Source organism: Salvelinus alpinus, chromosome 22, assembly GCF_045679555.1.
Source record: "Salvelinus alpinus chromosome 22, SLU_Salpinus.1, whole genome shotgun sequence".
NCBI lineage: Eukaryota > Metazoa > Chordata > Actinopteri > Salmoniformes > Salmonidae > Salvelinus > Salvelinus alpinus.
Window position 1 is genome coordinate 3,307,029 of NC_092107.1, and position 273,279 is coordinate 3,580,307.

A 273,279-nucleotide genomic window follows, 5' to 3' on the forward strand; every position below is an offset into this window, starting at 1 on the left:
ACATATTACCTCAATTACCTGAACTAACCTGTGCTCCCGCACATAGACTCTGAACCGGTACCTCCTGTATATAGCCTCGCTACTTTATTTTACTGCTTCTCTTCAAATATTAGTTTTTTTGTATTTTTTACTTATCTATTTTTTTTTAACTGCATTGTTGGTTAAGAGCTTGTAAGTAAGCATTTCACTGTAAGGTCTACACCTGTTGTATTTGGCGCATGTAACAAATATAAACTGCCTCACGCTGTGAATTGATGTGTGCAGTCGAGTAGGGAATAGACACAACATTACTCAGTCATGCTTGTACTGTGTAAACATCATCCCCACCGTCCATTTTTTCTCCCATCTCCCTGTCAAGCAATCATGTAGTGTGCATCCTCATGGTACACAGCACTGAAGGTCATTTCCCCCATTTCACCTCGCTTGTGTCCCAAATGGTACTCTATTCCCTACATAGTGGACTACTTTTGACCTGGCCGCATGGCTCTGGTCAAAAGTAGTGTACTATAGAAAGTATTCCTACCCCTTGACTTATTTTTCATTTTGTTGTGTTAAAGCCTGAATTAAAAATGGATAAAAAATATAATCTCACCCATAAATACACACAATACCCCATAATTACACATAATACCCCATAATTACACACAATGCCCCATAATTACACACAATACCTCATAATTACACACAATACCCCATAATTACACACAATACCCCATACTTGACATAGCAGCACTGTTGGAGCGAGTGGTCGCATTTCGCATTTCGCTCCGCAGGCAGTATTACATTTCATTACAGTACAACGGTTTGACTTGTCTGATCTTAGCTAGCTACATAGCCGTCTTTGTATCAAAGATAATTGTGTAGTTTAGAGTAATTATCGTAATTACCGAGGTTAGCTAGTCAGCTATTTTCGTCCTAGTCAACACTGCTAGCTAGCCAGCAGCTAGCAGCTAGCCAACGTCTACCGTCTACCGAATAGCAGCACTGTTGGAGCGAGTGGTCGCATTTCGCATTTCGCTCCGCAGGTAGTATTACATTTCATTACAGTACAACGGTTTGACTTGTCTGATCTTAGCTAGCTACATAGCCGTCTTTGTATCAAAGATAATTGTGTAGTTTAGAGTAATTATCGTAATTACCGAGGTTAGCTAGTCAGCTATTTTCGTCTTAGTCAACACTGCTAGCTAGCCAGCAGCTAGCAGCTAGCCAACGTCTACCGTCTACCGAATAGCAGCACTGTAGAAACTATTACATTAGTTTCTACATTACAACGGAACGACTTGATTAGTGTAGTGTTAGCTAGCTACATAGTTGTCTTTGCTGTCTTTGTATCCAAGATAATTGTGTAGTTTAGAGTAATTGTCAAGGTTACCTAGCCAGTTACCGAGGCTACCTAGCCAGCTACACTTTCAAACTAAGTCAACAACGCAGCCACTGCTAGCTAGCCTACTCCACCAGCCAGCAGCACTGTATCATTTTAGTCAATAAGATTTTTTGCAACGTAAGCTTAACTTTCTGAACATTCGAGACGTGTAGTCCACTTGTCATTCCAATCTCCTTTGCATTAGCGTAGCCTCTTCTGTAGCCTGTCAACTATGTGTCTGTCTATCCCTCTTCTCTCCTCTCTGCACAGACCATACAAACGCTTCACACCGCGTGGCCGCCGCCACTCTAACCTGGTGGTTCCAGCGCGCACGACCCACGTGGAGTTCCAGGTCTCCGGCAGCCTCTGGAACTGCCGATCTGCAGCCAACAAGGCAGAGTTCATCTCAGCCTATGCTTCCCTCCAGTCCCTCGACTTCTTGGCACTGACGGAAACATGGATTACCACAGATAACACTGCTACTCCTACTGCTCTCTCCTCGTCTGCCCACGTGTTCTCGCACACCCCGAGAGCTTCTGGTCAGCGGGGTGGTGGCACTGGGATCCTCATCTCTCCCAAGTGGACATTCTCTCTCTCTCCCCTGACCCATCTGTCTATCGCCTCCTTTGAATTCCATGCTGTCACAGTTACCAGCCCTTTCAAGCTTAACATCCTTATCATTTATCACCCCCCAGGTTCCCTTGGAGAGTTCATCAATGAGCTTGATGCCTTGATAAGTTCCTTTCCTGAGGATGGCTCACCTCTCACAGTTCTGGGTGACTTTAACCTCCCCACGTCTACCTTTGACTCATTCCTCTCTGCCTCCTTCTTTCCACTCCTCTCCTCTTTTGACCTCACCCTCTCACCTTCCCCCCCTACTCACAAGGCAGGCAATACGCTTGACCTCATCTTTACTAGATGCTGTTCTTCCACTAATCTCATTGCAACTCCCCTCCAAGTCTCCGACCACTACCTTGTATCCTTTTCCCTCTCGCTCTCATCCAACACTTCCCACACTGCCCCTACTCGGATGGTATCGCGCCGTCCCAACCTTCGCTCTCTCTCCCCCGCTACTCTCTCCTCTTCCATCCTATCATCTCTTCCCTCTGCTCAAACCTTCTCCAACCTATCTCCTGATTCTGCCTCCTCAACCCTCCTCTCCTCCCTTTCTGCATCCTTTAACTCTCTATGTCCCCTATCCTCCAGGCCGGCTCGGTCCTCCCCTCCTGCTCCGTGGCTCGACGACTCATTGCGAGCTCACAGAACAGGGCTCCGGGCAGCCGAGCGGAAATGGAGGAAAACTCGCCTCCCTGCGGACCTGGCATCCTTTCACTCCCTCCTCTCTACATTCTCCTCTTCTGTCTCTGCTGCTAAAGCCACTTTCTACCACTCTAAATTCCAAGCATCTGCCTCTAACCCTAGGAAGCTCTTTGCCACCTTCTCCTCCCTCCTGAATCCTCCTCCCCCTCCCCCCTCCTCCTCCCTCTCTGCGGATGACTTCGTCAACCATTTTGAAAAGAAGGTCGACGACATCCGATCCTCGTTTGCTAAGTCAAACGACACCGCTGGTTCTGCTCACACTGCCCTACCCTGTGCTTTGACCTCTTTCTCCCCTCTCTCTCCAGATGAAATCTCGCGTCTTGTGACGGCCGGCCGCCCAACAACCTGCCCGCTTGACCCTATCCCCTCCTCTCTTCTCCAGGCCATTTCCGGAGACCTTCTCCCTTACCTCACCTCGCTCATCAACTCATCCTTGACCGCTGGCTACGTCCCTTCCGCCTTCAAGAGAGCGAGAGTTGCACCCCTGCTGAAAAAACCTACACTCGACCCCTCCGATGTCAACAACTACAGACCAGTATCCCTTCTTTCTTTTCTCTCCAAAACTCTTGAACGTGCCGTCCTTGGCCAGCTCTCCTGCTATCTCTCTCAGAATGACCTTCTTGATCCAAATCAGTCAGGTTTCAAGACTAGTCATTCAACTGAGACTGCTCTTCTCTGTGTCACGGAGGCGCTCCGCACTGCTAAAGCTAACTCTCTCTCCTCTGCTCTCATCCTTCTAGACCTATCGGCTGCCTTTGATACAGTGAACCATCAGATCCTCCTCTCCACCCTCTCCGAGTTGGGCATCTCCGGCGCGGCCCACGCTTGGATTGCGTCCTACCTGACAGGTCGCTCCTACCAGGTGGCGTGGCGAGAATCTGTCTCCGCACCACGTGCTCTCACCACTGGTGTCCCCCAGGGCTCTGTTCTAGGCCCTCTCCTATTCTCGCTATACACCAAGTCACTTGGCTCTGTCATATCCTCACATGGTCTCTCCTATCATTGCTATGCAGACGACACACAATTAATCTTCTCCTTTCCCCCTTCTGATAACCAGGTGGCGAATCGCATCTCTGCATGTCTGGCAGACATATCAGTGTGGATGACGGATCACCACCTCAAGCTGAACCTCGGCAAGACGGAGCTGCTCTTCCTCCCGGGGAAGGACTGCCCGTTCCATGATCTCGCCATCACGGTTGACAACTCCATTGTGTCCTCCTCCCAGAGTGCTAAGAACCTTGGCGTGATCCTGGACAACACGCTGTCGTTCTCAACTAACATCAAGGCGGTGACCCGTTCCTGTAGGTTCATGCTCTACAACATTCGCAGAGTACGACCCTGCCTCACACAGGAAGTGGCGCAGGTCCTAATCCAGGCACTTGTCATCTCCCGTCTGGACTACTGCAACTCGCTGTTGGCTGGGCTCCCTGCCTGTGCCATTAAACCCCTACAACTCATCCAGAACGCCGCAGCCCGTCTGGTGTTCAACCTTCCCAAGTTGTCTCACGTCACCCCGCTCCTCCGCTCTCTCCACTGGCTTCCAGTTGAAGCTCGCATCCGCTACAAGACCATGGTGCTTGCCTACGGAGCTGTGAGGGGAACGGCACCTCCGTACCTTCAGGCTCTGATCAGGCCCTACACCCAAACAAGGGCACTGCGTTCATCCACCTCTGGCCTGCTCGCCTCCCTACCTCTGAGGAAGTACAGCTCCCGCTCAGCCCAGTCAAAACTGTTCGCTGCTCTGGCACCCCAATAGTGCATCTAACCCTTAAAAGAGTTAGATGCACTATTGTAAAGTGGTTGTTCCACTGGATATCATAAGGTGAATGCACCAACTTGTAAGTCGCTCTGGATAAGAGCGTCTGCTAAATGACTTAAATGTAAATGTAAATGTACTTAATTACACACAATACCCCATAATTACACACAATATCCCATAATTACACACAATACCTCATAATTACACACAATACCCCATAATTACACACAATATCCCATAATTACACACAATACCTCATAATTACACACAATACCCCATAATTACACACAATATCCCATAATTACACACAATACCTCATAATTACACACAATACCCCATAATTACACACAACACACAAATGATTTACATAAGTAATCAGACCCCTGAGTCAATACATGTTAAAATCACCTTTGGCAGTGAGTCTTTATGTCTCTTTGCACACCTGGATTGTACAATATTTGCACAGTATTATTTTTACAATTCTTCAATCTCTGCAAAGTTGGTTGTTGATCATTGCTAGACAGACATTTCCAAGGCTTGCCATAGATTTTCAAGCTGATTTAAGTCAAAACTTTAATTAGGCCACTTAGGAACGTTCAATGTCGTCTTGGTAAGCAACTCCAGTGTATATTTTGTCTTGTGTTCAAGGTTATTGTTCTGCTGAAAGGTGAATTTGTCTCCCGGTGTCTGTTGGAAAACAGATTGAATCAGGTTTTCCTCCAGCAATTTGCCTTTACTTAGCTCTATTCCATTTATTTTTAGCCCCCAAAAACTCCCTAGTCCTTGCCGATGACAAGCATACCCATAACATGATGCAGCCACCCTCATGCTTTAAAATATGAAGAGTGGTACTCAGTGATGTGTTGTGTTGGATTTGCCCCAAACATAACACTTTGCACTCAGGACATTAAGTTAATTTCTTTGCCACATTTTTTTCAGTTTTACTTGAATGTCCGATTGCAAACAGGATGCATGTTTTGGAATATGTTATACTGCACAGGCTTCCTTCTTTTCACTCTGTCATTTAGGTTAGTATTGTGGAGTAACTACAATGTTGTTGATCCATCCTCAGTTTTCTGCTATCACAGCCATTAAACTCTGTAACTGTTTTAAAGTCGCCATTGGCCTCATGGTGAAATCCCTGAGCGGTTTCCTTCCTCTCCAGCAACTGAGTTAGGAAGGACGCCTTTATCTTTGTAGAGACTGGGTGCATTGATATGCCATCCAAAGTGTAATTAATAACTTCACCATGCTCAAAGGGATATTCAATGTCAGCTTTTTTTACCCATCTACCAATAGGTGCCCTTCTTTGCGAGTCGTTGGAAAACCTCCCTGGTCTTTGTGGTTGAATCTGTGTTTGAAATTCACTGCACTACTGAGGGACCTTAAAGATAATTGTATGTGTGGGGTACAGAGAAGCATTTTGCATTTGGGAAAAACCTGTTCTGTTCTGCATTGTTTGTTTCTCTCCTGTCAGTAGCTTCAGGGTATAGCTTCATGGAACACCTGGTACGGAGCTCCTGGTATGGTGGTCCTGGTATGGTGGTCCTGGTATGGTGGTCCTGACAGTGAAGGTTCTTACTGTATGCACTCATGCAGCAGCCTCTCTCTCAGGCTACAGTATATCCTCTGTGCCTGACACTAGTGCTGTTCTGTCTCTCTCAGGCTACAGTATATCCTCTGTGTAGTGCTGTTCTGTCTCTCTCAGGCTACAGTATATCCTTTGTGCCTGACACTAGTGCTGTTCTGTCTCTCTCTCAGGCTACAGTATATCCTCTGTGTAGTGCTGTTCTGTCTCTCTCAGGCTACAGTATATCCTCTGTGCCTGACACTAGTGCTGTTCTGTCTCTCTCTCAGGCTACAGTATATCCTCTGTGCCTGACACTAGTGCTGTTCTGTCTCTCTCAGGCTACAGTATATCCTCTGTGCCTGACACTAGCACTGTTCTGTCTCTCTCTCCGGCTACAGTATATCCTCTGTGCCTGACACTAGTGCTGTTCTGTCTCTCTCAGGCTACAGTATATCCTCTGTGCCTGACACTAGCACTGTTCTGTCTCTCTCTCAGGCTACAGTATATCCTCTGTGCCTGACACTAGCACTGTTCTGTCTCTCTCAGGCTACAGTATATCCTCTGTGCCTGACACTAGTGCTGTTCTGTCTCTCTCCCAGGCTACAGTATATCCTCTGTGCCTGACACTAGTGCTGTTCTGTCTCTCTCTCAGGCTACAGTATATCCTCTGTGCCTGACACTAGTGCTGTTCTGTCTCTCTCTCAGGCTACAGTATATCCTCTGTGCCTGACACTAGCGCTGTTCTGTCTCTCTCTCAGGCTACAGTATATCCTCTGTGCCTGACACTAGCACTGTTCTGTCTCTCTCTCAGGCTACAGTATATCCTCTGTGCCTGACACTAGCGCTGTTCTGTCTCTCTCTCAGGCTACAGTATATCCTCTGTGCCTGACACTAGTGCTGTTCTGTCTGTCTCAGGCTACAGTATATCCTCTGTGCCTGACACTAGTGCTGTTCTGTCTCTCTCAGGCTACAGTATATCCTCTGTGCCTGACACTAGTGCTGTTCTGTCTCTCTCAGGCTACAGTATATCCTCTGTGCCTGACACTAGTACTGTTCTGTCTCTCTCAGGCTACAGTATATCCTCTGTGCCTGACACTAGTGCTGTTCTGTCTCTCTCAGGCTACAGTATATCCTCTGTGCCTGACACTAGTGCTGTTCTGTCTCTCTTTCAGGCTACAGTATATCCTCTGTGCCTGACACTAGCACTGTTCTGTCTCTCTCAGGCTACAGTATATCCTCTGTGCCTGACACTAGTGCTGTTCTGTCTCTCTCAGGCTACAGTATATCCTCTGTGCCTGACACTAGTGCTGTTCTGTCTCTCTCAGGCTACAGTATATCCTCTGTGCCTGACACTAGTGCTGTTCTGTCTCTCTCAGGCTACAGTATATCCTCTGTGCCTGACACTAGTGCTGTTCTGTCTCTCTTTCAGGCTACAGTATATCCTCTGTGCCTGACACTAGCACTGTTCTGTCTCTCTCAGGCTACAGTATATCCTCTGTGCCTGACACTAGTGCTGTTCTGTCTCTCTCTCAGGCTACAGTATATCCTCTGTGCCTGACACTAGCGCTGTTCTGTCTCTCTCTCAGGCTACAGTATATCCTCTGTGCCTGACACTAGCACTGTTCTGTCTCTCTCAGGTTACAGTATATCCTCTGTGCCTGACACTAGCACTGTTCTGTCTCTCTCTCAGGCTACAGTATATCCTCTGTGCCTGACACTAGTGCTGTTCTGTCTCTCTCAGGCTACAGTATATCCTCTGTGCCTGACACTAGCGCTGTTCTGTCTCTCTCTCAGGCTACAGTATATCCTCTGTGCCTGACACTAGCGCTGTTCTGTCTCTCTCTCAGGCTACAGTATATCCTCTGTGCCTGACACTAGTGCTGTTCTGTCTCTCTCAGGCTACAGTATATCCTCTGTGCCTGACACTAGCACTGTTCTGTCTCTCTCATGCTACAGTATATCCTCTGTGCCTGACACTAGGGCTGTTCTGTCTCTCTCAGGCTACAGTATATCCTCTGTGCCTGACACTAGCACTGTTCTGTCTCTCTCAGGCTACAGTATATCCTCTGTGCCTGACACTAGTGCTGTTCTGTCTCTCTCAGGCTACAGTATATCCTCTGTGCCTGACACTAGTGCTGTTCTGTCTCTCTCAGGCTACAGTATATCCTCTGTGCCTGACACTAGTGCTGTTCTGTCTCTCTCTCAGGCTACAGTATATCCTCTGTGCCTGACACTAGCACTGTTCTGTCTCTCTCAGGCTACAGTATATCCTCTGTGCCTGACACTAGTGCTGTTCTGTCTCTCTCAGGCTACAGTATATCCTCTGTGCCTGACACTAGTGCTGTTCTGTCTCTCTCAGGCTACAGTATATCCTCTGTGCCTGACACTAGTGCTGTTCTGTCTCTCTCAGGCTACAGTATATCCTCTGTGCCTGACACTAGTGCTGTTCTGTCTCTCTCAGGCTACAGTATATCCTCTGTGCCTGACACTAGTGCTGTTCTGTCTCTCTCAGGCTACAGTATATCCTCTGTGCCTGACACTAGTGCTGTTCTGTCTCTCTTTCAGGCTACAGTATATCCTCTGTGCCTGACACTAGCACTGTTCTGTCTCTCTCAGGCTACAGTATATCCTCTGTGCCTGACACTAGTGCTGTTCTGTCTCTCTCAGGCTACAGTATATCCTCTGTGCCTGACACTAGTGCTGTTCTGTCTCTCTTTCAGGCTACAGTATATCCTCTGTGCCTGACACTAGCACTGTTCTGTCTCTCTCAGGCTACAGTATATCCTCTGTGCCTGACACTAGTGCTGTTCTGTCTCTCTCTCAGGCTACAGTATATCCTCTGTGCCTGACACTAGCGCTGTTCTGTCTCTCTCTCAGGCTACAGTATATCCTCTGTGCCTGACACTAGCACTGTTCTGTCTCTCTCAGGTTACAGTATATCCTCTGTGCCTGACACTAGCACTGTTCTGTCTCTCTCTCAGGCTACAGTATATCCTCTGTGCCTGACACTAGTGCTGTTCTGTCTCTCTCAGGCTACAGTATATCCTCTGTGCCTGACACTAGCGCTGTTCTGTCTCTCTCTCAGGCTACAGTATATCCTCTGTGCCTGACACTAGCGCTGTTCTGTCTCTCTCTCAGGCTACAGTATATCCTCTGTGCCTGACACTAGTGCTGTTCTGTCTCTCTCAGGCTACAGTATATCCTCTGTGCCTGACACTAGCACTGTTCTGTCTCTCTCAGGCTACAGTATATCCTCTGTGCCTGACACTAGGGCTGTTCTGTCTCTCTCAGGCTACAGTATATCCTCTGTGCCTGACACTAGCACTGTTCTGTCTCTCTCAGGCTACAGTATATCCTCTGTGCCTGACACTAGTGCTGTTCTGTCTCTCTCAGGCTACAGTATATCCTCTGTGCCTGACACTAGTGCTGTTCTGTCTCTCTCAGGCTACAGTATATCCTCTGTGCCTGACACTAGTGCTGTTCTGTCTCTCTCTCAGGCTACAGTATATCCTCTGTGCCTGACACTAGCACTGTTCTGTCTCTCTCAGGCTACAGTATATCCTCTGTGCCTGACACTAGTGCTGTTCTGTCTCTCTCAGGCTACAGTATATCCTCTGTGCCTGACACTAGTGCTGTTCTGTCTCTCTCAGGCTACAGTATATCCTCTGTGCCTGACACTAGTGCTGTTCTGTCTCTCTCAGGCTACAGTATATCCTCTGTGCCTGACACTAGTGCTGTTCTGTCTCTCTCAGGCTACAGTATATCCTCTGTGCCTGACACTAGTGCTGTTCTGTCTCTCTCAGGCTACAGTATATCCTCTGTGCCTGACACTAGTGCTGTTCTGTCTCTCTTTCAGGCTACAGTATATCCTCTGTGCCTGACACTAGCACTGTTCTGTCTCTCTCAGGCTACAGTATATCCTCTGTGCCTGACACTAGTGCTGTTCTGTCTCTCTCAGGCTACAGTATATCCTCTGTGCCTGACACTAGTGCTGTTCTGTCTCTCTCAGGCTACAGTATATCCTCTGTGCCTGACACTAGTGCTGTTCTGTCTCTCTCAGGCTACAGTATATCCTCTGTGCCTGACACTAGCACTGTTCTGTCTCTCTCAGGCTACAGTATATCCTCTGTGCCTGACACTAGTGCTGTTCTGTCTCTCTCTCAGGCTACAGTATATCCTCTGTGCCTGACACTAGCGCTGTTCTGTCTCTCTCTCAGGCTACAGTATATCCTCTGTGCCTGACACTAGCACTGTTCTGTCTCTCTCAGGCTACAGTATATCCTCTGTGCCTGACACTAGTGCTGTTCTGTCTCTCTCAGGCTACAGTATATCCTCTGTGCCTGACACTAGCGCTGTTCTGTCTCTCTCTCAGGCTACAGTATATCCTCTGTGCCTGACACTAGCGCTGTTCTGTCTCTCTCTCAGGCTACAGTATATCCTCTGTGCCTGACACTAGTGCTGTTCTGTCTCTCTCAGGCTACAGTATATCCTCTGTGCCTGACACTAGCACTGTTCTGTCTCTCTCAGGCTACAGTATATCCTCTGTGCCTGACACTAGTGCTGTTCTGTCTCTCTCAGGCTACAGTATATCCTCTGTGCCTGACACTAGCGCTGTTCTGTCTCTCTCAGGCTACAGTATATCCTCTGTGCCTGACACTAGTGCTGTTCTGTCTCTCTCTCAGGCTACAGTATATCCTCTGTGCCTGACACTAGCACTGTTCTGTCTCTCTCTCAGGCTACAGTATATCCTCTGTGCCTGACACTAGCACTGTTCTGTCTCTCTCAGGCTACAGTATATCCTCTGTGCCTGACACTAGCACTGTTCTGTCTCTCTCAGGCTACAGTATATCCTCTGTGCCTGACACTAGTGCTGTTCTGTCTCTCTCAGGCTACAGTATATCCTCTGTGCCTGACACTAGTGCTGTTCTGTCTCTCTCAGGCTACAGTATATCCTCTGTGCCTGACACTAGTGCTGTTCTGTCTCTCTCTCAGGCTACAGTATATCCTCTGTGCCTGACACTAGCACTGTTCTGTCTCTCTCTCAGGCTACAGTATATCCTCTGTGCCTGACACTAGTGCTGTTCTGTCTCTCTCAGGCTACAGTATATCCTCTGTGCCTGACACTAGCACTGTTCTGTCTCTCTCAGGCTACAGTATATCCTCTGTGCCTGACACTAGTGCTGTTCTGTCTCTCTCTCAGGCTACAGTATATCCTCTGTGCCTGACACTAGCACTGTTCTGTCTCTCTCAGGCTACAGTATATCCTCTGTGCCTGACACTAGCACTGTTCTGTCTCTCTCTCAGGCTACAGTATATCCTCTGTGCCTGACACTAGCGCTGTTCTGTCTCTCTCTCAGGCTACAGTATATCCTCTGTGCCTGACACTAGTGCTGTTCTGTCTCTCTCTCAGGCTACAGTATATCCTCTGTGCCTGACACTAGTGCTGTTCTGTCTCTCTCAGGCTACAGTATATCCTCTGTGCCTGACACTAGCACTGTTCTGTCTCTCTCTCAGGCTACAGTATATCCTCTGTGCCTGACACTAGCACTGTTCTGTCTCTCTCAGGCTACAGTATATCCTCTGTGCCTGACACTAGTGCTGTTCTGTCTCTCTCAGGCTACAGTATATCCTCTGTGCCTGACACTAGCACTGTTCTGTCTCTCTCAGGCTACAGTATATCCTCTGTGCCTGACACTAGTGCTATTCTGTCTCTCTCAGGCTACAGTATATCCTCTGTGCCTGACACTAGTGCTGTTCTGTCTCTCTCAGGCTACAGTATATCCTCTGTGCCTGACACTAGTGCTGTTCTGTCTCTCTCAGGCTACAGTATATCCTCTGTGCCTGACACTAGTACTGTTCTGTCTCTCTCAGGCTACAGTATATCCTCTGTGCCTGACACTAGTGCTGTTCTGTCTCTCTCAGGCTACAGTATATCCTCTGTGCCTGACACTAGTGCTGTTCTGTCTCTCTTTCAGGCTACAGTATATCCTCTGTGCCTGACACTAGCACTGTTCTGTCTCTCTCAGGCTACAGTATATCCTCTGTGCCTGACACTAGTGCTGTTCTGTCTCTCTCAGGCTACAGTATATCCTCTGTGCCTGACACTAGTGCTGTTCTGTCTCTCTCAGGCTACAGTATATCCTCTGTGCCTGACACTAGTGCTGTTCTGTCTCTCTCAGGCTACAGTATATCCTCTGTGCCTGACACTAGTGCTGTTCTGTCTCTCTTTCAGGCTACAGTATATCCTCTGTGCCTGACACTAGCACTGTTCTGTCTCTCTCAGGCTACAGTATATCCTCTGTGCCTGACACTAGTGCTGTTCTGTCTCTCTCTCAGGCTACAGTATATCCTCTGTGCCTGACACTAGCGCTGTTCTGTCTCTCTCTCAGGCTACAGTATATCCTCTGTGCCTGACACTAGCACTGTTCTGTCTCTCTCAGGCTACAGTATATCCTCTGTGCCTGACACTAGTGCTGTTCTGTCTCTCTCAGGCTACAGTATATCCTCTGTGCCTGACACTAGCGCTGTTCTGTCTCTCTCTCAGGCTACAGTATATCCTCTGTGCCTGACACTAGCGCTGTTCTGTCTCTCTCTCAGGCTACAGTATATCCTCTGTGCCTGACACTAGTGCTGTTCTGTCTCTCTCAGGCTACAGTATATCCTCTGTGCCTGACACTAGTGCTGTTCTGTCTCTCTCAGGCTACAGTATATCCTCTGTGCCTGACACTAGTGCTGTTCTGTCTCTCTCAGGCTACAGTATATCCTCTGTGCCTGACACTAGTGCTGTTCTGTCTCTCTCAGGCTACAGTATATCCTCTGTGCCTGACACTAGTGCTGTTCTGTCTCTCTCAGGCTACAGTATATCCTCTGTGCCTGACACTAGCACTGTTCTGTCTCTCTCAGGCTACAGTATATCCTCTGTGCCTGACACTAGTGCTGTTCTGTCTCTCTCAGGCTACAGTATATCCTCTGTGCCTGACACTAGCGCTGTTCTGTCTCTCTCAGGCTACAGTATATCCTCTGTGCCTGACACTAGTGCTGTTCTGTCTCTCTCTCAGGCTACAGTATATCCTCTGTGCCTGACACTAGCACTGTTCTGTCTCTCTCTCAGGCTACAGTATATCCTCTGTGCCTGACACTAGCACTGTTCTGTCTCTCTCAGGCTACAGTATATCCTCTGTGCCTGACACTAGCACTGTTCTGTCTCTCTCAGGCTACAGTATATCCTCTGTGCCTGACACTAGTGCTGTTCTGTCTCTCTCAGGCTACAGTATATCCTCTGTGCCTGACACTAGTGCTGTTCTGTCTCTCTCAGGCTACAGTATATCCTCTGTGCCTGACACTAGTGCTGTTCTGTCTCTCTCTCAGGCTACAGTATATCCTCTGTGCCTGACACTAGCACTGTTCTGTCTCTCTCTCAGGCTACAGTATATCCTCTGTGCCTGACACTAGTGCTGTTCTGTCTCTCTCAGGCTACAGTATATCCTCTGTGCCTGACACTAGCACTGTTCTGTCTCTCTCAGGCTACAGTATATCCTCTGTGCCTGACACTAGTGCTGTTCTGTCTCTCTCTCAGGCTACAGTATATCCTCTGTGCCTGACACTAGCACTGTTCTGTCTCTCTCAGGCTACAGTATATCCTCTGTGCCTGACACTAGCACTGTTCTGTCTCTCTCTCAGGCTACAGTATATCCTCTGTGCCTGACACTAGCGCTGTTCTGTCTCTCTCTCAGGCTACAGTATATCCTCTGTGCCTGACACTAGTGCTGTTCTGTCTCTCTCTCAGGCTACAGTATATCCTCTGTGCCTGACACTAGTGCTGTTCTGTCTCTCTCAGGCTACAGTATATCCTCTGTGCCTGACACTAGCACTGTTCTGTCTCTCTCAGGCTACAGTATATCCTCTGTGCCTGACACTAGTGCTGTTCTGTCTCTCTCTCAGGCTACAGTATATCCTCTGTGCCTGACACTAGCACTGTTCTGTCTCTCTCAGGCTACAGTATATCCTCTGTGCCTGACACTAGTGCTGTTCTGTCTCTCTCTCAGGCTACAGTATATCCTCTGTGCCTGACACTAGCACTGTTCTGTCTCTCTCTAAGGCTACAGTATATCCTCTGTGCCTGACACTAGTGCTGTTCTGTCTCTCTCAGGCTACAGTATATCCTCTGTGCCTGACACTAGCACTGTTCTGTCTCTCTCAGGCTACAGTATATCCTCTGTGCCTGACACTAGTGCTGTTCTGTCTTTCTCTCAGGCTACAGTATATCCTCTGTGCCTGACACTAGCACTGTTCTGTCTCTCTCAGGCTACAGTATATCCTCTGTGCCTGACACTAGCGCTGTTCTGTCTCTCTCTCAGGCTACAGTATATCCTCTGTGCCTGACACTAGTGCTGTTCTGTCTCTCTCTCAGGCTACAGTATATCCTCTGTGCCTGACACTAGTGCTGTTCTGTCTCTCTCAGGCTACAGTATATCCTCTGTGCCTGACACTAGCACTGTTCTGTCTCTCTCAGGCTACAGTATATCCTCTGTGCCTGACACTAGTGCTGTTCTGTCTCTCTCTCAGGCTACAGTATATCCTCTGTGCCTGACACTAGCACTGTTCTGTCTCTCTCAGGCTACAGTATATCCTCTGTGCCTGACACTAGTGCTGTTCTGTCTCTCTCAGGCTACAGTATATCCTCTGTGCCTGACACTAGCACTGTTCTGTCTCTCTCTCAGGCTACAGTATATCCTCTGTGCCTGACACTAGTGCTGTTCTGTCTCACTCAGGCTACAGTATATCCTCTGTGCCTGACACTAGTGCTGTTCTGTCTCTCTCTCAGGCTACAGTATATCCTCTGTGCCTGACACTAGTGCTGTTCTGTCTCACTCAGGCTACAGTATATCCTCTGTGCCTGACACTAGTGCTGTTCTGTCTCTCTCTCAGGCTACAGTATATCCTCTGTGCCTGACACTAGCACTGTTCTGTCTCTCTCTCAGGCTACAGTATATCCTCTGTGCCTGACACTAGTGCTGTTCTGTCTCTCTCTCATGCTACAGTATATCCTCTGTGCCTGACACTAGCACTGTTCTGTCTCTCTCAGGCTACAGTATATCCTCTGTGCCTGACACTAGTGCTGTTCTGTCTCTCTCAGGCTACAGTATATCCTCTGTGCCTGACACTAGTGCTGTTCTGTCTCTCTCAGGCTACAGTATATCCTCTGTGCCTGACACTAGTGCTGTTCTGTCTCTCTCTCAGGCTACAGTATATCCTCTGTGCCTGACACTAGCACTGTTCTGTCTCTCTCTCAGGCTACAGTATATCCTCTGTGCCTGACACTAGTGCTGTTCTGTCTCTCTCAGGCTACAGTATATCCTCTGTGCCTGACACTAGCACTGTTCTGTCTCTCTCAGGCTACAGTATATCCTCTGTGCCTGACACTAGTGCTGTTCTGTCTCTCTCTCAGGCTACAGTATATCCTCTGTGCCTGACACTAGCACTGTTCTGTCTCTCTCAGGCTACAGTATATCCTCTGTGCCTGACACTAGCACTGTTCTGTCTCTCTCTCAGGCTACAGTATATCCTCTGTGCCTGACACTAGCGCTGTTCTGTCTCTCTCTCAGGCTACAGTATATCCTCTGTGCCTGACACTAGTGCTGTTCTGTCTCTCTCTCAGGCTACAGTATATCCTCTGTGCCTGACACTAGTGCTGTTCTGTCTCTCTCAGGCTACAGTATATCCTCTGTGCCTGACACTAGCACTGTTCTGTCTCTCTCAGGCTACAGTATATCCTCTGTGCCTGACACTAGTGCTGTTCTGTCTCTCTCTCAGGCTACAGTATATCCTCTGTGCCTGACACTAGCACTGTTCTGTCTCTCTCAGGCTACAGTATATCCTCTGTGCCTGACACTAGTGCTGTTCTGTCTCTCTCTCAGGCTACAGTATATCCTCTGTGCCTGACACTAGCACTGTTCTGTCTCTCTCTAAGGCTACAGTATATCCTCTGTGCCTGACACTAGTGCTGTTCTGTCTCTCTCAGGCTACAGTATATCCTCTGTGCCTGACACTAGCACTGTTCTGTCTCTCTCAGGCTACAGTATATCCTCTGTGCCTGACACTAGTGCTGTTCTGTCTTTCTCTCAGGCTACAGTATATCCTCTGTGCCTGACACTAGCACTGTTCTGTCTCTCTCAGGCTACAGTATATCCTCTGTGCCTGACACTAGCGCTGTTCTGTCTCTCTCTCAGGCTACAGTATATCCTCTGTGCCTGACACTAGTGCTGTTCTGTCTCTCTCTCAGGCTACAGTATATCCTCTGTGCCTGACACTAGTGCTGTTCTGTCTCTCTCAGGCTACAGTATATCCTCTGTGCCTGACACTAGCACTGTTCTGTCTCTCTCAGGCTACAGTATATCCTCTGTGCCTGACACTAGTGCTGTTCTGTCTCTCTCTCAGGCTACAGTATATCCTCTGTGCCTGACACTAGCACTGTTCTGTCTCTCTCAGGCTACAGTATATCCTCTGTGCCTGACACTAGTGCTGTTCTGTCTCTCTCAGGCTACAGTATATCCTCTGTGCCTGACACTAGCACTGTTCTGTCTCTCTCTCAGGCTACAGTATATCCTCTGTGCCTGACACTAGTGCTGTTCTGTCTCACTCAGGCTACAGTATATCCTCTGTGCCTGACACTAGTGCTGTTCTGTCTCTCTCTCAGGCTACAGTATATCCTCTGTGCCTGACACTAGTGCTGTTCTGTCTCACTCAGGCTACAGTATATCCTCTGTGCCTGACACTAGTGCTGTTCTGTCTCTCTCTCAGGCTACAGTATATCCTCTGTGCCTGACACTAGCACTGTTCTGTCTCTCTCTCAGGCTACAGTATATCCTCTGTGCCTGACACTAGTGCTGTTCTGTCTCTCTCTCATGCTACAGTATATCCTCTGTGCCTGACACTAGCACTGTTCTGTCTCTCTCTCAGGCTACAGTATATCCTCTGTGCCTGACACTAGTGCTGTTCTGTCTCACTCAGGCTACAGTATATCCTCTGTGCCTGACACTAGTGCTGTTCTGTCTCTCTCTCAGGCTACAGTATATCCTCTGTGCCTGACACTAGTGCTGTTCTGTCTCTCTCTCATGCTACAGTATATCCTCTGTGCCTGACACTAGCGCTGTTTTGTCTCTCTCTCAGGCTACAGTATATCCTCTGTGCCTGACACTAGCACTGTTCTGTCTCTCTCAGGCTACAGTATATCCTCTGTGCCTGACACTAGTGCTGTTCTGTCTCTCTCTCATGCTACAGTATATCCTCTGTGCCTGACACTAGCACTGTTCTGTCTCTCTCTCAGGCTACAGTATATCCTCTGTGCCTGACACTAGTGCTGTTCTGTCTCTCTCTCAGGTTACAGTATATCCTCTGTGCCTGACACTAGTGCTGTTCTGTCTCTCTCTCAGGCTACAGTATATCCTCTGTGCCTGACACTAGCGCTGTTCTGTCTCTCTCTCAGGTTACAGTATATCCTCTGTGCCTGACACTAGTGCTGTTCTGTCTCTCTCTCAGGTTACAGTATATCCTCTGTGCCTGACACTAGCACTGTTCTGTCTCTCTCTCAGGCTACAGTATATCCTCTGTGCCTGACACTAGCGCTGTTCTGTCTCTCTCAGGTTACAGTATATCCTCTGTGCCTGACACTAGTGCTGTTCTGTCTCTCTCTCAGGCTACAGTATATCCTCTGTGCCTGACACTAGCACTGTTCTGTCTCTCTCTCAGGCTACAGTATATCCTCTGTGCCTGACACTAGTGCTGTTCTGTCTCTCTCTCAGGTTACAGTATATCCTCTGTGCCTGACACTAGTGCTGTTCTGTCTCTCTCTCAGGCTACAGTATATCCTCTGTGCCTGACACTAGTGCTGTTCTGTCTCTCTCTCAGGCTACAGTATATCCTCTGTGCCTGACACTAGCGCTGTTCTGTCTCTCTCTCAGGCTACAGTATATCCTCTGTGCCTGACACTAGTGCTGTTCTGTCTCTCTCTCAGGCTACAGTATATCCTCTGTGCCTGACACTAGTGCTGTTCTGTCTCTCTCTCAGGCTACAGTATATCCTCTGTGCCTGACACTAGTGCTGTTCTGTCTCTCTCTCAGGCTACAGTATATCCTCTGTGCCTGACACTAGCACTGTTCTGTCTCTCTCTAAGGCTACAGTATATCCTCTGTGCCTGACACTAGTGCTGTTCTGTCTCTCTCAGGCTACAGTATATCCTCTGTGCCTGACACTAGCACTGTTCTGTCTCTCTCAGGCTACAGTATATCCTCTGTGCCTGACACTAGTGCTGTTCTGTCTCTCTCTCAGGCTACAGTATATCCTCTGTGCCTGACACTAGCACTGTTCTGTCTCTCTCAGGCTACAGTATATCCTCTGTGCCTGACACTAGCGCTGTTCTGTCTCTCTCTCAGGCTACAGTATATCCTCTGTGCCTGACACTAGCGCTGTTCTGTCTCTCTCTCAGGCTACAGTATATCCTCTGTGCCTGACACTAGTGCTGTTCTGTCTCTCTCTCAGGCTACAGTATATCCTCTGTGCCTGACACTAGTGCTGTTCTGTCTCTCTCTCAGGCTACAGTATATCCTCTGTGCCTGACACTAGCACTGTTCTGTCTCTCTCAGGCTACAGTATATCCTCTGTGCCTGACACTAGCACTGTTCTGTCTCTCTCAGGCTACAGTATATCCTCTGTGCCTGACACTAGTGCTGTTCTGTCTCTCTCTCAGGCTACAGTATATCCTCTGTGCCTGACACTAGTGCTGTTCTGTCTCTCTCTCAGGCTACAGTATATCCTCTGTGCCTGACACTAGTGCTGTTCTGTCTCTCTCTCAGGCTACAGTATATCCTCTGTGCCTGACACTAGCACTGTTCTGTCTCTCTCTAAGGCTACAGTATATCCTCTGTGCCTGACACTAGTGCTGTTCTGTCTCTCTCAGGCTACAGTATATCCTCTGTGCCTGACACTAGTGCTGTTCTGTCTCTCTCAGGCTACAGTATATCCTCTGTGCCTGACACTAGCACTGTTCTGTCTCTCTCAGGCTACAGTATATCCTCTGTGCCTGACACTAGTGCTGTTCTGTCTCTCTCTCAGGCTACAGTATATCCTCTGTGCCTGACACTAGCACTGTTCTGTCTCTCTCAGGCTACAGTATATCCTCTGTGCCTGACACTAGCGCTGTTCTGTCTCTCTCTCAGGCTACAGTATATCCTCTGTGCCTGACACTAGTGCTGTTCTGTCTCTCTCTCAGGCTACAGTATATCCTCTGTGCCTGACACTAGTGCTGTTCTGTCTCTCTCAGGCTACAGTATATCCTCTGTGCCTGACACTAGCACTGTTCTGTCTCTCTCAGGCTACAGTATATCCTCTGTGCCTGACACTAGTGCTGTTCTGTCTCTCTCTCAGGCTACAGTATATCCTCTGTGCCTGACACTAGCACTGTTCTGTCTCTCTCAGGCTACAGTATATCCTCTGTGCCTGACACTAGTGCTGTTCTGTCTCTCTCTCAGGCTACAGTATATCCTCTGTGCCTGACACTAGCACTGTTCTGTCTCTCTCAGGCTACAGTATATCCTCTGTGCCTGACACTAGTGCTGTTCTGTCTCTCTCTCAGGCTACAGTATATCCTCTGTGCCTGACACTAGTGCTGTTCTGTCTCTCTCTCAGGCTACAGTATATCCTCTGTGCCTGACACTAGCACTGTTCTGTCTCTCTCTCAGGCTACAGTATATCCTCTGTGCCTGACACTAGTGCTGTTCTGTCTCTCTCAGGCTACAGTATATCCTCTGTGCCTGACACTAGCACTGTTCTGTCTCTCTCTCAGGCTACAGTATATCCTCTGTGCCTGACACTAGTGCTGTTCTGTCTCACTCAGGCTACAGTATATCCTCTGTGCCTGACACTAGTGCTGTTCTGTCTCTCTCTCAGGCTACAGTATATCCTCTGTGCCTGACACTAGTGCTGTTCTGTCTCACTCAGGCTACAGTATATCCTCTGTGCCTGACACTAGTGCTGTTCTGTCTCTCTCTCAGGCTACAGTATATCCTCTGTGCCTGACACTAGCACTGTTCTGTCTCTCTCTCAGGCTACAGTATATCCTCTGTGCCTGACACTAGTGCTGTTCTGTCTCTCTCTCATGCTACAGTATATCCTCTGTGCCTGACACTAGCACTGTTCTGTCTCTCTCTCAGGCTACAGTATATCCTCTGTGCCTGACACTAGTGCTGTTCTGTCTCACTCAGGCTACAGTATATCCTCTGTGCCTGACACTAGTGCTGTTCTGTCTCTCTCTCAGGCTACAGTATATCCTCTGTGCCTGACACTAGTGCTGTTCTGTCTCTCTCATGCTACAGTATATCCTCTGTGCCTGACACTAGCGCTGTTCTGTCTCTCTCTCAGGCTACAGTATATCCTCTGTGCCTGACACTAGCACTGTTCTGTCTCTCTCAGGCTACAGTATATCCTCTGTGCCTGACACTAGTGCTGTTCTGTCTCTCTCTCATGCTACAGTATATCCTCTGTGCCTGACACTAGCACTGTTCTGTCTCTCTCTCAGGCTACAGTATATCCTCTGTGCCTGACACTAGTGCTGTTCTGTCTCTCTTTCAGGTTACAGTATATCCTCTGTGCCTGACACTAGTGCTGTTCTGTCTCTCTCTCAGGCTACAGTATATCCTCTGTGCCTGACACTAGCGCTGTTCTGTCTCTCTCTCAGGTTACAGTATATCCTCTGTGCCTGACACTAGTGCTGTTCTGTCTCTCTCTCAGGTTACAGTATATCCTCTGTGCCTGACACTAGTGCTGTTCTGTCTCTCTCTCAGGTTACAGTATATCCTCTGTGCCTGACACTAGCACTGTTCTGTCTCTCTCTCAGGCTACAGTATATCCTCTGTGCCTGACACTAGCGCTGTTCTGTCTCTCTCAGGTTACAGTATATCCTCTGTGCCTGACACTAGTGCTGTTCTGTCTCTCTCTCAGGCTACAGTATATCCTCTGTGCCTGACACTAGCACTGTTCTGTCTCTCTCTCAGGCTACAGTATATCCTCTGTGCCTGACACTAGTGCTGTTCTGTCTCTCTCTCAGGTTACAGTATATCCTCTGTGCCTGACACTAGTGCTGTTCTGTCTCTCTCTCAGGCTACAGTATATCCTCTGTGCCTGACACTAGTGCTGTTCTGTCTCTCTCTCAGGCTACAGTATATCCTCTGTGCCTGACACTAGCGCTGTTCTGTCTCTCTCTCAGGCTACAGTATATCCTCTGTGCCTGACACTAGTGCTGTTCTGTCTCTCTCTCAGGCTACAGTATATCCTCTGTGCCTGACACTAGTGCTGTTCTGTCTCTCTCTCATGCTACAGTATATCCTTTGTGCCTGACACTAGCACTGTTCTGTCTCTCTCAGGCTACAGTATATCCTCTGTGCCTGACACTAGCGCTGTTCTGTCTCTCTCTCAGGCTACAGTATATCCTCTGTGCCTGACACTAGTGCTGTTCTGTCTCTCTCTCAGGCTACAGTATATCCTCTGTGCCTGACACTAGCACTGTTCTGTCTCTCTCTCAGGCTACAGTATATCCTCTGTGCCTGACACTAGTGCTGTTCTGTCTCTCTCTCAGGCTACAGTATATCCTCTGTGCCTGACACTAGCGCTGTTCTGTCTCTCTCAGGCTACAGTATATCCTCTGTGCCTGACACTAGTGCTGTTCTGTCTCTCTCTCAGGCTACAGTATATCCTCTGTGCCTGACACTAGCGCTGTTCTGTCTCTCTCAGGCTACAGTATATCCTCTGTGCCTGACACTAGCGCTGTTCTGTCTCTCTCTCAGGCTACAGTATATCCTCTGTGCCTGACACTAGCACTGTTCTGTCTCTCTCAGGCTACAGTATATCCTCTGTGCCTGACACTAGTGCTGTTCTGTCTCTCTCTCAGGCTACAGTATATCCTCTGTGCCTGACACTAGCGCTGTTCTGTCTCTCTCTCAGGCTACAGTATATCCTCTGTGCCTGACACTAGCACTGTTCTGTCTCTCTCTCAGGCTACAGTATATCCTCTGTGCCTGACACTAGTGCTGTTCTGTCTCTCTCTCAGGCTACAGTATATCCTCTGTGCCTGACACTAGTGCTGTTCTGTCTCTCTCTCAGGCTACAGTATATCCTCTGTGCCTGACACTAGCGCTGTTCTGTCTCTCTCTCAGGCTACAGTATATCCTCTGTGCCTGACCCTAGCGCTGTTCTGTCTCTCTCTCAGGCTACAGTATATCCTCTGTGCCTGACACTAGCACTGTTCTGTCTCTCTCTCAGGCTACAGTATATCCTCTGTGCCTGACACTAGTGCTGTTCTGTCTCTCTCTCAGGCTACAGTATATCCTCTGTGCCTGACACTAGCACTGTTCTGTCTCTCTCAGGCTACAGTATATCCTCTGTGCCTGACACTAGTGCTGTTCTGTCTCTCTCAGGCTACAGTATATCCTCTGTGCCTGACACTAGCGCTGTTCTTTCTTTCTCTCAGGCTACAGTATATCCTCTGTGCCTGACACTAGTGCTGTTCTGTCTCTCTCTCATGCTACAGTATATCCTCTGTGCCTGACACTAGTGCTGTTCTGTCTCTCTCTCATGCTACAGTATATCCTCTGTGCCTGACACTAGCACTGTTCTGTCTCTCTCTCATGCTACAGTATATCCTCTGTGCCTGACACTAGTGCTGTTCTGTCTCTCTCAGGCTACAGTATATCCTCTGTGCCTGACACTAGCACTGTTCTGTCTCTCTCAGGCTACAGTATATCCTCTGTGCCTGACACTAGTGCTGTTCTGTCTCTCTCAGGCTACAGTATATCCTCTGTGCCTGACACTAGCACTGTTCTGTCTCTCTCTCATGCTACAGTATATCCTCTGTGCCTGACACTAGTGCTGTTCTGTCTCTCTCTCATGCTACAGTATATCCTCTGTGCCTGACACTAGCACTGTTCTGTCTCTCTCTCATGCTACAGTATATCCTCTGTGCCTGACACTAGTGCTGTTCTGTCTCTCTCAGGCTACAGTATATCCTCTGTGCCTGACACTAGCACTGTTCTGTCTCTCTCTCAAGCTACAGTATATCCTCTGTGCCTGACACTAGCACTGTTCTGTCTCTCTCAGGCTACAGTATATCCTCTGTGCCTGACACTAGTGCTGTTCTGTCTCTCTCTCAGGTTACAGTATATCCTCTGTGCCTGACACTAGTGCTGTTCTGTCTCTCTCTCAGGCTACAGTATATCCTCTGTGCCTGACACTAGCACTGTTCTGTCTCTCTCTCATGCTACAGTATATCCTCTGTGCCTGACACTAGTGCTGTTCTGTCTCTCTCTCATGCTACAGTATATCCTCTGTGCCTGACACTAGCACTGTTCTGTCTCTCTCTCATGCTACAGTATATCCTCTGTGCCTGACACTAGCACTGTTCTGTCTCTCTCAGGCTACAGTATATCCTCTGTGCCTGACACTAGTGCTGTTCTGTCTCTCTCAGGCTACAGTATATCCTCTGTGCCTGACACTAGCACTGTTCTGGCTCTCTCAGGCTACAGTATATCCTCTGTGCCTGACACTAGTGCTGTTCTGTCTCTCTCTCAGGCTACAGTATATCCTCTGTGCCTGACACTAGTGCTGTTCTGTCTCTCTCAGGCTACAGTATATCCTCTGTGCCTGACACTAGCACTGTTCTGTCTCTCTCTCAGGCTACAGTATATCCTCTGTGCCTGACACTAGTGCTGTTCTGTCTCTCTCTCAGGCTACAGTATATCCTCTGTGCCTGACACTAGCACTGTTCTGGCTCTCTCAGGCTACAGTATATCCTCTGTGCCTGACACTAGTGCTGTTCTGTCTCTCTCTCAGGCTACAGTATATCCTCTGTGCCTGACACTAGTGCTGTTCTGTCTCTCTCTCAGGCTACAGTATATCCTCTGTGCCTGACACTAGTGCTGTTCTGTCTCTCTCAGGCTACAGTATATCCTCTGTGCCTGACACTAGTGCTGTTCTGTCTCTCTCTCAGGCTACAGTATATCCTCTGTGCCTGACCCTAGCGCTGTTCTGTCTCTCTCTCAGGCTACAGTATATCCTCTGTGCCTGACACTAGCACTGTTCTGTCTCTCTCAGGCTACAGTATATCCTCTGTGCCTGACACTAGTGCTGTTCTGTCTCTCTCTCATGCTACAGTATATCCTCTGTGCCTGACACTAGTGCTGTTCTGTCTCTCTCTCAGGTTACAGTATATCCTCTGTGCCTGACACTAGCACTGTTCTGTCTCTCTCAGGCTACAGTATATCCTCTGTGCCTGACACTAGTGCTGTTCTGTCTCTCTCTCAGGCGACAGTATATCCTCTGTGCCTGACACTATCACTGTTCTGTCTCTCCCAGGCTACAGTATATTCTCTGTGCCTGACACTAGCGCTGTTCTGGCTCTCTCAGGCTACAGTATATCCTCTGTGCCTGACACTAGTGCTGTTCTGTCTCTCTCTCAGGCTACAGTATATCCTCTGTGCCTGACACTAGCACTGTTCTGTCTCTCTCTCAGGCTACAGTATATCCTCTGTGCCTGACACTAGTGCTGTTCTGTCTCTCTCTCAGGCTACAGTATATCCTCTGTGCCTGACACTAGCGCTGTTCTGTCTCTCTCTCAGGCTACAGTATATCCTCTGTGCCTGACCCTAGCGCTGTTCTGTCTCTCTCTCAGGCTACAGTATATCCTCTGTGCCTGACACTAGCACTGTTCTGTCTCTCTCTCAGGCTACAGTATATCCTCTGTGCCTGACACTAGCACTGTTCTGTCTCTCTCAGGCTACAGTATATCCTCTGTGCCTGACACTAGTGCTGTTCTGTCTCTCTCAGGCTACAGTATATCCTCTGTGCCTGACACTAGCGCTGTTCTTTCTCTCTCAGGCTACAGTATATCCTCTGTGCCTGACACTAGTGCTGTTCTGTCTCTCTCTCATGCTACAGTATATCCTCTGTGCCTGACACTAGTGCTGTTCTGTCTCTCTCTCATGCTACAGTATATCCTCTGTGCCTGACACTAGCACTGTTCTGTCTCTCTCTCATGCTACAGTATATCCTCTGTGCCTGACACTAGTGCTGTTCTGTCTCTCTCAGGCTACAGTATATCCTCTGTGCCTGACACTAGCACTGTTCTGTCTCTCTCAGGCTACAGTATATCCTCTGTGCCTGACACTAGTGCTGTTCTGTCTCTCTCAGGCTACAGTATATCCTCTGTGCCTGACACTAGCGCTGTTCTGTCTCTCTCTCAGGCTACAGTATATCCTCTGTGCCTGACACTAGCACTGTTCTGTCTCTCTCAGGCTACAGTATATCCTCTGTGCCTGACACTAGCACTGTTCTGTCTCTCTCAGGCTACAGTATATCCTCTGTGCCTGACACTAGTGCTGTTCTGTCTCTCTCTCAGGTTACAGTATATCCTCTGTGCCTGACACTAGTGCTGTTCTGTCTCTCTCTCAGGCTACAGTATATCCTCTGTGCCTGACACTAGCACTGTTCTGTCTCTCTCTCATGCTACAGTATATCCTCTGTGCCTGACATTAGTGCTGTTCTGTCTCTCTCTCATGCTACAGTATATCCTCTGTGCCTGACATTAGTGCTGTTCTGTCTCTCTCTCATGCTACAGTATATCCTCTGTGCCTGACACTAGCACTGTTCTGTCTCTCTCTCATGCTACAGTATATCCTCTGTGCCTGACACTAGCACTGTTCTGTCTCTCTCAGGCTACAGTATATCCTCTGTGCCTGACACTAGTGCTGTTCTGTCTCTCTCAGGCTACAGTATATCCTCTGTGCCTGACACTAGCACTGTTCTGGCTCTCTCAGGCTACAGTATATCCTCTGTGCCTGACACTAGTGCTGTTCTGTCTCTCTCTCAGGCTACAGTATATCCTCTGTGCCTGACACTAGTGCTGTTCTGTCTCTCTCTCATGCTACAGTATATCCTCTGTGCCTGACACTAGCGCTGTTCTGTCTCTCTCAGGCTACAGTATATCCTCTGTGCCTGACACTAGTGCTGTTCTGTCTCTCTCAGGCTACAGTATATCCTCTGTGCCTGACACTAGCACTGTTCTGTCTCTCTCTCAGGCTACAGTATATCCTCTGTGCCTGACACTAGTGCTGCTCTGTCTCTCTCTCAGGCTACAGTATATCCTCTGTGCCTGACACTAGCACTGTTCTGGCTCTCTCAGGCTACAGTATATCCTCTGTGCCTGACACTAGTGCTGTTCTGTCTCTCTCTCAGGCTACAGTATATCCTCTGTGCCTGACACTAGCGCTGTTCTGTCTCTCTCAGGCTACAGTATATCCTCTGTGCCTGACACTAGTGCTGTTCTGTCTCTCTCTCAGGCTACAGTATATCCTCTGTGCCTGACACTAGTGCTGTTCTGTCTCTCTCTCAGGCTACAGTATATCCTCTGTGCCTGATACTAGTGCTGTTCTGTCTCTCTCTCAGGCTACAGTATATCCTCTGTGCCTGACCCTAGCGCTGTTCTGTCTCTCTCTCAGGCTACAGTATATCCTCTGTGCCTGACACTAGCACTGTTCTGTCTCTCTCAGGCTACAGTATATCCTCTGTGCCTGACACTAGTGCTGTTCTGTCTCTCTCTCATGCTACAGTATATCCTCTGTGCCTGACACTAGTGCTGTTCTGTCTCTCTCTCAGGTTACAGTATATCCTCTGTGCCTGACACTAGCACTGTTCTGTCTCTCTCTCAGGCTACAGTATATCCTCTGTGCCTGACACTAGCGCTGTTCTGTCTCTCTCAGGCTACAGTATATCCTCTGTGCCTGACACTAGCACTGTTCTGTCTCTCTCAGGCTACAGTATATCCTCTGTGCCTGACACTAGTGCTGTTCTGTCTCTCTCTCAGGCGACAGTATATCCTCTGTGCCTGACACTATCACTGTTCTGTCTCTCCCAGGCTACAGTATATCCTCTGTGCCTGACACTAGCGCTGTTCTGGCTCTCTCAGGCTACAGTATATCCTCTGTGCCTGACACTAGTGCTGTTCTGTCTCTCTCTCAGGCTACAGTATATCCTCTGTGCCTGACACTAGCACTGTTCTGTCTCTCTCTCAGGCTACAGTATATCCTCTGTGCTTGATACTAGTGCTGTTCTGTCTCTCTCTCAGGCTACAGTATATCCTCTGTGCCTGACACTAGCGCTGTTCTGTCTCTCTCAGGCTACAGTATATCCTCTGTGCCTGACACTAGTGCTGTTCTGTCTCTCTCTCAGGCTACAGTATATCCTCTGTGCCTGACACTAGTGCTGTTCTGTCTCTCTCTCAGGCTACAGTATATCCTCTGTGCCTGACACTAGTGCTGTTCTGTCTCTCTCTCAGGCTACAGTATATCCTCTGTGCCTGACACTAGTGCTGTTCTGTCTCTCTCTCAGGCTACAGTATATCCTCTGTGCCTGACACTAGTGCTGTTCTGTCTCTCTCTCAGGCTACAGTATATCCTCTGTGCCTGACCCTAGCGCTGTTCTGTCTCTCTCAGGCTACAGTATATCCTCTGTGCCTGACACTAGCACTGTTCTGTCTCTCTCAGGCTACAGTATATCCTCTGTGCCTGACACGAGCACTGTTCTGTCTCTCTCTCAGGCTACAGTATATCCTCTGTGCCTGACACTAGTGCTGTTCTGTCTCTCTCTCAGGCTACAGTATATCCTCTGTGCCTGACACTAGCACTGTTCTGTCTCTCTCTCAGGCTACAGTATATCCTCTGTGCCTGACACTAGTGCTGTTCTGTCTCTCTCAGGCTACAGTATATCCTCTGTGCCTGACACTAGCGCTGTTCTGTCTCTCTCAGGCTACAGTATATCCTCTGTGCCTGACACTAGCACTGTTCTGTCTCTCTCAGGCTACAGTATATCCTCTGTGCCTGACACTAGTGCTGTTCTGTCTCTCTCTCAGGCTACAGTATATCCTCTGTGCCTGACACTAGCACTGTTCTGTCTCTCTCAGGCTACAGTATATCCTCTGTGCCTGACACTAGTGCTGTTCTGTCTCTCTCTCAGGCTACAGTATATCCTCTGTGCCTGACACTAGTGCTGTTCTGTCTCTCTCAGGCTACAGTATATCCTCTGTGCCTGACACTAGTGCTGTTCTGTCTCTCTCAGGCTACAGTATATCCTCTGTGCCTGACACTAGTGCTGTTCTGTCTCTCTCAGGCTACAGTATATCCTCTGTGCCTGACACTAGCGCTGTTCTGTCTCTCTCAGGCTACAGTATATCCTCTGTGCCTGACACTAGCACTGTTCTGTCTCTCTCAGGCTACAGTATATCCTCTGTGCCTGACACTAGTGCTGTTCTGTCTCTCTCTCAGGCTACAGTATATCCTCTGTGCCTGACACTAGTGCTGTTCTGTCTCTCTCTCAGGCTACAGTATATCATCTGTGCCTGACACTAGTGCTGTTCTGTCTCTCTCAGGCTACAGTATATCCTCTGTGCCTGACACTAGTGCTGTTCTGTCTCTCTCTCAGGCTACAGTATATCCTCTGTGCCTGACACTAGTGCTGTTCTGGCTCTCTCATGCTACAGTATATCCTCTGTGCCTGACACTAGTGCTGTTCTGTCTCTCTCAGGCTACAGTATATCCTCTGTGCCTGACACTAGTGCTGTTCTGGCTCTCTCATGCTACAGTATATCCTCTGTGCCTGACACTTGTGCTGTTCTGTCTCTCTCAGGCTACAGTATATCCTCTGAGCCTGACACTAGTGCTGTTCTGTCTCTCTCAGGCTACAGTATATTCTCTGTGCCTGACACTAGTGCTGTTCTGTCTCTCTCTCAGGCTACAGTATATCCTCTGTGCCTGACACTAGTGCTGTTCTGTCTCTCTCTCAGGCTACAGTATATCCTCTGTGCCTGACACTAGTGCTGTTCTGTCTCTCACTCAGGCTACAGTATATCCTCTGTGCCTGACACTAGTGCTGTTCTGTCTCTCTCTCAGGCTACAGTATATCCTCTGTGCCTGACACTAGTGCTGTTCTGTCTGTCTCAGGCTACAGTATATCCTCTGTGCCTGACACTAGTGCTGTTCTGTCTGTCTCAGGCTACAGTATATCCTCTGTGCCTGACACTAGTGCTGTTCTGTCTCTCTCTCAGGCTACAGTATATCCTCTGTGCCTGACACTAGTGCGGTTCTGTCTCTCTCTCAGGCTACAGTATATCCTCTGTGCCTGACACTAGTGCTGTTCTGTCTCTCTCTCATGCTACAGTATATCCTCTGTGCCTGACACTAGTGCTGTTCTGTCTCTCTCTCAGGTTACAGTATATCCTCTGTGCCTGACACTAGCACTGTTCTGTCTCTCTCTCAGGCTACAGTATATCCTCTGTGCCTGACACTAGCGCTGTTCTGTCTCTCTCATGCTACAGTATATCCTCTGTGCCTGACACTAGCACTGTTCTGTCTCTCTCAGGCTACAGTATATCCTCTGTGCCTGACACTAGTGCTGTTCTGTCTCTCTCTCAGGCGACAGTATATCCTCTGTGCCTGACACTATCACTGTTCTGTCTCTCCCAGGCTACAGTATATCCTCTGTGCCTGACACTAGCGCTGTTCTGGCTCTCTCAGGCTACAGTATATCCTCTGTGCCTGACACTAGTGCTGTTCTGTCTCTCTCTCAGGCTACAGTATATCCTCTGTGCCTGACACTAGCACTGTTCTGTCTCTCTCTCAGGCTACAGTATATCCTCTGTGCTTGATACTAGTGCTGTTCTGTCTCTCTCTCAGGCTACAGTATATCCTCTGTGCCTGACACTAGCGCTGTTCTGTCTCTCTCAGGCTACAGTATATCCTCTGTGCCTGACACTAGTGCTGTTCTGTCTCTCTCTCAGGCTACAGTATATCCTCTGTGCCTGACACTAGTGCTGTTCTGTCTCTCTCTCAGGCTACAGTATATCCTCTGTGCCTGACACTAGTGCTGTTCTGTCTCTCTCTCAGGCTACAGTATATCCTCTGTGCCTGACACTAGTGCTGTTCTGTCTCTCTCTCAGGCTACAGTATATCCTCTGTGCCTGACACTAGTGCTGTTCTGTCTCTCTCTCAGGCTACAGTATATCCTCTGTGCCTGACCCTAGCGCTGTTCTGTCTCTCTCAGGCTACAGTATATCCTCTGTGCCTGACACTAGCACTGTTCTGTCTCTCTCAGGCTACAGTATATCCTCTGTGCCTGACACGAGCACTGTTCTGTCTCTCTCTCAGGCTACAGTATATCCTCTGTGCCTGACACTAGTGCTGTTCTGTCTCTCTCTCAGGCTACAGTATATCCTCTGTGCCTGACACTAGCACTGTTCTGTCTCTCTCTCAGGCTACAGTATATCCTCTGTGCCTGACACTAGTGCTGTTCTGTCTCTCTCAGGCTACAGTATATCCTCTGTGCCTGACACTAGCGCTGTTCTGTCTCTCTCAGGCTACAGTATATCCTCTGTGCCTGACACTAGCACTGTTCTGTCTCTCTCAGGCTACAGTATATCCTCTGTGCCTGACACTAGTGCTGTTCTGTCTCTCTCTCAGGCTACAGTATATCCTCTGTGCCTGACACTAGCACTGTTCTGTCTCTCTCAGGCTACAGTATATCCTCTGTGCCTGACACTAGTGCTGTTCTGTCTCTCTCTCAGGCTACAGTATATCCTCTGTGCCTGACACTAGTGCTGTTCTGTCTCTCTCAGGCTACAGTATATCCTCTGTGCCTGACACTAGTGCTGTTCTGTCTCTCTCAGGCTACAGTATATCCTCTGTGCCTGACACTAGTGCTGTTCTGTCTCTCTCAGGCTACAGTATATCCTCTGTGCCTGACACTAGCGCTGTTCTGTCTCTCTCAGGCTACAGTATATCCTCTGTGCCTGACACTAGCACTGTTCTGTCTCTCTCAGGCTACAGTATATCCTCTGTGCCTGACACTAGTGCTGTTCTGTCTCTCTCTCAGGCTACAGTATATCCTCTGTGCCTGACACTAGTGCTGTTCTGTCTCTCTCTCAGGCTACAGTATATCATCTGTGCCTGACACTAGTGCTGTTCTGTCTCTCTCAGGCTACAGTATATCCTCTGTGCCTGACACTAGTGCTGTTCTGTCTCTCTCTCAGGCTACAGTATATCCTCTGTGCCTGACACTAGTGCTGTTCTGGCTCTCTCATGCTACAGTATATCCTCTGTGCCTGACACTAGTGCTGTTCTGTCTCTCTCTCAGGCTACAGTATATCCTCTGTGCCTGACACTAGTGCTGTTCTGGCTCTCTCATGCTACAGTATATCCTCTGTGCCTGACACTAGTGCTGTTCTGTCTCTCTCAGGCTACAGTATATCCTCTGTGCCTGACACTAGTGCTGTTCTGGCTCTCTCATGCTACAGTATATCCTCTGTGCCTGACACTTGTGCTGTTCTGTCTCTCTCAGGCTACAGTATATCCTCTGTGCCTGACACTAGTGCTGTTCTGTCTCTCTCAGGCTACAGTATATTCTCTGTGCCTGACACTAGTGCTGTTCTGTCTCTCTCTCAGGCTACAGTATATCCTCTGTGCCTGACACTAGTGCTGTTCTGTCTCTCTCTCAGGCTACAGTATATCCTCTGTGCCTGACACTAGTGCTGTTCTGTCTCTCTCTCAGGCTACAGTATATCCTCTGTGCCTGACACTAGTGCTGTTCTGTCTCTCTCTCAGGCTACAGTATATCCTCTGTGCCTGACACTAGTGCTGTTCTGTCTCTCTCTCAGGCTACAGTATATCCTCTGTGCCTGACACTAGCACTGTTCTGTCTCTCTCAGGCTACAGTATATCCTCTGTGCCTGACACTAGTGCTGTTCTGTCTCTCTCTCAGGCTACAGTATATCCTCTGTGCCTGACACTAGTGCTGTTCTGTCTGTCTCAGGCTACAGTATATCCTCTGTGCCTGACACTAGTGCTGTTCTGTCTCTCTCTCAGGCTACAGTATATCCTCTGTGCCTGACACTAGTGCTGTTCTGTCTGTCTCAGGCTACAGTATATCCTCTGTGCCTGACACTAGTGCTGTTCTGTCTGTCTCAGGCTACAGTATATCCTCTGTGCCTGACACTAGTGCTGTTCTGTCTCTCTCAGGCTACAGTATATCCTCTGTGCCTGACACTAGCACTGTTCTGTCTCTCTCAGGCTACAGTATATCCTCTGTGCCTGACACTAGTGCTGTTCTGTCTGTCTCAGGCTACAGTATATCCTCTGTGCCTGACACTAGCACTGTTCTGTCTCTCTCTCAGGCTACAGTATATCCTCTGTGCCTGACACTAGTGCTGTTCTGTCTCTCTCTCAGGCTACAGTATATCCTCTGTGCCTGACACTAGTGCTGTTCTGTCTGTCTCAGGCAACAGTATATCCTCTGTGCCTGACACTAGCACTGTTCTGTCTCTCTCAGGCTACAGTATATCCTCTGTGCCTGACACTAGTGCTGTTCTGTCTGTCTCAGGCTACAGTATATCCTCTGTGCCTGACACTAGCACTGTTCTGTCTCTCTCAGGCTACAGTATATCCTCTGTGCCTGACACTAGTGCTGTTCTGTCTCTCTCTCAGGCTACAGTATATCCTCTGTGCCTGACACTAGTGCTGTTCTGTCTCTCTCAGGCTACAGTATATCCTCTGTGCCTGACACTAGCACTGTTCTGTCTCTCTCTCAGGCTACAGTATATCCTCTGTGCCTGACACTAGTGCTGTTCTGTCTGTCTCAGGCTACAGTATATCCTCTGTGCCTGACACTAGTGCTGTTCTGTCTCTCTCTCAGGCTACAGTATATCCTCTGTGCCTGACACTAGTGCTGTTCTGTCTGTCTCAGGCTACAGTATATCCTCTGTGCCTGACACTAGTGCTGTTCTGTCTCTCTCTCAGGCTACAGTATATCCTCTGTGCCTGACACTAGTGCTGTTCTGTCTGTCTCAGGCTACAGTATATCCTCTGTGCCTGACACTAGTGCTGTTCTGTCTGTCTCAGGCTACAGTATATCCTCTGTGCCTGACACTAGTGCTGTTCTGTCTCTCTCTCAGGCTACAGTATATCCTCTGTGCCTGACACTAGTGCGGTTCTGTCTCTCTCTCAGGCTACAGTATATCCTCTGTGCCTGACACTAGTGCTGTTCTGTCTGTCTCAGGCTACAGTATATCCTCTGTGCCTGACACTAGCACTGTTCTGTCTGTCTCAGGCTACAGTATATCCTCTGTGCCTGACACTAGTGCTGTTCTGTCTGTCTCAGGCTACAGTATATCCTCTGTGCCTGACACTAGTGCTGTTCTGTCTCTCTCTCAGGCTACAGTATATCCTCTGTGCCTGACACTAGTGCTGTTCTGTCTCTCTCTCAGGCTACAGTATATCCTCTGTGCCTGACACTAGTGCTGTTCTGTCTCTCTCTCAGGCTACAGTATATCCTCTGTGCCTGACACTAGTGCTGTTCTGTCTGTCTCAGGCTACAGTATATCCTCTGTGCCTGACACTAGTGCTGTTCTGTCTGTCTCAGGCTACAGTATATCCTCTGTGCCTGACACTAGTGCTGTTCTGTCTCTCTCTCAGGCTACAGTATATCCTCTGTGCCTGACACTAGTGCTGTTCTGTCTCTCTCTCAGGCTACAGTATATCCTCTGTGCCTGACACTAGTGCTGTTCTGTCTCTCTCAGGCTACAGTATATCCTCTGTGCCTGACACTAGCACTGTTCTGTCTCTCTCTCTCTAGTGAGATGAAGTTGTGCATGCCCCAAATGGCACCCTATTCCCTATATAGTGCATTACCTTAGACCAGGCCCTGGTCAAATGTAGTCCCTGGTCAAAAGTTGTGCACTATATAGGGAATAGGGTGCCATTTGGGGAACAACCCCTCTCTGCTGAGATGAAGTGTTCCCTCTATGGACTATAATGCAGTCAGTCCTCCCTGACTATGACAGCCCAGGCCTCTCCTCTGAACGGGACACATACTCCCTCTGTAAGGATCTCTCAGAGCCTCCCTGTCATCTCAGCAGACACACCAGCCGCCCCCGAATCACAGCCTTCACAGAGCGGTCCTTAATCACACCATTGTCAGTTTTGTGTCTTTATGGGGCTTTAGCTTCTGTGTTAATTACTGTGAGATCGTCTTTATATATTTGGGGTGTAGGGACTCTCTTGCATGTGCAGAGAATGTACTGTATGTAACTATGTTCATTGTTTATGGGTTGTTTATGGTGTGAACAAAACATTATTCCCCAATAAACTAAACAGCATGAAATATGTTCAGTTGAAATCGGAAGTGTACATACACCTTAAGCCAAATACATTTAAACTCAGTTTTTCACAATTCCTGACATTGAATCCTAGTAAAAATCCCCTGTCTTATGTGAAATGTCAGAATAATAGAGAAAATGATTTATTTCAGCTTTTATTTCTGTCATCACATTCCCAGTGGGTCAGAAGTTTACATACACTCAGTTAGTATTTGGTAGCATTGCCTTTAAATTGTTTAACTTGGGTCAAACGTGTTGGGTAGCCTTCCACAAGCTTCCCACAATAATTTTTATTTCTGATAATGGGCCTTTGTACACCTATGTAGATATTCCATAAGAAATCTGCCATTTCCAGCTACAATAGTCATTTACACCATTAACAATGTCTACACTGTATTTCTGATGAATTTTAATGGACAACAAAATGTGCTTTTCTTTCAAAAACAAGGACATTTCTAAGTGACCCCAAACTTTTGAATGGTAGTGTATATCTAACGACCCTGCTCTCTCCAGTCCTGTCTGTCTCTAAACATGAGGGGCTGTATGGCTTCTCTCCAGTCCTGTCTGTCTCTAAACATGATGGGCTGTATGGCTTCTCTCCAGTCCTGTCTGTCTCTAAACCTGAGGGGCTGTATGGCTTCCCTCCAGTCCTGTCTGTCTCTAAACCTGAGGGGCTGTATGGCTTCTCTCCAGTCCTGTCTGTCTCTAAACATGATGGGCTGTATGGCTTCTCTCCAGTCCTGTCTGTCTCTAAACATGATGGGCTGTATGGCTTCTCTCCAGTCCTGTCTGTCTCTAAACATGATGGGCTGTATGGCTTCTCTCCAGTCCTGTTTGTCTCTAAACATGATGGGCTGTATGGCTTCTCTCCAGTCCTGTCTGTCTCTAAACATGATGGGCTGTATGGCTTCTCTCCAGTCCTGTCTGTCTCTAAACATGATGGGCTGTATGGCTTCTCTCCAGTCCTGTCTGTCTCTAAACCTGAGGGGCTGTATTGCTTCTCTCCAGTCCTGTCTGTCTCTAAACATGATGGGCTGTATGGCTTCTCTCCAGTCCTGTCTGTCTCTAAACATGATGGGCTGTATGGCTTCTCTCCAGTCCTGTCTGTCTCTAAACATGATGGGCTGTATGGCTTCTCTCCAGTCCTGTCTGTCTCTAAACATGATGGGCTGTATGGCTTCTCTCCAGTCCTGTTTGTCTCTAAACCTGAGGGGCTGTATGGCTTCTCTCCAGTCCTGTCTGTCTCTAAACATGATGGGCTGTATGGCTTCTCTCCAGTCTTGTCTGTCTCTAAACATGATGGGCTGTATGGCTTCTCTCCAGTCCTGTCTGTCTCTAAACACGATGGGCTGTATGGCTTCTCTCCAGTCCTGTCTGTCTCTAAACATGATGGGCTGTATGGCTTCTCTCCAGTCCTGTCTGTCTCTAAACATGATGGGCTGTATGGCTTCTCTCCAGTCCTGTCTGTCTCTAAACATGATGGGCTGTATGGCTTCTCTCCAGTCCTGTCTGTCTCTAAACATGATGGGCTGTATGGCTTCTCTCCAGTCCTGTCTGTCTCTAAACATGATAGGCTGTATGGCTTCTCTCCAGTCCTGTCTGTCTCTAAACATGATGGGCTGTATGGCTTCTCTCCAGTCCTGTCTGTCTCTAAACATGATGGGCTGTATGGCTTCTCTCCAGTCCTGTCTGTCTCTAAACATGATGGGCTGTATGGCTTCTCTCCAGTCCTGTCTGTCTCTAAACCTGATGGGCTGTATGGCTTCTCTCCAGTCCTGTCTGTCTCTAAACATGATGGGCTGTATGGCTTCTCTCCAGTCCTGTCTGTCTCTAAACATGATGGGCTGTATGGCTTCTCTCCAGTCCTGTCTGTCTCTAAACATGATGGGCTGTATGGCTTCTCTCCAGTCCTGTCTGTCTCTAAACATGATGGGCTGTATGGCTTCTCTCCAGTCCTGTCTGTCTCTAAACATGAGGGGCTGTATGGCTTCTCTCCAGTCAGACACCTCACTGCTTGTTTGCATCTGAGCAGTTGGGGAATCCTCATATAGGTGTCAGATACTGGTTCTTCTGACCACCATACAGGAGAGAGAGAGAGAGCGTCCACATAACTGTCAGTGAGGCCTGGGCTGCGCATCGTTTATCCCTAGTGTTTGCCATTGACCACCCAGTACCCTGAGCAGACTAGGAGCAGGTGACGTTGGTCATGACCTCTGTACATATGCGTTGTCTTTGTACAGTGTTTGTACAGAGGGAAGTGAGGGGAGAAACTTTAGTAATCTGTGTTAGTGTTTCCAACTGGGGCGAGAAACAGTGGTAAGATCAAACATAACAGTTTTGTGTGAGGTCGGGAGGACAAGTATGTGAGATGCTTACACATGGACTACCACCCAGCCTTGCCCCTCACATCTTCCCCCTATGGCAGTTAATGCAGATATTTGCAAAATACAAGGGGAATTAGAATGAGCACAAAAAACATGTTCCACCCATGAATGAAGAGTATCATTCACCGCTTTATACACATAAGAACACAAACAAATTACAATGCTTTTTAAAATCATAACCACACACTGTACCCACCGTGCATGTGTATTTTCACAAATCCCTCACCTAACCTATCACGCAGACCCAAAACTCAGAACAGGATTAGCAGTGTATTGATTGAGATCAGCAGGGAGTGGGAGGTAGGGAGTGGGAGGCCTCAGAGCTCTCCCCTCCCTCTCACAGCCTCCTATCCCAGCCCCATCCCCCAATGGGTAAAGCAAGTCAGTCATTGATCCAGGCAGGCATTGTTGAGAGGAAAGGCTGTCAGTGAAACCATTGGTTGTGTCCCAAATAGCACTCTATTCTCTATTTAGTGCACTACTTTTGACATAAGTCCAACAGTGAATAGGGTGCCATTTGGGACTCACCCTGTGGCCTCTGGTTCCAGGTCACTGCCTCTGGTCCTGCTCTGCTGGCTGTTGAGAGGTAGAAAACAGCAGGTCAACCACTCATTGGCTGGATGAATCACAGTCTGCATAGGGAGATCAATACATCAGAGGCTTCAGGCTTCCGTTCCCGTTCCCCACTCCCACGTTCAGACAGAGGGCTTTAAAAGATTTATCATCTACAGGCAGACTCCCATCTCCAGGCAACCACCCCCATTCCATTCAATGCACAGTACACACACACACACATGTCAGAGAAACACAGCTGGTAAAGTCTGCTGGAGAGTGGTGAGTTTCAAGTCTTAATGTCAAGTGCACAAGTCCAGTGAAATGCCTTTCTTGTGAGCTGTAAACGCAACAATACAGTAATCAATATCAATGTACCACTAAAAATAACAGAAAAGAAAACAGAAAACACACAATAAATCTAAATATATATAACTATAAATAAGAACAACAGGGTATATATAGTAAGTAAGCTATATACAGGGTCAGTCAGTTCTAGTTCCATATTTACAATGTGCAGGGATACTGGAGTGATAGAGATAGATATGTATAGGGGTAAGGTGACTAGGCATCAGGATAAAATCTAATCACATTTTATTGGTCACATACACAGGTTTAGCAGATGTTATTGCGGGTGTAGCGAAATGCTTGTGTTTCTAGCTCCAACAGTGTAGTAATTTATAACAATTCACAATACACACGAACCTAAAAGTAAAAGAATGGAATTAAGGAATATATAAATATTAGGATGAGCAATGTCGGAGTGGAATAGACTAAATACAGTAGAATAGAATATATACATATGAGATGAGTAAAGTAAAAATATGTAAACATTAGTGAATTGACTAGTATTCCATTATTAAAGTGGCCAGTGATTTCAAGTCTATGTATATAGGGCAGCAGCCTCTAAGGTGCAGGGTTACGTAACCGAGTGGAACCCGCCTAGTGATGGCTATTTTACAGTCTGATGGCCTTGAGTTAGAAGCTGTTTTTCAGTCTCTCGGTCCCAGCTTTGATGCACCTGTACTGATGATAGCGGGGTGAACAGGCAGTGGCTCGGGTGGTTGTTGTCCTTGATGATCTCATGATGAACAGAGTAGCAGCGTATATGATGCAGCCTATATGATGATTGTATTTGAGATTGTATGTGAGTGTGTGTGACTCCCCAGTCCTGTCCTCTTGCTGAATGGAGAATCTAGTTGTATACCCCATGGGGGGTATTTTGTCTGACAGCCATGTTTCAGAAAAGCAGAGCATATTGCAATTACAAGAGTCCCGTTGTTAGCAAATCCGCGATCGGATATCCTCCATCTTATTATCAAGTGACCAATAGAATGGAGGGATGTGGTGGCCGGTTTTCCCTTCGCCTCAATCTCACCAGTACCCCCCCTCCTCTTTTGCCTCAATGCTGGCGTTTCCTCTTGAAAACATCAAAAATTGGGTCGGAATTACAGAAAGCGCCCGGGTTAGATAAGTCGAAGTTGAAGCCGGAATTGGGATAAGTAACTGCTGATCTGATGTTCAAAAGTTCTTGGGGCTCCTGAGAGGTGTCACTGCAGTACCTGGTTCAAATCCAGGCTGCATCACATCTGGCTGTGATTGGGCGGTGCACAATTGGCCAAGCGTCGTCCGGGTTTGGCTGGGGTAGGCCGTCATTGTAAATAAGAATTTGTTCTTAACTGACTTGCCTAGTTAAATATAAAATAGTAACGGATGCATTTTGTGAAAGTAAAGTTAAATGCCAGAAGAATCAGAAAATAGCTAAGTTTAGTTGGAGCTCGAAAACGGCGGCCATCCAGTACGGCGCCATCATGATTGTGGTTGTTATCAGTTTGGTCAGTGTGGCGCAGTCCTTTACCACGTCCATTATAGATAAAGATCATGTCGTCCGGTTGGTTTGGGATCAAGGGCAACGTTGAGGGAAAGGAGGCATCTGGATGGAAATCAATCTCCCCATCTCTCCTCATAGTTTCACTATTTCACATTGAAGTTAGGAAGATAGCAACAATGGTGGTTGTTTTGGAGAAACAAAACAACTATGACTGAGAAACAACAGTAGTGCTGTACAAAACAAGAAGATATTGCAGTTACAATGGAATGACTCCCTGAATCAAAGCAGTGTCTGTCCCGAGGTCTCTGGACTTGGGAGCTCTGCTCAGCTACAGTATGGAGAGTGAGAGGGCTGCTCTCTGTGCTCCTGGGGCAGTTATCTGATCTACCTGAAAGCTGCCACTGAAAAAGACCCAGTGTGCTAATAAGGAGAGCCAGCCACAACACTGAACAGCACAACTTTTACATGTGGGACAGAGGGAGAGAGAATCAACTTAGTTAAGTGGCATGATATCCACAATCAGATTATTTTTAATTACCAGCACCAGCACTTGACATTGTGGGTATAGTAAAGTACTGTACAGAAGAACTGCTAGTAAAGCTCTGTTCGATCAGCTGACTCTTCAACTATATTATCTGTAGCCAAGGTGCAAGGCATCTGTCAGCCAGAGTTCTGAGGAGACCACTGTTGCGCTGAGCTGTTTCCTCAGCCTCTCAGCTCAGATGTTGAGGACACGGCCAGGCCGAGCCACACACACCACTCCACTTAACCTCCCTCCCGCTCCACACCAGTCATTGTTTAACTTCAACATGAGACGACAGCATGGCACGCTACACAAACCCACACCACAACTCTTTGATGTGTTTTATGGCAGAGGAAAGCCTTATGGGCTGGGCTGGGTCCCCCTCTTACTCAGCCTCTTTCACCCAACCTGCTCGGACACTCCACTCATGTTTTCACGTTGACCAAAGTCTGGGTGAGCTAACCTATAGGGAACAACACTGTAGTGTGAGAGCTTGGGTGTAGGCTACCAGAGGGCTCATTTACCGGGCGAACCGTCACGAGTGAGAGAGAAGGGCAGTACTGTATAGTACGTTGAGCATTGGCTGCATGACACGTGACTACTCTGCACCGCTACTCTCGGCATGGAAAACATGAAGCTAACATGCAGTTAGCCATTTCTATTTTAATGCTGCTCTACAGCCCCAAAGCAGCACGAGCTACAAACGCTGCTGTTTGAACCCCCAGCAGCAGGAAAGTTTGAGGCTGTCAGTATGGCTTTTGGTTATTATGCTTAAGTTTATATAAGGCAGCTCAGAATGAAGCCACTCTCTGTGGAAAGCCATTAGTCTGTGGACAGACAGAGATTGTCCTACCCAGAGAACCCCTCCCTTCCACAGATGAATCATCCCACTGAATACATTACCCACAGCAGGGAAATATATTTTGTCAAGGGAACCATTTTCCCATAATGATAAATAAGTAGCCATTTAAAGAGAAATGTAAGTAGGACTATAACCAAATATCCTGGAGAATTGACAGTGGAGCATAAGTACCATTCCACATCATCCTTTGTGTAACTTCAAATTGTTTACTTTTGAGGAAAAGAGTTCCCCAAACTATTCAAAATAAGTGAAGAAAGACAGTATCCTTCCTGAGGGACATTTGAGTAACGGAGGTAAAAGCTCATTTTCCCCTTCCCTAAACTCCACATTGAACATCATTCAAGCTGAGAGCTACAGCAAACTCCTGGCACCACATCAAAGCAGGGAAAGCGTCTGCCTTGCTTCCTCTCCCTCTCCCTCTGCCCCCTTTCCTCTGTTCCCTCCATCTCTGGAGGTGTTGGAACAGAGAGGGAGGAAGGGAGCGAGGGAGGGAGGCGACCAGGAGGGCTTTGTGTGTTGTAATCTGATGGGGCCTGCTCCTCAGACAGCTCTACTGTGAAAAGTCAATTCATACTATGATGCATGGAGTGGGTGCTCAGCATGAGACTAACTAAAACAAGTGAAACACGGTGGGGCAAGACATTTCACTCAGAAAAACTTAAAGTGCTGAGAAAGGCAGGAATTTCAGACATAAATTGCACCTTTTCATCAAGGAAGCAAGAGTTAAGGTAACATTTGCTGTAGTTTCAGACAAGTGAAGGTGTCTACCCACGAGACAGCTGAGCCAGGAACTGTATCTAGTGTGGTCTACTGTATGTGCTACAATACTAGCAGAATCATCAATGCGATCAGTAAAACATTTGAGGGGGGAAATGTAAACAATGAGAGGCCAAACTACCTGACAAAATGTGGATGAAAGTGGAGAGCTCAGTAGGCGATGCAAACACTCAGACATACAACAACATAAAGAGTAAATTAGCAGCATTGTGAAGCAAGAGGTAATAGATAGTATTTTATTTTAAAAGAGAAATTGAGAAGCACTCATCATTCAACTTATATTTTTTTTTTTGCCATCTAGTTAATCAAGCTCACGTGATGGCGCCTTAAAATAAATACTTTAAAAACGAAATACAGACACAATATATGTGAGATCCAAACGAAACAAACAAACCAATTATTCAGATTCAGAAGAGATTAAACTTAAAAAACGGTCCATAAAATTCCCAAGCTCAACACTAACTCGCCAACAAAAAGTTGTATGAAACATTTAAGTACTTTGCAAAATACATAATCTTACAAAAAATTTATTTTTATTTTTTTACTTTAAAATCACTGTAAAATATTGGCTGGTATTATAACAAGAAACCAGGTATTTTCATGTAGAATAAAAAAAACGACAATGTGCTTCTGCATTTTTTACATCAGTATTATTCACATATGTCATGAATGTTTGATCAAGTCCTCCACCACGGGTGTTACTGGTCTGATGGAGCCTCTGACAGTTGTATTGCACATGGCTGCTCCTCTCCTTATGGCAAGCTTACGTGCTGAAGTGAAGATGCACGCTGGTGGCCATGGTAACCAGCAGCGCCACACTATTAAGATGCAGTGTTTTCCGAGGCACCCACACGTCATTCTCAGGAGGGGATCAAGGCATAAAGCATCTTTCAAAGCATCTATGCCCACCTGGGCTGAGTAAAAACAATGAATGCACTTCAGTTCACAGCCCTCCGTTAAGCTAATTCACTCCAATGTCTTTCTGTCTATGACACATTATTAACAAATGTTGCTCACATTTTTCAAATATAAAAAGAATTTGGTTCCGTTTAACAGTTCCTCCACTGCAAAAAAGCCCTCAGTATCAAGGGAGAAGATTTCAAGAATACAGGTTACAGTACACAAATGTGGTCCACGTGTATCGCATTGAAAGATGCATGTTTTTCTGTTGATGTCTTGAGCTCATCTCTCCCCAACCTACCTACCAAGACCTCATGGCTTTCCCTTCACACTTAAGTGCACATGTACCATATCACCCCTTGACAGGACTGAGTGGATTCAATTCTACCCATTCAAAGACCGTCATACTGTACATTAGCATCTTTGACCAGCAAAGCATAGGAACCCATCTACACTATCTATCTTCTCAGGACCCCACAGGAGATGTATTTTAGAGGCTTATAAATCTGCCTGTGACAAATTATTGTTGTTTATTGTCTAAAGATCACGATCCTCTCATTCTAAGCATTATAGAATGTGCCAAATTACGAATTGTAGACAGAGAGTGATGGAACAGTGACAAGAAGAAACACACTTAATTCACAGCTGTAATATTGTTTGCTGACAAAAGGCTTAACAGCAATCTCACATTTGCTAACCAAGAGCTTTGAATTTGTTAAGGGATCAGTGGGAGATACTATAAGAGCATGTAAACAAACGGCAGTTGGGCTTGAGAGTGTGATGAGCTTCTTCCACTAGCCTGTGCTGTGCCCTATTCTTTGGACCGCTCGTGATTAGATGGGATGGTTCAAACCAGAGCCAAACATTATTTCTAAGTGCAAAGGCTTAGGAACGCCTTCCACCCCCAGATCATCTCTCTATCATTTCTTAATATTTACATCTGTGCTGTAGAAAAACAACAAAATATAACTTAAAATAAACTCTCTAGGCACTGTCGATTTCCAAGGCTTTTTTGTTGCAGATTGAGAAAAAAAATGTTAGAAAACAAACATTTACAAATAAGAATCAGAGAGTGATGGTTTCTGCAGACCAAACACTTAGAATTCTCTACCATTTAAATATAGCGGGATCCTCCAGTCCAGTCCTCCAACACAACCCAACAGACTAGCAGCTCCTACAGTGGAGTGGCTATATGGATATGGACAGTCAGTCAGTGTCTAAAGAATAAGTGTGGTGAAGTTCTCAAGGTAAGTGTCATATCAGTCTCAAGCCTGTCTTTCACCCTCCCTTCCCTCCTGATAAACCAAAACCAGCTATCCCTCAGGCCATGATCTTCTGGGGGATCTCTATGGAAGCCTTGAGGAAGAGGGAGTTGTCTCGGACATAGTTCCTCTTCTTGATCTCTTCGTGGGAGATGAACTTGGGGTAGCCGAAGCCCAGGGTGCTCTCGTCCAGCGAGTTGCGGGTGCTGCACGGCTTCTGGAAGTTCTTCCAGTTGGGGTCAGGGTTGAAGGTCTCTGTGATGTGTTGGGGCTTGGACAGCGACGGGTCGCTCTGGTCCATGATGGAGAAGGTCACCTTGTAGGAGAAGGGCCACTCGAGCAGGTTGTCGTACTCCCCCGGCAGCACCCGGATGTAGATGGACAGGTGCGAGCCCTCCCCACTGCCGTTACCGTTGAGAAACGCAGACACCTGCAGCTTGTAGCCATAGCGATGGGTGTAGAAGGGCGGGCTGAAGAACTCATGGTTATTCCGGAGCTTGGCCTCCTGGAGTTTCCGGGAGTAGTCGCTGAGCTTCCAGATGAGCACTCCATCGTTGCTGACTGACAGCTCTTCCATCTCCCTCCGCAGCTCAAGGATCTCCTGCCGCTGGCGCCCCACCAGGCTGCACATCATGGTCAGGTGGGACTTGGTTGTGTCCTCCAGGTGACGCCCGATCGCCAGTTTTGGGCACTGCAAGAAGAGGAGAGACTGGTTAGGGAGAGGTCACTCACTGTGTGTAGCAAGGGGGGTGAAACTCTGTACAGTACAAACTATGTATAGAAATGTGTTGGATTTAATAATGTGGTACAGCACACTAGATTGTTTTGTCTGTTTGAGTTTCACATTCAAGCCTCCTACAGTAAGTGAATGTTGTGGCCGTCTGCTAATCAGCTGCTCTTTTGGGAGCCCTGCCATACACATTTGTGTTTGGTGTACTGAACATCTGCACGCTTGGTTGTACTCTCTATCCTGATGCCTTCGCGGTCAGGGAGAGAGCCATTAATGCATTTTGTCAGACCATCTGCATTGCTATGGACTGAGCTTTCCAAATGCCCATTTCAAACACAAAGCATGAAGCCTGTCTGCTCTGACTCTGGGAGCTCTCCACATTTTCTTAGATTGACGTCAGTTTCAAAAATAGACTAAAATGCGCTGTCACAGCAGAGGAGACGTGTGACTCTCATTAAAATAGAGCCTAGAGGCAGGACGGGCAGACGGCGCTGTATGTTGAAGACAATCATCGCTTTGGACATAAGTTACAGGGTTTCAACTCAACCGGAGCATGAAGCATAATAATCCAAATATAATTTTGGAAATATGCACAAAAAAATACCCGAGAGTGGAAAAATTATGAAACGTGACGTCAATAAAGCAGTGGCCAGTAATGAAAAATAAAACTATGCCTCTTGCAAAAAGCTAGAATCAAAGTTTTTCTCTTTGAGGGTCTGAAGTAATGAGAACAGCAGATCAGCCTTACCCTGTGTTTGCAGCCAGCATCTTTGAAGGGGCAGAGGATGAGGGCACTGCCACAGTTCTCCTTCACGTGATTGGCCAAGTCCTCCCGGGCTATGTTGGGGGTGCCACACTGGTTTGGACATGCGACTGGAAACCGAGGGCAGTGGTACTGATGGTTCTGGAGGGTAGAAAAAAGTTATTACATTTATTACATTCATTTGACATAGACAATGCACATCAATCAACATTTCTGGAAATGTACCAGATTTAGACAGCCAGATAGATAAAAAATATATTGGGATCAGAATTTTTTTATCAAACAAAATGCGCTGTGTATCATGCAAGCATCTTTGCCACCAATTAAGAGAAAGAGCATCGACAAGACAACATGAAGCCCTTTGCACAGCAGAATCACTGTATGAGTGATTAAGAAACGCAGTGTATCATATTGAACTGTGGTCCCGTGTGGCTCAGTTGGTAGAGCATGGCGCTTGCAACGCCAGGGTTGTGGGTTCATTCCCCACGGGGGGACCAGGATGAATATGTATGAACTTTCCAATTTGTAAGTCGCTCTGGATAAGAGCGTCTGCTAAATGACTTAAAATGTAAAAAATGAACTAATGGCTGTCTATTAAAATGTATGAATGAGATAAACAAGTTGATTATGGAGCTGAACTCATAAAGCATGTGCTCTAAGAGGGAGACATGATGAATAAACTGTGGGTATGAGAGGAGAGGAGAGTGCGAGTGGCTGGCCGGCCGCTGGGCCTGAGGACAGGATGTGTGCAGAGAGGTGACAGGTGCTACCGGGGGTGGGCAATGCCAGCACAAACAGCAGCAGGCACAGCGGGCTGGCACAGAGTAGTGGGCACCATGAAAGCCAGTGTTCATGCAGGCGTGGGCTCAGGGCCATCCTGCTCTACAGACACTGAGAACCCTCCTTCATCCAGGACAGACTGCACTGTTCCTTCATCACACACAGTGATATAGGGGAAGCACTCATAACAAACCTCCGGAATAAACCTTCAAAACACTTCATTCTCACAGGTCTGAGTTTGGGCACTAATTTAGGTCTGGCCTTCCAAGCTGTAATACAAATACTACATTGATGGAAAATAAAATGTACCCATTAATCAAGTGATGACAAATGTGATTGTAAAACAGGACATGCAGGAGAATGTAGGGAAGGAAGAAGTCCTAGAGCTTGTTCGGTCAGAGGAGGTGTGTTGGTGTTGTTGACTAACCTGGATGGTGTCGAAGACAAACTCCTTGCCACAGTACTTGCAGGGCTGCGTGCGTTTGGGACACTCAGCCAGACTGTGCTGGGACAGGAGCCGACGCATCATCCGCGCACCACACTTATTCTCACAGTACACACTCTCCTGGGGACAGATACCCTGATGGTTCTGGGAGAGAAGACAGGACACACACACAGGTCACAACACAAGCAGTGACATCATCACAACCAACTAAACTACCATCAAAACTACTAGTAAAACTAGCAAGCTTCCAGCGCAGTTCATCATTATTGTGACCCGTTTCAAGAAGCTAGGCGTATGTCGCACGTCACTACTTCACAGGAGAGGCATTTGAAAGTAAACTTTTTTTAAAATCAAAAGTATTTTATTTTTGCATAAATGCTTTCTGGAACATGTGAACTTTCATGTGCCTTAATAACAAACGTGTACGCCATCTGTAAATACAAATAAAATTGTTAAATTACGAGCCTAGTTGGTTTAGCCATGGAAAAAGACAGGAACCGCTAGCCATGATTGGCTGAGATGGATGGACTGGACATGCCAAGAGATAAGTTTGGATTGGTCTGCCATGTAGCATGCTTCTGTGTATAACATGAGCTGCTCAGTATGTGTGGATAATCCTTGCTACCGCTGCTTTAATGAAAGATATCATGGGGAACTGCAAAAGTCCTGCTACTGCTCTCAACATTGCTGCTCTGAATTTAATAGGCGCTATCGATAAAGATAAGTGGGAAAATTTGGGATGAACTACTTTCCGGGGGACGATCCTGCCATGCTGACTCTCTCGAAATGAATCAGACGACGAGGAAATCCCTGATTTAGGTAAAAACCTTTAAATTGAACCAGACATTATAGAGTCTTCTGATGAAAGTAATGGGGAAGAAATAGCGATCAGTGTTGTTGTCACGGAAGAAGTTGACAAAGTTTTGAAATCAGTGGAATGCCCAGTAGAAGCAGAGTACAGTATGATTGCAAATGCAAAGGAAGTCGAAAAGAGAACACAGACAGCTGTATACTGGTAAGAATCTAGCAACATTTTTAGCTATTTTTTGTTTTCTAATTTTGTCAGAAAGTAATTTTCGTTGCAAGTTATAGCATACTGTTAGCTAGTTAGCTGGCTGGCTCACTATTTAACGTTACGTGTATGATCTGTGTAGTAAAATTATTTGTATCTCAGAAAGCCATTATCATTGCTAGTTATAGCCTAATGTTAGCTAGTTAACTTTAGCTACCTGCAGATTCATGCATGCTGGCTAGCTATGACAATCAGTTTGCATCACTAGTAGTATTGGTTGGGATTATGTGAATCCTTAACGGTTGGGGCTAATACCCTGACTACACCGCTTGCGTTGCAAAATAAATGTAGAAATCTATGTTATTCAATTATTGCGCGCGTCAACGAGCGCCTGCGTTGCCAAGGGCTAAAATATAAGTAATTTATTTTTCTGACCCAGATCGCGCTGCAAGTCCTGCCTCTTCCATCTCCTCATTGGTTTATAGAAGCAGGTACTCACGTGCCATCTCCTCATTGGTTATACCCACGTGGGTGACTGAAAGACGAACTGTGTTGCCGGTCGTCGTGGTAATACTATGAAATTTTAGATGCCAATCACCATATACAGTGGGGAGAACAATTATTTGATACACTGCCGATTTTGCAGGTTTTCCTACTTACAAAGCATGTAGAGGTCTGTAATTTTTTATCATAGGTACACTTCAACTGTGAGAGACGGAATCTAAAACAAAAATCCAGACAATCACATTGTATGATTCGGTTGGGCGTTTTATGTGTGGATTAATTGTTGGAGTAGAGGACCTTGTGCATTTCAGGTAAAATAACAACTTAATGTTTATATACCAGGACAAATTAGCTAGCAACCGCAAGAAAGCTAAATAGGACAAATTAGCTAGCAAGTGCAAGCTAACTAGCTAAATTGCCATAAATGTTTAATGCTTTTTGACCTGTCCCCAAATTAATGTAATTGGTTCAGAGTTTGTTTTGATATTTTAACCTGCGTGTCGTGATCGCGTTTGGTGTAGGGGGACAAAAGGAATTTATGCACGATGGTGCACGCGCGCAGACGGTTTGGGTTCCGTGTAAGGCTTAAGAAGGTGTGAACGATGCTGAATGGGTGTAGTCAAAGAAGACCTCTCCATTAGGTGTACCAAAACATTCAAGGGCCAATTTTATGATCCCACTGCCACTGAAAAATGAACAAATTACTTTCCTATAAAAAGCTGGAGCCATATTAATGATTCTGTTATGTTGGAAAGGCCACATTGGGCCTGTATAAACAGAGGAGGGGCAGCCTGTAAACAGTAACAGAGGTGTTAGTGAGAGGGAAAGAGGCTAACTTTAACCATGCACCACTTCTCTGGACGGAGAGAAAAATACACAGTATGAAAGGTGCACAGTTCTACGTCTCTCCCCTCACGCCAACAAACGTGATATTTCTAAATACACTGCCACCATCAAAAGCTAGCATAATTTACATACTTGGCTTCCTGGAGTAGACACTACAAAGACTACTATTCACTCAAGGAAAAATGTGGCCTTAACCAGGTTGTTTACTTGCTAGTGCTTGTAGGTCTCTGCTTGTTGTTGTTTACCTCATAGGCCTCCCCGGTGAACTCGCTCCCGCAGAACTCGCACTTGACCTTGCGCTTGGGGCAGTCGTGCTGCAGGTGGTCGGGCAGGTCACGGCGCGTCAGCTTGATGGAGCAGCGGTTGGGGCAGGGGATCACATTGAAGGCGCAGGTTGAGAAGTGACCCTGATGGAGACGGAGGGAGGGGGGGAGAGAGGAATGTGTCAGCAGCAAGACACCGACACGCTCTCTCAGCCTGCATTTAGCATTTAGCCAGGCCTCCGCTAGCAGATAACCCAACACACTGGAGGCACGAGACACAGGGCTATGGTCATAAAAAAGGTATCTTAGACAGGATGAGAGAGGGAGAGGATGAGTGAGAGAGAGGGAGGTAAAAAAGGATAAGAAAGCCAGGCAGGCAGCTACTGACCTGGAGCTGCTTCATCTGTCCGGTCCAGCGACAGCCTTCCTCACTGTGGATGCAGCGGATGGGCAGAGCCAGGATCTGCTGCTCCAGCTCTGGGTCAGGGAAGATCTGTAGCCATGACACAACCATGAGGACATGATCAGCACTGGCTCACAGGTATAGATATACCTTGTCCAGCCTATCTCCTGTTTATGTAGCATGAGGCAGGTTGACGTACAAGTACACTGCCTGTACAGGAAGCTATCTCCTTAATACTGACTGCAAAACACAGGCGTCGGGTCACACTGGGATAACTGCAGTATAAACCCTGGATGGTGTGGGGAAATAGTGGCCGCACCCAGGGCAACACTCAAACTAATATAGTGTGTGACTGAGGAGGACAAAGGGTGTTTCCAGCAGTTAGGAATGATTATCATGTTGATGCCTAACTAAGTGTATTAATAATACAACGAAGCCTTGACAAAGAGGGTCTGAGCGACCAGCAGCAAAACAGCAGAAGAGGAAGTTAAAAGTACTAGTCCTGGACACGAAGGACGAATGAATCAGTCCCAAAATTAGGAATAACAATTGAACTTCTGTGAACACAAGAACACATACTGCAATGTTTATGGAATTATAGTTCATGAAATGTAGAAAACATCAGAGAGAGAATTAAAGTGAGGAAGGAGGGAGAGAACACCCCATAGTCACTGATCAAGAAGGATGAGGTCCTTCTCTATCCAATCAAGCCAAACCTGCTCCCTAAAGAACAGTATCCTCTGGATTTACAGATTTAGAACACACAAACGCTCTCCGTGACAACCCTTGTGAGGCAGCACTGCATGAATCTCCGTCCATATGTTGCCCTGGCTGCCTCTGTCACACGAGGAGAAAAGGAACTTCCTCAAAATGTCAAAGCTGTCCCTAAAACAAATAACAGCTCAACTGTAGTCACACGCCTTCATACGAGAAGCGGTCTCTTTCTCTATAGGCTATGAATCAAAACATTGAGATACTATGGTTTTACCATAGCCTAAATGTTTTTTTTAGACATAAATAAGTACTCTGTAAATGTTTATGTTCTCGTCACCCTATTAGAACTGTAAAAGTCTGAATTGTAAAAGGTAAATGTGCAGTGGAACTAAAAAGGGTCCAGTGAATAATACATTAGGGCCAAAAGTAGATCTGAGGTAAAACTTTTCACTCTCCTGACTTGGCAAAATGTACTGGTCCATTAACTTACATGAACTGTTATGTCATCGCAAATAAAAGCTGTGTGCTACAGTAGTTTAACTAGTGAGGATGAATTATATATCACATTCACCATGCTGTAATGAAAACTGCCTTCAAGTCACCAAAATATAAAGTAGAGAAGAATCTTTCCATTTGAAAAGAGCTCAGCACTATGGCAGAGAATGTGTGTGTTGCTCCCGGTCTGTGATGTGTGTGTTGTGTGTCAGGTTGGGTACTATGACAGCAACAAATAAAGAATAGGTTATCTGTGCAAATGGACCAATAAAGCAAGTATTGTATTGTGCTACAGAACAGCACTGTCTCTTACAATGTACTGCAGCATGTGCGCAGCATAATAATGCATGGTGAGTGATTGAAGCAGATAACCGCAATACTATTTCCTACTGGAAATCACATGTGCTGAGCCAAGATGACAAAGAAACCAAATCCTCTAAAGTAAACCTTAACACACCCTTATTGTTCCAGCCTGGGAGTCTGCGGGGGACTGCAATAAAGACCTTTTAATAACATAGTCCCTGGAGGATCATGTAACTAAAGCTGTCTGTCTGTCTGTCTGTCTGTGTTTTGGAATAGACAGTCAGCTGCAGTCTCACAGCAGAACCCATCCCTTTACATTACTGACGTTCTGCTTCCTCTCTTTGACAACAGGGCCATATTTTAATGACATGTTGCACTGCCTGGGTGAAATGAGAGCATTATTAGAATTTAGTTGTGTTCAGGGGGAGGGCAAGGACAGGGACAAAGTGTAATGAGCTGTACCCAGGGAGCTGGACTGTGTCCCAAACGGCACCCTATTCCCTATATACTGCACTACTTTTGGCCAGGGCTCACAGGGTTCTGGTCAATAGAAGTGTACGATATAGGGAATAGGGTGCCATTTGGGATGCAACCCTAGTCACCAGCAGGGTGTATTTTACAGGTGACTGGGAGGCTGTGAAGGTATCAGTAATTACCAGTGTCTGACAGGTGTGCAATGAGCATGTCCTCCCAGTGGGGACCCGTGTACTGCTTCTCTGTCGTGACTACAGTCTCCTTAAGAGCTTCGCTAGCGGTCGCAGCTCGGCATAAGCAGCGCTACTCCACTGACCTCACCACCTCACTGGATTACTGCCTCTGAACTCCTAACACACTTTAGCATGCTAATGTTCTAGTATAGAGCACGATGGGCCTACTGTATGGGCAATTCATTAATTCATGGGAAAACTAGCCAGTGAGACTGTACAGTAACTGAGATGATGAATTAGCGTTAAGCGTTAAGCTTGGGGTCCTCTCATGCACAGAGCAGAATTAAGTCCTTATCCTTTAGCTGCACACTCTGGCACAGTGGGAAAATCAAGTTTGTGGGAGAGTCATTCTTTCATTACGAATAGAGACTGCCACCATACACCCCCTGTACAATCTGATTAAATGCTTAAAATAAAAGACGGAGTAAGAAGCCAAAAGTTTAATTAAAGAGATTTAGATGTGGTATTCTTTCTCTGGACCGGGATGAAGAGTTTTAGGAGAGTTACTGTTTTTGTGATTTTGCCTCTCTTTTCGGTAAGATTAACGCAATACCCTGCTTTTCTCCAGCAATGTAATACTTAAAAATATAACACAACCTTTGACTTGGCTGCTAGGCTGGAGAGTGCTTTTACCACTCCCCAGCCGCTCTCCGGTTGTGTAATCATGTCTGCTCATTTGTTTTTCATGGGTACTGTATAAAACTGTAAAACTTCCATGTTGACAGTAGTGTGCGAGAGTGAACTGTTTTGTGCATTGAGAAACGGACCGCCATCAACCCTGACATTCCAAGGGGAATGAGTAGCCTGTGGTCCTTCGTTAGCACAATTAGTGGGCCTATACGAGGATGGCTAGCTAGCTGCCTGAGCCCTCTGTCTGTTGGTCTATGGGTCTGGGGTAAGGGACATGGTGACTCATGTGTCCTTGCGGTTTCCCAAATGGCACCCTATTCCCTAAATAGTTCACTACTTTTGGTCAAAAGTGCCATTTGGGTCACACCACTTCAGATTCACAGTTAAAATAAGGCCTCATCTCAGCCTGACCAGGACGTGGTACAACACACAGATTTACATTCATAATAAGTGTGTGGTATGGGGAAGTTACTGGGTAGCCCAGAGACATGATTTTGTAAGAAGGAGCACATCAGAAAGTGAGGGTGAATTCTGTTGATTGGGGCGTGTTTGTAGGCTTAACTATGGTTGTAGGCTTAAGTATTGGTTAACTGGCACACAGATCGTATTCAAACTTGAATGGGTGGGACTGTCGGGGACATGTGAGAAAGTGGATAAGTTAGTTTTAACCGTACCTTGGCATAGTCCAGGGGCAGCTGGTCCTCTGGGCACTTGAAGACCCCCTCACTGTAAGACATAAGAAGGAAAGGACACGTTAATAATCATTGACAATCCATTTTTATGATAGGGTACCACTGTCCTAAGATGTCCACACACAGTGCCCTTGCCTCCCCTCCAGTTGCCTTCAAAAAGCACCCCCACACCCATTCTCTGCTCTCACACACACACCCATCCCAACCACACTGCACTGTACAATAAAGCCAGCTTAGTTTCTCTGAGCCACTAACTTTTATGAAGTTGCCCTTTCATGTTCCCTCCCTCCAGGGATTTATTTCCACAAATTCACAGTTGTATTACTGGAGAGGAAAAGAGAAGACGTTGCAGCCTGATCTGTCTATCTATAATACATTAAGGGCTTCTCTCGCTCGCCCCCACCCCTACCCCTCCCTTTCTCTCTCGCTGTCATGTCAAAGGTGTTCATTTTTACCCCTCTTTTTAAAGGCAGGGGGATGACAATCTGAGCGTGTGTGAAGAGGCTTCCTGCTTCCTATAAAGAGCAGGAGGCCGGTAACTTTGTACCCTCCCTCCCTTCTCGATTTTCTCCAGCGGCAATAAAACCCAAATTAAGATCTGAGATCTGGTTTTATCACACAGGCAGCGCCAAAAATGAAACACTCACTGCCTGCCCTGATTTAGCTGCCTTTTACCAAGGGCAGGAAGAGATGGGTGGCCTGCCATGAGATGGGTGGCGGTGGCCCTCTGGTAACAACGCAGCACGTCCCCAGTCCTGATGCCACCATGAAATATTCACTCTAGTAAATAATACAGTTGACGTCAGTAGTGTAGGCAGGCAGTGGGGGGGGGGGGGGGGGGGCTCACCGTGTTGAGCCCATAGATGTACTATGCAGTAGATCTAAAAAGACGTCGCTGACAGAGCAACTTTGCAGTATTTTGTTTTTTTTGTGTTATTTCTTACAAGCATTTCGCTACACCCGCAATAACATCTGCTAAATATGTGTACGTGACCAATAACATTTTATTTGATTTACAGCAAAGCGAGTCAATAAGTGACACAAAGAGCAACTTTAAAGGGCCATCAGTGGCAGATCCCCTGAGATTTTGCCTGCCGAGAGTACAGGGGAACCGAGTGCAAACTGATTTTCCATGTACAATCTCGTGAAAATGTCAGCAGTCAGACGTCAACAGCGCGCTAAATGAATGGTAGACGAACGGGAAATCCACATTGGGTGCGATGTGTGCACTCCTTAAAGAGAGGTGTCTGTAGTGTAGTGGTGGGCTGCAGCCCCCTGCTGAGCCATAGGGGTGGCTGGGACATGGATCAGGGGGATCAAGAGGGTCAGTCAGTCAGTCAGTCAGTGACATGAGATGAGGATGTACTTTCCTTTCCTCGTGGCCCAGTGCACATACATAGGATCGTAATGTAATTGTCATAGGCCGCAGCCAGACAGGAATTTTGCAACAATTGATAGAGGTACTGTAACACTCATAGTGAAATGCTCCTTTGCTTTGCATACCTTTTCATTGCCCATGGGTGTGAAAGGGGGACTAAAATAACCTCAGTGTTTTGGGTTGAAGCCACAAGGCCCTGAAGCTCCATCTGTCCTACTACCACCATGTACGAGGTAAACAACAGAAAAATCTTTAATGAACAGACTTCTCCTGACCTCTCCATTCTCTAAAGTACATTAATAGATTAATGGGAAAACAAAGAGCCCGAAGGGGGCAGGGAGGGCAGTGGTCTCTGCTCCCAGGGTCCTACAATGGGTGCCTCCCAAATTGCACTCTCTCCTATATAGTGCACTACTTTTGCACTATGTAGGGTATAAGTTGCCATTTGGGATACATACAACATCCCTATTGACCAGGGTCCCCGTGGCCCTTGTTACACCCTGGAATCTAGTTGGCCTCAATGTCAATTGACAGAGCCTGAGGCCCCCAGGGAGTGGACCAGAGACCCAGGGCCATGTGGTGGTGGAACACATGATCAGTGATCATCCTGCACTTTGCCCCGACTGGGCTGCCTGGCCTGCCTCTCCAGCTGCTGTGGAATCAGCTGCATGCAGAACAACAGACCAGAGGGATGACAGGGGGAGGGGGGGGGGAGGGAGAGAGAGAGAGAGAGGTGAGGGAGGGGGAGGTTAATGCATTACGAGACGGCAGTAATTCCAGTCCATTAGGGTCACTCTGTCAGCAGGGAGCTGGAGAGCAATTAATAAACAACAATGCGTCTGTAAAAAAATAAATCTGTCGATCACCAGGTGAAAGAGCCCAGTCAGCAGACCATCTCATATGTACTGTGAAATCATTTACTAATCTCCATCATTAGAGCTTCATCTATTTGATGTTGATGATGCGTTTTAGAGCCACAGGGCCGGACTGCATGACGCAGAGCTGTGGGTTACATCCCAAACAACACCCTACTCCCTATATAGTGCACTATTTTTTACCAGGGCCCACAAAAGTAGTGCACTGTATAGGTAATAGGGGGCCATTTGGTACGTGGGGCTGTGTAGTGACTCTTCCCCCATAAAGAGAAAGGAAATAGGAACAGACAGAAAGGGGCTCCTTGCTGGACTAGACAGGGGAGATGTAAGCAGCGCAGGAAAGCAGGGTTTACAGGTAAAGGACCCACCCAGGCTGCTCTTCTGCTCTGCCTGACACAGAGAGGCAGACAGTCGAAAAAAGCGTAGTCACAGCCTGTCAGGATTATTCCCTCCCTGCTTTGCAGAGAAAGTCCTGCAGCCACGCATTCATCTGCTTGGCCCGTTGTTCATAATGCTACCCGACTCTACAGCCCGCTTGTTTGTGGAGCTCACTGCCGCTTTGTGAATGCACATTAGCAGAGAGGAAGGGGCATTGGATTAATAATAGCTTCTATACAAGTCTTCCCCTTCTCTTGACTACTTGAAGACCTTCTTACAGTGGAGAGTAAGGTTGCACTAATGACTGTTCAATGCCCTTGACTACTTCAATGCCCACCTCCAATCACTCAGCACTGTGTGGCTGTGAGAGGATCAACAATATTGTTATTGTAACACTGAAAAAAGGGAAAATTACTTTGCATACATACAGTACAGCCTGATCACCCGCAGGGACCTTGCACCCTGTCCACTTGACTCACAAACCAACGGCATTACTGATACCAACAGTTTCACTCCAACTAGGCTACAGTTTCACAGGAGAAAAGTATGTGCCTACTACGATACACAGGTCAGAGATAACAGTGCCTGACTTGAACACAGCTCTCACAAGCAAAGTCAATGATTACACAGGGTGAGCGGCTGATAAACTACAAACTAACCAATCACTCATGTTGGGAAAGCACTGCAGACAGAACTGCTCAGTAACCACATAGCGTGTTTAATATAATCACCACATTAAAATGTCAATGGGTTCCCATCCTTTCCCTGTCTCTAATAGCGTGAGAGTAGCCTAGGCTCCACAGCTGTTGTGCTGCAGTGCAGGGAGGCCACAATCCGATCCAGCAGTCCCGCGGACCAAAACAGCAGAAGGCTGGATGAGTATGCCCCACACCTAATTACATGTTCAAAATCACCCACTTATCTGGTCAGACAACAGCCTTCTCCCCAGTTCTAATTAGGGGCATTTCCCCTCCATGGGTGAAAGTCCCCCCCAGCATTACCCTATTATTTCCCTGTATCCCCCTGACCCATCCCCCACTCCCCAGCCCCTAATTGCACCCTCTCTCTTGCCCTCAAATACTCTTGTAGGCCCGGAGAGCAGATTAAACATCCATCCATTGAGCCCAGTGATAACGATGAGGACAGCAATCACAACACTGTACCGTCACCCTCCATATGCCTCGTGACAGGCAGACGGCCGCCGAGAAGAACAAGACAAATCCCCCAGGTTTGGTTGGCCTGCAGTAGACTGCAGACAGGCTGTCTAGGGCCAGTACAGTACAACCACCACACACAGAGAAATAGGAGATGGCTCCTGATCTCCCTGACTGCCAGGGAGACCCCAGACCCTAACCAGGTTTACAATTGTAAAGGGCATGGCTGTGGAGAGCTAAACAAACAACTCTCAGAGGAGTTTATGAGAGTTCTGGAGAGTAGGACGTCTGTGACCTGTTAATGTCCAAAAGAGAGTTCTACTATTGCTGTGAGAGGTTGTCTGCGTCCCAACTAGTACCCAATTCCTTAAATAGTGCACTACTTTTGACCAAGGCCCATAGGCCATTTGGGACTCAGAGGAGGTATTTTCAAACTCAGAGATCTTATCAAGACACTTGACTGGGTTGTCTGGCAAGTAGATGTATCAGGCCTGGCTTGCTTGTCTTCTCTGGAAGCTTACCCTGAGGTTTTATGTTCATCCTCATGCAAAATCATTTTATTTTGAAGTAAAGAAGTGGATTAACTCTTCTACACAAACAAGATCTTAAATGCCATCAGTTGCTTTTATTCAGGCTTCCTGGCTTTCAGTCTCCCTGCTGATCCCAATTCCATGCTTCTGCTACCAGAATGTTGGGAGAAAACAGGAATCTTGTTTCATCTCAGCAGGAGTTCCCTTAATCCCCTAAATCCAACAGTTTTTTGTGTGTATATGAATGTGTGTGTATATGAATGTGTGTGTTTATGAATGTGTGTGTGTGTGTGTGTTATAACTCACATCAAATTATCAGCCTCTTGTTTCCAACAGTAATGAGGCTGTCATTATAACTGCCCTTTACAAGCCCGTTGACAGACTAGCCTCCCATCCAGGAGTTGTACTTGTACATCAAACTGCCTCCTGTCCACAGAAACACGACCCTAAGGGCCATTCTGGCTTGCACAATATAATATATGCACAATAAACCTATCCTATGCAATGCTGAAAGGGAGAAAATGTAAACCCGTTCCAGTTGAATTAAATGGAATTAAACAACATTTTCTGTTGTTTATACGATGCCTAGTAGTAACCAACAACAGATTGGGAGATTTCTTGCTGATGTTAGTAGCAGTTGGAGCTAATGAAAGGACTCTAAATCACAGCTCCCCTTCAAAAGATAAAGAGCCTTCATCACATTTGACTAAATACACTACATGACCAAAGGTATGTGGACACCTGCTCATCGAACATCTCATTCCAAAATCATGGGCATTAATATGGAGTTGGTCCCCCCCTTTGCTGATATAACAGAATCCACTCTTCTGGGAAGGCTTTCAACTAGATGTTGGAACATTTCTGTGGGGACTTGCTTCAATTCAGCCACAAGAGCATTAGTGAGGTCGGCCACTGATGTTGGGCGTTTAGGCCAGGCTCGCAGTCTGCATTCCAATTAGTCCCAAAGGTGTTCGAGGGAGTTGAGGTCAGGGCTCTGTGCAGGCCAGTCAAGTTCTTCCACACCGATCTCAACAAACCATTTCTGTGTGGACCTTGCTTTGTGCACGGGGGCATTGTCATACTGAAACAGGGAAGGGCCTTCCCCAAACTGTTGCCACAAAGTTGGAAGCACAGAATCGTCTAGAAAGTCCTTGTATGCTGTAGTGTTAAGATTTCCCTTCACTGGAACTAAGGGGCCCAGCCGAACCATGAAAAACAGCTCCAGACCATTATTCCTCCTCCAGCAAACTTTACAGTTGGCACTATGCATTGGGGAAGGTAGCTTTCTCCTGGCATCTGCCAAACCCAGATTAGTCCGTTGGACTGCCAGATGGTGAAGCGTGATTCATCACTCCAGAGAACACGTTTCCACTGCTCCAGAGTCCAATGGCGGCAAGCTTTACACCACTCCAGCCGACACTTGGCATTGCGCATGGTGATTTTAGGCTTGTGTGCGGCTGCTCGGCCATGGAAACCCATTTCATGAAGCTCCGCATTAGCATTCCCTGCTCCCGCTGAATGTGGACTCAGTTTACAGCCTGGACAAAGGCAGGGGCAGCAGCCCAAATATGCAGCCCCTATTCCCTACATAGTGCACTACTTTTGACCAGGATTCATAGGGCTCTATATCGGAATAGGGTTCCATTTGGGAAGCAGCGAGGCTCACCTCAGACTTCTTCTTTGTCCCTGGGAGGAGAAGGAACTACCTCCACTTTCTCTATGTTTAACACTTTTTGGGTTACTACATGATTCCATATGTGTTATTTCATAGTTTTGATGTCTTCACTATTATTCTATAATGTAGACAATAGTAAAAATAAAGAAAAACCCTGGAATGAGTAGCTGTGTCCAAACTTTTGGCTGGTACTGCACATCTTGTTTTGTTTTGCCTTTTTTAAATCGGGGTTTGATTGACTGATGCATAGAGGACATGCTTGTACAGCAAATGTCATTTGTAAAATCATATCTGACTCACATCATTGGTGTTGGAATTGTCCAAGTCCAGTCAGTGACAGCTTACTGTGAACTGACCATGTCAGTCTATCTGAAGGTCACGGACATCAACAAGAGTTGATTCAGCCTCATAGGTATTAGGCCTAGTTCCTCAAGATCCAGTTTGTTCAAGCCTGGATCCAGACAGTATGTATTCTGTATCTACTCTACTACAGACACTCTTAAGACATTTTCATGAGTATTTCTACTGTTGTTCTCAGCCACAATAGCACAAATGATGCAAGTGGAGGAAAGCCAACTAGGCCTCATACTACAAGGACAAGTGTGTGGGTGGTTGTCTGACAGCGTTTCCAAGGCTCTCTCTCTCTTCCTGCTCTCCCTTCAACATACTGGATATGTTCCAAAATGGCACCCTTTCCCAAATGGCACCCTATTCCCTTTATAGTGCACAGAGCTCTATGGGCCCTGTGTAGTATAAAGAGAATAAGGTGTAATTTGGGACACAACCACTCTCCTCACTAGGATGAAATATATTGACTAAGGTAGAAGAAACCCATGGGGGAAACTACTGTGTTTATATAGCCTACAGACAGTGAGCATCCCCATCCAAGAGACGAGCTTCGTGATCAACACAAAATATACACTTGTGGCCAAAAATATTGGCACCCGTGCACTTTTTTCAAATAATACACAATTTCTAAAATGGCCTGGACAATATTATTGGCACCTTCTATAAGTAGTTAAAAATCATTTGATTTCAAGCAGGTGTTTCTCCTTTACTTTGGAATTGAACTCACCTGTAGTGAGTTGCAGGTGCCTGCAATATAAAAAAATCACAAATTTAACCAGTTTGATCAGAGAAAAGGACTCCTTCTCCTGTTTTGTGTCACTGTGTGTACCGCAATGAGCATGGAGAAAAGAAAGAAAACCAGAGAATTATCTGAAGAGGTCAGACACAAGATTGTGGCCAAGCATGGACAATCAATCTCAAGGATACAAGTCCATCTCCAGAGACTTTGATGTTCATGTTTTCACAGTACGTAATGTTATCAAGAAGTTTAAGGCCAAAGCCCACTGTAGCCTACCTCCCTGGACGTGACTGCAAGAGAAAAGTTGATGGAAGATTGCAGCAAAGGATTATCTGAATGGTGGAGAAAGCACCTCGATCAACTGCCACACAGATTCAAGCTGACCTTCAGACACAAGGTATGACAGTTTCAACAAGCACCATCTGTCGCCAACTCAATGAAAGGGGGTTATATGATACTCCTATCATATAACCCCCAGGAGGACCCCACTGCTGAGAGAGAGACATAAGAACGCCCAACTGCAATTTGGCAAAACACACCTGAACATGCCAAAATCCTTATTGGAGAATGTTCTGTGGAGATGAGACCAAATTTTAGCTTTTTGGTAAAGCACACCATTATTTTACCCCTTTTTCTCCCCAATTTCGTGGTATCCAATTAGTAGTAGTTACTGTCTTGTCTCATCGCTGCAACTCCCATACGGACTCGGGAGAGCCGAAGGTCGAGAGCCATGCGTCCTCCGAAACACAACCCAACCAAGCCGCACTGCTTCTTGACACAACACACATCCAACCCGGAAGCCAGCCGCACCAATGTGTCGGAGAAAACACCGTACACCTAGTGACCTGGTCAGCGTGCACTGTGCCCGGTCCGCCACAGGAGTTGCTAGTGCGCGATGAGACAAGGATATCCCTGCCGGCCAAACCCTCCCTAACCCCGGACGATGCTGGGCCAATTGTGTGTCGCCCCATGAGCCTCCCGGTCGCGGCCGGCTGCGGCAGAGCCTGGGCTCGAACCCAGAATCTCTGGTGGCACAGCTAGCACTGCGATGCAGTTAGCACTGCGTCCCGGGAGGCCCCTCACCATCTCTATGTTTACAGAAAAAAATGAAGCCTTCAACAAAAAGAGCACCTTCCCTACAGTCAAACATGGAGGATGTTCTGTGACGTTTTGGGGTTGCTTTGCTGCCTCTGGCACTGGGTGCCTTGAACGGGTGCATGGTATCGTGAAATCAGGAGAATAACAAGGCATTTTGGAGTGCAATGTCAGACCCAATGTCAGAAACCTGGGTCTCCTTCAAAGGTCATGGGTCTTCAAGCAGGACAATGACCCAAAATACACTTCAAAAAGCACCCAGGAATGTTTCAAGACAAAACGCTGGACTGTTTTGAAGTGGCCAGCAATGAGTCCAGATCTAAATCCCATTAAAACTTCTGGAGAGATCTGAAAACAGCAGTTGGGAGAAGGCACCCTTCAAATCTGGGAGAACTGGAACAGTTTGCACAAGAGGAGTGGGCCAAACTGCCACTAAAAAGGTGCAGGAAGCTCATTGATGACTATAGGAAGCGCTTAAATTGCAGTTATTTTGACCAAAGGCTGTGCTACCAATTATTAAGTCTAGGCTATTTTTAATGGATATGTTAAGTTCTGAATAAAAAACAAAGGTTCTATAATATTAAAGAATTGTGGAGACCAAATACTTAATTTCAACGTAGTTACTTGAAAAAAGTGCAAGGGTGACAATATTGTTGGCCACGACTGTAGGCCTATACCAAGGCCATCATATCAGTTCCTTATTCCACACAAGGAGGATGTGTCTCAGGAAGATAATACTTTTTGATTCATAAACAGTATTGGTAAGGATGCAATTTTGTGTTTAATGAGAGCTTCCCATAACTCAGGTGGGGGTCAGGTGAACCATAAAGAGTCACTGGGTGCATCCGAAATAACACCCTATTCCCTATATAGTGCACTACCACCGTGTGTCTCGGTGATGCCATTCATGCACAGAGAAAGTGGAGGAAGTTCCTTCTCCTCCCAGGGACAAAGAGGGATGGGGTGAGCCTGGCTGAGTCCCAAATGGCACCCTATTCACATGTAGAGCCCTATGGGTCCTGGGCAAAAGTAGACCACTATATAGGGGAAATGGTGCCATTACAGACGCAGGTATTGATCATGGGACAGCTCTCTAGAAAGATTTACAAAGATGGAAGTTCTTTAGATGCAAGTGACGGCACTAGTTTGCGCCGCTTACTTAACAATATAAATGTTTCTTTGCAGTTCTCCAAGTGAGCTGGCATTTGTGAGCACAAGCCATCTGTGAGCTAATTCACACATTCCTACCACATTCAAAGGTTAGCAAAATATCAATTTGTTTTCAAATGCCATCTTTGTTTAGCAGCACTAACGCAGGCAGTTGTTGAAGGGTAATAATGCGTTAACGTATATTTTCCAAGGGTTTTAGAATTGCATCATAATCAAGCTTTTGAATGCTGCTACGAATTGCATGCATGGCAGCAACTCTTCCCCCCCCCCCCCCGAGTAGAGCTTAGGGGAACAAGCTAGCACGTCAAAACCTGACAACAAAAAAGGGCAAAGTTATGTTCGCTGACATCCTTGTAAGAAAAGGAACAGACGGATAGTTCTCTGACTTTTATGATATCAGACGTATGTTCTGAGCCACAGGGAGTTCCCTGAGAATACATCATGGAATAGGTTCTGTACACTGTTCTGATGGGGATCTGAGGTGGTTGATCGGTTGGAAACCAGGAGCGTCTGCTCTACACCGTTAGCCTACACTGTCACTCATAGTGGCACAGCTCTGATGCAAGTGTGTGTTCTGGCGCAACAGAAAACACTGACCCCCCAAAGGGTCCAGGCACCTGCCAGAGCACAGAGGAGAGGGTGAACGGAGGGGAGGGGAGGGGAGGGGGGGGGGGGGGGCGAGAGGGTTGGAGGGATGCAGCCATCTGCAAATTGGGCTCAAGTCTCTGAGACGCCATAATCCATGTTTAAGTGTGTGAGAGGAGGGGAGACGGAGCTTACACTCCCTCACAATCCCTGTTGCCGTCTCCTTCCATCAATGTGACTGTGCTATGGACATGGAGTCTTCATCAGGGGAACCAGGGCCTCAGAATCTTCACGTAGCCTGCAAACTGCCAACCCAACTGCCAACCCAGCACAACACAGCGATATGAAACCCTTTCTTGTCGACTTTGTACTTTTGTAATAGTCAATCGGATGAAAATACTGTCAACTCAGTAATTTTATGGTTTTCTTGAACTCGCTTGAACTGGCAAACCTTCACTGGTGATCTATAGCTCAGCTGGCAGAGTTAAGTGCTTCATTGGGTTTGTAATGAATCCTCTCCAATGGGATAGACTGCATACAAGGCTGGATTTAACTGTACTGTTTAGCCTACATGTACTTGAATGGTACTCAAATAGGATGAATAATTTAGCAAATGTAATGCGTTCCAGGGCTCTAAATTAACATTTTTCACTGGTAGCACTTGTGCATACATGAAATTTAGGAGCACCAGAAAATAATATATTTTTAATTGATTTAGGTACAGCCTATATCGGACCTGTATGAATTCAAGCAACTGTTGAAGCATGTTGTGCTCTAGAAACGAATATGTAACACTGCAAACACACTAGTTTATTATAAAAGCTAAAATGTTGATATATTAGATTTCTACATTGTGTAAAAGCACTATTTTCCCATCGAGACACATTGTACACCGTCACTTTAAAAACGTCAGTTTGGTGATGATGAGATGAAAGAGAACTGTCAATAATTTTTTGCTATGATCAAAGATCATGGACATACTGACAAGATACATGTCTCTCCGTCGTAACAATGGGAGTTGTCCACAAAGCGGCTGTCTAGCTCCCACCTATCCTTTTTTTGGATGGGTGGATACATTTCATTTTTGTAATCCTTTTTTGAATATTCAATGAGGGTTGTTGACGTTAACCACCTGTATTCAATGAAGAGAGATGCTATGCTACTAGCCGTATGCCATAAATATATGCATAGCCATCTCGTAGTGCTGGTTACTGCTTTTTGAGGTTGGTTCAATTATTTTTTAAAGAATCACGTTAACACAGAATTAAAAAAATTATACAAGTCCCATGATGGTAGTGACTGCCCATTACTGCTTATCACTTATTAACATTACTTTACTTGAATAAAATATTTCATTTGTTGTATATATTACAATTGTTTTATTTGCTGACTTTATTATTTCATTCCAAGTCATCATCTCATCTCTTTAGAGCTGCTACATGTGCTATCTGCCAAAATCACTATTTTAGTAGTCCTTCAAAGTAAATAAAGCACACTTTTATGACTGCTGAATATCAACTATCAATCACTTAGATCATGTATTTTCTGGTAGAGATACCTCACGAAGCAACAGCTGCTCTCTATACCCCCTCACGATCGTGCATTGTTCGGTCTTTTCCGTAGCAGGCGTAAAAGAAACTGACCTGAAAAGTAGATGCGCAATGGATTATGGTTATTGTAGTTAATTATCATGTATAATATTGGCTTGTTGGAGACTACAACTCCCTACTGCGTCACACAGTTCATGCTGGATCAGATTTCAAAATGGAATCTAATAATTGGAGTTCAAATAACTAAATGGAATTCAAATAATTGAACCGACATCGGCAAACAAATAAACCAACATTTTGGTTAATCGCTCAGCATCTCGAGACAACTCCGGTATAAAGTGTGTTTTCTCTAAATTGCTTAAGCATTACAAAACTTCTATTCGAAAAAAATAAACCTCACGTAGCAAATAAGCCATGAATTATTTTGTTGACCAAATTCGACACGCTCATTGACCTCCATACAAAACCCCCCTGCTTGTTGGGCGAAACAACGAGAAAAACCCCACTTGCTGGAGGGACACAGATTTTCTGTCGAATTGGGCCTCGCTCTTCCTCTTCTTCTCTGATCATAGAGCTCATCAGCTTGTAGTCCTAAAACCGGGAAATGAGTTACCTCTGGTTAGTTCAGCCATCCCTATGGGACAAATGGATAGGGAAAGAATAGGGTTTTGGAATAAATTACGAAAATAAGGTCTGAGGTTAACACAGGTTTAGGAGATCTTATACGTTTTGTTCTATGAGATATCAGTCAGGTAATATGACCTTTATGAATTATGAAGCCTTTATGTGCTTTGTGTTTTTTTATTACATAAATTCAAAACTCACAAAAAGTGAAGTTAGCTGATGAAGATTATCTCATAGAACAAAACGTATAAGATCTCCCAAGCCTGTGTTAACAACAGACACAGACCTTATTTTCGGCATCTATCCAAAAACCCTACAAAAAACACAGTAATTTTTCCCATAAGCTTTGTCCAACGAACCATGGTACAGAAAAAAGATGCCATTACTATTTCTCTCTATTGATCTCCTGAAGAAGCTATCCCTTTTCCTTTCTTTCTGTGCCCCCAAATGTTTTGATATACTGGTAAATTTATCTGGTTGTTAGCCAGCCAATGAGGTAACAAAGTCAAATCAAACTTTATTTGTCACATGCGCCGAATACAACAAGTGTAGACCTTACCATGAAATGCTTACTTACAAGTCCTTAACCAACAGTGCAGTTCAAGAAGAGTTAATAAAATATTTACCAAACAAATAAAGTTTTTAAAAAGTAGCAGCAGTGTACAAAACAAATGGGTAGGGGAGGTCAATGTAAATAGTCAAGTGGCCATTTGATTAATTGTTCAGCAGTCTTATGGCTTGGGGGTAGAAGCTGTTAAGGAGCCTTTTGGTCCTAGACTTGGCGCTCCGTGCAGTAGCAGAGAAAACAGTCTATGACTTGGGTGATTGGAGTCTCTGACACTTTTATGGGCTTTCCTCTGACACTGCCTATTATATAGGTCCTAGATGGCAGGAAGCTTGGCCCCAGTGATGTACTGGGCCGTACGCACTACCCACTATAGCGCCTTACGGTCAGATACTGCAGTTGCAATACCAGGCGGTGATGCAACCGGTCAGGATGCTCTCGATGGTGCAGCTGTAGAACTTTTTGAGGATCTGGAGACCCATGCCAAATCTTTTCAGTCTCCTGACGGGGAAAAGGTTTTGTCGTGCCCTCTTCACGACTATCTTGGTATGTTTGGACCATGATAGTTTGTTGGTGATATGGACACCAAGGAACATGAAACTCTTGACCCGCTCCACTACAGCCCTGTTGATGTTAATGGCTGAACAAAGTGACTGAACAAAGTATTAACGAATGGTTAATAACACGCAAGTAGTTCTAGAACGGCCCACAACATGGTTTATGATATATCCTTGCGATCCACTATAGCAGGGTTTCCCAAACTCGTTCCTGGCCCCCTCCCCCCAAAACCAACTAATCTGAATCAGCTGTGTATGTAACGGGTTTCGTCCTCTTCGTCTGACGAGGAGTAGTAGGAAGGATCGGAGGACCAATGCGCAGCGTGGTAAGTGTCCATAATGATATATTTAATAAATCAAAACGAACACTGAACGAAAATAACAAAAGTACAAACAAACAGAAACAGTCCCGTATGGTGAAAACACTAACACAGGATACAGGAAACAACCACCCACAAAACAAAGAAAAAACTGGCTACCTAAATATGGCTCCCAATCAGAGACAACGACTGACACCTGCCTCTGATTGGGAACCATACTAGGCCAAACACATAGAAATAAGACAATCTAGACATACAACATAGAATGCCCACCCACATCACACCCTGACCAAACAAAACATAGAAACATACAAAGCAATCTATGGTCAGGGCGTGACAGTGTAGTGCTAGGGCAAAAACCAAAACATGCACCCAGAGGGGGCCCCAGAACCGAGTTTGGGAAACCCTGCGCTATAGAAAGATAAAAATGTTACGCCAGTGGGTCAGATCTTTTGACCTGGTTGGGTTAGAAGCAAGTCGCTTTCGCTGTAGTAATGGTGCAACCATGATGCTAACGAATCTGCACTCACTTGTTTCTCTAGGGCACTCTGAAACAACGCTACAGCGAAGCCTTATCATTACAACAATTATTATCTGGGAGATGTTTCTTATAGTTGCAAAGTGCTCCCAAAATAAAACTCCTGGTTGCACAGCAAAATATTTTGTCAGATATGCGGCCAAATTGGTCACACTTTGGAGCCCTGAATGCATTGCCAGATCATTTTTCCACCCACATTTTTTATATGCTGCCTGCATGCAGGAGGTACAAGTGAATCAATTCAATTTCATTAACTCCTGCTGATATGGGTCCAGGGTGGGGGTTGAGATGGAGAGCGGTCCCATCAATCCTACTGGGAGCTAGCTGGGCTCTGGCTGCACACCACGCATGACTGCAGCCGCCCTCATACTCAACACATTCACAGCACAGATGAAGTACAAACAGCCAAGAAACCCCTTACAGCCACACACACTGTACACCCCCCCCAAGCAGGACCAGCAGTATCACTGCTCTGAGCACTTCAGTTGAACCCATGACAACCCATCTAAGAATGGGGACTTGATGAGGGCATAAAAAGGAGAAGGTTGTCTTTGATCTTAAGTTTGAGCAGCATCCCAAATGGCACCCTATTCCCAATATAGTGCACTACATTTGACCAGAGCCCTATGGGCCCTATATAGGGAATAGGGTGCCATTTGAGATGCAGCCAAGGTGCTCCCTAGCCACTGTGCTTCTACACCTGCATTGCTTGCTGTTTGGGGTTTTAGGCTGGGTTTCTGTACAGCACTTTGAGATATCAGCTGATGTACGAAGGGCTATATAAATACATTTGATTTGATTTAGTGGAGTGGGGTTGATTGGGCTTCTCACAGGGCTTGGCTACCACCAGGGGCCAATGAAGGTTCTGGGTTTGACATGGCACACATGTGAGAAGGAGCCACTAGCCTCTGAAGAAGTGCTAAGAGCTCCTGTCAAGGTATTAGAGGTGTGAAACACCCCACTCTGATCAGTACTGTCTGCTTCTACTCTCTTTACTACTCACACCCACACAACTCTGGTAAACTGGGGCACTATAAAACAAAGCAGAAGCTTAATCTTCAGTTTACACATATTGGACTCAAATTAGCATACACACACACACAGTAAATTCATTTCCTCACACATGCATTTCCTGACGTTTTAATGACAGATGGCAGATCTAATTCTAGCTTTGCTTTCAGGGGGCAGATGTCTGCTGTGGGGGTGATCCGCAACGAGTGACGTCTGCTGCCTTTGAAGGGCTGTGGTGCCGCCACAGTAATCCTGAAGAATGCCAACCAACGCTGGGCAGAGGGGCTCAGAGACTGGCTTATGACTAGCCCAAGCACTGATTGGCTTATTAAAAGAGGCACTTTGTCTTATTAGAAACACATAGCATAGGACTAAGAGACTGTCCTGCCATCACTCCTCAAACACTGAGGATGTGTCACAATTGGCATACTATTTCTTATGTAGTGCACTACTTTTGACCAGGGCCCAACCTGAGTGAGCTACTGGAGCCAGAAAGTAAAGCATACATCAACACAGTAAATCTGAGACATAAAGGTGACATCCTGCCCCCTTCTCAAACTCACAGGAGGTATTCAGACTCCTCTTACAAACACCTCACTAATCTCAGGTATTCACCGGCAGGATATCCGGCAGAGGAGAAGAGTGCAGGTTTGGTGTTAATCCTGAGGGATGAGAGAAACAGAAGAGTACTATTCCATCCCTGCTTCTTAAAGCACTGTCTGTGATTAGTTAAGACACTGCTGGAGGTATAAGCTCCTTAATGCAGAGGTGAGATGGTTCCTCATTGGGAAATGAAATCTGTTTGAGACCTCATGGGACAGCCTACTTTAGGGATAAAGACTATAGCATCCCTGAGAGAGCGTAAGTAAATCCTCTGCACATTCTAACAAAGGCAAAACGCTGTAAGACTGCCAGAGATTAAAATGGCACTTTTTCACTACTTACCACAAAAGTTGCCTTGATACTTACGACCAAACTGAAGTATGACGTAATCAGCAGACACATATCATACAGTAGACTAGAGGTGTCACCCAGAAGGCATCCCACCACCAAAGAACACAGTCAGAGTACTGTGAGTAGAATGTCTATCATCCTCTAGACATGAGTAGGGCTGTGGCAGTCATGTACTGTAATTTCGTCAGCCGATTGTCAAGCAAATAACTGCCAGTCTCACAGTAGTTGACCGTTCTTTAACATAAACACATTTAGCATCTCCTGGCTAGCCTACAAGCCACTGATGTAGACCTTTGGAACGACATTTTAAAAAGTCTAATAAATCCATGTAATATAGCCTACACCATTACAATAAATCCATTATTTATTTTAGACATGTCTTAAGAAACATGATATGAAGAAAATGTAGTCTATTTCAGAAGAACAGAATAGCATACTCTGAGTTGTCCTTATGTTAGGTCCTGATCTGGCTATGCCATATGGCTGTGGGCTACACTAGTTCATTTAGCAGACAAGATTTGCTTAGCATTCCATGGTATTATTTTATAGTATGAAGAATACAATTGAACAAAGCTGAATAAAATAGAAAGGATATTTTCTCCAAACGATTTGAGGGAGTGCGCACATGCTATTCTGTGTTGAGCGGTTAACAAAGAAATACGTACTCCTATATGCTTAGTTTAAAGTTATGTAACTTTAGTTGTGATACAAACGTTGGGCTATATTGTAAGGCTGCATGATGCGACTCTAATGATGATTTGAAAAAAGTTGCTTGAAAGGCATGAGCTCTGCTTTGTTTTTTTGCACAGGCTGTACACACTTCTCTCATTCACAATTTGAAAATTATCTCCCCCAAACTTGGTTCATTTTCATGCCAGCCACGTAGGCTATACTCCTATTGTAAAGAGAAGCAATGTGCATAATATTAGGAAAGTTGAGAAATAAATATAGTAGGCCTGGCCTATAGAAAACTGATGGGATCCTCCTCTTTTTAATAGAGGCCTTCACTCTGTTTTCTCACACAATTGCATAGACTATAGAAATGTTGCGCAACATGAGCTCATGGGCTCTCATGAAGTGTTTGATTAGATTTTCGATTACATTTACATTGATGTCAGAGTGATTAGAGGGACAATAGAGTGCTGAGTACCAGGCAGTTAGCAAGTTTGGTAGGCTACTAATGACCATCAGCAGCATCAGAGCTTGGAGAAGCCTAATTACCACGACTAAACGGTCACATCGAATTTGACTGCTGTCAGGACTCGTGACCACCGGTGTGGCGGTAATACGGTCACCATAACAGCTCTAGACATGGGGAGTGTTTGGTGAAATACAATCTCGATAAAGCCTCGAGTCCATAGCTATAAACCATGCCCAGTGATAATATACCAGGGACACAGAACTGAGAGTGATGAATATGCCCATGGCTAGTTTGTTTCCTCCATCAGCATGTATCCCCAAAGAGTAATCCTCACCCTGAGTGCTTGTGAAGAGTTTTAAAACCCCACTGATATCTGTTACTCCCAAGAAAAGAAAAAACGTTCTCTCCATAAAGTATTACTGGCAGCTGTCCAACTACAAGTAATATATCTATCACAAGCCACTTAGCGGTTTAGTTTCTAAATTAGGCATCCTTGAAGTGTTCTTAGTCCAAGGCTCTACACTACAGTCAGTGCCACTAGTGACCAGTGACGGTTCATCGACCCTCCAGCCCAGTTCACTGTGATTTACCTGCTCCCTGACATCACAGAGCACATTTTACAGTCATTTAGTCATTCTGTTGGTTGAGCACACTCCTTCCATTATTCTGTTCTCACTGAGGCATAAGGCGAGCCGGGCAGGCAGAGCCCCTTTGAATGCCTGGACAGCCAAGCCCTCTGCTCCATGGTGGAGTTGAAATCAGTGCTTCGTCCATCACTGAAATAATGCACACATAACACAGTGACTTGTTCCTACTCCTCACACAGAGAAAGGAGTCATAAACAAATGTTTACTTTATTGCACTTTTTTTTATTGTCTTTTCCTACTAGCACGGACTTGGCTGATAAATTCTTTATTGAGGAAAAATGTACTTACCACAACTACAATGACTAAAATGTAAATGTAATGAGGTTCTGCAGAAAGAGACCATACAGAGGCAAGCAGAAAACCCGATCTGAAGTGTCCTGGCCCTCTAATCATGCGTCAACTTCTTTCGTCACACCGGTCAATGGAAAAGTTTAGGCGATCACAAAAACTGACACAAATTAGGGAGAACAACAATGGCCTGCCAACAGGATCGCACGGTGGCAGGCCCACATTAGCATTGTGCTAATCCAGGAAGCTGATGGCTAAAGGCGGATTACCTCACCAACTCCATGCTGCTTCTCCCCAGCACACTGTCCCAGGGACAGCAGGTGGGCTGGACACATAATCCCTCCCTGCTACCAATAATGTCTTATGGACTACATATCTTCTGATTTGCCTGCATCTGCTCTCAAGCCTGCACAGAGACATGCAAATGTAGCAGTATGCTAGCGTTGGCTAAAGACGGCACTGGTAAGACTTATTTTAGTATACGAACCTCTCATCACCACTCATTGCTTTTAAAACATTCACTGTGTGAGATGTCAGCAAAATGCAACAAAAGGCTTTTGAGAAAAGGCAGGGAATTAATTAACATCAAGCTATGTATACCTTGCTTCTATGGCACATCAATAGATGAGGAGTAAGTTAGACAAATAAGATACAATTGAGGACTGTTGAAAGCAATATTTTTTCTGTGTCTAACCTATCTGACCTGTGATTCACCACCGTGCTCCAATTTCATACTCAATGCCCACAACAACCATAAAGCCTTTCGCTGGTTGTAAAGACCAGAGGGGTTCATTGCAGGCTGTATTTGTGTCTGGAGGGAACAATGGAGAAAAGGAATGACCTTCTTGTCACCTTTTAGGAGTTGCTGATACAAAAAGCCTGAATGGGTGCACTAAAAGGAGAACCTGTTGCCATTAAATGTCTAGTTATGTTAAAAGAGATAGCACCAAGGTCAAGTTCCAACTTGCTCTCCTTTCTTCACCTTGATACGGTTTACATAGAATATAGGTGATCTACTGTGCTTAGTGCTTCACCCATAGCTTAGTGCTTCACCCATAGCTTAGTTCTTCACCCATAGCTTAGTGCTTCACCCATAGCTTAATGCTTTACCCATAACTTAATGCTTTACCCATAGCTTAATGCTTTACCCATAGCTTAATGCTTCACCCATAGCTTAGTGCTTCACCCATAGCTTAGTGCTTCACCCATAGCTTAGTGCTTCACCCATAGCTTAATGCTTTACCCATAGCTTAATGCTTCACCCATAGCTTAGTGCTTCACCCATAGCTTAGTGCTTCACCCATAGCTTAGTGCTTCACCCATAGCTTAGTGCTTCACCCATAGCTTAATGCTTTACCCATAACTTAATGCTTTACCCATAGCTTAATGCTTTACCCATAGCTTAATGCTTTACCCATAGCTTAATGCTTTACCCATAGCTTAATGCTTTACCCATAACTTAATGCTTTACCCATAGAGATTGATATTAGTTATGGATAAAACCAACAGTGAGGTCAGAGGGTTTGTTCTCTGTCCCTTGATCTCACTTCCTGACTGTACAGTAGGCCAATGTGTGTGAGTGAGATACCAGGTGTGTGTACACTACTTTCATTCATGTCATGTGGTGTCTGGGAGCTTAATTTATCCCAATGGAACATCTGTGTAAAAATTCTGCCACGCCTTTAATGTTGTTGAACTCATTCATTAGCAGGTTGTGTAAGAGAAGGAGAGATGTTTCAATCAGGAAAACACCACAAAGATTCCCCATGACAAATAAAAATAGACAAAATGACAAACCCCAATTGCTGAACCTTATGTCCTAATGTGCCTTGAAGGTGTAGCTTGTAGATAACTGATAACATGCGGTTTACTTTTCTTCAACATCTCCACAGAAGTAAAGCTGTGAAGAACTTGTGTGAGGGCGTGGTGATCTGAGGAGGAGTGCACGGGGAGAAGTTAATGATCGTGGAGTCTCTCTGTGCCTGCCTGGCAGTGTGACCTGCCTCTGCATAAGTAACAGTAGTGCACTACTTTCGACTAGAGCCCATAGACCCTATGGGTCCTTGTCAAAAGTAGTGGCCTATGAAGGGAATAAGGTGCCATTTGGGATGCACCCAGTCATCATTGCGGCGGATGGCACAGAACACAACCATCTTCCCTCATCCGCCATAAGTCGCTCATCACAGGCTTCCTCCTCGCTCACAGCCACAAAACTGTCCAAACTTTCCTCCTCGCCTTCTTCAAACGCCCTCGCTAAATGCTGCTTGCCTTCAAAAAGGTGATCAAAAGGACACCTTATCCTGGCACTTTTCTACAGTGACACTTCAGAGTAAAAACAGCGTTACATAATAGTAATTTATATTTCTGCTCTACCTGCATTTCCATTGATCTGACATGAAGGAAAAAGCAATTTTTCTTCTTTTTTCAGTAAACCAATTAATTTCAAGTGGGTGTGTTTCAAGTGGGTGTGTTTGAGCTGTGCACCTCGCTGATGGTGACAGTTTGGGAGGGCTCTGTGCTGGCTGTGGCCATGGTAACAGTGAGGGAAGGTAGGCTTCTTGTGTGAAGTGAGCTCAGTAAGCAGACAGGGGGCTGCTGTCTGATCTAGACAGCAACGTAGACACACACCGACTGCACACACAAACACGATAAGCCCAGTAGCTTGTCTCCAGACATGCTGTTGCTCCTGTTTCCCTTATCAGCCTGAATCTGAAGCCCATATACATTCAGACAGAGACAAAAACAACCTGCCAGAGAAATCCAATCCTCTCCTTCCCTCTGTCCCCTTCTCCTTGAGCCATACATGTTTGAAACCAGCATTCAGCTGCAGCTCAAGCTGCTGTCCACTCCTCATTTCGAGGATGCATTTTCTTTGTTTAGCCAGGCGAGGCAGTGACGTCAAAAAGACTCCTTTGTCTCGAAACGAAAGCAGTGCTCCTGTTGCACGCATTCTTTAAAGCTGCTCCTGTTGCCAGGAGTGACACCATTGAGGTAAATGACAAAGCTTTTGGAATCAGAGAGACAGAGACGAGGGAGAACAGAGCGGACGATTAGCCATGTGGATTCTACTAAACAAAAACAAAGCACAATGGCCCAGTTTGGTGTGACACTATTCCTGTACATAAGTCAGTGAGTGAGTGTGAGAGAGAACACTTCAGCAGGTTTCTCTTGTTCAGCGGTATTGATTTACGGGTCCGGATGACGACTGAAAGGAACGACACGGAACCAAAGCTAAATTGAGAGGGGATGAAATTGGAAATTAATTAAGATATGAATGAGACGAGAGGCTGCAACGAGGCAAATGCTCTCTCATCCCGAACAGAGCGGTAGTGAATGATGCATCTGGCCGCGCACGTGAGTTAGTCATTTCCTCCTCTCGGCTCTTTCATAGGATCAATAGCCCGTCTGTGCAGGGGGAGGAGAAGGGAGGATGGGAGGAGGCTGAGCATTGTGCCGTGTTGACATATCTGAAATGAGCTGTGAGAGAGAAGGGACGAGGCCACAAAGACAGAGAGTGGTAGTTGTGGACTTGAGACGGTCATTGAGCTTTTAGTTAGTTGACCAACACAGTAAGTACAGCTAGCTGATGTTAAGGGACAGCAGACTTAGGGCAGGAAGGAAGAGAGCCATCATCACAATGGCCCTTTCACTGGCCAGAGGGAGGGGGGCAGGACGGAATAGCTTAGGGTTGAATGGCAATGACCTTAACATTGAAGGGGCCTCTCCCAAATAAATACTATAATTCAGGATGTGTGTATGCTTTTAGTGAAGAGCTTAACTGCTCTGCAAACACATGTTTTGCTCCATAGTGGAGCCTTTCACTGAGACAGGTGCCTCACAGGACAGGGCCGCCGCATTCTCCATGTTCCTGTACCCCTGTTCTCCTTTCAAAGCCCAGACACAAATTCCTCACATGCCTGGGCATCCACTCGGCAACCAGACCCAGTGGTCAGTCAGTCAGTCAGCTGCCTGCCTGCCTACTGCTACTGAGCCTCTCACAACATAAACAATCCCTCACAGACACGCTTCTAATAGCTATCAGGACTACTGGGTTTAATAGAAAGTAGCCAGTATCCTCTCTTGGGGGAAGAAATTGTTAACTGAATTTTATACATTAATTAATGCATTATACTAGCTTAATATATGTGGGCGTCTGAGTATGTGTGTGTGTGTGTACAGAGGGGCTGTCAGCTTCACAGCCAGTGCAGTGACTTGTGCACAACTCCGACAGATTGGGGGGGAGTCAATTAGCACAACAGGAAGCAGTGCACAGATGTAGCCGAGTCTGCCGAGCAGTGGAATGGGTTTCGAACACCTAAGCACAAGCTGTGCCATGGCCGAGCAGACCCTCCCATGTCCGCTGTGTAACCTTGAATTGGTCATGAGGGTAATCTTCCTATCCATCCACCTCCTAACAGCCCTCATCGCTTCCCAGTTCCCACAATCCTTAACCCAGTCTCTCTCCGCTCTACATTGTCCATTAATCCTGATCTCAATTAAATGGTACAAATTGTAAAGACTACTGGCCCAGAGAAGATGGCGCTCTCTGGATTTGCTGTTGTGTAGGCTAACACATCCTGGGTTGGGTCTGCTCTGTCTGGTCTGAAGAGGCTCCAGTAGATTACACTATGTTGTGTGGCAGACAGTGGCTATGGCGTAGTCTGAGGCGAGGGCTAGTATGTTTCACAATAAACACATTACCTTCACATTACATGCATACCCATGCACATGTAGGCACTGGCCATGCTGGGGAGGGCTGCCAACTGGCCAGGCTCCAGCGACAAGGCTGGGACTCTGGCAGCTTGGCCCCAACATGCTCTCTATTTGAGGGGCAAGGTGCTCTGCTGCATAACTGGAATGCCTATCGCCTTTGTTGGCCTGAAGAGCTGCCAGACTCTGAGTCCTTTGAATAAGACCTCCCATAGCCACGGACAAGTCTCAGCAAGTCCCAAACCTGCTCTAGGGATGCTTTGTGCACACTTTGTTTGTAAACTCTCCTTTTGTATAAGACCAACAATGTTGATAAAGAGTTGACATGCAGAGAACAATGGCATAGGAGCATTGACTCAGGAATGTGGTCAGCGCGTTTGGAGAGGCTAGACATTTCAATGGGGGAGAAAAATCCAGCAAAGAATTTTAAGTGCTTTCCCTCTTTGAGAGGTGTGAAATTTAGTCCCAGAATAAGTACATAGATTTGCTCACATTTGCCTAGCTTAGACCAGCAATTAGCACCACCAAGGCCTTATGCCAGTGACCAAGGCATAGAAAATTACTATTTCAGAACATTCAACCAAATGACCCCCAGTTCCCACTAAGGGAGTTTGACAATAACAACTGGGCTGTCTGGTCCATGTGGAGAGAGTCGTGTGAAGGAACTCTGCAACTTTGCAGCTGTGTGAAACAGTCCCGATAACTTTCTCTCAGCGATGTCATCATCACAGCTGGACCTCTAAAGCCCCTCAGCTTCCTCCCATGAGACCCAATGCAATGATATCATCTTGCAACGTCCTGGCTCACATCCATATAACTCCTCTCATGGTACAGTAGGTCTCATGGGAAAACCCTTAGAGAACAGTACGGCTCATGTTCTGCCAAGGAGCTGAATGAGAAAAGATGGTGCCTTTAAGTTAAATGGATGGGTGACTTCAGGTTCCAGCATACACAGTATATCACGCCACGTGAGTGACACAAATGTTCAGTGAGTATACAATACTCTCTCAAACACACACTCACACCCAGCCGCACACTCACACGTGAACACAAGCACACATCACCACATGCAAGTGTACACGGTGTTTTACAGTTGCACCCACAACAGAAACCTCTTATCAGGGCAATAGAAATATCCTGGTGATGTAAGTTCCATTCCAAGTATTGTATTCCATAGATGTTGACAAAATACAACCTTGTTGGTTTGTTGTTTTAGTGAGGTCATCCAAAACGAACAACAAACAATGGGTTCACGCATTCCCCAGAATACCTGAGTAAGACTAATGTTGAATAACCTAATGGAATAGAGACCAATAGTTTTTTTAATTGACCCATATACATTACCGTTAAAAAGTTTGGGGTCACTTAGAAATATCCTCGTTTTTGAATGAAAAGCAACAAATTTTGTCCATTAAAATAACATAAAATTGATCAGAAATACAGTGTAGACATTGTTAATGTTGTAAGTGACTATTGTAGCTGGAAACGGCTGATTTTGTATGGAATATCTGCATAGGCGTAGAGGCCCATTATCAGCAACCATTACTCCTGTGTTCCAATGGCACGTTGTGTTAGCTAATCCAAGTTGATAATTTTAAAAGGCTAATTAATCATTAGAAAACCCGTTTGCAATTATGTTAGCACAGCTGAAAACAGTTGTTCTTATTAAAGAAGCAATAAAACTGGCCTTCTTTAGACTAGTAGAGTATCTGGAGCATCAGCATTTGTGGGTTCGATTACAGGCTCAAAATGGCCAGAAACAAAGTACTTTCTTCTGAAACTCGTCAGTCTATTCTTGTTCTGAGAAATTATGGCTTTTCCATGCGAGAAATTGCCAAGAAACTGAAGATCTCGTACAACGCTGTGTACTACCCCCGTCACAGAACAGCGCAAACGGTCTCTAACCAGAATAGAAAGAGGAGTGGGAGGCCCCGGTGCACAACTGAGCAAGAGGACAAGTACACATTAGACTGTCTAGTTTGAGAAATAGATGCCTCACAAGTCCTCAACTGGCAGCTTCATTAAATAGTATGCACAAAACACCAGTCTCAACGTCAACAGTGAAGAGGCGATTCCTGGATGCTGGCCTTCTAGGAGTGATGGTTGCAGGAGTGATGGTTGCTGATAATGGGCCTCTATAAGCCTATGTAGATATTCCATTTTTTTTTTTTTTTTAATCCTGTTTCTAGCTAATGTAGTCATTTACAACATTAACAATGTCTACACTGTATTTCTGATCAATTTGATGTTATTTTAATGGACCAAAAATGTGCTTTTCTTTCAAAAACAAGGACATTTCTAAGTGACCCCAAACTTTTGAACGGTAGTGTATGTATAGAGGCCAAGGCCATCAAATCAGTGTGTCTATTCATGTACAGTAATGACTACTGTACCAGTTGATTTGGGTGAATGAGCACCATATAGGTCATTGAGTTATTCTGAAGGGCAGAGCTATAATTCATACTGTATGTTTGCAGAGCTCTATTTGTGATTCACCCGGTGCAGTACGCCTCTTGGCTCAGGTAGTGGGGAAGTGTAACTGACATGTTAAACTTTAAAAGATCAGTGGACTTTCACACAATGGATCACTTCAAAGTCCATGCACGTGTGAGGAAGTACTGGTTTAGTTTCTCTCAATAGTGACAGCCTACATTGGGATACTTCCATGTCAGGGTATGTCCACCCTGCCTCCCTTTTACTGTATGTCAGGAACTGCCTCTGTGTACTAGCTCTGGGTTGAAGATTCCTCTAGGTACAGATCTAATAATCAGCTTCCCCTCCATCAATCTTAACCGGAACCATTAGTGGGGGAAACTGAACCAAGATCACTGTCTAGGAGCAACTTCACCCTACTCCTTTGTATGGGCTACTACTGCCTCAGTGTTTCTAGAAGGATTCTAAACTTCATCATTCCCAGTTCATCAGCTGGCCTGAACAGCACTACTCAGCTTTGAGAGGTCTTCACCACCCACCCAGAGAACAGAGCAGAGCAGAGTAGACCAGAGCAGAGGCCTGGGGGCTTTCACTCCGCTAACTAAACCCCCTTCAACGAAGCACAGTGAACTACGTTTTGCTCAGCAAAAAAAAAAACATTCCTTCCGCATCCCCTTCTGTATCCCTGTGTGCCATACATACATGAATGTCTTTGGACACCTGTGAGGGTCTATGAAGGCCTCTGTGAAGAGACTAGAGGATGGGTGTGGGGCTGGGAACTGGAGATCCTCATTCACTGAGCCATTCATTATTAGTCCGGCTGAACCCACACACACACGCGCTTTTTCTAAGGCCCAGCTGACAGAGCAGGCCTGGCTTACACACAGAGCTGGGCACCAGTGCTCCCAGACCCCATTTAGTCCTTTAACAGACACTAGCTAAATCCCTGGCCAAAAGTGCCTCTATTCTGCGTTTCCCTATCAAACTGCACACACAATAGACAGAAGTCAATTCATCTGGCTTTAATGGAGACCAATGACACTCATCCAGATTCCCTTGGCTGACGAGAGCCTGACCTCTATCTCTCCACTGTCTCAGACCACATCAATCATCCCCCTTTTCTTCCCTCCAAACTCTTTCCTCATTCACAATAAGCTTTTTGTGCACTCGCTTTCCCAGACAGCGGAAGGGATGGAAGGAAGAAGAGCGATGTGGGGAAGGAGAGAGGAAGTTGGAGGTTGCGGTGGCACTGAGAATGCTGGTGATGCTGCATCAAAATGGACTTCAGTGTTATTACATGTGTGGGAGACTGAGAAGCCATACAGACAAGTCAGGGAGCAGAGAGAAGAGATGAGTAGTCCTATAGCCTGCATCAGTAAAACAGCACAATCACCACATCTCATGGACACTATGCTGCCAATGTTAAATTAATCATCTTCCCTCTCATAACACTCAAACTCATACTTCCTTGGCCTGTGGGGATGATTAATCACCACATGTATAAACCCCATGGCAATTTCCCAAATGGCACCATGTTCCAAAATGGCATACCAATTAGACCGTAAGCGCCTCGGGACAGTAGAGGTCAGTAGAAGTCAGAAGTTACAGTAGGCTACCATAGTGTTGGGGAGGCCCATCCAGGAAGACGTTAAAGTAGGCTACCATAGTGTTGGGGAGGCCCATCCAGGAAGAAGTTACAGTAGGCTACCATAGTGTTGGGGAGGCCCATCCAGGAAGACGTTAAAGTAGGCTACCATAGTGTTGGGGAGGCCCATCCAGGAAGAAGTTACAGTAGGCTATCATGGTGTTGGGGAGGCCCATCCAGGAAAAAGTTACAGTAGGCTACCATAGTTTTGGGGAGGCCCATCCAGGAAGAAGTTACAGTAGGCTACCATAGTGTTGGGGAGGCCCATCCAGGAAGACGTTAAAGTAGGCTACCATAGTGTTGGGGAGGCCCATCCAGGAAGAAGTTACAGTAGGCTACCATAGTGTTGGGGAGGCCCATCCAGGAAAAAGTTACAGTAGGCTACCATAGTGTTGGGGAGGCCCATCCAGGAAGACGTTAAAGTAGGCTACCATAGTGTTGGGGAGGCCCATCCAGGAAAAAGTTACAGTAGGCTACCATAGTGTTGGGGAGGCCCATCCAGGAAAAAGTTACAGTAGGCTACCATAGTGTTGAGGAAACACATCCAGGAAGAAGTTATGGGGCAGAATAAACCAATTACTGATCCAGTCAAGGCTAGGCCAGAGCCCTGTATTATTCCCACAGAGATGACACAGTAGTGCAAGTGTGACACTGCCTTGGCTCACACACACACTAACCCAAGATATATGACTCCAAGTATCACACCATGTATGGGATGGGTTTGGCATTTAAGGCCGCTCTCACCCTATATCATGGGGATAATTTTTTTTATTCTCCTTTGCTAATGAGCATTGAGCTAATTGCCCAGGCCTATGTTAAGGGGTTTGCCGTTAGCAACCAGGGCTGCGTTCCAAATGACACCCTATTCCCTATACAGTACACTATTTTTGAACAGTTCCATTTGGGATGCAGGCCAAGATCAGCATACAGGCATGTGACTTACAGTTGATTGCAGAAGTGATAAGCCTCAGGGCTATACTCGTTCTACTACTCCATGACTCTACATCAGAGCTGGGCCAGGGAGCCTCCAGGGCTTCTGCCTGTTGGCCTGTTGTATTTAAACATTCCTCCACTCCCTCGCTCTCTCCATGGGTGGAAAAAACAGCCCATTAGCATCACATGCTAACACGCTGACAGGCAAGCTAAGCCTTTTCATCACAAAGGGAAAGGGAAAACCTAGTCAGTTGTCCAACTGAATGTATTCAACGGAAATGTGTCTTCCGCATTTAACCCAACCCCTCTGAATCAGTGAGGTGCGGGGGCTGCCTTAATCGACATCCACGTCGTCGGCACCCAGGGAACAGTGGGTTAACTGCCTTGCTCAGGGGCAGAATGACAGATTTTGGCATGATTCAGCAAAAAAATAAATATTGTGTTAGTTCAAAAGTAGTGTGTGTCAGAGAAAAGGGAAAAGTTATTGTACGATAGCATATGAAAAGCGTCAAACCTGAAGCGAGGGTGTGGAGGCCACTTGTTTCAAGGGATACCATGAGGAAAAGTTGAAGATGAGATTAAACTTGGAAAGAGATGAAGGAGAGACCTGCTGAGATGTAGCCATAGATAATTCATATTTATGAGTAAGTGGAAGTGTCAATTTGGTGATTAATGCTCTAAAGTAATAAGCTATTTTTATGGCCTGTTACACAAGAGTGGTGAATCCAGGTGGGTCCCAGAGACGGTGGCAGAGCTATCAGTGTCAAAGTGAAAGCTGGCTGGCAAGCCTGGACTGATTTCACATACTGAACACTAAAGCTGGGACTCACTGGGAGGGGATCCACTCTGTGTACAAAATGTATACAAATGACCTCATGGAGCTTTGGTATAGGCTTACTTGTGCTTGCTTCAGAATGATCCCAACTGGCCTTTGTGCAATCCCTGGGTGCGCAACTGTCTCTGTCCTCAGTTTGCACAGTGTGCTAATTAAGCAAATGGAAAAATGGAAACACACTCAGTGAACTCCGCTACGTGTGGCTTTTTACTGGGTTAATCAATTGACTAGATTCATTTCTGTGTGAGATCGATGGAGGGGTGAAGTGGCTGTCAAATAAACCCCTGTCAGCTGGACCAATAGGATCCCGACAGATGAAGAGTAAAGTCGTTGTGGACAGACCTCTGAGGCACTAAAATGTTTTAGAAGACAAAATACCATTCAGAATAACAGTGTGATGTTTGGTAGGCTACCTGAGAAAACAATGTGTTATGAAAGCAGAGCCCCCCCTCTCTTGGCTGCGCTACAGTTTAACAAGCTTACCAAGTCAATAATGTCACTGACATTGTAAGTCACTGACATTGTAAGTCACTGACATTGTATGTGTCCAAAATGCCACCCTATTCCCTATACAGGCACAACTTTCGACCAGGGCCCATAGCGCTATGGTCAAAAGTAGTGCACTATGTAAGGAATAGAGTGCCATTTGGGAAGCATACTAGGTCACCAACATTGAAATGGAAAGCGATAAAAACTTGAGCTGAACAAATAGTGCAATCAATTCCCCATTAACTCTGAATATAACTGGTAGTAACATTAGTCACTCTACGAATCCACAAAATAGGTGCAGATGATTTCTCTCCCTGATAGTCTGGTTGTCCCCACTTCACAGTATACTGCAGCTGCAACTGACTGTTGAATCGTGCTCTCTTTGTCTGTTATGATCACGAGTCGTCACTACTTTACAAAAACACTGGCTTGGTCTTTTTTTTGTCTTGAAAAAAATCTATATTCTGTGCGTCTTTGTGTTTTAAAAAGAGTCATTGCGTGGGATGCAGGGAGTAAAGGATTTGTATTCTCTGTTCACTACTGGAGAAGAGAACACAGACAGGGAGGCCTCTGAGGTAGACACAAAGCCACAGGCAAAAGGCATTGACCACCAACGATCTCTTACTCTTCGACTGTCTCTCTCTTTCTATATACGAGCTTGTCATCCTGATACAGTATATTTGGAGAGCTTTGTCTTCAGACATCTTATTAAGATGGGCTCCCGAGTGGCGCAGCGGTCTAAGGCACTGCATCTCAGTGCTAGAGGCATCACTACAGACACCCTGGTTCGAATCCAGGCTGTATCACAACCGGCCGTGATTGGGAGCCCCATAGGGTGGCACACAATTGGCCCAGCGTCGTCCGAGTTTGGCCGATGTAGGCCGTCATTGTAAATAAGAATTTGTTCTCAACTGGCTTGCCTAGTTAAATAAAAATATGTTTATATACAGTGCCTTCATACCCCTTGACTTATTCTACATTTTGTTGTTTAAAAGCCTGATTTCAATTTTTTTTTTTTTTTTACCCATTTAGAGATGTTTGCAAATTTATTGAAAATGAAATTCAGAAATATCTCATGTACATAAGTATTCACACCCCTGAGACAATACCTTGTCTCGAAGAGCTTTCCACACCTAATTGTGAAACATTTGCCCATTCTTCTTTTCAAAATTCTTCAATCTCTGTCAAATTGGTTATTGATCATTGCTAGACAACCATTTTCAGGTCTTGCCATAGATTTTTAAGTAGATTTAAGTCCAACTGTAACTAGACCACTCAGTAACATTCACTGTCTTCTTGGTAAGAAACTCCAGTGTAGATTTGGCCTTGGGCTTTAGGTTATTGTCCTGCTGAAAGGTAAATTAATCTCCCAGTATCTGGTGGCAAGCAGACTGAACCAGATTTTCATCTAGGATTTTGCCTGTGCTTAGCTTCATTCGTTTCTTTCTTAGCTTGAAAAACTCACCAGTCCTTAACGATGACAAGCATACCCATAGCATGATATACAGCCGCCAACAATATCCTTGAAAATATGGAGAGTGGTAATGTATTGGATTTGCCACAAACATAACACATAATTGCTTTGCCACATTTTTTGCAGTATTACTTTAGTGCCTTGTTGCAAACAGGATGCATGTTTTGATATATTTGTATTCTGTATAGGCTTCCTTCTTTCCACTCTGCTATTTAGGTTAGTATTGTTGATTAACTACAATGTTGTTGATCCATCCTCAGTTCTATCACAGCCATTAAACTCTGTAACTGTTTTGAAGTAAACATTGGCCTTATGGTGAAATCCCTGAGCGGTTTCCTTCCTCTCTGGCAACTGAGTTAGGAAGAACGCCTGTATCTTTGTAGTGACTGAGTGTATTGATACACCATCCAAAGTGTAACTAATAATGTAATAATCATAATGTAACTAACACTTCACCATGCTCAAAGGGATAATCATTGTCTGCTTAATTCTTTTTTACACATCTACCAATTGGCACCCTTCTTTGCGAGGCATTGGAAAATCTCCCTGGTCTTTGTGGTTGAATTTGTGTTTGAAATTCACTGCTCGACTGAGGGACTATACAGATCATTTTATGTGTGGGGTACAGAGATGAGGCAGTCCTTAAAAAAACATGTTAAACATTATTATTGCACACAGAGCGAGTCCATGCAACTTATGCGAGTTGTTAGGTACATTTTTACCGCTGAACTTATTCAGGCTTGCCATAACAAAGGGGTTGAATATTTATTGACTCAAGACATTCCAGCTTTTAATTTTTAATTAATTTGCAAAAATGTTCTTAAACATAATTCCACTTTGACATTATTGGGTATTGTGTTTAGGCCAGTGACACACAATCTAAATGTAATCCATTTTAAATTCAGTATGTAACACAAATGTGGACAAAGTCATGGGGTGTGAATACTTTCTGAAGGCACTGTACACTACATAACCAAAAGTATGTCAACACCTGCTCGTCAAATAAATGATAAATTAAAAAAAAAAAATTCTCCGAAACATGTGTGCCACAATTATTGGCACCCCTAATAATTCTGAGTAAAATTCTGAGTATAATCTAACTGAAGTATATTCCCATTCATATTTTATGCTTTTAAGTTCACCTGAGTGATTAAGAACACTTAAGTGGTAAGCCATGACTTCCTGTTTCACTGGGGTATAAATATGAGGTGACACACAGGCCAAGTTCCCATAGTCATCCATCACTATGGGAAAGACCCGAGAATACAGTAATGATGTGTGACAAAAGGTTGTTTAGCTGCACAAAAGAGGAAATGGCTATAAGAAAATAGCTCAATGGTTGAAAATGCCCATTTCCACTATCAGGGCAATAATTTAGAAGTTTAAAGCAACTGGAGATGTTAACAATCGCCCTGGAAGAGGACGTGTGTCTATATTGACCCCACGCACAATGAGGAGGATGGTTCGAGTGGCCAGAAAAATCTCCAAGGATCACAGCTGGAGAAATGCAGGGATTAATTGGGTCTTGGGGTCAGAAAGTCTCCAAAACTACGATCAGATGCCACTTACATAACCGCAAGTTGTTTGGGAGTGTTGCCATAAAAAAGCCTTTGCTGTCATCAAACAACAATTTCAAGCGCCTACGGTTTGCCTAATGTTACTGGAACTTTCAATGGGACCGGGTTCTATGGTCAGATGAGACCAAAATAGAGCTTTTTGGAAACAAACACCAGAGGTGGGTTTGGCGTAGACAGAATGTACCTCATCCCCACTGTGAAGTATGGGGGTGGATCTTTGACGTTGTGGGGATGTTTTTCTTCAAAAGGCCCTGGATAACATGTTAGGACACATGGTATCATGGACTTCAAGTACCAGCAGATATTAAATAAAACCTGATTGCCTCTACTAGGAAGTTTAAACTGGGCTGTGGTTGGATCTTCCAGCAGGACAACGATCCAAAGCACACCTCAAAATCAACACAAAAATGGTTCACTGACCACAGAATCAAGGTTTTGCCATGGCCGTCCCAGTCTCCTGACCTAAACCCCATAGAAAACCTGTGGGATGAGCTGAAGAGGAGAGTCCACAAGTGGACCTCGGAATCTGACGGATCTGGAGAGATTCTGTATGGAGGAATGGTCTCAGATCCCTTGCCATGTGTTCTCCAACCTAATTACACATTATAGGAGAAGACTCAGAGATGTTATCTTGGCAAAGGGAGGTTGCACAAAGTATTGAATGAAAGGGTGCCAATAATTGTGGCACACATATATTTGTTTTATGATAAGAATTTATTTTTTCTTTCAATTACTTTACTTTAATTAAATAAATAAAATTTCACAGCCTGTTTAACTCATTTTACCAAGGGTGCCAATATTAGTGGAAAGCACTGTATATGTTTAAATAATAGTGCCAGAAATGATCATATAAAAAAGTGCAATAATGCCTTAATCTTTTTGTTGAATTTCATTTTTGACAAGACATGGCTCAAGTCCTAGGATAATATCTACACCACCATGAATAAGCAGCAAATCTTTTTTTTGCTAGTGGTCAAACTAGCTGCAAACCTGTGCTTATGACTTATTTGACTGACAGTGTCAACATCAGCCATGTTTACAGTGTGCAGCTGGGAGGGAGGAAGACAAGTCATTCCTGGTACGCATCCCAAATGGCACCCTATTTCCTACATAATGCACTACTTTCAACCAGGGCCCAAAGGTCTCTTGTCAAAAGTATTCCACTATGTAGAGAACAGGGTGCTATTTAGGACGTGTGGAGAACTAGATCAGACCTATACGGTGAAAAAAAGATCCCACTTCTGGTTGTCTCTGGCAATGAAGTGAAATGCAACAACATAAAGGGGAACCATAACTGCCATAACTGAAATATGTCCAGCCATTGTCTACTCAAACAATAACACAGAAGCTGTGTTCCAAGATGACGTAGCACAAAGTTCAGGTAGACCCACCTCTGCTTCCTGCATCCTGCAATAAACAACTACAAGAGGGTTTAATTGAAATCCAATTAAATATACATAAAGTAGGACCCCCAAGTATTTCAGCCATCTTTCAATGGGGGCTGGGAGGGATGTGGTAGGGGTTAAGGGGTATGAGAACCTCAAGTGGCTCAAAACTAAATCTAAAATAGTTGCCAAAATTAAACACTGTATGTCTCCCAAATAGCACCCTACCCTACCTATCAGTGTTTCCCAACCATGGTCCTCGGGTACCCCCAAGAGTACACATTTTTATTGTAACCCTGGACAAGCACACCTGATTCAACTTGTCAACTAATCATCAGGCCCTCAATGAGCTGAATGAGGTGTGTTTGTCCAGGGCTACAATGAAAAGGTGTACTGTTATGCTCGAGGACCAGGGTTTGGATACACTGCCCTATATACTGCAGTGCATTACTTCTGACCAGAGCCATAAGGGGCCCTGGTCAAAAGTAGTGCACTATATAGGGGATAGGGTGCAATTTCTCTATTTTTCTCTCTGCATTGTTGGGAAGGGCCTGTAAGTAAGCATTTCACTGGTTGTTTATGAAGCAAGTGACAAATAAAATGATTACAAAGAGATTTGAAGCATACACACGTGGACAAATACAAATACACGCAGACATATTTCCATGCAGGCTCACACACATAAACAGACAAAGTGCCCCTCCCCTCTCTCTGTCCCTGATCCTGAGGTCTTAACATTAAATAATGTGTCATGGTAGGGGACTACAGCTAGAATGGCATCAAAGTCTGAAACATTTCTCCCTCATCACAGCACTGAATCTCTGACAGTTTATTATCTGAAACATATATGTATAATATTACAATTGCATTGGGCCAAATGATGATACAAGCAAGCAATTGTTTTCTCTTCTGTTTTGTGGCCTTTTGGAGCTTGAGTTCTCATTGGTGGATCCCAGACTACTGCCAGTTGGGCCAATTTGAATTCAGTAATGGAAAATTTAAAAATAAACTGACTTCATGAGAGATTTGCATGTATATAGAACACCCCCAACGGCTGGCTACATTTGGCTAATCTAAAGGAATAAAGTTGACATGGGTGAAACTTTCCAAGGAGTGAATGTTGAAATATGTTATAAACATTTTCAATACCATAGGCTGGGTAGAGCCACAACCTTAAACCTTAAGGTTTAAGGCAGTGGTATTCAACCTTTTTCAATGGGGACCCCATTTCTTTCCCCATTTATACACCATTATTTCCCTGCAATAATGTATTGTGACCCCACCTCAAATATAATAACAACCTTATGTCATGCAATACTTATGTCATGCAATAAAATGCTAATAATTACTTAAAAATCATACAATGTGATTTTCTGGATTTTTAGATTCCGTCTCTCACAGTTGAAGTGTACCTATGATAGAAATTACAGACCTCTACATGCTTTGTAAGTAGGAAAACCTGCAAAATCGGCAGTGTATTAAATACTTGGCCTCCCCACTGTCTATATTTATAAGACTAATCGAACCATCTAGTAGCTGGTTCCCGCCGAAGTTTCCCTCAGGATAGCTGGCGCTCGAAGTCTATGTATATATACGGTAGTGTGTGTGTGTGTGTGTGTGTGTGTGTGTGTGTGTGTGTGTGTGTGTGTGTGTGTATATACATATATATCCAAATATATTAGAAATACACACACTACCGTTAAAAAGTTTGGGGTCACTTAGAAATGTCCTTGTTTTTGAAAGAAAATCAAATTTTTGGTCCATTAAAATAACATAAAATTGATCAGAAATACAGTGCAGACATTGTTAATGTTGTAAATGACTATTGTAGCTGGAAACGGCTGATTTTTAATGGAATATCTACATAGGGGTACAGAGGCCCATTATCAGCAACCATCACTCCTGTGTTCCAATGGCACGTTGTGTTAGCTAATCCAAGTTTATCATTTTAAAAGGCTAATTGATCATTAGAAAACCCTTTTGCAATTATGTTAGCACAGCTGAAAACTGTTGTTCTGATTAAAGACGCAATAAAACTGGCTTTTAGACTCATTGAGTATCTGGAGCATCAGCATTTGTGGGTTCAATTACAGGCTCAAAATGGCCAGAAACAAAGTACTTTCTTCTGAAACTCGTCAGTCTATTCTTGTTCTGAGAAATTATGGCTATTCCATGCGAGAAATTGCCAAGAAGCTGAAGATCTCATACAGTGCTGTGTACTACTCCCTTCACAGAACAGCGCAAACGGTCTCTAACCAGAATAGAGGAGTGGGAGGCCCCGGTGCACAACTGAGCAAGAGGACAAGTACATTAGACTGTCTAGTTTGAGAAACAGACTCCTCACAAGTCCCCAACTGGCAGCATCATTAAATAGTACAGGCGAAACGCCAGTCTCAATGTCAACAGTGAAGAGGCGACTCCGAGATGCTGGCCTTCTAGGCAGAGTTGCAAAGAAAAAGCCATATCTCAGACTGGCCAATAAAAAGAAAAGATGGGCAAAAGAACACAGACACTGGACAGAGGAACTCTGCCTAGAAGGCCAGCATCCCGGAGACGCCTCTTCACTGTTGACGTTGAGACTGGTGTTTTGCGGGTATCTGAGCTGTTCTTACCATAATATGGACTTTGTCTTTTACCAAATAGGGCTATCTTACTACCTTGAAACAACTCAACTGATTGGCTTAAAACACATTAAGGAAAGAAATTCCACAAATTAACAAGGCACACCTGTTAATTGAAATGCATTCCAGGTGACTACCTCATGAAGCTGGTTAAGAGAATGCCAAGAGTGTGCAAAGCTGTCATCAAGGCAAAGTGTGGCCACTGAATAATCTAAAATCTATTATATATTTTGATTTGTTTAACACTTTTTTGGTTTCTACATGATTCCATATGTGTTATTTCATAGTTTGATGTCTTCAATATTGTTCTACAATGTAGAAAATAGTAAACATATATTAAAACCCTTGAATGAGTAGGTGTGTCCAAAATCTGGACTGGATATATATAATATAGTACCAGTCCAGATTTTGTACACACCTACTCATATATATACACACACACAGTGCCTTCGGGAATATTCAGACACCTTGAATTTTTGCATATTTTGTTACGTTACAGCCTTATTCTAGAATGGAGTAAAATAATTATAATATATAAATTATAAGCAATCTACACACAATACCTCATAATGACAAAGTGAAAACAGGTTTAAAGAAATAAACAGAAATATCTTATTTACATAAATATTCAGAACCTTTGCTATGAGACTCAAAATTGAACTCAGGTGTATCCTGTTTCCATTGATCATCCTTCAGATGTTTCTACAACTTTATTGGAGAAGGGCCTTGGTCAGGGAGGTGACCAAGAACCCGATGGTCACTCTGACAGAGCTCCAGAGTTCCTCTGTAGAGATAGGAGAACCTTCCAAAAGGACAACCATCTTTGCTGCACTCCACCAATCAGGCCTTTATGGTAGAGTGGCCAGACAGAAGCCACTCCTCAGTAAAAGGCACATGACAGCCTGCTTGGAGTTTGCCAAAAGGCACCTAAAGGACTCAGACCATGAGAAACAAGATTCTCTGGTCAGATGAAACCAAGACTGAACTCTTTGGCCTGAATACCAAGCGTCATGTCGAGGAAACCTGGAACCATCAATACATGGAAGTATGGTGGTGGCAGCATCATGCTGTGGGGATGTTTTTCAGCGGCAGGGACTGGGAGATAGGTTATGATCGAGGCAAAGATGAACAGAGGAAAGTACAGAGAGATCCTTGATGAAAACCTGCTCCAGAGCGCTCAGGACCTCAGACTGCGGCAAAGGTTCACCTTCCAACAGGACAACAACCATTAGCACACAACCAAGACAACGCAGGAGTGGCTTCGGGACAAGTCTCTAAATGTCCTTGAGTGGCCCAGCCAGAGCCAGAACTTGAACCCGATCATACATCTCTGGAGAGAACTGAAAATAGCTGTGCAGCAACGCTCCCCATCCAAACTAACAGAGCTTGAGAGGATCTGCAGAGACGAATGGGAGAAACTCCCCAAGTACAGGTGTACCAAGCTTGTAGCGTTATACCCAAGAAGAATCTAGGTTGTAATCGCTGCCGAAGGTGCTTCAACAAAGTACTGAATAAAGGGTCTGAATACTTATGTAAATGTAATATTTCTACAAACCTGTTTTTGCTTTGTCATTATAGGGTATTGTGTGTGTAGATTCATGTGGGGGGGGGGGGAATAATTTTATCAATTTTAGAATAAGGCTGTAATGTAACAAAAAAAAAAAAAAACAGTCAATGGGTCTGAATACTTTCCGAATGCACTGTATATGTATATATATATATATATATATATATACATTATTTTTTTTGCATTTTGACATAGACTTTGGAAACCACTGGTTTAAAGAACACTGAAAAAACTTGCTTTCAGACCTCTCTCTCTCTCTCTGTGTGTAGGCTACATCTTGTCTCACACTGTAGGAACTAATCATAAATGTCAAGTTTCAGTTGGAAAGTATATATGTAAACATATCCTGTAGGTGTGTCCTTCCTTTGTAAGGCCTTTGCACTCACAGGTGAAACAATATTATATGTAAAAGGAAGTGGTGTTGACTTGCCCTTAAGGCTTTGTGTGTACAGAACACATTACAATGTAATATCATTATTACAATCCAATAGGCTAATCACTCTGAATCTGGAATATGACACACACACACACACACACAGATACATTCAGAGAGAGAGAGAGCGAGACAGACACACGCAGAAAGACATACAGAAACACAGACACAGACCAACAGCTTACCTTAAAAATTCTTGTAGACAGGTGTCACAAAATCGGTGGCCACACGTAGAAACTTGAACAGGGTCTCGCATGGCTTTACTGCATAAGGGACATTGAAACCGTCTCTTCGGTTTCTCCAGAAACTTGTAATCAAACCCCGGCATTGCTGCAGGATGAGTAGAAATACACTGCTGATTAATGTCTCTCCCTTCGCCTTTGTGTCCTGTCCACCTATGCGATTTGTGGTATGATGCCACCAATGTCTCTCTTCTGATGGCCGTCACCAGAGAGATTCTCAGATATTCATGTCCCCTTCGTCAGCCAGCGACAGATCGGTTTGCGAGACGAAATTATTGACCGATTCTGCTCCGCTGTCTCTCCAGCAACCGGGTGACCGAGTGCATGGAAACAAAGGGAATCCTCGACAGTATAAACGTTATTGCATCAAAACCTGGCGATGTCTTCTTCTGACAATATTCATCTGGGTCTATAAATGCAGGAAAATCGTCCGCATGTCTCTCGGCAGAGGTAACACTGACAGATTAAAGACAATGCTCTCATCCCATCTGTTTAGGTACATACCCCCGCCTACTATTTTTCTTGCGGGAGGAGTCGAAAGTGAAATCAACATAGCCTATCTGCGTTTCTATGCTATGAGTCAATGATATCTCCTCCTTTGATTTGATTTATTTGTCAGCTATTTAATTCAAGTCTCTTTTTTATGAAATTAATGATAATCTAAAATGAATGGAAATAATGTATGCTTTCACCTGCAAATTGTGACTTTAATTAAATAGCTTGAAAGGAGCATGTTCACTTAAAAAGGGGTACAGATACAGTATCTAATGTTCAATAAAAAAGTGAAATATGTTTTGACTCCCTAAAGTCTGCACAGAAAACATAACATGTATTGATGAATTGACCCTAGGTAGACACATTAATCACTAATTAGGAAAAACTGCCCTCTGGTGGTGAAACTGAAAAATAAGAGCCTGATATTCATGGAATTGCAGATAAATATGATCATCAATATGAAACATTGACTTCGATAATTGTCGGAATTGGTTTCGAATGACAGGACAATAACTTGTCTTTAAAACCTTTACAATTGTGTCCATTTACAATTATTCAATAGCCATAGGTTGTCATCACCAACCTTGTTGCTTCAGGATTACATCATCACACAGCCACATACTCTTTCTTCAAATAACTGGCGAAAGTCCGCCACAGCATTATAGTATTACTAAATGATAGACCCTGTCAACAATAAAGTACCACAGTATGAGTCATAATACCCATAAAACCTAGCGGTCAAACAGGGAAATGGATGCAATCGCTTTTCCACCATTCATTTTTCCCATAGGGGATTTTAGAAACACTTAAAATCAGGGCTGTGGTTTGTGTAGGCTTACCCTGGCGTGACGTTTTAATAACCATGTAAATCTCTCTATACTAGACAGTGACCCACCTTTTTTGCACTACAGTTTACTCACCATCTCAGCCTGTTTGGAGGCTTTCCAGCGTAAGATCAAGCCAGTGCACGCATCCCAAATAGCACACTTTTCCCTATATAGTGCACTATTTTTGACCAGGGCCTATATGGCTCCGTTCATAAGTAGTGCACTATGTAGAGAATAGGGTGCCCTTTGGGATGAAGCCAGTGTTATAATTAAGCACATCATATCAAACGGACTCATGCCTATGACACACACAGCTGAAGAGACAATATTGACTCTTAATGTGTCTCTCATACCTGTGCCATGCTTTGTTAGTAACCCTTCCACATCAAAAATCTTAAACAATCTATGAACACTTGAGGGTTGAAAGGTCCATGTGTCTTGAATTGCATTTACTATAGAAGTGGCCTCCTTTAGTCAACAGCCTTAAAGAAACTTTCACTGTTCATGTGTTGTGTAAAAGTACCTTACTATGACACTAAACAAACCATGTGTTATTGTAAATGAAAACAAAAGTTACTAATCCAATTGATGAGGACTAATCCTAAAAGCACAATGAGAGCCACTGATAATGTGCTCAAGATTTAAAGTGCCGTACTTGTTTGCTTCATTTGACTGACGAGTCAGTTGGTAGGCTCACACTGTAGTGGCAGTCCTAAACATTGTTTTGTCTAACTAAATACTGGGTAAATAAAGCTACCAAACCAGTTAGACATCCTGGGACTGTGTGTCATGCTATCATTCTAACCTCGCTGGTGAGAGAAGACAAAACCTTACTGCATGACAGCTCCCCAATGACCTCCTCCTGCAATCTCACTCCAATACTTTTGGTAGAGCATTATACTTGCTACACAAGCTTAGGAAGCTAAATAAACTCAGCAAAAAAAGAAATGTCCTCTCACTGTCAACTGCGTTTATTTTCAGCAAACTTAACATGTGTAAATATTTGTATGAACATAACAAGATTCAACAACTGAGACAAACTGAACAAGTTCCACAGACATGTGACTAACAGAAATGGAATAATGTGTCCCTGAACAAAGCGGGGGTCAAAATCAAAAGTAACAGTCAGTATCTGGTGTGGCCACCAGCTGCATTAAGTACTGCAGTGCAGTATCTCCTCCTCATGGACTGGACCAGATTTGCCAGTTCTTGCTGTGAGATGTTACCCCACTCTTCCACCAAGGCACCTGCAAGTTCCCGGACATTTCTTGGGGGAATGGCCCTAGCCCTCACCCTCCAATCCAACAGGTCCCAGATGTGCTCAATGGGATTGCGATCCGGGCCCTTCGCTGGCCATGACAGAACACTGACATTCCTGTCTTGCAGGAAATCACGCACAGAACGAGCAGTATGGCTGGTGGCATTGTCATGCTGGAGGGTCATGTCAGGATAAGCCTGCAGGAAGGGTACCACATGAGGGAGGAGGATGTCTTCCCTGTAACACACAGTGTTGAGATGGCCTGCAATGACAACAAGCTCAGTCCGATGATGCTGTGACACACCGCACCAGACCATGACAGACCCTCCACCTCCAAATCGATCCCGCTCCAGAGTACAGGCCTCGGTGTAACGCTCATTCCTTCAACGATAAACGCGAATCCGACCATCACCCCAGGTGAGACAAAACCTTGACTCGTCAGTGAAGAGCACTTTTTGCCAGTCCTGTCTGGTCCAGCGACGGTGGGTTTGGCCCATAGCCGACGTTGTTGCCGGTGATATCTGGTGAGGACCTGCCTTACACAGTCCTACAAGCCCTTAGTCGAGCCTCTCTCAGCCTATTGCGGACAGTCTGAGCACTGATGGAGGGATTGTGCGTTCCTGGTGTAACTCGGGCAGTTGTTATTGCCATCCTGTACCTGTCCCGCAGGTGTCATGTTCGGATGTACCGATCCTGTGCAGGTGTTGTTACACGTGGTCTGCCACAGCGAGGATGATCAGCTGTCTGTCCTGTCTCCCTGTAGTGCTGTCTTAGGCGTCTCACAGTACATTGCAATTTATTGCCCTGGCCACATCTGCAGTCCTCATGCCTCCTTAACGCATGCCTAAGGCACGTTCACGCAGATGAGCAGGGACCCTGGGCATCTTTCTTTTGGTGTTTTTTAGAGTCAGTAGAAAGGCCTCTTTAGTGTCCTAAGTTTTCATAACTGTGACCTTAATTGCCTACCGTCTGTAAGCTGTTAGTGTCTTAACGACCGTTCCACAGGTGCATGTTCATTAATTGTTCATGGTTCATTGAACAAGCATGGGAAACAGTGTTAAAACCCTTTACAATGAAGATCTGTGAAGTTATTTGGATGTTTACGAATTATCTTTGAAAGACAGGGTCCTGAAAAAGGGACATTTCTTTTTTTGCTGAGTTTAGCTTCTAAAATGACACGTTTGGAATTATTTGCATTTGTTCCATAAATTGTGCCATTAATAAGGCACCAACATTTACATAATACTATATGAAAAACATAACATTAAAAGTTAATATAAACTGACTTGAGACAGAGCAACTGAAACTATTTAAGATGTGCAGGGATCCTCTAAAGGCTTAGTAAAGGACAGGCCACTGGAAGAGGTTATTCAGAGGAGGCTAGCAGTCCTTCACCTTGTGCCACTGTTTCTCTCCTGACAGCTACCGAGGGGCTGGACGGTGGTGGGATGGTTTTCAGAGCTGTATCCTCTGGGGACTGGCTCCTCAAGCAATGCTGAGAAAGAGAAAGAGTAAACAGAGAAGCCATCAACATATCACTTATATTAGCACTAAAGACAGACAAGAATATACCATCTTACCCAATGCATGCATGTGTACAGTTACATACAATAAGGGGTCTGAGTCTTGTAAAAGGTTTCAGGACAGGTATTGAATTATTTCCCTCTTGTATTTTAGATATAGATACACCCACATTTCTTCTTGATTACTTCACAATGCAGTAGGTGTGGTGGCACAAGAATGTTTCGAATGCCCACACACTGCCATTGTCTACCATGGATTTAGTCATACTGTATCTGGACTAATGTACTACTCATATAATGATAAAATAACAACCCATGGAAGTCAAATGTGGGTGAAATGACCTGTGTGAGGGCACTCTGGCTACTGTGTTGGTGTTTCAGGTCACTACCACATGGTAAGCAGTCAGGTCCGAGTTACACTGGAACAGGACTGTAACTTGGGTCTCTTCCAAAAATTAGAGACGTCTCTCTTACATACTGATCAGATTTTATGTGCAATTTAATCTTTCCTAAATCTGTATCTATTTTCAATGGGAGGGTTGCTTTAGTTTAATCCATGCGTCATTTTAATAGATATCGTATGCGTCCCATTTGGCACCCTATTCCCTATATAGTGCAGTACTAGTGATTAGTGCACTACAAAGGGAATAGGGTGCCATTTGTGAAACAATCATTGTTTTAAAGCAGAGGAATTGCTAGCTTGTTTGCTTTTCCTTATGAGAGGGACCATTACTCACAGGCTGGATAATATATTCTCTTGTTGAGGTTGTGGAAATATTCACATTACATGAAGATCCATACACTGCATGCAAGTAAACTGAAATCAATAACTATAAATGTGCAGAGTATGGTAAATAGTGAAATGGGAGTAAATGATTACTGGTGTAAATGGATACAGACATTCAACCTAACCAACCTTCTGCCTGGTTTTGTGGAGATGGCAGAGGATGCCTATTATCAGAGACACTGGTTTGTTACATTCAGGTTTATAAACAGAGCTAACCCCAGCTCATCTCCCCAATGCCTAACGAGCTAAGCATGACAGGGAGGCAGGCCCCTGTTGTTCATTTTATTGCTTGTGGAGAGCAAGGCACAACTGATTGCCTCATCCACGTTAATGAGCCTCTGTTACTACAGACCCTGAGGCTATGGAGAAACAAAAAGCCAAACATGGGGCTTGGTGGTCACTTCTGAATTAACTGACTGTGAAAAAGCTACAGGAAAATCTGCATTGTGGTGTTAGCTAATTATCAAGCTATTAACAAATAGGCTCTTTTAGACCTTCTGTTCTACAAGGAAAAAAACATGGATCTCTGTCAGCATCATCTAAGGGAGCTTGTCTCAAGTTTCACCTTTGATTGCGGTTTGATTTCACCACAAACAGTATGTGCTACTGGCAATTTCACATACTTCTGTTTAACAAAAAGGTAATAGGAAAAATATTATGTTTCACTGCCAGCAGACGGTTGCCACGACAACAGGCCACCGTCACAGTGAACGGGTGGCTCTCGTCGAGCTGCACTGCCTTCGGTATCCCAGAATCCCCAGAATTCCGAGGCGGCCATGGGCCCCCTTTCTCCAGATATACTCCTCCCCTTCTACACCAGGATAGAGTGAAGAGAATAGTTACGTTCTTCAGCGCACACCCCAGGATTCATGAATCTGCACAATCCTTAACAGACAGCCCTCTCTTCTCCCTCTTCTCACCTGCCCTCTCTTCTCCTCCCTGCTCCTGCCATGCCAGCATAATGGCTCTATCCCTGGGAGAGCAGAGCTGAACAAAGCCAACCCTAAACAATGAGGTGACTGTGCCTGCAACCTCCCTATGGGAGGTCATGCTGATCATTGACACATTCTGACATGCATTGTGTCATTCTCCACAACTCTCTACCCTTTGGAAAATGTCTAATAGACATCTGTTAAAGCATTTGCTGAAAGCACATTTCCATAGACATTACAGAAACCGATTGGTACAGTGTTCAATTAGCTCTTCTAATAAAGTGCGTTATCTAACATCCAAAGTTTACTGAGGACATCACGTTTCTCCAATACTTTATATAAATTGAAAATGTCCCCTTAAAGCATATTCCCTGATTGCTAATGCCCCCTACACACCTGATCAATGGCTAGAATGAAGGCTTCCCCACAGGCTGCCATGGTGATGCCCTGTAGGCCCAGGAAGGGCACACGACGGGTGCGACGGGAGCTACAGCCCAACTGACCATGCTGGTTACTACCAAACGTGAAACACTGACCCTTCTCTGGACACACGGAACAGGGGAATTAAATGTGTGAAGAAGATTGTTATTTTGTATTGTCAAAAGACACATAGAAGCACAATCATCCTATAGTAGATAATAGTATTACAATACATCTACATGTTTTACTATTTAAGCATGACACGGGGACGTCATGTCCTTGAAGCTTATAGGAACTTTGGGTTTCTAATTACAATGGGTTCAGGAACTGCATGGTGACATTTCAGGTGAAGACAAAATATAATTTAACCTGTGACAGCAACAGAGTGGGCTGTTCCAATATAAATGTAAACAACCTTGTCCACGTTCAGCGGTGCTGATTGGACAAGACTGAACGAGTGGACTTCTTCAATCTGGTCACAGGGGGCTGGCTACTTTGCAGCGTTGATTTTATCCAACCGCAGCTTGTTGAACATAACCAAGCACATTTTGAGGAGTCGCAATTGTTTTCATAGCAACACATTTATAGGCTCAAATGTAAATGATAATGGGGAGCTCAATTCTGATCTTTTGCTCAATTATTGGCATGCAAAAGATCTGATCTGATTGGTCCAAACCCAATTATTGGAAAACTAACAGAAGTGGACTGCCTGTGTAAACACAGCCTTAGAAGAAAATGTCAATCTACTATTCTGGTCAATTAATTAAAAAGAATGTTTGAATCGTATCAAAAGGGAAACATTGATATCTTAAAAGTAAACTAGATACAGTTGACCTTATCAGCTGAAATGTGTTTTCTACAATTTCACACTACAAAAGCGTAAGGAGGAAATGCTGTGTCATGTTCTGTAAGAATTCATTGAGGGGGAGTTTCTTGTTCTGTGTTCAAGGCAGAGAAAATATTCAGTACGGAGTAGAGTGAGTAAGAGAGTTAGGGAGGGCAGGAAGTAGGTAAACCAAAGGTAACTGGGCAGTGCTGTCTCCACTCAGCATCACACTATGCCCTGCTATAGCACTCAGACCTGGATTCAAATACTATCTGAAATCTTTCAAATACTATGACTGTAAGCTTTAACCTGTCTGTAGTGACAGATAGGCAAGGTTAGCAGTTTTGAGAATATTATATTGGTCCATTAAACCAAGCAAACTCAATTAAGCACAGATCAAGTATTTGAAATTATTTCAAATAGTATTTGAACCCAGATCTGATAGCACTGTGCTCATTCTCCTAACCCTCGCTCTAATAGAACCCTGCTTCCTGCCCATGAGGATTTCTGGTAGATGGGTTGACTATCAGAACGAGTGTTTGTCACCGTAAGAGAATGCTGCCTCACTGGATATTGGCCCAGAAGAAAATGGCATACACCACCTCTATAAATCCATGCATTAGTTTAACACAACAAAGCATGTACATGAAGAGCTATGTCAGTGCTTAAGCAAGCAGGGTGTTGGTGCAGTGGAAATAAAGGGCATGTTTCACCTTTAACGTGAGCGCTGCTCTTTAGTGAGTTCTTAATGAAAAGGATCGCTCGCATTAATAGTAACCTCTGTGGAATGCCAGTACAATTTCACAGCACTTTCATGCAATGACTGAATATGTTCATTATGTTGTTACTACATTCCAAGGGAATGTTTATCCTAATGAATGCACAATATTTAGGCTAGAAAACAAGCATCTGTTCAGAAGAGGAAATTCATTTTAAATGTGGACTAGTTTGTTACATGCACTGTAGCTCATATCTTGATCCTACTAGAGGATTTTTGCTTCCTGGTTAATTGGAACTCAAATATTCTACTAAGTAGCCTATAAGAGAAGGTAACTTTACCTGATGCTGCCACAGGCCAGAATGCTGTTATGGGTGCTGATAACCATGGAGCAATCTACTTCACACAGCACCCTGCGGGCCTCAAACTCCCCTGGCACACACACCTGCTGGGGAGAGTTGTGGGAGTCCTGGGTGCCCAGCCCCAGGCGACCTGCCACAGAGGGGAACAGATAGGGAACATGAGGGGGCAGAAAGCAGAACATTCTGTTAGAATGCCAAGCTCTCCCACAGCCGCTGCTGACATAACCAAAGAAGACAGAGAGTGATTGACGACCCCAAAAATAAACTTGCTCATTTACCATTGTCACCTCTTCCCCAGGAGAATATTTCTCTGTCATTGGTCACAGCAAGCACATGGGAAGCATCACATGACACCTGGACCAGCTCGTATCCGAGTAAGGCCTCCACGATCTTGGGCTGGGCATCAATATATATAAAGAAATAATATCAAGATTTTCCCCCAGAACGACTGACAACGTTTATAACAAACCTCAAAATCATAGACATTTACCTGTGTTACGTCATTCAAATTCCCCATGTCCGAGACAGCCATTGCTTCCGCTTCCAAACGTCATAATAACACCTCGTTCTGCAAATTGAAAATAAATAGAGGAGATTATAGGTACGATGAGCTGATGGGTGTGGCTATAGCACAGTGTGTGTTTTAGTCCCTAACAAGGGAATACTAATCTGCTCCACCACAGTGATAAATGGTGATAAGGGAGCAGGAAATAGAGCTGGGACTTTAATCCTGTGTTATCTGCTTTTGGTATTGGACTAATGACAGCTCACTCAAGACTATGACTTGACTAACAGTGTATCCCGGTTTGAGAAAGTGTACCTACTAAACGCCAGGTCAGCAGAGTGGAGATTACATTCTGTAGGGGAGGACAAACACTGATGAATGTTCTGTAAAAGAGGTGATTACATCCACACTTCCAAATGCAGCTTACATTCCAATGCTGCTCCAGTGCTTTATGATAGTGCTATATACTGCAGTGTGTGTGTGCGGTAGCAAAAACACACAGTGAATAAATATTGATTTCCTATAGTGAAGCTACCCTACTGAGGCTGACCTGACACAGATGCTGTGCCCTCCAGCAGGAAACAATGAGCAATGGTGTACATCCCAAATGACACCCTATTCCCTATATAGTGCACAAATTTTGACCAGGGTCAATAGGGCACTGGTCAAAAGTAGTGCACTAAGGGCCCATAGGGCTCTGGTCAAAAGTAGTGCACTATATAGGGAATAGGGTGCCAGTTGAGATGCTATTATGGCCTGTACCTGTCATACAGGTGGTGAAGAGATCCCCACAGGACACAGACTTGATGGTGACTCCAGACTGGCCCTCCAGGAAGCGAGAGATGAACTGCAGCTGCATCTGTTCTACTGCACCAGGCAGAGTGGGCTCACCAGATCCTACTGACATCACCTGGCACCGTACCATTAGGATGTGGTTTGGAAATGTGTGAATACTGCTGATACTAAAGACTATCCAGATAACACTCTCATATTGTTAAAAACAAATCCTTCATCTTGTCAGCTTTTAACCATTCTAATGCATAATCTGAGGGTATTAAAGAGGCAGCTAGTAGCTTAGATGGTTAAGGGCAATATTTATCTATGAAACCTAACTGAGGTTGACAAGGCTAATTCAGACAGAGAAGGGAAATGTGGATCAAGAAATCCAATCTGACCTCCCAGGTGATGAGTCAGCCTGACTTGGTGACGCCCATCTTCTGTGTGCGTCCCAGGGCCACCTGCAGCACCTCTGTGTTGAGCATGGGCAGACGCAGGGATGCCACTGCCCCATGTGTACACTGATGACAGCGGGAGGGAGTGCAATTTTCCTGTTCCCATCTGTCCATCTAGTACAGGACAAAACATTATACTAAAAGGTGTTAATTATTACAGAACCGGTTCAATCGTAGATGTGGCAGGTATGTCACTGACCTCTGAATGACCTTGTGCCGGTCATTCGCCCTCCCGGTTTACCATGACCTCCTGACTGCACGGTGGACAGTGGTTTCTCAATTCTGGACCAGAAATCAAAATGTATTTGAATATTATATACATACACTTCCATCAATGGTAACGTATGTATACATCAGATAAATTGTTGTTTTCTTACGATGAGTCTGGTGACTAGAAGCTAGAGGCTTTGTCCAAAATGGCATCCTATTCCCTATATAGTGAACTGTATAGGGAATAGTGTGCCATTTGGGATAGACTTTTATGGCATTCACTACCTGCACATTTTGACGTTGCCTATATCAGTGAAGAGGTTGAGCAGGGGTTTGATGCAAAGAGGGTGGGCCATGATCTCATTGAGCTGTGGGTGTTTGGATGGGTCCAGGTTGAGCATGTTCATGATGAGCTTCCTGAGTTCTGGACTGTACCGGTCTGAGATGGGGGCAAAGGTACCGCTCATGATCTTCAACACTAGGGCAGGTAGGTTCTGTAAAAGAAGGAAGAGTGAGTAAGCCCAAGGAGAGGAATTAAATATTAAAACTATGCTAATGCCTTGATTTCTTTATGGGTTTACTTTTGGAACAGTAATCTTTACGCATCATCCCACAAATTAAATACATTTTACATGGAGATGGAAAGATACGTGCTTCAAAGACTAATGTGAGATATGATTCACTTCAATGCTATTTTTGAATCTTTTGGATGTTGTGCAAGGACAGTTTCTGAAATTGGAATGACAATGTACGAAGTGAATTTGAAAGAAATGTGTACAGCAGCCTCAAAAGCTCTCGAGGCTGGCTAGCTCATATAGAACACAGCCAAGGGCCCAGATATCACTCTTCTGATTATAGGGCTTTCCATCACACAGCTCCGCAAAGTAGATAAACTCTACTGCCAGTGCTGCCTATGACTATGCTTATCATCAGCGTACGCATTTTGCTGTTTCTATGTAGTCAGGTGACCAATGCTAGATCATGTCCACTCACAGTGTAGGCTTTGCTCTTGCTGACAAGGATTTTGGTGATTCCAAAGTCGCCTATTTTGACAATCACCTGATGCTTGTCAAGCAGAATGTTCTGGGTCTTCAGCTTGCGTTGTAGGGTGGACTTGTTGTGCACATGGTACAGGGCCAGCAAGATCTGGACTAAGAAGTACAGGATGATGTCCTCATCCAGCAAGGAGTTACAGTGCTTCTGAATGTAGTCGGCTAGGGCTCCACCTACAGTAAGAAACCAGGAAAAGAATAGTTACAGTAGAATAGATCATGCTCTCAGGCCACCGAGTTTTATAACATAATGCAGTGCCCTATATCATATATCTCCTGAAGCTCTATAACAGGGACTGACATCTGATGAGACTGAATAAGACCTCATGGGGAACATCTGACAAGCAAAACATATGACACCCTATGTTACAGCATAGGTGTCAGATTTTCATGAGAACAGTGAGCTATGTAACTTATGTGTTATGTAACAAACAATTGTGTGTGGGAGGGGGGGGGGGGGGGGGGTTAATTTGACAGTACCTGGTTTTTATTACATAGCGATCATCAGAGCCTTGTCCTCCAGGAAGTTCTCATAGTACTCTATGATGTTGGGGTGGTTGAGCAGCTTTAGCACCTGGCACTCGTTCTGGGCGTTGAGGCGTTCATCACTGAACATCTACTCTACTGGGATCTCCTTCAGGATCACAAAGGCCCTGTCACTGCGCAGGCGACACAGGTGCACTATCCTGTCACACATGACATGGGAAGGTGGAGAATGAGTAGCGTGGGGAAGAGTGGGAAAGTGTGTTCTGGTGTAGGCTATCCCCTTACAGTGGGCCTACTTGCTTGTATGCTCTTGTACATTATTGCTACTGATATTGATGCTAAATCAAATCAAATTGTATTTGTCACATGTGTTTAGCAGATGTTATTGAAAATTGCTATGTAATGTGAAATCTGTGAATGTATTGTAATGTTTTTAAAATTGTATAAACTGCCTTAATTTTGCTGGACCCCAGGAAGAGTAGCTGCTGCTTTGGCAGCAGCTAATGGGGTCATACATACAAATGCATTCATGCATGTGGGCATTAGAACTAGAATTTGACAATTTATATAATGGGCAAATAACATAACACATCACAGTTAGTTATGACTAAAAAGACAACACAGTAGCTTTGCACTCGTCATGTACTAGTATTGTACAATATTGATTAGGGCAGCGATAGAAATACAATGAGCGCATAATTCTAATTGTATGAGCGCGGGACATTTAATTAAAGATGCGCGCGCCTGAACCAATGTACATGCTTTCCGTGATTTAAGTTTGACAGGAAGAGAAATTAAAAATCACAAAGTATGAATAAGAGTAGGTTGCCTTAGCAGTGTAGTTTCATCAAGAAGTTCAAAGTGAATTATTTTGGATTACCTAAAAGCTCCTATTCGGACCACTTTGATTTTCTCATACTTCTCCATCTCTGTAAAAAGACAAGGCTGTAAAAAACATCCAAAGTCGTCTCCAGGCAACACTTCCTCTGCTCCTATAGGGAACAACTAGGGACAAAAAGCACGCAGGTCTGAAAGCAAGCTTCTTCTGTTTTCCTTGAGCCCGAGTCTAGGGCTATTTGTGGTTACACAAAGGCTTTTTGTTGTAGGCTATTATTGAATGCTCCTTCATATAATTTTACTAAATTAGACATTGTCATCATAAATACTGTTGTGTGTGTGTGTGAGTGAGTGAGTGAGTGTTAATTCCCATATTATCTCTCTCCTAGGTAGGGCTGCAGATAAGTGTCTAGACGGCATGTAATTATGGAGCGCCTTCCCTTCGGCTGAGATAAGCAGGCAGCTGGCAAGCTTTGCTCCTGTCTTTTCTGCTTCCGTCTCTGCTCTAATGCAGGCCAAAACAAACATATTGTAGTCTCTCTGACAAGGCCTTGTCAGGTCTGTAATGCGCTGGTTACACATCACAGCCCTCATTTGAAGCAGCAAATGTTCTGCTTATTCTCAGGTACATCTTCCAACACCACATGCTGATCTAAACAATACATCACTGTACTTTGGCACTGGTAAAAATCATTGTAATCAGTGTCTGTTTACACTGTTTGTTGACCTTGCTGAACTCAAATGTGCACTCTCTCACACTACCTGGACCTGCTGGGTGACATATTTGACCTGCTGGGTGACATATTTTGTTTTGAGTTGTGTGCTATCACTGGGAGTGTTTGTGTGTCACTGGATGGATGGATGTCAATGTCCAGGAATGAACTATCTGAAGGTGTAGTGTAGGGTGCACACCGAAACTACAGACGTTAAATCACGTAGTACGTACCTGAGTGGGAAGATAAGAACAACTGAAACTGCTTGACTGGTTGTAAATCAATCTGTAGAGATTATCACATTTATGAGATCTCAAGAGATGAGAGACACCTCATAAAAGTGCCAGGAATCAATGGGTGGAAGTCAGAATCACATCCAAAATATGTTATTACCTAACATCCACTTTCCACTGCAGATTGTTTACTAGATGTGGAAACTAGAGGGTGGTTACATCTCAAATGGTACATCTTCCCTACATAGTGTACTACCTCTGACCAGGGGCCATATCTCTGGTCAATTTACATTTGTTTAATTTAACCTTTATTTAACTAGGCAAGTCAGTTAAGAACAAACTCTTATTACAATGACGGCCTACCCCGGCCAAACCTGGACGACGCTGGGCCAATTGTGCGCCGCACTATGGGACTCCCAATCACAGCCGGATGTGATACAGCCTGGATTTGAACCAGGGACTGTAGTGATAGCCTCTTGCACTAAGATGCAGTGCCTTAGACCTCTGTGCCACTCGGGAGCCCAGAAGTAGTGCAGTATGTAGGGAAAAGGGTGCCATTTAGAACTCAGCCAGTGCCTGTCTCGTTAGTGGTTCAGGTCTATAATGAGGTTGACTTGCTGACCCAGACAATGTGTGGTTTATCTACATCATTGTCTACATGATAGAGGTGCAGTGTTCTTATCTGCTGTGTTCATGGTGGTATGACTCTATTCACAGCAGTGAAGTGAGGGCTCTACTGAGTTGGTTTAGCTCTTATGTGTGTATTCATGGAGTGATGGGTTTCTGTTGATTTCAGTCAACAACATTGTTACAGCCTAAACACCTTTCTTTGTCAGTCTGTCAATAAAAGAAACCATCATTCATTAACAGGCAGAGAAATATGTGTCACGTTTGTTTCCATCAGCTCACCCGTGACTTAAAGTACAAACATAACAACCCTTTGTTCATTGGAACTCCATTTGGGAAATCAATTGACGTTCACTGAATACCTTTTATGTGGCATTCATTGATTTTAATGCTATCATTTAAATTTCTTCATTGATTTTAATACAGGCCTTCTTTCTGTACATCAAATAAAGAGAAATATGCACACACTATATTAGGCACAGACTACACAGGTTTTCCGTGGTAAATCTGGCAGTGTGTAATCTAGTTTCCCCCAGCTGTGCATTCGGATGAATCTTCCCCATCCTCCACTGAAACAGGTTTATTTGTGTTTGTCTATTAAAATGCACTAACGACCCTCAGAAATAAATGAACCCTTCGATTTTTCACTTGATTTGCTGTTCAAAATCTCCATTGTACTTTTTCTCTGTGACATTAGGGTTGCGTCCCAAATGACACGCTTTTCTCTACAATACTGCACTAATTTTGACCAGAACCCTATGGGTTAGTGCACTGTATAGGGAACAGGGTGCCATTTGGGACACACCCTAGAATCAATACAGCCCAAATGAGCACTGAACCAGGCACTAAGAATCCATTCAGCCGCACCACATGATATTGGGATTGGAACACCTACTTTGGACAGACACAAAGAGGTATTTCTTCCATTAGCCTCTACAAGAAAGCCAATCACAGCGCATTTCCACTGAGGATTTACCCCAGTGTTTTTTACCCAAAGGGCTCAGACTTTTCTGTTTCCATCTATGCGGGCACGCTCTGACTTGGGCCCAAAGTCAGGCCACTGGTACTTTTCAGCTGGTATTTACAGAACAATGGCTAACTGAAATTAAACACCTCACAAAGCAACATTCTTTGTGATGCAGAGGTTGTTGATTCTGCTCGCCAAGTCTTTAGTTTCACACTCCTGATGGAAACACATTTACACTATAGCTGACATTAACATAAAACACTGGTGACCCACTGGTGTGGGGGTAAGTCTACATGAATCAAAAACCTATGCATAAGCAAAACAGCTGCTTTGTGAGGTGTTAAAGTTTTTATTTTACCTTTATTTAACTAGGCAAGTCAGTTAAGAACAAATTCTTACTTACAATGTTTTTATTTATTTTATTTCACCTTTATTTAACCAGGTAGGCCAGTTGAGAACAAGTTCTCACTTACACCTGCGACCTGGCCAAGATAAAGCAAAGCAGTGCGACAAAAACAACAGTTACACGTCAACAAACGTACAGTCAATAACACAATAGAAAAATCTATCTACAGTGTGTGCAAATGTAGAAGAGTAGGGAGATAGGCAATAAATTGGCCCTAGAGGCAAAATAATTACAATTTAGTATTAACACTGGAGTGATAGATGTGCAGATGATGATGTGCAAGTAGAGATACTGGGGTGCAAAAGGGCAAGAAATAATATGGGAATGAGGTAGTTGGGAGTGCTATTTACAGATTCGCTGTACCTGTACACAGCCGTCGGTAAGCTGCTCTGACAGCTGATGCTTAAAGTTAGAGAGGGAGATATAAGTCTCCAGCTTCAGTGATTTTTGCAATTCGTTCCAGTCATTGGCAGCAGAGAACTGGAAGGAAAGGCTGCCAAAGTAAGTGTTGGCTTTGGGGATGACCAGTGAAATATACCTGCTGGAGCGCGTTCTACAGGTGGGTGTTGCTATGGTGACCAGTGACCTGAGATAAGGCGGGGCTTTACCTAGCAAAGACTTATAGATGACCTGGAGCCAGTGGGTTTGGCGGCGAATATGTAGTGAGGGCCAGCCAACGAGAGCATACAGGTCAGTGGTGGGTAGTATATGGGGCTTTGGTGACAAAACGGATGGCACTGTGATAGACTGCATCCAATTTGTTGAGTAGAGTGTTGGAGGCTATTTTGTAGGATCATTAGGATAGTCAGTTTTACGAGGGTATGTTTGGCAGCACCTTCAGTTGCTGCAGGGGGTGCTGAGATGTTGGCCGGGGTAGGGGTAGCCAGGTGGAAAGCATGGCCAGCCGTAGAAAAATGCTCATTGAAATTCTCGATTATCGTAGATTTATCGGTGGTGACAGTGTTTCCTATCGTCAGTGCAGTGGGCAGCTGGGAGGAGGTGCTCTTATTCTCCATGGACTTTAGTGTCCCAAAACTTTTGGGAATTAGTACTACAGGAAATACATTTCTGTTTGAAAAAGCTAGCCTTAGCTTTCCTGACTGACTTGAGTATATCGGTTCCTGACTTCCCTGAAAAGTTGCATATCACGGGGGCTTTTCGATGCTAATGTAGAATGCCACTGGATGTTTTTGTGTTAGTCAATGGCAGTCAAGTCTGGGGTGAACCAAGGGCTATATCTGTTCTTAGTTCTACATTTTAAAAATGGGGCATGCTTATTTAAGATGGTGAGGAAAGCACTTTTGAAGAGCAACCAGGCATCCTCTACTGACGGGATGAGGTCAATATCCTTCCAGGATACCCGGGCCAGGTCGATTAGAAAGGCCTGCTCACTGAAGTGTTTTAGGGAGCGTTTGACAGTGATGAGGGGTGGTCGTTTGACCGTGGACCCACTACGTTACGCAAGCAATGAGCCAGTGATCACTGAGATCCTGGTTGGACAGCAGAGGTGTATTTAGAGGGCAAGTTGGTCAGGATGATATCTAAAAGGGTGCCCATGGTTACGGACTTAGGGTTGTACCTGGTAGGTTCCTTGATAATTTGTGTGAGATTGAGGGCATCTAGCTTAGATTGGAGGATGGCCGGGGATGTTAAGCGTGTCCCAGTTTAGGTCACCTAACACTACGAACTCTGAATATAGATGGGGGGCGATCAATTCACATATGGTGTCCAGGGCACAGCTGGGGGCTGAGGGGGGTCTATAGCAAGAGGCAACAGTGAGAGACTTGTTTCTGGAAAGGTGGATTTTTAAAAGTAGAAGCTCGAATTGTTTGGGCACAGACCTGGATAGCCTGCAGAGTTCTGTCATACTATCTCTGCAGTAGATTGCAACTCCGCCCCCTTTGGCAGTTCTATCTTGTCGGGAAATGTTATAGTTAGGGATGGAAATTTCAGGATCTTTGGTGGCCTTCCTAAGCCAGGATTCAGACACTGCTAGGACATCCGGGTTGGCGGAGTGTGCTAAAGCAGTGAATAAAAGAACCTTAGGGAGGAGGCTTCTAATGTTAACATGCATGAAACCAAGGCTTTTACGGTTACAGAAGTCAACAAATGAGAGCACCTGGGGAATGGGAGTGATGCTGGGGGCTGCAGGGCCTGGGTTAACCTCTACATCAGAGGAACCGAGGAGGAGTAGGATAAGGCTAAAGACTATAAGAACTGGTTGTCTAGTGTATTCGGAACAGAGAGTAAAATTGCCCAGATTTCTGGGCGTGGAAGAATAGATTCAAGGCATAATGTACAGACAAGGCTATGGTAGGATGTGAGTACAGTGGAGGTAAACCTAGGCATTGAGTGACTATGAGAGAGGTTTTGTCTCTAGAGACACCATTTACGCCAGGGTCACCGCATGAGTGAGGGGTGGAACAAAAGGCCTAGCTAAGGAATTTTGAGCAGGGCTGGAGGCTCTACAGTGAAATAAGACAATCACTAACCAAAACAGCAATAGACAAGGCATATTGACATTAGGGAGAGGCATGTGTAGCCGAGTGATCATAGGGTCCAGTGAGTAGCTAGGCGAGCTGGAGACATGGTGATTCAGACAGCTAGCAGGCCGGGGCTAGCAGGCTAACAGATGGGCCTCAGGGGGACATCACAACGGGAGAGCCTGTTGAAACCCCCCCGAACGGCTACGTCGGCAGACCAGTCGTGATGGATTGGCGGGGCTCCGTGTCGGCAGCAAAGGGTCCAGGCCAATTGATAAAAGAGGTATTGAAACCCAGGAATTGTCTGATGGATATTTTCGTCTAGCCGGGAGATGGGCCTAGCTCAAGGCTAGCTCCAGGCTAACTGGTGCTTGCTTCGGGACAGAGACGTTAGCCAGGAGTAGCCACTCGGATAGCAGCTAGCTAGCTGCGATGATCTGGTGTAAAGGTTCAAAGCTTGCGGTAGGAATCCGGAGATCAGGTAGAGAAAAAGCAGTTCAATATGCTCTGGGTTGATATCAAGCTGTGCAGACTGGCAGGAATTGACCGGGCTGAGGCTGGCTGATGTCCTAGTTAACGGTGATGACCACTAGCAGTGACTAACTGACTACTAGCTAGTAGCTAGTTAGCTGCTGATGGGGGTTCCGATACTAAAGTATAAAAAATAGCAGATCCATACCACATTGGGTGAGGCGGGTTGCAGGAGAGTATGTTGAGATTTTTAATATTTGTATATTATAAATTTAATATATACGAAATATATATGAAGAAAACTATTATACATAGGACGGGACAAGACTGCACAAAGACGTCTGACTGCTACACCATCTTGGATGTTCAGTGACGGCCTACCCCGGCCAAACCCTAACCCGGACGAAGCTGGGCCAATTGTGCACCGCCCTATGGGACTCCCAATCACAGCCAGTTGTGATACAGCCTAGAATCAAACCAGGGTCTGTAATGACACCTCTAGAACTGAGATGCAGTGCCTTAGAACGCTGCACCACTTAGGAGCCCCTGTTAAATAAATGAAAGCTGAAAAGTACCAGTGGCCTGGCTTTGGCTTCAAGTCAGAGCAGGTCTGCCGGAGCCATGGCCCAGTGAGACACGAGTGCTGGCCTGCGTAGATGGAAAAGGAAAAGTGTGAGCATTTTGGGTTTCTTGTGTTATTAATTATATTTCTTGTATGTTTATGTTCTACTTTACTTCATAGCACTACTCTTATTGATTACTGCATTGCTGTAAAATAGCATGCAAGAAAGGCATTTCACTCTACATGTGCATGTGACATTAACTTTAAACATAAAACACTGGGGTTAAATAAAAAAAATATATAAAATGTTATTCATCACATTCTTCGTAAACAACAGTGACTGACAGTGAAATGCTTATTTACAGCCCCTTCCCAAAAATGCAGAGAGAAAGAAAATGGAGATATAATAGAAGTACACAATGAGTAACGATAACAGGGTAAATCCTGTATGGAAATGCGCCGACAGACAGACTGCACCGGTAGGTTTCGGTGATACTATCAGTGTGAGATCTGCCCTGAGCAATACTGCAGTTCTCACTGTGTGAAGACTGATGACAAAGGGAGTGTGCTGAAGCAGGAAACTCAAGCATCAGGTTACACGGCTGCTCACACTTGAAAAGGCACCTTTATTACTAAGACCTGCATTTTTTTTGTTTTAAGAACAAATTCAGTTAAGAACAAATTTACAATGACGGCCTAGCCCAGCCAAACCCTAACGACGCTGGGCCAATTGTGCACTGCCCTATGGGACTCCAAATCACAGCTGGTTGTGATACAGCAGTAGTGACACCTCTAGCACTGAGATGCAGTGCCTTAGACCGCTGCGCCACTCGGGAGCCCGAGTATGGGGAACACAATCACTATAATGAAATATGTGGACCAATAGGCATTAAGACACTAAAAAACCACATCCACAGCCAACATAACATACACATAGGCTATGCTAATACATTGTATGCCTCAGGCATATACAGTGGGGCAAAAAAGTATTTAGTCAGCCACCAATTGTGCAAGTTCTCCCACTTAAAAAGATGAGAGAGGCCTGTAATTTTCATCATAGGTACACTTCAACTATGACAGACAAAATGAGAAAACAAAATCCAGAAAATCACATTGTGATTTTTAATGAAGATTTTTAATGAATTTATTTGCAAATTATGGTGGAAAATAAGTATTTGGTCACCTACAAACAAGCAAGATTTCTGGCTCTCACAGACCTGTAACTTCTTCTTTAAGAGGCTCCTCTGTCCTCCACTCGTTACCTGTATTAATGGCACCTGTTTGAACTTGTTATCAGTATAAAAGACACCTGTCCACAACCTCAAACAGTCACACTCCAAACTCCACTATGGCCAAGACCAAAGAGCTGTCAAAGGACACCAGAAACAAAATTGTACACCTGCACCAGGCTGGGAAGACTGAATCTGCAATAGGTAAGCAGCTTGGTTTGAAGAAATCAACTGTGGGAGCAATTATTAGGAAATGGAAGACATACAAGACCACTGATAATCTCCCTCGATCTGGGGCTCCACGCAAGATCTCACCCCGTGGGGTCAAAATGATCACAAGAACGGTGAGCAATATTCCCAGCACCACACGGGGGGACCTAATGAATGACCTGCAGAGAGCTGGGACCAAAGTAACAAAGCCTACCATCAGTAACACACTACGCCGCCAGGGACTCAAATCCTGCAGTGCCAGACGTGTCCCCCTGCTTAAGCCAGTACATATCCAGGCCCGTCTGAAGTTTGCTAGAGAGCATTTGGATGATCCAGAAGAAGATTGGGAGAATGTCATATGGTCAGATGAAACCAAAATATAACTTTTTGGTAAAAACTCAACTCGTCGTGTTTGGAGGACAAAGAATGCTGAGTTGCATCCAAAGAACACCATACCTACTGTGAAGCATGGGGGTGGAAACATCATGCTTTGGGGCTGTTTTTCTGCAAAGGGACCAGGACGACTGATCCGTGTAAAGGAAAGAATGAATGTGGCCATATATCGTGAGATTTTGAGTGAAAACCTCCTTCCATCAGCAAGGGCATTGAAGATGAAACGTGGCTGGGTCTTTCAGCATGACAATGATCCCAAACACACCGCCCGGGCAACGAAGGAGTGGCTTCGTAAGAAGCATTTCAAGGTCCTGGAGTGGCCTAGCCAGTCTCCAGATCTCAACCCCATAGAAAATCTTTGGAGGGAGTTGAAAGTCCGTGTTGCCAAGCAACAGCCCCAAAACATCACTGCTCTAGAGGAGATCTGCATGGAGGAATGGGCCAAAATACCAGCAACAGTGTGTGAAAACCTTGTGAAGACTTACAGAAAACGTTTCACCTCTGTCATTGCCAACAAAGGGTATATAACAAAGTATTGAGATAAACTTTTGTTATTGACCAAATACTTATTTTCCACCATAATTTGCAAATAAATTAATTAAATATCCTACAATGTGATTTTCTGGAATTGTTTTTTCTCATTTTGTCTGTCATACTTGAAGTGTACCTATGATGAAAATTACAGGCCTCTCTCATCTTTTTAAGTGGGAGAACTTGCACAATTGGTGGCTGACTAAATACTTTTTTGCCCCACTGTATATATATATATCAAAGAAATATATCTCAAATGAATATGCAACCATTTAAACAACTGCATTAGCATGAGAAGCAAAAACATATTTTACTTATTAATCTAAAAGTGTATATTTTCCTTCCAAAAACATTTCTTCCTCGCTGGAATCAAAACTGTGTTCACTCAGAGTCCTCATCCATTCATTCATGGGTCACTCTCCCGGTGAATATCTGCAATAATCTCATCTAAATTTGTATACTTGGACTTCGATTTAGCTTTTCCACTCTTAGTAGCCATGTTTTACTTTATCAGTTTTGAGAAAGGTTTGTAGAAGAGAAGGAACTGCTGTGTAACGTAAACTACCATGCTTTCTGTTTGCTTTCACCTCAGAATGTACACTGTTGCGCACAGCTCTAGCATGATGGTTGTTTGTCGTACAAAGGGCGTTCACATACTGCTGGAAAGCCCAGCTCATTGGTTATCTAGCTAGCTATGTTTCAAAACGATAGGTGCTCATTGGACCAAGACACTGTCAATCAAGTGAACACCGCTCGTCTCATTGGTGCGTAATGATGGCTGACCTTCATGGGCTAATTGCCGTGTTGTGTTGCCAATACATAATGTAGAATGATGAAACACGTTTGGTTGCCATCTAGAGTGTCTGAGGATTGCCCCCTAACCAACAATGCAGTTAAAAAAAATACAAATAAGAAATAAAAGTAACAAGTAATTAAAGAGCAGCAGTAAAATAACAATAGCGAGACTATATACAGGGGGGTATCGGTACAGAGTCAATGTGCGGGGGCACCGGTTAGTTGAGGTAATATGTACATGTAGGTAGAGTTATTAAAGTGACTATGCATAGATGATAACAACAGAGAGTAGCAGCGGTGTAAAGGGGGGTGGGTGCAATGCAAATAGTCTGGGTAGCCATTTGACTAGATGTTCAGGAGTCTTATGGCTTGGGGGTAGAAGTTGTTTAAAAGCCTTTTGGACCTAAACTTGTAGCTCCGGTACCGCTTGCCGTGCGGTAGGAGAGAGAACAGTCTATGACTAGGGTGGCTGGAGTCTTTAACAATTTTTAGGGCCTTCCTCTAACACCGCCTGGTATAGAGGTCCTGGATGGCAGTAAGCTTGCCCCCAGTAGTGTACTGGGCCGTACGCACTACCCTCTGTAATACCTTGCGGAGGAGGCCGAGCAGTTGCCATACCAGGCAGTGATGCAACCAGTCAGGATGCTCTCGATGGTGCAGCTGTAGAACCTTTTGAGGATCTGAGGACCCATGCCAAATCTTTTCATTCTCCTGAGTGGGAATAGGTTTTGTCCTGCCCTCTTCACAACTCTCTTGGTGTGCTTGGACCATGTTAGTTTGTTGGAGATGTGGACACCAAGGAACTTGAAACTCTCAACCTGCTCCACTACAGCCCCGTCAATGAGAATGGGGGCATGCTCGGTCGTCTTTTTTCCTGTAGTCCACAATCATCTCCTTTGTCTTGATCATGTTGAGTGAGAGGTTGTTATCCTGGCATCACACGGCCAGGTCTCTGACCTCCTCCCTATAGGCTGTCTCGTCGTTGTTGGTGATCAGGCCTACCACTGTTGTGTTGTCTGCAAACTTAATGATGGTGTTGGAGTCGTGCCTGGCCGTGCAGTCATGAGTGAACAGTAAGTACAGGAGGGGACTGAGCATGCACCCGAGGGGCCCCTGTGTTGAGGATCAGCGTGGCGGATGTGTTGTTACCTACCCTTACCACCTGGGGGCAGCCCGTCAGGAAGTCCAGGATCCAGTTGCAGAGGGAGGTGTTCAGTCTCAGGGTCCTTAGCTTATTGATGAGCTTTGAGGGCACTATGGTGTTGAACGCTGAGCTGTAGTCAATGAATAACATTCTCACATATATACAGCCAGATTATCTGTAATACGTTTCCTGACTGCCACCTCACATTCCTGCACTACGAATGCTGACCCAGTACATCCTGTCCTTAGATCTTTTGAACCATCTTTGTAAATGGCCACAAAATCCTGATACACAGTATCCAGGTGTCTATTAAACAAATCAGATGGATCAACACCCTCCATATCTTTCTGTAGTCTTTACAACACTTCTAGATCAACTACTGGAGGCGGGAATATCTACTGTTGAACTAAACTCCATTCCATACAGTCCCCTCGCCTGAGTATTACCCACCCACCCAAAGCTTGTGTTCTGTCCTCGCTCATGTTCCCAGCATGTCTGTAAAATCCTTTTTGCAGGATGAGACACCCCATGTCACTGTAGATTGACCCAATAATTAATTGCCAGCTGGTCTCCTAATCAGCAATGGCATATCCTCCATCTCCACCTGTAGTGCAGCCACTGGGGAGGTCTGAAACACCCCACTACATATTCTGAGTCCTTGACCCTGTATGACATCTAGCCTTTCCAATGAGGTCTGGGCTGCAGAACCATATGCAACATACATGGTATGTAACAATGTAACATACATGGTCTTCAATGAGGAACGCCCAGCCCCCCGCTCCTTTCCCGTCAGACATCACATCACATTTAGCACCTTCTTACACCACTCTCTCAATGTGTTCTGCCCAGAACAGTCTAGTGTCAAAATATACCACAAAGAACCTCAAGGCCCCCACCCTCTCCAAGTTTCTCCCATATAACCTCAAGCATACCTCACCTTCCTCCTGGTAAACAACACTGTCTGAGTTCTCTTGAGAACATGAAATCACCACAACTCTACTTAATCAATTGCTTCCTGTACCTTTCTGACTATGAGCATGTTGTGGGCACCACATTACCTTACTTCTATCCTGGCCCTCCACCCAGCACGTTTTTTAAATTTAACTAGGCAAGTCCAATTCTTATTTACAATGATGGCTTACCCCGGCCAAACACGGACGAGGCTGGGCCTATACGACTCCCAATCACGGCCGGATGTGATTCAGCCTGGATTCGAATCAGGGACTGTAGTTACGCCTCTTGCACTGAGGTGCAGTGCCTTAGACCGCTGTGCCACTCAGGAGCCCTTCCAGGTCCAATATCTGTCAATGATTATAGCAGTTCACTACCACCCCTCCTCCCCCACATAGTCCTGTTCAATACCTTTGCCTAGCATCCTGTAAGGAAATCCTTGCTTTATGAAGGCGGCACATCCCGCAACACCCTGTATGATAAACGCCACAGTCGGTTTGAGCCATGTTTCCTGCACACAAATCACATCTGGTTTAGCTGGCATATCCGCAATTTGCTGCTTGAACTCCTGCCCATTTAACCAAGTAAGTGCCACTGACTGTAGAAGACTAATTAATTGGTTTATCTCGTCGCTTGATAGTTACTATGTTGCATTGTGCTAACTAGCTTGTTAATTTGTTTGTTAGCAAGCACAATCGGAATTTGTGACTAGCCAAAAATGAGTTTGATCATCTTAGAATTTACAATTGTAGCTAGCTACGTATAGTACACTGTTTTGGGTTTACTACGAAAGTAAATCTAGTGATCTCAAAGAAAATGTAAACCCCTCAAACTAATGGACCTCCTAATTCGAAATACCAGCACATGCGCAACGTTACTGGAGCCTTTATTAAGTATGGGGGGGATCGATTAATCCCGTCCGGGCGCCCATGTAGGCTAGTTATGCATTGTCTGAAAGTTAATTTGCATGCGATTTGGAACCGCAAAGCCGGGCTGACTCCCGGGTGTGAGCCAGATGCCCCTTTCAAAACCCACGGGAAAGTCGTCTCAAAACAAAAGTGACGTAATTAAGCACTTGTAGAAATTACTATTGTTTTGTTCCCATGCAAAATTGATTGCTTTTGATAAAAACGCATTGACTTCTCAATTAAAACTTGCTAGAAAATTCTAACATTTATTTTGCCTTGTTGACAAAATGACCGAGAGGCGAAGATTAGGCCTACTGTTCGATTGGAGAAGGGCACGCTTCCCTCCCCACTTTCGCCCGATAACGTGACGGGCCTATGCCCGGTGCCCCGCGGCTCAGTATAATCGAATCTGTCCTGTCATTCAAAGTAAAGTTTCTGCATGAATGTGTGCAGTTAGTGAGTGTGTCCGGTCCAATGGACACATGTTGTGCAACAATCACAAAGCAGCCGCTCGTCCATGAAGTTGACTTAGGACAGGTGTGGGGTTGCCTCATCAGACAGACACACAGTAGACCTTGATCAAACAAGATGACCAAAAACATAACTGCATTGTTGTATTACATGCCCTCCTTTTGAAGAAAAAAAGGATACAAAACCATTAATTATACCTGTCAAAAGGATTCCTCTAAGCCTAAAAGCTCTAAAAGTGAGTTTAAAAAATATTTGTCCTGTAGACATAAGCATGATGTGCCCCCAAGTGGTTCATATCCGAATTTATCCATGTTCAGCGGCATCCTCTTCACAATGCAACAACTTCCCTTCAACCTCTGCGTCACTTGTGTGTTTGCTGTCACCTGGGTCCGTATAACGCTTATCAATGTAATGACCTAATACACTCGTTCTAATTGAACTATAAAGTATTAGTTTCAATATTTACATTTTCTGTTCCATTCGTTTAAATTGAATAATATAAAATTGGTTTCAACTTATCACTGGTTTTCAATTTTACGAGTGGATCAGTATGTGTATATATATATATTTTTTTACAAAACATACACAAACATCCACAACATCACCCGCCCAGACCCACGTGCTCATGCCCCATGCGCTTTCAAAATGTAGATAATAAAGCATTTGACCTTTCCATTGTGTTAACGATGGAGGATTGGTTGAGTTCCAGATTTTAAGTATTCGTTTTTTCAAGATGACCGAAGAAAAAAGTATCCGCCCATTCATTTTTTGATTTCATAGCATTCCCAGAAAGCATGGATTATTGAGTCATTGTTAGTTTGGCACTTAAGGAATGACTGCTGTTGTGCTGTAGAATTTGTAAGTTTTGTCTCTTGTATAATAAATTCTATACATTAGTTTACACTGGATTAAGCGTACATGTATGTTAACTGTACTTTCTTTAGTCATGTGTAACCGATGTGAAATGGCTATCTAGTTAGCGGTGGTGCGCGCTAATAGCCTTTCAATCGGTGACGTCACTTGCTCTGAGACCTTGAAGTAGTGGTTCCCCTTGCTCTGCAAGGGCCGCGGCTTTTGTGGAGCGGTGGGTGACTGTTGTTGATGTGTGCAGAGGGTCCCTGGTTCGCGCCCGGGTCGGGGCGAGGGGACGGACTAAAGTTAAACTGTTACACATGCTCCAACATTCCCTCCATCTTATGCCAATATCAGTTGTTTTTAAGTCTGGGTTCCAATAGTTTTTTTTTCTGAGATTGTCTGTTGGATAGGCTCTCTGAAAGGTTTTGTATATACAGTGTATATGATCTATCATATGATTATCCTTATCTGACTCAAATACGATACCCTCAGATTGTTCTGATGTCTTGATATGAAACTTTTTTAAGTTGCATCTATTTTGAAATATCTACATTGGTCAGTCCTAGTTAAATAAAATAAAGGTAAAATAAAAAAAATGATTTTTAATTCTGTCATGGAAATAAATGTATTTCATATGACCAAGTCATTTATGGTTTCTATTCCTTTAGTTTTCCATGCAGACCAATTTATCTGTGGATTCTGAAAAGCTATCCAAGGATTGTTCCGTAGGGTTGTGTTTTTAGGGAGTGATATTGGTTCTTGTAGAATACATTTAATTTTCATCCATATTATTTATACTGTTCTTAACTATGAAGTTGTTAATGTTCTGAACTTAATCCTTTGAAAATAGACACTTGAAAAGATTCTGGGGATGAGCATGAGCAACTTCAATATGTACCCATTGCTCCTCTTTAGTGCATTTAACTAAATGTCGCAAATAAAAGCCTTGGGTGGGGAGTTGATACAATTCCATGTCTGGAAGGTTAAAAACACCCTCAGACTTAGGAAGATGTACAACTTTCCTTTTTATTCTATGGGTTTTATTTTATTTGCCCTTATAAAATCTGTTATGAATGCACCTCTGTTGCCCTGTAAGAAGCAGGTGTGTGTAATTGTAATTAAGGGTGGGGCCTCTTAGTAGGCCTACCTTGTGCACACAATCTTGGCCATTCAGGAGGCCCCCCTTCACCTAGTGAAGGTTATTCTGTGAAAGGAGGATGAGAGTGGGGGAAGTGTACTTTAGTCCAAATTCTATGGATCAAGATTTGCTCATCCAGAAGCGGCGCTCCTAGTGGCCGGGGACTTTAATGCAGGCAAAATAAATCAGTTTTACCTAATTTCTACCAGCATGTCACATGTGCAACCAGAGGAATAAATACTCTAGACCACCTTTACTCCACACACAGAGATGCATACAAAGTTCTCCCCCGCCCTCCATTTGGCAAATCTGACCATAATTATATCCTCCTGATTCCTGCTTACAAGCAAAAACTAAAGCAGGATGTACCAGTGAATCGCTTGATACGGAAGTGGTCAGATGATGCGGATGCTACACTACAGGGCTGTTTTGCTAGCACAGACTGGAATATGTTCCGGGATTCATCCAATGGCCATGTCCCAACCAGAAGCCATGGATTACAGGCAACATCCGCATCGAGCTAAAGACTAGAGCTGCCACTTTCAAGGAGCGGGACACTAATCTGGACGCTTATAAGAAATCCCGCTATGCTCTCAGACGAACCATCAAACAAGCAAAGCGTCAATAAAGGATTAAGATTGAATCCTACTACATCGACTCTGACGCTGTCAGACTTACAGAAAACGTTTCACCTCTGTCATTGCCAACAAACGGTATATAACAAAGTATTGAGATAAACTTTTGTTATTGACCAAATACTTATTTTCCACCATAATTTGCAAATAAATTCATTAAAAATCCTACAATGTGATTTTCTGGATTTTCTTTTCTCATTTTGTCTGTCATAGTTGAAGTGTACCTATGATGAACATTACAGGCCTCTCTCATCTTTTTAAGTGGGAGAACTTGCACAATTGGTGGCTGACTAAATACTTTTTTGCCCCACTGTAAGCCCTAGAAGAAAATGTAACCTCCGGTTCCAGGTACATTAGGATGACGGTCCGATGTCAGAAGGATTCAGATAATAACTACAGAACGAAGCCAACCTCAGCATGAGCTTTGGTTGCGAATGGTATGAACTTTGAACTCTTATTCGCTACAGAAGTGATACCTCCTAGCCGTTGAGTTAGCAGCGGCCGCTGTAAACATGGGCTAGGAAAGGACAGACAGAGTATCCCGTCTACCACACAACAACGACACTACAACGTTTCTTGTTCACCAACAGAGACACTCTTCAAAGGACTCTGTTGGGCAACACGGCCTTCCATCTACCACCAACCTATTGAAGCGCAGCTCAGAGTAAATATTTATTGCATTTTCCTTTTCCAAATGGCCGGTAATTTAGAGAATGCATAAGATTCTGTATTTACGGTAGAGTAGCTGCCTACGGCCCGATAGAGACATCGCTTCTCCCTTTGTTCTTCAGTCCTCCCGCTCTTTCACTCAAACCCAACCCCCTTTTCTTTGTGTAACCAGCTGTCATATCTGTTCTGTCCGCTAGGGACGTTTTCCTTTATGACATAATTTGTAATCAAGGTATGATTAATTCTGTGTATATGTAATTCTGTGTGATTAGTTAGGTATTTAGTAAATAAATAATTAAACCCAATTTTGTATTGCTGATTCAACTTGTTAGCCAGGGTTCGTGAAGATAACCAAGAATTTACAACTTTCAGATGAGACTGAAATAAGGTGACGATTAATATTGACTGCTATTGATGTAAAATATTACTAGTCTTTAAGAGTTTATTCGGAAGATAACTGCTCTATAAATATAATTTTGTGGTGCCCCGACTTTCTTGTTAATTACATTTACCTGATTAGCTCAATCAGGTAATATTAATTACAGAGAAAGGATTTTATAGAATAGCATGTCATATCACTTCATCCGGCATAGCCAAAGACACGACACTGCCCTTTCCCACCTGAACAAAAGGAACACCTATGTGAGAATGCTGTTCATTGACTACAGCTCAGCGTTCAACACCATAGTGCCCACGAAGCTCATCACTAAGCTAAGGACCCTGAGACTAAACCCTCTGCAACTGGATCCTGGACTTCCTGATGGGCCACCCCCAGGTGGTAAGGGTAGGCAACAACACATCTGTCACGCTGATCCACAACACTGGGGTCCCTCAGGGGTATGTACTTAGTCCCCTCCTGTACTCCCTGTTCACCCACGACTACGTGGCCAAACACGGCTCCAACACCATCATGAAGTTTGCTGATGACACAACAGTGGTAGGCCTGATCACAGACAATGATGAAACCACCTATAGGGAGGAGGTCAGAGACCTGGCAGTGTGGTGCCAGGACAACAACCTCTCCCTCAATGTGAGCAAGACAAAGGAGCTGATCATGGATTACAGGAAAAGGTGGGCCTAACAGGCCTCCATTAACATTGACGGGGCTGTAGTGGAGCGGGTCGAGAATTTCAAGTTCCTTGGTGTCCACATCACCAACGAACTATCATGGTCCAAGCACACCAAGACAGTCGTGAAGAGGGCTCAAAAAGTTCTACAGCTGCACCATTGAGAGCATCCTGACCGGTTGCATCACCACCTGGTATGGCAACTCCTCGGCATCTGACCATATGTCGCTATAGAGGGTAGTGTGTGTGCAGCCCAGTACATCACTGGGGCCAAGCTTCCTGCCATGTAGGACCTAAATACTTGGCGGCGTCAGAGGAAAGCCCAAAAAATTGTCAGAGACTCCAGTCACCCAAGTCATAGACTGTTTTCTCTGCTACCGCATGGCAAGCGTTACCGGAATGCCAAGTCTAGGACCAAAAGGCTCATTAACAGCTTCTACCCCCAAGCCATAAGACTGCTGAACAATTAAAGAAATTGCCACTGGACTATTTACATTGACCCCCCCCTTACCTTCCATTTGTCTTGTACACTGCTGCTACTCGTTGTTTATTATCTATGCATAGTCACTTCACCCCTACCTACATGTACAAATTACCTCGACTAACCTGTACCCCCGCACATTGACTCTGTACCGGTAACCCCAGTATATAGCCTCGTAATTGGTATTTTGTTGTTACATTTTATTATCTTTAACTTTAGTTTATTTGGTAAATATTTTCTTAACTCTTTCTTGAACTGCACTGTTGGTTAAAGGCTTGTAAGTAAGCATTTCACGGGAAGGTCTACACTTGTTGAATTCGGCGCATGTGACAAATAACGTTTGATTTGATTTGAGTGTGCATGCCCTGGGATGTTTCCACTGTTACACCCTCCACCTCACTTCCTTTTCCCCTCCCCCACTGGGGCCAGAGAGGCCAGCTGTGGGGAGTGTATGCTCTGTTTATTGAAAAAGTGGTGGGAGAACAAGACAGTGGTTTATGGAGCAGTACAGGTTCTCACTAATCTAGGGGGTGTTAGTTTCACTCTTTTCAAAGTTAGCTGTTAGTCTAAACAAATTAGTGCTGGATTTGTATTTACATTTTAGTGAGAAAATATTTTGTTTCAGATCTGTGCTGTCGTTGGCTAACAAATTCAATTGAAGTTGACAAATTCCTTCTTTGTATCAAACCTCATAAATTCACATTTTATACAGCCTGATCTGTGACGGTGATCATTTTCCAGAGAAACAAAGAACATTGTTTCATAGTAAGTTAACAATATATACCCATATAATGTTTTTAGCCCTGTCATATAGTTTAATCTTCTTGTTTGTATTTTGTTAAGTAAGATGAGTGGCCCCTCCCTTGATTCTCTTGTTTTCTGGAAGTAGGCCACCACCCACACCACTCCCTCTCCACCACTCCCCCTTCCCTCTAGTCACAGTCAGACACGAACAGACTGGTTGAGTGGCAACACACTACGAGAGGGGGAACACATCTGTGGAATTGGAATGAGCTGTTTAAGGGAGCCCTAGCTAGCCTCCCTCTGAGCCTAGGAAGTGTGTAACGTGAGACAAGCTGCGCCTATTCTCAGTGAGTAGTTCTGAAAGCACAAGGGGGAAATACCATATCTAGAACATTGACTCCCTTCAAACCCCTGGAGCTGTGACTGTCCTGAGGAGAACTCTCCCCTCACACGTACTCACCAACGGACCGTGGAGGTGTGAGAAGAGCCGTGGCGATAAGCAGCTGACGTGAAACAGACGAAGAACAAGGAAGAAGAGAGTAAAAAGAGAGAGAGGGGTAGGAGAAGAAAATGGAGGCCTTGCTTCCTGTGTTGCAGCGGCACACTGGACTGTCTGTGTTGGTGTGCGCTCTGATGTTCCGGGTGGCCCACCGACTACTACAGAACCTGCCTGTGCCCAAAGTGGTGGCGGTGGATGACTTCCGCTCCTGGAAGTGGAGGAACCTCTCGGTCTCTATGGTCCACTCCCTCCTGACAGGGACTTGGGCTGTGACCTGGTGAGTCACTCTCTGCACTGGGACACCATTGTTCGTTCATAGTGGATCCACATGACGTTGTGTTATTTAAGGGTGTGTGGTGCAGAGCAGTAACACTCACTGGCAGGGGAGAGGGGGAGATGGGGGAGACAGGGGAAGGGTGGGGAGACTAAGGCATTCTCAAGTGGGGAGTTAAATACCACAGTACAGCTTACAAAATGGCATCCTCAGGAAATAAATACTTGTTGAGCTCTGCAATACCACAGATGGAACAATGAGACAGATATTTTACCAAATGCATAAATGTGAAGCATCCGCTTGGCGTTTCCACTCACTACCAAATATGGAAGATGGAATGAGATGGATTTTGTCCGACATTGTCATTTTCTCATTGACGAAACATTTGATCTCTACAGTTTTCTGTTCACAAAACTAGAATCTGTTACGAACAGAGTGGACTAAGTTTTGTAGACTTTACCCTTTACCAAAGGTTTTTGAAATTGTGCTGTTTATGAGTGCAAAGGCGAATTATTGCACACACGCACTTCACAGAGAAAGCATTCCCTAATGGAAATATGCAAATGTATGCTAGAACACACCAGTAGGATCTCGCTAGCTGGTGCTTGGCTCTGCCCACCTCCTTGCTTATTCTTCCCACTATGACTAATTTGTTACCATTTGAAAACGACAGGCTGTGGTCTAGATGAGCAAGATGAGGTGTTAATGTCATGCTTGTAGTTTAGAGTAGCTGATTAGGGCAGTAAATGTTCCCCTTTGTAGTTAATAACTATCAATATGTGTCCGAGGTTAGCCAAATATTGAGTCAGCAACGATGGCGCCTTAATCAGATTCAGATTGTGGCAGTTTAGAAAGCACATCTGTTTTGACATTAGAAAAATAGCCTATTCTTGTGAATCCACTCAAGTCAATTAGCCTACCTTAGTGTCACGCCATAGACAAATATATATATTTTTTAAACGATCCAATCATGAGCTTGGTAAGTAGCCTATTTCAAAGAGAGCAAGTAGGTGAACTGGAAAAACCTGCTGGCTAGACTGTCGTAAAAGCTGTTATTTCATTGTTACACACGTTTTTGTAGTACAAGTATATATATTTTTTTACATATAGCTATGCTACTTGTATAGCTAGCTGACTACAACACATACATACATTGGCAGGCTATACAATATAGTATACTAATAGATGTATCAACAGTTGTTTCATAAGAAAGTGAAAGCAGCTATATTCAACAAGCTGCTTGGACAAGCGAGCCATGTGCGTCTGAATGAGAAGAACTCAGACCTAACTGTCTATAACCATGTATCCCTGTCCTCTCCAGTGTGATCATCTGGCCTGAGATGGCAACCAACATTCACTCCTTCTACACGGCACCAGCCTACATACTCATCTGCATCTCATCAGGTCAGTCACTACCCCTTTAAAGATGGCTGCTAAAAGAGCTGTGTGAAATAGTTAATTCATTCCCAGTTTACCTTTATTGAACTATGAACATTGACCACCACTGGTATGGGAGAGTAGGGTTCATCGTGGGGAATCTGTAAACATGCTATTTTGAGACTATCACTCCAATGTTGAACATTGTTATAAAGGCTTCAGTCTGGCTTGATCAAATAAAAAAAACAAGTTAAAAGGCATGGAATGAATTCGGAGCACGTGCTCACACAGAACACACTATACTATCCCCCTCCATCCCTTTTTCCTAGTAAAAGCTGGTATATCCTGGGAAACTAGATACTCTCCCACATTTCAGTGGCAACCAGGTTGAGAGAATGAACAATGCAGATCCGCCCATCTCACCGGGCTCAAATAGGGGATGGGCCACACCCTCAGATCGCTATGGGCACCAAAACTAATCCCCTAAAGACCCAGCAGTCAAGAGCGCTGCTGAAAGATGTGATGACAAGATGTGACTAGTGTTGGGTGATATTATTCCATGTGTCTCGCATGCATGCAGGTCTAAGGAGAGCCAGCCTGACAACCACAAACCTTCCGTTCCATTGAGACAGTTTGGCTTATATAGAGGTTAACACAACACTCATTTTGAAATCCAGTGTAAAGCGGTTTCTCTGTGTTTGCCTATCAAGTGTAATACATATGATAACTAGGATGGACTATGCCAGTACAGTCCAATATATTTCTCTACACTGATGTACATAGGACAGGGAAGTCCTGACCATGTCTTTCTGGTACCACTGTTATCAACCATTTAGATGGCCTTCATCTGTTGTTTGGACCATGATAAGTAATCCATAGAAATAGAATCTCAGGCTCTGTTCCAATATCCACACTGCATAGAATTTAAATGAAGCAATGTATTGGGCATGCATTCAAAGGGGTATGCTGGTATGCACATTGGAACATGGCCTAAGATTAGATACTGTATCTAAAAGCTATCTAATATATCTGCACATTGACTTGGTACTGATACTCCATGTACAGTATATAACCAAGTTATCGTTACTCATTGTGTATTTATTATTACACGTTTTACTTTTCTATTGTTTCTCCATTTTCCAAGGGCCCATAATGAAGCATTTCACTGTTAGTCTACACCTGTTTATGTGATGAATAAAATTTGATTTAGGGCACTCCAAAAGGCCTAGAGAGACCGAGGCATTGATTTTTACTTTCCTTTGACAGGATACTTTGTTCAGGATGCAGGTGACATCATCCTAACTGGACACGCAAGAGGATCCTGGGAGTTCTTAATTCATCATGTCCTGGTAAGATAATTGACTTTTTATTGTTTCAGTTTGTACCCACTACCTGGTAAGATAATAAAAAAAGAGACCATATGTAAGTGGTTATAGCAGCTACTGGTAGATTGTGTCTGAAGGTTAGATACACAGTATTTAAATGTTGTTTTATGGCCTTGTGAAACCAGACTGATCGCTGCACTCACACTTTGTTTCAATTCACATCTATGGAAGTGAAACAATGTGAGCTGTGAAGGAATTTTAATATTGTATGCTGCTAAGAGATATCGCAATCCTCCTTGGGGGATTTTAATGTGTCAGTAGTGGAATTTTAAAGGTGCCACAGCGAGGGCCTATTCTAAATGAATGCTCCTGTGTGCCTGTCCACTGACTGCAGGGGAGCAACACCCACCATTGTGTGGGGGGATCTGTGTTGTGTTGAACACAGTGCATCTTGCCACTGATCAGAGGCACACACTGAGCTGCGCTTCCCTGTGTCTCTGATCAGTCAGTGGGCATGTATGTCCCAACTTCTCTAACATGGCACATACTGGAACATCTAAAGACCACTAGTTGATCGTGATAGTTGATAGTGTTTTTTGGGGATCCATTAATCATAAAGTATATTCAATAAATTCAATATAAATAGTTTTTTCTCCAGTTTTACTATTGCAAAGATTACGGTATCCCAATAGCCTTACTGCTGTAAGGTGGCAGAGTGTCATTGGTATATATTAACCCCTTTCTCTCTGTCCTTCCCTTCCTCAGGTGCTCTGGTGCTTCCTGTATTCTCTGTACTCGCACCTCTACGTGGCAGGTGCTGTGGTGGCTCTCTTTGTGGAGGTTAACAGTGTCACCCTGCATTTGAGGCTAATGCTGAAGCTAGCATCACAGCAGTCGTCCCCTCTGTACCAAATCAACAAGTTCCTCAACGTCTTCACATATGTCGTCTTCCGCCTCAGCGCACAGTTCTACCTCACGTATTACATCGTCCAGAACTACTCCTGGATGGACAAAGGAGGCTACTTCCTGGTTACCATGACCCTCATGAACACCATGATCCTGATCTACTTTTATCGTCTTCTCCGTGCCGACTTCTTCCCCCGGAGCAGGCCTAGCATGGCGCTAAATGGCACACACAACGTCAAAAAGTTCTTCACTGAATGACACCGAGAGCGACATGGCTGTAAACTGGCGGTTGTGTTTGTTTTTTGTTTTGTTCGGTTACTGATATCATTCCTCATCAAGACGTCTTATCTGGATGCATTGTCAAGTTGTGTCTTCACAACAACAACCATAACAGAGCTCTGTTTCTCAACAGCTCGTGTTGTAGTGAGAGGCAGCCAGGAAAGGATGGGGACAGTGGTACATTCCCTATGTTTCTCTACTGATGATTATGCCCACTGTGGCTGTAGATCCCTCACAGACACCCAAACAGGGCAGCATAGAGTTAGAGACTGGTCCATTCACACTGGCTGGGAGAATCCTACTAACTTACCTCCAGGATACTGTGCCACTTTTGCTTCTGATCATAGCTAATACATGTATTTAAAATACAGGAATGTATGTGATTCATGTGGAATGCTCTTTAACAGAAAAAATACTTATAAATGCTACCATAATTTTGTGAATATATACAGTAGAGAAACAAACTGCCAAAGATATATCAGGCATCACCTTGGTGTTGTACATCCCACCCCACAAACTCGGTCAGCTGTCTCTTAGCAACATAGTTTTATTGAAATTTCCACTAATAGGATTTTGTTATATACAGTATACAGTATATACTATTCATAACTATAGTACAATCAATATTTTTGACATTGTAACAAACTGTCAGACAACATCATTTTACTTTCATTCTTCCGTGCTTGGTCTCAACAGGTCAACACCAATATGTGGGTGACCAGCATTCTTACAACAGCGACCATTCATTCCATAAATCTAACATAGTGAAATGCATGTATCCCATTGAAAGTAGCTGAATGTATGGCCAGGTCTACATTTTCTTGAGGTTCCAAGAATCACTTATATTTCTCTTTTAAATGATTTATCAAAGTGAGCCAAACTAAAACGGACAGCTCCAGAGGATGGGTTAGCAATGGGTTTTGGTAAGTCATAGTAGTGGCTATACCACAGTTCCTTCTCAACAACCTTCCCTAGATAGCCCGTTCAGTATGTTTATAGATGCAGTGTTGGGGAAGATACCAATTACTTCACATTAGAAGAAGTTAAGGTGGACTAAAGCTACCCTTAAGAAAAATATAGTTTCTGTAACTAACGTTACTTTGAAAAAGTAGTACATTTTTCATGAAGTAGTTTAGATGAAGTTATGTAAATTTGAAATGTCATAGACTCTACAAATTGCAAGAACAGATGATCACTTTGGGGTCATATGGTAACATGAAGTGTAATTTAACATATTAAACGCAACAATGTTTCCAGTGTGAACGAGGCAGGTCTGATGCTGAAAAAGAAAGGAAATGATTGGTGAAGTAGACAATCTTATATTTTTGCAAATAAAAGTAGTGTGTAGTTCCAGTAGTTACAGTTGAAGTCGGAAGTTTACATACACCTTAGCCAAATACATTTAAACTCAGTTTTTCACAATTCCTGACATTTAATCCTAGTAAAAATGCCCTGTCTTAGGTCAGTTAGGATCACCACTTTATTTTAAGAATGTGAAATGTCAGAATAATATTAGAGAGAATTATTTATTTCAGCTTTTATTTCTTTCATCACATCCCCAGTGGGTCAGAAGTTTACATACACTCAATTAGTATTTGGTAGCATTGCCTTTAAATTGTTTAACTTGGGTCAAACGTTTCGGGTAGCCTTCCACAAGCTTCCCACAATAAGTTTGGTGAATTTTGACCCATTCCTCCTGACAGAGCTGGTGTAACTGAGTCAGGTTTGTAGGCCTCCTTACTCGCACACGCTTTTTCAGTTCTGCCCACAAATTGTCTATAGGATTGAGGTCAGGGCTTTGTGATGGCCACTCCAAAACCTTGACTTTGTTGTCCTTAAGGCATTTTCCCACAACTTTGGAAGTATGCTTGGGGTCATTGTCCATTTGGAATACCCATTTGCGACCAAGCTTTAACTTAGTGACTGATGTCTTGAGATGTTGCTTCAATATATCCACATCTTTGTCCTTTCTCATGATGCCATCTATTTTGTGAAGTGCACCAGTCCCTCCTGCAGCAAAGCACCCCCACAACATGATGCTGCCACCCCCGTGCTTCACGGTTGGGATGGTGTTCTTCGGCTTGCAAGCCTCCCCCTTTTTCCTCCAAACACAACGATGGTCATTATGGCCAAACAGTTCTATTTTTGGTTCATCAGACATTTCTCCAAAAAGTACGATCTTTGTCCCCATGTGCAGTTGCAAACCGTAATCTGGCTTTTGTATGGCGGTTTTGGAGCAGTGGCTTCTTCCTTGCTGAGCGGCCTTTCAGGTTATGTCGATATAGGACTCGTTTTACTGTGGATTTAGATACTTTTGTACCTGTTTCCTCCAGCATCTTCACAAGGTCCTTTGCTGTTGTTCTGGGATTGATTTGCACTTTTCTCACCCAAGTACGTTCATCTCTAGGAGACAGAATGCGTCTCCTTCCTGATCGGTATGAAGGCTGCGTGGTCCCATGGTGTTTATACTTGCGTACTATTGTTTGTACAAATGAACGTGGTACCTTAATGCGTTTGGAAATTGCTCCCAAGGATGAACCAGACTTGTGAAGGTCTACAATTTTTTTTCTGAGGTCTTGGTTGATTTCTTTTGATTTTCCCATGATGTCAAGCAAAGAGGCACTGAGTTTGAAGATAGGCATTGAAATACATCCACAGGTACACCTCCAATTGACTCAAATTATGTAAATTAGCCTATCAGAAGCTTCTAAAGCCATGACATAATTTTCTGGAATTTTCCAAGCTGTTTAAAGGCACAGTCAACTTAGTGTATGTTAACTTCTGACCCACTGGAATTGTGATACAGTGAATTATAAGTGAAATAATCTGTCTGTAAACAATTGTTGAAAAATTACTTGTGTCATGCACAAAGTAGATGTCTTAACTGACTTGCCAAAACTATAGTTTGTTAACAAGAAATTTGTGGAGTGGTTGAAAAACGAGTTTTAATGACTCCAACCTAAGTGTATGTAAACTTCCGACTTCAACTGTAGCTGCACCGCTACATGGCAAAAAAGTTAGAAACTACTGAAAACACTACATAGATTTGAATTTAGGTCAACTCGTAATTTAACTACTGAAAACACTACATAGATTGGAATTTAGTTCAACTCGTAATTTAACTACTGAAAACACTACATAGATTTGAATTTAGTTCAGCTACCACCAAGCTGCTGCAAAATGTAGTTAAATTACAAGTTGAACTACATGTACACTAAACAAAAATGTAAACGCAACATGTGTTGCTCCCATGTTTCATGAGCTTAAATAAAAGATCCCAGAAATGTTCCATATAAACAAAAAGCTTATTTCTCTCATTTTGTGCACAAATTTGATTACATCCCTGTTAACAAGCATTTCTCCTTTGTCAAGATAATACATCCAGCTGTCAGGTGTGGCCTATCAAGAAGCTGATTAAACAGCATGATCATTACACAGGTGCACCTTGTGCTGGGGACAATAAAAGGCCACTCTAAAATGTGCAGCTTTGTCACAAAAAACAATGCCACAGATGTCTCAAGTTTTCAGGGAGCGTGCAATTGGCTTGCTGACTGCAGGAATGTCCACCAGGGCTGTTGCCAGAGAATATAATGTGCATTTCTCTACCATAAGCCAACTCCAACTTTGTTTTAGAGAATTTGGCAGTATGTCCATGTGGGCGAGCGGTTTGCTAATGTCAATATGGTGAACAGAGTGCCCCAAGGTGCCGGTGGGGTTTTGGTATGTGCAGGCATAAGCTACAGACAACGAACACAATTACATTTTATCGATTGCAATTTGAATGCACAGAAATACTGTGACGAGATCCAGAGTACCATTGACATGCCTTTTTTTAAGGTATGCATTGAACGGATGTGGGTGGAGCAATGTCTACATAAGGGTGCAAATTAAAAACACTCACAAAAGTTCTGATGAAGCTGATCCGTAAGGCTTAATAAAGAGCAGTGATACTAGCAAGAGCAGTGTGCAGGTTTCTTATTTTTTCTCTCATGTTATTCAATTGTTACCATGCACCTGCAACAAATATAACTTAAATGTGCGAGTGCCTTCTGAATTTTGAAGGTATCTGTAATTTATTTATTTCAATTGACTGATTTCTTTATATGAACTGTAACTCAGTAAAATCTTTGAAATTGTTGCATCTTGCATTTATATTTTTGTTCAGTATAGTTAGTTCACTACTCCCAAACACTGTATAGATGTGACTCTGGGCTGGCTGGACTGAATGATGTGGACAGAAATATATGTAGAACAACTGTGTACAATACATGGTTAGTGCCTTGTTTGGTTGTTTTTGGGGCTCATGGCGCAGCGGTCTAAGGAACTGCATCTCAGTGCTAGAGGTGTCACTACAGACCCTGGTTCGATTCCAGGCTGTATGACAGCTGGGCGTGATTGGGAGTCCCATAGGGTGGCGCACATTTGGCCCAGCTTCGTCCGGGCTAGGGTTTGGCCAGGGTAGGCCGTCTTTGTAAATAAGAATTTGTTCTTAACTGACTCGCCTAGTTAAATAACGGTTAAATAAATACAATTTAAAAACATTTTTTGAAGAGCTATATGGGCTTTTGCCAAATAGTTAAAAAAATAAAAACATTGCAGAATACAACCAAACAGATATCGAAATGTAATGGTAGGCCGTGAACATTTACAGAACATGCCTTATGGTTACTTACTGTAAAAAGTCTAATATAGCTTAAGATATAATACATTATAAAGCAATTGAGTGACTCGAAGATGACATCTCTATTTTTAATTGTTTATTTTATGTGCCTTATTAAAACTTTGTAAAAGCCATTTCTTTGTTGAATGCAACTTCATGATCTGTTTAACAATTTGTTAAGGAAGGAATACGTTGCCAAACTGTTTTGAATTATAGTCCCATTCATAAAGATAAAATATTTCATGGATCTATGCTGCCCTCTAGAGCTGTTTTGTATGAACTAAAGCAGGGGTTCTAAAACTTTTTCAGCCTGGGACCCAAATGAGAAATTCTGTGTTTTCCTGGGACCCAAGTTAAAGAAAATATGCAACTATACATAAATAGTGCTACATTTCATTGCCCGTATGCCAAAAACAAATGCAATATAGTCAAAAACAAACAACAATGAAATTAAATATCCATATAAATATCTATAAATGTTTATTTTCCTCCATAAAAACACTCTTACATATCTGTCTAGGTTGGAATTGTTGCTGTTAAAATACAATAAATCATTTTCATTCTGAACTGGAATAAATGGATTGATCACATCACACAGATGAAAAACAGAACACACACACACAGGCTCAGTTTTTGATAGTGCAACCCTAAGTAACAGTACAGACAAAATGTTCAGGCCTGTATAAATTATTGTTGAAAGAAAGTCTAGGTTGGAACTGTTTCTGTTAAAATACAATACATGTTTTTTATTCTGAACTGGAATAAACTGATTGATCACATCACACAGATGTAGACCAGAAAACCCCCACACAGTCCTAATGAGAGCATGTCTATTCTGGGCTCTGTTTTTGACAGTGCAACACTGAGGTTATGCTCAGCCTTGAAACTGTTTCTGTACTTGTTTTTTAAGAGAACCCTGACTCGCACATGTACAGTTGTAGTCGGAAGTTTACATACACCTTAGCCAAATACATTTAAACTCAGTTTTTCACAATTCCTGACATTTAATCCTAGTAAAAATGCCCTGTCTTAGGTCAATTAGGATCACCACTTTATTTTAAGAATGTGAAATGTCAGAATAATATTAGAGAGAATGATTTATTTCAGCTTTTATTTTTTTCATCACATTCCCAGAAGTTTACATACACTCAATTAGTATTTGGTAGCATTGCCTTTAAATTGTTAAATTTTTCAAACGTTTCGGGTCGCCTTCCACAAGCTTCCCACAATAAGTTGGGTGAAGTTTGGCCCATTCCTCCTGACAAGAGCTGGTGTAACTGAGTCAGGTTTGTAGGCCTCCTTGCTCGCACATGCTTTTTCAGTTCCGCCCACACATTTTCTATGGGATTGAGGTCAGGGCTTTGAGATGGCCACCACAAATACCTTGACTCTGTTGTCCTTAAGCCATTTTTCCACAACTTTGGATGTATGCTTGGGGTCATTGTCCATTTGGAAGACCCATTTGCGACCAAGCTAAGTGTATGTAAACTTCCGACTTCAACTATATGTGGTGCCAAACTGGCCCAGAACATATATATATATATATACTGCTTTCTCAGTCAGGCAGGAGACTGCTTCCCGCTGTAGATGAGCAACCCAGAACTGTGTGTTTGCATTTTGCTTCAATCAGTTAATTCCAGTTAAGAATAACAATTATTATTGTATTTTAACAGCAACAGTTCCAACCTAGAGTAGTTTTCAACAATAATTTATACAGTAAGATGTACTGGCCTTATCATTTTTCATCTTCATCTGTACCGTTACTAGGGTTACACTATCAGTAGCTAGCTTGCTTTGGCGAATGTTGGCTATTAGCTGTGTACAAGGCCAGCGGATTGTTTGAAAGAGAAACTCACATCTACTACTATGAGAGTTAGTTAGTACTCCCTTATTTCTGCTTATCATCCATCACCTGTTATAAAATGACAGCAATGGCTTACTAGCTAACTTACTTTTCAACTGTCGAAGCACTGTTTCCTGAAGCATTATGCCGTTTTGAAATAACTCCCAGAGTTTACCATCATGCTGTGGATGTATGGTCAAGACGTGTCGTTTTATTAATTTGTTCGTTAAGAGACTCATTCCTTAGCCCTTCCACACACAACACATTGTGGGCGCTCTTCGTTATACGTTTGTATGAAAGAGAGAGAAATTAATCGCTGTATATGCGTTTCATGACAATTGAGCTCAGTAAATCAGAACTTGTAGCTAGCATGAGTCCATTTGATGACAGCGGCGAGTGATGGCGAGTGGGAATGACAAGTCGATGGCAGACAGCGCATCATCTGCTGCTGAACCACAGCGCTGCATCGTGTGTGTCGCGGAGTGATCTTCAACAAAACGGCAGAAAAAAGATCCGGTAAACCGCGAAGCACACTCGCGCATCTGCCAAAGTGATCAAAGACCACTGCGTAAGCAGAGAGCGCAGATGCACTTGGCTAAATCAATTCCAGTAATTAATGAAATAATTATACATTTACTCTCACTCGTCGCGACCCACTTTAAGAAAGGCTGAACTAAATAGTTTATGAATGCTGGTGCAAATGCAAGACGAATATTCCACCTCCAATAATGAAGCTTCAAAACTAAATGTACTGCATTTTGCAAGATTTGGAGTTAAATCCCTGCCTAATTGTAATTTTCCATTGGCTACTACTGGTAAGACACCCGTCACCTCCCTGTATCCACGAGACAGGAAGTGTCGATGAGCATAGAATATAGAAAAAGTGGCAAAGCAACGTAGGTCTACAGTAAATATCAAAGGTCAGAAAACCCAGCGTTCTATCATCGGAGTATGGTGCCAATGACTATAATGTTGGATTGTAGCCTACATGATTCTGTACAATAAACAATGTTGCAAAAAAATGCATGTTTGTGCTACACTGTGTCCAATGATATCTGCCGCCAGGGGGACTCGACCCGTGCTGAACATACTTCCCAAATTCCAACGAGAACCTGGAGGTGAGTCAGAGTCAGTGGTCCGCCTAAAAAACAAAATAATTTGCAGACTACGTTTTTCCCCGCTCACTTCCGTAGATCGAGTCTATTTAGTGTAAGCAAATACGGTGAGTGTTTTAGAAAGATTAGGGTTAATTTATGTGAAATCCTCAAATCTAGAAACCAAACTAAAAGTCAAAGCATTGTTTTTATTGACTGAAAGACGGTTACTGCTCCGTGACGAAAGAACTCCATCCCGTCCCGTTACAAGGTATGTAAGTCCAGTGACATCCCAGTTTGGACTCTGTTCCAGTTAGCACCTTTTTTATTTTGCATTTGTAGACAAAACTTCGGTTTTGTTTAACCATCTTGGGAGGTCATGTTTCAATGTGTCCCCGTGTTTTGGTTCTTGAAGAGCATGATTACAATTATAAAAAGCAGCAAGACTATTTTTTACAATCTATTCTCGTTTCAATATGAATTAGCTATATTGTTGTAAACAGATTCCAGTAAATATTTGTCTTTGTGCACAGAACAATAGGATTAAAATAGAGATTAGTGGATCATCTCCAGAATGTAGGAGTTACTGGCTGCTGACTCATAGGCTAATCATGTAGTGGCTTGTCATACCACGTGGCATAGGCTACTCTTGCTCGTAATTTTCATGTTAATAAAACCTAAATCTCTCTTTCCTTATTTGTTTTTTACCCTCTAGGTCTCTCTGATCACTGTTATCTTGGCCTAATGTCTGTCCGAGTGCCATCCATGAGTGTGCTGCCTCCTGTTCGAAGGGACCGCATCATTGCCCAGCTTCCTCAGGTAAGCATCTTACATGCTAGCAGTCAAAACAATAATTTGAATGTGTTCAAGCTTGCAAAGCCACCGGTAACACTTTACTTGACACAAGAATTCATTACAACATCAACAAAACAAAGGATTTAACCTGTTATGGCTGCAGAAACAACCTTTCAAACGAATGGAAATGTCTTGGCATGGCAAAAACGAATTTAAATAAATGTGAGTTTTGACACTCTTATGTAGGTGTCATAACCAGCCATAAAATAATGCAACATATGTCACAACAGATGTAAATATATGGGTCATGACAGTGTTATGACTATGTTATGACAAGTTATGTCAGCTGTTATGACACATTATGACATGGTTATGGTCGTGTCATAATGTGCTATGACACTGGGTGTCAAGTAAAGTGTTACCAAGCCACCAATCTCATAAAGCTGTTTTCATTATGTTCTAATCTAGTTTTACAGTAAGAAGGCTGCTGTGCACACTAAAGATGAGTTCAACTCCAAAGTGAAGACTGCCTGCCAGGAGCAACGCACTGGCACAGTAGGGTGGGTAGGCCACAAAACCTTTTCATGTTCAAGATAGACAGGTTTATATAATATATTTTATATAATGCTTATGACATTATGAGGGTGGTATGTTGTGTCTCATTGGGATCTTTGATTGTCTCTCTGTCTGTGTCTCCTTCTCCTCCAGTAGGTTTAGAATTGCTAAGGTCATAGTGGTTGGTGACCTGGCTGTGGGAAAAACATGTCTGATTAATAGGTAAGCAAAGCTTGGATACTGCTGATGCGTAGTACTTGATTGCAGTATGAGTCAACTGGGCAGTTTTGGTGAATCAATAACCAGATGGAATGCACAGCGTACAGCAAACTTGAATACCGTAGGTTGTATTTTTTCTAGGTTGTTTGTAAGTACAGATTGTCAGACAATTTTCCTAATATTTCACGCTTTTATCATTAGGTTTTGCAAGGATGCATTTGACAAGAACTACAAGGCGACTATTGGCGTTGACTTTGAGATGGAGCGGTTTGAAGTGTTGGGGGTGCCTTTCAGCTTACAGTTGTGAGTCTCTTTCTACTGGTGTGTTCTACAGTATTAATCCCCAGTATTAATAACCTGTGTCCCTTCACTCACCAATATCTTTCTCCTCTACAGGTGGGACACTGCGGGGCAGGAGAGGTTCAAGTGTATTGCTTCCACATACTACAGGGGAGCTCAGAGTAAGGGGGGTTTCTCTTTTGAACTGTTTTTATGTTTCCATATCATTCATTATGACCTATAACATGTTGCCATGTTCTTAGGGACAGATGTGATGATGTTTGAGTTTACTAATGAAGTTAATTTTGTTTTCCAGCTATTGTTATTGTGTTCGATGTAAATGATGTGGCATCTTTGGGCCATGCAAGGTAAAATACATTAGAATCACCTGACATGACTATGGATGTGCATTTCAGCTGCACGTGTGCTCTGTAAACTCTATTTAACATATTTGAATGTCACTGTGTTTATTCACAGGCAGTGGCTTGAAGATGCCTTGAAGGAGAATGATCCTACCAATGTCCAGCTTTTCCTGGTGGGCACAAAGAAAGACCTAAGTGTATGTGTTTACTCTTTTGATATACATTCTTCAGAGGCACAATTGATCCGTTTTAGTCTCTCCATTTCAAGATCATACTTCATGATGAGGATACAACTTAGCCACTTCTTAACCACTGTTCCAGTATTCACCTCTGTTCCAGTGGTATGTTGTTGCTTTAGGGAAGGTCAAATATGGATTATTTGGATAAAGGCCAACGGCATCAAGTATCCATGTCTTATTAAACACCGTACCACAGGAATGCATTTTTCCAGAAGTCAAAGTTCAGACTATATACTGGATACTAAGATATTGAAAAAGCTTCTGTATAAAATGCATGGAATACGGTATGTTTTTTTTTCTATTGGGTTTGTATTTTCCTCTTCTCTATGCTATTTCCTCAGTCTCCTGCTCAGTACTCTCAGATTGAACAGGATGCCATCGAACTGGCTGAGGAAATCAAAGCAGAATATTGGGCCTTGTCATCATTGACTGGTGGGTGGGCTAATACATCAAATCAATGTTGAGATTGGTAGCAATATGATAGGATGCAGCCTACTTGTTTGTAAGGCGGTATTATCAATTATCATAAACTAATTGTTTAAACATCTGAGGAACAAATGTGTCTTCATGTTTTTCTCCTCCTGTTTTGTTGTAGGGGAAAATGTGAGGGAGTTTTTCTTCCGTATTGCATCATTGGCATTTGAGGCCAACGTTCTGGCAGAGCTAGAGAAGAGTGGATCAAGGCACATTGGGGACGTTATCAGTGAGTATACAGCTGTACACTGTTAAAATATGGAAACAAGCGTTACAGTGCCTTGCAAAAGTATTCATCCCCTTGGTGTTTTTCCTATGTTGTTGCATTACAACCTGTAATTTAAATAGATTTTTATTTGGATGTCATGTAATGAACATACACAAAACAGTCAAAATTGTTGAAGTGAAATAAAATAAACTTAAAAATAAGAAACGGAAAAGTGGTGCGTACATATGTATTCACGCCTTTGCTATGAAGCCTCTAAATAAGATCTGGTGCAACCAATTACCTTCAGAAGTCACATAATTAGTTAAATAAAGTCCACCCGTGTGCAATCTAAGTGTCACATGATCTCAGTATATATACATACACCTGTTCTGAAAGGCCAAAGAGTCTGCAACACCACTAAGCAAGGGGCACCACCAAGCAAGCGGCACTATGAAGACCAAGGAGCTCTCCAAACAGGTCAGGGACAAAGTTGTGGAGAAGTACAGATCGGGGTTAGGTAATAAAAAAATATCAGAAACTGTGAACATCCCACAGAGCACCATTAAATCCATTATTAAAAAATTGAAAGAATATGACACCACAACAAACCTGCCAAGAGAGAGCCGCCCACTAAAACTCACGGACCAAATCTCACGGCAAGGAGGGCATTAAATCAGAGAGGCAACAAAGAGACCAAAGATAACCCTGAAGGAGCTGCAAAGCTCCACAGCGGAGATTGGAGCATCTGTCCATGTCACGCCCTGGCCTTAGTATTCTTTGTTTTCTTTATTATTTTAGTTAGGTCAGGGTGTGACATGGGAAGTTTGTGTGTTTTGTCTAGTTTAGGGTGTGTGTATTGTTTAGGGGGTGTTGTATAGTGTATGGGGTTGTGTTCAGGAGAGAGTTCTAGGAAAGTCTATGGTTGCCTGGTTTGGTTCTCAATCAGAGACAGCTGGTTATTGTTGTCTCTGATTGGGAGCCATATTTAAGGCAGCCATAGGCTTTAGGTGATTGTGGGCGATTGTCTATGTTGAACGTAAGTAGCTTGTGTGTGCACTTTCGTTTGTAGCTTCACAGTTGTTTGTTGTTTTGTATAGTTTGTATAAGTGTTTCGTTTCGTGTTCATCTTCGTCGTAAAATAAAAGAAGATGTATTTATATCACGCTGCGTATTGGTCCACCGATCCTTCTCTCCTCTCCTCGTCCGAGGAGGAGGAAGAGCTAGAGCACCGTTACAGAATCACCCACCAACCTAGGACCAAGCGACGGGGGAGAGCGCAACAAGGAAACCAGGACTCGTGGACATGGGAGGAAATATTGAACGGAAAAGGACCCTGGGCTCAGACAGGGGCATATCGCCGCTCCATTGAAGAGAGGGAGGCAGCTAAAGCCCAGGAGCGGTGGTTTGAGGAGGCAGCAAGGAGACGTGGCTGGAAACCCGAAAAGCCTGTGAGTAAACCCCAAAAATTTATTGGGGGGGGGCTTAAAGGGAGAGTGGCGAAGTCAGGTAGGAAACCTGCGCCTACTCCCTGTACTTACCGTGGAGAGCGAGAGTACGGGCAGACACCGTGTTACGCAGTAGAGCGCACGGTGTCTCCTGTACGTGTGCACAGCCCGGTGCGGGTTATTCCACCTCCCCGCACTGGTAGGGCTAGATTGAGCATTGAGCCAAGTGCCATGAAGCCGGCTCTACATATCTGGCCACCAGTGCGTCTCCTCGGGCCGGCTTACATGGCACCAGCCTTACGCATGGTGTCCCCGGTTCGCCTACATAGCCCGGTGCGGGTTATTCCACCTCCCCGCACTGGTCGGGCGACGGGGAGTATTCAACCAGGTAAGGTTGGGCAGGCTCAATGCTCAAGGGAGCCAGTACGCCTGCACGGTCCGGTATTTCCGGCGCCACCTCCCCGCTCCAGCCCAGTACCACCAGTGCCTACACCACGCACCAGGCTTCCTGTGCGTCTCCAGAGCCCAGTTCCTCCTCCACGCACTCTTCCTGTGGTGTGTGTCTTCGGCCCGGTGCCTCCAGTTCCGGCACCACGCACTAAGCCACCTGTGCGTCTCCAGAGCCCTGTATGCACTGTTCCTTCTCCCCGCACTCGCCCTGAGGTGCGTGCCCTCAGCCCGGTACCTCCAGTTCCGGTACCACGCACCAGGCCTATAGTGCGCATCGAGAGTCCAGTGTGCCCTGTTGTTGTTCCCCGCACTAGCCTAAAGGTGTTCATCTTCGTCGTAAAATAAAAGAAGATGTATTCATATCACGCTGCGCCTTGGTCCATTCATTCACCTCAAGACGACCGTGACAGTCCATAGGACCACTTTAAGCCGTACACTCCACAGAGCTGGGCTTTACTGAAGAGCGGCCAGAAAAAAAGCCTTTGCTTAAAGAAAAAATAAGCAAACACGTTTGGTGTTCACCAAAAGGCATGTGGGAGACTCCCCAAACATATGGAAAAAGGTACTCTGGTCAGATGAGACTAAAATGGAGCTTTTTGGCCATCAAGGAAAACGCTATGTCTGGCTCAAACCCAACACCTCTCATCACCCGAGAACATCATCCCCACAGTGAAGCATGGTGGTAGCAGCATCATGCTGTGGGGGATGTTTTTCTTTGGCAGGGACTGGGAAACTGGTCAGAATTAAAGGAATGATGGAGCGCGCTAAATACAGGGAAATTCTTGAGGGAAACCTGTTTCAGTCATCCAGAGATTTGAGACCGGGACGGAGGTTCACCTTCCAGCAGGACAATGAACCTAAACATACTGCTAAAGCAACACTCGAGTGGTTTAAGGGAAAACATTTAAATGTCTTGGAATGGCCTAGTCAAAGCCCAGACCTCAATCCAATTGAGAATCTGTGGTATGACTTAAAGGTTGCTGTACACCAGCGAAACCCATCCAACTTGAAAGAGCTGGAGCAGTTTTGCCTTGAAGAATGGGCAAAAATCCCAGTGGGTAGAGGTGCCAAGCTTGTAGAGACATACCCATTAGACTTGCAGCTGTAATTGCTGCAAAAGGTGGCTCTACAAAGTATTGACTTTGGTGAGGTGAATAGTTATGCACGCTCAAGTTTTCTGTTTTTTTGTCTTATTTCTTGTTTGTTTCACAATAAAAAATATTTTGCATCTTCAAAGTGGTAGGAATGTTCTGTAAATCAAATAATACAACCCCCCCAAAAAAAGTATATTCCAGGTTGTAAGGCAACAAAATAGGAAAAATACCAAGGGGTGAATACTTTCGCAAGCCAAACATTAATAACATCACTTCTCTCTCCATGTTAACCCTGACTAGGTTACAGACAGGCCCTTGTATGAGTAACATAAGAAACACATAAGAGCCTTTTTTCATGCAAGTTTATTTGTTTGTTTCAGAAATTAACAGTAATTCAAACAACGTGTATGCAACATCAAAGAAGAAACAGTCAAACTGTTGTCAATGAAGACAAACACGTGACTACTACAGTAAAAAGGTACCAAAGCATAATTTCCTCAGAAGAGAAACTGAGAACCACGGACCACTCCCAGACACATGGAATTTGCAGTGAGAGCTAGCAGACAGGACAGAGACTAGTGCCTTCACAGGCATTTGATTTTCATTTCTGCTGGCCCGGAAAGAACAGCTCCTTGGTTGGATGTGGATTCCTGTGGTGCTTGGCTTATTTTTGCCTATCTATAGTTTCGGAATATAATTTCCTCTATGTCATTGCACTCCATACTGTACAATTCCAGTTTTTGAGTGTTGACAGATTATCGCGTTACTGCTTAAATGGCTATGGATTATGGACAACCATGGATGTCTTCAAATACCTAATATGGATATTTTTAAGACACCACCATTAGGCCTATTAGATTTTCTACAGTGTTGTTTTGTGTAGTGTTGTTTGCATGCTATATGTTTTTTGCACAATTTGTAACTATAGCATAGATGGGAACTCGTGACTCCATCCTGGGAGGTTATATTATGCTAGCTAAGGAGTATGAATGCATTGTTTGGATAGTCCTATTTTTAACAGCACAGAGGCGTTCATACAGTGTGAGAGATGTGTATTAGTCAGATGTACCTCGTCTACGTTAGATAGAGACAATAATATAACTGAGAATGATTCATTTTGAATTATATGCGATATTTGAATGACTGATCTTATATTATCCCTCTAGTTGAATATCAGAATCAGAGTGAAATGTGCATACATACGTATGTCTAATTGTCCTTTTAGACAAGAAATATTATTAAAGTTTTTTTTCTAATATGTTTAATTGCAGATGTAAGTTTTGACTCTATAAAGATATACTGTATATTCAAAACTACTACACTTAGCTCAAAATATAGATATAAGCTTTAAAATCACTGCTCTGTATCAAATCAAACTGCTGTTTACCGGTAATTAGACTAATTCAAAGTTATTATTAAAAGTTCCATATAGGATGAGTCACTAATCTGTTATTCAATTATGTTTTATAACGGTTTGTCATATTAGCCAAGACCTCTTAATTTGAAACAATAATACATACAGTGGGGAGAACAAGTATTTGATACACTGACAATTTTGCAGGTTTTCCTACTTACAAAGCATGTAGAGGTCTGTAATTTTTATCATAGGTACACTTCAACTGTGAGAGAAGGAATCTAAAACAAAAATCCAGAAAATCACATTGTATGATTTTTAAGTAATTAATTTGCATTTTATTGCATGACATAAGTATTTGATACATCAGAAAAGCAGAACTGAATATTTGGTACAGAAACCTTAGTTTGCAATTACAGAGATCATACGTTTCCTGTAGTTCTTGACCAGGTTTGCACACACTGCAGCAGGGATTTTGGCCCACTCCTCCATACAGACCTTCTCCAGATCCTTCAGGTTTCGGGGCTGTCGCTGGGCAATACGGACTTTCGGCTCCCTCCAAAGATTTTCTATTGGGTTCAGGTCTGGAGACTGGCTAGGCCACTCCAGGACCTTGAGATGCTTCTTACGGAGCCACTCCTTAGTTGCCCTGGCTGTGTGTTTCGGGTCGTTGTCATGCTGGAAGACCCAGCCACGACCCATCTTCAATGCTCTTACTGAGGGAAGGAGGTTGTTGGTCAAGATCTCGCGATACATGGCCCCATCCATCCTCCCCTCAATACGGTGCAGTCGTCCTGTCCCCTTTGCAGAAAAGCATCCCCAAAGAATGATGTTTCCACCTCCATGCTTCACGGTTGGGATGGTGTTCTTGGGGTTGTACTCATCCTTCTATTCCTCCAAACACGGCGAGTGGAGTTTAGAGCAAAAAGCTCTATTTTTGTCTCATCAGACCACATGACCTTCTCCCATTCCTCCTCTGGATCATCCAGATGGTCATTGGCAAACTTCAGACGGGCCTAGACATGCGCTGGCTTGAGCAGGGGGACCTTGCGTGCGCTGCAGGATTTTAATCCATGACGGCGTAGTGTGTTACTAATGGTTTTCTTTGAGACTGTGGTCCCAGCTCTCTTCAGGTCATTGACCAGGTCCTGCCGTGTAGTTCTGGGCTGATCCCTCACATTCCTCATGATCATTGATGCCCCACGAGGTGAGATCTTGCATGGAGCCCCAGACCGAGGGTGATTGACCGTCATCTTGAACTTCTTCCATTTTCTAATAATTGTGCCAACAGTTGTTGCCTTCTCACCAAGCTGCTTGGCTATCGTCCTGTAGCCCATCCCAGCCTTGTACAGGTCTACAATTTATCCCTGATGTCCTTACACAGCTCTCTGGTCTTGGCCATTGTGGAGAGGTTGGAGTCTGTTTGATTGAGTGTGTGGACAGGTGTCTTTTATACAGGTAACGAGTTCAAACAGGTGCAGTTAATACAGGTAATGAGTGGAGAACAGGAGGGCTTCTTAAAGAAAAACTAACAGGTCTGTGAGAGCCGGAATTCTTACTGGTTGGTAGGTGATCAAATACTTATGTCATGCAATAAAATGCAAATTAAATACTTAAAAATCATACAATGTGATTTTCTGGATTTTTGTTTTAGATTCCGTCTCTCACAGTTGAAGTGTACCTATGATAAAAATTACAGACCTCTACATGCTTTGTAAGTAGGAAAACCTGCAAAATCGGCAGTGTATCAAATACTTGTTCTCCCCACTGTATAGTTGCAAGTGAAAGTCTACACACCCATTGCACAATCTTCACATTTTGCTTCCTTAAAATTAATACAAAACATTTATTCAATTAAATATTTTTTCCTGTCAATCTACACGACCTACTCCACATTTTCAAAGATATTTTTGTTGTTGTTTCTAAATGACTAAGAAATACAAAATTAGGATTGTTGTTTTTGTTGTATTTAACCTTTATTTAACTAGGCAAGTCAGTTAAGAACAAATTCTTATTACGGGGGCTGGGATAAAAACATTTTTTTGAATAAATAGGTATATATATATATATATATATATGACAAAACACACATCACAACAAGAGATACAACACAACACTACATATAGAGAGACCTAAGACAACAACATAGCTAGGCAGCAACACATGACAACACAGCATGGTAGCAACACAACATGACAACAACATGGTAGCAACACATCATGGCAGCAGCACAACATGGTAGCAGCACAAACCATGGTACAAACATTATTGGGCATAGACGACAGCACAAAGGGCAAGAAGGTAGAGACAACAATTCATCATACAAAGCAGCCACAACTGTCAGTAAGAGTGTCCATGATTGAGTCTTTAAATGAAGAGATTGAGATAAAACTGTCCAGTTTGAGTGTTTGTTGCAGCTCGTTCCAGTCACTAGCTGCAGTGAACTGAAAAGACGAGCGACCCAGGGATGTGTGTGCTTTGGGGACCTTTTGTAATGTCTGCTTCCATCTCACACTCTCAAACACATAGATCCCCTGAACGCAGCTCACTTTCCAGCTCACACTCCCAAACACATAGATCCCCTGAACGCAGCTCAGTCTCCAGATCCCAATCACCTGAATTCTGATCACCTGTTCACACACCTGTATGTCATTTACACACACTATTTAGTTCAGTTCATTGCACCCCATCATTGTGAGATATTGTTTATTTTTGTCCACATTCTAGTCGGAGCGGTGTTTATGTCCATATTAGTCCTCCCGTGTGTTGTAGTTTTTGGCTGTCCTCACTAAAAACGTTTTTTTTTGCCTATTCCCTGCCTATACTTTTGCCTATCAGATTTCCTGTCATCAACCTCTTGCCTGATTTCCCAGACTATGTTATTAGCCTTTCCCCCTGCCTGTACTGTTACCTGTTGCCTGTCCCTGGATCATGATACCTGCCTTCTCCTGTCATCCTTTATTAAATAAACACCTGCTGTGCCCTGCGCTTGAAACCAGCACTCTGTCTCCCATCATACTCATTACACCTTTAACAGAATGTGACTGACAGAATGGGTGTTGTATGTGGAGGAAGAGGGCTACAGTAGATATCACAGATAGGGGGGAGTGAGGCCTAAGAGGGTTTTATAAATAAGCATCAACCAGTGGTCTTGCGACGGGTATACAGAGATGACCAGTTTACAGAGGAGTTTAAAGTGCAGTGATGTGTCCTATAAGGAGCATTGGTGGCAAATCTGCATTGATTGCATACTGTATGTTAATAAACTCAGTAAAAAGAAACGTCCTCACTGTCAACTGCGTTTATTTTCAGCAAACTTAACATGTGTAAATATTTGTTTGAACATAAGATTCAACAACTGAGACATAAACTCAACAAGTTCCACAGACATGTGACTAACAAAGGCACCTGCAAGTTCCTGGACATTTCTTGAGGGAATGGCCCTAGCCCTCACCCTCCGATCCAACAGGTCCCAGACGTGCTCAATGGGATTGAGATCTGGGCTCTTTGCTGTCCATGGCAGAACACTGACATTTCTGTCTTGCAGGAAATGACACGCAGAATGAGCATTATGGCTGATGGCATTGTCATGCTGGAGGGTCATGTCAGGATGAGCCTGCAGGAAGGGTACCAAATGAGGGAGGAGGATGTCTTCCCTGTAACGCACAGCGTTGAGATTGCCTGCAATGACAACAAGCTCAGTCCGATGATGCTGTGACACACCGCCCCAGACCATGACGGACCCTCCACCTCCAAATCGATCCCGCTCCAGAGTACAGGCCTCGGTGTAACGCTCATTCCTTCGACGATAAACGCGAATCCGGCCATCCCCCCTGGTGAGACAAAACCGCGACTCGTCAGTGAAGAGCACTTTTTGCCAGTCCTGTCTGGTCCAGCGATGGTGGGTTTTTGCCTATAGGTGATGTCGTTGCCGCTGATGTCTGGTGAGGACCTGCCTTACAACAGGCCTACAAGCCCTCAGTCTTAGCGACCGTTCCACAGGTGCATGTTCATTAATTGTTTATGTTTCATTGAACAAGCATGGGAAACAGTGTTTAAACCCTTTACAATGAAGATCTGTTAAGTTATTTGGATTTTTACGAAAGACATGGTCCTGAAAAGGGACGCTTTTTTGTTGTTGCTGAGTTTACTTGATGGAAGCACCTTTGGCAGCTATTACAGATGTAAATCGTTTTTAATAAGATTCTACCAGCCATACACAACTCTTAGGGTAACAGTCTGTATATCCATTGTTTTTGTCAAAATTGCTCAAGCTCAGTAAATTTGGTTGGGAATCATTGATGGACAGCCATATTCAAACATTGTCTTGTTTTTCTTTAAGCTTTCTTTAAGACTGAGACTGGACTATTTAGAAACAGTCAACACCTCCTGGAAAGCCATTCTGTGCATATTTGGCATTACATTTTGGGTAATTGTTGCACACTATTTATTTTTTTATATCCCAGGGTTAGGTTATCAGAAGACTGAGGTAATGTAATGGGCTATACTTACATTACATAAAAAAAATTAAAAAAAATCCTAACAATCTCCCCAGCATACCCAACATGGTGCTGCCACCACAAACCTGTAGTTTCTTTTTCAACCTCTCTCATCGATAAGCTGTTTTCGCCCACAGGACTGTCGCTGTTGACTGGATGTTTTTTTTTCTTTGTCGCACCATTCTCGGTAAACCCAAGACACTGCACTGTCGTGTGTGAAAAGCCCAAGAGACCGGCCATTTCTGCTTTATATAGCAAGCCACGGTGGTGTACCTAATATGTCTTGGGCTTCCACCAAGTATTAACTCTGGGGTATGAAGACAGGCAATCAAGAACATTTTTCTAACTTTCTTTCACTTTGAATTTGTGGAGGAGGTTGTGTAGATCTGTAGCAAAATAATTAAATGTAATCCCTTTTTAGATTTAATTTTAATACAACAAAATGTGAAGACTGTGCAACAGGTGTGTAGACTTTCACTAGGCACTGTATATACAATATGCTTGTATAGAAGTAAAAAAACATTGAATGCATTGCCACTACAAGGCAATATATGATCTTCGTGACTTCTTGGACAAAGCACCATGCAAGAGTAACATAGAATCCTGGTCAGCACAGTTAGAGATTGCCTACCCTACTCTGAATTGCGTGACCTTGAGTTTGAGCATTTAACTGGCGAAGCTCTTGAAGGAGTCAAGATATTGTTTGTCAATTTGAATCTGTAGTTCCTCCGGGATGCAGTGAGAGTGTTTGTATTTCTCCTTGATCCACTTCCCTCCCTCGCTGTTCTCAATGGCCAAAGCAGCAACACCTGCAAATATGCATTACTTTTACTTGATAATAATTAAGGTAGAAGAAAACTTTAAAGTATACAGTTGTGATTAAAGTATATATGTTTTGCACTTCTCAGTAATACAACAAGTTAAATCAAGTCTAGCCTACCTACAATAAGACACATTGTCTGGCACTGTGATTACACACTGACCTACAACAGTCGCTCCCTGCCTCCCCACCAGTTTGATAGCAGCCTTCATGGTTCCTCCGGTCTCTATCCACTGGTCCACTATCAGCACCTGGAGCCCTGAAGCACAGAGACAGACCAACTAGTGGTTGTGACTGTGTCCCAAATGGCACCCTATTCCCTACATAGTGCATTACTAGCTCTATGGGCACTGGTCAAAATAAGGGAATAGGGTGCCATTTGGGATCTACACCGCATTTCTATTCAAATTCCTAACTCACAGTATGCACACCGGCAGTCCTACTGAGATACAGTACAAAACACATTCAGAGAATCTTCTTGAAGGGCAAATGTTTCCTTAAATATTTGCCATACAGAGTAGGGCCCTTGGTTCCTGCACCAACACTAGAGGGCATTATGTCACAGGACATAAGAGTGGCTATGTCTGGAGGGAATGAGGCCATGGTTGCATTCATTGAAACAAATAAAGAGTCAGAGCCAAAACAGGCCATACTGCCTCTTTGCTTGTGGGTTCATTGAGCTTGTCTCACACTATGTTGTCCATTGCTACATTCATGTTAATGAGTATGTCTCTTTATCCTTCACCTCAAGATTCTACAAACAATGCAGGACTCTTGAAACCTTAGACGAGTGGTGTCCGTTCATTGGCCATAGACTCAAAATTGTGACTTATTCACCAAGGAAAGCTATCCTGTCAGACTGTGATGGTGACTCACTTGGCCTTAACACATCCAGGCGAACCTTCACCATCTTCTCTCTGCCTGAGTAGTCACTGTGCTCTAGGTTTGTGTGCACAGGTGTCCTGCTTTGCGGATAGCCAGAAAGCCCTTTCCAAGGGTGGTGGCCACAGCCGATCCTGAAAACCACCAAGATACAGATTACATCTTCGAAACAGCACAGATAGACTGTTATTGTATTGGTGAGATTGTGAGTTCATTTCACCAATCAATATTTTCTCTCAGAAGAAATTGAAGTGATTGAAGTGACAGCAGCATTCCATGTAGATCAATCATTCCATACAGATCCATTTCACACATACTGTGATTGATTTAGCAAGGCTTTTATTTTGAATTGCATGGTGTGATATTGTACTCTTAAAGTGTGTCCTTGGTGACGCAATTCCCCAAGCAGGACCTATGTGTACTACCCCTAAATTAAGTATCATTGCCAAGGGGGTTAGGTTTCCTGCCCTTTCAGTGGAGCTTGCTGGATTTGAAATAAAATTAGTATCAAGTAAGTAGCATGGAGCCACACTTCAGCAACAACGCATGAGCAGATTGGTTGAGATTGTATGTTTTCCTAAAACATTATTGACTGGTTGTTTACCGAGGATGAATCCCATTGCATCTATACCCACTACCAGGTCAATGGCCTCCTTCTGGAATGGATAGAAAAGGTCCTTCACACAATCTGACAGGGTCTGATCAGAATGAACCAGATTGACCACCCGGACTGCTATGGGTTTCCTTACAGTATCTTTACGTATATGCACTGGGCAAAATACAAATTTTACACACTGCAGGGGAAATTTGTTATAGTTATAGGTTGTACAGTGGGTATCATAAGTATTCACCCCCGTTGGATTTCTTCGTATTTTGTTTCCGTTACAAAGTGGGATTGAAATAGATTTAATTGTAATTTTTCTCATTGATCAACACAACATACTCCATAATGTCAAATTGAAAAGAAAATTCTACACATTTTTACTAATTAATAATAAAATAAAATAATTAAAATACACTCACCAGTCAGTTTATTAGGTACACCATCCCGTTCACGAAAATCACGAAAATGGATCGCTCCTACAGATAATGAGTCACGTGGCCATGGCTTGTTATATAAAGTAGGCAGACAGGCATCGAGGCATTCAGTTACTGTTAGATTGAACGTTAGAATGGTCAAAACAAGTGACCTAAACGACTTTGAGGGTGGTATGATTGCCAGAAATTGCCGCCCTCCTTGGCTTTTCACGTACGACAGTGTCTAGGGTTTACCAAGAATGTGCGACAAACAAAAAACATCCTAGTTGATGAGAGAGGTCGAAGGAGAATGGCAAGAATCGTGCAAGCTAACAGGTTGGCCACAAACAGACAAGTAACGGCGCAGTACAACAATGGCGTGCTGAATGGCATCTCGAAAAGCACAACTTGTCGATCCTTGTCCCGGATGGGCTAATGCACCACTCCTATCAGCTAAAAACAAGAAGAAGTGGCTCCAGTGGGCACGCGATCACCAACACAGAACAATTTGAGGAGTGGAAAAACATTACCTGGTCTGACGAATCACGGTTCCTGTTGCACCATGCTGATGACAGAGTCAGCATTTAGTATAAGCAGCATGAGTCCATGGAACCATCCTGCCTGGTACAAGCTGGTGGCGGTGGTGTAATGGTGTGGGGAATGTTTCCCTGCTACACGTTAGGTCCCTTGATACCAATTGAGCAACAAACGTTTCCGACACCTTGTAGCATCCACACCCTGAAGAATTCAGGCTGTTCTGGAGACAAGGGGGGGGGGGGGGGCAGACCCGGTACTATATGGGTGTCCCTAATAAACTGGCCGGTGAGTGTATAGTTGTTGCATAAGTATTCACCCCTTTGTTTAGGCAAGTCTAAATTAGTTCAGGAGTAACATTTGGCTTGACAAATCACATAATAAGTTACAGGGACTCACTCTGTGTGAAATAATATATGTACAGTATATATATATAAAACAATTTTTTTTTTTTGTACTTTTAACCCTTTTGTTCCTCAATTTCATGATATCCAATTGGTTGTTACCATCTTGTCCCATCGCTGCAACTCCACTATGGACTCCGGAGAGGCGAAGGTCGAGAGCCATGTGTCCACTAAACATGACCCTACAGTACCAAGCCACACTGCTTCTTGACGCAGTGCTTGCTAAACCCAGACGCCAGCCGGACCAATGTCTCAGAGGAAACACCGTCCAGCTGGTGACCGAAATCAGCTTGCATGCTCCCGGCCCGCCACAAGGAGTCGCTAGAGTGGGATGGGACAAGGAAAATCTGAGCCGGCCAAACCCTCCCCTAACCCGGATGACGCTGGGCCAATTATGCGCCGCCTCATGGGTCTTCCGGTCATGGTCGGCTGTGACACAGCCTGGGATCGAACCCAGGTCTGTAGTGATGCCTCGTGCCTTAGACCGTTGTGCTACTCGGGATGTGAAATAATAGGGGTTGACATGATGTATGAATGGCTACCCCTTCCTATGCCCCCCATACATTTAATCTGTAAGGTCCCTCAGTCAAGTATTGCGTTTCAAGCACAGATTCAACTACAAAGACCAGGGAGCTTTTCTAAAGCCTCATAAAGAAGGGCAGTGACTGGTTGATGGTTAACAATAACAAATCATACATTGAATATATCTTTAAGCTTGGTCAAGTTAATAATTATGCTGTAGATTATGTATTAAACCACCCAGACATAAAAAATACAGTCGTCATTCTGAACTAAGCTGCAGGACAAGGAATGAAAAATGCTCAGGGATGTCACTATGAGGTCATTGGTCATTTTAAAACAGTTATAGAGTTCAATGGCTGTGATGGGAGAAAACTGAGGAGAGATCAACAACAACATTGTAGTGACTCCACAATAATGACCTAAATGACAGAGTTAAAATAAGAATACAAATCTACAGAATAAAAATATTCAAAAATGTGCATCCTGTGCTTATGCAACAAGGCACTAAAGTAATACTGCAAAAAACACGGCAAAGGAATACACTTTTTGGCCTAAATGCAAAGCCTTATGTTTGTGGCAAACGCAACACATCACTGAGTAACTGCCTGAAATCAGCAAGGACTGGCGAGTTGTTCAGGGTAAAAAGAAACAGGATGGAGCTAAGCACAGGCAAAATCCTAGAGGAAAACCTGCTTCAGTCTGCTTTGTACCAGACACTGGGAGAGGAATTTACCTTTCAGCAGGACAATAACTTACAACACAAGGCCAAATCTACACTGGAGTTGCTTACCAAGAAGACGTGAAAATTGCTGTCTAGCCATGATCCGCAACACCTTGACAGAGCTAGAATTTTGAAAAGAATAATGAGTTGCACAATCCAGGTGTGCAAAGAAGACTTGCATCTTGAATCACTACCAACGGTGTTTCTAACATGTATTGACTCAGGGGGGTTAATACTTACAGTATCTAATCAAGGTATACAGTATTAGTGTTATATTTTTCATTCATCTTTATAAAATGTTCAGAAGACAGAATGTTTTGGCTAGATCGTTGACAAAAAAAGGACAAATCCATCTTAAATCCCACTTTGTAACACAATGAAATGTGAACAAATCCAAGGAGGGTGAATACTTAGGATACCCACTGTATTGTTCAGTTACCACATCATCTTTTAATCCCTCTTGAAAGGCAAAAGTACTCTCCTGGGGAATACATCCCAAGAATTTGATGACCCAGAAATGTGAAATTCAACTGCTAAAAGCCACTCAACACTCACTCTCATCTTCTTTGGACAAATATACCAGGAAACTAAAGTTATATCACTAGTACCTGGGAATTACAGTAGAGTCTTGATGGGTCCAACCAGGCAAAAGTTGGTCCTTTGGTGTTTGGTGCCATTAGGGAAAGGTACCAGCCCCCCTGTCTGTTGGAACAGCCAAAGCGTCCATTTGTAGTAACAGTCCACACAGTTATAGAGGCAGAGGAGCCTGGGCTGTGAATCTGTCTGCTGACCTGGCCACCCATATCAGGTTCCAGGGAGTGTGCCAATGTGTAGACCATGCCACAGAGTACATACTGACATGGAGGCCTTACAGAGCTCTACTCATTATCATTAGCGCTAGACCCTGATATTGTTATTGCAACATTTCTACTATATATTTTTTAAAGTAATGCAACCTGAATGAAAATCATAATCCAGTTTAAATCAATGTCAATACACATTTTAGATTGCAGAATCAAAATTCACATGTAGTCTCCTTAGTTAAATTAAATACACAATTGGAGCAAAAGTTAATAAGATTGGTTAAAATGAAAATATCATCTTTTTTGTAATAATATGGTGTATTCCGCTCAAATAGCACAGCAGATTACTCTAAAATATGGCTAAGATAGTTGAAAGTTTGCTGTTTTAAATGATAAAACAAAATACAAAAATTATGCAATAGTTCTAATGCTATAATGTTGTTAAAAGTTAAAAAATGTATCAAACAGCTTTAATCATTAATATTTAAATAGACTTACACCGCTGTCTTGTGGTGGATATGTGAAGATACTCTGCGTACAAATAACTTTGGTGAATCCACAAACATAGATAATGATAAAAGCCTTTAGTGGCCAAAAGGCAGTTTTGGCACGGGAAGCGCCATTGGCTTCCACCATACTTCCACCATTTTAAAGTAATCAAAGTAGTCAACTGGGTGGGGATTCCTATGGGTTGTGGCGCTGCCCATGCTGTCACAGATGCTATAATGGCACAGATATAAAGATGAGTCCTCTATCTATCTCTATGATCCCAAACCAGCCCCTCTCCCTTACCAACTCGCTTGGAGGGTCCTACATTGTCATGTGTTGCTGTCAAAACTCAGAGGGTGACGCCTCGATCAGACCGACAACATCCTTGTGTTTTGGTACACCTGAAGTACAATTATTTCCAATGGAATGCTGTGTTTACCTTGCACACAGATTATCCGTTATATTGACCAGATACTCATGTGGCCGCTCTAACAATGGAAATACATTTTTTCAAAAATGGAAGGCATTCGAGAGGAGGCAAAATCAGGTGGGACCATTATAGCCAATGAGATGACTGATATGCATGTGAACGACAGACACAACTCCGATATAGTGTTTTTTCTCAAAGTTGGCAGGATGTCACGCGTCCTAATTATATCAGTACACTCGTAACAACCTAAGCATTACGAAACGTATATTCGATCAAATAAGTCACACCAAGCAAATAAAACATTAAATGTTTATTAACCAAATTCAACATTCTCATTGACCAACAAGGAAAACAACATTGAGTCCCCTGACGCTTATGATGACTTTGTGCAATTGCACCGTCCGCAATCGCAGGGCTCTCCAGAGGGTGATGCGGTCAGCCTAACGCATCACCGGGGGCACACTGCCTGCCCTCCAGGACATCTACAGCACCCGGTGTCACAGGAAGGCCAAGAAGATCATCAAGGACCTCAGCCACCCGAGCCTCGGCCTGTTCATCACACAACTACACACACACAACTACAACCCCGCAGCCCCTGTGAGGCAGGGGGGTTGGGGGCCCCCAGAGCCCATGCAGGGGTGTGTGGTACGCCAGTGGGAGTTGGGTGAACAGGCTGTGGCTCGGGTTCACTGCATCTACTATAACATCTGCAAATATGTGTACATGACCAATAAACTTTGATTTGATTACAAAAACTCCTCCCTTGTTGAGCTTAAAAAACTAGAAAAAATGCCACCTGCTGGAGAAGGCGAATTTTGGGTCCTGTTATCGCTCTTGCTTCACCTCTTCCTCTCTGCCTTGCAGCATTGAGTTGCAGAGGCAGTTGCAGTGCATTCTGTGTTCTGTGGGTCATAAGGATCTATCCAATGTATGCATCAAATTGTAAGCGTAGAGTTAACAGAAATAGTAGCAAAAGGTGAATGTTGAACTTTTGCTGCACACATATCCAATAACAATTTTAGATTACATAAGGAAAAATGTTTGACTTCAGAATTTATTATGCAGCATTGATGCAATTATGCTGTCGGTCTGATCGAAGCGTGACTTCCAGAGACTGGCAAGGGAGATCAACAAGCCTTTACTATTCTGCTAGCGTCACTTTTCTATGGTAATGAGGAAACCTTCAAAATGAAAGCCAGCATTTCAAAACATCGCAGGGTGGATAACGCATTAAAAAATATATTACATTTTAATCAATGTTGATTTTTATTGTGCTTAATAGCAAATGCAAAAAGGAATTTATGGAGAATTTAAGGAATTTTAAGACCACTTGAGAAATACAATGTTCAGACTGGCATGTTGACAATATTGGGCTTATAGTGAAAAACATGTTTTATTTGTGCCCATATAAAACTGGGGTTGGAAGTACACAGTAGGGTCTCTAGAATCTCTATATTGTGTCATTTCATGGGGCACTGAATAATACGGAGTGTTGGTGGCCTTTTACTAGACCCATTTCATAGGACACAATGCAAATCACTGCATATAAAATATATATTGGCTTATAGTGAAAAAAACATGATTTGTGCCCACGTTAAAGTGGGATTGGATGTACTCAGTAGGGTCTGTATAATCTATATATGGTGTTATTTCATGGGGCACTGAATAATAAGCCAGTATGAAAGAGAATTTGAGGATGAACAACTTACAATTCAGAAATACCTGTCATTACAGTATCTAGCAATGCATGGGGGTTGTTGTGGTGGATGTGACACTATACTATGAATTTTCTCATCAATGCCCCCATTTTAGGAAACAGTCAGATGGTAGTAATTGTGGTGTTTATGTGTGCTTGTTTTCTAAAGCAGTCAATGTGAATACACTTGTCACAATGGCATGCAAGACTATGTTTTACATTAGTTATCAGACGGGAAATGTCTTTATTCATAGAAGTTAAGGTTTTAAGCTTTAAGAATATAGCAGACTCATGTAATGTATTTTAAACTGTACAGAAAATACCTTTGCTGACCTTGATAGATAATCATCACAATATAACATGAAAATAATATTGTCTTTGTTATTGTTTTTGAAATATAGTTAATAGGCGTATGCCTGTACTCTACACAATAGCTTTGAACATACCAGTATTGGTGTAAACTTTCTAAAGAAATGCTAGTATAAATGGTTGGTTGCAATGCTCTATAAAACAGTTATACTGCACTAGAGTGAGAAAAGAAAATTGATATTCCCAAAGTTTAGCATGTCTTTGGAGGGGGACCTTACAATATATAAATCTCAGTAACAGTTAAACATCTTAGGCTTATGTGTGGCTGCTTGACCATGGAAACCCATTTAATGCAGCTCCTGACCAACAGTTACTGTGCTGACCTTGCTTCAAGAGGTCGTTAGGAACTCTGTAGTGAGTGTTGCAACCGAGGACAGATGATTTTTACGCACTACGCGCTTCAGCACTCGGGTGGTCCAGTTCTGTGAGCTTGTGTGGCCTACCACTTTGCAGCTGAGTCGTTGTTGCTCCTAGATGTTTTCACTTCACAATAACAGCACTTACAATTGACTAGGGCAGATCTAGCAGGGCAGAAATGTGACACACTGACTTGTTGGAAAGTTGGCATCCTATGACGGTGCCACATTAAAAGTCACCGAGCTCTTCAGTAAGGCCATTCTAATTCCAATGTTTGTCTATGGAAATTGCATGGCTGTGTGCTGGATTTTATGCACCTTTCAGCAACAGATGTGGCTGAAATAGCCAAATCCACCAAATTGAAGGGGTGTATTTCTGTGTTTTGTATTTAGCTAGGCAAGTCAGTTAAGAACAAATTCTTATTTTCAATGACAGTCTAGGAACAGTGGGTTAAATGCCTTGTTCAGGGGCAGAACAACAGATTTGTATCTTGTCAACTTGGGGATTTGATCTTGCAACCTTTCAGTTATAAGTCCAACACTCTAACCACTAGGCTACCTGCCGTTGGGATAGCATTTTGCTCTGGAGCCTGTAGCCTTTCTGGCTTGGTCAGAGGCTATCGAAGGGCCTAATTAGCCCATACACACGCAATCATTTTCACTCCCTCAGCTTTGGGACATTTGTGCAAATGGTGGGGGCATGTGAACAAGCAAATGGAGGCCCGAAGTGCCTGGGGAAGGAGAAGGGGGTAATTTGGGACTCAGCCTAAATTCTCTTACTTATACTTTGGTTTAAGAATGTTTCATTTTCATTAACTCGAAAGTTATTAAGACTGCATAACCACTTTTGGTGAGTGAACCAACCAGCACCCTCTTGCGTTTTTTTATAAAACAGTAACCGCTTTAACTTTATCACACACATCATAAATTGATTATGGATGGGGGAAAGAGCAATCATATAAACTGTGGGGCAATAAGGTCAAACATACACTGACAGAAGTAACATTTCAAAGAAATGTATAAAAAAATGCATTAACTGTCAAGCAACACTCATCTTCTCTCCGTTGTGTCAGGCAGGGTTGTATTAGTGAGGTCTCTGAGCTTCGATGAGGAGGCACATCTGACTCCTCCTTGACACATCATGTCTTCATCTGGATGCTCAGGAATAGTCTGGACTTTTGGTACCTGCAATACCATGTGTAAATATACTGTAGGTCAAAACCATTGGTAGAAACGTGAAAATATGAATTGATGAAAATTGTAATGCCATAGAGATCCTATTAATCTACTAGAGGGGCTATGTCATACACCCTCAAAGTTCTAGAATGGAGTGAAACTAGCAGCCGTATTGGTCAGGGAGAAATCCAAACCAGTCTAATTGGAATGAATGGCAGTGGAGGCATAATCCAGATTTTACTAATGCAGGGAGGAAACAAGTAAGGCGTGCGATATATCAGAAAGTATGTCATATAATTATTGACACCATAAAATATTGTCATATAACTATAAATACAGTTCATACAGGTTTTATACCAATGTTCTGTATAAATAGCCTTTTTAATTGTCACGACCTGGCCATAGAGAGGCTTTTATTTTCTATTTTGGTTAGGCCAGAGTGTGACTAGGGTGGGCATTCTAGTTTCTTTATTTCTATGTTTTCTATTTCTTTGTGTCTGGCCGGGTGTGGTTCTCATTCAGAGGCAGCTGTCTATCGTTGTCTCTGATTGAGAATCATACTTAGGTAGCCTTTTTTCCCACCTGTGTTTGTGGGTAGTTGTTTTCTGTATAGTTGTAGTTACCTTACAGAACTGTTCGTTTTTCTCTTTGTTATTTTTGTTTCAGTGTTCAGTTTAATAAAATATCATGAACACGTAACACGCTGCGCTTTGGTCCACTCCTTCTTCATCAGGCGAGCGTGACAATAATATACGTAAACAGGCCATAAATGTTTTTTTTCATTCTTGGAACACTTTGAGTGCTATTATACATTATATTTACAAAAGTAAAATTAGTGGATTAAGCTATTTAAGCCGTTGCTGGCAGGTGTATAAAATCGAGCACACAGCCATGAAATCTCCATAGACAAACATTGGCAGTAGAATGGCCTCACTGAAGAGCTCAGTGACTTTCAACTTGGCACTGTCATAGGATGCCACTTTCCAACAAGTTAGTTCCTAGAATTTCTGCCCTGCTAGAGCTGCCTCAGTCTACTGTAAGTGCTGTTATTGTGAAGTGGAAACGTCTAGGAGCAACACAAGTAGGCCACACAAGCTCACAGAACAGGACCGCCGAGTGCTGAAGCGCGTAGTGCATAAAAATCATCTGTCCTCGGTTGCAACACTCACTACGGAGTTCCAAACTGTCTCTGGAAGCAACGTCAGCACAAGAACTGTTCGTCAGGAGCTTCATGAAATGGGTTTCCATGGCCGAGCAGCCTCACACAAGCCTAAGATCACCATGTGCAATGCCAAACATCGTCTGGAGTGGTGTAAAGCTCGCTGCCATTGGACCCTGGAGCAGTGGAAACGCGTTCTCTGGAGGGATGAATCACGCTTCACCATCTGGCAGTCTGATGGACGAATCTGGGTTTGGCAGATGCCAGGAGAACGCTATCTGCCCCAATGCATAGTGCCAACTGTAAAGTTTGGTGGAGGAGGAATAATGGTCTGGAGCTGTTTTTCATGGTTTGGGGTAGACCCATTAGTTCCATTGACGGGAAATCTTAACGCAATAGCATACAATGACGTTCTAGACGATTCTGTGCTTCCAACTTTGTGGCTAGAGCTTGGGGAGGGCCCTTTCCTGTTTCAGCATGACAATGCTCCTGTGCACAAAGCGAGGTCCATACAGAAATGGTTTGTTGAGATCGGTGTGGAAGAACTTGACTGGCCTGCACAGAGCCCTGACCTCAACCCCTTCGAACACCTTTGGGATGAATTGGAACGCAGACTGCGAGCCAGACCTAATCTCCCAACATCAGTGACCGACCTCACTAATGCTCTTGTGGCTGAATGGAAGCAATTCCCTGTAACAATGTTCCAACATCTAGTGGAAAGCCTTACCAGAAGAGTGGAAATTGTTATAGCAGCAAAGGTGGGACCAACTCCATATTAATACCCATGACTTTGGAATGAGATGGTGTGTCCACATACTTTTGGTCATGTGGTGTATGATACAATATCAGTGCTTGTTGCATTTACAACTTGTCTAAGTCCTATCATCAACTGATTTCAGCCAGTGTATGGCTGTGGTTTGACTGCATTTTTGTAAATGGAATGTTGGCATATTGGCAGTTAATTTGAAAGATTTATGGAATCTTCCCTCTAAAACTGACTGGCTAGCTAGCTAACAAACGTACAGTGCAGATCAATTCTTTAAATTAATTATTTCACACAATATCACAGCACTGGCAAACCATGGTTGACTAACTCCCTGACCAAAATGGCTGGCATTTATGCCATCATAAAGTTCATGTCCATTCTAGTATTTTAGTAATTCCTAATTCTATGGCTAATGCCATCTTGTCAATAATGTTCCCTCACCTGAGAAAATATCCTTTTGCATCTCCATGGACAGTCCCTTATCAACCTCAACTCCTCCTCTCTGCTCACAGTCAAAGAGTGTCCTGAAGGTACACATCCCATTAGACTATCAGAGTATGAGAAGAAGCTGGAATTCATTAACCCATTCATAAGGGGGTTTCGGTAGGCAGGCTGCACCTGTGCTATGCGCGTCTAGGTGAGACTACACAGCCAAAAGGTGAGTGTCTCTAGGCCTACTCAGTTGTTTGCCTACTCTGTGACGCCATAGTAAGAATAGAGAAATCGACAGAATCTTCCATTTAATACAATTCAATTTAATAGAAAGATAAATAAATGTTCGTTGTAGGCAGATTGTATTACCGTGTCTCATTTGTTTGTGCGTAACAGTGTGAACGTTTTGTAATACAACGTGTGCGTATTAGTGTGAATAATTTCGTTTTATCAATAATTTATTATTGTCACTTTCTATTAAAACTCTTATTCTGATAATACCAACTGTAACTATTTGCCTATTAAAAATGGATTATAAAGGCTTTGTTATATAGTCAATGGAAAGGTCCCAAGGCTATTCAAACGGATTACCTGCATATAGGCAGACTTTTATCAATGTCAAAATGTAATACCAATGGAAACAAGCTATTTGATTTATAATATCTGGAGCACAGAAGAATTATTGTTTTCCACCCACTTAATCTTTACAGTAATGAGCTTTCAATTAACCCAGGGGCTTTTCCAAGGTTTAGTCGAATGTTGCCTCAGATGATTTTGCATCATTTCTCTCCACCTTCTAATAACAATCCGATTCCAGTGCATTTGCGGAGAATACAAAAGGCCTACGCCTCTCCTGGAAGCTTATGGTAAATTCTGCCTTGTGACAAAACAGTGGGCTGATTAGAACTCACCGCCGATTTTTGTCTAGACTAGTGACTGCCTGCACATGCAGACCTAGTTAATTGGGTGAAATATTTAATAGTCCATAAAACCTAATAAAATGTTGCCAAATAAGTATATGTTGCAATATTTAAAATGCATAGTCCGTTTTTGTAAAATGAGTTCCATTACATAGTTAGCTACTTTAATAGATGAATTACCTGCCCGTACCACCATGCAGTGCCAGTCCATGTAAATGACACCATTCGACACTAGGGCGACATTTACGCTTGGCTCGGATACAGTAGTGCACCCTCTGACATGACCTCAACCTCAGCTCTCCATCCTCCATCGGTAGTAGGTTTCAACCCCAGAAAGAACATTAATTAAACCCAGCTTGCTCATACATGCTGCTGAGAGAGCGCGGCTTGCGTGCACGATTTGCAAACCTTTCCATTCTAGAAAAAGAAAGACGTTTGTTTCGACATTCTAATTTAGGTCACCACCAATACCTTTTGTGGAATCTAAAATATGTCCAATCTCTTGGGTTGCAAGAATCACGCCATCCTTTTACCATGGAAAGCCCGAGAACAACCTCCTCCTTGCTAGCAGCGTCACCAAAGTTAAATCTCGATTTTTTTTTTATGAAAAGGGGGACGGGAGGGTAACTTGCGGTCAACGCACCGCAGAGTAGCCTAGGCTGGCAGCAGTAGTTCACGCCATCCTATTAACCCTATCGGTTCTGCTTTCTTTGATTATTCGCCTATAAATAAATTGAATGCGTATAAGAGACAAAGACGCACGCAAAAATGTGCCTTGTTAATATACTTTCATGTAGTTATTGTCTCATTTGGATGTAACGAAATTCAGGCACAAGTAGACTGATTATTTTCGTGTTGAACTGATAGTAATTGTAGATTAGCCTTGTTTTTATGTTTAAATTACTAAGCATCAGTCTGCGCACATTCTGAAATTAGCCTGACCACACAGTCTCAATGAATTCTGTTGAAATAATGGAAAGTGTTTAATCGTCCACTCAAGGGGTACATTTTATGTGTCAGACCCCTCCCATTATTGTCAGTCATAGTATTAATAATCGCGCCACTAGAAGTGTCATTATAAAGCCGGTTTTGGCGAGAGCCCGGGAACAGTAGTGGTGCTGTCTCAGTGCGCGTGGTGCTGAAAGTGCCATCTGAAGTAATGTGGTCGGTATTTTTTTTCTTTCTGTCTTATCTGGACAGGAACTTTGTCAAAGGAGAATTCCCCAATTATTCTCTAGATGCAGAGAAACAGAGTAAAGATGTGTTTTTCATGCTCAACAGCACTTTCTGTGCCAAAATGTCAGGCATGGGGGGAAATTGCTTTTACCAAGTGTCAGACGGAATTGAGGAGGTGCGCTCCGTGCGTGACCCGGCAGGTAAACTGGTGGATTGCTCAGTAACCATCAACCAGATGCAGGTGAAGTCATTCATGCATGTGTGTAGATTAGGACTGAAGCACCAGAGAAACAACCCAGGAGATATGGAGTTTAGTTTTACAGACATGGCAGAAGCCAAATACAACTGTCAAGCGTTCCAAAGGACAACAAAGCGCACGACGGTCACCACGGAGAGGATAGCCGCGTCAACAGCACAGACACCGAAGGAGACGAGAGAGAATTTTGTCCAGGAGGATGGCGAGCAGGTGATACGGAGATCCAAGCGAGGATTCACTTATCCTGGAACCCTGTGGTGTGGAGCTGGCAACATGGCTGATAATTACGACCATTTGGGTAGGTTGCGTGAAGTTTGATATTATTCTGTATTTTAGATGCATGATTAACTATTCTGAACACATTTAGCCATTCAACTGTTTTAATATACACTCTATTTGTAGGAGAGTTCACAGCGACTGACAGTTGTTGCCGCGTTCATGACCACTGCCCCTACGTCATCCATGCGTTTTCCTCAAAGTACGGCTATACCAATTTCAAGTGGCATCCCCTTAGTCACTGTGACTGCGATAATGCGTGAGTTTCCTACATTATAGTTGGAACGCCTTTTTTTGTTTATGAGCTTCATACACTTGAGTGATTATGTTAGACAGTTAAAGGCTGAAACCAATGATATGATGTACTGACTGTCAAACCATCCAAACAGGTTACAGTAAGCTGGAGTGGGACATTTTCTCTTTGTCACACTGTCTGTGCAGGTTGAAGGAGTGTCTGAGGAAAGTCAATGACACCTCCTCCAGGGTGGTTGGTCAGGCTTTCTTCAATGTCATCGAGGTGCCCTGTTTCCAGTTCATATATGAAGAGCAATGTGTGGAGCGCCACTGGTATGGCGTGTAAGTACAGTATTTACTGTAGATTTCAATAACGCGCTTACAAATCAAATACACGTTTATTGGTCAGATACACAGATTTGCCGGTGTTATGGCAGGTGCAGTGAAATGCTTATGTTACTAGCGCTAACATGCTGACCAGACCGGAAACGTCGCATGCGCAAGCGTCGCAAAATACATTTAGAAATCCATGTTATTCAATTATTGCACCCACACTGCTCGCGCGTGCCAACGAGCGTCTGCGTTGCAAAGGGCTAAAATAGAAGTCATTCCTATTTCTGACGCAGATCACGCTGCAAGTCCTGCCTCTCCCATCTCCTCATTGGTTTATAGAAGCAGGTACCCACGTGCCATCTCCTCAATGGTTATACCCACGTGGGCGATTGAAAGACGAAATGTTTTGCCTGTCATCGTGGTAAAAGTGCAAGTTAGATGCCAATCACCATATAAGTTCAAAGATGAAGGAAGAGGAGGAGGAGGAGCGAGGAGAAGGAGGAGCGATGACTAGAAACGATTCGGCTAGCTAATTAACGTTAGCTAGCAAGTGCAAGCTAACTAGCTAAATTGCCATACATGTTGAATGCTTTTCGACCTGTCCCCAAATTAATGTCATTGGTTCAGAGTTTGTTTTGATATTTTAACCTGCGTGTCGTGATTGCGTTTGGTGTGGGGGGGGGAAATAAATGTATGCACGATAGCGCACGATGGCGCACGCGCGCAGCTGGTTTGGGTTCCGTGTAACAGTGAACTAGAATGTCTTGCAAATACAATTCAAATAATCAACAAAATCAAACAACAAATAACAATCCAAACATTTTTAAGTGGCTTTGTAGTACACTACAGGGAGCACATCTTAAACCTCTCTCCATCTCTGTTATCCACACAGGTGTAAAAAGTATGACAAGCTCCTGGTTGCAGTGCCTAGAGAGTCCATCCCGTATGATTTCGGAGGCATTGACGTTATTGATGTGCTGACTGTGGCTCCTCTGGTACAGAAAGAGACAAAGAAAACAGGCACAGAGCAGTACAATCCTGAAAGCACAACACAGTCCACTGTGTCCGGCTCCCAGACCACTGGCCCCGAGGAGCCCTCTCTCAGCAACATGGTCACCGCCGCTGAAGACTTCATCAAATTTCTGGCCACCGTCTCCACCTCTCAGGGCTCGGCTACAGACACCACCAAAGGAGAGACACAGACCTCAGAGAAGAAGAAGAGGAAGAACACTGCAGGGAAAAATAAGAAAAATAACAAGAAGAGGAAAGGGAAAGGAAAAGGGAGTAAGAGGAAGCAGAAACTCAACTCAGTCTCAAAAGGAGCAGAGGAAGGGACTATGGTTAGTCCTACCAAAGCAGAGGACGCTGTCGACAAGATTAACTTTGTGAATGAGCCTGAGAATGATGACCAGTTGAATAGAAATGTCAACAGTTTCTGTGATGGTGAAATAGATCGTGGAGGGAAAGAGGAGCTTTCTAATAATGTCATGAGAGATGAACCACGTGTAGATGAAGAAAGTGCTGCAGAAGCCTCTGTCACCTCAGTCACTGCTGTCAAGAAGGAGCAGACAATGCTGGAAACCCCGGCTCTGATGGATCCCACAGAAGCAGCGTCTCTCTCTGCAACCACTGGCACACCCATTGTGACCACACAGAAAACCAAAAGGCAGAGGTCAAGAAAGGGGCAAGGGAGAAAAAAACAGAGCAACGTAACGTCAACTGTCACCCCTAAAGGAGTTGCATACCATACTGCCATTAAACAGGTCCTCCCAACTTCCACAACAGAGAGCTCTGGCACCCAGACCGTCCCTACCATAATCTCTGCAGATCAGTCTGCGCAACAAAGGTTAGAGAACCACAGTGAAAAGGGCCCTATTACGGCTACTGCCGGCACCCCCATTGTGACTTTTATCAAAAGCAAACGGCACAGGTCAAAGGAGAGAAAGGAAAGAAATAAAAGGAGGAAAATCACTTCCACTCTTCCCATGGTGGCTGTTACTTTCAGAAACCCCACTGAAGAGGATTTTGCAGTGATCACTACTGAGAGCACAAGTGCTCCAGCCGTCACCACCATCACTACTGTTAGCACTGCAGGGCAGCCTGTGTCACACAGACCAGAAAATCACAATGAGAAGAGGTCCAATACCACTACGACTGTAAGCTCGACTTTGAGTGAGACCAAAAGGCACAGGCTGAAAGAGAGAGAGGGAAGAAAGATGAGGGGGAAAATCATACCAACTCTTTTGGCTGCGGGAACATCTCTGCAGAATCCCACTGAAGATGCCCTTCATACAGTCACTACTGACAGCACTGGTGTAATGAACATCCCCACAACCACCACTGTAGTCGCTGCAGAGCAGGCAGAGACACTAGCACCACAGAGCATAGGGAGTCACAGTGAAACGGGACTTCTCACCACAACAGCCAGCGTCCCCGTTGTGACTGGGAGAAGACAACGATCAAAAGAGAGGGAGGGTAGAAATAAAAGTAAAAATGAGACCATAACCACTGTTGTCAAGGATGAGGTTCCTATCCATAATGAGAATGAAACTAAACTTGAAGAAATAATGACAAGTATAAGTCTGACACCCTCAGCGTCAGCAATCTCATCCAAAGTTGACGAAGTAGGAGAGTTCAATCTACAGGAATCTGAGAACTACAGAGAACAGGCCCTCTTCCCTGTGCAGACCAGCACACCCACTATAAGTCCAATAAAATCCACTGTCCAGAAAACAGAAGAGAGACTAGGTAGAAAGAAAAGGAGAAAACCACCACAATGAGACTCATACTAACAATATTTCTAGTATAGAATGAAAGAATGCTATGATGTCCTAGATAACTAGCCTAGCTCTTGACTATCAGAAAAACCTGCTATGCAGACTCAGACGTAGGTGTATTATGTCTTAGTTGTCATCTTGTGTGTTTTGTCAAATCAACATTTGTGCCACTATTCAACAGGAATTGTAACAAGTGCATGAAGGATCAGGATAATGTTTTGTAATAATGTATGTGCATTTAAACACCAATGATTAATAAAATATTGGAAAGAAGCATATATTGAGTGCAATGAATTCTAAAAGTGTTGATTTCATTAATATCACATTCCCTTTTGTACATGTAGGCATATACTGTACTCCCAAGACAGCAGGGAATATTTAATACGGAAGAAATTAAAGAATTCCAAGTTCAGGGAGTTTGCCATTTCATCTGCTTACCCGTAAACTGCTTACTTGTACTTTTCTGCAAACAATGTTTGCCATATTGTATACACAGACAGGCTCCAAGCCAAGAAAGCTGAGCCTTCTTCCAGGTTTAAATACTATTTCCTTTGTTCTGTGTGGGACTTTGGACCTCTAGTCTCTTCCAATCCGATATAAGGCATTTTGATGAAAGGGGTCACATTCTTCAAAAAGGATTACGTGCTCACTGTGAACTCTATTCTCCCCACCTAAATGAGGGTTGTAAAGAACCTGTAACCCTGAGGCTCAAATCCCTCAGCTGATTCTCACATGCTACTCTGAGAAGTTTTACAGAATGAGATTGACATATTATACTGTAGCTTACTTTACAGAGTACAGACACAGATGTTTAGAATAACTTCTGTAATTATGTCCAGCAGTTTATGGAAGGTGCACATAATTTTTGTGTATTTCCCACTTAAAGAAAATGAACATAAACAGCTCTCGGCTTTCAAACATGCAATTTCTGTTTCTGTCGTTTGTTTCTTGTCTGTTGTTTCTTGATTTAATTGAGCTATTTTACAATAAATTGCCAGAATATGTTACAGACTGAAAACACCAGCTAGGGTAATAGTAAAACAGTTGGACACTTCAGTAAGCAGTGACTGGTATTCAAAGCTTAATAACAAAGGGGACATTGATGCAACTGATGGTGTTCCAGACTGGGACTAGACCCAAGCATTCAGACCAGCTTGGTTTGGGGGGGAACAGAATGTTTAAGCAGTACTGGCAATGTGGTAGGCTAGTTGGATCTGAGACAGTATAATCATTTCTCACCTCATATCACATAATATTAAATCATCTGCATTGTCCGTTTTTTTCGATGGTCTTTTGAATGGAATCATACTGTATTTTGTATGGTCTGACTACTTGTGAGTAACAATTGTTCTCAGTTGACAAAGAAACAAGAGGGTCTTCTGTATAAAATTTTATTTTATGAAGGAAAGTCATTCAACAATGCTAACATACAGCTTTAATTAGTACTGCAGGCTGGCACTGATAGATCTCTTATTTGTTATCGACTCATTTTGTTAAGGGATTACATGAGAACACGATGAATACTGAAAATGACTGACACTGTTCTTACATGACTTTAATTCAACTACAGGAAGTGAATTTGATAGGTTTAAAATACATTCATATGGATTAAATACATTGATAGAGGATAACATTTAAGTGTACTGTATATTACAGGACAGTAGCTGTAATGTGAATATGCTGATGTAGCACAGACCACAGTCGGCAATGCATTTAAAAATACTAAAAACATTCAAAGTCAAAAAAATAATACAATTATTAAAAGTTCTTGAGGTCCTATACCTATTTTGTTCAACACTTCCAAGTAATACTATCAATGTTCTTCATTGTGTTACACAGACTAGACATGAAGCTTGTATAGCTACTGTAGGCTAAAACCTATAACCAGTCAGCTCTCATGCAATACACTAAGCAGCAACTTGATATGAATCCAGGAACTAACAAGATAGCTATTAAAATGGCCTAAGACCCATGTGACAAAGATAAAATAATATACAGTAGATATAATATACATGGTACTAGAAATTGCCTTTTCAAACCCCTACTGAGAGATGGTTAATATTCATATAGCATGTTACAGTAACCTCGGGTGTGATTCAGAAATACATAGTTTTCATTGGTTTTTGTTGCATCACATGCATTTGAAGTTAATACGCTTAAAACCTGGTTTAAAGAAGGCATGCAGTTGTCATTGTTTCCAGTACATTCCACAAAAATTGCAAGAGGAACAGTGCTACCAAAGAAGTGATAGTCAACATTTACAACCATCTTCTTTAGGTGAATTTGAAACAAACCACTGTTATCAAATACATTTTCCATGTGCAATTCAGTCATCCATGTTGGTCACCATCTTCTTATCCTTCAATGTGACCCACTGAAGCAGTGAAGTGTATGCAGTATTATACACTGCTCAAAAAAATAAAGGGAACACTTAAACAACACAATGTAACTCCAAGTCAATCACACTTCTGTGAAATCAAACTGTCCACTTAGGAAGCAACACTGATTGACAATAAATTTCACATGCTGTTGTGCAAATGGAATAGACAAAAGGTGGAAATTATAGGCAATTAGCAAGACACCCCCAATAAAGGAGTGATTCTGCAGGCGGTTCCTATGCTTCCTGGCTGATGTTTTGGTCACTTTTGAATGCTGGCGGTGCTTTCACTCTAGTGGTAGCATGAGACGGAGTCTACAACCCACACAAGTGGCTCAGGTAGTGCAGCTCATCCAGGATGGCACATCAATGCGAGCTGTGGCAAGAAGGTTTGCTGTGTCTGTCAGCGTAGTGTCCAGAGCATGGAGGCGCTACCAGGAGACAGGCCAGTACATCAGGAGACGTGGAGGAGGCCGTAGGAGGGCAACAACCCAGCAGCAGGACCGCTACCTCCGCCTTTGTGCAAGGAGGAGCACTGCCAGAGCCCTGCAAAATGACCTCCAGCAGGCCACAAATGTGCACTGAGAAGTGGTCTGTGGTCACCACCTGCAGAATCACTCCTTTATTGGGGGTGTCTTGCTAATTGCCTATAATTTCCACCTTTTGTCTATTCCATTTGCACAACAGCATGTGAAATTTATTGTCAATCAGTGTTGCTTCCTAAGTGGACAGTTTGATTTCACAGAAGTGTGATTGACTTGGAGTTACATTGTGTTGTTTAAGTGTTCCCTTTATTTTTTTGAGCAGTGTATAATGAGTCCAGTTCATATACAGTACAGTAGGGGTGAGTAACAGTGGGATCAGGAGAAAGAAAGTCTCCTCTGGACCTAGCGATCCATCTCATCCAGCAGCGGTGTGGCGTCTCCAGCGAGGGACATAGGCGTGCTCTCAATCATGGGGCTGGGAGAAGGTCGTGGGGTCATTCTGGGCCTCGTCTTCTTGCGCTCTGCCTCTTTCTCCTGGAGCCACTGCTCGGCCATCTTGCCCCAGTCCACTGCTGTGTGGGAAGTTGCCCTGAGGGTTGGGAGCATGGAGAGAAGATAACTCACTATTTACTTACTCACTCGCAATCTAGCAGTTGTATGCTTCCTGAATAATTAGAGCTAAGTTATCTGCGGTTGGAAACTTCTGTAAGAAATCCTCTCTAAGTGCCCAGCTACATACATGGACCATAGTCTCTCCATTTGAATTACCCAAATTTAAATAGTTTCTCTATTTGGATAATTCTGTCTAAGAGTTAGTTTTGAGAAGTGACTTACTTTGGTGTTGGTGTCCTGTGGTGGCGGGAAGAGGATGATGATGTTGGTGTGGAGGAGGAAGGGCGGTGTCCACGTCCTTGTGAGCCGTGTGAGGACTGGGGAGTGCTGCTGGTGTACTGCGGCGTGGTGATAGTCTGCTGCTGGCTGGGGGTGGGGGTGGTGTATGAATAGTTGGGCGTCAGAAGGGGAGTAGCAATGGGCTGCTGAGCTGGTGTGGCAAACACCTGGGACAGAAAAAAGAAGGGCTCATGTTGAACAGAAACATGAAAAACTGATAGAGATGAAACTCAAAAAGTTTTCGTGATGACATTCAGATATACAGTAAGCGTCTGTGTATTCCAAACGTACGTGATAGGTGCTGCTGCTGCCCCCGCCACCGCTGCTGTCCCCAGTGTAGCCGTACTGGCTGGATGCCCACCCGGGAAGGTGTGGTGTTGGGGTTCTGGCCCTGGCCCGTTACCGCGGCAATGGCACTGAACACTGAACATGTTCTGAGGGAGGGTGTTCACTGCACGAGTCAGATCTGAGTGACAGAGACATAGGGCATACACAACACATACAACTTTATACATTAGAAGATTAAACAGAGAAACTGCTTCTTAAAAGTCCTTAAAATGTTGATGATTCCAACCTTAGGATGCATGAAATGATAAAAACCAATTGAGGTAACATACAGTATATTATAGCCATAGAGATCCTGGGGAGTAAGTATACACAGTAACTGACCTAGGGCCTGGACGATACCACTATCACGATACTCGTTAGTATCGTGGCAAGAAACAAAACACAAAGCGGATATAAGTTCTTTAGGAAAACAGCCCTGATGTTGGAAACAAACATCATGTTGTCATCCAGAGTCACATGTATTTATTTTTCTAGCTATATCACACGGTATTTTACATACAGCCGGTTTTTAAAGGACCAAAGAGTAAGATCTGCTTTGTGTTTTCATTTTTGCCATGGAAAAAATATGGAGATACTAGTATCATCCCGGCTCTAAACTGACCTGCAATGTTAATATTGGCTGGCGTGGCATTGATAGAGGCTGGGGTTCGTGTTCTACTGCTGCTGCTGGGAGTAATACCTGTAGGAGAAATACCAAAAATCAGATAACAGAAGTGAATCTGTCATTAGAGCATGATTACCCTGGACTGTATGTTTAACTGTGAGGCATTTCTAAGGCAGCATTCTGTATATGCTCTGACCTGCCACTGGATCCTGGAAATGGTCTTTGAACCATTGGAAAATTCCATTGACTGTGGGAAAGATGTGTCCTCTGTATCTGAACCCCTCAGGCGTGACAGTCACAAACTCAACCCTGCATGCCAGAGAAATGTCATGACATTCTGATTGACATTCTAACAATAACACTACAGTGCATTCAGAAAGTATTAAGAACCCTTGACCTTTTCCACATTTCTTTCCGTTACAGCCTTATTCTAAAATGGATTAAATCGTTTTTTCCCTCCTCCTCATCAATCTTCACATAATACCCCATAATAACAAATTCTTGCAAATTTAGAAATCCCCCTCCTTTACTCCATACTTTGTTGAAGCATCTTTGGCAGTGATTACAGCCTTGAGACTTCTTGGGTATGACGCTACAAGCTTGGCACACCTGTATTTGGGGAGTTTCTCCCATTCTTCATGCAGATCCTCTCCAGCTCTGTCAGGTTGGATGGGGTGCATTGCTGAACAGCTATTTTCAGGTCTCTCCAGAGATGTTCAATTGGGTTCAAGTCCGGGCTCTGGCTGGGCCACTCAAGGACATTTAGAGACCCGAAGCCACTCCTGCGTTGTCTTGGATGTGTGCTTAGGGTCATTGTCCTGTTAGAAGGTGAACCTTCGCCCCAGTCTGAGGTCCTTTTAATCAAGGATCTCTGTACATTGCTCCGTTCATCTTTCCATCGATCCTGACTATTCTCCCAGTCCCTGCCGCTGAAAAACATCCCCACAGCATGATGCTGCCACCACCATGCTTTACCGTAGGGATGGTGCCAGGTTTCCTCCAGACGTTACAAGTTCAATCTTGTTTTCATCAGGCCAGAGAATCTTGTTTTTCATGGTCTGAGAGCCCTTTAGGTGCCTTTTGGCAAACTCCAAGCGGGCTGTCATGTGCCTTTTACTGAGGAGTGGCTACGTCTGGCCACTATACCATAAAGGCCTGATTGGTGGAGTGCTGTAGAGATGGTTGTCCATCTGGAAGGTTCTCCCATCTCCACAGAGGAACTCTGGAGCTCTGTCAGAGTGACCATCGGGTTCTTGGTCACCTCCCTGACCAAGGCCCTTCTCCCCCTATTGCTCAGTTTGACTGGGCGGCCAGCTCTACACTCTTGGTGTTTCCAAACTTCTTCCATTTAAGAATGATGGAGGCCACTGTTTTCTTGGGGACCTTCAGTGCTGCAGACATTTTTTGGTACCCTTCCCCAGATCTGTGCCTCGACACAATCCTGTCTTGGAGCTCTATGTACAATTCCTTCGACCTCATGGCTTGGTTTTTGCTCTGACATGCACTGTCAACTGTGGGACCTTATATACTCCAATCAAGTTGAAGAAACATCTCAAGGATGATCAATGGAAACAGGATGCACCTGAGCTCAATTTTGAGTCTCATAGTAAAGGGTCTGAATAGTTATGTAAATAAGGTATTTCTGTTTTCGCTTTGTCATTATGGGGTATTGTGTATAGATTGATGAAGGAAAAAATATATTTTATCCATTTTAGAATAGGGCTGTAACGTAACAAAATGTGGAAAAAGTCAAGGGGTCTGAATACTTTCCTAATGAACTGTACATTATGTGACATTACAACACCACATTACTGTATTTATGAAGGTTCACTGAACAGTGATGATTACTGTGGATAATGTGACAAACCCTCCTGAGCGAGTGAGAGAGGTAAGTAAGAGTTAATGTTTATGTTCATGTTCTGTCATGTCTCTAAGCAAGCACCAATAATTACTCTTGCTTTTGGCAGGCAACAGCGGCAGAGGCAAACAGGCACTTCATGCTTCCCCAACTGTCTTGACACACATTCTGTGTTTGGGTTTGGGTGGGGCAGTTCCATTTCAAACACCATAGCTTTTCTATTTAGCGTGTCAATTGCACATGGAAAAAAATTAAGCCAAGCGCATCTCCAGCATTTGTATTTCTATGCAAATTCATGCATCCTATGAATGGGTGTTGATTTAAATGACAAAGGCAGTAGGAGGTGTGGTTGGCAGTCCTGTGGGAACCTTGGCTTTGCGCCGGGCTGGTAACCGAGCAGAAACTTCCCTGGCAGCTCTCTACAGGCAGACACATAGTAGGGGATGAATGTAGGCTTCTCCTTCTTGCTTTTCACCAAGACCTCCTCCATTTTCTGCAATTCAAAAAACAGGGACGGCAGCTGATGATCAATTGAAGAAAATTGAAGGTTTCTATCCCATCTGTCTCTGTATCTCTTATTCCCCCTCTCTCTCAAACACACACAAACTGGCAGATAGACTGATGCACACATAAAAACATATCCATACACAATGATACTGTGAATTGAAAGAAAGTATATCCTTGTTCCTACCTTTCGGTCTCCACCATTGCATTCTTGAAAATACTTGTGACCAAGCAGATCGCGAGCAAACGCAGCAATTGGTTGAACGTATCTGGCTGTGATTTCATCCAGATCTTCAAATTCCTGAGAAAAAGGTCACACAACCTACTAAAAAAGTGAAACATTGGTATCGTGCCAAATGGCGCCCTATTCCCTACATCGTGCACTACTTCTGTGGATTATACAGGGAAAGGGTGCCATTTTGGATCCACATATTTCTATTTATACAGGCATATACTGCTTCATAATGAAGAAGCCTGTGAATGGAGCTGACCTCAGTGTTGATCCACAGGGTATGTCCCAGGCTGAAGGCGTTCTCTATGCCCTCCTCTCGTACGTCAATGTGCTGGTAGATGCTATCAGCAACCTTCCAAGTAACAGTCAGGTGGTTCTCTCCCTTACTACTGGGCCTGATGATCACATCTCCCTGGTCCATGGACTCCATCATCTTCTCTGCCTGCTTGAAGTTGATGTTATGGAACGATGGGTGGGCTATCACCCTCTTAATGTAGGCTATAGGGAGTGGTAATCTGTATTTAGGGTTTGGTATTATATTATTAGGGCTGGTTTCCCAGACACACGTAGCATAGCCTTGGAGTAAAAAACACTTTAAATGGCGAATCTCCAATGAACATGCTTCTTATTCCAGGACATTCCAGGACATTATTCCTGGAAACCGGCCCAAAAACTACTCTTACTACCATTACCACAATCAACCAATAATAAAAGATGAATCCAAAATGTCATTTGATCCATTTATCAACTCCAGCTATGTTCTCCATCTAGCGATTTCAGACAGGTACACACTTGTTCTCTGCTGTTTCTTCTCGGCCTCCTCCTCCTGCTTCACATCCTCTGTCTCAGTGTCAAAGTCGTAGTAGGTGTCCTTGGGAAGCTTCCAGTCGTTGTTCTTATCCGACAGGTCTGACGTCCGACAGGTCAGATCCACACTGAGCTTCTCAATGTCAATCTTCATGATCCTGCAGTGCACTGTCATGCCCACCTACAGCAGGTTCAAGTTAAAGTGTTATATGACTATTAGTTATACTGGAATTGAGATATATTTTTGGGGAAACTACCGTGATACCTTAACCCTTTCTTCAGGGTGCTTCACTGAGGAACTTGGTGGGGATAAAGACTCCATTGTCCATGCGACAGCGGACCCCAATAGCTTGGCCAGGGCAGGAAGCCACTGTCAAAATGATTCCACACCTGCCAGAGAGACCAGAGGCTATGTCAGACTTTGTTGATCAAAAAGACAGCTGTGGCCAATATAAATATAGCAACAAATAATAATCTAGGAATTTAAAACCCATAACACACCACTCTTCAGATTGACTGTCAGTATAGATTGCAGCAGAATATGGAGCATATATGATTCTCACCTCGCTGAGCTCAGGGAAGTTGTCCTGCTGACAGAAAGGACACTGCCACAGACCTGTCTCATCATTCCTTATGGCCTAGTCATAACTCTCCCCCTGGGGGCGCCGGTGAGCAATGCCTGTCACCACACTGGTAATAAGCTTACCTAAAGAGGCAGGACAGGACAGACAGTGTTGAGATTCCAGTAAAGGATTTATACATGTTTTCTACTATGTCAACTTTGGGGCTGTGACTCCCTGCACCCCCCTGTGCGTATTAACACATCACTTTGAAAGAGATATCAATAATGCCCTGGTTGAGAAGGAACATTACGGACCGATGTAGAAGGTCTCTGGTGTCTCCTTGGTGAGCAGGTTAAAGATCTCCTCTGTGTTAGGTCCTCTGTAGGTGGACCTCAGGTCTTTGTACCTGCAGCTCAGCTCAGCACGGATGTCATACAGGGTGATGCCCTTGTTACCATAACCCTGTGGACACAGAGAGTTTCAAACAGTGAGCACTACAATGTCCTCAGATCAGGAGGAGTATGCAAGAGTATGCAAGCTCTTCATAACCACCCAGAGTAGGACAACGGGTGTGTTACAAATGGCACCCTATTCCCTATATAGTGCACTACTTCTGAGACAGCCTACATCTCCCACACTGACCTGTCTTTCCAGCTTCTCAGCGAAGGCATCCAAGTCCAGGTCTTTGAGCCGCTCCGGGTTTTCCAGGATCTCTTCCAGTGCTCCGGCCGGGTTGGCGTCCTCCGCTGACTCATCGTACTCCAGAGCGTCCACGGCCATCTTCCTGGCCCACTCATAGATCTCTGGGTGCACCCACGACCCGTCCAGAACCTCAATATAGGAGTCAGTACTGCAGGTAGGGAGAGACACTTGATGTCAATGATTCAGTTATTTAGTGAATTGGCTGTGTGATGATGTCAACAAAAGTACTTTTGTCAAGTTATTCACTGTTTCTATTATGAGTTGAATTTCGAATAGAAATATGTTTTTTAGTCTCAGGTATTTTCTGCACTATTGTATGAATGACCATGCCCAATGTTCTGAGACTGACCTATCTCCCAGAGAAGCTGTGTCAATCTTGATGAAACCAGCACAGTTGATGAAGACCTTGGGGCCCATGTGACACATGGCGACCAGCTGAGTGCGATTCTCCAGACGAGTGTGCTGAGTGCGGTTCTCCAGACGAGTGTTATTTTGCCTCAGGATCTGGAAACAGAGGGATAAATGTACATGCAAATGTATCTGTTCAGAAGTCAGTACAGTAGAGCAGTGGTTCCCAAACTATAGGGTTGTAATATAGTGCAATTTAGAAATTGGGAAGTGCATCATCAGTTTTTCTCTTGTCATGTCTGTCATTGCATACCTTAGAGAGCTATTTATAACTTGTCAGAAATGTCCAGTTGATCAACTAGCCTATGTCAGGTAACGTTTTTAGCAACATTTTTTAGCTCATAGACTTTGTTGTAATGTTTGAGTCACTCAGATATCACATGAATACACATTAGGCATGGCAAAATGTATAGATTTGCATGAAAATGACCTTTAAACCTGCAAAAAGTTCTCTCCGCCAACAAGAGGGGTGTGAACCGTTTGTGTCATGAACAGTGCTTGCACCCATAGAAATAGACGTGGTGGGCGCGTGTGTCCAGAGGGGGGGCACGGGATGTTCCACAATGCTGGAAGGGGGCCTGAGTGAAAAAGTTTGCAGTAGAGTACTGAATTATTCTAAGATACTGTAATAATAAAAACATATAGGTACATACTGCTACTGTATATTGATCAATTCTATCTGGTAACACTTGGTATAGTGTTTCTCTTATATATGTGTAGTAACACTGTAATTACATTGTATTAACATGTTGGCAATCTAGATGCCTCAAGTGATCTATGTCTTACCCTGAGCAGGTGGGATCCCTTCCTGGGCCCCAGGCCACAGACGTACTGCAACAGGCTCTGGGTGTCATCCACACCCACTTCATTCACCCGGTTGATAAACTCACAGTACAGAGCATTCAGCAGGTCCTCCTTCACTACATGCTCCTGTGTGGGAGGCAGACAGAGAACAGTCAGACTCACTCTTTACAGGCACATTGATTCACAGACTTTGATTCAAACCAGACTATGATTATCATGTACCGTCAACTACACTTCTGCATTTGGGAGATTCCATGCCAGCATTGCCCGAAAATATGTATGTTATCACAGATTTTTGGGGGAATTCTCACATAAAAACTTAATTGGGTGGAAAGATGTTTAACACACTTTTTACATTTGCATCACAAATATTTTTTTAGAACCATTTTAGTGCATTTTAAGAGCTATACCTGCCTCCTGTAAGACCCTATGGTCAGTGAACCATACATGTTACAGACAACATCTTGGTGTTTGGAACAATATACTTGTCAAACACATAACCTTTTAAAAGTGGGCTCTCTGCTACTTTTGAAGAAATTATCCATTTTATACATTGACATTCTAGGTCATTAACCAATCACAGCCCTCCTGTAGGATTGCACATTCAGCAAGTCACCAGCAGAGGAAGTTCTCTTCGAATCCATTTTCCCATTCACTGTGTTGGCGGTGCTCATAAAATGTATCATAACTTTAACGCACTCTGGAAATGTGATGCACTTGTAGAGTATATTGTTTAAAACAATCTGTCTAAAAATGAACAAAATCAAAAAGGGTACTTTTGAGACATAAATATGAATAGTTATGTTTAATAAATTCACATGTAAAATTGTATTTCAGAATGTAGCAATACTCCATATTTTAGAGCACAATGTTAGGAGTATAATGACACCAAGATGTTGTCTGTATCATGTATGGTTCACGGATACAGTAGGTCTAAAAAGGGCCTAAAATGGCCACTTTCATGATTTTATAAAAAATGGTTTGTTACAAATCAAATCAAAATGTATTTGTCACATGCGCCGAATACAACAGGTGTAGACCTTACCGTGAAATGCTTACTTACAAGCCCTCAACCAACAATGCAGTTCAAGAAAGGGGTTTCTAAAGGATCTCTGTAAACCACCTGTGTGTTTTCATCAGAGCCGCCGCTAGGTGATGATGATCTCCCAACCATGCCTGGCCAAATGGAGACAGGGGTTGCGTCCTGAATGGGACCCTAGTCACTATATAGTGCGCTACTTTTGATCAGAGCCCTATTAGGAACTCATTCTGGATGATGTCATTAGTACCTGCAAAGGGTGCAACTTGAGGCAGAGGATGTCATCGTCACTGCTGCACACCTGAGCATACTCCACTAGGGGGTCCTGGATCTTCCTGGCCACAGACACAGCCTGTCTCAGGAGAGGGGGGTAGTCCCGGAAATCTGCCTGTGGATTGGAGAAATAGAAAAATATGTAGAGTTAAGAGAAAATCAATTGAAGTGTCACTCACTCCACAATATTACAGTCATTGGCAATACACATTACAGATTTAAAACCGCATTGTGGACCACTCAGAGAGTTTTGGGAGGTACAGTATGTAGAATACATCCAATGTAGAACAAATTGAGATGAGGAAATGTTTGTCTTGTGAGAATAAAAAAAACATGTTTAGGGAAAAGAGGGCAGGACTTGACCTCTGACTTCTTGCTGTTCATGTAGAGCATGGCCAGTTCATTGTCAACCAGCTCCACCCCAATGGTGGGGAAGGAGGACTCCTGCTCCAGCTCACTGGCAGTGCGTTTAATGTCCTCAATCACCATCGGGGCATCCCTGCACAAGGAGTGGAGGAAGGAACGTTACAAACATTCAGGATAAGTCCTAAATGGCACCCAAGTAGTACCCTATATAGGGAATAGGATGCAGTTTGGAATACATCCTCAGTCATGTTAGTAACCTTCTTCAAACAGCAGTCTAAGAAGGCCACGGGTGAAAGCAAGCAGGAGAGGGTTGCAAACCTGTTCTCCCCAGCTATAGCGATGATGTGAGGCTTCTTGCTGTTCAGAAACTTCTTCAGGGTTTCAATATCGTGGATCTAAAGGTATGGTAGGACAAATATTAGAACATGGACAAATATTAGTCAACATTGGATGGTATGGTTATCTGAGCTTCGTCAAAACTCTTGCCCTGTGTCCCAAATGGACACTATTCCCTACATAGCGCACAACATTTTACCAGTAGGCACTCACTACTGGAAGTCGCTCTGGATAAGAGCGTCTGCTAAATGACTAAAATGTCAATATAAATAGGGTGCCATTTAGGACGCACACTTGGTTTGGTTTCATAAATACCTTTTTCTTCCTTTCATCCTCCCTCCATGCGTTCCTCCTCTTCAGGAAGTAAGGAAGCCTGAGGAAATCCCCCACCTCTCCGTCACCGTTCACCAGGGCACAGAACACGGGTGTCTCTGCGGACAAAGAGGTTTGCAGTGAATAATAACTAAGTCATAAACACAGAAATCGTATTAAATTACTAGAGGGGCCATGTCTTAAACCCTCAAAGTTCCAGAATGGGGTGCAAATTACAGCCATATTGGCCAGGGAGAAATCCAAACCAGTCTAATTGAAATGAATGGCAGTAGAGGCATAATCCTGATTATACTTATGCATTAAAATTAAAGAAAGGCATGTGATATATAAAAAAATGTGTAATAGAATTATTGTCAACCTAAAATATTGTCATATAATTATTAATACAGTTTTATACCAATTTTCTGTGTAAATAGCCTCTAAAATATATGTACAGTGTCTTGCAAAAGTATTCATCCCCCTTGGCGTTTTTTCTATTTTGTTGCATTACAACCTGTAATTGAAATGGATTTCTATTTGGATTTCATGCAATGGACATACACAAAATAGTCCAAATTGGTGAAATGAAATGAAAAAAATAACTTGTTTCAAAAACATTTAACAAATGTAAAACGTAAAAGTGGTGCGTGCATATGTATTCACCCCCTTTGCTATGAAGCACCTAAATAAGATTTGGTGCAACCAATTACCTTCAGTCACCTGTGTGCAATCTAAGTGTCACATGATCTGTCACATGATCTCAGTATATATACACCTGTTCTGAAAGGCCCCAGAGTCTGCAACACCACTAAGCAAGGGGTACCACCAAGTAAGCAGCACCATGAAGACCAAGGAGGGACAAAGTTGTGGAGAAGTACAGATCAGGGTTGGGTTATAAAAAAATATCCAAAACTTTGAACATCCCACGGAGCACCATTAAATCCATTATTAAAAAATGTAAAGAATATGACACCACAACAAACCTGCCAAGAGAGGGCTGCCCACCAAAACTGGGCAAGGAGGGCATTAATCAGAGAGGCAGCAAAGAGACCAAAGATAACCCTGAAGGAGCTGCAAAGCTCCACAGCGGAGATGGGAGCATCTGTCCACAGGACCACTTTAAGCCGTACACTTCACAGAGCTGGGCTTTAGGGAAGAGTGGCCAGAAAAAAAGCCATTGCTTAAAGAAAAAAGTAAGCAAACACGTTTGGCGTTAGCCAATAGGCATGTGGGAGACTCCCCACACATATGGAAGAAGGTACTCTGGTCAGATGAGACTAAATTTGAGCTTTTTGGCCATCAAGGAAAACGCACCTCTCATCACCCCGAGAACACCATCATCACAGTGAAGCATGGTGGTAGCAGCATCATGCTGTGGGGATGTTTTTCATCGGCAGGGACTGGGAAACTGGTCCGAATTAAAGGAATGATGGATGGCGCAAAATACAGGGAAATTCTTGAGGGAAACCTGTTTCAGTCTTCCAGAGATTTGATACTGGGACGGAGGTTCGCCTTCCAGCAGGACAATGACTCTAAGCATACTTCTAAAGCAACACTCAAGTGGTTTAAGGGGAAACATTTAAATGTATTGGAATAGCCTAATCAAAGCCCAGACCTCAATCCAATTGAGAATCTGTGGTATGACTTAAAGATTGCTGTAAACCAGCAGAACCCATCCAACTTGAAGGAGCTGGAGCAGTTTTGCCTTGAAGAATGGGCAAAAATCCCATTGGCTAGATGTGCCAAGCTTATAGAAACATAACCCAAGATACTTGCTGCAGTAATTGCTGCAAAAATTGTCTCTACAAAGTATTGACTTTGGAAAACTTTGAGTGATATTATATTATACTTGCTGCATTTAAAAGTCCTATCATCAACTGATTTCAGCCAGGGTATGGCTGTGGATTGACTGCATACATGTGGTAAAGAGGTCATTGTAACTCTACCAAAATAATGAAAATACCATGGCAACACGTAGGGTGAAAGATGCCGTGGGGGTAACGGGAGTTAGCATAGCAGTCACTCAACTCTCCTAAACCTGAGAAGGAACTACTTCTAAATGTTAATGCATTATATACTGTATACAAAAGTATGTGGACATCCCTTTAGTAGATTCGGCTATTTCAGCCACACTCGTTGATGACAGGTGTATAAAATCGAGCACACAGCCATGCAACCTCCATAGAAAAACATTGGCAGTAGATTTCCCTATATTGAACAGCTCTGTGACTTTCAATGTGGCACCATCATAGGATGCCACCCTTCCAACAAGTCAGTTTGTAAAATTTCAGCCCTGCTAGAGCTGCCCTGGTCAACTGTAAGTCAAATCAAATCAATTGTTATTTGTCACATGCTCCAAATATAACAAACCTTACCGTGAAATGCTTACTAACATGCCCTGAACCAACAATGCAGTTTAAGAAAAATACTTAAAATAAGAAATAAAAGTAACAAATAATTAAAGAGCAGCAGTAAAATAGCAATAGCGAGGCTATATACAGGGGGTACCGGTACAGAGTCAATGTGCGAGGGTACCGGTTGGTCAAGGTAATTGAGGTAATATGTACATGTAGGTAGAGTTATTAAAGTGACTATGAATAGATAATAAACAGAGAGTAGTAGCAGAGTTAAAGAGGGTGGGGGGGGGGGGGGGGGGGGCAATGCAAATAGTCTGGGTGGCCATTTGATTAGATGTTCAGGAGTCTTATAGCTTGGGAGTAGAAGCTGTTGAGAAGCCTCTTGGACCTAGACTTGGCTTTCTGGTACAGCTTGCCATGCGGTAGCTGAGAGAACAGTCTATGACTAGGGTGACTAGGGTGGCTGGAGTATTTGTAAACCGCCTTTGACAACCGCTGGTGTCTTTGACATAGATAGAGGTCCTGGATGGCAGGAAGCTTGGCCCCAGTGATGTACTGTTCCGTACGCACTACCCTTTGTAGTGCCTTGCGGTCGTAGGCCGAGCAGTTGTCATACCAGGCAGTGATGCAACCAGTCAGGATGCTCTCAATGTGCAGCTGTAGAACCTTTTGAGGATATGAGCACCATGCCAAATCTTTTCAGTCTCCTGAGGGGGAATAGGTTTTGTCGTGCCCTCTTCACGACTGTCTTGGTGTGCTTGGATCATGTTAGTTTGTTGGTGATGTGGACACCAAGGAACTTGACGCTCTCAACCTGCTCCACTACAGCCCTGTCGATGAAAATGGGCGCATGCTCAGTCCTCCTTTCCTGTAGTCTACAATCATCTCCTTTGTCTTGATCATGTTGAGGGAGAGGTTGTTGCCCTGGCACCACACGGCCAGTTCTCTGACCTCCTCTCTATAGGCTGTCTCGTTGTTGTTGGTGATCAGGCCTACCACTGTTGTGTCATCGGCAAACTTAATGATGGTGTTGGAGTCGTGCCTGGCCATACAGTCATGAGTGAACAGGGAGTACAGGAGGGGACTGAGCACGCACACCTCAGGGGCCCCCGTGTTGAGGATTAGCGTGGCGGATGTGTTGTTACCTACCCTTACCACCTGGGGGCGGCCCGTCAGGAAGTCCAGGATCCAGTTGCAGAGGGAGGTTTTTAGTCCCAGGATCTTTAGCTTAGTGATGAGCTTTGTTATTGTTATTGTTATTGTGAAGTGGCAAAAATAGCAACACTAGCTCAGCCGCAAAGTGGTAGGCCACACAAGCTCACAGAACGGGACTGCCGAGTGCTGAAGTGAGTAAAAATCGTCTGTCCTCGGTTGCAACACTCACTACCGAGTTCCAAACTGCCTCTGGAAGCAACGTCAGCACAATAACTGTTCGTCGGGAGAGTCATGAAATTAGTTTTCATGGACAAGCAGCTGCACACAAGCCTACGATCACCATGAGTAATGCCAAGCGTTGGCTGGAGTAGTGTAAAGCTGGCCGCCATTAGACTCTGGAGCAGTGGAAACGCGTTCTCTGGAGTGATGAATCACGCTTCACCATCTGGCAGTCCAACGGACTAATCTGTGTTTGGCAAATGCTAGGAGAACACTACCTGCCCGAATGCCTAGTGCCAACTAAAGTTTGATGGAGGAGGAACGATGGTCTGGGAGTGTTCTTCATGGTTCGGGCTAGGCCCCTTAATTCCAGTGAAGGAAAACTTAACGCTACAGCATACAATGACGTTCTAGACGATTCTGTGCTTCCAACTTCGTGCAATAGTTTGGGGAAGGCCCTTTCCTGTTTCAACATGACAATGCACCCGTGCACAAAGCGAGGTCCATACAGAAATTGTTTGTCGAGATTGGTGTGGAAGAACTTGACTGGCCTGCACAGAGCCCTGATATCAACCCCATCGAACCACTTTGGGATGAATTGGAACGTCGACTGCGAGCCAGGCCTAATCGGCCAAAATCAGTGCACGACCTCACTAATGTTCTTGTGGCTGAATGGAAGCAAGTTCCCACAGCAATGTTCCAACATCTAGTGGAAAGCCTTCCCAGAAGAGTGGAGGCTGTTATAGCAGCAAAGGGGGACCAACTCCATATTAATGCCCATGATTTTGGAATGAGATGTTCGATGAGCATGTGTCCACATACTTTTGGTAATGTACTGTATATCCAAATTGGACATTGTGGGCTGGATTTGACAAATATCCACTTTGTTGATCAGATTTGTTGAATGTGTGCCAATCCGTTGTCCTTCTATCCACCACGGTCTGTGTTCCATTGACCTCTTTACCACATATATTGATTGATTGCAATGTTGGTATATTGGCAGTTCATTTGAAAAATTTATGGAATCATTCCTTTAAAACTTGCTGGCTATCTTGCTAAGAAACATACATATTTTATCACAGCACTGGCAAACCATGGTTGAACAACTCCCTGACCAAAATGGCTGACCTTTATCCCACCATAATTAGGTCCAGTCCATTATTGTATTCTAATTCCTAATTCTATGGTCACAAACACATTAAATAAATAAGTCATTACATTTAGCTGACTGTAAAAGTGGTAAAGACAATTTACTGAAGTTAAACCCTTTATTCCCTATATGGTGAACTACTTTTGCCAAGAGCCCAAAGAGTCTAGTCAAAAGTAGTGCACTACATAGGGAATAGGGTGCCATTTGGGACACACCAAAGTGAAGTCAGAGACAGTGTGCAGTAGCCTACCTGCTGGATGAGAAGGCCATTCCCAGCACGTGGATCCCTTTGCCCTGGGCCTCAGACATGAGCTCCTTGTCCTCCTCCTCCTCCACTTGTTGGTCGGGCCGATAGGGCGCCACCTTCAGCCAGTTAAACAGCTTCCTGCTGCAGGCCTGAGGGGCGGGCAACCACTATCACAACACTGTAGCAGGCTCAACATACATCAATGCTCTGTGCCGCCTGCTTTGGAAAGTCAATACCGGAATAAGAAAATAAGTAATCAATACCACAGTAGCAACGGCGTCACATCAACGTAATGAAAAGAAGAAGAAAAATCGAATGAAATGTTGAGATAATAATGGAAGTTGCTGCAGAAAATGTATCCTCCTCCTTGGGTGTGTGTGTGTGGGGGGGGGGGGGGGTACCTTGATGATGTTCTCCTTTGCTTCTGCAATAAGTTTGTTCTTCAGCTCTTTCGCCATCTGCGGGTAAAGGAACTGTTTGAGGGAGCGCTCGATGGCCAGAGTGCGCTGTCTGTTCCACTCCTGAACCTGGTGGCTGAACTCATCTCTGTAGTAAAACTGCTTTATCTCTTCATAGTACGCCTGGTCACCTCCGTACCTGCTCAACAAACATAGTGATATCATGGATACTTGACTGACTCAGGACAGTATACATGTAAACAGAGCACATTTTGGAACATGTTATTACGTGTTATTAATATGTTATTAATGTTATTACACATCATTAATATGTTATTACACAAAACTCAGCGGCATCGTCGCAAATGGCACCATATTCCCTACATAATGCACTCCATTTGACCAGAGCGTAGTGCACTATTGAGTGAATATGGTGCCATTTGGGATGCAGACTATAATGTTATTAATATGTTATTACACAATGTTATAATAACAAGACCTCACCCCTTCACTCCAATCAGGTCAATACAGATGTTAATGGTGAGCAGGACCTCTTCCTCTGCCTGCAACATCTTGAGGAACTGGTCTCCATTCGGCTCCTTTACAGGCTTGTTTTTCAGGTATTTAAAGGAGAAGCCATAATGGGCCTCATTCACATCCTACAGGAGAGATTAGACCAGATACATGTATGGTAGAGTACTCTAAACTAGAAAATGACATATTCATATATCCACTAACTGTAAGTCACTCTGGATAAGAGTGTCTGCTAAATAACTAAAATGTAAAAATATGAGTCAATGAAAAGACATAACTTGTTAAATGTGTTTTTTCTATACAATATAAACTAATCTCTTCAGAAAGTATTCATACCCCTTGACCTATTCCACATTTGGATGTGTTACAGCCTGAATTCAAAATTTATTCAATTGATTTTGTTTCTAGACTGGGCTTTGGCTGGGCCACTCAAGGACTTTCACATTCCTGTTCTGAAGCCATTCAAGCGTTGCGTTGTCAATTTTGAATTCAGAATGTAACAACAAAATGTGAAATAAGTCAAGGGGTATGAATGGGGAAAGGGGATACCTAGTCAGTTGCACAACTCAATACATTCAACCAAAATGTGTCTTGCACATTTAACCCAACCCCTCTGAATCTCTGTGTTGGGGTTAACGGCCTTGCTCAAGGGCAGAACGGCAGATTTTTCCACCTTGCCAGATCAGGAATTCGAACAAGCAACCTTGCAGTTACAGTCCCAAAGATCGAACCGCTAAGCTACCTGACGCCTCTGAAAGTACTGTATATCCCATGAAAGACCTAAATAAACCACTAATACAACCAACAAAGAAGTGGTGGTAATTGCAGAATAGGGTTGCAAAATTGCAGTAATTTCCCCCAAATTCCCAGGTTTTCCAGGAATTGCTGGTAGAAAGATAAAGGACTTCTTGCTTATTCACTCCTGATTGCAGGAATCTTCCAACCAAGATTTCTGGAAAACCTGGGAATTCTTAGAAAGTTACCGTGATTTGCAAATAGATGGTGTATACCTTCTTTCCCTTCTTGGTGGGTTTGATGTTGATCTTGGCTCTCTCCTGGAATGTCTGTTGGAGCACATGTCTGACTAGAGGCTCCCGAGCGATCTGCATGGCGACCATGTAGCGAGTCCCCTCCAGTACTGCCTCTGCTGTGCTGAACTGGCTGCACAGGCAGAGAGAACATACTATTATTAATATTGTGGAAGGTATAGGTTTGCATCTCAAATGGTGCCACAAGTTTAAATATTCACCTCTCAACCCCACCCCTGTTACTGCTAAAATGGTTGGGTTATCTTTATATGAAAATGTATTCTGTATACAGTGCAATAATGTGTTGCTGGTTAACCTGCAGATGTAGTCCTTAGCCAGCTCCATTGGCTCAGCAGGAAACTGCTCCGTCTCGTGACGCTGGTAACTGTCACGTAGGTTCTCTCCAAACTGCTCTGGAGTCAGACCAAACTTCTTGGCTAGGCCATCTGATGAGAACACTTTAAATGGTGGACTCAAAAACTGTTGCAAATATAGTCGGCTCATGATACAGCAAGTGCACTTCGAATGGAAAACTCTGTTTAAGTACACTAGTCACAGTTTTTCAATCGCACATTACTTAGCAAGTTTTGTATTATCACGAGCTAACTGTATAGACCTGAAGATGTATGGCACACAAATCTGTTTGTAAAAGGTGCTGATAGTGACACCTACTGGACACACATGATAAAGCACTCACCCAGTCCTGCACCCTGGCAGATGCTGTACATATCCCTGCGAGATGCAAGCTTCAGGTCCGGCCCCTTCGGCTGCTCCTCTTCTTCCTCTTCCTCCTCCTCTACTACTTCCTGCTCATTACCTGCAAACAGAAGACATGATAATTACCCTGATAATGGCAAAGATCCACTGTGCTTTCACAATCTTACAATATATAATCTAAATCGTACCATCTTCATCCACTTCTTTGATCTTCTTCAGCTTCTTCTTGCTGGACCTGGCTGCATTCTGCATATTTGGGATATCCCGGCCATAGTACAGCAGGAAATGGTTGTAGACGTCGTCCAGTTCATCACTAGACTGGACATCCTTCAGCCTTGTCAGACAAACATAATCAGGTCAGCATTCTGATACAACAAAGATAATAAAGGTGTCATAACATGACTAGCGTACTGTCCAGGTGGTGTACTTGTACATCAAGGTGCCTCACACTACAGAAACAGGAGATAGGCTCCTGCCCTATGGGCCATTCTGGCTCAGGCAAGGCTTATTTACAAACATGTTGGACATGACAAGCCTTACCTCTCTAAATCTGAAGTGTCTAATGGTCGAATGCCATCAGCCAGTGGCTTATCTGGGTCTGCTGAGATCTGTTCAAACTGGTATCCCTGCATCTTCTGGAACAGGTGTCTCAGGTTCTGTTTGCGGGTTTTCAGCTCGGTCCACTGAGGAGGAAAGAAAGTCCCAGATTAAACATGAATTAAACAGAGAGAATAAATTAAGGGATGAAGTTAACAAAAATCCAATGCTACAGCATATTACCTTCTCATCCCACTGCCAAACTTTCCACAGATCATTGATATTGAGTTCAGGTTCCACATACTCTTTCCTGTAGAACGCTATGAACGGAACCTTGAGGTGAAACAACAAAGACAGTTGTATTAACTAACTGTGATAGTTTGGGTGGGCGTGAGTTTGGGTGGGCATTCTATGTCTGGTGTTCTATGTTGTCCTTGTTTTGTATTTCTATGTGTTTGGCCTGGTATGGTTCCCAATCAGAGGCAGCTGTCTATCATTGTCTCTGATTGAGAACCATACTTAGGTAGCCTGTTCCCACCTGTGTTTGTGGGTAGTTGTTTTCTGTTTTGTGTGTCGTCACCTTACAGAACTGTTCGTTTGTCGTTTTTGTTGTTTTGTTCAGTGTTCAGTTGATTGATTAAAATATGAACACTTACCACGCTGCACCTTGGTCCTCTTCTCCTCCCGACGACTTTCGTTACAGATATGGAAGAACTCAACATTACCTACAGTGATAGAGGAACTGTGTAATACCTCAAAGTGTTGGTTTCTCATGAAATTCAAAGCCTCTTTAATCTTCTGGATGGTGCTGGGGCCTTTTCTGCTGAATGTAGTGGCTGGACCTCTGTCCAAATAGTCTGTGTTCTCCTGAAAACACAGAATATTTGATTTAAAAAACACAAGCATTTTAAAAACAGACCTACAGCCTTATTCTAAAATGGAATAAATACATGTTTTTCCTCATCTATTTACACACAATGCCCCATAATGACAAAGTGAAAACAGGTTTTTAGAAAAATCTGAAATACCTTATTTACATAAGTATTCAGACCATTTGCTGTTACACTCTATATTTGGCTCAGGTACATCCTGCTTCCAATGATCATCCTTGAAATGTTTCTACAACTCAAAGTTTCTACAATTCAATAGATTGGACATGATTTGGAAAGGCACACACCTGTCGATATAAGGTCCCACAGTTGACAGTGCATGTCAGAGCAAAACCAAGCCATGAGGTCTAAGGAATTGTCCGTAGAGCTCTGAGACAGGATTGTGCATAGGCACAGATCTGGGGAGGGGTACCAAAGCCTTCCTGCAGCATTGAAGGTCATCAAGAAAACAGTGGCCTCTCAGATTGAACTCTTTGGCCTCCATCATTCTTAAATGGAAGAAGTTTGGAACAACCAAGACTCTTCCTAGAGCTGGCTGCTCGGCCAAACTCAGCAATCGGGGGAGAAGGGCCCCAAGCTCTGACAGAGCTCTAGTTCCTCTGTGGAGATGGGAGCCTGCCAGAAGGACAACCATCTCTGCAGCACTCCACTAATCAGGGCTTTATGGTAGAATGTCCAGACGGAAGCCACTCCTCAGTAAAAGGCACATGACAGCCCGCTTGGAGTTTGCCAAAAGACATCTAAAGGACTCAGACCATGAGAAACAAGATTCCCTGGTCTGATGAAACCAAGATTGAACTCTTTGGCCTGAATTCAAAGCGTCACGTCTGGAGGAAACCAGGCACCGCTCATCACCTGTCCAATACCATCCTCACGGTGATGCATGGTGGTGGCATCATCATGCTGTGGGGATGTTTTTCAGCGGCAGGGACTGGGAGACTAGTCAGGATCGAGGGTAAAATGAATGGAGCAAGGTACAGAGAGATCCTTGATGAAAACCTGCTCCAGAGCGCTCAGGACCTCAGACTGGGGTTAAGATGTACTTTCCAACAGGACAACGCAGTAGTGGCTTCGGGACAAGTCTCTGAATGTCCTTGAATGGCCCAGCCAGAGCCCGGACTTGAACCTGATCTAACATCTCTGGAGAGACCTGAAAATAGCTGTGCAGCAACGCTCCACATCCAACCTGACAGAGATTGAGAGGATCTGCAGAGAAGAATGGGAGAAACTCCCCAAATGCAGGTGTGCCAAGCTTGTAGCGTCATACCCAAGAAGAGTCGAGCCTGCAATCGATGCCAAATGTGCTTCAACAAAGTACTGAGTACCAATTTAAACCAATTTAATCCATTTTAGAAAAAGGTCTGTAAAGTAACAAAAATGTGGAAAAAGTTAAGGGGTCTGAATACTTTCCGAATGCACTGTAGACTGTAGCATCAGCTTTAACTAATTGTCTTATGAGACCCAGCTAAAATATCCTCACTATCTGCATGGAGATGGTGAGAGTAGAGAAGGCATTCCTATAGATCCACTCAGCCTCCTGTTCCAGCTCATCATCCTCTGCAGGCTTCACACAAGTGGAGCGCAACTAAAAACAACAAGACTACACACATAGAAAAGGGTATGGGCTACAGCAGTGGTATTCAAAGTCAATGTTATTCAAAGTCAATGGTATTCAAAGTCAATGGTATTCAAAGTCGGGGTCGTGGGGGAACTACAGTGAGGTCGACCCAAAAAATGAAATAAGTACAGCACCAGTCAAAAGTTTGGACACACCTACTTTCTTTATTTTTACTATTTTCTACATTGTAGAATAACAGTGAAGACATCTAAACTATTAAATAACACAAATGGAATCATGTAGTAAACATAAAAGTGTTAAACAAATCAAAATATACTGTATAGTTGAGATTCTTCAAAGTAGCCACCCTTTGCCTTGATTACAGCTTTACACACTCTTAGTAAACATTTAAATAAACCCTTGAGTGAGTAAGTGTCCAAACTTTTGACTGGTACTGTATATATACAGTGGGGAGAACAAGTATTTGATACACTGCCGATTTTGCAGGTTTTCCTACTTACAAAGCATGTAGAGGTCTGTAATTTTTATCATAGGTACACTTTAACTGTGAGAGACGGAATCTAAAACAAAAATCCAGAAAAGCACATTGTATGATTTTTAAGTAATTAATTTGCATTTTATTGCATGACATAAGTATTTGATCACCTACCAACCAGTAAGAATTCCGGCTCTCACAGACCTGTTAGTTTTTCTTTAAGAAGCCCTCCTGTTCTCCACTCATTACCTGTATTAACTGCACCTATTCAAACTCGTTACCTGTATAAAAGACACCTGTCCACACACTCAATCAAACCGACTCCAACCTCTCCACAATGGCCAAGACCAGAGAGCTGTGTAAGGACATCAGGGATAGAATTGTAGACCTGCACAAGGCTGGGATGGGCTACAGGACAATAGGCAAGCAGCTTGGTGAGAAGGCAACAACTGTTGGCGCAATTATTAGAAAATGGAAGAAGTTCAAGATGACGGTCAATCACCCTCGGTCTGGGGCTCCATGCAAGATCTCACCTCGTGGGGCATCAATGATCATGAGGAAGGTGAGGGATCAGCCCAGAACTACACGGCAGGACCTGGTCAATGACCTGAAGAGAGCTGGGACCACAGTCTCAAAGAAAACCATTAGTAACACACTACGCCGTCATGGATTAAAAATCCTGCAGCGCACGCAAGGTCCCCCTGCTCAAGCCAGCACATGTCCAGGCCCGTCTGAAGTTTGCCAATGACCATCTGGATGATCCAAAGGAGGAATGGGAGAAGGTCATGTGGTCTGATGAGACAAAAATAGAGCTTTTTGGTCTAAACTCCACTCGCCGTGTTTGGAGGAAGAAGAAGGATGAGTACAACCCCAAGAACACCATCCCAACCGTGAAGCATGGAGGTGGAAACATTATTCTTTGGGGCTGCTTTTCTCCAAAGGGGACAGGACGACTGCACCGTATTGAGGGGAGGATGGATGGGGCCATGTATCGCGAGATCTTGGCCAACAACCTCCTTCCCTCAGTAAGAGCATTGAAGATGGGTCGTGGCTGGGTCTTCCAGCATGACAACGACCCGAAACACACAGCCAGGGCAATTAAGGAGTGGCTCCATAATAAGCATCTCAAGGTCCTGGAGTGGCCTAGCCAGTCTCCAGACCTGAACCCAATAGAAAATCTTTGGAGGGAGTTGAAAGTCCGTATTGCCCAGCGACAGCCCCGAAACCTGAAGGATCTGGAGAAGGTCTGTATGGAGGAGTGGGCCAAAATCCCTGCTGCAGTGTGTGCAAACCTGGTCAAGAACTACAGGAAACGTATGATCTCTGTAATTGCAAACAAAGGTTTCTGTACCAAATATTATGTTCTGCTTTTCTGATGTATCAAATACTTATGTCATGCAATAAAATGCAAATTAATTACTTAAAAATCATACAATGTGATTTTCTGGATTTTTGTTTTAGATTCCGTCTCTCACAGTTAAAGTGTACCTATGATAAAAATTACAGACCTCTACATGCTTTGTAAGTAGGAAAACCTGCAAAATCGGCAGTGTATCAAATACTTGTTCTCCCCACTGTATATATATATATATATACTTTTTTTGAGGGGGGGATTTATTTATTTTTTTTTCATTTTGATAAGAGATTAAAATGTTTTGAATTTAAGGTTATTTGTTGATGTGAACATCAAAGTGTGCCGATTTTAAGGTTGTGTCATTATATTTGGGGTGGTGTGGGGTCACACAAAATTATTGTGAAAAGAATGTGGTCCCCAGAAATTCTGACTGAAGAAATAGTTTGAATAGCACTGGGCTACAGAGTCAAGCCCATAACAGTTATAGGTGAATTTCACGTGCTCACATGTCCCTATGACTGTGATTGTGTTCCAAATGGCACCCTATTCCCTATATAGTGCCCTATATTTGACCAGAGCTCTATGGGTCCGAGTGCCATTTGGGACGCATCCTATAGAAGTATACACACCTGGAACCTCTCTGGCATGTCAGTGGAACTGTCACGACTTCAACCGAGGCAGGCTCTCCTTCCCGTTCGGGTGGCGCTCGGCGGTCGTCGTCACCGGCCTACTAGCTGCCACTGACTCTTTTTCCTCCCCCTCCTTATGTGTTTATTTGTTACACCTGTGTTTAGGTGATTGCTAATTAGTGTGGCTTTATTAGTCAGCCAGCCCGTACGCTTCTTTGTGCGGGATTGTTCATTTGTAGTTTTGGATTCGGGAGTGGATGAACGTATTTGTTTTTCCCGTTTAACAAATGTATTTTGGACTGGGTTTTGTCTTACGTAGTTGGGACATTTGTTTGTGACACCCAGTAAGTCCGTATGGACATTTGTTTGCCGGTTGTGCATTAAAAGCACCGTATTGAACTCTCTGTTGTTCCTGCGTCTGACTTCACACCCCCCGACACCCAGAGCGTTACAGAATCCCGCACCTAGAGAAATGGAGTCAGCAGGAGCAGCAGCCAACCCTCTCCCATCGATGGAGGAACGGGTTCTCCACCACACCACCGTCCTCCTTCGGATCGGATCAGCCATGGACCAAATGATGGAGAGAATGGAGCGATGGGAGAGGAGTGGGCTCCTCTCCACCTTCGGCTCCCCCCCCTCAGGACTCTCCATTCCCCGGCTCCAGCGCGCTCCGTCTTACGCTCCCGAGGGATTATGATGGAGCGGCGGCGGGGTGTCAGGGGTTCTTACTCCAACTGGAACTATACCTGGCCACCGTTCGCCCCACTCCCTCGGGAGCGGAGAGGGTGAGTGTCCTCGTCTCCTGCCTAACGGGTCGTGCTCTGGAGTGGGCCAACTCAGTCTGGAATGGCCCGGACTCAGCGAAGGAGCACTACCCAGAGTTTACCCGTCGTTTTCGTGCCGTGTTTGACCACCCCCCAGAGGGCCGAGCGGCGGGTGAGAGACTATTCCATCTTAGGCAGGAGAAGAGGAGTGCACAGGATTACGCGCTGGAGTTCCGGACCTTGGCCGCGGGATCAGGGTGGAACGACAGGGCCCTTATTGACCACTACCGGTGTAGTCTCCGGGAGGACGTCCGCAGGGAGCTAGCGTGTCGGGACACCGCTCTTTCCCTTGATGAGCTAATTGACATGTCCATCCGACTGGATAATCTGCTGGCTGCCCGCGGGCGTTCGGAGAGGGTCCTGTGCGTTCCACCACCCAGCACCCCGGCTCCCATCCCGATGGAGTTGGGAGGGGCCGCGCCTAGGAGTATCGGAGGAGGAGACCCCCCTGCACCAGCTGTGGTCGGAGAGGACACACGGCCGATCGGTGCTGGGGGGGTCCGTCTGGGAGTCGAGATGGCAGGCGGAACACTTCTCGATCACCCCAGGTGAGTCAGCACCAAACTCACTCAGAACCCCCTATTGGTTACATGTTTGTCTCAATTTTTTTCCTTACATTTTTCCCCTCTTCCCAGCATAGGGCACTAGTCGATTCAGGTGCAGCTGGGAACTTTATGGATCGCGGACTCGCCCGTAAGTTGGGCGTTCCGCTTGTGCCGATAGATTCTCCCTTTCCCGTGCACTCCCTAGATAGCCGGCCATTAGGGCCAGGGGTGGTCAGGGAGGCCACAGTTCCCCTGGACATGGTGACGCAGGGGAATCATAGGGAACATATCAGTCTCTATATTATTGATTCGCCTGCGTTTCCAGTGGTGCTGGGAATTCCCTGGCTGGCCCGGCACAATCCCAGTATTTTGTGGAGACAGGGGGTTCTCCAGGGGTGGTCAGAGGAGTGTTCTGGAAGGTGTCTGGGAGTTTCCATCGGTGCCACCTCGGTGGAGAGTCCAGACCAGGGTTCCACGGTGTGCATTCCCCCCGAGTATGCCGATTAGGCAATCGCTTTCTGTAAAAAGAAAGCGACGAAATTACCACCCCATCGACCGGGAAGGGATTGTGCGATAGATCTCCAGGTTAACGCTGCGCTTCCCAAGAGTCACGTGTACCCTTTGTCCCAAGAGGAGACGTTGGCTATGGAGACATATGTCGCGGAGTCTCTGGGACAGGGGTCCATTTGGCCCTCAATCTCACCCGTCTCCTCGAGTTTCTTTTTTGTGAAGAAAAAGGAGGGAGGTTTGCGTCTGTGTATTGATTATAGAGGTCTAAATGCCATCACAGTGGGGTTTAGTTACCCACTACCTCTCATCGCTTCGGCGGTGGAATCATTTCACGGAGCGCAGTTCTTTACAAAACTGGACCTCAGGAGAGCGTACAGTCTGGTGCGTATTCGGAAAGGAGACGAGTGGAAAACCGCATTTAGTACCACATCGGGCCACTATGAGTACTGCGTCATGCCGTATGGGTTAAAGAATGCTCCAGCCGTTTTCCAATCCTTTGTAGACGAGATTCTCAGGGACCTGCACGTGCAGGGGGTGGTTGTGTATATCGATGACATTCTGATCTACTCAGCTACTCACGCCGCGCATGTATCTCTGGTACGCAAAGTGCTTGGCAGACTGCTGGAGCATGACCTATACGTCAAGGCTGAGAAGTGTGTGTTCTCCAAACAAGCCGTCTCCTTCCTGGGTTATCGCATTTCCACCTCGGGGGTGGTGGTGGAGAGTGACCGCATTAAGGCCGTGCGTAATTGGCCGACTCCGACCACGGTAAAAGAGGTGCAGCGGTTTTTGGGTTTTGCCAACTACTACCGGAGATTTATCCGGGGTTTTGGCCAGGTAGCGGCTCCCATTACCTCACTGCTAAAGGGGGGCCCGGTGCGGTTGCGGTGGTCAGCAGCGGCGGACGGAGCTTTCAACAGGTTGAAGGCTCTGTTCACGGATGCGCCCGTGTTGGCGCATCCGGACCCCTCTTTAGCATTCATAGTGGAGGTGGACGCGTCCGAGGCTGGGGTGGGTGCCGTGCTATCACAGCGCTCGGGTACGCCACCAAAACTCAGCCCCTGCGCTTTCTTCTCTAGGAAGCTCAGCCCAGCGGAGCGTAACTATGATGTGGGGGACCGGGAGTTGTTAGCGGTGGTCAGGGCTCTGAATGTGTGGAGACACTGGCTTGAGGGGGCTAAGCACCCCTTTCTCATCTGGACCGACCACCAGAATCTGGGGTATATTCGGACAGCTAGGAGACTGAACCCACGTCAGGCAAGGTGGGCCATGTTTTTCACCCGGTTTCGGTTCACCTTATCCTATAGACCAGGCTCCCAAAACGTAAAGGCCGACGCACTGTCCCGCCTTTACGACACGGAGGATAGGTCCACCGAACCCACTCCCATCCTCCCCGCCTCGAGGCTGATAGCGCCAGTGGTATGGGAGGTGGACTCGGACATCGAGCGGGCGCTACGGGCGGAACCCGCGCCTCCTCAGTGTCCGGCGGGGCGTAAGTACGTGCCGCTTGGTGTTCGGGACCAACTGATTCGGTGGGCTCATGTCCTATCCTCCTCGGGTCACCCTGGGGTGGCGAGGACAGTGGGGAGCCTTCGGGGGAGGTATTGGTGGCCTACCTTAGCTCTGGACGTTAGGGTTTATGTCTCCTCCTGTTCGGTATGCGCCCAGAGTAAGGCTCCTAGGCACCTTCCTAGAGGGAAGTTGCAACCCCTCCCCGTTCCACAACGGCCATGGTCTCATCTGTCCGTAGACTTCCTGACCGATCTTCCCCCGTCTCAGGGAAACACTACGGTTCTGGTGATTGTGGATCGGTTTTCTAAGTCCTGCCGTCTCCTCCCGTTGCCCGGTATCCCTACAGCCCTACAGACTGCGGAGGCCTTATTCACCCACGTCTTCCGGCACTACGGGGTGCCGGAGGACATCGTTTCTGATCGGGGCCCCCAGTTCACGTCCTGAGTATGGAGGGCGTTCATGGAGCGTCTGGGGGTCACGGTCAGCCTGACTTCCGGTTATCACCCCGAGAGTAATGGGCAGGTGGAGAGAGTGAACCAGGAGGTGGGTAGGTTTCTGCGGTCGTATTGCCAGGACCGGCCAGGGGAGTGGGCGAGATACATTCCCTGGGCCGAGATGGCCCAGAACTCACTACGCCACTCCTCTACTAATGTGTCCCCCTTTCAGTGTGTGTTGGGGTACCAGCCGGTCCTGGCACCATGGCATCCGAGCCAGACCGAGGCTCCTGCGGTGGAGGAGTGGGTACAGCGCTCCAAGGAGACCTGGAGGGCCGTCCAGGAGTCCCTCCAACAAGCTACTAGAAGGCAGAAGAGGAGCGCTGACCGCCACCGCAGTGAGGCCCCCGTGTTTGTACCGGGGGAAAGGGTCTGGCTCTCGACCCGAAACCTGCCCCTCCGCTTGCCCTGCCGGAAGCTGGGGCCGCAGTGTGTAGGGCCCTTCAAAGTCCTGAGGAGAATAAACGAGGTGTGTTATCGATTAAAACTCCCTTCCTATTATCGTATTAACCCCTCGTTTCATGTGTCTCTCCTCAGGCCGGTGGTAGCTGGTCCCCTGCAGGACGGTGAGGTGCCGGAGGTCCCTCCTCCCCCTCTGGACATCGAGGGGTCCCCGGCGTACACGATACAGGCCATTCTGGACTCGAGACGCCGGGTGAGGGGCCTGCAGTACCTCGTGGACTGGGAGGGGTACGGTCCGGAGGAGAGGTGCTGGGTACCGGTGGAGGACATTTTGGATCCGTCTATGCTGAGGGATTTCCATCGCCTCCATCCGGATCGCCCTGCGCCTCGTCCTCCGGGTCGACCTCGAGGCCGGTGTCGGCGCGCTGCGGGAGCCGCGCGTCAGAGGGGGGGTACTGTCACGACTTCAACCGAGGCAGGCTCTCCTTCCCGTTCGGGTGGCGCTCGGCGGTCGTCGTCACCGGCCTACTAGCTGCCACTGACTCCTTTTCCTCCCCCTCCTTATGTGTTTATTTGTTACACCTGTGTTTAGGTGATTGCTAATTAGTGTGGCTTTATTAGTCAGCCAGCCCGTACGCTTCTTTGTGCGGGATTGTTCATTTGTAGTTTTGGATTCGGGAGTGGATGAACGTATTTGTTTTTCCCGTTTAACAAATGTATTTTGGACTGGGTTTTGTCTTACGTAGTTGGGACATTTGTTTGTGACATCCAGTAAGTCCGTATGGACATTTGTTTGCCGGTTGTGCATTAAAAGCACCGTATTGAACTCTCTGTTGTTCCTGCGTCTGACTTCACACCCCCCGACACCCAGAGCGTTACAGGAACGGATCTCAATGTCCTGGTCCGTCATGTGACTGCTCTCCAACTCACTGGGCTCATAGATCTCAAAGATACTGCGTCGGCCCACCTCTTCTTGGTCTGCTTCTTGGGCCGGTCCCATGACTCTTCATCTGCCTCCTCCTCCTCCTCTGCATCTTCATAGGCTTCAGTGTCAAACTCAGCAAAGTCAAAGTCCCCTCTGAATATCTCCTGGGCCTCCTGAAGGGCTCTGTAAAAAAGGAGTGGTGCTCAGTACTAAATAGTGCAGGTGAGTAAAGGTAAACATGGTTGCATCCCAAATGGCACCCTATTCCCTTTATAGTGCACTACTTTTGACCAGGGCCTATAGGGGAATAGGATGCCATTTCGGACACACTTAACATATCAAATTCTATTGCACAGATAGGACTTCATACTTTCGGGTGAGCTTGCAGGTGGAGAGGCTACTGCAAATTGAGATCTAAGTGATTAAATTAAATGCCAGAATCACTTACGCATCTGTATATCCTGGCAGCTTCTTCCTCCACTTGGGTTTCTTCAAGGGCTGTCCATCATCATCCACAATAAAGTCATCGATATCTGAGAAAAATAAATAAATACCTATGACTAAATTTTTGGGAAATGGCGTTTTAAAAATCTGCTAACTCAAAACAATTCCACTGTTTATAGATGTGTCACGTTCTGACCATAGTTCTTGTGTGTTGTGCTTGTTTTAGTGTTGGTCAGGACGTGAGCTGGGTGGGCATTCTATGTTGTGTGTCTAGTTTGTCCGTTTCTATGTTTGGCCTAATATGGTTCTCAATCAGAGGCAGATGTTTTGTGTTGTCTCTGATTGGGAATCATATATAGGTGGCTTGTTTTGTGTTGGGATTTTGTGGGTGGTTGTTTCCTGTCTCTGTGTTTTCTCTGCACCAGATAGGGCTGTATCGGTAAGCCACGTTTGTTATTTTGTTATTTTGTATTTTGTAAGCGTTCACTGTTTAATCGTCCTTATTAAATCATGTTGAACACGAGCTACGCTGCGTCTTGGTCCGATCCCTGCTACACCTCCAGACGAAGAGGAGGAAGGCTGCCGTTACAGAACCACCCACCAAACTCGGACCAAGCAGCGTAGCAACAGGCAGCAGCGACAGCAGCAGCAGCGGCCCACTACACAGGACTCCTGGACATGGGAGGAAATTTTGGAGGGTAAAGGACACTGGGCTCACATTGGAGAATATCGCCGCTCTCGTGAAGAGATGGCTAAAGCCCAGGAGCGGTGGTATGAGGAGGCAGCACGGAAGCGTGGCTGGAGCCCGAGAAGAAACCCCAAAAATGTATTGGGGGGGGGGGGGGGGCTAAAGGGTAGTGTGGCGAAGTCAGGTAGGAAACCTGCGCCCACTTCCCATGCTTACCGTGGAGAGCGGGAGTACGGGCAGACACCGTGTTATGCGGAAGAGCGCACGGTGTCTCCTGTAGTGTGCTTAGCCCGGTGCGGTACATTCCAGCTCCAAGTATCAGCCGGGCTAGAGTGGGCATTGAGCCAGGTGCCATGAAGCCGGTTCAACGCGTCTGGTCTCCAGTGCGTCTCCTCGGGCCGGCATACATGGCACCAGCCTTAGGCATGGTGTCCCCGGTTCGCCAACACAGCCCAGTGCGGGTTATTCCACCTCCCCGCACTGGTCGGGCTACGGGGAGCATTCAACCAGGTAAGGTTGGGCAGGCTCTGTGCTCAAGGGAGCCAGTACGCCTGCACGGTCCGGTATATCCGGCGCCACCTTCCCGCCCCAGCCCAGTACCACCAGTGCCTACACCACGCACCAGGCTTCCAGTGCGTCTCCAGAGCCCTGTTCCTCCTCCACGCACTCTCCCTGTGGTGCGTGTCTCCAGCCCAGTACCTCCAGTTCCGGCACCCCGCACCAAGCCTCCTGTGCGTCTCCAGAGCCCTGTATGCACTGTTCCTTCAGACGAAGAGGAGGAAGGCTGCCGTTACAAGATGAAGCAACTAAAATGTTTCATACCAAACTCTTCATCATCCTCCTCCTCATCCTCCCTGGGATGCAAAGGCATATCCAATGCCTTGCCCTCATCCGCTCCCGTCCCCATGAAGATCTCATCCGCTATCATGTCCTTCTCATGGGCCTCCCTGACGTCATCATCTCCCTCCTCATCCTCCGACATGTCTCGCAAACGACAGAACTTTTGCTGTTTATGGGGATAAGGAAGGAGCAGAGGTATCAGGAAAACATTTTAGTCAATCTCCTTTTACATACTATTTTTAGAGAGTGGGACTGTGGGACATGACATGAGACCTCAGCTGTGTGCTATATACAATGTCCATGATTGCAATGCATTTTGCTTGCCATAATGGCATCAAAATACTTACCCTTTTCACTTTCACTCCCAAATTCTCCTCAATGAGATCAATATCATCATCATCCAAGCGGTCGTCAAAGCCTGTAGACATAAAACACAAGATACTCAAACACCAAAGGTGATTATTGTTGGTATGCATGGTTCTGCTGCACACTGTTAGGTGTCACAAATCAAAATAGAATCAAAGGGTTTACGCCATTATAGTTTATTCAAAGACTGAAGAAACAGCATACAACGTGGCTAGGAAGCAATCACAGTGCAGCCCAGACAGGAATAAATATAGGAACAATTTATGAATGACCACTTACTTCTCTTCCTCTTATGGTGCCCAATTTCCTCCCCAGAGTCACTATCGCCTTCCTTATCTTTCTTCCCTTCCTTCTCCTCCTCTTCCTCTCCTTCCCCTTCATCCACACCATCATCAATCAGACCACTGAGGTTTCCATCCTCATCTTGGTCCTCGGTATTCTCCTGTTCCTCCTCCTCTTCTAAGTCACACATCAAGAAGTTGTACATCAAGTAAGATGACACATGACATTGTGTGCAGCCTGCACATTGTTACCATGGTTACCACTCTCTTATTTAGAGTAGTATTCCTCCTCAGACTCCTCTGCTTTACTCTCGTTGAAATCCATGTTTAGGGGCTGTTGAAGAGATAATAAACATGATTTTTATTAGCTGGTTTTGTGTCAAAGAACAGTCTTTGGAAACAATGTTATGGGACATGACATAGGACAAAATTATTCCATAATTTTAAATGTTTAAGGTATGGCTATGTCATAAGAAACTCTTATTGTAAACAATGAAATATTAGTCTACAATAAACTATGATAAAACGCTGCTGTCTGCCATGGCTGACAGCAGATGCAGAACATTATTATAGCCAGGGGGCGAGGACATTGCTAGACATCAAAGGTTTAACTAGTTAGCGAAGATAAAAATGCATATGACTTTGAAATCAAAGGTAGCCTTAACTATCCAATGGATATCTTTACATAGCTCTCCTTGGATTGTAGAGTGCAATCCTTGCATTATACTTCGTGTATTCTTTTTCTAGTGTTATGGTATGCAACATAAGACATTTTGTTTTTTCATTACTTTTCAAGTCTTCTTTTTGTAATATTTTTTATGTAACCTAGAACATGTTATTCAGTTTAATTGGACCTTGTGGTTACTGTATTATATAATTAATTTCCGAACCCAAAATTCACTTCAAACACATTCATAAAAAAAATCTAAATACTGATGGAAAATTGTAATAGTGTTGTTCCACAATGTCACAGAAAATGTACTTTATTTAAACTCATAATCTCAAGTGTGTAACGGATCTCCTCTTCGTCTGAGGAGGAGTAGGAAATATCGGACCAATGTGCAGCGTGGTAAGTGTCCATAATTAGATTTTTAATAAATCAACTGAACAAAATCACAAACAAACAACCGAAACAGTTCTGTATGGTGAAACACAGACACAGAAAATAACTACCCACAACCCATAGTGGGAAAACAGGCTACCTAAGTATGATTCTCAATCAGAGACAACGATCGACACCTGCCTCTGATTGAGAACCATACTAGGCCAAACACATAGAACAAAACATAGAACAACAACATAGAATGCCCACCCCAACTCACGCCCTGACCAAACTAAAATAAAGACATAAAAAAGGAACTAAGGTCAGAACGTGACAGTACCCCCCCCTCCCCAAAGGTGCGGACTCCGGCTGCAAAACCTGAACCTATAGGGGAGGGTCTGGGTGGGCATTCCACCGCGGTGGCGGCTCTGGTGCGGGACGTGGACCCCACTCCACCATAGTCTTGGCCCACTTATGTGGCGCCTTTGGAGCGGCGACCCTCGCCACCGACCCCGGATTGGGGACCCTAGCAGCGGGCCCCGAATAGACGGGAGACTCTGGCTACGCCGGAGTGAAGGGCGACTCTGGCAGCTCCGGACAGACGGGCGGCTCTGGCAGCTCCGGACAGACGGGCGGCTCTGGCAGCTCCGGACAGACAGGCGGCTCCGGACAGACGGGCGGCTCCGGACAGACGGGCGGCTCTAGCAGCTCCGGACAGATGGGCGGCTCTGGCAGCTCCGGACAGACGGGCGGCTCTGGCAGCTCCGGACAGACGGGCGGCTCTGGCAGCTCCGGACAGACGGGAGAACCTGTAGGGAGGAGACGGAGAGACAGCCTGGTGCGTGGGGCTGCCACAGGACCCACCAGGCTGGGGAGACCTACAGGAGGCCTGGTGCTTGGAGGAGGCACCGGAAGGACCGGGCTGTGGGGGAGCACTGGAGCTCTGGTGCCCAGCCTTGGCACCACTCCCCCAGGCTGGATGACTACTCTAGCCCGGACCCTCCAGGGTGCAGGCACAGGTTGAACCGGGCTGTGGGTGGGCACTGGAGATCTGGTGCATACTACGCGCACCTCCCCCTTAGGCTCAATTCCCACATTCGCCCGGCACGAGCGGAGCGCAGGCATAGGACGCACTGCACCCTCCCAGCGCCCTGGAGACACAGCACGCAGAGCCGGAGCAGGATACCCTGGACCGAAACGGCGTACCGGAGACCAGACACGCTGAGCAGGCACAATACGCCCTGGCTGGATGCCCACACTCGCATGACACTTTCGGGGGCTGTCCTATAGCGCACCTACTGCGATACCGTGCGCTTAACCGCATAACACGGTGCCTGACCAGTAACGTGCTGCTTACAATAAGCACGAGGAGTGCTTAGGAAACTATGCAGTAATTTTTTTTTTTTATGTATTATTTCTTACTTTGTTAGTCCAGAAAATCTGAAGTGTTATTACATACAGCCGGGAAGAACTATTGGATGTAAAAGGGACGTCAACTTACCAACATTACGACCAGGAATACGACTTCCTCGAAGCGGATCCTTTGTTCGGACCTCCACCCTGCACATGGGAGGCAGAGGCCGACCCAAAACAACGCGGTCGCCGCAGGAGAGGCAGACGGAGCGGCCTACTGGTCAGACTTAGAAGGCGAGCACACCATCCACCACTTCCAAGCATATTACTCGCCAATGTCCAATCTCTGGACAACAAGGTGAACGAAATTAGGGCATGAGTTGCCTTCCAGAGATACATCAGAGATTGTAACATTCTCTGTTTCACGGAAACATGGCTCACTCGGGATATGTTGTCAGAGTCGGTACAGCCACCCGGTTTCTTCACGCATCGTGCCAACAGAAACAAACATCTCTCCGGTAAGAAGAAGGGTGGGGGTGTATGCCTTATGATTAACGACTCATGGTGTAATCATAACAACATACAGGAACTCAAGTCCTTTTGTTCACCTGACCTTGAATTCCTTACAATCCAATGCCGACCGCATTATATACCAAGATAAATATCTTTGATTATAGTCACAGCCGTGTATATCCCCCCCCCCCCCCAAGCAGATACGTCGACGGCCCTGAAAGAACTTCGCTGGACTCTTTGTAAACTGGAAACCGTATATCCTGAGGCTGCATTTATTGTAGCTGGGAATTTTAACAAAGCTAATCTGAGAACAAGGCTTCCTAAATGCTATCAGCATATCGAATGCACGACACGAGCTGGTAGCATTCTGGACCATTGCTACTCTAACTTTCGTGATGCATATAAAGCCCTCCCCTGCCCAAATCTGACCATGACTCAATTTTGTTGCTCCCAGCCTATAGACAGAAACTAAAACAGGAAACGCCCGTGCTCAGGTCTATCCAACATTGGTCTGACAAATCGGATTCCACGCTTCAAGATTGCTTCGATCACGTGGACTGGGATATGTTCCGGGTAGCCTCAGACAATAACATTGATGTATACGCTGACTCGGTGAGCAAATTTATTAGCAAGTGGATCGGTGATGTTGTACCCACTGTGACTATTAAAACCTTCCCTAACCAAAAACCGTGGATTGAAAGCGCAAACCACCTCGTCACGGACAGCAACGTCTTGCTCCCAGACAAATTAAACAACTTCTTTGCTCGCTTTGAGGACAATACAGTGCCATTGACACGGCCCGCTACCAAAGCCTGTGGGCTCTCCTTCTCCTTGGCCAATGGGAGTAAAACATTTAAACGTGTTAACCCTCGCAAGGCTGCCGGCCCAGACGGCATCCCTAGCTGCACCTCAGAATATGCGCAGACCGGCTGGCTGATGTGTTTACGAACTTATTCAATCAATCCCTATCCCAGTCTGCTGTGCCCACATGCTTCAAGATGGCCACCATTGTTCATGTCACCAAGAAAGCTAAGGTAACTGAACTAAATGACTATCACCCGTAGCACTCACTTCTGTCGTCATGAAGTGTTGGGTCTCGACCCCACCCTGTGCAACTGGTACTGGACTTTCTGATGAGCCGACACCCAGATGGTGAAGGTAGGAAAGAACATCTCCACCCCGCTGATCCTCAACGCTGGGGCCCCACAAGGGTGCGTTCTCAGCCTTCTCCTGTACTCCCTGTTCACCCATGACTTCGTCGCCATGCATGCCTCCAACTCAATCATCAAGTTTGCTGACGACACTACGGTGGTAGGATTGATTACCAACAACGACGAGACAGCCTACAGGGAGGAGGTGAGGCCCCTTGGAGTGTGGTGTCAGGAAAATAACCTCTCACTCAACGTCAACAAAACAAAGGAGATGATCGTGGTCTTCAGGAAACAGCAGAGGGAGCATCCCCCTATCCACATCGACGGGACAGTAGTGGAGAAGGTGGAAAGTTTTAAGTTCCTCTGCGTACACATCACGGACAAACTGAAATGGTCCACAGCGCCTCTTCAACCTCAGGAGGCTTTAGAAATTCGGCTTGTCACCTAAAATACTCACAAAATTTTACAGATGCACAATCGAGAGCATCCTGTCGGGATGTATCACCGCCTGGTACGGCAACGGCTCTGCCCACAACCGCAAGGCTCTCCAGAGAGTAGTGAGGTCTGCACAACGCATCACCGGGCAAACTACCTGCCCTCCAGGACACCTACACCACCCGATGTCACAGGAAGGCCAAAAAAATCATCAAGGACAACAACCACCCGAGCCACTGCCTGTTCACCCTGCTATCATCCAGAAGGCGAGGTCAGTACAGGTGCATCAAAGCTGGAACTGAGAGACTGAAAAACAGCTTCTATCACAAGGCCATCAGACTGTTAAACAGCCATCACTAACATAGAGGGGCTGCTGTCAACAGAGACTCAAATCTCTGGCCATTTTAATAAGTTTAACTTCTCACGAGTCACCAACCCTGATCCGGTAGCACCCCCCACCCTCCACCCCACTGAGTAGCATAGCTAGCATAGCGTCACAAGTAACTTGTAGCATCTAAATATCATTAAATCACAAGTCTAAGACACCAGATGAAAGATACAGGTCTTGTGAATAAAGCCACCATTTCAGATTTTTAAAATGTTTTACAGGGAAGACACAATATGTAAATCTATTAGCTAACCACGTTTGCAAAGGACACGATATTTTTACCAGGCAGATTCGGCTAGGCGCCCACGGCCAGTTCACATGCACAACAGATATGATATAACATCGTAAATTGGGTCTTACTATGGCTGATCTTTCATCAGAATGTTGATCAAAGTGTCCTTTGTCAAGATGAGTCGTTGGTTCCGTTCAGAATTGTTCCTTGCCCACTCCATTTAGCACAGGTACCGGTCGAGTGGCACGGATTTCTCAAACGTAAATACAATCCGACAACGGAACACCGCAAAACTCCCGGAAAAATTCAAATAATCTGATTAAACTATATTGAAAAAACATACATTACGATGATATGGTCACATGTATCAAACAAAATTCGACACGGAGATAGTTTTCATACATAACGCCAGCAAAACAGTACACAATCGCAGCTCAAATTCGAGCGATTCAGTAAACCGGAAGTTGTCGGTCACGCCAAAGAAATGGGTCCTATTTCACGTCAGTCCCAGATAAACAAAGAATTTCTCCTCTGACGTCCTCTTGACAACCAGAGGAAGGCGAATGAAGTGTGTTTCTGGTCATAGGGGGCACGACCATATATAGGCAGAGCTTTGAAGCCAGCATAACACATCTTGATTTTATGTTCTTGGTCATGGAAAGTGCTGTGGAATGACTTCTGTATCACTCAGAGACAAAATTGAAACGGTTTTAGAAACTAGGGATTGTTTTCTTTCCAATGGTATTATTTATATGCATATAGTAAGAGCAATAATTGAATAAGAGGCAGTTTAATCTGTAGAGCAAATTATGCTAATGCGAAAATAGCACCCCCTGTATTCTCAAGAGGTTTTTAATAAATGGAAATAATAAAGGTATCACTAGTCACTTTAAATAACGGCACTTTTATAATGTCTACATATCCTACATTACTCATTTCATTTGTACAGTGCCTTGCAAAACGTATTCATCCCCCTTGGTGTTTTTCCTATTTTGTTGCATTACAATCTGTAATTTAAATTGACTTTTATTTGGATTTCATGTAATGGACATACACAAAATAGTCCAAATTGGTGAAGTGAAATAAAATAAAATACTTATTTCGAAAAATACAAAAAAAAAAAAAAAGGAAAAGTGGTGCGTGCTTATGTATTCACCCCCTTTGCTATGAAGCCTCTAAATAAAATCTGGTGCAAACAATTACCTTCAGAAGTCACATAATTTGTTAAATAAAGTCCACCTGTGTGCAATCTAAGTGTCACATGATCTGTCACATGATCTTAGTATATATAAACCTGTTCTGAAAGGCCAAAGAGTCTGCAACACCATTAACTTCTCTAGGATAGGGGGCAGCATTTTCACGTTTGGATGAAAAGCATACCCAAATTCAACTGCCAGCTACTCATCCCCAGAAGATAAGATATGCATATTATTAGTAGATTTGGATAGAGAAAACTCTGAAGTTTCTAAAACTGTTTGAATCATGTCTGTGAGTATAACATAACTTATTTAGCAGGTGAAACCCCGAGGACAAACCATTCAGATTTTCTTTTTTTGAGGTCGCTCTCTTTTCAATGGATTTTCATTGGGAATCCAGATTTTTAATTGACCTTCTTGCAGTTCCTACCGCTTCCACTGGATGTCAACAGTTTTTAGAAATTGGTTGAGTTTTTTTCCTTTGTGTAATGAAGAAGTACGGCCATCCAGAACGAGGGTCACTTAAAGTGTACTGTTTGTTAGAGGCGCGTGACCAGAAAGCTAGCTACAGTTTGTTTTAATCCTGTATTGAACACAGATCATCCCGTCTTCAATTTTATCGATTATTTACGTTAAAAAATACCTAAAGTTGTATTACAAAAGTAGTCGAAATGTTTTGGCAAAGTTTACAGGTAACTTTTGAGATATTTTGTAGTAACGTTGCACAAGTTGGAACCAGTGTTTTTCTGGATCAAACGTGCCAAATAAATGGACATTTTGGATATATATCGACGGAATTAATCGAACAAAAGGACCATTTGTGATGTTTATGGGACATATTGGAGTGCCAACAACAGAAGCTCGTCAAAAGTAAGGCATGAATTATATTTTTATTTCTTCGTTTTGTGTCGCGCCTGCAGGGTTGAAATATGCTTCTCTCTCTTTGTTTACTCTGTTGCTATCCTCAGATAATGGCATTGTTTGCTTTTGCAGAAAAGCCTATTTGAAATCTGACATGTTGGCTGGATTCACAACAAGTGTAGCTTTACTTTGGTATCTTTCATGTTTTATTTAATGAAAGTTAGATTTTTATAGTCATTTATTTGAATTTGGCGCTCTGCATTTTCTCTGGCTTTTGGCCAAGTGAGACAGTAGCGCCCCGCCTAAACTCAGATTTTTGGATATAAATATGAAGTTTACCGAACAAAACATACATGTATTGTGACATCTGTGTGACATCTGAGTGTCATCTGATGAAGATCATCAAAGGTTAGTGATTCATTTTATCTCTATTTCTGCTTTTTGTTACTCCTCTCTTTGGCTGGAAAAATGGCTGTGTTCTTCTGTGACTTGGCTCTGACCTAACATAATCGTTTGGTGTGCTTTCGTCGTAAAGCCTATTTGAATTCAGACATGTTGGCTGGATTCACAACAAGTGTAGCTTTAATATTGATATTTGAATTTGGCGCTCTGCATTTTTACTGGCTTTTGGCCAAGTGGGACGTTAGCGTCCCACATATCCCAGAGAAGTTAAGCAAGGGGCACCACCAAGCAAGCGGCACTATGAAGACCAAGGAGCTCTCTAAACAAGTCAGGGACAAAGTTGTGGAGAAGTACAGATCAGGGTTGGGTTATAAAAAAAGATCCGAAACCTTGAACATCCCACGGAGCACCATTAAATCCATTATTACATGTTTTTTAAAGATTATGACACCACAACAAACCTGCCAAGAGTGAGCCGCCCGGGCCTCCCAGTGGTCTAGGGCACTGCATCGCAGTGCTGACTGCGCCACCAGAGTCTCTGGGTTCGCAGCCGGCCGCGACCGGGAGGTCCGTGGGGCGACGCACAATTGGCCTAGCGTCGTCCGGGTTAGGGAGGGTTTGGCCGGTAGGGATATCCTTGTCTCATCGCGCTCCAGCGACTCCTGTGGCGGGCCGGGCGCAGTGCGCGCTAACCAAGGGGGCCAGGTGCACGGTGTTTCCTCCGACACATTGGTGCGGCTGGCTTCCGGGTTGGACGCGCGCTGTGTTAAGAAGCAGTGTGGCTTGGTTGGGTTGTGCTTCGGAGGACGCATGGCTTTCGACCTTCGTCTCTCCCGAGCCCGTACGGGAGTTGCAGCGATGAGACAAGATAGTAATTACTAGCGATTGGATACCACGAAAATTGGGGAGAAAAGGGGAGAAAATTAATAAAAAAAGAAAAAAAAAGAGTGAGCCGCCCACCAAAACTCACGGACCAGGCAAGGAGGGAATAAATCAGAGAGGCAACAAAGAGACCAAAGATAACCCTGAAGGAGCTGCAAAGCTCCACAGCGGAGATCTCCGCTATCTGTCCATATGTAACGGCGTTCCTCCTCCTCTTCATCCGAAGAGGAGGAGCATGGATTGAACCAAGACGCAGCGTGATACTTAGACATGATATTTATTTAGACACGACAAAACAACGAAGACAAAAAAACGAACTATACTTGAATTAACTAACAAAATAACAAAACGAATGTAGACAGACCTGGACGTAAGAACTTACATGTACCACGAAGAACGCACGAACAGGGAAATGACTACATAAAAACCGAACGAACAAAATGAACAAAACAAACCGAAACAGTCCCGTATGGTGCAACATAGACAGACACTAACACAGGAGACAACCACCCACGACCAACAAAGTGAAAACACCTACCTTAATATGATTCTCAATCAGAGGAGATGAAAACCACCTGCCTCTAATTGAGAACCATATTAGGTACCCATTAACCAACATAGAAACAGAAAACATAGACTGCCCACCCAAACTCACGTCCTGACCAGCTAACACATAAAAACTAACAGAAAACAGGTCAGGAACGTGACATAACCCCCCCCTCAAGGTGCGAACTCCGGGCGCACCAGCACAAAGTCTAGGGGAGGGTCTGGGTGGGCATCTGACCACGGTGGTGGCTCAGGCTCTGGGCGAGGTCCCCACCCCACCATAGTCAATCCCAGCTTACTTCTCCCCCTCAGAATGACCACCCTCTTATTCCACCCACCTAATATAAGAGGCAACACAAAAATAAGGGACAGCTCCGGGACAAGGTAGCTCAGGACAGAGAGGTAGGTCAGGATAGAGAGGTAGCTCAAGATAGAGAGGTAGCTCAGGATAGAGAGGTAGCTCAGGATAGAGGGGCAACTCCGGACTGAAGGGCAGCTCCGGACAGAGAGACAGCTCTGGACTGAGGGGCAGTTCTGGATACATGGCAGCTCTGGGCTGGCTGATGGCTCTGGACGCTCATGGCTGGCTGACGGCTCTGGACGCTCATGGCTGGCTGACGGCTCTGGACGCTCATGGCTGGCTGACGGCTCTGGACGCTCATGGCTGGCTGACGGCTCTGGACGCTCATGGCTGGCTGACGGCTCTGGACGCTCATGGCTGGCTGACGGCTCTGGACGCTCATGGCTGGCTGACGGCTCTGGACGCTCATGGCTCGCTGGCGGTTCTGGACGCTCATGGCTCACTGGCGGTTCTGGATGCTCATGGCTCACTGGCGGCTCTGGCAGATCCTGTCTGGTTGGCGGCTCTGGCAGATCCTGTCTGGTTGGCGGCTCTGGCAGATCCTGTCTGGTTGGCGGCTCTGGCAGATCCTGTCTGGTTGGCGGCTCTGGCAGATCCTGTCTGGTTGGCGGCTCTGGCAGATCCTGTCTGGTTGGCGGCTCTGGCAGATCCTGTCTGGTTGGCGGCTCTGGCAGATCCTGTCTGATTGGCGGCTCTGGCAGATCCTGTCTGACGAATGGCTCTAGCGGCTCCTGACTGACTATCGGCTCTGACGGCTCGGGACAGACGGGCGGCTCTAATGGCTCGGGACAGACGGATGGCTCAGACGGCGCTGGGCAGACGGATGGCTCAGATGGCGCTGGGGAGACGGATGGCTCAGATGGCGCTGGGGAGACGGATGGCTCAGATGGCGCTGGGGGAGACGGATGGCTCAGATGGCGCTGGGGAGACGGATGGCTCTGGCCGGATAAGGCGCACTGTAGACCTGGTGCGTGGTGCCGGAACTGGAGGCACCGGGCTAAGGACACGCACCTTCATGCTAGTGCGGGGAGCAGGGACAGGGCACACTGGACTCTCAAAGCGTACTATTTGCCTGGTGCGTGGTACCGGCACTGGTGGCACCGGGCTGAGGGCACGCACATCAGGACGAGTACGGGGAGAAGGAACAGTGTGTACAGGGCTCTGGAGACGCACAGGTGGCTTAGTGCGTGGTGCCGGAACTGGAGGCACTGGGCTGGAGACACGCACCATAGGAACAGTGCGTGGAGGAGGAACAGGGCTCTGGAAACGCACTGGAAGCCTGGTGCGTGGTGTAGGCACTGGTGGTACTAGGCTGGGGCGAGGAGGTAGCGCCGGAAATACCGGACCGTGCAGGCGTACTGGCTCCCTTGAGCATTGAGCCTGCCCAACCTTACCTGGTTGAATGCTCCCCGTCGCCCGACCAGTGCGGGGAGGTGGAATAACCCGCACCGGGCTATGTAGGCGAACCGGGGACACCATGCTTAAGGCTGGTGCCATGAATGCCGGCCCGAGAAGACGCACTGGAGACCAGACGCGTTGAGCCGGCCTCATGACACCTGGCTCAATGCCCAATCTAGCCCTACCAGTGCGGGGAGGTGGAATAACCTGCACCGGGCTATGCACACGTACAGGAGACACCGTGCGCTCTACTGCGTAACACGGTGTCTGCCCGTACTCCCGCTCTCCACGGTAAGCCTGGGAAGTGGGCGCAGGTCTCCTACCTGCCCTCGGCCCACTACCTCTTAGGCCCCCCCCACAAGACATTTTTGGGGTTTCTTCTAGGGCTTCCAGCCACGTCTCCTTGCTGCCTCCTCATACCAACGCTCTTGGGCTCTCGCTGCCTCCATCTCCTCACGAGCGCGGCGATATTCCCCAATATGCGCCCAGTGTCCTTTTCCCTCCAATACTTCCTCCCAAGTCCACGAGTCCTGCTTACTTGGCCGCTGCTCGAATTTCCGCTGCTTGGTTCTGGTAGGGTGGGTGGTTCTGTAACGGCGTTCCTCCTCCTCTTCATCCGAAGAGGAGGAGCATGGATTGAACCAAGACGCAGCGTGATACTTAGACATGATATTTATTTAGACACGACAAAACAACGAAGACAAAAAAACGAACTATACTTGAATTAACTAACAAAATAACAAAACGAATGTAGACAGACCTGGACGTAAGAACTTACATGTAACACGAAGAACGCACGAACAGGGAAATGACTACATAAAAACCGAACGAACAAAATGAACAAAACAAACCGAAACAGTCCCGTATGGTGCAACATAGACAGACACTAACACAGGAGACAACCATGATATGATTCTCAATCAGAGGAGATTAAAACCACCTGCCTCTAATTGAGAACCATATTAGGTACCCATTAACCAACATAGAAACAGAAAACATAGACTGCCCACCCAAACTCACGTCCTGACCAGCTAACACATAAAAACTAACAGAAAACAGGTCAGGAACGTGACACCATAGGACAACTTTAAGCCGTACTCTCCACAGAGCTGGACTATACGGAAGAGTGGCCAGAAAAAGCCATTGCTTAGAGACAAAAATAAGCAAACACGTTTGGTGTTAGCCAAAAGGCATGTGGGAGACTCCCCAAACATATGGAAGAAGGTACTCTGGTCAGATGAGACTAAATTTGAGCTTTTTGGCCATCAAGGAAAACGCTATGTCTGGCGCAAACCCAACACCTCTCATCACACCGAGAACACCACCCCCACAGTGAAGCATGGTGGTAGCAGCATCATGCTGTGGGGATGTTTTTCATCGGCAGGGACTGGGAAACTGGTCAGAATTAAAGGAATGATGGAGGGCACATAATACAGGGAAATTCTTGAGGGAACCCTGTTTCAAAATATTTAGCATCTTCAAAGTGGTAGGCATGTTGTATAAATCGAATGATACAAACCCCCCAAAAACTATTTTAATTCCAGGTAATAAGGCAACAAAATAGGAAAAATTCCAAGGGGGGTGTCACGTTCCTGACCTGTTTTCCTTTGTTTTGTATTTGTTTTAGTTGGTCAGGGCGTGAGTTGGGTGGGTTGGTCTAGGTTTGATTTTCTATGTTGGGATTTTGTGTTCGGCCTGGTATGATTCTCAATCAGAGACAGCTGTCAATCGTTGTCCCTGATTGAGAATCATACTTAGGCAGCCTGGGTTTCACCTGTGTTTTGTGGGTGTTTGTTCCTGTGTCAGTGTTTGGGCCACACAGGACTGTTTCAGGTTAGTCACGTTTGTTGGTTGTTGTATTTTGTAGTGTTTGTTGTTTTCCCATTAAAATATGAATACTTACCAATCCGCATCTTGGTCCGATCCATGCTCCTCCTCGTCTGAGGAGGAGAACGACTACGACAGCCGTTACAGGGGGTGAATATGTACTTTCGCAAGCCACTGTAGCTAGCTAGGTCTGGCCCAGCTCTGGTACATGGCGTAAATAGTACCTAGCCAGCTCTGGACTGCACTAGCTCTGGTCCTCACTAACTAGCTCTGGTCCAGGGCGTTCAGACTGACTCAACTTAGATTGCTTCAATAAAGTTTTATGCTGCAATTTACCACAGTCACTAATAATACCACTACTATTGCATTAACTACCACTACTACAACTACTACCACCACCACTGACACAGTCACCACTACTTAGTCCCTCGAGAATTTCTCAGATTGTTTGTAATATTTAAGGGAAAAAATTGTTGATTTTGCTCTGACATTTTGCATGGCAATATGTGATGATTTTGTAAAAATGTTCACGAAAATGGAACCTAAAGGGGCTCTTCAAAGGGTTCTCCTAGGGAGACAACCGAATAACCCTTTTAGGTTCTAGATAGCACCTGCTTTTCTAAGAGTGTACCACTACTATTACTACCACTACCACTACACTATAACCCACTATAATAAATTTACAAAACCACCCCAAAATAGGTCACTATACCTAACCCATTAAAACCCTATTACTACCATTAGTACTACTACCATTACTACTGCCGTCATTACCACTACAATGTATTTAATTACCATGAAAAACACTTAAAGAGGAGCAAGCACAACAAAGTTTCTTCAGGAAATGTCCTTTTCTATTTTATTAATTCATTTCTATGGTATTTGTTGTGCAGCTTCAAAATAGCAAGTGTTTATTTTGTAGTATATTTAGCTAGTTACTTTCCACAGCTTTACTGTAGTTTAACTTATTCCAATGAGGAATAACTAGGGTTTAGCTAACTACATATCTAACTACATACCAGTAATTATTTTTAGATGCTGTTTACCCTCACGTGATGAGTAAACAGTAACTATTTCAACTGTGATGAATACTACTAGCTATGATATTTCACAGATTTTACTGAAGGATTGATTCATCACCAGACTAAGCTACTCTTTAGAAGTAACATGTCATATGTAGCCTACGGGCCAAAAAATGTATTATTGACAACGTCACCTGAATTCTGTCACAAGGTTTGCATCACACAACGTTTTACTGCACTTAGGCTTATTATAGCTTACTACAGTCTAATGACATTGACACCTCTTGACCTTTGGACTATAAGGTTCTATCTGACTTTTTCCTCAAAAATAAGTCATTCACATAGGGGCCGATTCAGAACAAAGTTATATGTGCATAAATGGAACTTAATTCCCTTTAATGCACTTTTGTGTGGAAGAGGTGTGTCTACAGATATGTTGTATTCTGACCTTGACTTAATTCCCTCATAAATCCAAGACCTTAATGGGCCATGAAACAATTAATAAGGTCTAGCAACCTGTCGGTTCCAAGTGGAACAGCGTCTGCTTTCTTTTCCCCATAGAAATAACACCACTCTCCATGCACTGTAATTTACAACTTGATAGGAGCTATTGATAAGATCTAGGTAAAAGAGTAAGTCATTTGGATATGCGGATTGTAAATAGAAATTACAATTGTTTTAGATAAATTTTACCTTATGATCGCTGGAGACAAATGTGAAACCAGTCATATAGCAACAAACAAAGCCTATCAACATTAAGCATACCTCTGTAAAGTTTATGAAATGCTGGCCTTATAACTTGCAGGGATGAAATTTGTAGACAAAAGCTATAGGCTTCTGTAGCCATGCACAAATGACAGTATAGAGTCCAAACCAACAAACCTACCGAGTGCACTTATGTTTTCTATAATGTTTTAATTAAATTCCCAGACTTTTCACTGTATTTAAAAATTGTATTGGTGTTACATATTAGCCAGTATCGGTAGCCACTGTCAGTTATACCCACACACATCTATAACTGTCACTTGTTATTTTACTTATATTTTGCCTCATTCCATTACATTGTCAGTTTACCTTTCTTTCCTTTGTCACATTGATCTGGTTATTCCTGAGGATCACTACAGTAGCATTAGCGGATCATAGTAAGCTAACATATTACAACTTGTGCAATAATTTGGAATATGTAGCCTATTTGAATCATTATGGAACGCAGACCAAATGAGTGAGGATTTTTAGGGTAGATTTATAGGACTACTGTTGTAGACTTTTCTAACTTTCTAGTTGAACAATTGAATATGACAACTTTCAGGATGAAACAAACCACTGTATTTTTGATTCACCAATATATTTTGTGTGTAAAGGCTCTCAAAACCTATTTTTGTATTATTATTCATGAATACTTTCCTAACCCTAAATAACATACAAATCTATTGGTGCTGATAAGGAGACAAATATGTGTGTATTTATTTACATGGCTTTTTTTCATTGATCCTTAATATTCTGAACCGTTCTCTCAATATATTATAGTGTCTGTTGAGAAAATTCAAATTAAAGGTACACCACATTTAAAGGGATGGCTTTAGATAAATGTACTGAAAACCCTATCGAATGAAAACTTGACACGAAAATATAGGCCAGCAAGTGGGAGGGTTTTCAGCAGTTTAATTAAATGTATTCAGGGCACGTAAGGGAACCACACCTGCAAAGCCCGTTACGGACCTGCATAAGGTAAGTCTGAATGCCAACTACTGAGAAGTGCGTAGGAAAGGCATACATAGGAAAGGCCAACCAGGTAGCTAGGTCCAGCTGGCAAGATAGCTAGGTCCGGCCGACCGACCAGCCAGATAGCTAGGTCCAGCCGGCAGGATAGTTAGGTCCGGCCGGCTGGCAAGATTGCTAGGTCCAGCCAGACAGCTAGATAGCCCAGTTGTTCTTTAGATGGTCATTTACATGTGAGATGTGTCAGATTTGTTTTAAAGGAAAGTAAAACTCAGAATGTTCTCTCTGCGTAAACACCATTTAACTTGGTGGTATCAGGTTCTATCTGCAATCCAATCACACAATGCTGGGTTGTCAATAAAAAAGTATTGAATGTAAGGTGATTTACAGTACTTATTGATTCATGAAAGAGGCACTCCACCACTGCTGCTCGATCATCCTATTTTTCCAACTTAATTGAGGAGAATAAGAACAATCCACCTGTAACGCTCTGGGTGTCGGGGGGGTGTGAAGTCAGACGCAGGAACAAACTGGGTGTCATAAACAAACGTCCAAACACGGAAGACAAAACCCAGTCCACAATACATACATCCACTCCCGAATCCAAAAGTACAAATGAACAATCCCGCACAAGGAAGCGTACGGGCTGGCTGACTAATAAAGCCACACTAATTAACAATCACCTAAACACAGGTGTAACAAATAAACACATAAGGAGGGGGAGGAAAAAGAGTCAGTGGCAGCTAGTAGGCCGGTGACGACGACCGCCGAGCGCCACCCGAACGGGAAGGAGAGCCTGCCTCGGTTGAAGTCGTGACACCACCCCCAAAAAATTTATACTGTCACATAGCTAACTAAAAAGCAGCGATCCTCAAGAGAGGATGGCTTTCACTTCAGCAATGATACATTCATGTACTTCTTTGACGAAAAGATCATGATCATTAGAAAGCAAATTCTCTTTAAATCTGCGTGTTTTTCCAAAACGCAGTTGTCCTGAGTCTGCATAACACTGCCAGGACCTAGGATCAAGGGAGACACTTAATCCTATATCTCTTGACACATTCATGAAAATAGTCAAGGCCTCTAAACCTTCAAGCTGCATACTGGACCCTATTCCAACTAAACTACGGGTACGTGCCGTGGGGGAGATCTTCGTGGGCTACGGTATACTCAGCCTTGTCTCAGGGTAGTAAGTTGGTGGTTTGAAGATATCCCTCTAGTGGTGTGGGGACTGTAATTTGGCAAAGTGGGTAGGGTTATAGCCTGCCTGGTTGGCCCTGTCCGGGGGTATCGTCGGACGGGGCCACAGTGTCTCCCGACCCCTCCTGTCTCAGCCTCCAGTATTTATGCTGCAATAGTTTATGTGTCGGGGGACTAGGATCAGTCTGTTATATCTGGAGTATTTTTCCTGTCTTATCTGGTGTCCTGTGTGAATTTAAGTATGCTCCTTCTAATTCTCTCTCTCTCTCCCTCTCCCTCCCCTCCCAGAGGACCTGAACCCTAGGACCTTGCCTCAGGACTACCTGGCCTGATGACTTCTTGCTGTCCCCAGTCCACCTGGTCGTGCTGCTGCTCCAGTTTCAACCGTTCTGCCTGCGGCTATGGAACCCTGACCTGTTCACCGGACGTGCTACCTTATCCCAGACCTGCTGTTTTTGACTCTTTCTCGCTCTACCACACCTGCTGTCTCTGAATGCTCGGCTATGAAAATTCTCAAAACTATACATTTTGCAGATAGAACCTTATAGTCCCAAGTCCTTGACTATTCATATCATAGGTGCTGGTACTCTTTTTAAATTACTTAGATTTTTTTTCACCACTTTTTCAGAAGAATGGCCATAACGTAAACTTTTTTATGGTAAAAACAAATATTAAACAAGTGCCTTAGAGTATGTTTAAGGCCCTTAGCAGAGGCATTGCTGTTTTTGTCTTGTTCTATATCCACACGAAAACTTCCATGGAAGGGGTATTTCACTAAAAATACAAACTTACCACATTTCATTGATAACTAGCAAGTAGTTTACTGACTTTGAGTGTCAGAGAACAGAAAAACATATTAGTTTAGTCATCCAGAGCTAAGCTGTGCTAGTTATCCATAGGATATACAGTAGTGTCATTTTAGGGAACTATCACTTTAACAAATGTGTAATGAATATGAATTAATATATTTGATGATGTGATTAGAAAGAAGGAAGGGTATTCTCTATATTTAATAATTAAATGGCTGCACTTTTCTATTGAAATTAAAAGAATTAACATTCTGTGGCAGATAGAACCTTATTTAAATAGATTGACATTTCAGGGGCATAAGGTTCGATCTGCGATTGCAACCCCCTAAAAAAACTGATTTACAAATGTCTTAGGATTTTGATACTCGCAATTTAGGTACCTTTACGGTGAGGACCTTAATGGGTTATGAAAGAATTGAGATGTGAAAATCTGGGATGTGAAAACTTAAATGCTCAATATCTCAGAACTATACATTGCGCAGATAGAACCTTATAGTCCCAAAGTCTCGACTTGTTCTCTGTTTTCATCTCAAAATGTTTAGATAGTATCGACATTTGAAAAATGTATTGGGTGGCGGGAATGGGCTTCCATATTTAAACATTGACAGTGACACCTACATCAATCATTATCCTCCAGCCATCGGTTTTGCCATTCTGCAGTGACTGAGGATGGGCCAGGCCAGCTTTGTTCAGCACATCATAAAAGTAATTAAGCAGTTTGCAAAGAATACTTCACAAATGGCATAGAACGGGTTCCAATGTCATTAGACTGTAGTTAGCTATAATAGGCCTAAGGGCAGTAAAAAGTCCTGTGATGCAAACCTTGTGACAGAATGCAGGTGAAAGTCAATAATTAATTTCTTGGCCCGTAGGCTACATATGATATGTTACTTCTAAAGAGTAGCTTAGTCTGGTGATGAATCAATCCTTTAGTAAATCGGTGAAATATCATAGCTAGTTGTATTCATCACAGTTGAAATAGTTACTATTTACTCATCATGTGAGAGTACACCAAATCTCAAATCATCATATGATATGCCAACTCTCTGATCAGAGTATTGCTGAGGAAATAGCCTACAAGGAGATCTCATTAGTATTTAATATTAACAGGTATGGATACAACCTGGTGGGAGGGGTTGCCTTTTCTAGAGAACCTTGCCACCTAACAGTTATTTACCAGATGCTCTGCGTGTGGCATCATTTAGAAAATAACTGATTGAGTTTGACCCAAGCAAACACAAATCACAATGCATTTACTTACTTCATTTTTCTTTGCCATCATTGTGAAGATTCAAGGGGCAGGTGAGTTTTTTTATTGTTTGATTTATTCAATCTTAGTACCTAAAAGGGGTTGAAACTTGATGTATTTGTTGTATTTGTGTGTACTGGCATTGGGTATACAATGTTGGGGAAGCTTCAGTGAAAATGTAGTTAACTAAACCTTAAGTTACTTCTTACTGAAATAAATTAAACTACAGCAAAGCTATGCTTGAGTGGAAAATAACTAGTTAAATGTCCTACAAACCAAACGCTTGGTACTTTGCAGCTTCACAATAAATACCATAGAAAAGCATGAATAAACTTGTTACGTTCCCCAATACAAAAAACACAAAATATCATAGAACAACAGAAATAGGGAACTAACAAATAAGCCACGGCAAGCAGAACGAAACAGGTGGGGTTTTAGGAGGGGTTCTCAAAGACACTCATGGGGGTGTCCACTAAAGATTGACTAGCAACAATGGTCTGGGTTCTAAAAGAAACCCACCATAAGTGCCCACTAAATCCCCCCCCGAAAAAAACAACACACCAACTTATAGTATTGAGCTAAAAGCAAGTGGAGCAAACCAGCACAGGTGCAACTAACGACTGACTAACGAGGTGACAGGTGCAACACATCCTGACCAACGAGGATGTTTTCAATCAGAGCAAGCCACACCCAAACAGAACCAACCTTGAAATCAAAAACTACATTGTGCAAAACCCCAAAGCCTATAACACCTTTCCAGGTAAGAAAGCAAATATATAGAATATTTTTACTAACAGAAAACAACTTCAATTTTATAAAATCAACTTAAATGTATCACTTTCTTCAATAAAAACATGGTGATAACTGGTGGTCTCTCATACAAGACAAAACAGATCTCTTCTTTTTTATAAATTTTTCTATAACTTTTTTCACTTATTTATTTGTATATACAGTAGCTGCCTAAAAATCAGACATTTTGAAAAACAGGTACATTTTGATGTTTGTAACTTCCTGTAACTCTCATCCCCTTGTGACGAGCCCAACCGAAACAAAACTCGTCTCCAGTACGCCAAAACGTGCAGCCCAAAAAAAATGAGTGCCAGAGCTACACACTGGTTAAACACAAAACACTAAACTTATTGACTGCCCACCCTTGAAAGACAATCAGATACCAAGTTGTCCTTATCACGGACATGTCTGATTTCAAGGGGAAACTCCTGAAATATGAGACTCTAGCAAAGGAGTCGGGGATTCCTGGAGCGTGTCTTTTGCAGGAAAATAAGAGGGTTATGATCGGTATAGACCACAAGAGGGGTAGAGACCAATACATAAACCTCAATGTGCTGAAGAGCCAGTGCCAAAGTGAGTGTCTCCTTCTCGATAGTCAAGTTGTGTTTCTGATATGAGGCCCATTTCTTTGAAAAGTACCCCACAGGGTGCTTGATATTGTTGTACTCTTTCTGTGGAAGCACCACACCTGCTCCTACATCGCTGGCATTGGCGTTCAAAGCAAATAGACAATGGAAATCCAGAGCAGCTAGCACTGGTACAGAGACCAAAAGAGTCTTTGTCTTCTTAAAAGTCTCCTGACAGTCTGGGCTCCAACGGAAAACAACGTTCGCATTCGTCAAAACTGTAATTGGAGCAACATGCTGGGCAAAGTTCTTGCAAAATGCCCGGTAGTAGCCAGCCATTCCCAAGAATCTGCGCACCGGAAGGTTATTGAGGGCCTCCACTTTTGCAAGACCGGTTGGACCTTCCCTCCTTCACAAGATACTTCTCTGATGCTTGGGCGATTTCACTCTGACAGGTTCACTGTCAAGTTGGCAGGGGAAAATTTTTTCGAACAGACTCAATGTTCTGAAGGTGTTCTGGCCAGGTGACATTGAATACAACCACATCGTCAAAATATGCCTCTGCATTTTCCAGACCACGTAGCATTATGTGTTTGAGCCTTTGAAACATGGCTCCGGCATTTCTCAAACTGAATGGAAGATGAAGGTAGGAAAATGAACCATCAGGAGTGACAAAAGCAGACAGCTCTTTGGTACCTTCAGTTAGAGGGACCTGCCAATATCCCTTCAACAGGTTGAACTAACTAACGTACTTGGCAGTGCCAACACGGCCCACACAATCGTTGACCCGGGGCAAAGGGTACGAGTCTGACTTAGTAATGGCATTGAGTTTGCAAAAAATCTGAACAAAACCACAGAGGCCCATCTGCCTTAGTTACTAATTTACAGGGTGAACTCCACGGACTGTTGCCATGTTGTGCAATGCCGTGCTCAAGCATGAACTCCACTTCACTGCAGATTTTTTCGAACTTTTCAGGAATCACTCGATAGACATGTTGTTTGATTGGCAAAGTCCCCTACGTCAATGTAATGCTCTAGTACATTTTTCTGAGTTGGCACATTTGAAATGAAACCCTGATATTCTAAAAAGCAGTGCAACAATATATCAAGGTTTTCCAGAATGTCTAACTTACTCAACTGACTCCACAGGCACAGGGCTTGTTGGGCTTTCCTTGAGCTCTCGAAGAAGGCTATAGACAATAGTGACTGCAGTGGCAACAGGTAGAGGATCAAAACCGGTTCCCACCGACTTCTCCACCCGATTGCAGTGGGAGAAATACAATTTCAGTATTTTGACATGACACATGTTCTTACTGCGCTCTGGTGTGCTGATGAGGTAACCTAGATGTACAACTTTTTTCTCGATGGTGTAAGGTCCTGAAAAGCGAACTTGTAATGGTGACCCCAGAACTGGCAATAAAACCAGGACTCACCCACACCAAAAGTGTGGTTTTGGGTCTTTTGATCATACCAAACTTTCATTTTGGTTTGTGGAACAAAATTCTCACTGTCAAACTGACAGGCGCGGTGCAATCTGTATAGAACGATTTTTTGTGTTTGTCCTGCAACAACCTCTCTCTTAGCAAGCTCAAACGACCTCTGACATGATGTACAAACACAAGCTCATTCGGACTGAAACCGAGAGATTCCTGAACAACCTCTTGAGCTGCAAATAGCACATGAGCGTCCCCTTCATCCCAGTCTTTCTCGAACTCAAAGCAGTAAACTCTCCACATAGATTTCAAAGTCTGATGAAATCTCTCAAGAGCACCTTGAGACTCTGGGTGGTAGGTACTAGAGGGGCAATGGGTAACACCCAACTGCTGTAGCACTTGCTGGAAGACCTTTGACATGAAATTTGAACCTTGGTCTGATTGCACTACCTACGAAAGTCCAAACATTAAAACTTCTTTGGGATAGGGGGCAGCATTTCACGTCCGGATGAAAAGCGTGTCCAAAGTAAACTGCCTGCTACTCAGGCGCAGAAAATAAAATATGCATATTATTAGTAGATTTGGATAGAAAACACTCTGAAGTTTCTAAAACTGTTTGAATCGTGTCTGTGAGTATAACAGAACTTATTTGGCAGGTGAAACCCCGAGGAGAAACCAATCATAATTGTTTTTTTGAGGTCACTCTCTTTTCAATTTGTTTTCATTGGGAATCCAGATTTCTAAGGGACTTTCTTGCAGTTCCTATCGCTTCCACTGGATGTCAACAGTCTTTAGAAATTGGTTGAGGTTTTTCCTTTGAGAAATGAAGAAGTAGCACTGTTCAGAACGAGGGTAGAGGGAAGTGTACTCTTTGAAAGAGGCACATGACCTGAAAAGCACGCTACACTTTGTTTTCCTCCGGTATTGAACACAGTTAATCCCGTCTTAAATTTGATTGACTATTTACGTTAAAAAAGACCTAAAGTCAATTTCAAACTAGGAAAGTAGTTTGAAATGTTTGGACAAAGCTTACAGGTAACTTTTGAGACATTTTGTAGTCATGTTGCGCGAGTTGGAACTCGTGTTTTTCTGGATCAAACGCGCCAAATAAATGGACATTTTGGATATATATCGACGGAATGAATCGAACAAAAGGACCATTTGTGATGTTTATGGGACATATTGGAGTGCCAACAGAAGAAGCTCGTCAAAGGTAAGGCATGAATTATATCTTTATTTCTGCATCTTGTGTCGCGCCCGGAGGGTTGAAATATGATTGTCTGTGTTTGTTTGCTGGGGTGCTGTCCTCAGATAATAGCATTGTTTGCTTTTGCCGTAAAGCCTTTTTGAAATATGACACATTGGCTGGATTCACAACCAGTGTAGCTTTAATTTAGTGTATTACATGTGTGATTTCATGAAAGTAAAATTTTTATAGTAATTTATTTGAATTTGGCGCTCTGCATTTTCATTGGATGTTTGCCAGTTGGGACGCTAGCGTCCCACATATCCCAGAGAGGTTAAATTATTTCACAAGGGTCTTAACCATACTGGGAGTCGTGATTTTCCTAATTGGAATGGCCTCAGGGAAACAAGTGGCAGCACACATGATAGTTAAGAGAAACTGGTTACCACTCTTTGCTTTGGGCAAAGGACCAACATAGTCCACTGCTGAAAGGTTAGTCAAAAGCAGGAATAGGCTGCAAAGGTGCAACCGGTACAGCTTGGTTCAGATTACCTGTCCGCTGGCAAACGTTACAGGATTAAACAGTAAGCCACAACATCCTGTTTCAGACAAGGCCAGAAGAAGTTACCCAAGATATGGTCATGGTCATGGTTACCCAAGATATGGTCTTATTGACCAGCCATAATACCAACAATAATCAGCCAACCTCAGTATCTCTTGTCAAAGTGTAACTGGATTGACAGTTTTGAGACACTGGGCCAATCGTCTTACACAGAAGTGGTGCAAGAACACCATTTCCTCATCAGAACATCTCTGTCAAAGTAACCCACACAAACTTCATCAAACTCCTCCTCAGGACATATCAACTTAATAAAAAGAGAGGCGAGGGAAACATCTTTACTCTGTTCAGCAATGAGCTGCTTACTAGACATCGGTGTCAATTGTAGGGACCCTCTCTTCTGTCAGAGGTGATACAAACTTGCTCACCTTTGGGGTTTTCAAAGAAGAGGTCAACTCAGGAGGTTTACCGAAATTAGGACCACACATAAACGTCTTAGACAGATCGAACATGGTGGAATCACTGACATCCTCCTCAATACTAGATTGGCTTTCGGCTATCTTCTTAGACATAACACGTGTAACGGCATACGCTGGGAACACTCTAGGGTACTTTTCCGATAACCCGTCAGGTTCCTCCACTCTGGGTTCCCTACAAATGACAGGATTTGACACAACGTTCATGCCAGCCAAATTGTTGTCCAAAATGAATGAGACCCTTTTCACCAGTAGGCTAAGCCTCACTCCTACAACAAAATATAAGTGTCAGACAAAGGCAAAACACCCTAAAAAATGAAGGACTGGGCTGCCCCACTGTCTCGCAGTATTTTCACAAGCTGCTTAACAGCATCACCACTCATCAGAGACACTAACCCGTCTGAAACAAAGGGTTTATACACCTCTGATCCAAAATCTTGTTTAGGAGATACACCAGTCCCAACCATGGTCTGGAGTGCTCCCACAAGAAGAAACTGCTTTTTTCTCTAATTTTTCTGTTTCAACTTAGGTCACTGAGAGGCAATGTGTCCTTTCTCACGGCAGTAATGACAAACTGGAGGATACGAATAATCCGTTTTCTGACGATCCTTATCTTTGTGCACTGGGGAAAAAACTGAAACCTCACAGTAGGAGGTGAATCCTCTAGATTGCTGTCATGACGTTTCCCTCTTTGGGTACAGCGAGCACCATCCCCCTCTCTCTGTCTCCTACACTCAGGCTGCTGCGACCTCAGGTCGTAAATTCCTGGAGGAGATTATCTCCTCATGGCCACAGTATAGAGAGAGAGGGACTTTTCAGAGAGAGAACAAATGAATTTCTTCCACCTCACAGAACTGGAGGTCCGAACAGTATTTAAGTTCTGGAGAACGTATAAAAGATCGGTGAAGAATCCGAACTGGTCCGTTTGGTACAATTTTGTGAAACTCATGAGAGACAATAAGGCCACATTACCATAACGCTGTTTATACAATAGCCTCAGATATGAGGCTTACATCTAATTGTTGTATAAGATGAATGAGTGAGGATGATACTGTTTGTGAAATTGTGTAATGTGATTTTGGACTGTTTAATGAAGGAAACTCCAATTCCCTTTGGAGTTTAACTAAATCAGAGGACCGCCCATGAGCACAGTTATGGTCTTGCGTCCTGGGACAGGCCCTTTTCTGCTCTTCCGAATAAAACCCCCACCCGGGTTTTCTATCACCAGACCAGTTTACCTCGATAACGAGAGGGCCAAGGTTTGAGAGCAGACCAGCTTACCTCGATAACGAGAGGGCCAAGGTTTGAGAGGAGACCATAAACCTAAGGTTTGAGTAGATGGCTGAATCTTTTAACTATACCACGTGGTTAAACTCTTAGACTATCGATACCGACAGAATAAGAACAAGTCTTTGATATTAATTACTAGTCTGCAGCTAGGAATTCGGTATCATTGAACGTGAAGACCGCCAACCAACGTAACATCTATTCTATAACGACATGAATGTCACTCTGAACTATCCATTCTAACCACGACAGAGAGAGAGCGGACAAACTCTCCAACAGAAACAAACTTTTCAACAGAGATCCCGACGACACACTGAGCGTAAATATATATATTGATTGCAATTATTCCCGAATGAGTGAGCGTTCATGTGCAAAGGATTAGCATTTCAATTGTTATAATTATCAACTTTGTAGTGTCTCATCTCAGTCGACCCCCACTTCCCTTTTTGTCCACCAAGCCGCGATACCGGTTTATCCCACTAGGGAAACTCCGTTATCATTTCCTTGTAACTATCTACTGTTTGTTTATGCATTTCTGTGAATTACTTAGTTAGTAAATAAATATTTTAAGACAATTGATGTATGGATGATGTATGAAGACTGTGTTCGTGCAGATAACCAACAATTTACAACATTTGGAATGAGACTAACATGAGGTAAATAATAATTAATTAATTCGAAGACTAAGTGATCAGATATTCAAATATCTGAAAGTTATATTAGGAAAATTATTACTTTATAATCTGAATATTTTCCTTGGTGCCCCGACTTCGTAATTAACTTCTTTCAGCTAGGGGGCAGAATTTTTATATTTGGAAAAATAACGTTCCCAAGGTAAACAGACTATTTCTCAGGTCCAGATGCTAGAATATGCATGTAATTGACAGATTAGGATAGAAAACACTCTAAAGTTTCCAAAACTGTCAAAATATTGTCTGTGAGTATAACAGAACTGATTTTGAAGGCGAAAACCTGAGGAAATCCAACCCGGAAGTGCCTTTTATTTGGAAAAATCCCTGTTCCGTTGCCTGCCCCTCCTCCATTTAAAGGGGTATCAACCAGGTTCATTTTCCAATGGCTTCCTCAGGCTGTGACCAGGCTTTAGACATAGTTTCAAGCTTTTATTTTGAAAAATGAGCGAGATTTTTCAAAACGCGTCAGGTGTCCTTTGATTAGTTCCTGCGCGCGAGAGATGTAGCTCGACATTTTCTTTCTCAGTAGTATTGAATAGGTTACCGTCCGGTTGAAATATTATCGATTATGTTTGTTAAAAACAACCTGAGGATTGATTATAAAAAATGTTTGACATGTTTCTACAAACATTACGGATACTTTTTGGAATTTTCGTCTGCCTTTCAGGACCGGAACGAGCATGTGGTTTTCTGAACATAACGCGCAAACCAAATGGCGGTTTTTGGTTATAAAACTAATCTTTATCGAACAAAAATAAAATGTATTGTGTAACTGGGAGTCTCGTGAGTGCAAACATCCGAAGATTATCAAAGGTAAGCGATTAATTTTATTGCTTTTCTGACTTTCGTGACCAAGCTAATTTGAGGCTAGCTGTTCTTACTGTTTTGTCTAGTGATTGAGAAACTCACAAACGCTTGGATTGCTTTCGCTGTAAAGCATATTTTCAAAATCTGACACGATAGGTGGAATAACAACAAGCTAAGCTGTGTTTTGGTATATTTCACTTGTGATTTCATGATTTTAAATATTTTTTGTATTTTCTTTTAATTTGGCGCTCTGCAATTCAGCGGTTGTTTACGAAAATGATCCCGCTAAAGAGATCCGTGCGGCAAGAAGTTAATTACAGTTACATGATTAATCAGTTTAATCACGTAATAATAAATACAGAGAGTTATTTGATAAATAAGTCTTCAGTTTAATGATGCCAAAGACACAACATTGCTTTTTGGGTAGGGATAACTACTTGGTGCTTTGTTTGTGAAGGTAGTTTTATGTGTCAACACAAACTCATATGCAATGACTGCAGCTTTCTCAAGAGTGAGATCCTTGTGGTCATAAATGCAGGTAGCAACCCTTTCGTGAAGGCAATTCTTGAACTGTTCGAGGAGTATGTCTTTAAATCCTCAAGGTCTTTGACCTCTTGAGAATCACATCACTTATCCAAAATACATGCTTGTTGCCTTGCGAATTAAACATGACTTTGTAATTGTGTCTTTCACAATTTACAGAAATGTTGTTTATATGCCTCTGGAACCAACTCATAAGCCCTAAGGATAGTAACTTTAACAGTGTCATAATCTGAACTCTGATCAAGAGATAAAGCGGCATACAGATTCTGAGCTTTTCTCACAAGAACACTTTGGAGGAGCAGTGACCAGATATCGTGCGGCCATGTTAGGGATGTGGCAATCTTCTCAAACAGAGTAAAATATACAGTACCAGTCAAAAGTTTGCCACACCTTCTCATTCAAGGGGTTTCTTTATTTTTACTATTTTCTACATTGTAGAAAAATAGTGAACACATCAAAACCATGAAATAACACATATGGAATCATGTAGTAAGCAAAGAAGTGTTGGCGTTCTCTCAACCAGCTTCACCTGGAATAATTTTCCAACGGTCTCGAAGTTCCCACATATGCTGAGCACTTGTTGGCTGCTTTTCCTTCACTCTGTGGTCCCACTAATCCCAAACCATCTCAATTGCGTTGAGGTCGGGTGATTGTGGAGGCCAGGTCATCTGATGCAGCACTCCATCACTCTCCTTCTTGGACAAATAGCCCTTACACAGCCTGGAGGTGTGTTGGGTCATTGTCTTGTTGAAAAACAAATGATAGTCCCACTAAGCACAGACCAGATGGGATGGCATATCGCTGCAGAATGCTGTGGTAGCCATGCTGGTTAAGTGTGCCTTGAATTCAAAATAAATCACTGACTGTGTTATCAGCAAAGCACCCCCATACCATCACACATCCTCCTCCATGCTTCACGGTTGAAACCACACATGCAGAGATCATCTCTTCACCTACTCTGCATCTTACAACGACACAGCGGTTGGAACCATAAATCTCAAATTTGGACTCATCAGACCAAAGGACAGATTTCCACCGTTTTAATGTCCATTGCTTTCGTTTCTTGGCCAAAGCAAGTCTCTTCTTCTTATTGGTGTTCTCTAGTGGTGTTTTTTTGCAGCAATTCGACCATGAAAGACTGATGCACACATAAAGGCATAAATCAAGCCACACGTCAACAAACCTTTTCCTTCATTACTGCATCTGCATGACAAATTGGACAAAATTATTGCATATTGCCATGCATAATGTCAGAATTTACTCACTTTTGCCAAGCTGGATAACCAGAGCTAGTGCAGACCAGATTTAGCCAGTTACTAGCTATGCCCTGGACTAGAGCTAGTTAGTGTTCACCAGAGCTAGACCCTAGCTAACGCGGACCAGGGATAGCTAGCTAACTACTAGCTACGCTGTGGACCAGAGCTGTACCAGAGCAAGTACGGACCAGAGCTGGCTAGCTAGCTACTTGCTACGCCCTGGAACAGAGCTGAACCAGAGGTAGCAACTAGGAACGCTCTGGACAGTAGCTAGTTGGTGTGGGCTAGACAAATGCTAGTGTGGACCAGATCTAACTAGCTACTAGCTACACTCTGGACCATAGCTAGTTAGTGCGGATCAGAGCTAGACCACAGCTAGTGCAGACCAGAGCTAGCTAGCTACTATCAACACCCTAGAACAGAGCTAGTTAGAGCACACCAGAGCTAGACCGAGCTAGTGCGGACCAGAGCTTGTTAGCCACGCCCAGGATCAGAGCTGAAATAGAGCTAGTGCGGTGGTCAGTAGTTGTGGTCAGTAGTTGTGTGGTTGTGGTCGATAGTTGTGCTCAGTAGTTGTGTGGTTGTGGTCTGTAGTTGTGGTCAGTAGTTGTTGTGGTCAGTAGTTGTGTGGTTGTTGTCAATAGTTCTGGTCAGTACTTGTGTGGTTGTGTTGCAGGCTCTTTGCGCCCTACAGTATGGACATTGTCAGTAGTTGTGGTTGTTGTTGTAGTGTGAAACGTATAAGAGTATCAAAACTTTTTTCAAGCAACCTGTGGACAGGTCAGCCTGCACTTTTTAAAGTTGTTTTGGACTTGGTAGCTTTTACAGTTGTGGCCTTACAGGTTGCAGCGGAAGGCAAATAATAATAATAAGAAGAAGAAAAAGTAGAAGGATACTACAGTAAGCAGTGCTTAATTTGAGCCGGATCCTGCCGGATCCTGCCGAAACCTCTCAGATTTGACTTTGTTTGTTCCCGGGAACCTATTTGCACGGATCCGGTACCTCTCGCGCCCTGATTTATGTATTGTTTCACTGTTCTTTCTGTAAACATTCTAATAAAAGCGTAGAGCGTTAAATCAAGTTGCCTCCTTGTTATTTCTCCCGCCCCCCAGAAAGACCATCATGTAAAAATCATCCTTCTGTGTAATCATCCTAACCTGCCACACTGATTCCAGACCTATCTTATTTGTACATTGAAGTTGTGGGGCGGGCCGGTGGGGTAAGTAACTGATCTTGACACAGGTCTTGGTAGTGGTGGTCAGCTAGTGAAGAGGTCCCTACGTACATTACAATAGCTTAGGCTACGTCATCTCCCAACTGAATTTGAATCGTGGGAAAGCCAAATAAAAAATGGATAAGAAAAGGCAATTGACATTTTTTAAGTAAAGACATTCAGAGAAAATGGTGAATTGAACCCAGAACAAGCCAGAGAACTGTCAGTGCCGGAGGAGAGGAGTGAGGGGCAAACTGTTCCTGACAACGATGCCTTAGCTAGCAGCGTTGCTATTAATCCCACCAGTTCAGCATCATCACCGGCACATCCACTAGCTAGATGCCCTACTAGCGAGTCAGACTCAGCTGGAGAGGGAGACGGGGAGCTAGGTGCGAGGGGGCAGTGCATTCACCAATGTGCTCGAGGTGCTCGGAGCAGGTACAATATGCAGTTTAAGAACAAGAAAACGGATAACCCCTGATTTATAACACATAATTCAAAGTTGGGCTGTAGAACATGCAAAAAGCTAGGGAACTTGGGTCTAGAAACGACTGGAGAGTTTAAACTAGCTAAAGAGTGGGTGGAATGTACATTAAGTTAACATCCCATGTCTCAGATGCATTTGGTGGCAGCAAGCCTTGTAGACATTGTTAAAGAGTTAAAGAGGACACCTAGGTTATAGTTAACACTCAAAATGAAAAAAGTGCAGGCCAGGGGAAGCTCGGGCGGGTTGCTGGAAACCAGGTGCGAGAGGTGTGGGGATAGGGTAGGCAGGTCCAGAGGGGAATCCAAGGGAGCGTAGAGTGGGGAATCCAGGACAGAGTTGCAGGACTGACGAGAAGTCGGACTGGAGACAGGGACCAGAGTCAGAGTGGGCAGAACTGTAGCGGAGAGGAAAACAGCATCAGGCAAGGGAAACAAAAAACAGACTGACTGGGCAGAGATTACGATCTGGCAGTGTGGAAGTGGCAGGACTGAGTATTTGTAGAGGTCTTGATTATGGAACAGGTTGCAGCTGGTGGGGATCTCCTCTGACTCCAGCACACCTCTCCGCCCACACAATCACACACACACAAAGAGAAGGAGAGGGAGAGAGCACTGGGGGAGTGGCGGCAGGTCAAGGAGACACCGGATGAGCACTAGAGGGTGTGGCAGGAGCAGATTTAAATGGACCACCCTTGCCCGGAAATTCATCACTCGTTCATCCTGCGATTATTGTGTTTTCAGGCACCAGTAGCTTGTGGGTGCTTTATATGTGCTACAGTCAATTATGATTGTATGTCTACTTACATTAAATATAGAATTATTAATATACGCCTGCTGTATGATAGCTAGCAAATTAATTTGCTAAAAAAACGTTAGCCTGCCTAGCTGAAACTTCTGAAGAAGGAAAATGTTTTTCTACAATTTCCAAAAGCTAACCAAACAAAAACATCATTACTTTTACGATACGTATTTGTGCCGTCATGTGCATTAGCAGCACAATTTCAAACTTATTTACATTCGTTTTTTACTTAAGCTTGTATGTTGACTCCATATATTGACGTTGATGTTTTAATTTTTGGCTGACTTTTCTTAGCGCATGTACAATCGTCGCAAATTGAATTATGGGGAGTTTCAGGCCCCAACGTGAACATAATTATACACTCGCAAACTCGACTAAAAACGAGGGCTGAAGGGCTTATGTTGCAAACTTCCCTTGCTTGGCTAATCATTTGGACCGCCCTCCAAGATGGTGACGGGTTTGAACCGCAGTGCTGCTACGTTGTGTTTGACACTTTTTTATCTCAATGTGTTCCGGACTGACTATTTTGCTTGCTTGTATGGTGTGCTGTGATTCCACAGACTGGCATGGACTAAAGTGATATTGAGACAGCTGTTGCCAATTCCCTATCACCTCCTCCCTCCCCAAACAAATAGCTAAACCTGCCCCAGAACTAGTGTCAAAAGGAACTGGAACTTACCTTCAGGACGGCATTCGGACCGGGGACCTCTCGACTGACGCACGTCCACCTCGTTGCTGCTGCTCCTCTCTGATATCCACCTGCTGTGGGGAAAAGAAACAAATCACAACGCTATCAATAGCACTACTAAAGTAAAGTGCTTATTTCCAGCGTGTAAGTGTGACTCCAATTGTTGGGCAGTACATGCTGACAGGCCTGACGCTACAACCCAGCAGGCCTGTCGTAGAACAAGAGACAGTCCAGCAAGCAGCAACGACAACCAAATCTGCCATTGATGACCAAACCAGCCATCGACTAATGAACCCTGTTCGGGTAGAGCTGAACGAACGAACCCTGCTCGGAAAGAGCCGGACGAACAAACATTGGCCACTGCTCCATGAGTGAATCAACTGTTGTGTTAGTTTGCGCCGGTGTTCATGGTTATGCCTAAATCCTAGGCCCTTATACGTTTCTAATCGGACCATAGTGATACTGTGTATTGTCCTTGTTGTAAAAGCTGGATTTATAATCAAGAACTTTTGATTGTACTTTGGCCTGCCTCTGTGGTTGTTTGCCTTGGGGTAATGGTCTCTGTCAAAAGCCACTAAAATTGTGTTCAGCTGTCTATCTGATTGACAAAGGTGACCATAACATTGGACTTTACAACACATCTTATGTAATTTATTTTTAATTTAGGAAGTGAAATACTCAAACAACATTTATTTATGCCATTGGATGATTAATGATGTCCCAACATGATATCATAGGAAAACGTCATCCTGTCACGTTTAAAAAAAAAGGAAAACTTCACAATATATGACATTGTCAATACATAGCATTTAATGGCAAGAAATGTGCGTCACATGCTTGACATTTTTGTCAGTACATTGCATTCAATGGGAAAAAATTGTTAATGTCCAAAAAATCCCTTCTCCAGATTGGTGCTACCAGTCCCAGGTTACATGTGGTGGCAACTGCACAGGTAAACCATATACATTCAGTACATATGCTAAAATACCCATTGGAATCAAAGTTCTTAAACATAACCAATGTTCTGTCTCGTTACTCATGTGAAGGACCTGATGGTTGGACAACGGTTGCTGTGGCATGTGGCGGAAAAGCCCAGTCCCCCATTAACATTGTGACAAGAAGAACTCTACCAGATGGACGCCTTACACCATTCACATTCGCTGGGTACCAAGAGGCCTTCCACGGTCTCATCACAAACAATGGTCGCACTGGTGAGTTTCTATGTAAATCGGCCTCCCGTGTGGCGCAGCGGTCTAAGGCACTGCAGTGCTTGAGCTATCACTATAGATCTGGGTTCGATCCTAGGCTGTGTCGCAGCCGGCCGCAACTGGGAGACCCACGAGGCGACTCACAATTGGCCCAGAGTCGTCCGGGGTTAGGGGAGGCTTGGGCCGGCCGGGATGTCCTTGTCCCATCGCGCTCTAGCGACTCCTGTGGCAGGCCGGGAGCATACACGCTAACACGGTTGCCAGTTGGACGGTGTTTCCACTGACACGTTGGTGTCCCTGGCTTCCGGGTTAATCGAGCAGTGTGTCAAGAAGCCTTTCGGCTTGGTAGGGTTGTGTTTCGGAGGACGCATGGCTCTCGACTTTCGCATCTCCCAAGTCTGTATGGGAGTTGCAGCAATGGGACAAGACTGTAACTACCAATTGGGGAGAAAAAGGGGTAAAAAAAACAAATAATAATAATAATTTCTATATAAATCAGTGGTTCCCAAACAAGGGGTCGCCTAATATGAAAATGCGGTCGCAGGAGAATTTACCAAATCCTGAAGAAAAATAAATATTGTAATATCTTTGTATTTCAAAAGCATTGTCATGTGGTTAACCTTAAATATCTAAATGAGAATTAATCAAATGTTAAAGACAAAATTCAACCAGAGAGCTCCCTTAGATCAGGGGAAAAGGCCGCACTTGACCGTTGCACTTGAATCAACTGTGTGGAGAGGCAGAAGCACATGAACTCACATCAATACTTTTGTCAGATTACGCTGTTTAACAAAGAATTTATGCTATTGCTAGCAATCAACAGGAAACTCTGGCTGAACGACTCAAACTCCCTGGCTTATGCTCTCCAAATGGATGTTAGCTGTCAGGGCCGAGATGCCCATGCATTGCATTTTGTTCGCTATACATATCCCGGGATGTTATTCACAAGGACATATCTCCCGAGCATGAAACGGCACAGGGGATGTTAAGTGTGCTATGTGGCTATATTCTTGAAAAACAGATTCCATGGGATTGAATGGTGGGCTTTTGCACAGATGGGGCACCATCTATGGCAGGACGACGGGCAGGCCTCTGCACTCTAGTTATGAATGTGTCTCCCTCTGTCATATGAACTCATTGTATGATACATCGCGAGCAACTGGCGGCAAAAAAGTTGGGCACAGAACTCTGAGATATACTGCAGCAGGTAACTTCGATTGTAAACTACATCAAACCACATCCATTGCGCTCATGCCTGTTCACAACACAATGTGGACATGTAGGATCAGATGAGTGAGTGACCGAATCAGTGGATTCTGAGGAAATTATTATTATTGTAGAGTCAAAAGCGAACCATGCCCCCTTCCCTCAGCTGTGCATATTTCTAACAGACAACAGCATCAGTAAGTGTCCCACACGAGTGATGACTGCTCACCTCCAACGCTTGGAAGAGCACCTTGGGACCTACTTCCCAATCCATTTGACTGTGTGATCCTGTCTCTGTTGACATGTTGGTAACTGAAATTGAACAGCTGATCGAGATGTCATGTGACCAATTGCTGCAGACAACGCATTCAGGGGTCACTACGAAGGAATACCCTGTCGCCTCCCTCTCGCCAGCTCATATGTGTGAAGCTGGATTCATTGCTCTCGTCTGCATTAAAACCAAATATCGATCCAGGTTGGATGTGACAGCAGAGATGAGGTGCGTACTGTCAACCATGCCTCCTGACTTTGAGGAGCTCCAGCATGACATGCATCAAGCTACACCCATCTCATTAGTGGTGGTGAGATAAGCAACATTATGTCAGACTAATTTGCAATTGACTGTCATAGCCCCACGTTAAAAGTATGTGATGGTAAGTTGAGAAGACAATCAGAAATACTGTTACAATGTTTTTCAATTGACTGCCATAGCCCCAAATAAAAAGTAAACATTGACTGTTATTTACATAATTCTTTTCACATGGTTAGGGTGGGGAGAATTTTCAGATTTCAAAATGGGGTCGTGGGCCCCTGATATAGATGCTGCATTTACAGTACAGAACCCCCCTGCAAATGATACAGTATTATCAGCATGGTGTATTGTAGTTGTATTGAACACGAATAGCAAGGCTTATTCACTCAATGCCTTGATATTTCACAGATCTGATCTAAGCTCAAAGCTCCATAACATTGGCTTAACATTACAATAGTACAGTACATGCAAAGGTCCTTGGACTCTACATATCTCATTTTACATGGACTAAAGCTTTCATCTCTCTGCAGTTCACGTGGACCTGCCTGCCACAGCAAAAGTACAGGGTGGAGATCTGGCGGTGCCATACAAGGCAGTACAGCTCCACCTGCACTTGGGCAAGGATGGAGGCCCTGGATCAGAACACACCATCGATGGAGAACAATATCCCATGGAGGTTTGATGACCAAAAGAAAGGAAACATTCCCATAATACACCATAATGTATTTTAAAACTCCTGATATTTATTTATGATTATCACATAGTTTTACGTCTTTTAGATAGAGTTCAATCAAGTACAGGCTTAACTGAATGGACAACAAAGACAGAATGCAATATGGAATTTTGAATAGTTGGGTTAGGCCTTGTCTCGGAGGAATGTTCCTCGGAGCCAGATGCTGATGACAGGTATCCCTATACTAGGCAGCTGGCATTGAACCCCCCATGCTGGGGGAAAGGAGTTATAATGACGGGCCTTAAGGTTATTATTATTCCACACATGGCTAATAGGAAAGAAAAGAAGAAAAGATAATGATAAGTTTGTGTTCATTCGCACTATGCCTGTAGAATAGGAAACATAGTGAATTGTGTACTACTTACTTGATGAATTTAAATGAGCATTCAGATCAGCCATTCTGATTTAACTTTTGTGAACTACATTATGTGTACAGTAATTATACATCAATCACATTAACGTACACTTTTGCAAATTCACATTTATTGCAATCTTTGACATATTTGTCAATGATATCTCTTGATGTCCTCAGCTGCATATAGTACATATAAAAGAGGAGTACAACACTTTGGATGAAGCTCTGAAAGGCCTAGCAGGGGTTGGAGTTCTAGGATTCTTTTATGAGGTATTTTTCTGCTTAATCTTCTACAACATGAGAAAATGGGATTTATATGACATTTGATAAATGATACTCTCTGATAATCCTGATAATATATCTTATATTTTCAGCAATCGGGAAGCTCCAACAAAAAATACGACTCCATCATAAATGCTCTGAACACAATCAATATGCCCAGTAAGTCAGCTTATAGACAACAACCATTGTTATGTATCTTTTATAGCATGGATCCAGGTACTAAATGATGCATGTTCCGGATCATACAGGGATAGGCCTATGTGATAGTGTGCTGTAATAAAACCCTTGTTTTTTAACCACAGTGTCTTCGATAAAGCTATTAGCAATCACTAGTAATATGAACAGTAGCTTATTTTGTAGACCACTTACAGCTCTCATCATAAACTGTGTTGTGCAACACTTCACCTGAAATGATTACTGTGTAGTTCCATAGGGGCAATTTAAGATAGTTTTACCCTGTATTTGTTCCATTGTCTTTATTGTGTCCACCTCTAGGCTCCAACACTACCCTGAGTGATGTGTCCCTGGACATGTTCATCCCCTCTCAGAGTAATATGACCAGCTACTTCCGCTACCAGGGCTCTCTTACCACACCTCCCTGTGAAGAAACTGTAGTTTGGACCGTGTTCAAAAATACCATTCCTCTCAGCAGGCAACAGGTGTATAATGCTTGACATTACACCTCACCTTACCTAGGTCACTTTTATACCTGACATTATACCTATACCTGCTGTCAGGGAATGTATAGTAAATGTATTGCAAAATAAAGTCCATAAAGTTGTTATTTGTATGTCTTTATTGAGTTGTACTTTTTTACTATATGTCTAACATGTTTTTTTATTTTTATCTTTGTGTCCTACAGCTTGATGCATTTTCTCGGCTTCAGTTTGCTGATGGAAAGCCTATGGTGGGAACCTATCGCCCAGTCCAGCCGTTGAATGGTCGCCTGGTGTATCGCTCTGGAAGTCAAGTTATCTTAGTCAGCACTTTGCTACTCATCACCTCTGTGATATCAGCCATTGGACTCCCACTGCCCAAATAAATACTAGCATCTTTGGATATGTGTATCAGTGAATTAGAGAGTGCCCAATATTATCATAATCTCAAATGCAACACTCTAAAAAATGCTGGGTTAAAAACAACCCAATTCGGGTTCTTTGGTTACCCAGCACTGGGTAAATATTGGACAGAACACAAGCTGGTTTATTTTGACCCAGCCAGTGGGGTTGCATGAATAACCCAACATGTTGGGTGGTTGGGATTACCTAAACATGGTTTTATTTAACCTTCAGTTTGGTATTTTTTACTTTCATGCTGGGTTGACCTATAAACTGGGTCTTTTTTAATGTAATCCTTAGGTTATTTTCAGGAGACGTGGTTTATTAGGGAATGGCTTTCAGATAGATCTTATTGGACACCCGTGAGCGTAAATGTCACGTTCCTGACCTGTTTTCTCTTGTTTTGTATGTCTTTATTGGTCAGGGCGTGAGTGTTGGGTGGGTAGTCTATGTTTTGTATTTCTATGTTGGGTTTTGTGTTCGGCCTGGTATGATTCTCAATTAGAGACAGGTGTGTATCGTTTGTCTCTGATTGAGAGTCATACTAAGGCAGCCAGGGTTTCACTGGGGTTTTGTGGGTGTTTGTTCCTGTGTCAGTGTTTGGGCCACACAGGACGGTTGAAGGTTAGTCACGTTTGTTGTTAGTTTTGTAGTTTTGTAGTGTCGTGTTTGCTGTTTTCATTAAAAGTATGATTAATCACCAATCCGCATCTTGGTCCGATCCATGCTCCTCCTCGTCTGAGGAGGAGAACAACAATGACTGCCTTTACAGAAACACCCACCACAACAGGACCAAGCGGATTGGAGCCGGAGGAAAGGAACTAAAGCAATGGAGAGAAGAGGAATGGAGTTGGGAACAAATATTCAACGGAGAAGGACCCTGGGCTAAGGTTGGTGTGATTCGCCGCTCGCGGGAGGAGAAGAAGGCAGCCACAGCCCAGGAGCGGTGGATTGAGGAGGCAGCACGTATGAGAGGCTGGAAGCCCGAGAGGCTCACCCAAAAATTTCTTGGGGGGTGGCTAAAGGGGAGTGTGGCGAAGCCGGGTTGGATACCTGAGCCAACTCCCCGGGCTTGCCGTGGAGTAAGAGGGCGTCGTCCTGGTCAGACACCGTGTTATGCGGTAAAGCGCACGGTGTCCCCAGTACGCGTGCTTAGCCCAGTGCGGGCTATTCCACCTTGCCGCACTGGGAGGGCTAGGTTGGGCATCGAGCCGAGTGCCATGAAGCCGGCCCAACATATCTGGTCTCCAGTACGTCTCCTCGGGCCGGCGTACATGGCACCAGCCTTACAGGTGGTGTCCCCGGTTCGCCTGTATAGCCCAGTGCGGGCTATTCCACCTCGCCGCACTGGCAGGGCTACGGGGACCATTCAACCTGGTAAGGTTGGGGAGGCTCGGTGCTCAAGAGCACGTGTCCTCCTTCACGGTCCGGTATATCCGGCGCCACCTTCCCACCCCAGCTCAGTACCACCAGTGCCTACACCACGCACCAGGCTTCCAGTGCATCTCCAGAGCCCTGTTCCTCCTCCACGCACTCTCCCTATGGTGCGTGTCTCCAGCCCAGTACCACCAGTGCCTACACCACGCACCAGGCTTCCAGTGCATCTCCAGAGCCCTGTTCCTCCTCCACGCACTCTCCCTATGGTGCGTGTCTCCAGCCCAGTGCCTCCAGTTCCGGTACCGCGCACCAGGCTGTCTCTCCGTCTCCTCCCTACAGAACTGCCCGTCTGCCCAGCGGCGCCTGAACTGCCCGTCTGCCCAGCGGCGCCTGAACTGCCCGTCTGCCCAGCGGCGCCTGAACTGTCCGTCTGCCCAACGGCGCCTGAGCTGCCCGTCTGCCATGAGCCTGCAAAGCTGCCCGTCTGCCATGAGCCTGCAAAGCCGCCCGTCTGCCAAGAGCCTACAGAGCCGTCCGCCAGACCGGATCAGCCAGAGCCTTCCGCCAGACCGGATCAGCCAGAGCCTTCCGCCAGACCGGATCAGCCAGAGCCTTCCGCCAGACCGGATCAGCCAGAGCCTTCCGCCAGACCGGATCAGCCAGAGCCTTCCGCCAGACCGGATCAGCCAGAGCCTTCCGCCAGACCGGATCAGCCAGAGCCTTCCGCCAGACCGGACCTGCCAGAGTCCCTCAGACCGGATCAGCCAGAGCCTTCCGCCAGACCGGACCTGCCAGAGTCCCTCAGCCCGGACCTGCCAGAGTCCCTCAGCCCGGACCTGCCAGAGTCCCTCAGCCCGGACCTGCCAGAGTCCCTCAGCCCGGACCTGCCAGAGTCCCTCAGCCCGGACCTGCCAGAGTCCCTCAGCCAGGACCTGCCAGAGTCCCTCAGCCAGGACCTGCCAGAGTCCCTCAGCCAGGACCTGCCAGAGTCCCTCAGCCAGGAGCTGCCAGAGTCCCTCAGCCAGGAGCTGCCAGAGTCCCTCAGCCAGGAGCTGCTGCCCCTTATCCCGGAGCTGCTGCCCCTTATCCCGATGCTGCCCCTTTATTTAGGTGGGTTGAGTTGGAGGGTGGTCATTGGGAGGGGGATACGGAAGCGGGGAGTGACTATGGTGGGGTGGGGACCTCGTCCACCGCCAGAGCCGCCACCGTGGACAGACGCCCACCCAGACCCTCCCCTAGACTTTGTGCTGGTGCGCCCGGAGTTCGCACCTTAAGGGGGGGGTTCTGTCACGTTCCTGACCTGTTTTCTCTTGTTTTGTATGTCTTTATTGGTCAGGGCGTGAGTGTTGGGTGGGTAGTCTATGTTTTGTATTTCTATGTTGGGTTTTGTGTTCGGCCTGGTATGATTCTCAATTAGAGACAGGTGTGTATCGTTTGTCTCTGATTGAGAGTCATACTAAGGCAGCCAGGGTTTCACTGGGGTTTTGTGGGTGTTTGTTCCTGTGTCAGTGTTTGGGCCACACAGGACGGTTGAAGGTTAGTCACGTTTGTTGTTTTGTAGTTTTGTAGTGTCGTGTTTGCTGTTTTCATTAAAAGTATGATTAATCACCAATCCGCATCTTGGTCCGATCCATGCTCCTCCTCGTCTGAGGAGGAGAACAACAATGACTGCCTTTACAGTAAATGTCATTCCTGTTCATCATGTTAAGTTTACATACTGCACATTTCATCTTAACGTTTTGCATGTTACACATTCTTCTAGAATATTAATTCATTATTTATTAGATATTATAATAAGGTGGTATCCATCCCAACAATGGGATTTGCAGAGGCTTTTAAGGAACTCATACACTTCTGTAAGCCTCAATGAAGCTACGAAAATGTCAATGTTCAACCTTCACATGTGATAACTATACGACAGAACAGATTAACAGGAATGATATTTACTCTCACGGGTGTCTAAAAAGAACTATCTGAAAGCCACTCTCTTACTAAACTATGCCTTCAGTCTCAATTACCCAGAACTAATAACCCAGCATCAACAACCCAGAATATGTTTGTGTATGACGGCAATGCAGTTGTTTTCAATAAAGTTCACTTTACTTGACAAATTATAGTTGTTACAGTTTATTCAACAATTAAGGAGCGCATTAATGATGCACATAGAGATTTCATTTTTTATTTTATTTTTATGTATTCAAATAATACTTGAGGGCATTACGCCAAGCATTGTTATTACACTCTTATTAGACCTCCTAATCACTAAAAAATGTTTTTTAATTCACATCAACTTCCTATTGCTGTTATTGAACAGTCTGTGTCATTATTTGACCTGTGCTTTTCCACAGAACCAACAACACAACTGGTGAGAATCAGTATCAAAGTACTGGAACTCTGATCTATATTGTCCGGAAACAAAGCACATCCATGTCATTTTTATATTAGGGGTACCCAATCAGTTAAAGCTGTAAACATATAGTTTTTACTTCACTTTATTCACACTAACTAAGCACAGGGCAGCACAAAGGCTATATGTGATTTAATCTTCTATGTCATTTCTTCTACAATCCAGCAAGTGTCAGTAATGGGGAACAGCACACATTCCGTTCCTTTCTTCATCCTTTTTGACCAACTTCACACTGCACAAAGCAGGGAAATAGTGGTCGTATAACCATGTGTTTTGACTGAAAATATAATTTCCACTCTGTGGACATTATACTTCCCATATCCAGGTCAGGTTACTCAGGATACCCCACACTTAACAATTTCATACTTGTCTAATCATAATTCAATCAATCCCTTGTCAACAACCTGTGGATAATAGCCACTGATTTCATTTAGGTACAGGTAGGCTACACTATCCATTTCACCTTAAGTAGTCCCATGTTACACATAAATAGCACTACAGTGCGTTGAGCCAGGGGAATAATCTCCTAGCTGCAAAGTCTTGTTTGGCTATTGCTATAGGACTCCTTCAAGGAGGCTAAAGCCGCACACAACGCCCTGAACCAGAGCTACTCAAGGACCATGACTTTACCATGTGTCTGTAGTTACATAGGCAAGTAAAGTGTAGTTACAGTGTAGGGAGGTTGAAATACTAGTAAAGATGCCCACTGAAATCGTTCAATGTGAGAGAACTGGTAGGTCTTCAACTGTCTTCAACTAAACAAAGAAAAGGTAGAGTGTAGGTTTGGAACAACGTTTCACAAAAATATCTTGCACAGTTGCACACACAGTTTCCACCCATCACCCACTTCCTCCTCTCTCACTTGACTTGACTCTGAGGTTTAGGTTGTCTTGACAACATAGGGCATATCTCACTTAAACGTCATCTCACGTGTTTCAGTTGTGCCTATTGCATATAGCACTTCTTCTGCTGCTGTAAACTGGGTAGAGGTATGGGTTCCTGTCTGTTAGCAAAGTGCAATAGAAGACAAGAGAACAAGCAACAGTGTAACCTATCCTATCAAATCTTTGAATGCAATGAAGCTGATATCTGCACAAAACAGGTCATGAATCAATTAGTTATAGCATGTCTGAGAAAGCATGTCATAAGAATGTTCTTTTACCTATACTTTACTCCTTTAATAGTGGATATATTCTATTATAAGCCTAAAACATCCTAAGCTGTTGATCTCTCCTCTAGACTATAGTCAACATGGACACCACGTAAGTACGTTAAATCAATTTGAAAAGGGATCAATAAAATATGTATAAATTTCACAATATCTAAGTAGCTAATTTTTAATAGTTGATGTTATCGTCTGTTTGCATGTCCTTAAAAGGGGGGACCACTGTCTCTGCCTGTATCCCAAATGGTACCCTATTCCCTATATAGTGTACTACTTTTGGCCAGAGCACGATAGTATCTGTTCAAAAGTATTGCAATATAAAGGGAAACGGGTGACATTTGGGACACATTCTCTGTCAGTAGTGCAGATGTCTGTCTATGTGGGCCGTATGGGCGTAGATTGGTTGGTGTATCTCAGAGACAGAAGGAGGTATCGCTGTAGAGAGACTGTTGAACCGCTTCCTGTGGTTTACACCACGTGACTACGAGACTTAATAAGAACACCACTGTTAGTTGACACTCTGTTTCTGCTGGGATAGAGGAGAGAAAGCTGGTAAGACCCTGTGATATACTGATTGACGTAGCTTAATAGATTCATTGAATATCATTTTGTATAAAACAGAGGAGAGTTTTACTGTATGGTGGCAGTAAAGACAATGTATTACAAAAAATATTGTAACATTTTACTGGTTCTACTGGTTGAGATGATTTTAGTACACTTTTATAAATTATTAGATCATTTTGTTACACATCCGCAATGTATTACAAAAAACATGACCGTTTTTGTGACGATTTAGTTAGTTCTTACCTTGAATTTGCTCTGCTGATTGGACTGAGGAGGGGTTCTGAGCAGCACCAAACATGAAGCTGCCACAGCAACAAGAAGATACTGATGTACAGTGCAGTCATCCATAAAGTAGAGAGTACTACTAAACTCCTCTGCACAGTGTAGTGTTTCCTACTTTATGGATGAGTGTACTGTTGGCTACAGAGGAAAACACTACAGGGACTCCAGTGACATCAATGAAAGATTCTGAAAAGCTTGGAGACCATGGTTTATGTTTAAGTTGTATTTAATTTTTGTACTAGAAATGCAGTCCTCTGAATAAATCTTCCCGTTAAGTATTCAATCATGTTTCTCAAATAAAAGTAGATTTGATTGCAATATTGTACTTATGAAAATAAATAAATAGTATTTCTTCATGGTTTGCTTTCCATGGTATATGGTCATTCAACAATTGTAGATTTTTGTATAACAATCTCAATGCAGTTGATAGTAAAAGTAGTTGTACAGTTACACTTGTTTCAGTGTTCAGCATCCGGTTATGATGAAGCTCCTGCCCTGTATAATTCTAAACCCGCTAACATGAGGTACATAGGAACAAGGGAATTAAACCGATTTTTAGAAAATGAACAGTTTAATAGTACTGCTAAATTCTGCATACTGTAGATATCTTCATTCGATAACCATGATTTCATTATTTTGGCCAATCGTACTCCACCTTAAAATGTTCAAAAAAGGTTAGTAGTTCATAGGATTTCTTTGGACAGAGCAAAATCTGTCTACTGCGTTACTGTGCATGATGACCTGCAAACGGCAACAACAAAAAACAATCCCATGATCATTACAAATTATGGAGAAGATTTCTGTGGTCACAAGTATTTATGCAGAAGAAAAAATATGACAAAATCTGGATATTTGACACAGTAAAACATAATATCCCTTCAGATATCCTTAAAAAAAAAAAAATTTGTCATTGTATCTAATTCCGATTCTTGGCATAATCTCACGTATCCTATGTTCCTCGTTAATCCTATTCCCATGGTAGTGGTTCCAGGTAGTTGGATGGCACCAGACCTCTCAGCCCATGAAGGTCCCCCTGGATGGAGATTAGACATTGGCAAAGCAGTCGTCATTTAGATGTACAACCAATGGCAAACAAGATTTAATTTCTCCAAAGACTACTTAACCAGCACTCACATAATATAATCCATCTTCATCCATATCACCAAACACACACAACTCAGCCTACAAGAAAATGTTTTTGGGGAAAAGTTACTGTTCATTTGGTGTAGCTGTAATATGCACAGTAAGGCCCTGTAACTGTGATTACCGGATAATTGGAGTTCACTAAATTCAAAATACCAAAATAAGAAAGTTAAAGTGGATTTGGACATCCATGTGGAGGTTCCACACTCATGTCGCTGTCCATGTTGGGGGAACTTTCCCAAGGGTCATACTCAAAGATGGCCACCATCCTGCGGACGACCAAGTCATTAGCACGCTGGACTCTTCACTTGGATCTGATGGGAAACACAGAGGTCAAGAGCTGAATGATTAGATCATAGTCTAGGACTGCATCCCAAATGGCACCCTATTCCCTATATAGTGTACTACTTATCACCAGGGCCCTGGTGTATATAGGGAATAGGGTGCATTTGGGATGCACACCAGATCTCATTTGTCATCATTAAGAAATCTCAGAATGTTTTTAATGTAAATGATTTCAGAGAGTGCGAAAGAGAGTGTAAGAGATAGTGAGAGAAAGAGATACCTGTACAGGTGTGGTCGACAGGCAGGAAACCCTGCTGTATGAGCTGATGTTTAAGGTAGTCATCATCCACTGGGATCACAGATACCATGTTACTAGGCACGGCACGGCACCAGACAGACCACCAGACTCCCCGTGGTAGAAACCATCATCATCTTCATCTCCAAACTCCTGGCAGAGACAGAGACAGGAGTCAGCCATTTTGTTTTCCTGAGATTTGTTTGGTAATGATACAGCTCTACTGTGCATGTGTAAAAGAAAGGAACATGAGTGGAAAGTTATCAGTTCAACATCAACCAGTTGCAAAAGATGACAGGAAATGAGGAAACCACAGCTTTTGCACATCAAGTAGCCCTACGCATTAACAGAGAACAAACAGGAAACACCAGCATCAAGGACTGATAAAAAAGAAAATCCCATATACTATATAACTGATTATAATCTGCCTACCTCATATTAACCCAGCCGTGTTCAAACTTGGTTTGATCATATCTACCCCTTTAAAATGGGAGGTAACTCTTTATATAAGGTATACAAAAAAGGTTTATGTAAAAAGGAGTTTATAAGTTGTTTCAATAATTTTTTTATAGACAGTTTAAACACCTGGTATAAACAGCTATAACACAACGGTTGATATTCTACACTACAGTATTCTCAGTACATTACCTTAAGGATCTGTCCTGGCACAAAAGGGAGCTCCTCGGCGGTGGTCTCAGGGTTTGGCGACATCGCAGCAGGGTTGTATGGGAAAAGATCCACAAAGAGCCGGACGGGGGGTTCCTGAGACACCTGACTTGACACCTGGTTGGCGGTCACCAGCTCCCATTGCCTAATATCCTCTGGTGTAGCAATTCTCAGTCCATCAGTGTACAGAAATACATACACTCCCTCCATTAGCCCTTATGTGAGTCAGCGCAACCCTGATGAAGGTTAAGGGCCAGAATGTGTTAGTTTTAACAATAAAGAAGCATTTTTATTAACTTCCACTCTCTTCCAAGAGTTGCTGAATTCCCGCTTCACTTCAGTGAGAGCAACCCCCTCTCAGCACTACATTGGGCAGACAGACGGCTGCTGGAGACAACAGGGCTCTACTTACCCTCACCCTTTATGAAGCTACAGTAAGCTGCATGAGGCTGTAATCTTCTTTGAGGAAAGTGGATAACGTTTTCGTCCCAACCCTCTATACCTGCGGGACAGTCTGTCTGTAGAAGTAGCAACAAGAGAGGAATGCTCAACTTTGCATGCGCTAAAGATGTGATTTGTTTTGGGAAGTTGAAATGGAAAGATGATAGTGTATAGCACTACAGAACATGCAGATATCATTTTTTCAGTGAACTACTTATGGGTGGTCAATGAGATACTATAAAGTAAATGTATACGGACCCGGATCCATGAGGGGGCAAAAGGGGCCTAGCCCCCTCAGTTGAAACTTGAGCCCCCTCAGTTTTAGTTTTATATCTCTAGATAAAATAGCAAAAAAGTTAAAATGATGAGTGACAGGTTGACGCAAAATCTGCATCTCTGTTGTGCTGTGTCAGCACAATGGACAGAGCGCATTGCAGAGTGTGTAGGAGGGCTATGGAAAGCACTGTGGTGCTGCAGACCCCTATGGGTTTCCATAAAAAGCGGGAAAAGCACTTCTTATCTGTGGTAGGCTAAGTGAATAACGTGATATGCCTCCGCCTGTAATATTTTCTTTTGATGTATAAGGTCAGAGTCAAGTTTACCATTGAAGCTGCTTCACACAACTCTGCCTCACGCCCCACCACTACAGAGTTTAGTTATTGTCTTAGTTAGCTGTAAAAAGTGTTAGTGTTTTAAGCCTTAGCCTATTTAGCTAGATTGATGTGTCCTCATACAATGCCTTTGTGATATGGAACAAGATCAACCCAACCTGGATGCCTGATAAGTGGAACAAGAGGATGGTGTTCCTGGAGCAGCTGGGAAAGGCACTTGTAACCCCACACATTCAAAGAAGGGGGCGCCTCCCCCGCACAGCAGCCTCTGCAGCGCTTGTGAAAGCTGTTCAGGGGGCTGAATCTTGTCCTGATCCACCTGAGGCTGCAGCTGGGGCAGGCAAGAGGAGATGCCAAATCTGCCCCCCAAAGAAGGAATGTAAAACAAATACTATGTGTTGCACATGTGAAAAATACATCGGCAAAATCCATGCACACACACTTGCATACTGTCCTACATGTGCTAATTGGAGTTGATTGATTTATGTTCTTCACGTTTTTGTTTTGTATCTCTTAAATGATTTGTTGTTCATACACCTTGTGGGTGGGGGCAATGGTTAACAAATTAGAGATTACTAGTATTTTGTAGTTGAATTCCTCATTGTACAGTATGTAAGAACTATATTGCCAAAAAGTTAAAGACTTATTGTTTCCCTTCAATAAAATGCATTCAAAACTACTTTCTGCACATTTCTGCTACTTTCTTAGGCTATACAAGTGCTCTATTGCAAAAAAATGTTTACACCTATGCAGTACCTTAAGCAATAAACCTCTACTTTAGTAAAGAAAACAATGACAGGTTTTGTAATAAAAACGAGTGGTGTCCACTGATTAAATGCAGTCTTTCTGCATTGTGAAGAGGGAAAACCCAGATATTCACAAAGTTTGTGATGAGAGGTTGTTTATTCATGCAAAATAGATTTGGCGTTTAAAATTCAATTAAGCTGCTTTATTTTAGGAGTTTAGTGAGGGCGGGTGATTTTTGATCCTTAGGACATGGGGAGTATACAGAATGTTAAGACTACACAAGGGTTAAGATTGATATTTCTTTATGATGATACTATCTATAAAGTTCATGGTGTTACGCGGAGCAGGTGAACCCAAGAGCAGACAGACGAGGTGATTGGGATAAGATATTTATTGAAAAGCAGGGGAAAGATGGGCTGCAGGCCAGGGGAAGCTTGGGCGGGTTGCAGGAAGCCAGGTTCTGAGGCTGAGGCTGGAGCGAGGGGAGTTGGGGCTGGGTAAGCAGGTCCGGAGCGGAATCCAAGGAAGCAGTGGAGTGGGGGTTCTGGGCAAGGTGGCAGGATTGACGAGACGTGGGACTGGAGACAGGGACCAGAGTCAGAGCGGACGGAACTGTAGCGTAGAGAAAACAGTATCAGGCATGGGAAAACAGGCACAACATGAAAACAGGATCTATGCATGAGCCAATGACTAAAACACAGACTGACTGATCAGAGGCTACGATCTGGCAGCGTGGAAGTGGCAGGGCTGAGTATTTGTAGATGTCTTGATTATGGAACAGGTTGCAGCTGGTGGGGATCTGCTCTGACTCCAGCACACCTGTCTCCACTCACACAATCACATACACCCACAGACAGAGAGAGGGAGAGAGCACTGGGGAGTGGCGGCAGGTCAAGGAGACACAGGATGAGCAGTAGAGGGCGTGGCAGGAGCAGATGTAACACATGGGGCTCCCAAGTGGGCTCCCGAGTGGTGCAGCGGTCTAAGACACTGCATCTCAGTGCAAGAGGCGTCACTACAGCCCCTGGTTTGATTCCAGGCTGTATCATCGTCCGAGGTAGGCCGTCATTTAACTAACTTGCCTAGTTAAATAAAGGTTAAGTAAAAAAATGTAATCACACAAGAGACAAACCTTATCTTAAATTGAGGAGATCTTTATTACATGTTTCAGTTAAGTGCCCGCACCTGCTGTCCTTTCATATTCAAATCCAAATGTTTCAGTTGGGCAGTTAGGTTCCTGAAAGAACCCCCATCAACTAAGGAGGTTCCTCGATGAACCCCACCTCCTATGGGGTTCTTGGAAGAACCTTTTGGGGGGCATTTTCAGTGCCAAGAACCCTAAGGTTCTTCAAAGAACTTTGAGGATCTTAGAAGAACCGTTGTTGAACCCCTAATATTTAGAGTGTAAGCCAAACTTATTTTCAGTATTTGTTTGCATGCATAAATAACTAGGTTACTACTTTTAGAATTTGCATTATTTTGTTAAAACAGCTGTGTGTACAGATATGTCTATCTTAAACAGACATATTTTTATGGGGTTTATTTTATTATGCTAATTCTGCAGAATGCATCTTCGCCATTCTCCCCAATACAACAATACATGCAGAACTGCTTTCCAGCTAATATTGAGACTTGTGTGACTGACAAACACATACTACCTGCACCTACAGTACTCTGAAACTATGTCAAAAAAGTCAAAATACATGATGTTTAGGGGTGAATACTAAACTTCCACTTAGGTTGAATTTTCACTTAGTCATGCATTAATGCCAATGGGAAGTTAGGATTCACCCCTTAGTGATTCGCAAATGCAATGAGTTAGCACAGGCCGTGATGATTCATCCATCCTTTGCACTGAGTCATGATGTAATACCATGCTGTATCAGCAGAGGGGGTTCTGAATGACTCATTGGATTGGTGCTGCTGGACTAAATGTACAAAAAGCAGGAGGTCCCTTCTCCATCACTCCATCTCCCTGCATAAACTTGATTTTAATGCACTGACATTGTGTGTGATATAGTGCACTACTTGGTGTCCAAAACGGAGCACTATATAGGGAATATGGTCCCATTTGGGACTTCCAATACCCATTGAATATGAATAAGGATATCTGACCTTTCAAAAAATTTTGGCAAGACTTCCAGTTGGGTTGCAAGGATAGTATTGGATTTTCTCAGAGGAAACAGGCAGGCAGCACAATCAAGTTGTGGCACTAGCATATGTTAAATAGTTGTATTAAGCTTATCTTGCCAGGAGAGGTCATCCTTTGCATTGGTAACTGTGATTGGTTAGTTCAGTGACAGGTGTCAGGTAGAGGTAAGGTTGAGCTGGGGTGTGGAATTGAAGCTAGGGTTATGGTTATGGCTGAGGTGGGGTGTGGACATGAAGTTTTTAATGTTAGGCTTAGGGTAAGGGTTAGGTTTAGAGTCACTAAGGATACCTATTGGACTCAATTTCCCACATAGCCATTGCTTGCCTAGTGGGAATGAAACAGGACATCTGATTCGCTCTCATCCCACATATGCAGGACCTCTGGATTCCCATGTAAGGACTGTTTCATCAGTAGCAAGACACCCACCTTTCTGAGTGATGACGCAGTCCGGGGAAAGTGTGAGGAACGAGAAAGGGTGTCCCGTCGGCACTAGCACAGACTGCACGGAACAGCTGCAGCCTAGGTTCACATAGAGTTTCACAGCATTGCGAGTAGTACATATATAATTTCATCCCAAAACCTATAGAATAACTTTCACACTAACCAAATCTTAAAATGGTTGATCGCGAGCAGCTGGTGCAGAAAGCCAGGCTGGCTGAACAGGCTGAAAGGTATGATGATATGGCAGCTGCCATGAAATCGGTAAGTCACTCCTCCAAAACCATTGCATGTGAATTGACTACTGTATGAATAAGGTATGTGATATGGTGTTCAATGAAACATTGAATTCTCTCAATGTAATTATAATACATATGAATTATCTCTATTTAGATATTTGATTGCATTCCTGGAGATTTTTCATGGATGTAATGTGTATAGAAATACACCAATACTAGCCTACACCATTCAGAATATCACGTCTGTTTCATAGGGCTCAATCTCTGTTTATTTATAACGAATAAAATAGCCAAAATGTGGAGCTCAAACATTCAAGAAAGGCAATCAATATTTGCTATCGAATGCTCCTTGGGCAGTGCTTGGGCGGTGCCTGTCTCGTGCCGTTAAAATAAATACAGTGGAGTAATATTACCACGAAATGTATTCGGAGGCACCAAAGAACATTGATTTCTCTGTCAAACGTGTCCCTCACATTACATTTGATAAATGTTCAATGCCACTGGGCACAGACGTCGATTCAACGTCTATTCCACGTTGGTTTTAACATAATTTCATAGAAATTACGTAGAAACAATTTTGATTCAACCAGTGTATGCCCAGTGGGATTTAATATCCCCATGAGATTTATTAAATTCAGATCGTTTAGAATTTGGTCTTTAGGATATTGCCATGTGAGGTTACTCAAATATTGATTGATTCTTCCATATATTTAGGCCTATATTTTAAATACATTTTTGTAAATGTGTCCTCTATTGATAATATATATACAGTACCTGTAAGGGCTGTCGCTCTCCTCATCCTCGGATGAGGAGAGGAGAGAAGGATCATCAGACCAATATGCAGCATTCGGGAAATAAGCCATCTTTTATTTGAACCCGATGGCAACACGAAACAAAACACTTACAAATTTACAAAACAAGAAAACGACGTTGACGAAACCTGAACATAAACTTACATAACTAAACGTAAACTCACGGACAGGAAACAGACGACATCAAAATAAACGAACAGCCAAACAGTCCCGTATGGTACATACATTCGACGACACAGGAGACAATCACCCACAAACAAACAGTGAGAACACCCTACCTAAATATGACTCTTAATTAGAGGAGAACGCAAAACACCTGCCTCTAATTAAGAGCCATACCAGGCAACCACAACCAACATAGAAACAGATAACATAGACTGCCCACCCAAAACACATGCCCTGACCTAAACACATACAAAAACAACATAAAACAGGTCAGGACCGTTACAGAACCCCCCCCTCAAGGTGCGAACGCCGGGCGCACCAGCACAAAGTCCAGGGGAGGGTCTGGGTGGGCAGTTGACCACGGTGGTGGCTCCGGCTCTGGACGCTGTCCCCACACCACCATAGTCACTCCCCGCTTCTGTCTTCCCCTCCCAATGACCACCCTAAAACTAACATCCCCTAAATGAACGGCCAGCACCGGGACAAGGGGCAGCACCGGGACAAGGGGCAGCACCGGGACAAGGGGCAGCACCGGGACAAGGGGCAGCACCGGGACAAGGGGCAGCACCGGGACAAGGGGCAGCACCGGGATAAGGGGCAGCACCGGGACAAGGGGCAGCACCGGGACAAGGAGCAGGTCCCGGACTGAGGGACTCTGGCAGATCCCGGACTGAGGGACTCTGGCAGATCCCGGCTGAGGGACTCTGGCAGATCCCGGCTGAGGGACTCTGGCAGATCCCGGCTGAGGGACTCTGGCAGATCCCGGCTGAGGGACTCTGGCAGGTCCCGGCTGAGGGACTCTGGCAGGTCCCGGCTGAGGGACTCTGGCAGGTCCCGGCTGAGGGACTCTGGCAGGTCCCGGCTGAGGGACTCTGGCAGGTCCCGGCTGAGGGACTCTGGCAGGTCCCGGCTGGACGGCTCTGGCAGGTCCCGGCTGGACGGCTCTGGCAGGTCCCGGCTGAGGGACTCTGGCAGGTCCCGGCTGAGGGACTCTGGCAGATCCCGGCTGAGGGACTCTGGCAGATCCCGGCTGAGGGACTCTGGCAGATCCCGGCTGAGGGACTCTGGCAGATCCCGGCTGAGGGACTCTGGCAGATCCCGGCTGAGGGACTCTGGCAGATCCCGGCTGAGGGACTCTGGCAGGTCCCGGCTGAGGGACTCTGGCAGGTCCCGGCTGAGGGACTCTGGCAGGTCCCGGCTGGACGGCTCTGGCAGGTCCCGGCTGGACGGCTCTGGCAGGTCCCGGCTGGACGGCTCTGGCAGGTCCCGGCTGGACGGCTCTGGCAGGTCCCGGCTGGACGGCTCTGGCAGGTCCCGGCTGGACGGCTCTGGCAGGTCATGGCAGGACGGCTCTGGCAGGTCATGGCAGGACGGCTCTGGCAGGTCATGGCAGGACGGCTCTGGCAGGTCATGGCAGGACGGCTCTGGCAGGTCATGGCAGGACGGCTCTGGCAGGTCATGGCAGGACGGCTCTGGCTGGTCATGGCAGGACGGCTCTGGCTGATCATGGCAGGACGGCTCTGGCTGATCATGGCAGGACGGCTCTGGCTGGTCATGGCAGGACGGCTCTGTAGGGAGGAGAAGGAGAGACAGCCTGGTGCGTGGTCTAGGCACTGGCTGCGCTGGAGAGGAGGAAACAGCTGGAGAGAGAACCCGGAGAGACAGCCTGGTACGGGGGGGCTGCCACCGGAGGACTGGTACATGGAGGTGGCACCGGGTATACCGGACCGTGAAGGAGGACACGTGCTCTTGAGCACCGAGCCTCCCCAACCTTACCAGGTTGAATGGTCCCCGTAGCCCTGCCAGTGCGGCGAGGTGGAATAGCCCGCACTGGGCTATGCAGGCGAACCGGGGACACCACCTGTAAGGCTGGTGCCATGTACGCCGGCCCGAGGAGACGTACTGGAGACCAGATACGTTGGGCCGGCTTCATGGCACTCGGCTCGATGCCCAACTTAGCCCTCCCAGTGCGGCAAGGTGGAATAGCCCGCACTGGGCTAAGCACGCGTACTGGGGACACCGTGCGCTTTACCGCATAACACGGTGTCTTACCAGTACGACGCCTTCTACCTCCACGGTAAGCACGGGGAGTTGGCTCGGGTATCCTACCCGGCTTTGCCACACTCCTCGTGTGCCCCCCCCCAAGAAATTTTTGGGTCTGACTCACGGGCTCCCAACCGCGTCGACGCGCTGCCTCCTCATACCAGCGCCTCTCAGCCTTCGCTGCTTCCAACTCCTCCTTGGGACGGCGATATTCCCCTGGCTGAGCCCAAGGTCCTCTACCATCCAGGATCTCCTCCCAAGTCCAGGAGTCCTTGTTGCTCTGTTGAGCATTCCCTTGCCGCTTGGTCTTAGCGTGGTGGGTGATTCTGTAAGGGCTGTCGCTCTCCTCATCCTCGGATGAGGAGAGGAGAGAAGGATCATCAGACCAATATGCAGCATTCGGGAAATAAGCCATCTTTTATTTGAACCCGATGGCAACACGAAACAAAACACTTACAAATTTACAAAACAAGAAAACGACGTTGACGAAACCTGAACATAAACTTACATAACTAAACGTAAACTCACGGACAGGAAACAGACGACATCAAAATAAACGAACAGCCAAACAGTCCCGTATGGTACATACATTCGACGACACAGGAGACAATCACCCACAAACAAACAGTGAGAACACCCTACCTAAATATGACTCTTAATTAGAGGAGAACGCAAAACACCTGCCTCTAATTAAGAGCCATACCAGGCAACCACAACCAACATAGAAACAGATAACATAGACTGCCCACCCAAAACACATGCCCTGACCTAAACACATACAAAAACAACATAAAACAGGTCAGGACCGTTACAGTACCGGTCAAAAGTTTGGACACACCTACTCATTCCAGGGTTTTTCTTTATTTTTACTATTTTTCTACATGGAATCATGTAGTAACCAAAAAAGTGTTAAACAAATGCATACATTTGAGATTATTCAAAATAGACACCCTTTGCCTTGATCACAGCTTTGCACACTCTTGGCTTTCTCTCAACCAGCTTCATGAGGTAGTCACTTGGAATGCATTTCAATTAACAGGTGTGCCTTGTTAAAAGGTCATTTGTGGAATTTCTTTCCTTCTTAATGCGTTTGAACCAATCAGTTGTGTTGTGACAAGGTAGGGGTGGTATACAGAAGATTTGGTAAAAGACCAAGTCCATATTATGGCAAAAACCACTCAAATAAGCAAAGAGAAACGACAGTCCATCATTACTTTAAGAAATGAAGGTCAGTCAATCCGGAATATATCAAGAGCTTTGAAAGTTTCTTCAAGTGCAGTCTCAAAAACAATCAAGCGGTATGATGAAACTGGCTCTCATGAGGACCGCCACAGGAATGGAAGACCCAGAGTTACCTCTGCTGCAGAGGATAAGTTCATTAGAGTTACCAGCCTCAGAAATTTCAGCCCAAATAAATGCTTCACAGAGTTCAAGTAACAGACACATCTCAACATCAATTGTTCAGAGGAGACTGTGTGAATCAGACCTTCATGGTCGATTTGCTGCAAAGAAACCACTACTAAAGGAGACCACTAAGAAGAAGATACTTGCTTGGGCCAAGAAACACGAGCAATGGACATTAGACCGGTGGAAATCTGTCCTTTGGTCTGATGTGTCCAAATTTGAGATTTTTGGTTCCAACCGCCGTGTCTTTGTGAGACGCAGAGTAGGTGAACGGATGATCTCTGCATGTGTGGTTCCAACCGTAAAGCATGGAGGAGCAGGTGTGGGGGTGCTTTGCTGGTGATTTATTAAGAATTCAAGGCACACTTAACCAGCATGGCTATCACAGCATTCTGCAGCGATACGCCATCCCATCTGGTTTGCACTTAGTGGGACTATCATTTGTTTTTCAACAGAACAATGACCCAAAACACACCTCCAGGCTGTGAAAGAAGGAGAGTTATGGAGTGCTGCATCAGATGACCTGGCCTCCATAATCACCTGACCTCAACCCAATTGAGATGGTTTGGGATGAGGTGGACCGCAGTGAAGGAAAAGCAGCCAACAAGTAGTAAAAATACAGAAAACCCCTTGAATAAGTAGGTGTGTCCAAACTTTTGACTGGTACTGTATATCTGTTCATATAGGCTACAGATGTTCTCTGGATGAGGATCTATTCCTGCATACATGGTTATTCAGTTTCCAGCTCTTTACACAAAACAAATGTAGGAGGCAGCATAATTCTCTCTAGAATGTTCTCTATTTTGTCATATTGCAGTGAGTCAATGATCAGATTGGATATTGATCCTTTTGCGTTCAGTTGTTGAGCTACATTAAGTTACAGGTGCATTGCAGAATGATAATGTATGTCGCATTGTGTGTCACTGTCAACGTGTGCAGTAGCCTCTCTAGACATACTGTATGTCTGGATATGGTTGAGCTGTGTGTTCTTTAAAGCAATTTGAATGAAATTTAGGTTATTGTTTGGTTTATTGATACAGGTCTCACACTGTGAAAATATGCATTGTCATTAGGCCCTAAACCTATATGCCCAATCTCCTCCAATCATTATGTAGCCTAGCCTAGTGCTTTAGTATTAAAACGGTACTAAACAACTGTTCTTTTTCTCACTGTAATGAAATTAAATCTTAACCATTCTTATTACTTCCTAGTAATACTTTGTCTCATCGCCTGCATAATTTAGATATCTTTCCCCTGCAGATTTCTTGTTTCAAGCAATGGCATTTTAGTGATGTGTGCCTGTAGGATTCCTTTCCCTTTAAGCAATCTGCTGTGTCAGTGCATGCAGTCAGAACTAGGCCTTTTGCAGTGTAGTGGTGTGTAATCGTTCCCCTCTCCAATGGGAAATCCCTTGCCACTGCAGCCAGGGTTCTCTTGATGGCAGGAAAAAGCAATGAGAAGTATACTTTTATGTTCAGATCTCACCTTGTACAGTACAATATTATCCTGCATACATGTTTGCATTGGTTCCTTAATGCATCAATGCAGTAAGATGCAACTATAAGCAGTGCTGCTTTGTCAGTGAATGTCATTGAAGACATTTCTTTATCTTTATTATGTCATGTATTTACAGTAGCATATGTGTTCAGGATGGATAGTCGTGACAGATTTTTACCTAGCCCATCAGTAATTGTTCAGCTTGGCAATTAGGTATTCAGATCAGTATGGTAGGCTGCCTCTCTTCAGGTATATTCACTGACATCAGCATTTTGGTACAATGATGATTCACTGACAAGAAATGCATATGATGTGCTTTTCCAACATCACTTGTGGTCTTTTGCACTCTCTGTCCATTAGGTTTCTTACGGATCCATTACAATCAGATGGACTAACAATTAGATAGTCATTTAACATTTGCTTAGTATTGCCATGGCATTTGAGCTGGGAATTGTATGTTCTTGCATTTCAAGCTGGGAAGGAAAAAGGCCTGTTTAGAAATATTCTGTCATCCATGCACACGATGGCTGTGACGTCACCTATCAGCCGCATTCTTTGTGCTCCTCTACCAGGCTGGGAGGGGAATGTCACATCAGCTCACCAGAAAGGAGCAACGTTAGCTTCTCAATGAGAGAGAGCACTTTGCTAGAATGGGCCACCCATTAAGCTCTATTTCCTCTGTAGCCTTTTGCTGTCTGCATCTTCCCTCTCTATAGTTCTAATCTAGATAATGTAATTATTTTGCAGATATTGATTTAGGTGGATATAAATACGTGTGTTTTATCAATGTAAGGTTATCTGGAAGTGGATTGGAAGTGATATTGATCGTCTCAGGTCTTTTCAGTTGCTCTTAATGTGATTCAACACAGATATGGGGGTTGTTCCATAAAATGTGTCTTTTGCATCCCTTTGATATTTTAATTATAAATGTTGCACCAATATTGCATTTTAAAAGCAAGTTATATTAAATGAAATGCCCTTTAATATAGACCACATGAATAATTCAATGAATCAGATTTTTAACATGAATAAAGATTCAGCATTTTGACATGTCCCTCTGTGCACTGTCTGTGACTTCCAGGAAGACTTTAACCTACTTAACCCCAGAATTTCATTGTTATTGTAAAGCCCTAGTTATTTTGTTGTTTTGAAAAAGTCATTTCTGAATATTATTCTTTATTTCATGTGATTATTGATTCATTTTAAGGTCTACCCTATTCCTTTAAAAAAATGTGATCAAAAGAAACAAATCAAATATTGTTTGTCACATTCTTGGTAGACAACATATGTAGACTAACAGTGAAATGCTTACTTACGGGTCCTTTTCCAATAATGCAGAGTTAAATAGATTATAAAAAATTAAATAAACATTGAACATCTAATAGTAAAATCATAAAGTTAAAGCAGGTGAGCTAGTTCTACTCTTTTTGGCAATTTTCTGGTGTTTTGTGGTGGAAAACTGAGTGGGTCGAGCATAACACGTCAACAGTGTTACCCATAGACAAACTAGAAATGTTTTAACAATTGCCCCTTCCTGTTGCACACAAACTTCCATTCCCCCTGTCAAAAGGGAATTTATGGCTGATTTAAGATTTCAGCTGTGTTTACGGTCAACCCTGTTACTTTATTTGACTTTTTTATTTAACCTCTTGAGATTTTAAAACATGTTCTTTTTTAAAATGTTAAACATGGGATCTTTGACAATGTTAAAAGTAGATGAAATACTGTATATGTGACATTTGTGTGTGGGTTCATTATAATAAGTCTTGAGAATATTTATTGTTACTTATTGCAATTTGCTACGCAATGTCTTTAAGTCAGACACTAAATACCTTGTAGGTTAGTAGAATGAAGTGTAGCATTTAGACCAAGTCAGAATATACAACGTTAAAAGTTCAAAGGTTACTGATCAGTTGTGCTTTTTACTGTACACTATTTGACATTCCCAGGATTAACACGTTTCCTCCCACCTTGTACGTATAGAGTGAAGTAGTAGGTGAAAAGCATGTCCTGGGTGACAGCATTACATGGGGTTTCAGACAGGTGAAAAGGTCAGTTTAAAGCAGAGGAGAAGGTCAGGGAGACATGTGAACTGCCTGTGCGACGATCGACTGACCGTCTACACTTACACTGCAGCTGCCCCTAGATTCCTCGTGGGAACATAGCTACCTCCAACCCTCTGCCCCCTCTCCAGTCCCAACCCCCACTCTCTCTCACTATCTTCAATCTGGTTCTCCACTTGCGAGCATTAGCTGTCCACGTGGCAGTTTGATCTACTGGTGCACTAAGTGAGCTGATTGCCATGGAAACTAATTGAATCTTGCTCATTCCCAATGCAGTGCTGTATGTGCATCCAGTTTGAATTCTAACAGATCATACTGTACAGTAGATATGATAGGTGTGATACTGTAGGGTTGTGACATGCTCTGATATGATTTAATGTAAAACCATACCTTCTGTACGTGATATTGTTGAAAAATAACTGTTTACATTCATGAATGCATAACCTAGGGGGTTATTGGATGTCTTACACAGGATAGTGCATTTATGACCACTGCTCTGTCCCCTCCCCAGGTAACAGAGCTGAATGAGGCGCTATCTAACGAGGAGAGGAACCTCCTGTCTGTGGCCTATAAGAATGTGGTGGGGGCCCGTCGTTCCTCTTGGAGGGTAATCTCTAGCATCGAGCAGAAAACCTCTTCAGATGGAAATGAGAAAAAGATTGAAATGGTTCGGGCCTACAGAGAGAAGATTGAGAAGGAGCTAGAGGCTGTGTGTCAGGACGTGCTCAACCTGCTGGATAACTACCTGATCAAGAACTGCAACGAGACACAGCACGAGAGCAAGGTGTTTTACCTGAAGATGAAGGGCGACTACTACCGCTACCTGGCCGAGGTGGCCACGGGTGAGAAGAGGGCCACCGTCATCGAGTCATCAGAGAAGGCTTACAACGAGGCCCATGAGATCAGCAAAGAGCACATGCAGCCCACCCACCCCATCCGCCTCGGCTTGGCTCTCAACTACTCTGTGTTTTACTACGAGATCCAGAATGCCCCTGAGCAGGCTTGTCATCTGGCCAAGACCGCCTTCGATGACGCTATTGCTGAGCTGGACACCCTGAACGAGGACTCCTACAAAGACTCAACTCTCATCATGCAGCTGCTCCGAGACAACTTAACACTGTGGACAAGTGACCAGCAGGATGATGAGGGAGGGGAGGGCAACAAAGATTAATAAACCACACTTAGGAAAAATATATAATGAAGGGCCGGTGGGCTTTGGCAGACGCTTTTGCTCGTACAGCAGCAGCAGTTCTTTATTTTTCCATGTGTTAAAAGAAAATAATCAAAAGAAAGGTGAGGGGAGGTTACATCTTAGGCTAAATATATATATATATATATATATATATATATATATATATATATATATATATATATAAATAAATAGTTGAAAGGGCCTCCGTCTTCTTGATTTTCTCTTTGACATTTGCCAAAACCACTGAAATGTCAGTCAATCCTGAAGTGGTTGTTGTTGGATTGGTTTGGCAGTCTCACACTGGCATAGGGACTGGTGTCGTACCAAGGGAAGCTGCTTAGTTAGGTTTATGCATGATAGAGATGCAGACACTTGAGGAAGGGGGGAAGTTTGCAAATAGTTTGCAATGGTTCCAGTACTAGCAACTCAGCCACTTTTCAACCTCATATTCATTATCTCAGCACCAAACCAGTGTCTACTTTTGTGAAAACAGCGCGTTTCTATGATTTGTGGTTAAAAAGATAAGAAGAAAGGTCCTAAAATATGATTCTGTGACATCACAGGGTAGGATTTCTAGCCAGAGATGGGGTCTTTTCTTGCTCCCCACGTCACCGCAAATCTCATAGTGTTTGAAAATCACATTTTCTTTTGTGAATTTGAACATGAATTATGCCCCTATTTAAGATTACTCTATTATTTGTACCCAATGATCAATGAAAACTTGCTCGGTAGGTCTATGTCCTCATTGTGGTTTTACAGACGTGTTTAATACGTCTTATTTACACACTTTATTTGAATATTTATGATGCATATTGTTATATTTGGTAGCACTTATTTGTTTTTCCTTCGCCTCCAACCCCTTTCGATGCATGGAACGGATGTGGGTGGGGCTAGGTCTACATAAGGGTGCTAATTAAAAAAAACTCACAAAAGCTCTGACGAAGGCCGTGAGGCCGATGATACGTAAGCTTATTAAAGATCAGTGATACTATCAAGAGCAGTGTGCGGTTTCCTTTTTCATTCAAAATCACTGTTTTTAAAATGTTGAAACTTTTGATGATGTCATCGGGTAGAACATTTTAATGCTCTTTTTTTCCGTCTACAAAACATACAAATGCGCCGTTTTCACATATGTAGAAATTGGTTTAGTGCTGGAGATAATGAATATGAGGTTTGAAAAGTTGCAGATTTGCCCTTTATTAAGATATATCACTCACTCTTGAAGGGAGTGCAGGACAGCCAAGAAAATGCAAATAGTATTAATCTGACCAAATCAACTAGAAAAAGTCAAATGCAGATCTTTTGTTAAAATGTTGGCTGTTTATTGTAAAGTTAATACCAATCATGGCAATGAGGTAAGGATAAAATACTGTTATCAATTTACTCTTTCACATGACTTCTAGTTTTAGGAATATTTGGCTGTCCTCTGTGAATGTCCTCTGACTGCTCTAAATATGATACTGGAACCATAGCTTAACCTCCAATAGAGTCTATCTAAAGGCAGAGACAGTTTAAAACAGAGACATTATGTTAAAGCAGCTGCAGAGCTTGTGGTTTACTTCTGTGTTTTATTAAATGCACTTGCCTACTATACTGTTTCTTCAGTGTAAGATGATTACTACAATAATATCGATTATTCAGTATTGTGCATGCTGGTGAAGTATTTAAACATACAGTAGCTTGACTTTATTATCTTATACTGTGGGTGTTAAGTATTCATATGATTGAGAAAACATAGGCTTTGTCTGATTATTTCTTATTTATAACTTATTCTTATTTTGTTTTTATTTGCTATATCAAAATGTTGATCGTAAAAATGTACATGTTATGAGCATTGCTATAGTGGCATGCAATATGTATTTAATTTGTTAATGAAAGAAAAAAAAGTGGGGAAAAACACACCAGTGATTGCTTAATCTTACCAACTGGTGTTTGTCATGTTAAATTATAATAATGGCTTTGTCACATTAAATTATAATAATGGCATTGTAAAACAAATACTTTGTTCTTTGAACTATTTGATTACTTATTTTGTCATGTTATTAACCAGTTTGAACAATGGTGAAGTTTTCAGAATCAGTGTTTCTGTTATGAATTCACAACATGGACCACAATTTATTTCTGACAGTATACATTTAAAAAAAATATGTTTTATACCTTTTAGCTGTTTCTGAGTGACGAATATCTTGAATGTGAGTCATTATGTAGCAGTTGCACAAGAAACGAGAACTATGATGATGATAAAAAAATTATGACAATTATAAATGCACCATTTCCATGGCAGTCTAGTGTATTGTTGTGATGTCACTAAGTCAACGTTTGTGTTTTGTTGTAACCTCTTGTGTGCTGCTAGTATGCTATTCTTGTGTGTGCCTCCTTTGCTATTTGAAATAATTGATTCAGCATCCTCCATAACCATATATGCAAAAAGAGAATTATAACGACACAGTAAAAACCCACTTATGCTTTTAGATCTACACAAACTTGCATGACTCCAGTGCAGTGAATGCACATTTCTGCTCATGCAATATAATGCAAAAGCTAGTCAAATTATAGCTGGCTATTAGGACTTCAGGTTGAAGCAAACAGGGAGAGTCATTTGTCATACACTGTTAACGTTATTTACCACCGAGGGCTGAATGTCCCAACTGAATGATTCCCACGAGGACAAAAGAACAGATCTAAATTATCTTTAACAGTGTCCCAAATGCCACCCTATTCCCTATATAGTGCACTACTTTTGACCAGATCCCTATGGGTCTTGGTCAAAAGTAGTGCACTATAGGTAATAGGGTGCCATTTGGGACGCCACTTATAGTCTTTAACCCATTGTACATCTCACATCCTCTGAGCTAACCATGTATCCAAATAGATATTGCTGAGGAGATGTTGTTTTCCATCTTGCTGCTATGCTCTAGATTTTATTAGATTGATAATCTTGATCATAATTGGCTAAAACTCAGCAATCTATTTATTTTTTGGTCTCAGACATTATCACTTGCCCTGGGGAACCCAAACACCTTGAGGTGTGTCAGATTTAGATATTTATATTCATAAACCTAGGGTGTTACTTTATGCCATTCATCTAGTGCCATCAACAGAGAAACAGTGTTATACCTTCCATTTTTGCCATGCTAATCTAATAACAGTTAACACATGTAATTAAACCTGGTACTTCATTAATTTACATAGTCCCTTCTGGGACACAAGGCCACATTGGAACACTATTTTACTTTTTCCTCTGTATGTCAACATAGATGGCGAGAGTTAACAAATCAGATTGCTTTTCCTCTGAAATAAACTTTAAACTCTATAATTTGTTTGGTGTAGATTTTTGGACACATCAGACGGGATGGTGCATTCATTAAGTACATGTTTTGTTTGTGTTTATTTATTTAATTTTCAATTTGTTCACCCAGATCCTTGTGTCTGTAAGTTCAGGTAGAACACCACTGTAACATGTATGCTCTCTTTGCTCTGAAATTAAATTAAACTTCCATTGAATCAAGTAAAGGCTTGGGACCATGGCTATACAACAGAAAAAATGTAGACTGAAGTCACATAATCTTGTCAACAAATCGACTACCATTAAAATGGAGGATGTTTCTAAGAAACTTCGTTGCTATCTGTTGCTCATTCAAGTTAGTTGTTTTGTCAGCATATAGATTTTTTATATTTTTTTATTAGTGTCATACTGAACTACTATTCACCATACTTCATCCTATGAATCCAGTGCTACAATATTTCCTGTCCTCTCCAGTATCTTACTCAGTGCTACAATATTTCCTGTCCTCTCCAGTATCTTACTCAGTGCTACAATGTTTCCTGTCCTCTCCAGTATTTTACTCAGTGCTACAATATTTCCTGTCCTCTCCAGTATCTTACTCAGTGCTACAATATTTCCTGTCCTCTCCAGTATTTTACTGAGTGCTACAATATTTCCTGTCCTCTCCAGTATTTTACTGAGTGCTACAATATTTCCTGTCCTCTCCAGTATTTTACTCAGTGCTACAATGTTTCCTGTCCTCTCCAGTATTTTACTCAGTGCTACAATATTTCCTGTCCTCTTCAGTATTTTACTCAGTGCTACAATGTTTCCTGTCCTCTCCAGTATTTTACTCAGTGCTACAATGTTTCCTGTCCTCTCCAGTATTTTACTCAGTGCTACAATGTTTCCTGTCCTCTCCAGTATTTTACTCAGTGCTACAATATTTCCTGTCCTCCAGTATTTTACTCAGTGCTACAATGTTTCCTGTCCTCTCCAGTATTTTACTGAGTGCTACAATATTTCCTGTCCTCTCCAGTATTTTACTCAGTGCTACAATATTTCCTGTCCTCTCCAGTATTTTACTCAGTGCTACAATATTTCCTGTTCTCCAGTATTTTACTCAGTGCTACAATATTTCCTGTCCTCCAGTATTTTACTGAGTGCTACAATATTTCCTGTCCTCTCCAGTATTTTACTCAGTGCTACAATATTTCCTGTCCTCTTCAGTATTTTACTCAGTGCTACAATATTTCCTGTCCTCTCCAGTATTTTACTCAGTGCTACAATATTTCCTGTCCTCTCCAGTATTTTACTCAGTGCTACAATATTTCCTGTCCTCCAGTATTTTACTGAGTGCTACAATATTTCCTGTCCTCTCCAGTATCTTACTCAGTGCTACAATGTTTCCTGTCCTCTCCAGTATTTTACTCAGTGCTACAATATTTCCTGTCCTCTCCAGTATTTTACTCAGTGCTACAATATTTCCTGTCCTCTCCAGTATTTTACTCAGTGCTACAATATTTCCTGTCCTCCAGTATTTTACTGAGTGCTACAATATTTCCTGTCCTCTCCAGTATCTTACTCAGTGCTACAATGTTTCCTGTCCTCTCCAGTATTTTACTCAGTGCTACAATATTTCCTGTCCTCTCCAGTATTTTACTCAGTGCTACAATGTTTCCTGTCCTCTCCAGTATTTTACTCAGTGCTACAATGTTTCCTGTCCTCTCCAGTATTTTACTCAGTGCTACAATGTTCCCTGTCCTCTCCAGTATTTTACTTAGTGCTACAATGTTTCCTGTCCTCTCCAGTATTTTACTCATTTACATTTACATTTAAGTCATTTAGCAGACGCTCTTATCCAGAGCGACTTACAAATTGGTGCATTCACCTTATGATATCCAGTGGAACAACCACTTTACAATAGTGCATCTAACTCTTTTAAGGGGGGGGGGGGGGTTAGAAGGATTACTTTCTCCTATCCTAGGTATTCCTTAAAGAGGTGGGGTTTCAGGTGTCTCCGGAAGGTGGTGATTGACTCCGCTGACCTGGCGTCGTGAGGGAGTTTGTTCCACCATTGGGGTGCCAGAGCAGCGAACAGTTTTGACTGGGCTGAGCGGGAACTGTACTTCCTCAGAGGTAGGGAGTCGAGCAGGCTAGAGGTGGATGAACGCAGTGCCCTTGTTTGGGTGTAGGGCCTGATCAGAGCCTGAAGGTACGGAGGTGCCGTTCCCCTCACAGCTCCGTAGGCAAGCACCATGGTCTTGTAGCGGATGCGAGCTTCAACTGGAAGCCAGTGGAGAGAGCGGAGGAGCGGGGTGACGTGAGAGAACTTGGGAAAGTTGAACACCAGACGGGCTGCGGCGTTCTGGATGAGTTGTAGGGGTTTAATGGCACAGGCAGGGAGCCCAGCCAACAGCGAGTTGCAGTAATCCAGACGGGAGATGACAAGTGCCTGGATTAGGACCTGCGCCGCTTCCTGCGTGAGGCAGGGTCGTACTCTGCGAATGTTGTAGAGCATGAACCTACAGGAACGGGTACTCAGTGCTACAATATTTCCTGTCTCCAGTATTTTACTCAGTGCTACAATATTTCCTGTCTCCAGTATTTTACTCAGTGCTACAATGTTTCCTGTCCTCTCCAGTATTTTACTCAGTGCTACAATATTTCCTGTCTCCAGTATTTTACTCAGTGCTACAATATTTCCTGTCTCCAGTATTTTACTCAGTGCTACAATATTTCCTGTCTCCAGTATTTTACTCAGTGCTACAATGTTTCCTGTCCTCTCCAGTATTTTACTCAGTGCTACAATGTTTCCTGTCCTCTCCAGTATTTTACTCAGTGCTACAATGTTCCCTGTCCCCTCCAGTATTTAACTCATAGACATTTAGAGAGTGTAGTGCATCATAGACATTTTAAAAAGGAATTTAGTGCACCATAGACAGTGTGACAGAGAAACTCATTTGGGACACTGTGCTCTTATTTGAAACACTCATGTGCTGTTCATGTGCTGGGTCAGAGATTCAAGTTCAAACATGTTTGTAGGTATCGGTAGAAACTGTGTATGTGTGCATGTGTATGTGTGTGTGAGAGAGAGAAGAGAGAGATAAGGTGCTTTGCTCATCATCATCTACAACATCACAATATGGATCAAAGCATACTTCTAGGCTATAACAATAGAGACCACGTATACTGTACTCTCTTCCTATGGGTGAAATATAGTATTCTTTACTCAAAACCTAAATTTCATTTACATGACAATAAATCTCTATCATGTGGATGCTATAAGCCAATACTATCTGCCATTCCCTGACAGTAGTTTCACACACACACACACACACACACACACACACACACACACACACACACACACACACACACACACACACACACACACACACACACACACACACACACACCAATTATTCATGCACATCTGTTTATTCCAATACGGAAACAGCACCCCAAATTGACTGATAAGCTGAAGTGGCAAGTTGTTGGATCCCCCAACCCTAGACTGCAGTCTCTTACTGCAGCCTGCTGTACTGAAGCTTTCATGAGATTAATTTCTGTGCTTGGAACTGTCTCCCTTGCCAGCCAATAGCTGATAGGCTCACTCTGCGCAGCCACCAATCCCGTTCCTGTTGCTAGGGCTATAATAAGCCTCCCGTTATTAGCCCCAGTTCCTTGCTGCACTGCTCAGACACCTATAGCATCCTGCAAAAAAAGATGAAAGCTCAAGCAGCAGAGGAAGCATTAGAATTCAGCAGCACCAACATGTCCCCCACGCGGTGTTGTAGTGCACTACATTATCTGCACCAAGGATGACAAAACCAACATTCATACAGTGGCCAATAGATTGTGAAAGTATCCATGAAACAATATCAAAATGGTCAAGGAAACACATTTTTGCAAAATTATTTATCTGTTGATTATCTGATGATTTCCTGGATTGAGGCAACAGACTAGACAGTATAGTCAATAGAATACTAAAGTATAATCAAGTTAACCAGATAAGTTCTCTCTATGTATAAATCACTGATAAATCATGTCAAACCAATACCTATTCTATGAGCTCTATTTACATGGTAACACTTTCAAGGGTTTATAAAGGGTTTATATTGCATTTACAAATGATTAAATAACCGATAACATGCCATGCTCCTCCGAAACACGACCCCACCAAGCCGAACTGCTTCTTGACACACTGCACGCTTAACCTGGAAGCCAGCCGCACATCCAGGCCGGCGAAACCCTCCCCTAACCCGGACAACGCTGGGCCAATTGTGTGCCACCTCATGGGTCTCCCAGTCACGGCCGGATGCGACACAGCCTTGGATCGAACCAGGGTATGTAGTGAAGCCTCTGGCACTGCAATGCAGTGCCTTAGACCGCTGCGCCTCTCAGGAGGCCCAACAATTAACTTCTTGACCATCTAGTTTGGAGTTTAGTTTCAAAAGGCAGCCCTGCTAAAGGTGTTGACAGATAATAAAGGAAGATAATGTATGATTCATTACCTGAAAAAATACCAAAGCTACAGTAATAACCAAGCTATATACAGTTGAAGTCGGAAGTTTACATACACTTAGGTTGGAGTCATTAAAACTCGTTTTTCAATACACTCCACAAATTTCTTGTTAACAAACTTTAGTTTTGACAAGTCGGTTAGGACATCTACTTTGTGCATGACAAGTAATTTTTTCAACAATTGTTTACAGATTATTTCACTTATAATTCACTGTATCGCAATTCCAGTGGGTCAGAAGTTTACATACACTAAGTTGACTGTGCCTTTAAACAGCTTGGAAAATTCCAGAAAATGATGTCATGCCTTTAGGAGCTTCTGATAGGCTAATTGAAATCATTTGAGTCAATAGGAGGTGTACCTGTGGATTTATTTCAAGGCCTACCTCAAACACAGTGGCTCTTTGCTTGACATCATGGGAAAATCAAAAGAAATCAGCCAAGACCTCAAAAAACAATTGTAGCCCTCCACAAGTCTGGTTCATCCTTGGGACCAATTTCCAAATGCCTGAAGGTACCACGTTCATCTGTACAAACAATAGAACGCAAGTATAAACACCATGGGACCACACAGCCATCATACTGCTCAGGAAGGAGATGCGTTCTGTCTCCTAGAGATGAATGAACTATGGTGTGAAAGGTGCAAATCAATCCCAGAACAACAGCAAAGGACCTTGTGAAGATGCTGGAGCAACCAGGTACAAAAGTATCTATATCCATAGTAAAACGAGTCCTATATTCGACATAAGCTGAAAGGCCGCTTGTAACGGTGTTCCTCTCTCTCTTCATACGAAGAGGAGGAGTAGTGATTCGACCAAGGCGCAGCGGGTTGTGAATACATAATGATTTATTTACAAGAACAAAACGAACTATACTTGAAATGATACAAAATAACAAAACGAAAGTAGACAGACTTAGAACGACGAACTTACATGAAACACGAAGAACGAACGAACAAGTACTTACTACAAAACAAACGAACGAACGAAACAGTCCCGTATGGTGCAAACATATACACAGACACAGGAGACAACCACCCACAAACAAACAGTGTGAAAACACCTACCTTAATATGACTCTCAATCAGAGGAAATGAAAAACACCTGCCTCTAATTGAGAGCCATATTAGGTCACCCTTTAAACCAACATAGAAACAGAAAACATAGAAATGCCCACCCACACTCACGCCCTGACCGACTAACACATACAAAACAACAGAAAATAGGTCAGGAACGTGACATAACCCCCCCCCTCAAGGTGCGAACTCCGGGCGCACCAGCACAAAGTCTAGGGGAGGGTCTGGGTGGGCATCTGACCACGGTGGTGGCTCAGGCTCTGGACGAGGTCCCCACCCCACCATAGTCAATCCCAGCTTCCTTAGCCTCCTCAAAATGACCACCCTCTTATTTCCCCCACCTAATTTAAGGGGCAACCCCAAGATAAAGGACAGCTCCGGGACAAGGTAGCTCAGGACAGAGGGATAGCTCAGGACAGAGGGATAGCTCAGGATAGAGAGGTAGCTCAGGATAGAGAGGTAGCTCAGGATAGAGAGGTAGCTCAGGATAGAGAGGTAGCTCAGGATAGAGGGGCAACTCCGGACTGAAGGGCAGCTCCGGACAGAGAGACAGCTCTGGACTGAGAGGCAGTTCTGGATAAATAGCCGCTTCGGGCTGAGGGGAAGCTCATGGCTGACTGACGGCTCTAAACGCTCATGGCAGGCTGACGGCTCTGGACGCTCATGGCTGGCTGACGGCTCTGGACGCTCATGGCTGACTGACGGCTCTGGACGCTCATGGCTGGCTGACGGCTCTGGACGCTCATGGCTGGCTGACGGCTCTGGACGCTCATGGCTGGCTGGCGGTTCTGGCAGATCCTGTCTGGTTGGCGGCTCTGGCAGATCCTGTCTGGTTGGCGGCTCTGGCAGATCCTGTCTGGTTGGCGGCTCTGGCAGATCCTGTCTGGTTGGCGGCTCTGGCAGATCCTGACTGACGAATGGCTCTAGCGGCTCCTGACTGACGATCGGCTCTGACGGCTCGGGACAGACGGGCGGCTCTAATGGCACTGGGCAGACGGATGGCTCAGATGGCGCTGGGGAGACGGATGGCTCAGATGGCGCTGGGGAGACGGATGGCTCAGATGGCGCTGGGGAGACGGATGGCTCAGATGGCGCTGGGGAGACGGATGGCTCAGATGGCGCTGGGGAGACGGATGGCTCTGGCCGGATAAGGCGCACTGTAGACCTGGTGCGTGGTACCGGAACTGGAGGCACCGGGCTAAGGACACGCACCTTCAGGCTAGTGCGGGGAGAAGGAACAGGGCATACTGGACCCTGGATACGCACATTAGGCCTAGTGCGTGGTGCCGGAACTGGAGGCACTGGGCTGGAGACACGCACCATAGGGAGAGTGCGTGGAGGAGGAACAGGGCTCTGGAGACACACTGGAAGCCTGGTGCGTGGTGTTGGCACTGGTGGAACAGGACTGGGGCGGGGAGGTGGCGCCGGAAATACCGGACCGTGCAGGCGTACTGGCTCCCTTGAGCACCGAGCCTGCCCAACCTTACCTGGTTGAATGCTCCCCGTCGCCCGACCAGTGCGGGGAGGTGGAATAACCCGCACCGGGCTATGTAGGCGAACCGGGGACACCATGCGTAAGGCTGGTGCCATGTAAGCCGGCCCGAGGAGACGCACTGGTGGCCAGATAGGTAGAGCCGGCTTCATGGCACTTGGCTCAATGCTCAATCTAGCCCTACCAGTGCGGGGAGGTGGAATAACCCGCACTGGGCTATGCACACGTACAGGAGACACCGTGCGCTCTACTGCGTAACACGGTGTCTGCCCGTACTCTCGCTCTCCACGGTAAGTACAGGGAGTATGCGCAGGTCTCCTACCTGACTTCGCCACACTCCCTTTAAGCCCCCCCCCAAGAAATTTTTTGGGCTGACTCACAGGCTTCCTACCGCGTCGTTTAGCTGCCTCCATTCGCCGGTATCCCTCCTTGCACTGCGCCAGAGAATCCCAGGCGGGCTCCGGCATTCGCCCTGGGTCGATCGCCCACCTGTCAATCTCCTCCCACGTAGTGTAGTCCAGATTACGCTCCCATTGCCATTCCTCCTTGCGTTGCTCCTGTTGCCGCAAGAACAAAACGAACTATACTTGAAATGATACAAAATAACAAAACGAAAGTAGACAGACTTAGAACGACGAACTTACATGAAACACAAAGAACGAACGAACAAGTACTTACTACAAAACAAACGAACGAACGAACGAAACAGTCCCGTATGGTGAAAACATATACACAGACACAGGAGACAACCACCCACAAACAAACAGTGTGAAAACACCTACCTTAATATGACTCTCAATCAGAGGAAATGAAAAACACCTGCCTCTAATTGAGAGCCATATTAGGTCACCCTTTAAACCAACATAGAAACAGAAAACATAGAAATGCCCACCCACACTCACGCCCTGACCGACTAACACATACAAAACAACAGAAAATAGGTCAGGAACGTGACACCGCTCAGCAAGGAAGAAGCCACTGCTCCAAAACAGCCACAAAAAAGCCAGACTACGGTTTGCAATTGCACATGGGGACAAAGATCATACTTTTTGGAGAAATGTCCTCTGGTCTGATGAAACAAAAATAGAACTGTTTGGACATAATGACCATCGTTATGTTTGGAGGATAAAGGGGGAGGGTGACAGCATCATGTTGTGGGGGTGCTTTGCTGCAGGAGGAACTGGTGCACTTCACAAAATAGATGGCATCATGAGAAAGGAAAAAGATGTCTCAAGACATCAGTCAGGAAGTTAAAGCTTGGTCGCAAATGGGTCTTTCAAATGGACAATGACCCCAAGCATACTTCCGAAGTTGTGGCAAAATGGCTTAAGGACAACAAAGTCAAGGTATTGGAGCGGCCATCACAAAGCCCTGACCTCAATAATATCAAAAATGTGTGGGCAGAACTGAAAAAGCGTGTGCGAGCAAGGAGGCCTACAAACCTGACTCAGTTACACCAGCTCTGTCGGGAGTTTGACCCAAGTTAAACAATTTAAAGGCAATGCTACCACTTACTAATTGAGTGTATGTAAACTTCTGACACACTGGGAATGTGATGAAGGAAATAAAAGCTGAAACAAATCATTCTCTCTACTATTATTCTGACATTTCACATTCTTAAAATAAAGTGGTGATCCTAACTGACCTAATACAGGGAATTTTTACTAGGATTAAATGTCAGGAATTGTGAAAAACTGAGTTTAAATGTTTTTGGCTAAGGTGTATGTAAACTTCCGACTTCAACTGTATAAACTTCATTCAAGACAATACATGTTTTGTGTTTTCATTCATTCCTGACAAAAGCTGTGTGTACAGTATATAGAGAGGAAACCTCACGGGCACCATCTGAACTGTGCACTACATGTGTTAATAGTCTTTGACAGAATTAACTATGCTATTGTATTCTATAACAGTAATGTTATTACATCATTTGCCTGCTATGTCCACTGTGGAATCTGAAGCTAGCCTGCTGTGCCACAAAGTATTTATTTACAGTGTAAATGACCATCATAACGTAGAGGGAGGTGGTGTGCTAAATTTGGCTCAGAGATTTTTGCTTGTTATACAAGAGTATGTTGGTCTCTGATGGACTGACTACACAGTAGCCTAGTCTCTGTGGTGGGCTGTCACATTGATGTACCCAGTCTACTCAGTGTCTACTCACAGGCTGCAGGCAGAGAGTACTGTTATTAGAATTATCTGTGTACTCAGATTCTACAGTACTTCTAGCTTTTTAATAGGATTATATTTCTGGAGCTCCACTGATATTCTTTTTTTCCCTTCACATTTTGGATTATGAATAACAAAATGCATGGTGATCTAATGCATCTACTTGTCTTCTGGTATATTTTACATGCAGTAAATTACGAGTACCAAAGATACAAGTAGTATGTAAGTTAGGAGTTCCAAAACAAAGCATTTTTATAGTTCCATGTTGGGATACAGATAACCACAGCTTGCCGGGTTGGGAATGGCAAACCTTATTGCTTGAGAAGTTTGAAACTGGTCAAATCTGGCATTCTATCAGACAATTGTCCCAATCTAATCCTTTATCAAACTTCCAAGATTTGCTGACCTGTTTTGAGGATTAATTTCCTCCTACTCAGATTTGTCTGCTACCTTTGGCCATGAAATATATATACAGTTGAAGTCGGAAGTTTACTTACACCTTAGCCAAATACATTTAAACTCAGTTTTTCACAATTCCTGACATTTAATTACTTATTTCAGCTTCTATTTCTTTCATCACATTCCCAGTGGGTCAGAAGTTTACATACACTCAATTAGTATTTGGTAGCATTGGTGTATATACCTGCATACTATTGTTTGTACAGATGAACGTGGTACCTTCAGGTGTTTGGAAATTGCTCCCAAGGATGAACCAGACTTGTGGAGGTCTACAACTGATTTATTTTGATTTTCCCATGATGTCAAGCAAAGAGGCACTGAGTTTGAAGGTAGGCCTTGAAATACATCCACAGGTACACCTCCTATTGACTCAAATTATGTGAATTAGCCTAACAGAAGCTTCTAAAGCCATGACGTCATTTTCTGGAATTTTCCAAGTTGTTTAAAGGCACAGTCAACTTAGTGTATATAAACTTTTGACCCACTGGAATTGTGATACAGTAAATTATAAGTGAAATATTCTGTCTGTAAACAATTGTTGGAAAAAGTACTTGTGTCATGCACAAAGTAGATGTCCTAACGACTTAAGAAAACTATAGTTTGTTAACAAGACATTTGTGGAGTGGTTGAAAAATTTGTTTTAATGACTCCAACCAAAGTGTATGTAAACTTCCGACTTCAACTGTATTCTTCAACATCACAAAATAAAGACAAATAGTATGCATGACTGCTACAATATTAATTATTTATTCATATTAACATTTATCTACTTTGCTGTTTATTATTTATCAAACGAACCAGAATGTTCAGCGGAAGGTTTTAAGAAACCTCCCATGACTCCAACCGCACAGAGAATTATCCTTAGCCACTCCTCTTCGTATAATTAACTGGAAACGTCCACTATATTGAAAACACTGTACAGTAAATGTATTTGAAATCAGAAGATTGAAACATTATGAGACTGCAGAAATACTGACTTCCAGGTGGAGACTTATCTCCCAACTCACCTGCATACATCATCAAGTGTACAGACATGGTCAGTTATATAGAAAAAGCACGGTCACAATTTATTTGGATAGTCATGCTATCAACTATCTGTTGATAAGCAACTGACTAAATGTTGATAAGAAACTGCTTTCTAAGGTTACAGTTGGGGTTGGGTAAGGTTTAGAATAAGGGTTTGGGTAAGGGTTAAGGTTAGAGTTAGGGCTAGCGTTAGGGTAATGGTTAAGTTTAGGGTTAGGATACGGTTAAGGTTAGGGTTAGGGCCAGGGTTAGTGTTAGTAGATAGTTAGTTGAAATGTTACTGATAGTCTGTAAGCGCTTCTCTCCAGTTGACCAATATCTACTGCAGATGATCAGTATGCTTGACTCTTCCTGCTATGATTGGTTGTTAGGTAATAGTCACTAGTCCCAATCATCATCCCTGTTAATAAAAAATAACATAATAGATGTCTGTCAGTTCTCCTGTCAGTTTTTTTAAAGACAACCATGATAGGGAATAGATAAAGGTTTGGACTACAAGAAGTGACACTAACAATGCAATTTAAGGTATAAAATACAAGCCACTGAAGAAGATGTCAAGTATTAGCTATGAATTGCACTTGAGAACTGATGCCTGCAAAATTACACAATGTTGGAAGCTTACTCATGGGGAGTTTACTTATTGCTGATGGCCATGGAGCGGCCTCCTTCCTGTATGGCTGGCAAGGGCAGTGGGGCCTCGACGCTGAGCACACCCTCTGCAGAGAGAGAGGAGGTCACCTTCTCAAAGTCCACACCGGGGAGAAGGCTGCAGCCAGGAGACAGAAAACGTTTGTATCAGAGGAGAGTACTCTCATATGGCAGAAGTTATTATTGTCCATATCGGCATTCCAAATTGCACCCTATTCCTTCTATACTGTAGTGTGCTTCTTTTGACCAAGGCCTAAAGGGCTCTGGTCAAAAGTTGTGCACCATATAAGGAATAATGTGCCATTTGGGACGTATCATTGCAATCATCACCCAAGAGATGTTACTTTAGATTTACAGTTTGATAACTATCCAAATGTTCTGCTTTGTACTATTGTGATTTTCCTGGTGAAGTGTCTTGGCACGTAGCCGTGTTCATCTCTTCTCTCCTCGTGCTTTCCTGTTGATATGACAGACACATTGGGGTTTGGAGTGTATCTCAGTGTGTACAGTATGTGTATGACTGTCGGTGCCCACATTGAGTTCGGTCTACAGCATATGCTTTAGAGTGCACCTGGCTGTAGTATATTGTATGTGTATTGGGCTGCTATTTTAAAAGGCTTGTCTCCCTCCTGCAGCTGCTCTGGGATACCTTTACCAACAAAGATTTGGCATTGACCCTTAACTATAGGCTGCAATACTGTACATGACTAAGAAATGTAGCATATCTTCTAGCTTTGTCTGTCCAGTAGTTTTATGGGCTTTCAAAAACCATACATACAAAACATGTATTGTACCCACCACGGAAAAAGTAGCAGGACCATGGACATTAGAGGTAATCTCCCTATGCTGGGTGTGAC

General features: G+C 44.3%; 6 protein-coding genes, 1 long non-coding RNA gene and 3 pseudogenes across 9 annotated transcripts; 5 read left to right on the forward strand and 5 right to left on the reverse strand.

The window, feature by feature from the left end:
• Window positions 1–41,403: 41,403 nt before the first annotated feature.
• On the reverse strand, window positions 41,404–91,556 carry LOC139548788 (TNF receptor-associated factor 4-like). The gene is made up of 7 exons (XM_071358641.1): window positions 91,040–91,556; window positions 52,613–52,664; window positions 49,075–49,179; window positions 48,669–48,830; window positions 46,044–46,205; window positions 44,822–44,977; window positions 41,404–44,034 (listed from the first exon to the last, which is right to left on the reverse strand). Exons 1-7 carry the CDS (start codon window positions 91,180–91,182, stop codon window positions 43,402–43,404), a joined length of 1,413 nt encoding a protein of 470 aa, XP_071214742.1. The 5' UTR covers window positions 91,183–91,556; the 3' UTR covers window positions 41,404–43,401.
• A 176-nt stretch (window positions 91,557–91,732) lies between these two features.
• Window positions 91,733–104,676, reverse strand: LOC139548787 (serine/threonine-protein kinase Nek8-like; annotated as a pseudogene).
• A 17,771-nt stretch (window positions 104,677–122,447) lies between these two features.
• Window positions 122,448–128,172, forward strand: LOC139548790 (TLC domain-containing protein 1-like). The gene is made up of 4 exons (XM_071358645.1): window positions 122,448–123,025; window positions 124,344–124,426; window positions 125,666–125,748; window positions 126,490–128,172. The coding sequence occupies exons 1-4, from the start codon at window positions 122,820–122,822 to the stop codon at window positions 126,886–126,888; spliced, it is 771 nt and encodes a 256-aa protein (XP_071214746.1). The 5' UTR covers window positions 122,448–122,819; the 3' UTR covers window positions 126,889–128,172.
• A 5,890-nt stretch (window positions 128,173–134,062) lies between these two features.
• LOC139548789 (ras-related protein Rab-34-like) lies at window positions 134,063–141,886 on the forward strand. 3 transcript variants are annotated; one of them, XM_071358643.1, is made up of 11 exons: window positions 134,063–134,530; window positions 135,222–135,325; window positions 135,770–135,861; window positions 136,013–136,078; window positions 136,277–136,378; window positions 136,472–136,536; window positions 136,671–136,722; window positions 136,832–136,913; window positions 137,297–137,387; window positions 137,551–137,658; window positions 141,007–141,886. In XM_071358643.1, exons 1-11 carry the CDS (start codon window positions 134,401–134,403, stop codon window positions 141,072–141,074), a joined length of 960 nt encoding a protein of 319 aa, XP_071214744.1. In that variant the 5' UTR covers window positions 134,063–134,400; the 3' UTR covers window positions 141,075–141,886. The 3 variants fall into 3 exon arrangements, with proteins under 3 accessions (XP_071214744.1, XP_071214743.1, XP_071214745.1); XM_071358642.1 differs by having other exon boundaries at window positions 134,294–134,530; window positions 136,010–136,078; XM_071358644.1 differs by lacking the exon at window positions 134,063–134,530 and adding an exon at window positions 134,641–134,777 and having other exon boundaries at window positions 136,010–136,078.
• A 5,128-nt stretch (window positions 141,887–147,014) lies between these two features.
• Window positions 147,015–152,207, reverse strand: LOC139548791 (adenine phosphoribosyltransferase-like; annotated as a pseudogene).
• Window positions 152,208–156,598: 4,391 nt separating this feature from the next.
• Window positions 156,599–160,260, reverse strand: LOC139548792 (uncharacterized). Its single transcript, XR_011669776.1, has 3 exons — window positions 160,156–160,260; window positions 159,065–159,147; window positions 156,599–156,707 (listed from the first exon to the last, which is right to left on the reverse strand). It is a non-coding gene; the product is annotated as an uncharacterized lncRNA (long non-coding RNA).
• Window positions 160,261–160,876: 616 nt separating this feature from the next.
• Window positions 160,877–165,952, forward strand: LOC139548794 (mucin-2-like). The gene is made up of 4 exons (XM_071358646.1): window positions 160,877–161,705; window positions 161,810–161,942; window positions 162,125–162,259; window positions 163,143–165,952. The coding sequence occupies exons 1-4, from the start codon at window positions 161,135–161,137 to the stop codon at window positions 165,028–165,030; spliced, it is 2,727 nt and encodes a 908-aa protein (XP_071214747.1). The 5' UTR covers window positions 160,877–161,134; the 3' UTR covers window positions 165,031–165,952.
• A 1,690-nt stretch (window positions 165,953–167,642) lies between these two features.
• On the reverse strand, window positions 167,643–199,333 carry LOC139548795 (transcription elongation factor SPT6-like; annotated as a pseudogene).
• A 19,482-nt stretch (window positions 199,334–218,815) lies between these two features.
• LOC139549839 (carbonic anhydrase 4-like) lies at window positions 218,816–235,836 on the forward strand. The gene is made up of 8 exons (XM_071360582.1): window positions 218,816–218,984; window positions 231,310–231,354; window positions 231,449–231,613; window positions 233,879–234,024; window positions 234,614–234,706; window positions 234,811–234,877; window positions 235,214–235,377; window positions 235,581–235,836. Exons 1-8 carry the CDS (start codon window positions 218,816–218,818, stop codon window positions 235,758–235,760), a joined length of 1,029 nt encoding a protein of 342 aa, XP_071216683.1. The 3' UTR covers window positions 235,761–235,836.
• A 12,511-nt stretch (window positions 235,837–248,347) lies between these two features.
• LOC139548805 (14-3-3 protein gamma-2-like) lies at window positions 248,348–261,077 on the forward strand. Its single transcript, XM_071358655.1, has 2 exons — window positions 248,348–248,613; window positions 257,084–261,077. The coding sequence occupies exons 1-2, from the start codon at window positions 248,527–248,529 to the stop codon at window positions 257,741–257,743; spliced, it is 747 nt and encodes a 248-aa protein (XP_071214756.1). The 5' UTR covers window positions 248,348–248,526; the 3' UTR covers window positions 257,744–261,077.
• The last annotated feature ends 12,202 nt before the right edge of the window (window positions 261,078–273,279 follow it).

What these genes read in the sequence shown, in the direction of transcription:
- LOC139548788 (XM_071358641.1), bottom strand. Translation starts at nt 91,182, where the DNA reads ATGCCGGGGTTTGATTACAAGTTTCTGGAGAAACCGAAGAGACGGTTT. An exon ending in TGTCTACAAGAATTTTTAAG is followed by an intron (nt 52,665 to 91,039) that starts GTAAGCTGTTGG and finishes TATGTCTTACAG; the next exon opens with TGAGGGGGTCTTCAAGTGCC. An exon ending in TCACCGGGGAGGCCTATGAG is followed by an intron (nt 46,206 to 48,668) that starts GTAAACAACAAC and finishes CTTCTCTCCCAG; the next exon opens with AACCATCAGGGTATCTGTCC.
- LOC139548790 (XM_071358645.1), top strand. Translation starts at nt 122,820, where the DNA reads ATGGAGGCCTTGCTTCCTGTGTTGCAGCGGCACACTGGACTGTCTGTG. An exon ending in GGGACTTGGGCTGTGACCTG is followed by an intron (nt 123,026 to 124,343) that starts GTGAGTCACTCT and finishes TGTCCTCTCCAG; the next exon opens with TGTGATCATCTGGCCTGAGA. An exon ending in TCTTAATTCATCATGTCCTG is followed by an intron (nt 125,749 to 126,489) that starts GTAAGATAATTG and finishes TCCCTTCCTCAG; the next exon opens with GTGCTCTGGTGCTTCCTGTA.
- LOC139548789 (XM_071358642.1), top strand. Translation starts at nt 134,401, where the DNA reads ATGATTCTGTACAATAAACAATGTTGCAAAAAAATGCATGTTTGTGCT. An exon ending in TCATTGCCCAGCTTCCTCAG is followed by an intron (nt 135,326 to 135,769) that starts GTAAGCATCTTA and finishes GTTCTAATCTAG; the next exon opens with TTTTACAGTAAGAAGGCTGC. An exon ending in GCATCTTTGGGCCATGCAAG is followed by an intron (nt 136,723 to 136,831) that starts GTAAAATACATT and finishes GTTTATTCACAG; the next exon opens with GCAGTGGCTTGAAGATGCCT.
- LOC139548794 (XM_071358646.1), top strand. Translation starts at nt 161,135, where the DNA reads ATGTGGTCGGTATTTTTTTTCTTTCTGTCTTATCTGGACAGGAACTTT. An exon ending in TGATAATTACGACCATTTGG is followed by an intron (nt 161,706 to 161,809) that starts GTAGGTTGCGTG and finishes CTCTATTTGTAG; the next exon opens with GAGAGTTCACAGCGACTGAC. An exon ending in CACTGTGACTGCGATAATGC is followed by an intron (nt 161,943 to 162,124) that starts GTGAGTTTCCTA and finishes CTGTCTGTGCAG; the next exon opens with GTTGAAGGAGTGTCTGAGGA.
- LOC139549839 (XM_071360582.1), top strand. Translation starts at nt 218,816, where the DNA reads ATGTCTGATTTCAAGGGGAAACTCCTGAAATATGAGACTCTAGCAAAG. An exon ending in TTCTAGGATTCTTTTATGAG is followed by an intron (nt 234,707 to 234,810) that starts GTATTTTTCTGC and finishes TTATATTTTCAG; the next exon opens with CAATCGGGAAGCTCCAACAA. An exon ending in TTCCTCTCAGCAGGCAACAG is followed by an intron (nt 235,378 to 235,580) that starts GTGTATAATGCT and finishes TGTGTCCTACAG; the next exon opens with CTTGATGCATTTTCTCGGCT.
- LOC139548805 (XM_071358655.1), top strand. Translation starts at nt 248,527, where the DNA reads ATGGTTGATCGCGAGCAGCTGGTGCAGAAAGCCAGGCTGGCTGAACAG. An exon ending in TGGCAGCTGCCATGAAATCG is followed by an intron (nt 248,614 to 257,083) that starts GTAAGTCACTCC and finishes TCCCCTCCCCAG; the next exon opens with GTAACAGAGCTGAATGAGGC.